The sequence below is a fragment of the Typopeltis vanoorti genome, chromosome 18 (genome assembly GCF_054136105.1).
Source record: "Typopeltis vanoorti isolate ZY-2024b chromosome 18, IOZ_Tvanoo_1.0, whole genome shotgun sequence".
NCBI lineage: Eukaryota > Metazoa > Arthropoda > Arachnida > Uropygi > Thelyphonidae > Typopeltis > Typopeltis vanoorti.
The window spans coordinates 48063073-48282990 of NC_143566.1; the positions used below are offsets into that span (position 1 = coordinate 48063073).

Here is a 219918-nt window from a genome sequence, read left to right on the forward strand (position 1 = left end):
ATCAGGATAACTCATTAATTCATATTAATTTTATGTTATTTAATATTATTAATTAATATCTTTATTTCAATCATGTCTCTACTTAAAAATATGCCCTTTAATACTTAGTGATATAACATCACGCGGCTTGTTCTATTTTTAAATGATCTATTGTTAGTATTCCACCTTCTTTTATTTTTTAACTGTTCTTGTAGTGCCACTGAAGATGGTCTACTATTTCCAGACCGAAATATTTGGTTAATTAAATATCTTTCTTGTGTTTACGTACATATATATTAAATAAATACTTACCGAATTACGTTTCGTATGCGAGATGGCATTTGCTTCAGAGAATAAGTGGAAGTCTCGAAGATTTCAATATTGTAGTATATGACTAATGGGGGTGGGGGGAATAAACACTATGGTAGGAGACCTTCCGTATTTCCTCGTTGCTACTGACCACCCTTACTTATGTCAAGGTCAGAGTGGACAGCTTTCGCTTGTGTTGAGGGGAGGCGTGAAGAATACCGAATACTCCATCCCCACGTGCTGAGAAAAAGGAGATTTTAAATGCCTCGACTGAATCCACAACCGTTCATTTCATTTTCCAAGCTTTTCTCACGGATGTCAAACCAACAGGTTCCAACATTCCAGGCGCGGCCACTACACGGGTTGCCTTGCCGTATACAAATCGCTGTCTCGCCAGGGAAAGAGGCCCCCATGTGGCGCTCAGTTCGCTAAGTTCCGGCCACTTATCGGAATGTCATTGATCAGCACCCCCTACGAAGAGGTAGACAGGATTGTGTTCGTGTAGCACGGGGTAAGCGTTACCAGTTGACCTGATCACGGGGGCTTATAAAAAGGTTACCGAACATGGCTCTGAACTTTTACTGGGGAGGGGGGATACATGCTGAGCGCGTGGAAGGGATGTTCCCCACAAACCACCCCCTTTCGGTTTGGTCCAATGAACTCGGAAGGACAGTAATAGCATCCCTCTTCTCGTATGGACTTACTAGAAGACAAAGAACAAAATAGGCCCCTTTGTTAAGGGGAAGACCCACGTCGTAAGTCAGAATATCATCAAGTCCACACGGAACTTACAATGACAAACGGCGACTAAGGTAGAATGTTTTTACAAGGAGTGACACTTGTGGGTATAATCTACAGGGCTTCCCGTCCCCTTAAAGTTTTGTTTATAATTAAATGCACTGCTACGCAAAAAGTTAAAGAAAAATAATAATATTTATATTCATAGGTCCTTCCCTGTGTGTAATATATTAACTTAATGATTTTATTCAAAATGAAATTGCAATTTAAGTGTATCAGGAGGTGAAGGGTAACATCAAAGTCATTCATTTGAGGGCAAGTGTCCGGGTTTTTCTCCCACAAAAGAGACAGAGTAGTCGAGAAAGCATGCGCATTTAACATAGGTAATAGAATGCCTCTTAGCGTTAGTTACAGAATTTCAAACAACCTAACTTAGATCCATTCAAATAGTTATTATTATTAAAATAGTTACTAGTTTGTTTCAAGAAACGTTTATCTTTTACTTCCATTCTCCATTTTTTGTCAATGTTTAAGAAGTTTCTATCAATTTTTCAACATGCCTTTGGGAAGTTGTTCCAGTGGATTTATACTTTTTTTTTTTAATCAAATTCCTAAAGTTGCAATATTTATATTTATACACGTTCACTTCTGAAAGAACAGCTTCTTATTGTTAGGTTATTATACCTCATAGATGCAATAATAAATATGGTATTTAAAGTTTAATTTATTATTTATAGAAAAGGCCCTGATATTTAATTAATTATTTTTAATACTTTTTATAGGGATATATTGAAAATTCTGTATTAGAGAATTTTCTATTATGTTTACGGTAGAAGACATTATACACTTGAAAAGTAAAAATCGATAGATGGAGCGACAATCTGAAATTATTAAAATATCGCTAAGCTGTGTCATTCTGAGTACTGCTTTTTATTTCACTACATCATCTTAGTTTTAGATTTTTTATTTAATTTTCAGAAGAAGTAAGAAAAAAGAAATTATAGAGAAGAGTAACTTGAAAAATATTAAATATTTCAAGTAACCATTTTATTTTATATATATAAGCATCTCTTAATTTTTTCTGTTCTGAATTCCGTCCGTTTATCAATGCCATCCTCAGATCCAAGTATTTTCCAGTAACTTGAAAGACCGCGGATATCACGCTATTCAAAAAGATTGGAAACAACTCTCAACTCTCTGAAAGCTACAGACCTATCAGTCTTCTATCCAGCCTTGGAAAGGTTGTGGAAAAAGTCGTCCTTACAAGGCTTCAATCAGCAACGGATAAATTAGGTATTATTCCAAATGAGAATTTCGGATTCAGGAAAAACCATAGCATAACAACTGTGAAACAAATACACCGACTGGTCGAATATATCACAAAAGGTTTCAACTGGAATCTCACAAGCTGCGGTTTTTATAGATGCTCCGAAAGCTTTTGATAAGGTGTGGCATCAGGGTCTTCTCTACAAACTCGTCAAATTCAATATACCAATTAATCTAATAAAAATAATTGACACATACCTCAAAGACAGATTCATGCAAGTAAAAATAAATGAAACTGTGTGAACCAGACGCAAGATCCTGGCAGGTGTGCCGCAGGGCCCACTTCTTCCCCCCTGCAATTTTCTATCTACATAGCTGATATCCCTCAAAACCCAAGTTCAACAATCACTGCATTATATGCAGATGATACTGCTTTATTAGCAAGATCTCTGAGCTCCAAACTGGCTATCAGAAGACTCGAAAGCAGTATTCGTACACTGGAGAAGTGGCTGATAGACTGGAGGATCCAAGCAAACCCCCAGAAGAATTCAGCCATACTGTTCTCCAAAAAGAAAGTCCAGACCAAGGAGGACATACACCTACTATGAGTCAAGATTCCATGGCAGACTGAAGTCAAATATCTCGGCGTGATGCTTGACAAAAAAAAAAAAAAAAAAAAAAAAACACCAATTCATCAGTCATATAAAACACATAAGCTCGAAGACATCCAAAGTAATCTCGTAACTCTACCCTATGATCAACAGAAAAAGCAAACTGGATACTCGGAACAAACTACTCATATACAAGATGGTAATATGAGTAGTTCGCTTACGCATATACGGCATGGAGTCATACCTCGGATACAAACATTCAAAAACTGTAGGGGATACAGAATAAATGCCTGAGAATGATTCTGGACACCCTATGGTTCATTAGAAACTCCCAGATTCACAGAGAAGTCTACATTCCCTACATCACATCCCTCCTCCGTGACCTAGTAGAAAAGTTCTTCACCAAGACAAGCAATCTTCCAAACCCGCTGATCAAGCAAGCTTGAAATTACAATGAAGCAGAATTCTGCAAATACAAAAGCCCAAGTTAATCCTATGCTCAGCAGAACACAGCAAACTCACTGCCTTTCCAGGGTGAGCTTAAAACTCAATAATTCTCCACTCAAAGAACTTTCCTTCTCAGACAAATGGGAATATGAAAAGCATTTATGCTTCCCCCATCAAACCAGTAACATTCTGCGCTCCTTCCATTTATTTATATTTTTATAGTACGTAATTGGTTAATTCGATTCAAATAAATAAATCTGAGAAACAAATACGTGTAACATATTTTGTAGGCTATGAAAAGTCATCGACCCCAGGCCCTCCAAAAAGGATATCATTTTTTTTTTAAATCAACGCTTGGACAGAGTAAAGTATTCGAATGGAAACTCCATTCCACAAGTTTTTTTAAGTCAAACTACTTTAATTACATTACAAGCTTTTATTCAGCACAAAATAAGAATTTCTTGTATTTTTTTCCTTTGAATAATTATTTTATGGTTACATTTATATATATAAAATTTGCATAAAATCTTAAACAATAGCTAGGTTTTATTAAATAATAATATATTTCACAGAAAATGTTTTTTTCTGAATATCATTTTAAAATATAATATTTTATTTCTCTATTGTTGAATTTACAATGAAAATGGCATCTTGTTTCGGTTTTAAAAGTTCATTTTTAACATACGAAGTATGCATGATTATGTGGTCTGTTAAGATTAACAAAAATATCTAAGGCCATTTTTTGTTATACTTTTACAGTCTACTCATTTACAAGAATATAAAGACAAATTAAATTATAAAAACGTGTTTATTAACTGGCTTATATTTCGCTGGATTTTAAACCAACATCTTCAGAGCGTACTATATGTTATAAGTGTTACTGAAACAATTCAAACCGTAATGGACAAAAGATTTAAAGTCCTCATTTGGCGCCCTCTAATATTGTGAAAAAGAAGTATTATACTTATGGTGGAGCATCTCAAGATAAACAGTCTCCCAATTTTTTGGCAAATTAATGCAACGATACTTATTCACGTTAGAAGAATGCTTCAGAGCCATGACTGACTAAAAAAATAATCGCTCTGAGTTGTAACAACTTCTATAAAACACTTTAGTTTCTTCCATCTAATCCTGTGTGAAGGAGTGTTCAAAGCGTATTCTGCCAGTTTAGACTTGCCAAAATAAAGCTGTGAATGTATTTTTATGTTTTTCAAGGAGGATGTTAACAGATCTTCCTGCCTGTCCATAGTAGGCCAAGTCACAGCCAGGTGCAACTTCATACATTCCAGGATATGCCAGGCTAGAGGATGAAGTTTGCACTTAGGAGAGCGGATCAAAGTTGCTAATTTAACATGCGGTTTGAATGTGGTACGAAGGTTATATTTTATGAGTACCTTGGCTATCTTTTCAGATGTACCTCGGACATTGGGAATATGAATAGTGGTGGTGGTTTGTTCTTGTGTGTTGGAGGAAGGGGAAGTAAGAGGCCATTTAGTAGTTTATCTACTTTGTAGGAGCTATAGTCATTGGCCAGAAAAATATGGCGAAGATATTTAAATTCGGTGGAAAGAGCTGCATCATTCGAACAAAGAGCCTTAGTCCTGTGCGTCAGTGTTGAATACCATACTGTTGGGTTTGATGATGGTATGATTATTTATGTAGATATCTTCCTGTGTGTGTTGGTTTTCTATAAATATAAAAAGATAGCGAACCATCTGAAAGCAGGGTGACTAATGTGTGAAGAAAAGGCAAACAGTTTTCAGATTCTTTTACTATTATGAAGTAAATTTTGGGATGTTGGCTGTTGTGGTAAGTAACGGAAGCATCCAATGGTAAACACATCATCAGCAAAGCGTAACCACACTAAGGGATTGTATGAAGTTGTAGTAAGTATTTTGTTTTCGAAGTGTTCCATTTAAAAGTTAGCTAAAGGGGAGTAGGGAACCCATAGCAGTACCATTAGTCTATCTGTGGATTTTTCCTTGCCATATAAAGTAACTTATATTGCATAGTAAATTTGAATAATTCAAAGATATCAGGAGGATTAGAATTTATTAATTCAAGAGGGTTTATTAGTGGTACATTAGTAAATAAAGACGTGACATCAAAACTAACCATCATGTCTGAATTTATAAGGACGTGAGTTTTAACTAATGATTTGAAATGAACATTTTTTTTTTTCTACAAAAGTAGAGAAGTTGTTGCTAGTAAAGGGGAAGGGACAAGAGCTTGGCTAACTTTGTCAACCATAAGGTCCAGTGGAATATTAGATTTGTGGAATTTATGTATTCCATAAATACGGGGTGGTTTTAACATGGATGGTTTTATTGTTGACGATTTCTTTGGGCAAAGAAGTCACTTTTTTTCAATAATTTATAGGCTTTTTTTCTTTTAAGATATAGTGGAGCCTCTTTAGTTCAGTCAGTATAGATGAAGCCCTTTTTTCGGAAAAGACCTGGGTTCGATTCACGTCGGTGACGTGAAGTACCTTTATCTGGCCTCTTTCGACCAAAGTTGAGTTAGCTGATCTCATACGGAGGTAGAGGGTTTTTTCATCCTGGAACTCGGGTTTTTCATTCCCCAGAACAGACAAACCAACCCCGTGAACATACGTATCTACAGACAATATGTAGTATATACAATGGTATGACATTTTAAAGCAGCTATTTCATTCTGTGATTATATTACTTTTAGGTGGTTTAGATTTGTTTAGGATGCTAGATCTAAACGCACATTATTGGCTATTGAAGGTGGAAGAATGTAATGTCCCGTTCTTTTCATCGTAATTTCTAGTTTTGGAACTTGTTTAGGTGTAACAGCAAAGATATGACCATGACTGGGAGCATCCTTAGCTTCTTCTTTAAGCACCTGTGACAATAAATTTATGATCACGTGATCTCGTCGAAGTTACAAGTCCGAGTATAGAGCGTTGGCGCTGTTGTAAGATTTCAAATTTCTTTACGTCCCCTTTTAAATTTTGTGAACTTTTTTTTTCCCCGAAACGTCTGAGATGTGGTACAGAACGGTACACAGTTTAGAATTTAAAACTTTGTACCGTGTACACAGTTTTTAAATGTACACATGTAGAGCAGTTATAGGCGCTGTTTAATTACAAAGAATATAAATTTAATCTTTCTGAAGTCTTACATAATAATTTTAATTTTTAAATAAAATTTATAAGCATATTTAACGGGATGTATTATATTATACTTTTTAAAGAAATTAATAACTTAATTTTAAAAAAAATCTTCGAATTTCTTTATACACCATATAGAAAAATATTTGATACAAATTTTAGCGAGAAGAATAAGGAGAAACGATATTTTAATTTTATTAATTTTAAACTGAAGTGTAACTACAACAGTAAAGATTCGACTGGTTTTTGCTCCGGTAAAAATGTATATTATTAAAACAAATACAAGCAAAATTATTGTTCGTATAATAATTATACGAACAATGATGTTTCAGTGACTATTACCTTTGCTAACCCCAAAGTTATATTTTATTAATAACAATTGATGACATTTTAAATCCTGAAATAGGTTAAATTGTACCGCATCAATTATAAAAATAATAAATGAAAAAAAATCTATTATTAGTTATTAATAAGTTCATTGTAATGCATTTAATTTTGTATAATTAATTAATAAGTGCTTCTTATACTATGTGAGTCATAATAAGTTGATTTAAGCATTTTTGTTAAAAATTATTTTAAACATAAGTCTAGTTATATTTTCCACTACTCCACAAATTATTATTATTATCTTTTTAATTTTAATGCACCGGTACTATACCATATCTGTCTAATACCATTCCAGTAGACTATGTCATTCACTAATGAAATTTATAAAAAACTATCACACCAAACCGGAACATAGTTCAATATTTATTGAAAATGTTGAAAATAATTTAAGGTGTGCTAATTAAACTTAAAGATTTATTTTATTACCAAGAGTTTCTGTCAATTACTAAAAGAAATTAAGTTTCTTTTTAATGTTACAATATTAATAGAGATTAATAATAAATATTGAATGAATTCAAGAACTATACCTAGCTGTATTTCGTTCTTAACGTCCAGTTATACCAAAATAAAAACCCTTATGTGTTGAATATCTTTTTGTGCCAACTACTATCAGCGATTATAGCCAAGGTCAATGAGATTTTTTAATCTCGATATGTCCAATCAGAATTCTAAGATTCGGGTTCTATTAATCAAAGATTTTTGGAATGTTATTCTAAATGTATTATGTGAAAATAAATCCTTTTCGTTAAGATTTACCTTCATGTTTACAACTTCAGATGCATCAACAACAATAAATATACATGTGTGTGTGTTAAATAGTCCATTACTCCGTCGATATTGATTCTTATATTAAATATCTTTTCAACTATGCCTCGCCAATGGAGCAATTAAGTTGTTTAGCAATAATACGAAGATTGAAAACCTCAACATTAACCAAATCACCGTTGCTATGGAAACGGGAACACGCAAAGTAGAAACGTGATCTGAAACTGAGGAGATCTTTGGTGCAAAAACTAATTAAATGCTATTTTCGAATACGAGGTTTAAATATAGAATGCCACGTAATTCATAAACATTAAAAATAAATAAATAAAAGAAGTAAATGGGTAAATATGAAGGGTAACAGAAAGATGAACTTGTTTTTCTTAGGTCACGTTTCCATAGCAGTAATTTAATTATACAAATTTTGTCACTCACGCTAAACCCAGCGAATCACTTTGTGGAAAGTGTGTCGGAGAGACGGCTGTTAATATTTCTTTAGTACAAACCTTCTGATCTTTTGAGTGTTTTAACCTCATTTTCATCGAGAGCGGGAGAAGGATGATTATCCTCGAAATTTGGAGTGTTGTTAAAGATATCTTTTGCATGACCGAACTACAAATATGCCATCTGCTCAATTTTTTCCCCCATTGTTTATATATTTTTCATTGTTGGTTGTATGACGTAATTTTTATATTACGCACACCTAAAATGTGAGTTCTGTCAAGACTGAAATATTTTGTATAAGCTTTCATTTGGATAGGCTGACATAAATTTGCAGGATGACCTGTTGAACTCAATGAAAATAGCCTGCTTCTCAATAAGATTTTATCATTATCAGATGGACAAAGGGGGAGGGAAAAACCTTAGTTTTAATCTATCAAGCAATTAATTTTTCTATTACTGATAAGACTAATTTTTAATAATCAAGTCTTATTGCAATATTAAATCAGGACCAACACAAGATTTTAGCCCAGACATTAATGCAAAAGAAAAAAGTTTTTTTTTTGTTTGTTTTTTTTTGGAACACCACCATCTCTTTGATAATGGAAAATATTCGTATCAGTCTAGTACGTCTTCAAACATTTCCCAAGGCTAATACAAGGATAGTTGGAATCAGTGCTACATGCTGGATCGCGGCGAGATAGATACTCCGAGTAAACTCCGGAAACTTGGGTTTAACCCTTCTACAAAACTGACTAGGAACCAAGAATCACATAGTTAATAAACAGATCAGATTTTGGCATGCCTTCAACCAACCCACCGTCTAGAGTATCTTCCTAAACTTTCAGTACCGCGTACCCCTTTTAAAATTTTAGTAACACCGGTGTACCCTCTCTCTCAGGAAAGTGAAAATTGAGAGAAGTTCTCATAATATTTCATCCAAACACGAATAATATAAAAGTAGTTATTTTCTAACATTTACGTGAGAAGAACATGAAACAATATTCTTTTGATTATTAAATACAGTTTAGTTATACGAATCCCTCCCTATCTAAGAAGCATTTGATGTCTTAAGGATGAGAAATTTCTGTGGTTAGCTCTTCATCACTTAAGCAGACTTCATCAAATCTTTCATCCCCAATTTTGTGCATTCTTTCACCTCTTCGTCCCTATTATGTTAAACGCTGTAGAGTGGTCACCTATCGAACCCAACGAAGGGTGCATTGCAGAGAAAAGCGAGGACAGAAAATAATGGAAAAAATATTCCTTCTCTTAGTCTGGTTCAAGTGTGAAATGGGTGTGTAAAGATAGAACAGATAAGTCACCACATAAATTATTACCCTATGTACATAGGAACACTCACCACCCCCCTGAGTCCTCGGAGGAAGTTAATAAACAAATCGTAGAGCCCAAGGCTGCTGGTAGTTTGTGCGTGTTCACTGTACCTCTGCTGATTTAGTGATCCTTAAAACTTGGCTCCTTCTCACCTTGACACATCCCTCGGACGACACCGGACTGTAAATCGATGGGAATTCATTGTAACTGTACGGCGGGTCTAATTTAGTGCCGTCCTGACCGGCTATGTTCCGGCCAATCTAGCATTAACCTAGCAAACAGGTCTTGGAGACACCAACCTATAGTCACACTGGGGGTTTTCTATTTTTACGGCCTCCAGTCTTGAGTAAAGAACACCATTGTTTGCCGGGGGTTTGGGGAGTAATTTCACTGCCTCACAGGAGTGACAAAAGCTGTTGTCACCGAAAATGGGCGGTAACATACCGCAGATAGACCTACGTTATCACCCCCCCTTTTCCTCCCCTCACCAAACCTTTCTTGTGTGCCTCGAGGATTCGATAATAAAAACCACCGTGAAACATATCGTAGGTGGTGTAACTGTGCATCGTACAAGAGCGTCTGATGCTGATAAGGAGACGAGTGATCGGCACAAGGAAAGCGACAGCCCTTAAGCATCAATTCTCTCCGCCGTAGGTGACTGCTATGCGCGGGAACCGAAAAACTGGTTCTGAACGACGAACATCTCCGCCTTCATTAATATGCGAGAACGTGCAGGCGGAAGCAGAGAGAGAGAGGGGGGGGGGAGGGGAAGCGAAAGGGGAGAATGAAGAGTGCGAAAGGATGATCTATGCACCCTCCCTAACATGCCGGATATAGAAAAGTTGGATGGAAAGTAATGGGTATTATGCAAGCAAATAGCATCCAGAAATTTCGAGGGGTCGGTCTTAGACTTAAGCCTTCCACCCCCTTTTTCCCCTCCAATAAATATTCCACTGTGTTTGAGACAAAGTTAAGAAAAGGCAACCGAGTCAAAGCTTTGAACTTATTAAAATCTTATTGTGCATCGGCAGAATCTTTTCCACTGGTGTTTTAGGCGTTGAAACAATTCCATGACTGTGTTTGTGTATGACTCAGTAAAGATAGCCAATGTCCAGTTCTGATTACTAACTACCGTATTAGAATCGCCAATTTACTAACTCCCCCCCCCCCATTCAAAGAAAAAAGATTGTGCGTTGAAATCAAAAGTGTAAGATGAATGCTGATTGGAGTAGTTGAAACATGTATTTTTAAAATAAATAAATTAAAGTTCACTCAGAAATAAAACTTCTACCATGATACTGGTACGCCATTGGAATCCACTGAATTTATGATTTATTTTCCCTTGACTCCAGAATGGAGATTTCAGTTTTTCAGATTCCCCCCCCCCCTGTCTGTTATTTTATTTTATTTTATTTATTTATTTATTATTATTTTTTGTTGTTGTTGTTGTTCCCAAAATAAATTTTGGAGTAACTGGATTCTCCCTGCGATAGCATGGACAATTTTCAATTACTGCTGTGTCTGCAAAAACAGAAAATCAACCGGATACGATACAGAAACAACGCACTGAACAAACCAAGTCTTCGAAAATCAACACAAGGAACAAGCCAAGAACTACAACTGACAATACGAATGATTCTGAATAAATACGTCTATTCCTTGGGTATAAACTTAAACTGTTACACAACATGAAAATAATTATAACGCTGCTACGTAAGGAATTTTGTAGATGAAATTTCTCTGTCAAATTAATTTTAAGGACCAGAATTAGGATCAAGAGAACAAGTGTTATCCCCAATCCACACTGTACCAACAGAAAACTTCAGCCATCGGTCTAGGAAAATTCAAATAGAATAAAATAATAAATGCTTTTGAACTCCTCTAGTTTAAGTTTTTAAGGTTTTCTACCCAATGGTTGCAGTTTCTTCGGCGCCATTTAGTTTTACTGTAAATAAATTTACCAAAACTCAGATCTGTTGTTCTGATCTGAATTTATAATACGCGCGCAGTTAATGTGAAACACAAAAGTTTAACATAGAGGGCGTTGTAAACACCAAACAATTAGTCTTACCTAATAACAGAGCTGATAATTTATTCGCCCGGCGAGTACAAAACTTGAATAATTCAGATCGATAGGCAGATTAATAATGTGATGTAACCTGATTTTGATCTATAAGAAAGTAGCCGAGGCCAGAAGCCAGAGAGCGTAGCAGTTAATAATAATTTGTCGGTCATTTGATAATGTATAGCAAAAAATTAAAGATCTCTAAGTCCTGTGTGTCAACAGTGTGCTAATTATCCTCGAGATATGATAGTTTAGCAATCGACCCTTGCGTCTTTATCAAACAGATTTTAAATAATTTTTAAGTCTATTTGAGAATGGTGGAAATGGAAAATTATCGTTAATTCAGCTAAATTAATTTTAATGAAAATCAAATAATATTCGTTATAAATAGCAAAAATTAATTTTTGCGTAATAAAATGTTTGTTCCTTTTTCATAAATATTATTGTAATCAGAATTGATTTATCTGTATTGATTTAAAAAATCATTAAGAATGGAGGACATTATGGATCAGCCATATTTAATAACAAAATATTTCTTTCTATAAAAATATAGGAAAAAAGTTTAAACATTTATTTTTTTCTATATTAATCTATAAAATAAGTTTATATCTATAATATCCTATTTTCTTCTCTTAAACATGACAAATTAAAGCATTTTCGCTCTATCTTTTAACAATTTTTATATAATCTCATTAAGTTAATATCATACGAAGGGTATATATGCTTAATGAATACTATAATATTATAATACTTAAGACGTATCCCCGTGTGGTGGCCGGGATAAGAATAGCTCCACTGCAGCCCATGCTAGTCGTACAAGGCGACTAAAATGGGTACCCAGGAAGGGTAATGAATGGCAATGCTGTAGCCAATGAAGTTTTTATCCTCCTGCCATGTCACAGCTTATATAGCTAAATAATAATACCCCATTCAATACTTTGAACTGCATATATCGATTTTCAGGTTAAAAAAAAAAAATTAAAAAATGGCGGAAAATTCTTGAAAATTTAAGTTACCTTAGGTAAGATTACCTTGTGATGTACTCAGACTAAGAATTCGCAAACTAAGGTATGATAACAGAGTAAAGAATGCTTGCTAAAGCTATGGGTCATGGTGGGTGGAATTCAAAAGAAATATATAATAATAATAATAATTGAAGGAATTCTTGGATAAGAATTCTGTTAACAACTTCAGATATAAAGTAGTGTGCGTATTTCCTGCTTGTTTTATGAGTCATGAAAGCAATAATAGGGGTTGTATTTCAAACAAAAACCAAGAGGGATAGAAGGTTTGTGTACAAAGGGATCATAATAAACAGTTAGAAAAATGTTTACAAATTATAAACAATACTGTGAAGTTTGCAATCAAATAGTAAGCTAGAATGGATATTTCGTCCATCCCTAGAGTTATTTAACATCTGGAAACCTTAAAGTTGCCTACCTTATATCTTTTTCGTTTTATTCTTCAGTTATACAAAAATTTCAGCAAATGAACTTACTAGTTTAGTGAATGACTGTTTAGAAATCAAGCAGAAAAGCATTTTTGTCTCTGTTAGTTTCATTTACAAAATCTTTCTGTTCACTGCTTATTTTAAACATTGCGACTTGCGAGAACGTATAATGTGTGTAGGAGAAAGGGGGGAGGGTTCAAAGGCTCATGCTAGTGCTGTAAATTACGAGGATGATTGGACCTTGAGCCTCCGTAGCTCAGGATCCGGGTTCGATCCCGAAGGAGACCGGGAATCGAACCCGGTCTCTTTCGACGAAAAGTGAGTTAGCCGGTCTCGTACGCAGGTAGGGTTTTGTCACCCGGAAACTCTGGTTTTTCGTCCCTCAAAATAGGCCCGTGAACATACACGGATCTACAAGTCATACTTGCCCTTAGGAGATGCAGCAGAGGAGTGATGAGCCGGTTGCATTAATTCGTCGTAAACCCCTTATTAGGGAAGTCTACCCATCCTAAGGGACGGGTGAGAAAGGGAGGAGAGACTGGACCTTAGTCGGCCGATCTCAGGTATGTCTTAGACATCTTTTTTTTTTCTTACCCGAAAAAAATGAAAAATCCTAACCCGGTTCCTGAGTTAGGATTTTTCTTCCCTGAAGAAGTTCGAGGTCTTAATACCATAACATGAAGGATTTAAATTTGCTGAATTTCCAAAAGTTAAGATTCAAAGAACAGAGGAAAGAATATGGAAAGTAATTTTTAAAACTGCACTTTTAACCTAATTTTAATTTCTATATTTGAAAACAAACTATTCCTAGATATTTCTTAACGAAGTGGTCTTCATTGGAATCCATCTGTATTGATTCATTTTTAATTTAACTGACTCTCATTGTAGCTGTGATTGGAAGTGACTGTTTAGCGCATGTGGCTTTCTTTGCCTAAAAAAATATAAATAAATAAATAAAATCCTTTTACAATTCATCCGCGCACTTCTTTTTTTAGAGACTTAATATGTTATCCAGATATATAATCCAGAGGGGAAAACCCTTCATGAGTCGGAAATCTTTCAAAAAAAAAAGTTTTTTTTTTTCAAATGTTGATCAGAACATTTTGATATCTGAAACACATCTACAAACGTGTGTCCTCCATACAAATACTAACATGAAAATGACTCTGTATAGGTGCATACACAATAGTAACAAATTGTGTGTGTGTTTGGAGGGGAGGGGATAGCTCATAACAAAATATCTTCACGTCTTAAAAATAATATAAAAAAAAAAGGTCTTGAGTATTTGAGGTTTTTTTACTTACAACAAACATGCCGATGGAAGCATTCCCAGATACCAGACAGGATAGCGTATACAGAGGTGCAAAGAGATTTTTTCTTGTTTGTATGTTGTATTTTAGGGGAAGGATGTGCTCTCACAACAGGAATTTAAGCCACTTTACTTCAGATATGGGTTGATATGTCTCGTATCAGTAATTCCGTTGAAACAAAGAATAGAGTAGCAAGTGTTGATCGGTTATTGTGGACCTTTTTTTTAAATTAGGTTACTAATTTTCATTTCATTGGACGTGGGACATGCATCATTGTTTCAGTACAAGATGAGTGACTACACGGCGCATACTTCACTCACATACTAAACAAAAAAAAAAAGTTAAAAATCCCCATACAGAGATAGCACCGGCCTGCGAGACTTCTCCCACTCGAGGCTTGATGATAGGCCAATTTGTTTTACCTTTGACGAAGCACCTCGGCCGTGGTTCTAGACGCTATCTGCCTCCGCCGCAAAGCCGAGGCGGACTGACCCCGCGGCAAACAACGCGGTGGTCTTGCGGCCTCTGCCCAGTGCAGTAGTACGTCGAAATCGTTTTCGGCTCTGTTCGGTAAAACCTAAAGCGAAGAAAATTACGGGGTTGAAGACAGCGCCAACACCTCGATGAAGATATATGGGCCTGGGGTCAAGATAATTGACGGCCTAATGACAATGGCATATCGCCAAGGCCACTCCCGCTTTCTCACCTCGGCGCCTGCGCATCGAGAAACAATGGTCTCCCTACTTCTCCCCCAGCTCTTCCCCCATAGGGTGGTCAGATACATCAAACAGTTCGCTATGAAGGGTATGTCGGAATCTCTAACTCTGTGGTCTGGGGAACTTTCTTATTCTCTTGCCCTAGGAGAATTAATTCCCGCCAGGAACTGCACGCTTTAATTCGTTCCCCCGTCATGCTGTATCAACCCACATCTCTCAGTCTACCGGCAACTTAAACATAAGCGCGATTCTCGAATCTCGTGATGCTTTGCCGAAGCACTGTTTCGCGTTGATGAGCTCATCAGGTGGAAGTCTCGAAGATTGTTAGTTTGCACTATTTAATCGATTTAATAAGCACACAGAAAGAAAAGTGCCTCCCTCTAAAAACGCAAAGATTAACAAAATCCTTAAACGAACCAAAACATAAGAAATAAAAATGGATCTAGTACAGTATAAAATTGTGCAGAGTTCTTGTGAATTTGATATTACTTTCCAAGAGGATAGAAACAAAGATCATATTTCTTACCAACCACGTTATCATGTATATTTAGTAGTTGTGCAAACGAACACTGACGACTTTGAGTTTAACTGAGGGAATAGTAATAAATTATTGTAATCTAGGCTCGTGGATTAATTTCCGATGTAAACAAAAACTATACGAGAATGGAAGTTGCTATTAACTATGAGAAGAAAAAAAAAGATATTTAATTAGATTTTCAGGATTTATTCATGACTGAAGCAAACAGTATAAAATCTGTCAACGATGGAATACGTCAGTAGATAATCCTTTTATCATTGCATATCTTACAAAGAGAATTAATACGAATACACTGCAATGAGTGCACGCACACACACACACACGCACACACAGTGTCATTTGAAACCTGAAAAATATCGAGTTAATTTTGCACTTAAAATATTTTCATAATTCAAAGCAAATATGTAATATTGCAAACATATGCATTAACCAATGTGAGAAACACGTGACAGATGCGGGCTTCGTTGATGAGCGCGCGAGTGAAATGACCTCTCGTTTGAGCCCTTTGCCAATTAGCTGAAACATTTAGTAGCAATTGTATCTAAGCCACCTGTCCAAAGTACTAACCCCCAACCTATATATACTTCTAACCCTTACCACTGTGATACAAAAGCGAACAGGCAGCAATTACGCCGTAAATGTGATCTTATCAGTGGCTTGGGAAGGGAGGAATGAAATATGAAGCCTGATAAGGCGGGTGTGTTGACAAAACAATCGACCGTTTAACTTAATTCATGGCTTATTGATGCAGACTTCATTGATAACACGTTTGTGAGAGGATTTGGGGTTATTTCTCACATTAACTACGTCTGGATGATACAAATGAGAAAAAAAAAAAATTTTTTTTTCTCATCTTTCTCTTCTTTGTTTCTTTAAGGAAACAAAGAAGTTTGCCGTTCTTGAAATAGAAGGAAAAGCTAATTTCGTATACATTTGCTATTCAACTGTTGTACAGCAATGGAATTTGCATGTTAAATAATTAAGTTTTCGAATGTCGTGTGGAAAAATCTTTGAAAGTACAATTAAATATCTTTTCTTCCAGACAGTTGATAACTTCTAGTGTCAAATAGATAATATAAAGTTTGTAAATAACGTTGTCGTTCTATAATTCCATAAATATATATTTTGTGAGTTCAATACCATAAATATGTTTATGGAAAATTAATTCCCAAAACTATATTACAATTATCTGTTATAATCCTTATAAGGACTGGCTTAAAGGGGCGAAGCAAGAATGCTTTTCATCTTCCCCGTTATCTGTAGAAGCCATTGTAGGGATAAAGTGTTATTGAGCTATTAAAGCTCTGATCATGGCAGGAAGGTAACTTCGCCCCTTTAAGCCAGTCCTTATAATAAGGACTGGCTTAAAGGGGAGAAGCAAGAATGCTTTTCATATTCCCCGTTATCTGTAGAGGACAGTGTAGGGATAAGGTGTTATTGAGCTATTAAAGCGCTGATCATGGCAGGAGGGTAACAGCAATAGCCTCAGTTAGAACTTTATTAGCTATTAGCTACAGCATTACCATCCATTACCCTCCAAGGGTATTGGATTGAATGAATCAATCACCGCATCTCACGGTCGATTGAATTATCTGTTATCATTCCCTGTATTATTATTTATAATTATTTGCTTTTAAAAAGAAAAAGGTATTAAAGTAATTTTTTCAAATATTTTAAAACTTTCCAAAATATTTCAAACTTTTAATTAATATTTATTTATTTATAATAATTACATGTATTTTATAAATTATTATGGAATTATTTTATAGAATTCTACTATAATATAAATAAAACACAAATTTTGTTGAAGCTATCCGCTGAGTCTATATTTAAATCAAGAACAGGATACCTACCTAATCCACAACAGTACACAAAAAATGTGTAGTTGTAGTGGACCCCCGTTATACTGTATTTTCGAATGTAGAATTATTTCTGTATTGCTATTAGGAGTCGTATTGGGATGGGGGGGGGATGAAGATAATAGTAGAGCTGTCTTTATCAAGAAAAGTCAATTATTGTAATTAACTCATATATAAAAATGTTTGCTTTTTTATGCTGTTTAAAACATGGCCATTAAAATGTGATGATTACTAATACGGCCTGTTTTTGCACAAGGGAATATTCCACGTACAAAATATTTCCTGGTCTTGGGTGTTCTGGTTAACACCTGCAGAATGGTTAGGGAATATCTGCTCTATATACATATATACCAATTTTTAAAAGAGATATTATTTAATATTAGATTGAAGTATTATTATTTAGATATTATGTTTAAACATTATTTTTCTCTCTAAAATTGTTTCTTTTCTATTTATCTACAAAAATGTACTAATTGCTTTAATGTAATTTAATGACACCAATTTCCTTTTTAAATCAATAAAGTTAAAAGAAAGATTATTGCATTAATGAGTGTGTAAAAATGCTTATGTTTATACAATAAATAAAGTACGATTGAAAACGCATTACAATAAGTAGAAAATATTTATAAAATAATAATTACTTAATTATTTTGTTATAATTAAATTAAAACAAAATATTACTTTATGGGTAATAAATAATGTATTCATTTTGTTATTTAATCCCAGTGAAATAACAGGACGATAATAGCAGCATTTAAAACATTTTTTTTTTTTTACTTTCTCGTATATGATGTCATGCGCAGAAATAGTGTTTTCTAACCGAGTTGCGCATAACGTATTTCATCTGTTTTCACAATTTTTTTTTTATTAATCACTGATTTTTTTTTAATCACTCATTAAAAATTCAGTGAAAATTATATAATACAACTGCATTAATAAATGGACTGGTTGCTTGTTTTGCGGAAGCAAAAAATCCACCTCCACACGAGACCGGAAATCCACCTTCAACTGAAAAAGAGTTTGCAGAAGAATTATGAAGGGTAGATATGGATTTCGGTCAATATAGTAGAGTCTAAACATTTTGGGGAAGGAAGATTTTTTATATGGAAACATGCTGATTTAACATATCGTTATTGCTTGAACTTTGACATATTGGCTCGCCTTTTTGTCGTAATAACCGCTTTCCTTACGAAGAATTTCTACGAATTTGCGGTAGAAAGTTAGCACCTGTCTGTTCCATTCTTCTGTTTAAAGTATTAGCAGGTTCCACTGCAAATCCTGGCCTCAACACAGGGACAACATACTCAGGCATAAAGTATCCTACAGGTACACGATTGTCGTAATCCTAACAATTAAGGCAATGCCTAGGAGCAGCAAATTAGAGGGTGGGAAAACTGACAAAATTGTATCTCAACCATAAAAACACCACATTTTCTTGAATTTAAGGGCAGCAAAATAATACTTGCCTAGGGGTAGCATAAACCCTGACAATGGTCGGTCCTATACCGGTATCCATTGCTTCATAGCCAGATTCTGTGTATAAAACATAGATTTGTGGAATGCGACTATATATAGACTAATAATGATTTGCTACAAGAGTTGATCGGAAGTATTTCAAACTTCAAAGGAGTTCATTGTGTGTGAAAAAGGTTGACGACCAGAAATGTAAAGCAAAATCAGTCATAAATTAAAAAAAAAGACTCTCATGTCTTGTATCTCTTTCTCCTGACACTGAACAAAGAAATGAATATTACATCAAACTGTGAAAAAGAAACGTTCCTTGAATGGTAGAGTGTGTGGACAAGGCGCCTCCGTGTTAGCATCCGCAGTGGCGACGCTGCTTTTCTGGTGATAATCTCTCTTCGCGTCATTCTGACACCTTACCTGCCTCCGGCTGTGAAACGGCGGTGTTCTTGATCTCATAGCCTCTCCTGGCGGGCTCTTTACCTTTCCTGTAGCGAATAGATAGAAGGAAATCGCTCTCTGTATTTCTAAATAAGTAATACAAGAACCCTCCCGGCATTCGTTACGGTTTCGGAGCATGTTCCGTCAGACAGTGTCGGAGATATCCCCTTTTTCGTATCTCCTGATTTAGATGGGCAGTCACACGGACAGATAGAAGGAGAGAGATGGGTTGATAAAGACAATTAAATAGATAGATAGTATTAATCCGCGGTATTGATTCTTTCACTTATGCGGATAGTACCTCCGGTTGGGTAATGAGAATTTTGCTAAAGAAACATTCGTCAAGATTTGCATAACTTAATTTTTATGACTTCCTTATAAATGATTGGCTACCACCTGCCTTTCATTTGGATGATGGCAGATGTTTGTACCGTCATCAATAAACAAGGACATTCAGTTGTCTTCTGTGGTGGTTATCCGATAGCTAAAGTTAGCTTTGATGTATTTTCCCCATATATAATTGGGAAATTGTCTTCTCTGAGATTCCTAATTGCTCTAACTTGTGAGTTTTGATTACTGCAGAAGCTTGTAATTTTTTTGTAGCATAAAAATTTGAAAGATATGATAATAGGAGCACATCATCCCAACTCTGTCGGCTGGACCTTCGGATAATAGAACAGTTTTGGTTCGATTATCCGAACTTCATTAAAAAAAAACTCGTTCTTAGGATCCCTCGTTGTCGGTTTTTATTAGCTTTTTGATGAAAGGTTCAACAGACGTGACAGCTGTATTTTGATCTATTGATTCGCCTCAGAGGCCTGACAGTAAATGACAATAAACACAGAATACCTGCAGAATCTTATGTCTGAAAGTAATTTATATAGTTGAATGAGTCTGAACTTGTATCAGAAGCAGAATAATTACTTTTTCAAACTTCTTTTGGAGCTTAATAGCGCAAAGTTTAATTTGCCAATATGAAAAATTATTTTTTAAGTAAAATATCTTACACTGTTACACCGAATTCATATCTCCAGTATTACTCGTATGTTGTAATTATGACATACCACTTGAATCTCCTCTCGACAACAATCTCAACCTATTAATAATGGGGATAGAGAAAGTTTAAATCTCCAATTCTTCAAACTACATATGAAATATAATACAACAATAAACACAAGACTATAATTTATTGAAATTTCTCAAATTTTACAATTTCAAATATTTATCTCAATATTCTTGAATAAACACTTTTTTGAAAATAAAATACGGAACTTATTAAAATAATTGTACAGTAATTGTTCAACGACTAAAGTAGTATAAAGAAGAAAGTTCAGGGGTGTCTACTAAACACCTATTTCACAGAAGAGAAAGGCATTTTTTCATTCTCAATAACCGCTTATTCTCATTATGATAGAATTTATGAATCCTGTAATAATAGAGAGCAATGCAGGTCAGGTTTTTGTAGCACGTGCAGGCCTGGAAAGACCAAATCATTTGAGTTTCTTAACATCGAAGATAGAAACAAAGGATCTGTCTGTTCCTTGAATTAATTAATTCTATCCATCACGTCTCCTTGTCTTTGTTTCGGATATTTTCTGCAAAAGAAACATCAACGATATCAGATATTTTTGACGTAAAGAAATAGTTTCAAATAATTTATATTTTACAATTAAAACATGTTAGAAACTGTTTATTTATAATTTTATTTATACATTCATGAATATGAGATGAAATATGATATTCATTCATCATCAATAACCTAAGTGATATCATCATGATGATATCACTTAGGTTATTTCCCATTAAAAAATCATTAGGAACTTGGATGTTGAAGACTGCAGTCTTTATTATTATTACTACTACGTGACACCTCCAAGAACTCGTCACTTTCTATCTATCACGCAGGAAGAACTTTGTTAGATCAATGAATATAGTCAGGAATGAGATGGGAAATATTGAAGACAGGAAGAAATTATAACAAGGACAGCACGTGCCATAAAAGTATTTCATATTCTTCTTCTTCTTTTCAATGATTGGGCATAGTCCTGTTCCGGCTTCACTGGTCTCTCTCTCTCTCTCTCTCGCTCGCTCTCCTTGGTCTGTACCTATCCGCCTCTTTTGGTAGCCGATATCTTTCCAACCTAAATAGATTTTTTTTTCATTTCTCTCTCTATTCCTTGATCTTTTCATTTACGTTATAAATATCTCGTTCTTTTCTGATGTCTTCCTTTTTAATATGGCTAATTTTGTGCTTCCTTGAATTGCTCTTAAAAATCTCATCTCTGCAGCTTTTATTTTACTGTCATCTTTCTTTTTAACGGTCCATGTTTTTTCTGAACCATACAGTAGAGTGGGAATGGCCATTACTTTATAAAATTTTAGTTTAGTTTCTCGTCTTGTTTTTTTATTCAGTGTCCTTTTGATATTTCCACAGATTTTCTAAAATTTTTTTTTTTTTTTTTAAATCTATACCTTCTTCTTTCAGATATGTTATTATGCAGCCTAAACAATTAAACCCTGACATCTGTTCTATTACTTTCTTTTCTGTGACTGTTTTTGATCCAACACGATCTCGACCTTCAAATACCACGACTTTTGTTGTTGTTTTTTTTGTGAAAATTTATTGTTTTGTTGGGTTATTTTGTTTAATTCATAAACTAATTTTTGAAGGGCATTATCTTGTAATATAATCTGATCATCTGCATATAACATTGTATTGACAACAGTTCTTTTGGTTAATTGGATAACACTTTTAAATTAGAAAAACTAAGACCAGAATAATACCACACCAATATTTTTATTATACGGATTATCAAGTGAATGTACGGCTTCATTTTGGTATAAGATACGCTTATCCTTTGTTCAAGCTATATATAGCTTAATAACTGGACTCAGTTAACATAAGCCAACATGGGGTTGGGTTTCAAGTAAACTTTTTCAAGCATTCCCCCCCCCCCTGTATTTCTGGTTCTCAAGCATTGTAGTTGAACTTGCAATATGCAAATAATAATAATAATATTTGTTTGGAAAGTTTGCTGTGAATGAAGATGATAATATTTTCGCTAATAAATTTCATTAGGTTTAATGCAAAAAAAAAAAAAATCTCATTTATTGTTTTTGATATATGCTACGTACTTGGAAACATACGAGAAATAAAATAAATAAAAAAACTCAAAAATGTATCCAAAGCGGACTGATCCCAAACGACCTACCACACAAAACAGAAGACGAAAAGGTCATCGGCGTGTAGGTCATCAAAAACCATATCTACCTAGTCGGGATCCATGAAGATTTCGCTCTACCACAAGTCCACTAAACATCTGTGGAGAGAAATGAGCTTTATCTGACCCTAGGGGTGGAGAAAGTCTTAATCTCTGTGACTTCTGACCTGCCGCAAGGTGGCTCTGTATTGTAACGCGCTCTACGAAGTTCAGGGGCCGCCCTGTAAAGTAGCACCACCGAAAGTGGTAATGAAATGGCAAAAACATTTTCACCTGCTCAGCCACGCGGACCACCCATCCGCCGAGAACGTGATCTGAGTTCGTAAAAGGCCTCGAAACGGTTGCCTAGCTCTTTCTATCTCTCCATGAGAGAGAGAAGGTACGGACGGATGTATAGAACAAATGATACCATCTCCTTTTAACTTGTTTCCAAAGGAGTTCGCGTCAGACGGTGTTAGCTACGTGAAAGGGTTGGTGGCGGCGTCTGAAAGACGTCTACTATTACGTGTGTGTACACTGAGATGTAAAAATTTAGGATCCGCAATTTTTTTACATTTCTTTTTTTTTTTTTGAAGGAAAATGCGATTGTGTTCACATATGTAGACCGTCGTCCTGTGCTTGTTTGAAAAGACAAAGACAAATTGGTAAGCCAACCCCGTAGTGGATAAAAATGAAGCTGTGAACGAATACATTGTGGAAGGTTGCATCACTCATTGTTGTCTCAGGCAAACTGAGTTTTCCAACAATCTCAGGCATTTCCGAGAAGCCAGCGGTGTGTCGTCTATCTCCCCAATTTGTGAGCACAAAAACATAAATTTCATTACACCCTCCTTCTTACCTTCCCCCTATCCTTTCATCTTTAAGCTACTAGACTGTAAATCTTATGTGACGTGTTGCGTACACTTTTGACAGACCATACGTAACCAGACTGCAAGACACCATTTACAACAGAGGCGCGTTGTTGAGGAGATTAGAGAGGCTAAAGCATCCACAAGCCATCATTACGACGGGACCTGCTGACCTCTTACTGTTCTTCCTGACAAATACTTGAAAGGAGGTAAAACCAGCAAGCCTCGTTCAAGTCCGTAGTAATTAGGGGTAGTGCTTGATTTACTTGTGCGTCGAAGGGAAAAACTCGGCCGCTCTCGTGGTGCTACGTCCATATTTCACTGGAGTCACTAAATCAACCCTCCCATCGCTCGCGCTATGACGTATGGACCCGATAACAGTGTACCAACGCTTCATTTAAGGCGAAATTTAACAGTTAACGCGATCACGAATAAGGCCAATGATGTTTATTAAGGCGGCTGCGAAGCTGACAAGTCAGACAGATTGGTATTTAGGGATGAACATGTTGCGCGCGCGCGCGCTCCGTGTCATCTGCAGACAGAATAAATACTAGATATATTTATACAGCATTCATGTGTCCTTTTTAACGTAATAAAAAAAAAAAATCGTTTCGGATTGTATACCGCACCTTTGCAGGAAAAGGGGAGTCCATTGTTCGGGGATCAGTTTTTTTTTTTTTTTTTGTTCAAACAGTCCTTGTCATCAAGCTGCAATTTTTATTTTTTATTTCCTACTTTACCAAGTGACAAGTTTTTATTAATTCCACTTATTTTAGAGATTACAAGTTCTCGACTGTTTCCGGGTTGTTCAGTACTTAACAACCTTAATAACATGACACTTCAATGTAATTTTATACTAAAGTGTTTGACATCAGAAAACATCTGTCAGTATACTCGAATGTAGAATGATTTAGTAGCTTTCTACCTGATTACCATATTGCAATTAGAGGATGCGTTATTATTATTATTATACTGAAACTCTCTTTCTTCACCATGATGGGTACAGATGTTTTTTGAACAGCGGTTTTTTTTTTCTCCATAAGGAAAAAAAATGTGAGTCCATAAGGAAAACAGCATATAATAGCTGTTTTCCTTATGGACACAATTGCTGCCTGTCTTTGTTTATTATTATTTCTCTCGATTATTATTATTACTGTCGATGGAGACATCTGTAAGCTAAAACATATGCTACAAATGATTCCTATATTTTGTAAGGTTATTTTCTGACCAAAGGTTACCATCCACTAGAAAAATGTTTGCTGCATCTAAATCTGAAAAGTCGAGATCCATTCTTTCCATCCCCAATATCTGCTAAACCTTCGGTTTATTATCTAATATATAATTTCAGATATACAATGATTGAATTGTAGTTTGTTTTAAGTGTGTTTACTTCGATGTATTTCTATTATCTTTCGTAAGTTGTTCTTTAGTGATAACTCTTAAGCCAGCACTGACAAAAACTCATTAAAAAGAGAATCCCTTTTTTTTTTTGACTGTACGAATCAATATTCATATTCATATTCATATTCATAAGCATTTTTATAACAAAAAAAAATATTTATTTAGTATTCCATATACAAATAATTGTGAACAACTCAGATGGGTTTAAGGTTTAAAAGAAAGAAGATATTCACTGGCATTATTTTTTTTTTGGGGGGGGGTATATATTTTATTGAACCTTGGTGATAAAAAAACATTTATTTATTTATTTATAATAAAAAAAATCTGAATTAAACTATTTAATGAGCTGGCTTTGTCACACAGTGAAATAAATCATTCACCAAATGCCTTCCCCTCCAATTTCTAGAAACAAAAAGTCTCCAGACAGCAACGCTAATTTGAAGAGCAATTTGCAATTAATTCTTACATCGTTTTTACTTGTTACTTCGAAGCTCCTGCCGATTTTAATCATTTCCGATCCCTTCGAGCAACCTTACGTCCGTATTATGAACTTTTGACGCCAAGGTAGAAAATTACAGGCAGCCAACCTATAATAATAAATCCATCTGGCTACAAATGATTTCATTAGTTCTAATTGTCGTGGTGATTGTCTGAAAATACAACGAAATGCACCTAAGGGGGGTCACAATGCACGAAAACACAGCGACACTTTGTCAGTTAGGAAAGGACATTGAAGTCGACCATTGCCACGACATTAAATCACTTAATTATAGGGATACCTTAGCCACAACCAATATCATCCCTTTGAGAAAATGACGGATACGCTAAAGGGAAAAAGGGAAACACTTAATGAATCGTCATGCCACGTGATGTGTCTAATGATTGTCTTTGAACTCTTACATAACACATGACTGATTTCTTAGATATTCAGACGGGCTGCTGATGTAATTGTATATGAACAGTGGCCAAAAAGGAAATAGTATATTTATTTTTATATGCATTTGATAGTTAAACCGGAAGTACGTAATAGTTTCATTTTTTCAACAGAATTTCTGTATTATAATCAGTGGCGGCTCGTGGCTTGAAATCGTGGGGGTGCTGCAACTTTAGAAATATATACACGCACACACACAGTGCCGGATTTACGTATAAGCTAAAAAAAAAAAAAAAAGCTACAGCTTAGAGCCTCGCAATCTGCCGGGGCCTCAAATAAAAAACAAAAAGACCAGCTGATGTAATTTAAAACAGTAGGGGGCCTCAGAGTTTTGTATAGCTTAGGGCCTCAGCAAGTCTAAATCCGGCCCTGCGCACACCGTAAGTACAGTGTATAAGTGTTTGGATAAAATATCAAAATTATGGTAAAACTTTAAAAAAATAAATAAGTATGAAACATTTTTTATTATCGATAAAATTATACAGTTTAGTATAATTTGATTTACAATTTTTGGACATTACAATTAAATCCTTTAATTGTAATGTCCAAATATTTAAAGAGACGGAGTAAACACGATAAGCACTACGAAAACACTACTACTGGCGCAAACTGCATATAAACAACAGTGGAACTGCGCGACGGACAGTACCGCATTACGCTAATAGCTCGCATCTCACTTTGACGTGCTTATGCTTGCGCGCGTAGCAATATGACACTGTGGTAAACACAGTGCTGCTAGCGTCCTTCGCCCTCCTAAGTGTTACAAGATGGATTTTTATTATTTTTTATACAAAATAAGAGAATTGTATAGGATTGTTGATGATAAAATTAAATAATACAAGCGAATATAAATAAATTAATAAATATATTTACATATCGAGAAAAAATAGGGGTGCTGCAGTTCCGCAGTATCTATGCACGAGCGGCCCCTGATTATAATTATATTCGATCTCAGAACCAACTGTTTAAAAATCACTATTTGCAGTATTTGTGATTTACAATATATAAGGGAAATGCCCTACTTATACAACTTCACCGATATCCAGCGGTTGGACTCATATCCACCGCTGAATATCCGTGAAGAAATTGAAGATTTCTATAAAACAATTAAAATAAATGTATACAAAATAAATTAAAAACAAATAAAAAAAAAGAAACAGCTCAAAATTCAAAGCCGATTATAAATAACAATCACATACGACATATATAAGAAATTATTATATAAAAGATATACAATGTGATCCTCCTTATAGTCCTTATAAGGACTGGCTTAAAGGGGAGAAGCAAGAATGCTTTTCATCTTCCCCGTTATCTGTAGAGGACAGTGTAGGGATAAGGTGTTATTGAGCTATTAAAGCTCTGATCATGGCAGGAGGGTAACAGCAATAGCCGAGCCTCAGTTAGACTTTATTGGCTACAGCATTGCCATCCATCACCCTCCAAGGGTATTAATCCCCGCATCTCACGGTCGATTCCCACAACGTGATCCAAATAGCGAACACAGTTTTAACCATAAAGAGTATGCAGAAATATGAATGGAGTACAAATGATAAAAAGTAATAATAGATAATTTTTTTGTAAAAAATGAAGAATTATGATTTCAATCAAACTAGATATTTAAAATCACAAAAAAAATCCTATAAACAAAAAATGCCATTATTAAATAAAATTAAATTATTTACTCTAAAAATTGACTTTATATGAACAAAGAAGTAATTATTTTGGTAAAATAAAATAATAATTTCTATGACACCACACAGTAATAATAGACGAGGGGTTTAGGAATATATCAAGATATAATTTTAAAAAAAAATGAATTAATGAATTAAAAATTAAAAAAAAAAAACAGTCTTGAACTAAGTGGTGAAAAACTAGAAAATAGCATGGCGTGCACATTCAGTATTACGTGACCTCCAAGGAGTCAGGGATCATCGTGGGAGGGCACAACTCATCGTCTTCTCTCCTCATATAGAAACGAGCCCTACTGAAATGATAAACAGTATATATATATATAATTTGTTTTGTATTGTATTTTTCCCTTCAGCCGTTGGGGTAGCAATATGCTCCTATACCAGGGAGAAGATGATAATGAGTAAGGTGGTTTCCCGTCGCCTTCCTTGCCCTGGTATATTTTATGACTGTAGCAGCGTGTGTTCACGGGACCGGTTTGCTTGTTTTCAGGGATGAAAAAACCCCTACCTCCGTATGAGACCGGCTAACTCACTTTTAGTCGAAAGAGACCAGATAAAAGTTCCTCACGTCACTGACGGAAATCGAACCCAGGTCTTTGCGACCAAAGGGCTTCGTCTGAGCTACGGAGGCTGCATATAATTTGTTATATATTAATATATTTCTGTGTGACTAATCTAGTCATTAATAATGAAATAATAGAATAAATAAATCTTTTTTAATTACCTTACATGTGAAATATCATGAAAGTTAAGATATTAATTTCTAAATTTTACAATCCTAATTTATTACAAAAAAAAAGTTAAAAAATACGCTCTTTAATTACATTATTGGGGTGGAAGCAAAACATGGGTATTAATACAAACAACAACAACAACAACAACAAAAAAAAAAGAATAAAAAGAAGGGGAATGAAATGTATTAAAATGATCGCAAAAGTATACGTCAGACTATCACAAAAAATCATGAACATGCATTTAAACAATTAAAAGTAAAATAAACAAAAAAAAAAGGATAAAATAAACAAAATCATATAACAGAATAAAAGCTACTCTGATATACTAACCAAACATTAAGATATCAGCAGAAATCAACATTTATATATATATAAATAAATAATGAATTTTAAATGCCTCTTTTCTTTGTTAATATAGTCTTATAATCTAAGACGGAGAAATTGTGAATCCAAAGGGTCCGTATCGATCTAGCATCACGTTTCATTTCTCCCAAATGATTACGAAACAGTCCCATTTTTTACCTATACATTTAATCTGTTTCTCGTGTCTTAACACTTCCTAAACACACCCGAATATCTGACAAGTAGGAAGGTTTTGGGCTGAACTTTCCTTAAACATCTTATCAATCATTTCGATTTAAAAAAAAAAAAAAATGCCAAGCAATAAGGGAAACCAGATGTTCGTGCATTAAATTCATTGCATTGAAAAATGTGTAGCATGTTTCTTATTCTGGTATGAGTAGTAGGCGATTGATGACTGGGGGAAAAAAATGGGGGCCGTCTAAAAAATAAAAAAAGAATCCGTCAAAGCATATTAATGATCATTGTCACTACTCACCCAATCCATTTCATCCGGAAATGATTCCAACCCACGTAGTCACGAGCTCGACACCTGCCCTTAATTTGCATGCTTACTGGAGAAGTAAAATGTACGTCGTAATAGCGCTAATGATTGTCGGACAAACCCCTACCATTAGAAAAGTGGTTATTTCACTGAAGACGTTGTTCCAATCGCCTCGAACAGAAAGAAGGGGAAACAATTACATGTCTGCTGACACGCACCGTGACCGGGGGAATTGACGGCAGGGTCACTAGAAGATAAAGCTATGGTGCCGCTGCGATGCTGAATAATACAACAGTTGAGGCCATGCAACGATGGAGATCGTCCACAGAATAAGTGAATGGTTTGGAATTGTTGTATGCTATTAAATAATTCCACTACTGCACCAATCATCATGACGTGTAAATCATGATCTTGCAAGCTGTGATGGTTAAACAGTCTTGGCTTTCTCTTGGTCCTCTGTGATTTACCGGACTTCAAACTAGTACTTTATTCTACTATTAAATTGATAGCAAAGTCCTTCGTCTGCTTTTTTGTTTTTAATTTGTTGTTTTCAACAATTAAAAAAAAAAAAGCAGACGAAATAAAAACGGCAGTTGCTAGGAGCAACAGAGCAAGATGAATTATGTTGTTAATTTCAACAATGAAGTCTAAAAAATGAAATTGACAGATCTAGTGCCTGTGCTACGCTTTTTGGAGCAAAAAATAATTTAGTTTTTTTTTTTAGTGAAAATTCTGTCATTTTTAATTATTATTATTTTCAGCAAATGAAAGATATTTGTCCTCTGATAGTACGGTCTTGGTGGAGATTGCCTTAGTCGATGTCTGTAATTTTTTTTTTCTATTTTTTTTCTCGTATTAACAAACGATAAGATTCTTCATCCGAAACAGACAGAAAACGAAGAAGGAAAAAATTGTACGAAATGTCAAACACAGTTGACAAAACTCTTTGCTGATTCAGTTATAGCCTAGACACCGACAATCTTTTGATCTTCAGCACCTGCAGAGACACTGCCCCCTCTCCCCCCAGCTAATAGCGTGACTATCTTACTCCACCTCACCAATTAATGGTAAACTGGACGATTGTTTCTTGCCAGTATCAGAGCTAAGCTGCTCACCGTGGGACCTACAATTGTCCTTAATTGCCACAAGGTGGACCCGACACAAGCAGCTGGTCCCTACTGTAAAAGAATGGTAATTTAAAATTATACACTTTCTTCCTGGTGTACCGCATCCTGTCATTGTTATGATCAGTTTCTAGGAGAATAGAATTCTCTAAAAGAAAAGAAATACCAATGGTAGGAAACGTGTGGATGGAGGAGGGGGGGGGGGGGAGTGCACGTGCAAAAACTGAAAAGTTTGTCGCACCTTTATCGATGCATTTTTTCTGAAAGCAAATCCAGTATCCTTCGTTGCTTAGCAACGAATCAATCATAAAAGTGCTATAAAAAAAAAGAAAAACACTATTTAATACTATCTGTAATTAATCAAAATAATGCAATCACTCGATGTCATAAATATTCAGCTTCAGTAGTAGTAACTAGAATAATAGGGGGTCGTCCACAAATTACATACTGTAATGCTATTTTCCTAACTGGAAAGTTAGGGGATCATCCATAAATTACGTAATGCTATTTTCCTGACTTTTATAGCTTCCCCTCTGGCACAGGTGTGGTGAGGATCCCCTAACTACTGTCGTAAAACATTGATAATACCCCTCAATCCCAAATCTCTCTGTAATTTATGGACGAGCCCTTAAACTAGAATATTTAGTTAATATATTTCAATAATTATTACATTGTAACATCGAAATCGAATTGGTTTTAAAATGGCGAAGTATTTAGAACAGATATTATGGAAAACATATGACTACTGCCCGCGACTTCTTTATTTAGTCGATTTGGACCTAAACTATATTAAAAAAAATCTACCTGATGCATTTTCAACCTTCATTTGTTAATCCTCTCCTTAAAGCGTTTTCACTTTCACATCCGGTTTTTAAATTTTGATCCATTCCCAAATAACATACTCCTAGATTCATTTTAAATATTGTTGAATTGCATTTGCTGTTGTTCTGCTGATAAATTCGAAACACAATGCATTTTTTTTTTTCGGTTAAATATATTATTATTCAAGGTCACTGAGTGCAGCGCCCTCTTCAGACACCCAATTACGTAATTTGTAAATATAACATTTGTAGTTTATCATCCATATTACATTTAACTCTATACATAATACTCACAGAATAAAAAAAAAAAGAAGTCTATGCTTATATCTATGACGTAATCTTCTCGTGACTACTTGTTATTGAAATGTACTAGAAGCAGTTTCCATTGTTGATAGCGCGCGATGTTATGAAAGATACATGAAAAAAGTATTCACTCTCACTGTTGGTATTGTTTATATCGTCTGGGTTTTTCCAAGTAAGGTCATCTTTTAATTTGAGTATTTTAATCCAAGCAGGAGTGGTTCTATTACTTTTGCCTTGGTTTGTTAGGCCTTCGGGGCGAAGTAGCAGACTTAGTTGACAGGTCAGGAGTTGGTGTTGACAGCAAGTACCGCGCATCAGAGTTGAGTCTGTGAAAACAGGCTAAACAACGCCAACACTTATTGCGTGCTAGCAATTTCAGTAAATCGTTCCCTGTGAACAGACAATAGCTAGGGAGGGACGTTGTCCTGAAACGCGTGTTTTCATGTCTTGCCACCGGTGGCGGCGGCACTAACGCGCAGGTCTTGCGTCTACAGGTGAAGCGGCAAGATAATTAAAGAGCGTGGCTGGTCAAGAGTCAAAATTAATGAACGAAAATTATAGAGGACGAGGTTAGCATTTTGTCACCTTTCAATAGCGTTCCTTTGTCGGAAGACTGGCGTGTTTCAGGGTTCAGACGGTAGGGGTAGTTCCTCCGGTGGTGCTTTTCATTCATCTGAGGATTGAACGAAATGAAAAAAAAGTGGTAATTGTTGATACATGAGTGATTGGATACCCCGAACATTCCCCGAAGGGCCATGAGACGCAAATTACCACTATTACCAATAGATTTACTTCCCTTGGGCGTGGGGATTAGCTGCCTTGATGGAGCTTGCATTGTTCCTTGTACACCCGGGATTGAATTATTTACCTAGACGATTGCAACATGAACAATCTTCCGTATAGACTCTCTCTCTCTCTCTCTCTCTCTCTCTCTCTGGCTAGAAATAAGCAATGTGAGCGACGTCTATGTATTCTGTTACCATGTTATCGTGCGGCTCGCGCTAAAGGGTTTCATTAGCAGCCATGCGGTAATTTATTTTATTTTATTTATTTTTTTTTTTTGTTGGTGTTTTTGCAACACTATGAAAGATTATAGGAGAATAAATATGCATTAATATATACTAGTTTAGACCATTTGTTTTCGATATTTTAAATTCTGGAATAGAGTAGCAAATGAATGAACACGGCTTTCGAACTGTTTAAGGATCGTCACTATCTTTATGACAAAGAGAATAAAAGATAAACTGCACATGTTTGTTGGTGGAAGGAAAAATCAGTTATGTTTCTTCTGAAATTGACGAACTCTTAGTTATTCTTAGTTGTTGACTTGCTGTGTGAGATTTTTAAACCTTAAAGTGATATGTTTATTAATTAATTTTTTTTTTTTTTTTTTTTTGGAGGAAATGGCTACAATTTATAAATTTGCGTTAAAAAATACTACAATTTATAATGAATTACAAAAATTTTCAATTTACTTTACTTTTTTTTTTTTACTCAGTAATTGCAACTGTCATTTTATAGACTCCGTTTATTATATTTTCTTGCTATGTATGTAGAGAAAAAATAATATTACAAATATCCTGAATCTACATCTTCATATGATGTAGATTTAAGGTAATTCATTTCACTCTTCATCGCAATTTGTTTTATAATCTTGGAAAACATTTCAGGGAGAAAAAAAAAATTATCCGTTCAGTACTGACAGATTTGCTTATTTGTATAGAGTGCGCGCGTGCGCCGGTAACTGACTATTCTGATAATTTTTCATTCTTTTTTTTTTCTTTAGCTTTGCATGCCCTTTCATAAAGCTTTACTCAGTCTATTACGCCAGTAACATAACCTCATAATAAGTTATAAATTTTAACAATGCATATAATATAGCTTTCACTTCTATTCTTTTTCTATCCCCCAGACATGGACTTTATCGCGAGATTTGTTTTAAATGCAAATTCGGGTGCTTTCCAGTTTTATTCAACTAAATTCCACTCGTAGAAGGCAGACGCTTGGAAACGATTATAACACACAACTAACAGTTCCACTAATTGTGGAACTGTTTATAGCGAAGTTTGGTTTGGTTATTTGCATTTACAGTCGAAGTAACTCAGGCTATGAGGCCAGTGTATTACGGATGTTAATTGCGTGTGTTCTAATGGCCAGTTTACCTGCATTGTGGAGAGAATAACCCAAATTTAGGGAAGGTAAAACTCTACTCACCTTCAGTGAAAAGCCCTGATAAAAGTTCTTCGCGTCATAGACGTGGTTCGAACCCAGGTCTTTCCAATCAAAAGGCATCCTCGAAACCGGCTGAGCTACGGGTCGGCTCGCGTATCGCTATGGCATCACGAGAGTATTCTTCATTAAAAAGCAAACCTAACTATTTTATTATATAGCATAAGGATGTGCTTCCTTCCCCCCCCCAAAAGGGTTGCGCAATTTATGAACCATTCTTCCATTTAATCTGAAATCCACCCTACAAATCAATTAAGAGGTGTTTTTTTTTGCCGTGTTTAATAAAATAAAATAAAAAGAATCGTGTCATTCTCTTGCTCTAAAAAGACGATGACAACATCAGCACCAGTTTTTTTTTTTTTTTTTTGTCAACAAAAACGAACGAATGTTAATCTTACAATTTCCCACCAGTCGGCGCTGATGGTAATCAAGTGAAACTAACACGCAATTCCCCACTTTTGTAGCGTGATTAGGAGGGGGGAAAAAAGTAATCAAATGTTAGTCGCATCCACTTCCACAATTGCGACCTCTCTCTTAATTGTTTCAAACAAACAAACCATTTCGATTGAAGTCCCCAAAAAAGCACGTGCAGCAACGTTCTGGTCAACCAACTCTCATTCAGTATTTTTATTAAAAAAAAAGAAAAGAAATTCGCTCTGAACACCCACAATAAGCAAGGGAAACGGTGGTTTATCATGTTAAGGGAAGAGGATTTTCCATACTCGGGGGTTTCCAAACACCCAATACACATAAAGGACATTTTGGGCCAAAAGATCCAACTGCTTCGACTGCAAACCGCGGCCGTCAGTGGGTAGAAACGCGAGTGATTTAAGGACAACTGCACTCACCTTGCTCACCCGTCGAAACGGATTATACGTTCCCTTGAGAATCGGGAAATATTCGCAAAGCACCGTCTTTGACATTAATGACACGCCTACTGATTTTTATTACTCACGGTTGGCTGCAGCCGCAAGGCATTCTGGGACTACGTGAGAGTGAGCTCCATGGGATACAATGAAGGTTTCACTGCCTTCCGTCTTTTGGAAAGTATCAAAAATACGCTAAAATGTCCCTAAAATGAATACAACGATATTAATATTTTGTCAGTTCTAATTGTTAACTGTGTGACTTTTATTTCCGATTGTTGTAAATCACCATAGTTACCATGATTACGTAAACAGAGCAAGAGCGTACATCGATTGTTTAAATGAAATTTCCAAATGTAAATTTCATTGTTACAGATTGTTAGTCGTTTGGCTCTTTGGAGTACTTAAAACTGCTTCTCAAAAGTCTATGCAATGTCTCATCCAAAATTTTTTCTATGAATTAGAAGCAAGTGAAATACCAAATAATATTATAAAAGCCATCATAAGTATATATGAAAATAATCAAATACAAATAACTAAAATACAGAAAAAAAAAAAAAAAAAAACGATGGCCTTTAAAGGACAAGATCCAGCAAGAACTAAAATAGTAATAGATAACAAGGTTTTAGAACAGGTGAATTCATTTATCTACCTAGGTTATACGATTACATATGAAAATGAAAAAGATATAAAAGTAAAAAGTGCAAAATATTTTAAAATAACAGGTAAATTAACTCTATATTTAAACCAAACCTAGTTCAAAAACAAACCAGACTAAAAGTATACAATACATTAGCCCTACCAGTCTTAATGTATGGAAGCGAAATCTGGACAGTAAAACAAAAAGACAAACAAAGATTAACAACAGCAGAAATGAAGTTTATGAGAAAAACTGCAAAGTATACCTTATTTGATCACAAAAGAAATGAAGAAATTAGGAAAGAATTAAACCAAGAACCAGCAATAGAAAAAATTAAAAAATATAAACATAAATGGATGGAACACGTTCAAAGAATGAAAACAGAAAGATTACCAAAACAAGCCTTAAAGTACAAGCCATTAGGAAAAAGAAAAGCGGGACGTCCTCTTAAGAGATTCAACGATGACTTCTAAGGCCGGAACAGGCCATGTTAAGCCTAAATCCTTGATATGCATGATGATGGAAAGTAAGTGAGCCTGTTCTTGCAATTCATAGTGCTTTAAAATCCTATTCAGACATACAGGACTGTATAAAGCCTACTCTTAACAATAGAAATACTACATATTAAAAAAAAAAAAAAAAGAATTAAAACAGCTATAGGACGTTGCCATGGAAACGGACAAGAATGATAAAAGTGAATTAGAATCAACAATGGAATTGCTTTAACTCACGCTAAGATGGGGGTAAAGAGGTGTCTGTACTCTCTAGAAACATTTTTTTTTGTGTGAAGTGTGTGTGTGGGGGGGGGTTGTCTGGGTAGCAAACGGGAACTATTCAATCCCATTGATATTCACCAACATTTGTCCTAAATACCGGGGAAGAAGAAACATTCTCACAACACTGCTGAGTACGTAGGGGTCACTAACTGCAAGGTTATGACAGCTGAGTGATAAGTGGGCGATGTCTGAGTAAAAAGGGATGTGGAGATAACTCACCACACGAAGAAACTGTAATGGGGGATCGGGGGAAGAACCTAAAAGACATCGCTTCAGTGAACGAGCAGTATAAGCGAAGGCCATCTGCCCTTGCCATAGAAAAGCAGAGTGTTCGGTTGATACCATCAGATAAGCGTTTATAACATTTGACAGCTTTCAATGCATCGCGAGCAAACGGCCCAAAAGCCGACAAGTCAGTAGTTGCGATCTTATCGAGGTTGTCCGGACGAAGAACTTGGTGTCTTTGTAACCATGTCCGTACTATCTGCGGTTTGATCAGATGGGCATGATTGGGAGATGGTAGTCACTTAGCTAGTTTTGGAGTTGGGGGGGGAGTATTCTGTGAGCGCAATGGACCGTTAACAATGGGATCTTGATGAATGGTGGACCTCCCATTTTTCACATTCCCAGTCACATTATAGATTTTTTTAGTGGACACATCTGACTTCTCTTAATAGAAAGGTTAAAAAGGACACTGCAAGCATATTGTGGCCAGTTGGAGAATTGCGAAGAAGAGTCATTTTAGGACGCTACACGTTCCTTCCTCCCTCCTGTGTAGCAAAGTCGTAAGTCATCAGTACCATTATTTCCATCCCTACAACCAGGTGTGGGTTTATGTTGCACAAACAGGTGATGGTTTGAAAAAAGCGGGTGGAGCTTCCATTACACAAATATGGTTGGCTGTTCTGGCACTTATACGATGCGCGGATAAATCAAGGCAGAGCGATATTGTAAGAGAAAACAGATAATAGGCCGAAAATTGCCGGAGTCCATCTGGAAAGGTGTCAAGCATCCATAAATAACATGGATCATTTGCTGTAGGCATTATCTATCTGGAGTTATTTACTCATAACAATGTGCAGTCACTCTATACTATTCTCAGCATATGCTAATTGCCATTAAAATAAAGTTGCAGACGATATTCTAATATCTTTTGCCCTACTGATTGTTACGCTTTTATATCATTAATTTCTTGCCCCTAGAAACAATTGTTACGTCACTGACATCTTTGAAAATTGACATATTATCCAAGTAGTTAAAAATCTCATTCTAATCCCGAGTGCATTGTTGTCTGATAAGATTCGACAGATTCGCTTGCTGAAATATACACAACTATTATTTCACTTAAACAAAAAGTATTGTTGTCATGGAAACATGGAAATACGTCACATCTGTTTCAATTGTACATTTCATTACTTTATACTATAGACATTGATTTTAAGACAATTAAAATTTTCATATTATAGATATTCAGGAAATATTAAGTCGCATCCTGTTAAAAAAATCATTTTGATTATACAGAGATATTATATTATATTTTGTGAGTAATGTGTCACATCTTATTCTTAACAGCAGCAAAGCAACTTAAAAATATGATGGAAAAATAACTTATAACTATTTTAAATATATTTAAATTTAACATGTTACATTGTTTTCAGTCATTATTGGGCCTTTAAGCTGTTTAGTTATTAAATAGCATTGATAACTTTCAAAATGTCCTTCGAGACATTGCAGGGAAAAAAAAAAAAAAATCAAACGTAATTTACAGAACGTCTTTTGTCTGTAAATTGTGTGTTTTGCCAAAAAAGATTCTTTCCTGTTGGGGAAAACCCTGCTATTTCCGCTTAGAACTGCTTCGGCATACTTGAAATTACGTAGAAACAAAATGACTGTAGCCATCAAAAGGAATTATCATTTTAGACGCTTCTGTCCCGAAATCCTCTTCACCTCTCCGTTTAAATAATATGAAAGCGAAATAGGTTTTGTATACTTTTACATGTATACTTTTCTATGATTAGATGACTTAAAAACTAAACACAGAATTATATGAAATAATTTGCGCCAATAAGTTATATTCCTGTGTACGCAAATATAAAAACTGCAGCATTTTTATTGTGTTTGTATAGTCTAGGATGTGACGCTTATAGCTTGCAGTTATCTATGATATTGTATTGATCTTGTTGCGTTCAAATCTTGGCTACCGTTGCCAACCGCTACCCAAATCTCAATAAATATTATAATTCACCATCTTATCCGTATGAGATGGGAAAACTCACAGGTACTTCAAAAGCAATTGAGTTCTTCCCATACTACGACCAACTCGATCTTTCCAACCAAAGAGCGTCTTCGCTACCGACTACGCTACGCAAGCACAAGACAATGAAGAAAGGGATAGTTTGTTAGTTTTACACGTGACGTGCAAGCCAGTGGAGAGAGGGATATAATGACAGGCAACTGTACAGTGATCATATGCTGTCATGTGAATGCGAACAGTTGATTATATCTTACTAAATTTAGCCTCAGCCTCGAAAAAAGAAAACGATGTGACCAGTCACCAATGCTTTGAAGTAGGAAGCCGCAGAAGTTGATGGCTTTGAACTTTGTAACCTCTTGGAGGAAGTTTTGCTTTAGAGCGTAGTTGGTCGTAAGTTGGCATTGACCTTTCTGCTACCTCACTGCCGGCTTTGTTAGCCTGAAGAGTTTTCATTTACTTCTTATGTGATTTCGATATGTGTTTGTATAAGGATTTTTCTCTTGCTTTAGAACACTAACCGTCACTTTTCGAAATTAGTGTGGACATCTTTTTGATGTATGAAAACAGCATGCGGTTTCTTTACATGCCTCGAGATTTCTTGATGCAATTTATGGATCAGCCAGGTTATTTGATGTTTCTCTGTTCTCCTAGTTGCATTCCCCACCCCACCCCCATTCGAGTTTGTATAACGATAAAGGGTTAGTATTGTTTTAAGTTTTTATCTCACGTAGCTCACTTGAAATGTTTATTTGAAGCAGCCAATGTATAGCTATGATTGATGATAGCTTTGAATTATTATTATTTTTGAATAATAATAAATACATGATTTAAATACAAATACTAACAGTTCGGTAGTCATTTGTTCAGATGACCTGAGTTTGAGGACTCCGGCCATTTAAGTCCTCAAAATTTCATGTCAACCAACGCAAATATATCTTCGGTAAGAAGATAGTAATAAAAGGATAGGCTTTAGAGAGAGTTAATCAATATAAAGATATTGATAGTGCTGGTGATGGGCGGTAGATGGCGTTGATGGTAGTGTGTGTGTAGTGGGAGAATTGAGCAGTAGGAGAGATGGTGAGATGTGTGTAGCGGAGTGGAGTAGAATTTCCTCCAGGGAAGAATCCTTCGACTCCTTGGAGGTGTCACGTAATACTAATAATAAAAGATTTCGTATGTCGGTTGAGAGGGAATTTAAATTAAAAATCACATTGGGAAGAAAACTAGCAAAGTTCGGATTAAAGGTAATAATATCGTTAAAGGAGTCTTCAGTCGATCCATTCTTAGATTAAAGGCTTCCATCTTTAGTCACCAAGTTTTTAATAGATGTCAAGAAAATCTAGGTTATTCAGAGAAGAGATTGATAAGTGCGTACAGGGATCGTTATGAGAATCGGCTGGTTAGTTGCAAGCTAATGAATTTATCTAATACAGGGGTGGCCAACCTATGGCGCATGCGCCAAAAGTGGCGCATTGCATGATTTGAAGTGGCGCGCTGAACCCCAGAGAAAAATTTAATAAAATTTTTATGCGATTTATATAAACACACAATTAACCTACCACTGAATTCTAGAGTGCATACTTATTATTATACTTGTTTGATTTTGAAGCAATAGGCTCCGGCAAATGCTGACATGCGTCACCAGTTACTCAATCAGTTTACGGCTGACTCTCGTGTCATAACGTTTGATGAACTTCTGATTCGATGTGACTGAACAATTCTGTGTTTTCGAACTTTATGTTTTTATTAACAGTTCTTTAAGATAAGATTTCTGTTTACATGAAGGCTTAATATAGTTCTGTAAATTTAAAAATAATTTTTTTCATTTTGAACGCGTATGTCAAGTTACTTGAAACATTTCAATTATTCGATGTATTTGTTTTTTTAATACAATATCTTTCCTTTTTATTTACTTATAGTAGGTTTATTCCTAAAAATTGAACTGATCATCAGCAAAGCTTTCGTAATGAGGATGTTTGGATTGTGTGTGTGTGTGATGGTCAGCTGATCGACTTTTTATGGCAGGAAGCGATCTCGTATTTCATTGGACATAATATTTTACGAGAGGGAGAAGAAAACTCTATGAAAAAAAAAAAAGATTTTTAAACTTATAGAACTGCATTAGGCCTTCATGAAAACAGGAATCTTATCTTAAACTTGTAGAAGTGTTTTTGAATGCTCATAATGTTTAAAACGATAAAATAATTCAAATAAATTATTTAATAATAAGCTTTACGTTTTGAAATAATTTTTTACAGTCAGTTACCCATTACTTTGCAAAAGAAAATGAGCAGAAGAAAAGCAGAAGGTGATAGCAAAACCCCAGTTTAATGAACTGTGGGAAAATTAGTTCTTATTAATCGCGGGTCCTTCAGGAAAACCGTGTGCATTGTTTGTGAAAGCACTCTCAGATAACACAGTCCAACATAATTTTTGCTGACTTTTATATGAGACTTGTTTTTTACTAATTTGGGTGCGCTGATTTCAAATATCAAACCCATTTTTCTCTATCACGTCAGGTTTTTCCCTCTATGGCATTTTCTTTTTGCTAATCTGTAAGTTTTTGATAGTTTTAAGGAGGCAGTACTATTTAGAGGATCAAAAAAATCGATTTTTTAATATTATTTTCTGAAAGTATGTACTTTTAAAAATCTGTTCCTAACTTTTTATCAAGAAATTCGAAAAATTCCTGAAGATATAGCCTATTATTCAAAGCGGTGCGCAGATCAGAATCGGAGCGCTCACCGCTCTCGCTTGTTAGTAAACGAATAAATGCGTAAGAATCTGCAACGGCACGTACTGGCGCTTTGAATGCGAGAGAGGCCGATAATTAGATACATAACTACTTAACAATATTCATTAAAAATTACAAGAATATTTATAAAAAAAATAAAAATTTTACTTACGCATGAGTTTCTGGGGATAAATTTTTGTTTGTAGCAATTTCTGCTGTGTGTTCTGTTTTGGCAATCCCTTTGAATACTCCAACAGTAGTCGGCCATCATGTGAGAATCCCATCTTCCTTGGTACCGATCTTCCATAGTTTTTAAGTCTTGATGAAATCTTTCGCCTTGTTCATCGCTTACAGCACCTAAATTCTCGGGAAATCTATCAAGATGACTGTATAGGAAATGAAGCTTTATGCTCGTGCTGCAACCTAGGCGTTGGAAATTTTCAAGCATTGTTTCCACTAGATATTTGTAATTGCACGCTTTTTTGTTTCCAAGAAAATTATTCGCAACCATCGTAAATGAAGCCCAGGCCTCTTTCTCAATTTCGTTCATAGAGTTGATGAAATTTGGGTCTCTCATTAAAGAGTTATAATTTGCGGTCCATCAAATACACCGGCTTTAATTTTTTCATAACTAAGTCGTGGAAATTTTTCACATATGTATTGGAAACAGTCACCTTGTAAATCTAAAGCTTTAACATACTGCTTCATAAGACCTTTGACTGGGAACAGTAAAGCTGCCACAAATGTAGCAGAAGGAATCTACACTATTGGCGCAATTTCGAGTAGTAAACATGATGTGTATTTTCTTCACTGCCGACTAACATGCAATTAACAAGACAAAAAAAACCCAGAGACTTTATTGAAACGTTATAAGAGCTCATCATACTTTCACGATCGATTAACGATTGACTGATTTCGATCGTTCTTTGTCCGCTATGACGCATATAGCATTCATTTGTTTTAGGCAGTTGTCATCGCCTACTTTTCATCACCTAAATGTATTAGGTCGGTTATCGGCTTCTCTCCCATTCAAAGCGCCAGTACGTGCCGTTGCAGGTTCTTACGCATTTATTCGTTTACTAACAAGCGAGAGCGGCGAGCGCTCCGATTCTGATCTGCGCACCGCTTTGAATAATAGGCTATATCTTCGGGAATTTTTCGAATTTCTTGATAAAACGTTAGGAACAGATTTTTAAAAGTACATACTTTCAGAAAATAATATTAAAAAATTATTTTCTGAAAGTATTTTTAACTTATCGATTTTTTTTTTTGATCCTCTAAATAGTACTGCCTCCTTAAAACTATCAAAAACTTACAAATTAGCAAAAAGAAAATGCCATAGAGGAAAAACCTGACGTGATAGAGAAAAATGGGTTTGATATTTGAAATCAGCGCACCCAAATTAGTAAAAAAAAAAAAACAAGTGTCAGATCATAATCAGCAGAAATTTTTTTTTTTGTTGGCCAGTGTAATAGAAGACATGATCATAACAGACACTATAGAAAACATCAAAGCTGAATTAGAAGAAAAACTGAAGTTAGTTCCTGGGTCTGAGTTGCGGAAAGAATAGGTGATTAAGAAAAAGGAAGAAATAAAAAAGAGACAAAATATATTTGTAAAATGAAGTTGTGAAAGTGTGGCAGTGCTGGAGGCATCTTATGAAATTGCCTTTGTGTTGGCTAAAAAGCACAAGCCTTTCTCTGATGGAGAGGAAGTTGTTAAGCCGTGTCTCGAAAAATTTGCAAAATGTCTTGGTGATAAGAATGTTGAAAGAAAAGTAAACCAAATTGCTCTATCCAAGCAAACAATTACAAGACGCATCGAAGAACCTTCCCATGATGTTACTGAGCAATTAAAAGACCATTTTCATGCTTGTTCTTTCTCTTCTTTAGACTTGGACGGATCCGCTGACATATGTGATGTAGCCCAATGAAGCATTTTTATAAGAGGAATTGATGGTAATTTTAACATCTTTGAAGAACTAATCGGTCTTGAGTCATTTCATGGAAAATCCAGAGGGTCAGACATATTTGACCAAGTAAAGTCATGTCTAGAAAATCAACAACTAGATTCTAGTAAGCTCATCAGTGTTTGCACTAACGGAGCATCGTCAATTGTAGGTAGAGTTTCTGGGACTGTAACTTTACTTGAAAGGTTTTTAGGTCGTTCTCTACTAAAGTATCACTGGATTATACATGAAGAATCTCTCTCTGTGTGGAAAAACTCTAAATTTGAGGCATGGTATGATACCAGTTGTAAAGTGTGGGAATAAAATTAGAGCAAGAAGGTTAAACAGAAGAGAATTCAGAGAATATTGTGAACTGCTGGATATGGAATATGGTGATCTCATCCTTCATTGTGAGGTGCGCTGGCTTTCTAAAGGACAAGTTCTCAGTAAATTTTGGAAGCTGAAAGAAAGTGTTCTTAATTTTCTGGAAGAGAAGGATGAGCTGCATGAGGAAAAAGCCCTGTTGTGTGATGAGAAATGGCTATTTGATTTAGCATTTTTAGTTGATGTTACCAGCCACCTCAATTATCTAAATTTGAAACTGCAGGGCAAGAACAAATTGTTTCCTAGCTTAGTAAATGACATCAGTGCATTCAAAATGAAATTAAAACTGTTCATCTCCCAGTTGGAAAACGGGGATTTAAGTAAATTTCCACATTTAAAAGAACATAGTGTATCGGTTGAAGATAATGGCAAATTTACAGAATATACTGAGAAACTCAGATTATTACAAGAGTCCTTTAACATTCGTTTTAGCGACTTTGCCGAAGAAAGAGACTGCATACCTGCATTTATAAATCCCTTTTCACTAACTGAACAAAAAATCTTGACGATGCTTAGTAACATACAAATGGAACTTATTGATCTCAGAACCAATTCTTTATTGAAAATGAAATTTAATGAACTTCCATCACTTCCAGATGCTTCTGATGTAATTAATTTCTGGCGATCGTTGCCCTGTGAACATTTTCCAGAACTGAGAAATTTGCTCAGAGTTATATCTGTCGTTTTGGAACTACATACAGATGCGAACAAGCATTTTCATCAACGAAAATGATTAAGAACAAACTATTGTTCTTAATCATTTAGAACAATGCGACTGACTGATTCAAATTTGAAAAACTGTTTGATGCTTTCTGTAACTGATTTAACTCCAAACATTACAAGCTTAGCAAAAGCAAAGCAATTTCAAAAGTCTCAATAAAATAATTAATGTTTATCTTGTCTTTATATGAAATCCTTTTGTTTAAAACTGCTAAAGGTGTCTTTATTACCATATATATATATATATATAATAAATCATTTTATGCATAACTGTTAAATATATCCATATTACCACATTTTAAAAGCGCTGAAAAGTGGTACAAGTTTGTATGGCGCATCTTAAATAAAAAATGAAAAAATTGAGGCATGAACTATAAAAGGCCACCCCTGATCTAATAGAAGATAAAAAGTAGATTTAGTTGACGTTTGCAAGTTAAAATTCAGAACATACAGACAAGGAATTTGCCATTTGGAAGACTGAAGAAATACACGAAGTTAATTTAACTGTTTGATTTAAAAATATACGCAGTGGTCTTCATCAAAAAGTTATAGGCTCAGTGAATATACATAACTTTCGGGTAGAATTTCCCGTAGCTACCCCCCAACGTGCTATAAGCTTACAACATTTCGTGGGTGGAGGAAACAATGATTACATAAAAAAGGTGGCAACTTTTTTTTTTTTCAAACCGCATCCTAATTCAAATAATTTGCGATCCTATACTGAGCAGGTCAGGTGATTAATACTATTAACTGTCCACTCGAGTTCTTAATGCAATTAGTTATATCTTCAAGAACCAAAGGCAAGCTTTCAAGTCGGACTCTTGTAGAGTTAACTTCTTTTGTTTTTCTCTCATTATCTTTGAAATTCTGTAGGATATACGTAAAATAAAATATTTATTTCTATCACTAAATGCTATATATTACGCCTACTCAGTACCAAATTTCAAGTTGCACGAAAAGAAAAAAAAAAAAAAAACTCATGAAGATGTCCTTTTTTATCTGATTTTGAAAAGAAGAAAAAAATATCTCCGATAACTTAAGATGCTTTTTTCTTTGTCATTCGTATCCTTGAAAGAAAGTATCGACAAATTAAAAAAAAAAAAAAAAACATATATCTATAGCACGCGGATCTTATGGTGAAAAAAAAATTTGAAAAAAAAATTTGAAAAAAAATAAAAAAAGGGGGGGGGTGAGTTGTTATAAAACTACCAAAAGGGTTTTCAAACATAAGCCAAGCACTATATTTCATGTAAACTGCTTGGAAAGAAGTCAACGAACACCATAGTGTGAGAAACAAAGAGCCATGGTGCCCACCTTGCGGTCAATGGGAATCTTGGATCATTCTTCCTGTAGGCATGTAATGAGATCCTGAGCTGATGTGGGGGGGACGTCCCTTGATCTCACCCGACACTCCAATTCATCACACAGATATTCAGTAGGATTGAGATCAGGGCTCTGTGGAAGCCAGTCAAGTGTCGTGATGTTCACATTCACAGACCACGCAGCTACACCAACCGTAGCCTTACGACACGGGACATTGTCTTTCTGAAAGAGACAATGGTCAATTCCGTAGAAACGCCATAAAGTAGGAAGCATTGCATTGTCCAGAATACCTCTAGGGTGGATTCAATGTTCGTGGCCCCACGGAGGTCCGAGATCAAACCATCTAACCGCCACCTCCGAATTTCATAGTTGGGGTTACGAGCTTTGGTAAGAGACATTCATCGGGCATATGTCACAGCTGTCACAGTCTGCTCGGAAGAGGCTGTAGTGGGATTTCGTTGCTCCAAAACACAGCTTTCTAAACTTCCACGTCCCACTGTACATGCACTACTGAAGACGATGCTGGATTGGGCAATGCGGGGCTTGCATATTGCGGTTCTACCATGGAAACCCATGTTGTGAGCCTCGGGTCTGAATGTTTTTTTTTTTTTTTTTTTTTGCAGTGAAGTGTGGTGTTTGGCTTATATTAGTATTATCTTTGTGATAGCGTTACTATCACTATTAAGGGGTGGGCAATGTATTATGTCTGCTATAAATTGTGTGTATCTGTTTGTGTCTCTATTTTTTGCCGAATGAAATCCTTCCACCACTGTGATATACCAACTCCATCTTTCCCTTTACAAAACTTTAATTCAAAATTTTAGGCTTAAATGAAATGATAAATTTACGTTCTGCGAAACCATCGAAGAGGTCATACGGGAGCAATTCAAATACAACTATTAAAACACCAATCTGCTTTTTGTCATATGATTTCTATTTGTTGTTGTTGTTGTCATAAAGCTTTTTAAACACTTCAGAAATATCCTTTTAAATTTCCTGATTCACTTTCCCTTCTCTGACTTTTTTTGTTTATTTTTCTCCTTTTTGAAATAAATGACTGATATAAGCTAATTATAGTTTTCAATCACGAAACTAGAAGATGGAATTGCTATTATTCATTTTATAATCTTTTGGTAGCTTCATTATATAAAAGAAAAATTGTTTGTTAGGCTAAAATAAATGACATTGTTATATGAAATTATATTGTACATTTCATTCGATTGTTATGCTAAAAGGCATGTTTATTTCAAGTATTGTTGTGGAGATAGTTAAACTTCAGTTATAGCCTAGAAGCAAACATTCACCCCACGATCATTAAGGACTTAAAAAAAAAAAAAATGTTCAGGCCATTTAATCTACTACACATTGTTTATCACGTTGTTATAGCAACCCGCCACAGCAACAGAAAATAATGAAATAAAATTCATGCAAAGCTAATATCAACATCGATTTCGTAGACACAATTGTATTTATTAAATTATAGCCAACAATTGGTTGTTTATACTGCGATTACAAAAACTTCTTTTTTTATTTATTTATTACAAAGGTCAAAATGAAATCCACATGTATTTTCTTGGGTCTTTATGAATAATGTACACTTTTCCCCTGCTAGTGTGGGTCATATTTCTCTTACCATTTACACCAAGATCAACCATTTTTCTTTCCTTTTGCCCGTACGCCTTTTTGCCTTAGTAAGCGCGTGACAAGTCTTACACAACAAAATCCGTGTGGAGAAAAGCGACCCACGGTTTCGTTTCCGGATTACCGACGGGAAAAAAAAAAGAAAAAGAAAAAAAAAAGGGAAAGACTTGAATACGCTATCACGGAATGTATACCGGAACGCCATACTATGTCCGCCCGCTAGTCACGAAAACAGGCTTTTAGTGTCAGTAGAAAGAAGATAAGGGAATATTAAATGCGCGAGCTCAGTGTGAAGAAAGCAGCAGTGACATTTATCAATTTTCTCTGTTTCAGGCACAAAACCCCCTCTGACTCCCACTAGTGTGGAATATTCAACTCGGGGGTGGCCATCTTTCATGTTTGTCGTGTGGGTGTTCTGTTATCGGAAGGCATCAACAATTTGCTGGCTTTTCCAGCTGATAATGTACAGAGTTAGAGATAAAAGGGCAAAGACACATCGGGTGGTAGATACAGAAGGCAATAAAGGGTGCATAGTTTAGCGAATACGGGATTTGAAGACAGAAAAAAAAAAAAATGAACAGTGAAAGGAGGAGTGTTTCTATCGCCTATAGCTGGTTTTGTTGAGTTCATGTACTCGTAGATTCTCGTAAGCGTAAGGGTTAGTGTCCCGCGTTCGAAACGTAATAAAAACAAATAAATAAGTTGATTTTAAATCGATTTATAAGTTTCATTTAATCAATAAATTATCGAAAAAAATATTTTAAATGTGAAAGCATTAATAAAAACTATTTTTTTAAACTTATACTTGATTTAGGGTTAACTAAGCCTAACTATCGTCTTCCCAACTATTTCCTTTCTAGCCTGTTTTAATGTTGAGCAAACGGGTTGCTTTGACAGTTGATGGTAGGATATCCCACCAACGGAGTAGCCCAAACCGTCGACTGAAAAGCAGATCAAACCATTTCCTTTTTAGTCTGTGTCACTTTTACTTTTCTTTTCAACCTTACAATAAAAGATGGATGAGAGACTTAAGACATGCCCAACGTCTATCACTCATTCCGCTGTCGAAAAGAAGAAATAAAATACGTCAACCTTTTGCAGTGGTGAAATGACACAAAAGGTAGGCAGGCTTGACGGAACAACTCATGTCAAATAACTACGGGCACGGCTTGTCCACTCAAACAGGTCATCAACTTAACCCGAGGACAACAGAGTCGACTAGGTGGTTATTGACTGCCCACAATGGTGTAGACAGCAGGGGTGTGTCGAAAGGGTCATGAAAATGAACATAGCAGCGGGAGTGTGGCGCCGATTCACTGACTTGACCTATTGTGTCGGTCCATCTTCGAGAGGTCAGTATCGTGTCAAGAGGCGTGGCAATAAAAGTGGCCTGAAAACTATCATGTCAGTCTATTGTAAACAGTGTGAAAAGGTTGAAAGACAGTCGCGAGGCTTGTGACAATGCATAGAGACTCTTTGTTTGATTGGAATATGCGCGGAGAAGCCAGGAATACGGTGGATGCCAATGGAATAGTGGGCAGTTGTGCATATTCATAAGTCAGGAAGAAAGAAAGAACTTTGTGTGTGTGTGTCGCTCGCGCGCGTGCAATAAACTATTGCGATTATTATTCCGTGACATCGTATGGGTAGATGTTAAGGAAAAATCACGAACCACAAGTCAGGATAATACATGGGAACTAATACATGGGTTATCAGGGACAACCCATGTATTAATTTTTTTTTATTTTTTAACCCAAACGTCACAGTCGTAATCAAACCCCTTTTGTTTCATTAACGCGAATACAAAGCTTACAACGATCTGTAGTTAGGCCTTAAACGAAGCGTAGTAGCCAGTTTGGACAACACACAAAACTTGCAACATACATTGACTGGCTTCCGAGCCTTAAAAGAGAGAAAGAATGAATATTTTTGATGGTTATCAACCTAAGGTTAAAGCAACAGGTCAGAAGCCTTACTGCGTGCTTGGTGTACATTTCAATAGCCCTAAACCCACCCTCTTTAACCCCCCCCTTTCTCCGAGACGTGTAGTTAGTTCCACTCTTTTACTTGTTCCTGCCTTCGTGGAGGGTTTCAAGACAATGAATCCCCCACCCCCCGTTTAAGGCTGATAATTACACGGTGTGAGTCTGATTAGAGTGTGATTTATTCAATAATTGCACCCTCTCGCCCCGACCACAAACCTTAAGAGATTTTTAAAGGTGATGACATGACATAGTGAGGTCTTCTCTTGTTGTCTCTCTCTCTCGCACTGTTGCTATTTCTTTTGAAATAAGATTAAGGATTTTTTTGTTAATAATCGGAATTATTTTCGACACTCAACTGGGGTGTGCTTCGAAGAATTTAAGGCGTGTAAATCTGCAAGAACATTACCCTGTAATAATCGTGGGTGGTTTCGTAAAAATACGAAACTAATGATGTGTAATGGAGGTCAACAAATAGTCTTTGCACACGGACAAATGGCGGAATTATATGTTACTACTACGAAGCGCTATTTTTTTAATAACTCGGTCAAAGTTTTCGTGGTTTGGAAACAGCTTATTATTTTTATTTATTTATTTATTATTATTATTTTTTTAATGATTAGAAGGCTGTCATTGAGACCATTAGTGTTGTTTGACTTGTTGGGCACGTATTTCTGCTAAACAACTAATTACTTTTTTTTTTTTTTTGAATTACCTGTTTGGGATTGGTAGAATAATGAACTGATTCAGATTTGCATACGACAATAAAAGAAAATTCATATATTATTAGAAGTAATGCATCACTGTAACGTCATATCTTCAAGTACTTTTTTAAATTATAAATAATTGTTGGATTTTAAAAATGTTCTTCATGAAATGTAATTGAAGATCGCTGAGAATAAAAGCTGTCTCGCTTGACAGTTTTTATTCTCATTGATTATACGATCTGCTGATGCCTCTGATGAGTGTGCTATTAATGACGAAACAGCTCATGGAATCTTATGAATAAAATAACTTCGTTTTTCTCTATTGAGTCGCTTATTTTAAACATATAACAATGGAATTTATAGGTTTTTATTGAATATGCAGTTAGTCTGTGAAGATTTAAATATTCTTTTTTCTATTTTCGCTGTGGCATTCTTTCTTTTATAACTTCGTTCATTTTCAATTGTACCGCTTTATTATTATTGTTCATTTTAATAACAGTTAATATAAACTATGCATCGTACACAGTTAATCACGTGTTACTGATGCATGATTGGTTAGACATGCTTAATATGGAATTATTAGTGTTGAAATGTTCATATTGTTCGGTTTGGTATTATCAATTATTTATTTATTGCTATTATCTTTGAATAATGAAAACAATACCAGTAATTAAACAACTATAGTGATTGTTACGCAATTGGTATTGTTGAGCTGGTTAATATTGTTTAGCTGCACGTATATAGAAAAATATAAAATAACTTTTTCAAAATGTGATAAAAAGAGATGAGAGTAAAATAAAGAGAAACAAAAAATTACAATTCGACTTATAATAGAAAATTCTTATTACACTATGATTTTGTTCAGATCTCAATGATCGCTTCCAGTAGGATCGCTCACCTACTGCAGTTCTTATCATCTCGTATTATTATTTCAGTTGGTTTTATTCTGATGTTCGACTCTGAAATATAAATTTGGTTGCACCTCCCACCCCCCCAGTTGCATTGTATTTTCTTAGGTACATAATAGATCTTGGATTCCAATCCCGCTCCGGACATGGATGATTATGAAAGTTTTGAGCAAGTAGACGACTTTCATCGCCGGGTGCCAGACAATCTGTTTGTTGTAGGATTGAAAAGTTTCATGTTTGATCTTGTAAAGCAGTGCTTCCCAAACTTCTGGATGTCAGGGCTCCCTTTGGAAAAATTAAAATATTTGACGGCCTCCCCTCGAAAAAAATCGTAATATAGACATATGTTATTAATATTTATTATATTTATATTCAATACAAAACATACACAGCGAATATTGCAAAAATCAAATTCAAATATTACATTTTTAGCATCTTACATACACATTTGACATGGCACATTATATTTTTATATAGATAGATATATTGTTATTGTACATTTGCAGTACAAACACATGAAACGTAAAACGATTATTAATAAAGAAAGAATTAAAAACACAAAAGAAGTTTAATAACAATTTAATGTGAAGGATTTGTTTCAATACTGCTACACAAAAAGTCAATATCAGGTGAAATATTTGAAACGGCAATTCTTAGATTTCTGCTTTGAAATGAAACTTATATGAATAAGCATATGTTTACTAATATTCATTAAGCGCCGAAATACGCACGAAACAAAATTTGTGAACCAATGTGTGATTTTTTTAATTAAAATATAAAAAATAACAAAAAAAATAATAATATTTAAAAAAAATAATATTATTATTATAAGACTAAGTAGTTTTTTTAAGATAAATTTGGAAATATTTATTCCCCCTTGTTGGGTTTATGTCACCTGATGTACGTTTCATAAAAAAAAAAAAAAAAAATCCTGATAATTCGTCGCATCACAGTATATAATCCCCTCATTCTTGGCTCCATTGTATTTTAAAGTGAAGTTTCTAACCTATCCAATGTTTCCCATCCATTATATCTGCACAGATATACTATAAAGCTAATTATTTATTTATTATTTTTTTCCAGTGATTATAACATGATCACTGGGAAAAAAAAAAAAATATATATATATATATATGTATATATATATATATATTAGCTTTAAAAATTCAAAGGTTTTGTCTGCTTCCACGGTGTCCATCGTTTAATTAATGATTTTCATTTTGAGATAAGATAGTAATGAATTTATTATGTGTGTGAGTACAATGCTTGCTCTCACTTTCCCCCTTTGCCATTTCCTGTTTCTCCATTTATGTAGAAGCGGATGGGGAAAAAAAAAAGTATATTTGCAACACGAGCATCCACACTTGTTTATCTGTAGGCGATGCACTAATCGTCTTCAGGTACACCATTAATGATTTCGGGTTACTTCGATTAAGGGCGCTCTTTAACCCCTCCTACTTTCCATCACACTGTCGGGGAAAAAAAATCAGCACACACACACACGCACACAGTTTACATCGTATTCTTCATCATTAGTAATCATTAAAAAGTAATTGAAATTAATTTGGAGGTTGGACCGGAATTGTTTTGCTAGGAGTGCCATCTGTTTAACAGAAAAGATAACACATTAAGCCTTAGCACGTACTTGCAAAACTTTCTTAAAGAAACACAATGCACGTGTGGTTCAGACGCAAATTTTTCTGAGAAACTATAAGTTCTGAAAGTCTCCGATCCTATTCAAACTAAAATTCAGTAATAATGGATCTAATTCTTGTATTATCCCAATTCATTTCTAGACTGGATACGGTAGTGGCCAAACTAGACTTATCCGGTTTCCATATTTAAATGCTACAAATCTAAACAGATCTTTGCAACAATGACAGATGTCACCCATTGTTGAAGTATCCCAAGTGAATTGCAATGCTTCGTTTTCACTGGCAAAGGCTGTTATGCTGACACTTTAGTTCCCCCATAATAGCTCACTATCTTACAGTAGCATTGTTACGATCCACGATCTACGTTCAGCACTTTCTAATTAATATTCTATACGGTAACCACCACCTACTCACACTGCTGACTTGAAAAAAAAAAAAAAAAGTATAAAGGTGTCCTTGTCGTACAATTGATACATCACGCGTCCTTTGCTCACAGCTATATTTATTATTTTTCAACAATAAGATGACAGTTTTCATTGTCATCAGAAATCCACAACATATGAGTACGTCAGCACAATTTCAAAACAATAATACATATCTAAACTTTCTTCCAGTGCCATCTAGTGGTGACAACTTTGTATTTTATGAGAAAAAATAATAATTATTGGATCAGTAAAGTAACACCAGACAAGAACAGGATACTGAAACTAGTATCCGATGTAAGATAATAATTCAATTCCTCTTGTAATGGCTTGCAGTTGTTTCATTACTTTACCTTATCCTATTAGGTGTTAACAGGAAACTTCAAATACGTTGTAACTGATAAAAATAGCGATTGCAAATCTCTTTTAGCGGAAGTCAACAAAGGAAGGGGGGGGGGGGTACGGTAAGAGAGAACACAATTTGAATACTTTTACACGATGTCTATTCGGCCAACTGCTGCTTCTCACCTTGATATTCTTAGTTTTTGACAAGAAGGGGGCGTAAAAGGGGGAGATTGGTGGGTGGGAGAATTCATAAAAGACTTGACAGATCCCTCGACGCGTTGTTAGTAACGCTGGTGTTAAGTAGGCTGGTTTGCAGCACGAGAGTTCATTTTTATCTCGAAGACAATAAGGAAATTGTAGATGAACGGACTAACGATGACCTTCGGATATAGTGGGGGCTCGTTAGCTAAACCTGTGTACGTGAGTGTAACGTGAAAACCTTCATTACGACATTCCCCCCTTGTAGAGAAACCGAGGGGTTAAGGGGGGGGGGGTAACGAAAGGCACAGGAAGTGATTAATAATGCTCTATAGACTCGTTTTGCATTCTAGTCCACCTTCTCGTTTCTTACAATGCGTCCTTATTGTTTTGTGGTGCCGAATTCAAGCCGCCATCCGAGACAACTCGACCCTTTTTTCTCATTTTAATAGGCTCGCGGAAATATTGACTTCAACACTTGGCAGGAGCAAAGACAGAGCGGCGATCATTAGACTTAGGCTCCCAGGTGGTTTTTTAAATTATTAGGCCCAACTAGTGACAGCTCTCATAGACGGTTTGAGATTGATTAGCCGATGGACACTGATAACTAACCGATATGCTTAGAAAGAGACTAACAGCATCTGCCTGGCTCCTTTTTTTTTTTTTTTTTTTCTATCTTTTTCTTTAACGGGCCTCCACCTGACATCTGGTAGGAAGTATCTAAATTGTGGCGCAGAGAGATTAAGGTCAACCAACGCTTGTGTGCAACAAAATCATTAGAATGCATAGGCTGTAGTTTCACCCACACAGGTGATAACAGCGTGTGTATTAACAGCTTTGCTACCAGCAAATGGCAATAAACGAACCGGGAAAACAGCACGCTAACTTCAAATTGGCCAAATTAGATGTCATATTCTAGTACAATCCACTTTCTGTAGACATTTACACGAGTTAAACACAATCTATACGAATTTTTAAAGGTTTCTATCTTTGAAATTCTATTAATGACCTGTAGATGGCACCACTAAGCACAGGATTTTAAAAAAATCCTGTATTCTTGAAAATACACGACGGTCTGTTCAGTTTGGATACTTCAATAACGGGAAGCTATTTTCATTGTTATTGAAATCTAATTCGGATGTTACAACAATGGGAGACTTTTTCATTGTTTCAGAAATCTACTCTCGAAATGAAATAATCGAAGATTTTTTTCATTGTTGTTGAAATCTACAATTGAAATTTAATGTGATGAACAATCAGAGACTCATTATTACTGATATCTACTATTGAAATGTAATACTGATATTTTATTTTCATTCTTACTGAAATCTACTTCAGATATTACAACAATCTCACACTTTTCCATTGTTACAGAAATCTACTGTTGAAATGTAACACTGATATTTTAATCGGAGATTTTTTCATTGTTACTGAAATCTACAATTGAAATGTAATGCTAATATTAGAACTGCCTGAGACTTTTTCATTGTTGTTGAAATCTACTATTGAACTTTAATGTGATGAACAATCGGAGACGTATTATTATGGAATCTACTATTGAAATGTAATACTGATATTATAATAATCGGATATTTTATTTTCATTGTTCTGAAATCTACTTCAGGAATTACAACAATCGTAGACTTTTTCATTGTTACAGAAATCCTGTTGAAATGTAACACTGACATTATAATAATTGGAATTTTTTTTCATTGTTACTGAAATCACTATTGAAATCTAATTACGATATTATATAATTGGAGACATTTTCATTGTTACTGATAAATTGAACTATACTTCGTATATTACCACAACCGGAGACCTTTTTTCATTGTTATTGAAATCTAATTCGGTTATTACAACAGTGGGCGCCTTTTTACCATTGTTAAAATCTGGTATAAATATTATATTATAACAATAGGAGCCTTTTCATTATTAATGAAGACTGCTTTGGATATTACATTGGAAGCTTTGTTTGCACTGTGATTATCGGTGCAAATTGTTCAAAAAAAAAGCTTTAATTTCAGGATGCACGTTATTATATAGTTACATATAACAATGCGAATCTTCAAATTAAACTCATCAAACAAGCGGATATGAATTATTTATTTTTCACAATGTCGGGGAACCTTTTTGTCGCTACTGTCAAAGCAGGCGTGTTCTTTTTCTGAAGTCAAAATATGAGAATGTTCACAAGAGCTTTACTGGACGAGTTCAGTAATTACAAATAGACACTGTCTGTTTACTTTAAAACTGTCTTCCGTGACTCATTAAAAAAAAAAAAAAAAAAAGACTTTAGTTCACAGCGCGGCAAGCCACCGTATATAATAGACATTAAGACTAATTGTGTACGTTCGTTTTCTCATGACTTCTGCGTCATATTTCTTTCTTTAACTGGCGCCATTTGCACTCGTAAAAGAATTGGGTTAGGCGACATGAGGTAGCATGCAACGCTGCCGTTTTCGGCTTTTGCTAGAGAAGAGGACAAGCAGATAGGAGAGAAAAAGTTTAGATTTATGCCGCCCAAACACGCGAGTGTTGTGTCCGGAACACAAAGACCCACCATCAAGTGGAACTGTCGGGTCACACTAGTTAACAGCTTACGGAGAGAGACTCGACTCGGAAGGCAAGCATGCCTTCGGGGGCACCTCTTCCATCTTCGTCATTTTAGACAGAGGTGTCATCTGTTCTTTTGTTCGCTCAGTGTCCGTCGCCACGTATCATTGTCGAGAGTATTTGAACAGCAGGGAGATGTGAAAAATTAACCATCATATTGTTTTCTTCGGAATGCCGCCTTGGCTTTAACCCCCGGTAGCAGTAGTCGGCGACAGAATAAAATGGTAAAGCTCCACTACTCTCTTCCGTCCCGGACTCCGACGGTAGTCGGATTACGTTTGCCCGTAGGTGTGGAAAGCAATTGAACCTTGTCTACGAGTGGATATTAGTTCTCAGTTCCTAATCATTAATACTATTTTCATCCCGTTTATCCCACCCGGATATGTGACGTCACATTTTTTTTTTTTTTTTTTTATTGGACCTTTACTTTTGAAGTTTGTGGTGGGTAAATAAGTAGATTTTACCGACTTGTAGAACGACAGTTAAGTGAAACTTATTATTCCGTTCGTGTTTCTTGTCACGTAATAAAGTGGAAAGTCGCTGGAACAAACGTAAGACAATTACGATGGGCGCAGAAAGTAGAGTGGTTATTGCGATGCTGGAAGAATTGTTAGCAGCCGTTGCACAAGACAGGTCAAACACGGATTCTTATTGTGTCGTGGAAGACGAAAAAGATTCTGTTAGTGTGATTCTTCCCTCGGGAAGAGATCGAAAGTCCTTCTGGTAGAAAACTCGTTTCCGCTCTGGTATTTGTATTCATTAGCTGAAGCGCGGAAGTATGCAAGAGTAACTGGTGACGTCATCGGTGGATACCAACCAAGTATTGTTTGTCTTGAAGTAACTTCACTCCTGTTTTACGCATCCTGATCTTCCCTACGTTTTGACTTCTTGCGCTGTAAATCTATCTCCAATTGAAACTATTGTTTCATTGTTCCTTGCAATAAATTCATAATCACGTGATTATCGTTTGTTATTACGTAACCTGGCATTGTTGGCTTAGTGTTGAGTCATTGACTGTACAGATTTTTTTTCTTTTTAATCTTCATGCAAAAACATGGAATCTAATAATAAAATCAAGTCTACTGAATTTTTTCTTAAAAAAAAAAAAAAAAACTACAACTGACAAGTATGAACGTTCAAAACCGATCATCGTTTGTAAAATTGAATAATTGTAATTTTTCATTGTTGAAATGAATCATTGTTGACAGCTATCAAATTAAACAGTAAACAATTGAATATAACATCGAACAGTAAGAATCGTTGAATGTATCGCCATCTAGTGGCTGGCGAGAACACTTGTATCCGTGAAAAATATTGTAAGCAAAGGAACAAAGTTTTATTTTACCCCCCCCCCCCACACACACACACACTACACGCATACAGAAGGAGTGATAGAGAGAAAGAGGGAGCAACTTCATCGCATGTTTCTATTTCGGAATGTGAATCACCTTTTTTTCACTCGACCGTAGATTTAGAGTCTCTAAACCTTGACCTTCCGTCCATCTCCGTCCGATGCGCACGTGGTTCGACTGCGAATGGTCGTTAGTTAGCCTTGTTGCGTCTTGGAGAGGTTATCCACACGCTAAGAACTCGACAGTAGGTTATGTTGAGGCAGGAAAAATATCTTGGCTGATATGTCATCGTGAATAGGACCTATCAATGGAGCTGTTAGTGTGGTGTGGAGGTTCTACATCAACATGATGGCCCCCTGGTGGGAAGGGATGAAGTCGGCTGACAAATGAGGAACTTGCAGTTGGCACAAGGTGCTTTAGACAGGAGGGATGGCAAGTAATTTGGTCCGAAGTCTAATGGAAGAGAAAGAGAGAGAGATCGCCAAACTGATAAGACGCTGTGGCAGATAAGCATTCAACACGACCTCCAGCAGACAAGAATATTTGTTTTCAAAAACAGCTTTTGAGCTTAGGTTCGAATAAATTTCACGTACAGAATATGTTTATAGCGAGTGGGAAGAAAGGAGGAGGGTATGGATCAAGACAAGTATATATATATATTTTTTTATATACAGTAGAAATTTTAAATTCATCGGAACTACCTTTTACTTCCTGCAGAGAATAAAATCATCAATTTAGGACCTTTATAAGGACTGGCTTAAAGGGGCGAAGCAAGATTGCTTTTCATATTCCCCGTTGTCTCTAGAGGACAGTGTAAGGATAAGGTGTTATTGAGCTATAAAGCTCTGATCATGGCAAGAGAGTAACAGCAATAGCCAAGCCTCAGTTAGAACTTCATTGGCTACAGCATTGCCATCCATTACCCTCCCTGGTACCAATTTTAGTCGCCTCGTACGACATGCATTAGCTACATTGGTGATACGTAAGTAAAGCCAATCTCTAAAAATTCGGACGATCCCTAGACCACTCCATAGTGGCGGAAAGACCGTCCATCTCAGCGTTGGCTCCACTCAATGATGGCCTTCCACCCACACACCACCACCGAGCAGAACCACTCATATTCCGAAGAAAAGCATTCACCGACAAAGCCCCTCAGCGGGCCGTGCCGGAGAACACTTTCTCCGGAGACTCAAATTTTTTTGCTCCCTTAAGGCAAAAACCTTAACAGAGCGAACTCAAACTCTAGAATCTCAGCGTCCAATTAGTCGCCTCTCTTACGACATGCTTGGATTTGCGTTGGTGCTATTCTTTCCCGGCCATCACACGGGGAATTAATTTAGGCAAGACGCTGCTGACTATAATGGTGAAGCAAAATGCTTTTATAATCCCTGCTGTGTGAGGAAAAATTTATGAGCTAAGTGCTCTGCCTGAGTGGGTGCGATTTAAAGATCTTCATTTGGAAGTAGGATGGCCTTGGGTCACCTATATTTGGAAAAGTCTGTTTCATCGTAATTTGCTGCTTGTTGCACTAATTCATTTGGATGTGAAGAGGATGCTGAGAAGAACTTTACTGCTGAAGACCAGGAAAGAGTAGATGTAGGGGATATTTGTGTCCCGGTGGAGTTGGACATTTCTGACATACCGTGGTGCGTTTAAGATCATGCGGAGATATTTGTTTTGCACTCTCTGTAGTTTGAGGATATTTGTACTTGAGGTGTAGCTCCAGGCTGGGGACGCATAAGTAATAATGGGTCGAATCATCAACTAATAAAGGAGCAGTTTTATTTTGGTATCCAGCTTGCTATTCCTATTGATAAGAGGGTAAAGTTGTACAATAATTTCTGATGCGTTTGTACATAAGGCTTTTGTGTGTAGACTGAAGGTTAGTTTTCTGTCCAGCAGTACACCCAGATATTTGGCTTCTGCTTTCCAAGGAATCTTGGTATTAAATAGGAGGATGTCGTCTTTGGGAGATATTGAGTTTTTAGTGAAGAGCATGGCGATACTCTTCTGAGGGTTTACTTGCAATCTCCATTCCGAGAACCAGTGCTCTAATTTCAGCAGGTTTTCTTGCAGTTTCTTGGTGACAAGGTGCGGCTTAATAGATCTGGCTAGTACAGCTGTGTCGTCCGCGTATAGAGCAATGATAGATGACATTGGATTGTGAGGAATGTCCGCCATGTAAATCGTGAAAAGTATCGGTGCCAGTAGGGACCCTTGAGGAACTCCTGCCAAGATGCGTCGCTGGGTAGATAATATATCATTTAGTTTGACTTGCATTCGTCTGTCACTAAGAAATGACTTTATAATTTGGACTAGATCTCATGGAATGCAATCAATTTAGGAAGTGATCTGTTTAGAAGATAAAGAAAAAGTCTTATTTTTAATAAAAAGTGTGTATGTTGATGGGTGAATTTTAGTGAATATAAAACTCATTCGATATGTTCTTTATAGGATTTTAAAAAATAATTAAATATGATAAATGTTTTTTTAACAAGATATAAAAATATGTCAATATTAAAGTACTGTGAAGTACGTAAAGATAAATATATAGATTGAATTTCAGTTTGGATACAGAAATCCTAACATGACTGGCTGGTTGAGTAAAAGTCCTTAAAAAAGCATTTTTCTTAAAAGAAAATTGAAAGAAGGATTAGCATTATATATAACAAAATTGCACACAAAATTAATGATTATTACGTGAAATAAAATTGTAACTTAATGAAATATTTTTTTAATAAAACTTATAACACCATAATATAAATATTATATAGCGAGTGGGAAGAAATGATTGTATGAATCAAGACGTGTATTTTTTAATTTTTTTATTTATATTTATATACAATAGAAATTTTAAATTAATCGAAACTACTTAAGTAAAAGAGAATAAAATCTTCAATTTATGACAGTCCTTATAAGGATTGGCTAAGTGATAAGTGATCTGTTTCGGGGATAAAGAAAAAGTCTGTTTATAAAAAAAAGGTGTGTATGGTAAAGAGCGAATTTTTGCGAATATAAAACTCATTTGAGATGTTCTTTATATTATTTTTTAAAAAAAAATAATTTATGATAAATCTTTTTTAACATGAAATAAAAATATATGAATACTAAAATACTGTAAAGCACGTAAAGTTAAATATATAGATTGAATTTCAATTTGGATATAGAAATCCTAACATGACTAATAGGCTGGTTGATGAGTAAGAGTCATTAAAAAAAACATTTTTTAATGACTCTTACATTATAATAAATTATAATGAAACTTAGAATACATTATATTCTAAGTTTCATTATAACAATTTTATAATGAAACTTAAAACACCATAATATAAATATTATAAAAATTATACATAAGAATGATTATAGGAATAAAACATGTTGCAATATGTAATAAAAATACCAGAAATGCCGTAATGAAAATACCATAAACAATTATTTTTGTGGTAGAAAAAGATGGAGTAATCAATTGCATAAATGATGCAAAATTACGATTGCTGGTACTGATAAATAAGGAATATAAAGACATATTAGCGATGGTAAACATTTTTTTTTTAAAGAATAAGATTCGAAAATGAGCCTCCAAGAATACACCTATTTACGATTAACAACACATTTCTAAACTCGATTAGCCTGACACCTAGTGTTTAATGCATACATTAAAGCAATAAATAAAAACTTCGACTGTTAACTTGATAAATATAATTAAAGGAGGCTTAGATTCCTGGCTGTTATAAAATTATAATTGAACAATTTATAGAGGGTTTAACACCGGTAATAGATCAGGTGGATTGTGGTTATTAAAATGCCGAGAATCTTGTTTAAAGATAAGGCGGATGACATAATTTAAAGCGTAGATTTTGTATCAGCTGTCAGGGATAAAACTCCCATGGCCTCGAGCCCTGAATGATGGCGATTTTAGTGGGAAAACTGGGGATGCTCACGGGTTCCCCACTTCCCCATCTGCATTCTGCTAACATATAACGAGCATACTGTTGAATGATTAGCCATCTAAGAGGTCATCCGTAAAGGGAAGATGTCACACTTCTGTTTTCTGGACTTTTGAACTGTTGCATTCTGCTTTTCCCAACACAAAGCGAGAGAGAGAATAGTAATTTCGGATTATTTATTTATTTATTTTTACCAGTGCCGAAGATAAAACGGTGCGTGTGGAATTCTTGCGAACTTTGGTTGCCATGACAACCAACACTGCTCAGAAGGCTGACCTAATCTACTGAATTCCATAGAGCAGTTTTAATTGCTGGCTTTAAATTTTTATTAAAAAGAAGACGAGTCCCATAATGATTAAATATAATAAATATTTAACGAAAAATAAAACGGAACTTGAATATTCCCACGACATAGTCTGTCATACCATTAGCATATTTATCTTAGATATTATTACATTTAGACAGATGGAAAACAGGCTTTATTACGCAGGTATAAAAAAGCCACGGAGTTCCTTTAGCAAACAGGGAAGATTAATGATATTAACATTAATTTATTAAGCAATTAAAGTTATTAAATAGTTAGTAATGCAATTTATATTAATTTTTGCATCGATGTGACAGACTGTGACTTGGGTATATTCAATTGTGTATAATCACACAAACAATCCCCGATTTTAGAATGTCCATTTTTTAAAATGTGCTAGCTAGTGAACCTTTCTTAAACATAATACTAAATAAGCATCACTCGCATAAAACTACATCCTTTAATCATTACTTCAAAAATAAGCAAAAAAAAAAAAAAAAAAAAAAACTTTTTATTTTTATATAAATATTAGTTTGGTTTTCGATATTCACTCAATGTTTATTTTATATCAGAATTACATGAACGTATTTCTTATGTTATTGTGCGATATATTAAAATATTTTCTCAATAATTAGTCTTAATTTTAGCAACTCGGTTATTCTAAAGTTCACTAGATGGCACCACCTTGCCAATGTTTCTTTTATATTCTATATTTATTCTATATTTTGCAGGATATTGCTTTAGAGTGAAATATTTTATGTAGACAAATATATTCACCTCCATTTATTAATTATTATAACTAAAACATTCCATGATATTATAGAATAGTAACTTATATGTATAAAGTTTGATTCATAGTAATAAACTTATAATTTTGTGCAAATCTTCGTAGAAGTAATTCAAATATGCTCATTTTAGTTTCTCTGTGTGACATTAGATGGCGCCACTGCTTGTTGAAATCGCAGTTTTCTAGAACTTGCTTGCATAGCTCATCAATTAAAATATCATATATATACACTGCTCAAAACAATTAGAAATCGTTTAAAACGTACCGCATTTATTTCAAAATATTCTTAATATATACAACAGTGTAGAACTGCGTACAAAATCATGTTAAGACTTGTCGAAATGATCGCTTCAAGAGCTCAAAATTGCTCTCACAGAAGAGTGGGGAAATATCCCACAAGAACTGTTTGATCATCTTCTCCGGTTCATGCAATCAAGATGTACCCGCTGTTTTGGCTGTTAATGGAGACCATAAGCCCTGTTAAAAATTAATAATAAAAGCGTTTTTGGGCTATTCTTGTTTAAATTATTTCACGCTAAAATGTATAATTTGTAATAAATATCGATTATTTAAATAATATCTCATCAGTTACACCATAACTAAGAAATATTTATTCATGTATAAAGTGCCCAGGGGCGTCTCGTGCATAGGCGATTGGGAATCAATCGACCGTGAGATGCGGTGATGATTCATCGCCATCCAATACCCTTGGAGGGTAATGGATGGCGATACTGTAGCCAATGACGATCTAACTGAGGCTCGGCTATTGCTGTTACCCTCCTGCCATGATCAGAGCTTTAATTGCTCAATAACACCATATCCCTACACTGTCCGATACAGATAACGGGGAAGATGAAAAGCATTCTTGCTTCGCCCCTTTAAGCCAGTCCTTATAAGGATAAGGTGCATAGGCACTGCGGAACTGCAGCACCCCCAATTTTTTTCGATATATAAATAAATTTACTAATTTATTTATATTTGCTTGTAATATTTAATTTTATCATTAACAATCCTAAGCAATTCTCTTATTTTGTATAAAATATAATAAAAATCCATCTCGTAGCACTTAGGAAGCACTGTGTTTACCACAGTGTCATATTGCTACGCGCACAAGCATATGCACGTCAAAGTGAGATGCGAGCTATTAGCGCAATGCGGCACTTTCCTGAGCACAGTTCCACTGTTGTTTATATGCAGTTTGCGCCAGTAGTAGAGTGTACGTAGTGCTTATCGTGTTTACTCCGTCTCTTTAAATATCTGGACATTACAATTAAATCCTTTAATTGTAATGTCCAAAAATTGTAAATCCATTCCTTTAATTACAATTAAAGGAATGGATTTTGTTTTTAAATAATTTTGAATTATACCAAACTGTATAATTTTATCGATAATAAACAATATTTTTTCATATTTAATTTTTTTTTTCACCATAATTTTAATATTTTATCCAAACAGATATACACTGTACTTGCAGAAATTTATAATTATCCGAACAGAAACTAAAATATCCACTAATTGTTTTGAGCAGTATATATATATATATATATATATATATATATATATAATTGGAAAATAATAATGACAGCTATAGAAGTAGAGTTACCAGTTTGTTATGCGATATTTGAAGGAGTTTATCTTTATAAATATTTTGAGTAGTGGAGGGGGGGGAAGACTAAAAACGCCGGAAATAGGATGATGTAATTGATGGACGCATCCTTCTCAGAAGCAGTCGTTGTCGCTGTATACTTAAGAGGGCGGGGGGGGTCATCGTATGGGAAATGACAGTCGACATCAGAAGAGGTTTTGAAAGCAATATTTTCTTTTTCTTTAAATAATTTTCCTTAGCCTTAACTATCCCCTAAGAAATTTCAAGGGGAACAACCCTCAAATTTCAGTTAATTAACAAACAAGGGACCACTATTTCCTGTTTTATTCCTTAAGGGAGTAACTAACACGATTATAACTTATTTTGGAAATCGATAGGTCATCTTCATCCTTTCGGCATCTGTGGTTGAGTTCATTTGTATCAATATTTGTAAAGAGGTTGGTAAGAATACACGAAACAGCTGCCGACATGTGTGGTCTAATATCTAGTATTATTTTATGAATATTATATGATGTTTACGGTCTATCTGAGTTTTGTTAACAATACACGTTTCTTTTGAAAGAAAATGTCTTATTTGATATCAGTTGAGCTAAAATACAATATAAATGAATTGCTCCATTGCACGAGAAATTTCCTTCTTAATTCTATTGAGAAGTTAAGGTATCACAAACATAGCATGTAACACAACCCAATAGATGCGAACAGATTTCTGGTGTAATAAAATAATTGTAACAATGTCATATTAAATATATAAAGGTGTATAAGTTATTTTGAGCATATTATAAAATCATCCTCATCATCATGCGTATCAAGGATTTAGGCCTAATATGGCCTGTTCCGGCCTTAGAAGTCATCGTTGAATCGTTTAAGAGGACGTCCTGGTTTTCTTTTTCCTAATGGCTTGTACTTTAAGGCTTGTTTTGGTAATATTTCTGTTTTCATTCTTTGAACGTGTTCCACCCATTTATGTTTATATTTTTTAATTTTTTCAATTACTGGTTCTTGGTTTAATTCTTTCATAATATCTTCGTTTCTTTTGTGATCAAATAGGGTATACTTTGCAGTTTTTCTCATAAACTTCATTTCTGCTGTTGTTAATCTTTGTTTGTCTTTTTGTTTTATTGTCCAGATTTCGCTTCCATACACTTTTAGTCTGGTTTGTTTTTGAACTAGGTTTGGTTTAAATATAGAATTAATTACACCTGTTATTTTTAAATATTTTGCAAATTTTACGTTTATATCTTTTTCATTTTCATATGTGATCAAACATCCTAGGTAGTTAAATGAATTCACCTATTCTAAGACCTTGTTATCTATTACTATTTTAGTTCTTGCTGGATCTTGTCCTTTAAAGGCCATAGTTTTTGATTTTTCCGTTGATATTATCATACCGTAATTTTTGGATATCTCATTTAGATTTAAAATAGCTTTCTGTAAGTTATCTTCAGAATTTGTAATTATTATTTGGTCGTCGGCAAAGAGGAGAGTGTTTAAGTTAACTGTAGGTGAAAGTTTAATTCCTTGATGTAAATTTTTACTCCATTTTATTATTATTTCATTTAAGTAGATATTAAAAAGAGTTGCTGAGAGGGGACATCCCTGTCGGACCCCTTGGTTTATCTCTCTCGTATATGGTAGCTCGTGATTTAATCTTATTTGTATTTGATTATTTTCATATATACTTGTGATAGCTTTTAGGATATTATTTGGTATTTGTATTTCTTTTAATATGTTAAATAATATGTTTCTTTTAACTTTGTCAAGTGCTTTTTCAATGTCAATAAATGGAATATGTGTTTCTAAATTGTATTCTGTTCTTGTTTCTATTATTAATTTTAGGCAAAAGGCCGGGTCTATACATGATCGTCCTTTTCTAAATCCATTCTGTACTTCTAAAATAAAATTTTTGGAATATTTCATTAGTTTGCTATTTAAGATTCTGCTATATATTTTGTAACAGGAATTTAGTATGCTTATACTGCTATAGTTTTTAGGGTCATCTCTATTACCTTTCTTAAAGATAGGAATCACAATTGCTTTTTTCCATTCTATTGGAGGGATACCAGTTGAATAAATTTTATTTAAAAATAATAAGAGTCTTTCTTTGAATCTTGTTCTTGCGTATTTATACAGTTCTGAACCTAGCTTATCTTCTCCAGGCGATTTTCCGTTTCTTGTTTCTTTCAGGCTGATTTCTAATTCTTCTTTATTTATTTCCTTTTCATTTTCGTTAATTATTTGCCAGTTGTCTTATTTTAAAATATTTATCTGACCACAATTCTGTGCAGTAATTTAGAAATTCTTCTAATTTCAATTCAGTGTTTAATTTTATGTTTTTCTTTGGTATCTGCATTTAAGTGTTTCAAAATCTTATATACATTGGGTCTTATTTTATATAAATCATGTTCTAAATTAGAAACAAATTTGTTCCATGATTCTCTATATCTTTTTCTGACTTCTCTTTTAGCTATGGCTCTTATTCTTTTATATTCTATTTCATCTTCTAATCTTTTACTGCTTAACCATTTGTTGATAGGCTTCTTTTTTCTTTTTGATTATTTCTTTGATTGTATCTTCCCAGATCTTCAGTTTTTTTCTTTTATTGAATTTTTTGGTCTTTCCTAAGCTTTCATTTGCTGCTGCATTTAGTATCGTTTTTATATTAAGCCATTCTATTTTTTCTTCATTTTGTTTTATTTTATGTAGATACTGGTTAATTCTTTGTTCATATAGCCATTGTACATTTGTGTCGTTCAATTGTCTAGTTTTATAAACAAATGTTTCAATTTTTCTTTCTGTTCTTGTTACTTGTAGTCATTTAGGTGGTAATCTTAATTTTATTTTAACAATAAAGTGGTCACTGCTTATTTCATATCCTCTGTGAACTTAACATCTAGTGAAAATTTTGATGTCTTTTTATTTAATATAAAGTAATCTAATATTGATTTTCATCCTCTTGCTGCCCAAGTATATTTATGTATGTCTTTATGTTTATAGAAGGAATTCATTATTTTTAGGTTATTATAAACTAGAAAGTCAATCAATTTTTTACCATTCCTGTTTAGAGTATGTTCTCCATGTATTCCTATATTATTATTAATTTTCGTGTTTCCAATTCTTGCATTTAAGTCTCCTGCTAAAATCACGTAATCGTTTTTATTTATTTTATTATATATGTTTTGTAGCTGATTATAAAAATCAATATTATCCTGTTCTCTTCCTTCTTCTGGGGCATATAAACCAATTATTGTTAAATAGCCTCTATCTATGTTTATTCTAGCTTCTATTATTCTTTCATTCCATAATTTATAATGTTTTAACTGTTTTGAAAGGGAGTTATGAATCCAAAGCATGACTCCTGCTTGTGCTCTTTGGTCTCTGTCGACTCCACTGTATATCACATTAAAATTTTCGGTTCTCATAGTTCCTTTTAATTTCTTTTTTGTTTCGGTGATTACTGCTATTTTAAAATTTCTTTCATTTAATAATTGGTCTAATTCTATTTCTTTATATGCTATTCCTCTTACATTCCAGTTTGACATGTGTATTATATTTTGTCGTTTCCATTTTCGTTTTACCTTTTCCATTCCAGGGTTGTTTCCCATAGATTTAATCCGATTATCTTTTTCTCTCAGCTTACAAGTAAAATTATGTTCTCCATGTCAGGGAACTAGCCTGACGATGGAATAGTTCAGTGGTAGGGCTGCTACCTTAAGGCTTCAGAACTAGCCTTCTTCCGAATTTAAACCCATGGGAGGAATAGGGTATATTGAAGGGGAAAGAGTAGATTATTGAAGAATTATAGTAAGGTTTATAGAGAGGGCATAGTTGTAAGGCCAGAAATGAAAAGACCTCATGGCCATCGAGTACTCTAACAGCATAAGGGTCATACAATAAGAAGAGTTGGCTGATAAGGTCTTATAGGAAAGATTAAAGTAAGTGGATCTTCCTCAAAGTAGAAGGAGAGGACAGATCCAGCTAGGGGTCCATGGGAGTGCCACTTACCTTACAATCAAGATGATTGGTTGGTCCACGAGTCCTTATTCAGTATATTTGGACCACCCCAATATATATATATATATATATACACACACACACGCGCGCGCGCGCGCGCATGCACACACGCATATGGTGAGCTCCCCTATCCGCTACCCACCCAGGGGACGCGCTTTCTAGGGGTTACAGGGTCCTCCCGAGAGATATTATATAATTATAAAATATTAAATTAAAATATTAAAATAATTAAAATAAAATATTATTTTATATAAAATATAAAATAATAAAAAATTAAAATATTAAATATTTTATAAATAATTAGAAATAGCTTAAAAGATTGAAAGTAAAATATAAGGTACATTATTTTTCCTTAAATTAATAAAACCCTTCTAAGGCTACTAGCAAATAAATACCATGCTTCATATATAGATTAAGATAATAGGAAATAATATTTTTATATATTGATTTATCTTCGGAATAAATAAATTCTGAAATGAATGCTATATAATAAACACTGTTTAATTGGTAACTATATACTCTCAATCCATCGTAAGTTAAAACTCATCCTGGTCGTGCAATTTTTCAACACAGCCAAAAATAACAGCTATTGATCGAAATATGTTGTTTAGAAAGTTATTTTTATTAAATAAAAATATTCCGCTTTGTCCAGTCTGTCTGTAACTACTCACCATGGGCCAGTGAACCCTAATAATGCATTGTCATTTATTTTAAAGTGTTGCGGTCCAATTTGTCTACGACATCTTTTGCCCAATCTGCTATGTCAGCTGTGTGTCGAATCGCTGGTTGAACTCAAGAGAACATCGCTTGAATTGTGTTCCTTCCATTACGATTTGTCCTCACCATACACACTTTTGATGTATTTAGTTTCTTCTTATTAATTCTCTCCGGTGAAGAATACCAATGGCTTTTGTTGCTAATGATGACAAAGAATCATTTTGGATACTTCCACGTTGAATGCTTTTATAAAAGTCGCCGAATTGTTCATTATTGACTATTAAAGTTGTTTTCTATGTTTCGTAGAAGCGACTATGAAATTAAACATATTTTGATAATTCCGATTAGCTCTGGTGATCTCAGGATACAAGAATGTGGGAGGAAGTCGAAGGCTTTCTTGTAGTCCATTAAGTTCGTTATATATATATATATTTTTTTTTTTTTTTTTAATTTCTGAGGATCATTTTACCAATATTGGAGCTGGCCCTTCCTTTAGCTTTTTAAAATTTCCCTTTGGTTCACTTGGATAAATTTCATTATCCGACGTAGTTGGTAGACAGAATTATTATTACTTCGGCTTGCACTCTCTCCTTACATTTTAGCAAGTACACTTTTCGTTCCAACAGAATTTTCTTTAGTGCAGATTGTTTCATTTTCGAAAGGAGCAGAAGTCCTGCAATTTGTAACCAACCTTCGTTGTATCACAATAATACAGACCGACACGAGCCGATTTGTTTCATTTAAAGTTTTAGTTATGATTGTTCTGTTGCTGTATTTGCATCTAACGGAAGATGGTTTATCCTCCATTTATGTTGGCCTTTTAATGAATGTATTGTATTATATTCTTTGTCTTTCATTTATGCAGTTTATATGTTCCACCATTGCAGATTACAGCATGCACTGCATTTCTGTCAACACTCTCCGAGGTGTGTCGTCAACTTGATGATCACTGAGTTGAGTTTCAAAGTTAGATACAGCTTCCTCCTGGTGATTTGTTGATTCATTGCGTAATTCCTGAGACTCGAGTTCAGTGAATATGTTGTTGCGGATCATAAATTTCTTGAGGTCCGCGTCATTGGTCTATTATTGTAGACTGAGATTTTTTGTTCCCAAATCTTGCGCTACGCTTTCTAAAACCCGTTTTTCTGCTGTAAGTTCCTTTAAAAACATTCATAACTTCTTTGTTTTCTTCTACAGTTCATTTTTTCCCTTTCTCCACCATCGATTTTCAGATTCCGGCTTCGATTGCTTAGTAAGAAAAGGTGGGTGCTGTAGCTGACTTCTTGTCTGATGACCTGGATCTCCAACATTTGACCCAGTCGTTGATGACCCGGGCTTCAACTAATTCGGTATGGATTTCTTCTTGCTTGTGGACCACTATTAAGTCTGGCCTATTAGTTGAGACCTTCCCGACATTAGGTGGCTCCTCTGTTAGCTACTCTACCACCAGCACATTTCTCAACATCAGTGAAGCACGCAAGCCTCCACGCAAGTCTCACGACAAGACACACTCCTTATTAGCCAGAAGATTTTATTCCATATAGGGTAGTGGTGGTGACAACGTCATAAATTCATGAATTACTCTAATTCCTACTTGATTGTGAATAGCACAATATTTTTTATGTAAAGATTTGAGGTAGGCGCCCTCTAGTGAAGTTTAGTTCAAATGAAGAGTTACATCAAAAAATTCATCCAACTTCAACTGATTCTACAATCCCTTACGTTCTTCGTCACTCTTTTTTGAATACCCTCGATTATCAGGGCTTTCATTAAAAACATTTTAGCTAATAAAGATGGAAGCCATAATACAATACTGACCTAGCTGAAGACTTGTATAACTGTATCATTATTACCTTTCTGTATATCATTTCCTGTCGTCTATCTATCAAACCAATTTCCTATCCATTTCAATAGGTATGTTGGCACATTTTAATTAGCAGGTTTTTATTGCTAGGTTGATCACTATCAAAGACATTGCTGAGTATGCTGGCCTAGTTTTAGAGTTCATTAAAAATAAATAAAAAAACAAAAATAAAAGCGCATGACCTTTTAGCCACTTGTTTCCTATGCTAATGAATTTTTTAAATGTCATAATATACAAAAGTTTGTTTTTATTTATTATAAATAGATATGCTTTATTTATTTACTTTTCTAAATTTATATTTTAATTTTTGTTTAATGTCAGTGTCTCTTACAAAATAATAATATACTAATACACCAAACCTTGAAACTGTTAATTGAATTCTTTATAAAAAAAAAATAATAATAATAATAAATAAATAAAAAAAAAATCTACCATTCAAATGATATGTTGTTTGTTATTGTTATGCAGATTCTGATAGAAAATGAATGTGTGAGAATCACAAGCGCGAGATGACTTTCTATCAGGCAACATAAATCACCTATCTTTCATGAAAAATCCTGCTGAAAAAAAAAAAAAAAAAAAACAATTGTTATCACTCTTTCCTAAAGCAAAGAACTTTTACCAGGGATCTTCAGTTGGAAATGAGTTATCCAGTCAGAACACACGTAGCTTACAAATATAATACACGGTTCATAGCCTTAATTGCTTCGACTGCAATTCTCAAAATAAATAAATAAATAAAATAAAATAAAAACTTTCTTATCCCTGATTTTTTCATCTCATGTATAACCTCCGTATCAGAATGATATTATAAACAAATATCGGTTGAATTCTTCGAGAAAACATGTAGGCAATTTTTTTCCATTATGAAACTGTTTTAATACTCAAAATGATAAGATATTTTTATAAAAAAAACTAAAAATAGAAAAACTCACTTTTATTTTTAAATAAATCTTCATTTTTTAATTTTTAAATAATTTAAATAGTTTATTTAAACATACACCTTTTAATATATATCTTAGGCATAATTTATATACAATGTATATCTTTAATAACTTTTAACGGAGGGAAAAGATCGACTGTGAGATGCGGTGATTAATACCTTTGGAGAGTAATAGATGGCAATGCTGTAGCCAATGAAGGTCTAACTGAGGGTCGGCTATTGCTGTTATTCTCTTGCCATGATCAGAGCTTTAATAGCTCAATAACACCTTATCCCTACACTGTCCTCTACAGATAACGGGGAAGATGAAAAGCATTCTTGCTTCGCCCCTTTAAGCCAGTCCTTATAATAAGGAATAACTTTAACAACAACGTGCAAATATTTAGGGAAGTATCAGTGATATGTGTTATTTTATATAAAACTTTTAAAAAAGAATTTTGCATATCCGATCATCTAGATTATTAATTAAACACCAGGGAGAGTTTGAATGCAAATCACTAATGTGTATTTTAATTATAGCAGTCTGTTCTTGTTTTGTTCTGCATAGTTAGCAATACCAACGTTTTATTATTGTTACAAATAACTTTTCTATTTCATTCAACAATTAAATCATTTGAATGTTTGCAGAACAAACTCTTGTATATATGTTTCACATCCAAACCACGTGCTTATATAATTATACAAACAAAAGCGTAAAATTAATTCTTCGAAGTGCCTCTTTAAGGCATTTAAGTCACAAAGAGATTTTTTTTTTTTTTTTAGCTGTTTTTCTTCCGCTAAACACTGTGGATGAACGAAGTCATGCAGTACGTAGGCTGTCAATTTAACATAACAACATCGAAGTCTGCTTTTTGTCAGACGAAGCGAAGGGCCGCATACCAGGCAAGAGGGACCGGTGTCTCTTTACAAACATTTATGAACTTCGCATGGATACTTTTTATCTCCTGCTGTTCGGGGGGTTGATGACAAGTAATGACACACATTTGATAAAATATTATTTATTATTCCTCCCGAAGGGGGTTGCCGCTAACGTAACATGTCATTTATGCCTTCTTAACTGTCTGAAGATGGACATTACAAATATATAAAGTTGAATGAATTACATGTTGTCAGTGAAAAAAAAAATAAAATAAATGCTGGTTGCGTTGTTGTTGTTGTATTAGATACCGATTGCAAAGAGAGAGAGAGAGAGAGAAGGAATAAAACAGCATTCCGGAAACTACGATTTCCGACCCATGTTATAATCAGAACAGTAATCGTGATATCTCCGGAGCGGGTTGCGTGGGATTGTTAGATTCAATGAATTGTGGTTGGCCGTATTGGCTTTTTACGGGGAAGTTCGTCTGAAACAGTCCCCATCTTTCTTATAGCATAACAGTTGGTTGATTCATATGTGGCTCCTAGTGGGCGTGGCAGGATCTTGAATATAGTCCTTAATCCGGAAAGATTTTTTTTTTTTTTTTTTTCGGAGAGAAACTTGGTCACAAGGAAGCTGACCTAGACCATATGGCAGATGACGAAAAATTGCTAATTCATTCTAATTTTTGAATTTAAATAATTCAAAATATGTTTTTATGGAGGATCAAAAATGGCTTTTAAGAATAAAATTGAATTAATTAAAATTATTCTATTTCTTAATTTATGATTTAAAAAAATTTTAAAACAGTTTTTTTACGATTGTGAATATTGATTTATTATTATTATTTGTTACTACCTAGGATCTGCATAACTTTTTGGAGTGTAAAACATTCTTTAATACTCTTTTATAAATATAGAAAGAGAAATCATAATTTAGAAATAGTATATTACGGTTTTAGCTGATTAAGATTTATAAAGTTTTAATGATTTTAGTGACAGTTTTCCTATACTACTATGTAGGAAGTATAACTATATTTATAAAAGTTAATTATTTGTTAATAATTTTTAGTAGTTTCTGTAATATTAATAATTAAGAAAGAACACCATTTTGATAATTTCATAACAGTTAATTTTTAAGTTTGTGAAATAAATGTATTACTTAGTACAGTATACTAACTCCAGTTCATCATTTATGTTTCCCTTCCTTAAAATGATTGAAAATAGTGTATGGTTTTTCTCGAATCAGGAAAAATATACTGGTGTATGGTCTTTTTCCCTTTACATTTACTTTCATAATAATTTATACTACAATACATCTAAAGAAATACATTGCATCATTTTTTAGGAATAAATGAATGTATTTAGATGTATTTTAGGAATAAATAAATAAATCTATTCTAATTAAGGTGTAAGGGTAGGGATTCCGATTTTTTTTTATTTTATTTTAAATATGCAACGTTCATAACTTGAAAGAGGGAAAAGCGCTAACAGAGAGTAATCCAAAATCCCTTAAAAAGGTGACCTGATTTAAGTTCCCATAATCAACTATTGGATAAGGTTCGGTGGTTGATAACACATAACTATCTATGGGTTATAACCACGTAGAGTTTATTAACCTCTCATTGATAAACGGTATAACATGAGTCATTTAACCAGATTAGTGTACTGTTATGCCAAAAATATTATCATTTACTTTATTTTATTATCATTATTTTTTTTTTAACTTTCGTATAAATAACACCCTTCCCCATCGTATATGTGAATTCTTGAAATACCTTTAACTCTCATTTAGAGGTATTTCAGGTGAAGATACTGACATTGAATATAGTCCTTTTTAGGACTTCCAGGGTACCAAATGGCAATGCTGTAGCCAATGAAGTTTTAACTGAGGCTCGGCTATTGCCGTTACCCAGCCATGACTAGAGCTTTTTAGCTCAACAATAACATCTCATCCACACAGATTTTCTTCATTCAGATGACGGGATAGAGTCAAGGACTCAGTCCATCGCCCAGTTCTTATAAGAACTTTAAGAACTAGAGGTATTTCAATTCTTGAAATATCTCTAACCTCATTCGTCTTGATTTCAAACACAATAAATAACCTTTCCATGGCTTGATTTTTTTTGGCTTTTATTATAATAAAATCTAAATATATTATAATTATAGTAAAATAGACTTCAATGAAAATAAATGGAAGTTATTAAGAGAATTTAATTACTAATAAATTAAAATTTCCAAGAGTGCCTTAAATTACTTTTCAATAAAAAAAAGTAATTACAAATTAAAGCAGGCTTCGCGATTAACGTTAATATAAAAGCACCTGTTTGGACGTTGATTGATCATTAAAAAAAAATAATAATAATCCTATAGAGAAGAAATGTCCTGAATAGAAAATACTGTACATGAGGCAAAATTTTTATAAACTTAAATTTACTAAAAAGTAATAACACAGTGATCATAACTTTTCGATATAATGTGTTCAATTATTAAAATGTTTATGGTTTTCTGTAATAATTTTTTTTTTATTGTTCTTTCAAATATTTACATATGTACAATCATCTATTCAGTTTATTATTTTACAAGGTTCAGCACTTTGTGCTACATATAATGAGATTTAAATAGTAATCATGATAACATTTTTTTTTATATAACAATCATAATAATAATTTACAATTATATTGTTCAGAGTTACATAAGTTGTATAATATTACATGTTGTGGTTTACTATTTTCTTTTTCAAGTTTGAAAAGGTGTGATTATACAACAGTATTTACACATATGCAATCTGAACATTATGTGTCCTTATTTTCACAAACATACGGTGTAAACTCATGATTTACTTTTAAAATATTTTTTTTTTTTACATTGCATACATTTGTTATAGTTATTATATACATTACTTACATTTGTTCACATATGATACTTACATTACATACATTTGTTTATATATAATATATACATTACATACATTGGTTTTCATGTGATACGTACATTACATGCATTTGGTTATATATGATACATCTCGGATGAGAACTAATTTTTTTTTTTCCTTTCATCCTTATTTCATTATTATTATTACAATCTATGATTGTAATAATAATAATAATAAAAGTACTTTCACCATTTTTCCAGTTTCATAAAACTTTATGTCAAGTTTGTGAAGCAAGGGCATCTTCAAAAATTTATAATTTAATTCAAATTTCGTGTTGAAGTTTGTTAAGCTTCTGATTTGATTAATTAGAATCGGTGTTAGCATTAAAAAAGCTATTTGACTTCCAAATTCTTAATTATCTCTACACAAAGGGGATTCCTTCCAGAAACCATCATCAGTGAACTAGAATAAAGTGCAGCTTTTATGTAACTTGCATGCTAAACAGCTCACTGTCACATATCCTTCAAGCGAAGGACATCGTCTCATTCGTTAAGTTGTTAATGGCAGTTGTTATGCTGTGGGAATGCTTCTTTTTGGGTTGGACTAGAACTCTTATTTGGAGTCTGGGGGAAATGAATACTAAATATTATATCGATGTTTTAGACAAGTCTATGTTACCTACGCTTTATGGAAATGATCCAAGTGAGTATCATCATAACAATGCATCATTTCAGTCTGCAAGAAGCGTAGAGCCATCGCTTGAGGAAATGAAAGTGCAAAAATTACACAAGGTCAACACAGAATCCTTGTCCAAATCTTAAAGAATATGTTTATGAAGGTAGAACATCGTTTGTGGATGGAACTAACGCCTTGTGTTTCAGAAACATATCAAAATATGTGTCCAAGAATGCTTTTTTACATAGTAACCCATACAAAATTGAATTATTTAATCTTAGTGCATTATTATCGTGAATGGAAACAGAAAATTGAGGAGAAACTCAGTTAAAGTGGATTTGAATAACTGCTGATGTTGCTTCACGTGTTTTGACAGCTATAGAAGAGGAGTGTGTGTGTGTGGGGGGGGGAGATTTCGATGCTAATTTTGATGAAAAGTAGAAAGAAAGATTTGTAAAACACATGGCAAGCAGCAAAAACTAAATCCCTTGTGTAAAAGACGGTGAATTGATGAGAGATGGTTTATTAAAGAACCTAATTTTCTGAATCTCTTACGGACGTACCACACCCAAATGAGAACAGTATTTTGAATCGGACGGAATTGTGTAAGGTTGATTAATAAGTGTTCACTAACTCCTTCAACGAAAGTGGAAATCTAATTTCTTAGAAGCTGAGGATAAATTTGAAATTTGTTTATTTGTAAAATATTCCAAGAAAGAAACAATGTATTGGCTTCATAGCTAAGAGAAAGAGAGATGCGAGCTTAAATAATTCCAAAACGCAATCTCATCTTATCTGGAGATTGGATTGAAATGCTGTTAAAATAAAACCGGTAGGAAATCATTTTTTTTTTTTTTTGGTAATATTTTTTTTTTTTTTTGGGTAATATAGTAATAGTTAGCTAACATTAATGAAGAACATGATATGATAGAAATCCATTATTTTCTTTAACCTTTAACCTTTGTGGCTACATGGATCTCAATCCTTTGGATTATAATCCCTTCATCTCTATGAAAAATGGCTTAAATTTATGAGAATTTATCAAGCACCTGGCTCATCCATTTTAGGGCAGTGTGGGAGCGTCTGTACCGATGAGCAGAGCCGCTTTCGTTTCCACCTATCGTTTTCATCGTAGTTAGATGAGTCTCGAATGAGTTGGTTGGGATGATTATCTGCTTTGGTGAAATATGTGATGGCAGTATCACGGAGAAACATGTGAATATCAGGAATGTCAGCGTCTCGGTGGAGGAGCGTATTCCTGACGAACCACGGAGCATTGAATATCATACGGAGACATTTGTTCTGGATGACCTGTAGCTTTTTGATGTTGCCAGGGGAGGTGTGACCCCAAGTCGGTGATCCATAGGTCAATGTGGGTCTAATGATTGCTTTACAAATTCGTAGTTTGTTTTCAGTGTTAACACGGCTTCTCCGGTTGAGAAGAGAGTAAAGTTGCATAATTGCGGAGTTTGCCTGGCTGCAGGCATAATCGATGTGAGAGTTAAAGTTGAGGCGGTTATCTAGTTGAATACCTAAATATTTGGTGCTGGATTTCCATGGAATAGCTGTGTTGAAAAGTTTGACTTCTCGGTAGTGGGATGCCTTCCGTCTTGTGAAGAGAATGGCAGTACTTTTGTCGGCATTCACAGCTATTCTCCATTTCCTGAGCCATTTAGGTTTGTTGCTGCGGTTTGTAAGTGCTGTGTAGCTAAGTTCGGCCTCAGAGATCTTCTCAAAATTGCCATGTCATCCGCATAGCAAGCTGTGGCGGTTGATGTCGTGTTAGGGACGTCAGCAACGAAGAGGTTAAAAAGCAGCAGAGAGAGCAGCGAGCCTTGAGGAACACCTGCAGTGATTCTTTTCGAAGAGGATTTGAGTCCTCTCAACTTGACCTGAAATTTCCGATTTTTCAAACTGCTCTTTCGGTATTGTGTTGTTTTTGTTCACCACATCTTGAAGTCGATTGAGGATGATTTTTTCTGCAATTTTTCCCAAGCATGAAAGGAGACTGATGAGTCTGTAACTTTGCAGTAACTGAGGCGCTTTTCCTGGCTTATGAATGAGGATCATGCCTGCTTGTTTCCATCGGGTTGGAAAATAATTTAGTCTGAGTATTGCATTTATAATTGCTACCAAATGCATGACAGCTTTGTGCGGAAAGGCCTTGATTGTTTTGTTGTTAACTTCATCTGGGCAAGGGGCTTTTTTGTTGTTAAGTTTCCTAATGATTGAGTAGATCTCTTTAGGCGAGGTGGGACAGATATTTTCACGGCTGCTAGGCTGCCGGAGCACAGTATGGACTCGATGGTGATTTTTCTCTATGAAGACCAAATCCGCATGCACATAATTAGGACTGCACTGAAGTTGAAGAACTTCAGCGAGGGCTTCTGCCTTTTCATCGTCCCTATAAACTATTCCCTTTCTCCGTGAATGGACTGGATACTGGAACGGTCTGTACGGAGAGTTTTTGCCAATTTCCATAAAGAGTTATCTTGAGTTTTCAGGGAACAAAGTTTTCTTTCCCACTGTTGATTCCTTGATCTTCTAGTGCATAGCGAAGTAAGTTTGATGCTCTGTTCAGCTCTTGAGGAGATAGCGTGCTATGAAAGCGACGTCTGATTTTATTTTTGTTTCTGATTAGAGCAAGGATTTCTTCTGAAAGTAGGTTTACTTGAGCTGGAGTGGAAATAGGAGGGGCTGCGGTTAAGCCAGTTTGAATTTTGCTTTCCAGGTTGTTGACTGCCGCGTCAATCTCTCCACGGGAGGAGATATTCGGCACTGAATCCATGATAATGTTGATTGTAGCCTTGAATTTTGTGAAATTAGTAAATGACTGACTGGGAATAAGTTCCGGATCCTCTCCCAGTTTTAGAAGTACTGGGTTGTGGTCCGCACTGAGGTCGTTAACCACTTGCAGCTGGAATTGATGAGATGTATTTTTGAATATGGCTATATCTAATACATCGGGCCTTCCGTGTGTTCCATAGTGTGTTGGTTCAATCGGACCTGCGCTGACAATATTTCTCAGCTTAGCAAAATTGTGAAGGATTTTCCCGTTGTAATTGGCACACCTGCTATTCCATAAAGGATGTTTTGAGTTTAGATCTCCTGCTGCTATTGTTGCTTCCGTAGTGTCAAGCAGCTGAGAAAGATCAGAGGATAGCAGAGTTCTGCCTGGAGGGTTATAAACGGAATATATTTTTAAAATGCCTGCATTAATGGTGTAAATTTCTATGCCAGTTTTTTCCAGGTTAGTTGTAGGAATCTTTTTTATTTCATTGTAACGGATGTTTTTCTTGATAAAGATTGCAGTACCTCCACCTCTGGCATTAGGTCTATCATTTCTAATTAAAGAGTAATTTCTCAGCTTGGGATTATCACAGGGTCGCAGATGGGTCTCGTTAACTAACAGGATTTCAATTTTGTAGTGAGCAGCAAATTCTTGGAGTTCTAGAATGTTGTTGCTGAGTCCATTAGCATTCCAGAATGCGACCTGTATGGAATTTATTGTGATGGCCGAATTATCCATTAATCAACGAGAATATCACTTGGGTATTTTTAAGAAATCTGTTTGTGTCAGCTTGGTTTGGATTTGATTTGCTAAAAGCGGATAGCATTTCTCCCAAAGTGGCAGCAAGCATCGCAGCAGAGTTTTGGTTGCTTGGTATGGTTTCTGCCGATTTGTTGCGTGAGGAAACTACAGAGGCATACGATTTATCAGGTGTAATAGCCCGCACTTTAATTTCCGATTCAGGTTGTGTGACTCGCTTCTGAGTGGACGGGGCTACTGCCTTCCTAGTCCTTGTCACGTTAGATGGGTGGAGTGAACAGCCCTTGTAATTAGCTGGATGTGGGCGGCCACAGTTCGCACACTTAGCAGGAGTGGTTCTTGACTTGGCACATGTATGCGAGGGATGATTATTTCCGCACTTTACACATTTGTATTCCGCCCTACAAAGCTTCTGCGCATGACCATACTTTTGACAGCGGTGGCATTGTCCGGCAGATGTCTTCCTTCTGAGGGGTTCAGTCCTGATAACCAAGTTCCAGACAGTCTTAAGGTCATAAATCTCTCGTTGGTCTTTACTGATCTCCACTAAGACCACAGGCATGGGCCGCTTATCCGCTCTGTACATGCGTGATATTTTTATTGATGCTAATCCTTGCGATTTGAGATCAGTGGTTATTTCTTCAGATGGTATGATTTCTATCAAGCCTCTGATGACCACCTTGAGGTTTTTTTCGCTTTTAAGCTGAAAAGTGGGATATGGGACTTTCAATTCGTCTGAATGTCTGGTGAGTCCGATGCAACTTCAGCTGAATCTGGACTCCTTCATCGATGTTCTTTGCTGAATTGAATTTGATATTGTTGTTTTTCATCAACTCAGTGATTGGTGACCATTTTTCTTTGGATCGTAAGATCGCTGGTGGAATTCTCTCTTTAGGCTGTGTTACTGTATCCGTCTCTATTATTCTTTCAGTTTGTGCCGTAGTGTCCACTAGTGCTGCTCTCTCTGAGGTCTGAGGCAGTATTTCAGGTTCTGTAGCTAGAGACCGCTTCTTTCTACTGACTACTTGAAAGTCGTCATTATCCTCTAGTGTGTGAATATCAGCTGATGTGGTATTTTCCTTGCTGGAATCTTGTGAGGTGTTAGGAAGAGGGTCAGGGGATTGGTAGTCCTCTGATTCAACCTCTTCTATTTGGTGGATTGCTACCTTTCCTGGCCATTTCCTTTGCAGCAGACCTCCTACATGTTTGAAGATTGCCAATAGCTGCTTGAAGTCAAGCTCATCATATGGAGAGTCCATAATTTGGTCTAACAGAAAATAGCGGTTGCTCGGGCTTCCCGAGTAGTTTGCGAGTGATCCTGTAGACTTTGAGAGTCCACTAGCTAATCCCGTAGACAGCTTAGAGTAAGCGTCTACCAGCAGAAAGTTAGTTTATTATATGGCTATCCTAAAAACAAGGAAAAAGGAGTTTCGGGAACTTACTTGGACACAGTGCAGAGAACTACCTCCCTAAAATACCATTCGTCCATCACTGGTCCTCATTGCGGGTGGGGCCTACCGGCCATCAGACCTCTGCATATTTCGTACAGAGGGGGAGATAGTAGGTCTCGAACTGTGTTAGTTCCAGTGCAATGCGAATTCCCTAAAAACCTTATATAAAATTCAACTAGGCAGAGTCTAAAGGAATACGTCCAATCACAACGACAGCAAGAACAACCCCCATTTTTTTATTTCTTAAAGTTCTTAAGAAAGTCCCAAGTAAGCAAACAGTAAGCAATTTCCCAAGTAAGCAAACAGACAAACAAGTCAAGTTTGCGCCTGCAAGTCTAGCTGACCCTGCACGTAGTGCAAGACCAAAGCAACTCATGGTAAAAGTGGAATAAGCTCTGATCATTAATCTTAATATTCACCCTTAATTCAAAGCCCATCTCCTGGAGGAGATGTATGATGTTTTGTATTAAAGGCAAGGGGCCGCTACCCAGACCGGTTTCGACCTTTATTGAGGTCAGTGGGAGCTAGGCTAGAAATACCAAGATTTAGTAATACAGAGCTTATAAGCATTTTACCAGAAGAAGTTACCATAAGGTGTTTTAACCTTATTAAATAAAAATCTCAGGAGGAGAGATAGATGTAGAAAGTATTTTAAAATACTTTCTACATCTATAATTTCTACATCTATACTTTCTAAGGTTTTTCGGGAAGCTCGCATTGCACTGGAACTAACACAGCTCGAGACTTACTATCTCCCCCTCTGTATGAAATATGCAGATATGAAATATGAAATATGAAAAATATGAAATATATATGAAATGCAGAGGCAGCGTGACCACCCAGCAAAAATATTTCGTACTAACTTATGCAGGAAATAGGTACTAGATCTGAAAAAAAGTACTAAATTTTCATTTGCTTTCGTTTCACTCTATTTAAGACATTTTACGATATTACTACCTTATTATCATAGACGAACTCAATGTAAAACCGCTAAATTAACACATGCACAACAAATATGAAAAGAAAAAAAGTCAAAACTCACCTAACTGTAGTCATATGTGAGTCTAAGAGTTGCAGTTGTCATTCATCATAACAGAAGTCCCAGTTTTAATTCTAGCACTTCACTAACTGTGTATTAATTTACCATATACGTTTTGTCTCATTTTAGTGTTTAAAATAATGTAACATTAAATCTTCAGTTATTTATTATGCTATTTAGATATATACAGGGGTTCCCACCCACAAGGAAAACACTGGAAGTATTTATTCATTATTTTTATCAGATTTTGCTAAATTACTCTTCAGAAATGGCAGAATCTGTAGCTGATGAATGTTTCCATTTTTCTTTTGTCAAATGGAGTCTATTCATCAAAGGAGGTTTGTTTTGAGATTTCATTGCGTGAATCTGCAGCCAACGCATTTTCTATAAGATAGTTACATTTAGTGCGTCCACACTGTATTTTCTTAGCAACTGTATTTTCACTATCAGGAGCAAATGTTTTCAATAGACTTGGAAGAGTATCCATAAGCCACAAAGGCAGATTGTGTTCGGCATCCAGGACCGTTCCGTTGGTTTACGACTCCTGAGTGCAAAATTTTTGTGCCCCCCCCCCCCCCTTCTATTAAAAATTAAAGGATCCCGAAGTACAATAACGCGTTACGAATCATTTTATTATAGTGCACAATCATATGATCCAACTGATGTGAATTTTGTAGCACAGGTTGCATAAGCCACAACAACACATCCAACTGAAATGGGCACGCGACACCACTGCTAGAGATACATTACTGGATACTTATTGAAATCATATGAGCATTTTTATAGATGCTGCTGAAACATTGAACATGAGTTTGAGATATATTAAAAGCTAAATTTATGAATGACAGCAAAATAGTTGTAATTTATCATTTTACATGAAGACAGTAAATTTATTTATCGTATGGCCTGTACACAAATGTTAAAAGACAATAAGATATAATACACATGAGTATAGATAAGATATGTATATTAAAATAAAGAAAAAACACAAATAGTAAAAAAAACAACACTTATTTTATATAATAAACAAACATACTCTTGTAATGTAACATGGAACACGACAAGAAAAGAAGAAGAGACTCTCAGAATAACTCAGCGTGCAATAGAACGTAGGATTTGTAACATCAGCAAAATGGAACATGTTAGAATCACGGAACTAAGAAAGAGATCAAGCATAAAAAGATATGGTGACTGCAGTATATGAAAGCAGGATGAGATAGGCAGGTCACATAGACAGACTCAGGAATAACAGAGGGACATATAGAATATTCAACTGGCAACAAGAATAAAGAGAAAACCAGGAAGACCTCCTACTAGATGAGAAGATCCACCAGTGAAATCTATGGGTATATTTCAACATGGAAGAGAGAGAGGCTCAAGATCGAGATCGTTGGTAGCATCTTTGTAACCTGCACTCATGGAGAAATCCTTAGTGAAACACAAGTCCATCAAGGAAAAAAAAACTCAAGAAACTCCTAAATGATTGTTCAGTGTGCTGAGAGCAGTGATTAAAGTAAGTTGTGTTGAAGCTCGTACCATTTATTTAACTAACCAGCGACTCAGCCCCTCACTGAAATCTCTCAACAAATATGCACAAACAGTTCAGTGTATTATTTATTCCCTATTTTTTATGAACGTGTTCGATTATATCGCCCCTAAATTGTGCCACCCAGGTTCATTGTAACTCTTTGCACCCCTGAACGGAAAGGACCTGTGTGCATCATATGCACATAATCTTAATTCTGCCTCTTTAATTTGTTTTTCCGACTGGCATTCGGAACTGGATTTAAACAATGCCATTATACCTGGTGACTTCTTTTAGATTCTACATTCTGCTAATGTTTTGGAGCATTTACATAACGAATCAACAGACATTTGCTACCATTAATGCTTATATCACAATTATAATTTACAATAAGCAGTGTCTCCTTTACTTTTACTTGAATAAATCAAGGATTTAAGAAAGGGATCCTCCAACCAGTCTTCTTTGAATTTTTGCTTATATGATTTCTTCATCTTTTTAGATGAACCTTGTAAACCTGAATCATAACTATTATCACTTTCTCTTTTATCTGAATTACTTGTGTGATAAGTGGTTTCTTGTGAGTGGGAAGGGATTGAGATCTTCACTTTCAGTGGTTCGTTTATGTACTTGACTGACTCATGCACTACACATTTTCCCCTGAGATTTAGAATCAAATTTAAATTTAGAAAGTTTTTCTTGTCCATGTTTAAAAGTAAAATCTAAATAATAATATTTTCGATGAAGAATAAAACAAGTTTTTGTTAATAAAATTAATAAAAACACTGGACTTCTTATAACGCGTGAGAACTGTTTGAACAGCGAAGAATATTTTCATTGGCTAATGCCAGTCGGATTGCGTGAGCACGGGATCGGGGGGAGGGGAGAGAAAAGACTAGCGATAGGGAAAAAAAGAGAAATCATTCTTGTGTCACTGAATGTGACATATGTATGGGGAGGTGAGAGAAGAGAAAAACATTAAACTCATATGTTGTTGTTATTATTATTATTATTTTATTCGGAAGGAAGAAAGTGCTATGTTGATAAACTACACAGAGGTCTGATGGCCGGCAGGCCCCGTTTTCTTTAGCCATATCATAATTAATTTATATTTCTATTATAAATATATATAGATGGTGTTTTAGTAATTTTCTTTAAAATTAAAGAACTTTCGTTATTATAATTTATTTTTAAAGAAAACATATACTTAAATACAAATACAATTATAAATTATATTTTAATTTTAAAAATTTCGGAAATTTTAATAAAAATGTAAACGATAAATATATCTTAATTTTAAAATTTCATATCATTGCAATTTAGTTTTAAAATAATCCTTGAAAATTGTAAACAACAAATAAAAGGAAAATATATTAATCAGCATGCCAAAGTAGCTACACTTTTACCTTTTCACAAACACACAATCACCAAGATCAATCGAAAAAACACTTTTCTAGGAATAGCTTTACTTGTAATTTCACTTTTGTCTATGAAAGAACTTCCATGGAAAGTGCTGTAAAAACAAATAACGTTGTATTTGGTGATTGGTGCTTTAGTGTAATCTGATGTCACAATGGATGAATGTAAAAATAACATTAAAATTGTTGTGCGCATCGATTCTGAGAAGCAGTATGAGATAGGAAGTTATTTATAAATATTAGATGGCTTAAACAATTCGCAATTGGGCTGAGAAACAATTCGTTTGCATGGAAAAAAGATAATATGCATCTTTAATATACAGAATGCCACAGAATCCAAACCAGTAAAGGAAAGAAAGAAAATATTTATTATTATTATTATTTGTTCAGTAATTTGTCCGTCAAATTATCAAGAGGGCTCGTGTTTTTTATTTATTTACGTTTTTTTTTTTAATTTTTATTTATTAATTTCGATAAGGAAACTTGGTTCTCATCAAAAAAAAAAAAAAAAAACAGACAAACGTAATTCCATGTATAATACGAGGGTATTTCAAAATAGATAAATTATAAAGCAATAAGCCTTCTTATGTCAGCCATATAAACGTCTTTATTCGAACAAAAATTCAAAACCTCAAAGTAGAAAAGTGTTTTATACCCAATTAACTTTGCAATGTATTATTTTATGACGATCGCTGATGTTAGTTTCACATCGGTGACGAGCGCCTAACTGCGAAACTACAGCCTGCAGTCCTCAATTTCTTTGCTGGTATTATTGTAATCTTTTCTATGTGGAAGAATCTCATGTGATATCCTTAACGTTTAGAAAAAGGATCACATTGCCCAACCTCTCTAAATATGGCCATGTTTCCATTTGCCTTTTTGTTGTAGAGTGCCATCTCGCGGCTGTATGAGGAAACAGATGATGCAAACACTTTGTTCTCCTATTTTACCCACGATATCTTGTCACCTTATTTTCTGAAATACCTTCTTGCTATATAGAGGATGATCAAAATGCGTCGGTCCTTTTAGACTTAAAGATGTTCATTTGTTTATGGCAGATAGCCCAAGATACATCAAATCAGTCTTGGGACCTCATAATTTTAAGGACACTTTTGTTACGTCATTGTCTTGGTTGCATCTTACGCATTTTGCTATGCTTTCGGAAAATTGAAATGGATTCCGTGTTCACAGATACCGCCATTCCCATAATCTCTTTTATCTTGATTAACACTTGCTTGGCGAGTTGTTTAAATGACACCAAAACAATTACGTCTACGATTCCTTTTATGCTATTGACAACTTAAAAGTGCATACTTAGCAAGTGAAATAAATTTATAAGAAATATCAATAACAGTATCTTATTAATGGATAGAATTTTAATGTCAAACCCCGGAATAGAATTCTTTATATAATAATAATCTATCTGCTTGCGAAGGGAAACTGGTTAACTCACCTTTAGTTTTCATTCGCTCTTATAAACACTAAGTGGTGTTCTACACGGGACTCGAAAACCCAAATCTTTCTAACAAAAAAAGCGTTTTTGCTACCGACTGCGCTACTGCATGTTAATACCAGTTACAATCCATGAAAGGTTGAAAACCTCTAGCATATTAGAAATACTGTGGGGAGGGGTGGACTAAAGAACTGAAATTTGGAAGCCCTTCTCTAGATACTAAATTTCCAACTTTTTCCACTTCAGGCCTCCAGTAAACAGGATTGTGATTTCACACCAAGTAAGTGAATATCATTTACTACCTTATATATAAACTATCCCTTGACGGAGTGAGTCGTGATTTGAGCCTGCGGATGCCTATTAGGATATTACTGGATAAACAATTCGTGATAAACAAGATAAACTGGATAAACAAGACAGCTATAATGAAATACTAAAAGTGTAAAGAAATAAATATAAGGATGTCAATCCTTTTGCGATAGTAAAAATGTATGTTGTATGTGCCACTTTGTGAGGGGGAAGGGTTCTTTAGAAATTCTAAAAAACTGTATTATCCAGATTGGTTATTACGAACAGACTATAACATGTACGTTTATGCTACTTACGACTGCAAGTTTGCATAATTGGCCAGTGAAATAAATTTATACGAAATATCAATAATAGTATATTATTAATGATGAGTTGAATTTTAAACTTTGTAAAGCAGTACACAAGCTTATCTCTAGAGTTCTAAGAGAAGAAGAAAAAAAAAAACAGTGTAAATAAACTGTCCGACTTTTCATAGCCAAAGAGTATTCCAAGTTGAAAATGATCAGGATCTGTCCAGCTAATATGGGCCCGCAACAAAACAGCGACACGGCGACTTCTAACATTACGACCCCCCACAGCGAAGACACGTGATCGGACATACCACACGTACTATAAAAAAGCACCGAATACTCGAAGAAAACAAACAGAAGACCCTTGTCAATAAAAAGGACCCACCAATGACAGAGAAGGTTTTGTGAATTTTTCTGGAGCGACACATTAGTTCCTCGAGCCGGCACACTATTATGTGAACCCACCAGCTGGAGCACGAGTGGACGGGTGCCAAGTCCGCCCCATAAACATCCTGCTGTTTGTCCTGAATGCGTCTTTTTCCTTGTAATAGCGGAATCCGTTTATTAATGCGATGCTTCCACCCTCAAGACTTGTGGTTCGCTGGAAGCTGACAGACAAACACCAGACAATCCCTTAAAACTTGCTCGCTGGCAAACACCACGTGTTTAGCGATCGTAACACGCACGCACACATGCTCACGAAGAAGCCAAATTCACTACAACTACTGCGATGTGGAATTTAAAACTAAAAATACACATGGAAACATTAATCCAATAATGTTCTCAGATAAAGTATTTAATCAGTAATATCCCTTAAGGGTGACGTTATGTGTCCCTTAAGGAATCAGCATTTGTGGGCCTCTTCCTTTACGATTGAACCACAACAAAAAATCCCATATATACATGATACTCTGACAGTACTGTATTGTGTTAGTATGACGTAATAGTTTGCATTCATAGCATTAACAATGCAAGTGGATAATTATTGGAAGAGAATAAACAGACGAGATGATAAAACACTGAAATAGCAGTAAGATACAAGGCAGAGAAAGATGGCGAATAGGAGAGGATGTTAAGGAAATAATGGAAAATAATAAAATCCAAAAGTAATTTCGAGGAGAAAAGAAACTAACGTTGAAACACTTGCATTTTATTAAACATCAGCCCACTTATCTATCGAGTCACGTGACTCTCTTTAGAAACGTCATTTTTCAAGATGGCGTTCAGCCAGTTATGAAGAGCTTGGCTATTTTTATACCGTTTTAATCGACAGAGTTTGTTCTCCCGGACACCGAAGTTAAATATTGTCTCCTATCTTCCGGATGGTGATGTGCACTTTAACTAGTCACTAGGGCTTTTTTTTTTTTTTTTTTTTTCTTGAGGGGGCGAAGTGAAACAACAAATCTCCCAGATTGTCATCAAATTTAATTGCCGTGCTTAAACCCAAGATAAATGCCGTCAAAAACGGTGACAAATGACCGAGATCATGACATGTGACAAGACAACTTTCCATAGCGTTTCCCCTCGATGTCAGGGTTATCACTGTTATTGGGTATCCCATAATTCATTTCCCTTTTTTTTTTTTTTAACAGATAGCCCACTTCTTGCCTCGGGGCCACTAGGTTTATATATAACTTTAAGCTGATCGGCAATAGTGTTACCCTGATAAGGGCTGCCTTACGGTGTTGTGTGTGCAGACTTCCTAGAGAACACGGCGCTGACAGTGAAGAGAGAGCTGGGCAATAGCTCTCGGCACTTCTTCAGACCTCCCCCTCCTTGCCAACAAATGGTTAATATCACTCCAATATTCGCTCTCGGGGATGCGTCTTGACAGGCATAATAGGGACTCAAGACAAGAAAGTCTGTTAATGGGCACAATTAAAAAAATATATTAAGGAGGGAAGTCATCACGCGCGTATACACCATCCTCTCTAGCTAGTAATCTAATGGATAAATAGGTTCAATAAATCGATAACATGAAAAAGGGAAAAAAAAAAAAAAAAAAACGAGGTTGGTTGTAGACACAGCTGCCTGAGACTCAGAACACGTGCTTAGGGAAGTTTGGAGTTTTGCTGCGAGACAGCTGGGGAAAACATTCTCGGGCCATAAACCTGCCTCGATGTCTGTGTTTCTACGTGTGTCGTCATAAAACTTTCTTCTCAACCCCTACTTTCCCCTGGCTGTTGGTGACAAGTGACGTGATAATGAGAAACACAGACAGGGCAATTACCCGACTGATGGCTTATGTCGCGAGATTGCCAACCGAGCTACATCTTACTGGCCGTAAATTGTACTCACGTCAACTTATGTTTTGTACAAATATTTGTGGCTCACTGTCGGCGCAATGTCGTTGTGTCACTACATGTTACGCCTTCCTTCAAGACTAGAGTTACTTTGATTTATGTCTTACGTTACACTATACCAACACAACTCCCCTTAAGGTTATCCTACTTCGTTGTACAATTGACATTAAATAGTTAGCACTTAAAAAAAGTGGATTTTTATATGATTGTTCATTTCTCTTAAATGATACGATGGTATCCATAGCAACTGCAACTTACATGGTTTAAATTGTAATGATTAGGTATCCATAGCAACTGCAAAAATTTCCTATTGGAATAAATGATACAGGTCCTAACGTAGCAGTTTAAAAAAAAAAAAATCAGAAAATCTGTGCTAAGTAATTTCATGACACGTTGGTAGCCATAGCAACTGCAACTTGACATAATTTAAAATTATAACCATGAGTAGATATCCATAACAACTGCAACTAACTTGGCTTACATTTGCAACAATGAGTAAGTATCCATAGTAACCGCAACTGACCTGGCTCACAACTACAACAATGAGTAGGTAACTATAGCAACTGTGCAGTTTTACAATTGTCCTATTCTTGCATTAAAAAATTTAAAAAAAACATCATCGTCCAATCTATGCTAAGTAATACAGTTTCTCTCAACCTAAGTAAGCCATAATATATTTATTTCTTATACTTAGCCTAATTGCGTTAATTTAATCTTTCTTTTTTTTTTTTTTTTTCGATTAAAAATTATAAGTGTCAGAAGTTGAAGAGTTGAATTTCAACCAAAACTTGTTTTGAATCTTTTGGTTAAACAGTTGCAATCGGAAAACCCTTAGTGGGTGGAATCAAATATACAAAACCAGTTCGCTCTAGATGCCACACAAGGCCATTTTAGTGGTGTTTACTGCGACTTTAATATTAATATTTGTATTAGGGAATTATTTTTGTATTCTATCGGCATAAACATCACACGAGTTAGAAAGAAATCAGCTTAAAGGTATTGCTCAGTACTTCCAAGATGAAACTGTGTTTAAGAAATTGTATATAGGATGTTTGTCATGTTTACTGTTTGTCTACTTGTCCCATAAAAAAGGTCAGGGACAATTCTTTCGTGTGTGTGCGTGTGTGCGTGTGTGTGTCTGTTACTTGGGGAATATTACACGAGTAAATTGGTGCTATCAGACTTAGTTCCCATGTAAGTATCAGATTTTCTGTCTCTCCACTCAAAGTGTTTTCTATAATTCTGTTTACTTCGATACATGTATAGAGTGGATCTTCCTTAATAAGGAGAAAGATAATCAAAAATAAAAATAAAATGATATATCTTGGGAGTTACACTACCCTATCACAGTAACGAGTCAAACAGATTTTGTAATTACACATGCGCAGTACTGTCCCTGTTCGTTCGATGTGTTTGAATGCTTGTATTGCAATATATTATATTATAGCAATAACTTATAAACTTGTATTGCTATATTGTAACTGTTTGCTACAAATACTCTCAGATCCACACTACTTCTGATAAGGACGATCAAATATTTTTAACATTTATTGTGTTCTTAATAAAATTTGCTTAAATTCTTGAATGACAATATTTGTTTCAAAATTTCGTTCCACATAATAATTACAAAAAAAAAAAGAAAAAAAAAAGACACTCTGCAATAAAGAGCCAAGCCCGAAAAAGTCAAAAGTCATTTTGAATATAAACAAGACCATATAAGGATTTTTTTATCCTCGAAGTATAAGATGGTTTTGGTTTTAGCAATAGTAATATTAATTCATATTATTATGGAAACTTTTGGTAGACTAGAGGCTCGAGCTGTGTGCCACTCAGATAACTTTTTTTAATTCATTTTTCTAGATGGGATTTGATTGAATTATTATTTATCCCATATACTAAAGGTAGAAGAATCTGTGGCACATCATTGCCGTGGGGAGGCGAGGATTGAGAAAGAAGAAACCGATTAACATTTGTCGTGTAGAATGTAATCCTTACGATAGAAGTTAGTGGACTTTTAATATGAGATATCTTTAGCTTTAGATCGCATTGCTATTGGCAAAGTAAGGGATATTGTGCATTTTTTTTTCTCCTGAAAGAGAAGCCCTATACTTTTCAACAATTCGTTGCTAAGTGCAGTTATCTGTCGCAGCAGGTCATCAGATAGACGCGAGAAGGATGATGTTGTCCATAAATTGTTCAGGGGTCTGTGGAATGACAAGAATTCAACTTTGCCATCTGTACCCAGATGTCCGCAGGCAGTATAAATACCTCCGGGGTAATTTATGTGGCGGTTCTTATCTAGGTGGAAAGTCCTAAATAATGTATCTAGCCCTCTGTCGGTGAAGTGAAAACCTACTGTCTACTCGCCCCCCCCCCACCTTTACCCCGAATATACCGTTGCGACGTAACCTCGGTTAAATCAACAAGCATACGTCGGCCACGAAATAAGCTACGGCTGCTTGTGGGAACGTCCCTTTTTGCCCAAAACTCCTCGCTTGCATTGATACAAGTTCAGTGTTACACAACTGGCTACCAGAGTGTTGTACATGCCGTACCATCATCGAGCCCATCCGGAACTACGTGGGTGGGCGGCTAATATACAACCCCTCAAAGTAGTCAGTTATGTACTTCGTGGCTTGCCTTGACAGACAGACCTCCTTCGCTAATCCCCTCCCCCCCAAGAGCACCCTGCTGGTTCCTCCCACGTTTTGGAACTCCGTAGATGGAAGCTGAGGCCAACACCTGCGGCTTAGTGTGGATGAGTGAGAGGTTAGAGCCATAATGACAGACAAGTGTTCACTAGGACCGCCCTGTGGGTGGTCCTTTCGAGTAATGAGTATCCTTAATGCAACGTCATCAACAATTTGAATGTGGTGTGTGTGTGTGTGTGTGTGTGTGTGTGTGTGTGTGTGTGTGTGTGTGTGTGTGTGTGTGTGCTCGCGCAACTTTTCGGTTATACAGTATTTGTTATTATCGTCCTTTTTTTCCGCATTAGGCAACTGCTTACTTCTGGTTTCCAGTGAAACTGGTTATTGGCTTCTTGTATAAGGTTTGCAAGCACTGAACAATACTGATCTTATACTGTACATGGCTCAACAAAGGAAGAGAAGCAACAATGATATGTACAGTAACATACAGAGATAAAATTCATACTTTTGGTAAACATATACACAAATAAATAAGCCTATTTTTTTTACAAAATTTATTAAAAATAGCATCTGTAAGTTCATTCTCACCCTTAATCAAAGCTGGAAGAGCGTCCATAACTCAGTCGGTATGGACGAAGTCCTTTTTGGTAGGAAAGACCTGGCTTCGATTCCCGCCTATGACGTAAGGAACCTTCATCTGGTGTCTCTTTAGACTAAAGGTGAGTTAGCCGGTCTCATACGGAGGTGGAGGGTTTTTCGTCCCACGAAGATATGTATACTTAATCCCTCATTAGAAGGGCTCAATCCGCTCCTCCAAAGGGAGGGGGGGGGGAAGGGGAACTCCATACGAATATATACAAAACAAAGCTGGAAAACAGTCAAGTTAATTCCATCAGTGTTTTGAAATATCAAAGACCTTAACGGGAGGCATTTTCAGGCAGTCAGAATAATATCATGAATGAATTCGTAAAGGATCGGAAAAATGCAAATAAATATTTTATTAAATACATTATGTTCAATAAATAAATCTGTTTTTTTTTTTTATTTTTGAGCGGAGTCCCCGGAGTAGAAGCCCCTCAATTCTCATTCGGAGAGTTATATTTCATTTGCGCACTTTCTCGGCATCATTAGTTAACCTCCGATGGTTTTAAGTGTTTTTCTCACATTCCTTTTCCAATATCTTCGCTTAGCCTTAGTTCTTGAGGCTGTTTTTTAATGGTTCTTGACACAAGCTTTGATGCGATTAACGATTGATGCAATCTTTCATTTCGCCGATTATTTTATCGAATACTTCTTTGATTACGCCATGTCTTCACATAACTGCATAACTGTGTTAAGATGAACCACACAAAACAGTTCTTATCTGAGTGGAACGGGCCATTCTATTAATATTCAGGCTGGAAATCATTTCAAGGCTGATTGACACGATGTTCCAAAAGTTTTTCCCTCTATGCAGGTACGTTCTTTAGGGAACATTCTTTTACTGCAAATAGTTTCTCGTCTTTATTATTATTATTTTTTAAAAATTATACTAGAAATCTCTCACCGAGATATAAGGATAAAAAAATTACCTAACACGGTTTAATTTTGTTCGAAATGTTATCTGCAAATGTCTTATTCCAAAAAAAAAAGGGGGGGGGGAAAGCCTACAGCGAATTTACATCTACGCAATAATGAAGTTCAGTGTAACCATAGTGATGTAATACTCTGTAGCACCACCATGTGGCGCTGCTAACTTTTTTTTTTAAATATACTAACTGTATTGTTTCAAGGTGTGATATTGTGCACCGTTTGAGTCTAACTCTTTGGTTAATCTTCTGTAGTCCATTACAGTGGCGGGCTGAATCATGGACAGAATCACATGGCTATGCAGAAACAAAAAGGAAAGCCACCAACAGAGAGAACTGGAAGGACATGGTGGTGGTGCACCCTCTCACTGAGGAGATACATGAAGAAGATTGTTTCAGTTGATTTTTTTTTTTTTTTTTGCGTAAATGCGCAAAATATACCAGACTTAGCAGATTTATTAAAATACATCTAAAACTTTTTTTTTTCGTCATCATGCGTATCAAGGATTTAGGCCTAGCATGGCCTATTCCGGCCTTAGAAGTCATCGTTGAATCGTTTAAGAGGACGTCCTGGTTTTCTTTTTCCTAATGGCTTGTACTTTAAGGCTTGTTTTGGTAATCTTTCTGTTTTCATTCTTTGAACGTGTTCCATCCATCTATGTTTATATTTTTTAATTTTTTCTATTACTGGTTCTTGGTTTAATTCTTTCATAATATCTTCATTTCTTTTGTGATTAAATAGGGTATACTTTGCAGTTTTTCTCATAAACTTCATTTCTGCTGTTGTTAATCTTTGTCTTTTTGTTTTATTGTCCAGATTTCGCTTCCATACATTAAGACTGGTAGGACTAATGTATTGTATACTTTTAGCCTGGTTTGTTTTTGAACTAGGTTTGGTTTAAATATAGAGTTAATTACACCTGTTATTTTTAAATATTTTGCAATTTTTACGTTTATATCTTTTTCATTTTCATATGTGATCAAACATCCTAGGTAGTTAAATGAATCCACCTGTTCTAAGATCTTGTTATCTATTACTATTTTAGTTCTTGCGGGATCTTGTCCTTTAAAGAGCATAGTTTTTGATTTTTTTGTTGATATTATCATACCATAATCTTTGGATATCTCATTTAGATCTAAAATAGCTTTCTGTAAGTTATCTTCAGAATTTGTAATTATTATTTGGGCGTCTGCAAAGAGGAGAGTGTTTAAGTTAACTGTAAGTGAAAGTTTAATTCCTTGATGTAAATTTTTACTCCATTTTATTATTATTTCATTTAAGTAGATATTAAAAAGAGTTGCTGAGAGGGGACATCCCTGTCGAACCCCTTGGTTTATCTCTCTCGTATATGGTAGCTCATGATTTAATCTTATTTTTATTTGATTATTTTCGTATATACTTGTGATAGCTTTTAGGATATTCTTTGGTATTTGTCTTTCTTTTAATATGTTAAATAATATGTTTCTTTTAACTTTGTCAAGTGCTTTTTCAAAGTCAATAAATGCAATATGTGTTTCTAAATTGTATTCTATTCTTTTTTCTATTATTAATTTTAGGCAAAGGCCGGGTCTATACAGGATCGTCCTTTTCTAAATCCATTCTGTACTTCTAAAATAAAGTTTTCGGAATATTACTTAAATTAAGGGGATATTAAATCCCGCATAGTTTTAAAACCGAATAAGAAACTCAAAGATTGGAGTTTCTATAAAACTCATTCTATAAAAACTTTAAAATTCTATAAAAACTCATAGTTTTCGGAATATTTCATTAGTTTGTTATTTAAGATTCTGCTATATATTTTGTAACAGGAATTTAGTATACTGATACCTCTACAGTTTTTAGGGTCATCTCTATTACCTTTTTTAAAGATAAGAATCACAATTGCTTTTTTCCATTCTATTGGGAGGATACAAGTTGAATAAATTTTATTTAAAAATAATGAGAATCTTTCTCTGAATCTTGTTCCAGCGTATTTATACAGTTCTGAACCTAGCTTATCTTCTCCAGGTGATTTTCCGTTTCTTGTTTCTTTCAGGCTGATTTCTAATTCTTCTTTAGTTATTTCCTTTTCATTTTCATTAAGTGTTTGCCAGTTGTCTTTTTTAAAATATTTGTCTGTCCACAATCCTGTACAGTAATTTAGAAATTCTTCTAATTTCAATTCGGTGTTTAATTTTATGTTTTCTTTGGTATCAGCATTTAAATGTTTCAAAATCTTATATACATTGGGTCTTATTTTATATAAATCATGTTCTAAATTAGAAACAGATTTGTTCTATGATTCTCTGTGTCTTTTTCTGACTTCTCTTTTAGCTATGGCTCTTATTCTTTTATATTCTATTTCATCTTCTAATCTTTTACTGCTTAACCATTTGTGATAGGCTTCTTTTTTTCTTTTTGATTATTTCTTTGGCTGTATCATCCCAGATCTTGTTTTATTCTTTTATTGATTTTTTTGGTCTTTCCTAAGTTTTTATTTGCTACGAGCATTTAGTATCGTTTTTACATTAAGCCATTCTATTTCTATTTCTTCATTTTTGTTTTATTTTATCTAGATATTCGTTAATTGATTGTTCATATAGCCATTGCATATTTGCGTCGTTTAATAGTCTAGTTTTATAAACAAAACTTTTTTTTTTGTCAATCTTGTAGCACATTTTTTAAATAACTATCGACGCATGCGCCCATCTCCTTCTTGCAAACCACGTTCTTAATTTTAATTCCATTTATTGTTTATTCAAAAAACGTTGCTATGACGTCATGACACCTCTTGAATAGGCAATATTGGAAAATCGGCAAGTAAAGAATTAAAATAAGTCTGATGTTACTGTTTTTCAGTGCAATAAGAATTGCAAAGATGATGAATATGTGCCGGAACACTGGAAATGGAATGCAATATCTGCATTTTTTTCCTTGTTTCGCTAATTCTGATGTTTACACTATTTAGTTTGCATCGTATGATAAACGAGTTCAAAAAAACAATGAAAAAAATTGTTTACGTCTTTAAATTCTTCTCATATCAGCGTCTTTTTTTTCTTCTTAGAATCTGTACGCATTCTATAGATGAAAATGCCTTATACGATGCGCTTTCTTTCTCTCGTATTTCCTAGAAAGTTCACTGAACCCATTTGTCAGTGTTTTGCTGTGGTTCCTAACAAGTATGCCCTTCTAAGCAATAAATCTGGGGAAAAAATGGTGACAAACTTAACTTCTAAGAAGTCTGATAACAGAATAGCATCTTATGTTATCGTAGTTTTGCTCATCAGTATCCTAAAAATTTGTTTACTTCCGATAACATACTACTAACACCAATAAGTGAATGAAATATTTTGATTTTTCAGTTTCCATTGCCCTGTAAAGTGCAATGGAAACTGAAAATGGTGCAATTTGGACGATCCGAATAAGTGCATATCAACTGTATATCCAGTCGCTATTTGACGATGTCCTTTGGTTGGAAAAGCTTGGGTTCGAATCCCGACAATAATATATATTTTTCAACTGAAAGAGGGTTATCTAGTCTCATAAAGATAATCACAAACATCCATGCCCATGGCGGAATTCGAACTCGGACCTATTAGTTGAAAAGCGAATACACTGACCACTTAGCCAACCAGACGAGCATATGTGCTCACATCTTCTGACAGTGGTCGCAACTCCCTTTTATATTATAGAACAATGCTTTATGACGAAGTTGTGGTGTATAAAAGTCTGAAAAGTAGTGTTATGTTATTTATGACTGAATCCTTATGTATTAAAAGGCGCGGGATTTTTAGCCAACCAATTTCACATTATACAGATACCTTCTTTTATAAGATTAAGAAATTCAACTTAGAAATGCATGCATTTTTATATCAAATAAGATAAATTAATTGAAGATGAGTGCATCTCATAATTATTGAGAAATCAAATGAAAATAAGTATTTTATAAGAGTCATCGCCTATCTAACGGGTAGCGAATATCATCATAAGGAGTTTTGCTGTGATTATACAATACTATTATTATTATTATTATTATTATTATTATTATCTTACAGCTACATTATTAGCTGGTTATTACCACAGTGTGTTATCTGAATGAATAAACAGAGTCAAACCACACATCTTCATCATCATTCTTACCCGTAACGAACTCCTCTATTTTAAATATTTGGTGGATCATTTTAATTCGAATTTCCCTGATCACGAATCTGAATCTCCTTCAGTTCTTCATGAACTTCTTTGCTATACCAGAAAGAACACACTAGGGAAGAAAATCTGTTGGAGGAGTTGAACTAATTTGAATCCCATCCTTTAAGAAATTAAAGGATTCTATTGAAATAAAACAATAAGCCTGTAATTTTCGCGCTGGTTTATTATGTAAGGCTAACTAGCAACGAATATGACTTGGAAATGGGAAAAAAAATCCAATGCACTCGAAACATAGGATTGTCTGGGTTAGCAACATTGGAGATTTTAATTCTGCTGGTAGTTTTTTCGTATCAAAAGTTTGCCATCTAGAAGAGGATTAGAAGTTGGAGAGTGAAACGGTGAACGCAACAGGATTGCTTTTCAAGTATCATGTTTAATCAGAAAATAAAAAGATTAAATCAAAATGATGGAAGAGTAATGAGCACTCCGATAAACTAATTAGGTACATTAAAAAGAAACACACACACACACGCGCGCGCGCGAAGAATGCTCCATACAAAAATTATAAGATTAATTTTTTTAAGACATAAATTTTCTACATTCTAAAGTAAATTTTATTTTTGTGCATTTATACCAAAATATCACGAATTTCTGATTTTTTGTATGTAGATATTAATACAAATTCTTCTTAGGTAGGCTTTATTTGCTATAAAATGCATTAGTTATATTCTAATAAGGGGAAATCGATGGGGATGAAAAGGTGTTAGAGCAATCCTTGATCCATATTTCTTGTTCATTATCTGATACACACACACACACACACACACACACACACACACTCTCTAAAGAACAATTCACATTTGTTTCATAAAAAAACTCTTAAGTTTGTTTTGTTTATAGATGCTATGAAATAGATGCCTGTTGTAATATCTGTTTCGCCATAGTGTACCAACTGATCCTCATCAGCAACATGATTTTGCAATATACCTTTAGGATTTTCAGATAATTCACAGTTATTTTCGAGTGTGATTTCTTGTAATATAATGTTACAATGTCTCCCACCATTTTCTCAGCTCTACTTCAGGTATTGTAGTTTCTATCTTGAGTGGTAATACCAAGAAATGATCCTCCATTTTCCTTAACTTTTTAATCAAATTTTTGTCCAAGTCCACGTTTCACTTCTATTTGTCATGACCGGAAGTATATTACTGTGGAATATTTTAAGGCAGATTTGGAAGTTTTCTTTGATTGCTTGGCGGTGTTTTCAAAGGCTACTAAACCAACTTGAATTCTGCGTATAATTTCCTATGTAAATATAGGAGGTAATTATATCAATTTCTCGGTGTTCAGTATTCAATATGTACTAGAATTTTACGAGTAGTTACTCGTAAAAATAAAAATACGTAACTGGTATTTACGTATTTATTGTACATTATTTTTGTTTTTTCTCTTTTTGTATTTAACCCCCCTTTTTTTTTATTTTCTGCCTTATTCTTATGCCAGCTTAATGTAAAATAAATTTGCAATTAGAATCCAAACAAGTACAGTCTGTGTATGTTAGAACCCAAAAAAAAAAAAAGAAAGAAAAAGAAAAAGTGTCTAAAATATAGTGCTTTTCCGATTTATAATTCGAAATAGTGATTCTGCTTCACTTGGAAGTAAGAAGTGGCGGATAATTTTTTTTTTTTATTAAAAACGACTGCTTTTTTTATTAATCGTTACAAAATACAGTATGTTAAAATAAGCAAAATTCGTCTCAGCTATGGGAATGTTAAAAAGCGTTATATATGAATAATCTTTATGCAATTAACCGCACAAATTTGTACTGGAAAATAAGAAACAACTTATGATTATTATTTTTATGCAAAAACGAAGCGCTATATGCAGAAAAATGCAATTAATTGTTATCTTATTTAGGAAATTATACCTTTCTCAAATCCAAAATTTAACTAAGATTTACTAACACACCATTTATTTATATACATAAACAGGAAATTAATAATACAAACGAGATATAGCGATATGTAACTTACATGGCAGATATTCCTCTCGATCCAAGAACAACTACTACAGCCCTTTATGCCGACGACACCGCTATTCTGGCTAGATCACTGAGCCCTCGCCTAGCAATCACTAGACTCCAAGGAAGTATCAATGAGCTAGCAAACTGGTTCACCAACTGGAGGATTCAAGTGAACCCCCTCAAAAGCTCAGCCATAATGTTTTCAAGAAGAAAAATCTGCAACAAAGAAGACATTCTGCTCTCTGGTCAAAAGATCCCATGGCAATCAGAGACCAAATATCTTGGGGTATTATTGGATAAGAAATTCCTTTTCAACAAACACATCAATCTCATTTGCTCCAAATCTTCCAAAGTCATAGCTCAGCTCTGCCCATTGATCAACCGTAAGAGCAAATTGAACCTACATAATAAATTGCTTCTTTACCGGATGGTAATACGTCCAATCATTACCTACACCTCACCAGCATGGAGTCACACTTCAAGATCAAACATTTCAAAATTACAGAGAATCCAAAATTTAGGATGATCCTAGATGCACCGTGGTTCGTCAGGAATTCACAGATTCACCGAGAAACCGGCACTCCAAACATCTCCTCCCTTCTTCGTGATCTTGCAGAAAAATTCTTCGTGAAGTCAAGTTCACATTCAAACCCACTAATAGTACAAGCTGTCAATTACAACGAGACTGATTACTACAAACACAAAAGACCGAAGGCTATTCTTCTCTCAACCGATCATAGCTAACACAACTGCCCTCAGAGGGCGAGCTTAATTGCTCACAAATCTCCCACTCCCAAACAACTCTCATTACAGATAATGGGGAATATGAAAAGCACTAGTGCTTCACCCATCTTGTCAGTAATGTTATTGGTATTGGTAGCGATATGTAGTTTTTGGAGGAAAGGTTGATCGACCGTGAGATGCGGTGATTAATACCCTTGGAGGGTAATGGATGGCAATGCTGTAGCCAATGAAGTCCTAACTGAGGCTTGGCTATTGCTGTTGCTCTCCTGCCATGATCAGAGCTTTAATAATAGCTCAATAACACCTTATCCCTACACTGTCCTCTACAGATAACGGGGAAGATGGAAAGCATTCTTGCTTCGTCCCTTTAAGCCAGTCCTTATAAGGACTATAAGCGATATGTATGTCTGTGATGTCATCCATATTGAGAGAACTTGTAAATCAGTGGTTCTCAAACTTTTTGAAGTCGGGGCGCATTTAAAATCCTACAAATAATTGTAGGCGCACTATATACAAATTTCTGAGAAATATGTTATAATAATTAAGTCAAATATTATAGAAAAAAATAATGCGATAAAAAAAATGAAACATACCTTAAGTTTATTCATTCTTATGTTTATGAGAAACATGAGCCTAGCGATTGCTTCAATGTTTGGGCATATATTTGAAAGGCAAACTCTCATTTCCTCATCAATACATTGAAGAGTTCCCCTCTTTTTACACTTAATTGTGGTGAGGGTAGAAAATCCTAATTCACATAAATATGATGTTGAAAATTGTAGTAAAATGTTCAAAGCTTTTTTAGATATTGACACAATATTCTTCTTTTATAGAAATCCAAAAGGCTTCAAGAGACAATTCCTTATGTTTAACCATCAATCCACGATCAGTGGATATAGCTGCCAGTTCTTCTTCTTCTGTTAATGTTAAACCAAAATCACTTGAAGTTTCCATAAATGGGTTTCTAATCCAATCGTATTGTTCAGTGTTAAGTGATGGAAAATAAGAACTCAATTTTTCTTCTAAACTTGTTAAATGTTCAACTATTATTGGAAGTGTTTCATTTATGCACGTGTTACTTACCAATGGAAACATTTCCAAATTACCTTCAACAGCTTTTCTTTTCCAAATCTGTAGTTTTCTCTTAAACGCTTTCTTTTTGTCAGTGGATGTGAGAATATTTTCTTCTTTCCCTTGCATGCTAGTATTCAAAATATTGAGCTGCTGAAATATATCGGCCAAATACTGTAACCTGGCAATCCAAAATTCGCGCCGAAGGAGGTTACAAAAATGTAATTGTTTCATCTCTTCAAAAAACGCAAGAAGTTCTTGTCGTAGCTCGTGTACACGGGTAAGTACTTTCCCCCTTGACAGCCACCTCACCTCAGTGTGTAAAAGCAGCCGTCTGTGTTGTGAATCCATATCGATACAAAGCTTTTCGAATAAACGAGATTTGACAGGTCTTGTTTTAATAAAGTTTACCATCTTGAACAACTTGATCTAAAACTTCTAATTTTTCTCCCAATGTTTTTGCCATCAAGGCCTCCCTATGAAGAAAGCAGTGAGTTACGATAACATTCTCATTTTGTTTTTTTACAAAAGATGTAAGGCCCTTAACACAGCCTACCATGGAAGGGGCTCCATCTGCACAAATGCGTACATACGACTTCCATGTTAACTGCCATTTATCAAGATAGCTATTCAAAATGTTAAAAACGTCCTCACCTTTTGTAGACACGCTTAATTCTTTGCAAAAAAGAAACTGATTTACTATTTGATCTTCATTAATAAAACGGACGAATGCTAAGAGTTGCGCCTTGTTGGTAATGTCTGTTGACTCATCAACTTGCAATGCAAAATTTGAATACTGAAGTTTATTACTGCATACACGCCTGTGAACTGTATCGTTGGACAGAGGAATCTTGCTTATTTTCATCGCTGCTTCATTTCCTAGCATTGTCATAACCATTTTTTTTTGCATGCGGCAAAATAAGTGACTCACCTAAAGTATGACCTTTCATGTTTTTTGCTATCAGTTCTGAGACTTGATAAGAAGCGATTTGAGCTTTATCAGAAACAGTCATTATACTTTTAAAAGAATTTGCCGCTTTTGTTTGCTGTTCAGACAATCTCTTGAAAAAACTTACAGATTTATCTTGTAAATTAGAGTGTATAGTTTTAAAATGTTTACTCAATTTACTAGGAAGCAATGATTCATTTGCCATTTTACATCCACATACTAAACATAGCGGCAAAGGATGATCTTCACTTCCGGTCCAAGTGAAACCAAAGCTTAAATAACATTTCATTTCACTAGGCCGCGATTTTGCTTTCTTACTTGCTCTTAACTTTTGCTCACTTCCAGAATCTGATTCTTCAATATCACGATTCTTTTTGAGAAATCTATCCATTTGTTTTGGGTGTATTTATCTGAAAATAAGTAATATGCACATAACATCCACTTCCGACACTTTTAAAATAAGTAATATACACAACAAGAATAAACCATATTCTTGTTCTCTTTGCAAGAAAAACCGCTGTTAATTAACATAATAATGATGTGTTGACAAAAAAGGCGGTATATCCGTAATGAAAAGGTATAATAGAGTAACTGTATTTATTTTTATATCTGGACACATATTTCTCTGGAATACCACAGGGCGCACCAGTGCGCCCTGGCGCACCCTTTGAGAACCACTGTTGTAACTAAATATTAGTGAATTAAGATAAATCCAAGTTATCAAATGTTACAAATATTAATGGTTTTAATAATTGCATTTATTATTATCAAATATTGTAAATATTAATACTTTATTGCATTTTTTATTTCAATTATTATTATTTAGGCATTTTAGAATAGCTTGAGCAACAGTGAACACATGGCACAAGAATAAATCACGTGTGGGCAGAAAGATGCGCAGTTGCAGTTCAAAATGAAACATTCTGACATAAGGGGTCTCATAGGATTCACAAAAGTCAATTTTTATAGAGAAAATGGTCGAGGCTATAGAAGACTGACTTTACGTGAAACGTCCACTAAGCAGAACATTAGCTGTAGAGTAAGATGCGATATTATTTACGACAAGCTGGAACAGTTAGATCTTTTGTAGTATTAGACTCCGAGGAAATTAGTGGAACACAAAGCAAAGCCGCATCATCGTTTTTCTTTCAGTTCTTTATTAATATGTTAGAGAAATGCGATTTCCTTGACCTCATCATTACAGCGGACATAACGTGCTCTTTATTTCCCAATTTATCCCCGAAACAAAAATATCATCGATGCAAATGGAAACATCTCATTTCAACGAGGCCAAGAAAATGACCTTTTTTCACAGGAAAAGTGATAGTTACGGTCTTTTGAGATTATCAAGGGCAATTTCTTATAGCAGCGGAGAACAGCTCTCTCGTACAACAGTGTTAAAGTCCATTGGAAGTGAACCGCACTTCTCGCAGAGAACTTTTATGAAGGCTTTTCGAAGAGAATGGGGTAGAGTTGTTCAATTTAAAAAAAAAAATAAATAAATAAATAAATAAAAAAAACTTTTTTAATAAGGGATTGGAAGTCTTTCCAACCTAAACGCATCCTCCATATCGACTGAGCTGCTACGACTCCGCGAAGCAGCTACGAACCACTCCCCGGGACAACAGACGGTCTATCACCGATATGTCACAGTTCCTGTAACAGCACGAAATCCATCAAATTAAAAGGAAGTAAAAATTCTTCCCCATCCCCTTTATGAATTCGTAATAACCTTAGTTACAACTTCTTAAAAATAAAGTAAACAAAGATAAGAAAATGCGATCTAGGGTTTTAATTGAAGTGGTGATCTTGTTACAACGCATTTGAGATATTAAGTGGTTTTGTGGGTGAAGTCTTACATGGCAAACGAAACGCAAATACGGAATCACCTACGGGCACGTTTCTCTAACATGGAGATGTTTTCCTTATATCGAAATATTTCAGTAATGAGGTGCAAGTGATTACGTGACTCTTATTTGATTGGGCGCTTTCGTAGCTAATTGGTGTCGTCATGCATTATTTGATTTCATTTGTGTTCACCGTTTAAAAAATCATGTTAAAAAATGGCATTTATTACTACAAAATGGCAGCAAAGGTTGTAATGAAAATATATCTAAAATCTAAAAGAGCGTAGGGAAAAAAAGAGCTATGTAATGTACTGTACCTATACTGTACCTTTAGCCAGGGCCGGCCATCTGGGGTTGCGATAGGTGCAATGCACCCGGGCCCCACGATCGAGTGGGTACAGTCGGTACACATTTGCGGAAACGTATTTTTTATTATTTTTTCTTCTTCTTCTTCTAATTTTGCTTATAACTAAAGGGATTTCATCGACAGGATTTTAGGGGGCCCCGGTAATAATAATATTTCTGTGTTTCTCTATTATATTAGGGTTTTTGCTTAACCTTTTTGATGCGTTTATGCAGTGTATAAAAATTAACAAACATGATTTCGTTTTTACCCTAAAATGCCTGATTCATCATTAGTTTTTTTTGTAATCTGTTACACATTTATATCATTTGGCTCGTTATTGAAACCGTTGAAAAAATATTTATTATATTCTTTATATATGGTTAGTCCAGAGCAGGGGTGGACAACCCTTAACATGCCTGCCAAACGTGGCACGCCAATGACTTTTTTCCGGCACGCAACCCAGGGCTCATCTTAAAAAATAATTAAATAAAAAAAATAAATTTCAAACATCTTCGCTGACACATTTTAACTTAATATAATACAATTTTATTAAGTACAGCTACACCAAATAAAAATGCAATAATTAATTAAACTCTACCAACTGTTTCATAATAATAAGTAATAAGAAAATTAGAAACAAACATCCTATTCCTAAGGCATCGATATATCTCCGCGATATACTGATGTACAAGTTTTGTCCAGTTCAGTTGTTGCATTTTTCGTCAGGCATCCAGACGTGGCGTGACTCCTTTACCATCATTTGATATATCTTTTCATGTTTTGTAAAGAACGTATCCCTTTTCTAAAGTGTATTTGGATTTTATTAAATCGTAAGTTATTAAAATATGGATTGGAAGTATTTATTGCCAATTATATGTTTTACTTATTAGATATAAAAGCAAATTTCCTTTACATTGATTTTCGGAAACTAAAGTTTTCAGTTTTTTTCGTAAAATCCCCGCATATATTGCAATTGCTATTTCTTGCCTAGAGAGCAGTTTCCTTGTGTGCATCCTACCCAAATAGCACCATCTGCTTTCCCATTATTTCAAGCAAAAATTAGCAGTAATTTACAAGACTTGAGATACTTAATGGACAATCCTTCACGAATGACTAATGAACAAACAGCTATGATACTAGGCCAGTAGAGATACGTGCATATGATTGGTGCGGTATTAACAAAAGATCGCGCGAGTCAAAGATAAAAGTCAGCAGACAATTTTTGAATTGAAATGCTAATTCTCTTACCAAATTCAGTATCTGAAAGTGGCATAACAATATTCCCTATATATTTCCCAGCTTTAACACTTTTACGAATTTTAACACTTTCTGTTGATTTTTATTGTTGCTCTGCATTTGAACTGGGGGGGGGGGACAGACTCCCACACATCTAGTTTTTAGTGTTTGCCAGTGCAGCATATGGTTTTGCTTGCATCTAAATAGCATAGTTTTGGGGGGAAGGGACATGCGATTCATTAGTTAGTGCCATTTTTATCCCAGCTGTCTCTAATTGCACTATGTGTTGAGAAATATATTACACAGACTGCAAATGTTTGTACCTTATTCAGTGATACAATAAAACGACCTGCTTTTACTTGCGTCTGCAGACGTATTGGCTAGTATGGAAGACGCGTGGTTTGCCACGAGAAGCGAGTCACTATTGCCATGAGGTGAACGTGATTAAACTTTTTTTTTTCTGTGCGAGGTTACGCGAAACTTTTCAGTTTCTTTTTTTTCGCAAAGTAAAATCAGGGGTGCCAGTTATATACGCGAGGACCAGTTATATTCCAGTAAATACGGTAAGTTATTTTTAAAGCTATGTGAAATGTATTATCAATATTCAGGATTATGATGTGTTGTCTGCACGTGATTAGATCTCAACTCAGTTAATAGTGATGGATAAGAGTGAAACTGACGCACTGAAGTAAACAAACTAAAAAAATAAACACATTCCTTGAGTGTTTCTAAAATTTTGTAATATTGTAAAAAGTATGTACATATTTAACTTTTTGTTAATTCATGGGATTTAATATTATTTACTTATTCGACAGGCAAAGCCTAACCCATAATGTCCATGCCAAGAAAGTATCCCTCTGGGTGTCAAAAAAGGAAATCAGCAGAAAAGAAAAAAGCAAAATCTCAAAAAGTCACTAACAGATTTGTTTTCATGGCTACAAAATAAATCTGACAACGAAATTGCTACGACTTCAGCAGTTGCGATTCAAACTTCAACTGAAGAAGAAAACTCCAAACAAACTACACAACTTTTCAACGAAAATGTAGAAACTGTGGGATTCGTCGAAAAAGACGCGTCTGATTATACAAACGTTTTGGATACAGCAAATAACGAAGAAAACAATAATAACGATGGTGATCAAGTGAATATAAATGATCCAGGTGTGTGGCCAAATATTATAACTGATAAATTTAGATTATTTTGTGTTAAAACCGGACTTAAACAACATCATCAAGACGCATTCGTTAAGAATGTTGAAGGTAGATCATTTTCTACATCGTACTATTTAAAAAAAAATGCCAAGTGGTGAAACTCAGCTTCGCAGCTGGTTAGTTTACTCAAAAGCTCAAGACTCAGTATTTTGCTTTTGTTGTGTATTATTTTCCAAAAGAAGAGGAAAAGATCAATCAACACGATTTATATATGGTTTTAATAAATGGAGGAAACTGTCATCTGTAATTCGAGATCATTAGCTTTCTGTTGATCACTTTAATTATTTTATTGCTTGGCAAGAATTACTAAAAAGGCTTAATTTATGTTCGACTGTTGACAGAACAAATCAAATTAATATAAATAAAGAAACGGAACGTCTAAAATTACTATTCCAAAGAATTGTAGAAGTAATTCTATTTTTAGCAAGTAATAATCTGTCATTTCGAGGATCCCATGAAACAATAAGAACGCCGAATAATGGAATTTTTTTAAGTTTAATAGAATTATTAAGTAAAAATTGGAATTGTTTCCCATGAGAAGTTCCCATAAATGAAATGTCTGATTATTTGTTCAACTTATTATTTTAATGCAAAGCTACTGCTGGATATTTTCATTTCTTGCTAACACAATGAGTTGGTCTATCTACTTACTCCCAGGCACAGTTAAAGCTTTTGAAACGTTCAAAACCGTAAAAAAACAACTGTCTGGGATCAATTAGAAATCATGAAAGATTTTTTTTTTTTAAAAAAGGTATAAATGACGTTTTATGTAAAATAATTTTTAACATATTTTTACAGACCATTAATATAAGTACGTTGCATTATTAAGAATTGTATAACCTATTTTCCTTATTACATTTTAATATTTTGTTTTTAAATCAGAGACAAACGAAAAGATCCTTTCAACTAAAGGTCAGGTAGCCAGTCTCACATGGTGCGACTTTTTTCTGGTGACTCGTCCCACATACAACCAAACCAGCCATAGAACACACACACATGTTACAGCAAAAATATACGAACTTTATAACCATAGCTCGTATTCCCAAGCAATCCAACTCACAGGATAATGATGCATTCCTTGGTATCAAGAACTTACTATGATGCGTCATATTCAAGATAAATATTCCTCTTAGCAATACTAATTCGTTATAGGAATGCTCTGTTTTTTAATACTGCATATGCTTAATAAAATCGTTACAAAAACAGATCATTTAGGACACATTCTCATTAAAAAAGCTGTTCAAATCTCCCATACACCAACAAACACTTAAGTATATGATATTTCTACGTGAGACAAACAATTCGATCTCTAGGGATTCGACAAACACAACGTCGAAAAGTAATTGGTCCTGCATGACGGACTTGTTATACACCCACTCAAGAGTGAGGCATTGAATCTGAAGTTAATGTATTATGACTACTTCTTAAATTTATTCTTATTTTAATCCTTCACCCAACAAAGGTCAAAATCTTACTAACAACATAACAATGGGGGGGGGGGGGGGGAATGGACTGAGTCCTTGACTCTATCTTTTCATCTGATTGAAGAAAATGTGTGGATGAGGTGTTATTGAGCTATAACCTCTGGTTATGGCTGGGGTAACAGCAATATCCGAGCCTCAGTTAAAACTTCATTGGCTACAACATGCCAATTTATTTTTTCCGCATAACAAAGTTTATATCAATACAGATTTCATATAATCTTACATAAAAACAATAAAATGGTGTATCATTATATTTCTAAAATATTCCAGAATATTGAATTTTTTTTCATTTAATTTTAAAGCATATTATATTTAACAAAAAATTATATTTTTAATTTTGAAGTTTGGGTTTCAGTGTGCGCTTGGATCCGTGAAAGAAAATTTGCATATACTGTATATATATATATATAAGGGATGGTAGACGTTAGCATTATACAATCACCTAACAATATCCGGACTTTCTTGCATCAATTTAGCCTTGTTTCTCTGCGAGTCCTTGCCAGACACAGCATTTTGTGCTATTCGTTTCTAGGGCCAAGTTTATCTGTCATTAAACCTGCCTCCTTTCGAGGCTTTGTATCGAAGTTCTGTGGGATTGCATTGTCGGTGTATGGTGAACCGTAATATGTTTACGCATTCGCTGAAGAATTGATCACCAGACATAATGCAGTGATTTAAGCAGCAGGTACAGACTTCTCACGCCATCCCACATCATTCCAAAACCTCTTCTTTCATCACTCTTTCCCAGACAAGACAGCGCTCTGATAACGAAGCCTCTCTTCGAATGCACCCTTTCCCCGGCCGGCTATCATGGAACTGGGGTCACACTTGGCAGACAGTGGGGATTGTTAGAGCCTTAACCGAAGCACAAGGGGGGGGGGAGGGGCTGGCCATTAGCCCAGATACTTACTCTCCATATATCATCCCCACTATCTGGGAGGCCTTTGCATCTTCCAGACGGTTGACATGGGTCTGCAAACATGGACATGCATGGGGTAACAAGGTCACACTTCGCGTGGAAGGGCAAGGGTCGTCTATTAAGCTCTCTCTCTCTCTCTCTCTCTCTCTCGGTCGATATATACATTGCGCACTTCAGATCCTTGTTTATATGGCTCCATACGTCATCTTCAACAGCGGAGCGAGTCTACGTTTTTTTTTTTTTTTTTTTATCGTCCATGTCCTCTGCTTTCCTTTTGCAATTGATAAAGGGCATCATCTGCTACTAACTATTAACGACTGTAAATTTAATTTAGTTTAATTTCCAAATATTTCCTTCCTTCTGCTAAAATATACTCAAAGACTAGTCAACAGTAAATATAGATCATTAAAAATCAGATATCTTCAATGGAGACAAAGAATATCATAGAGCACGTTGTTTAGTTCAGTAATTCTTTTATTTTGATAACTATTTCAGAATCGTTTCAGCATTTAATAGGCCGAGACAGTCAGGATCATAGAGAATCTACAGACATTTGAGAAATGAATATAATCCTGTATGTGTTCAGAACCAAACATTTGCTATTGTAGTTCGTCAGCTCTTCTGACCTTACTGAGAATGGGTGCAAATGGTTCACTGATTTTGAAATGATTAAACTTCCTACTGTAGTGATCGTTTGTATTCTAAAAAGTACATCGCAAAAACCACTTCAGATTTCCAGTTCACGCTGCATTTCTAAACTATATTTAATGTTCTTTATAACTGACCAAGGATATCTAGCGAACCGATCTATAACTTTGCTATTGTATATAAATGCGCTCCTTACCACGAGAGGGCGTTCACATGTTTCATTAATGACACGCTAATGTGATTGCTTCAGTTAACATGTTTATTGTTGTATCAGTTGAGTATGTTACCCTAACCAACACGAGACGAATCCTATTGATTTTATTAGCTTTTATAACTCAGTTCGACACGTCGAATGCAAACTGGAGATTTAATTACTTGATGAACATTAATTTTACGATATGAAAAAAAAAAAAAAAAAAAAACATAAATAAAATATAATAAAAGAAAACGCCAAGAAATTTTTTATTTATTTATTCTCTCTTTCTTTTTCTTTTTTTTTTTATAGAATACGTTTTTTAATACTTTTAAATTTTGAAAACCACCGGTTGAAAGCTAACTTTTTTATTTATTAATTATTTTTATCCTCTTTTTTGTTATAATGAAATACAAAACCTGCAGATTTTTTATTAGTTACGAGTTATTCACTTTATAAACCCATTCGTAATTTATGCCCCCCCCCGTACATCCATAATTACATGGATGCGAAGTGTCCATCGAAATCAAAATAACCTTTGAATATTATCGAAATGACACGAAGCCTATATTTTTGATATATTTCGTCCGTGTGGCCGTTAAACAGCTTGTTACTCATTTGCTAGCGATGTGGTTCAAAAGATCTGGGTTCGAACCCCGTGTACGACAAGAACAATCTTTATAGGATTGTTCAACTGAAGGTAAGTTAGTTGGTCTCACACCGAGATGGAAGGGTTTCCCTCCTCACAATAATTCGGTTTTTGCATTTTACACAAACAGACACGCCAGTGAAAACATGCAGTTAACAGACCTACAAGATTAAACTAACAACGTAGTTGTTGAGACAAAATGACAGCGTTATAATCTCGTCAGTCCTTTTTACTCTTTCATTTCCTATTACAAATATGAACAGTAGAATTAGGAAAGGCAATCACCTAAGTGTCAAACACAGTACACTCAGTGATAGGATATGAGCTACTACCCGAACATCCATGTTTGCTACAATAGGATACATGAGTTTGTATCAATCCTACTTTTGATTGGGAGTGTACACATTGTACACTTCCAATCTACGAATCATTGTTTAAAATATTTCTAGTTTGCAGTCAATTGTTTAGGACGTCTAACTAACAACTCATTGTTAAACTCTTGTAGTTTGCTACCCATTGTTTAGTAGTTGTTTAATAGCTATAGTAACACTCCATTGTTTAAGAGTTCTGGACATTTCATCCCTTAATGATTGTAGTTTTCAGTAATAACGAGAAAAACAAAAAATGCACTTACCGGTAATATTGGAAGCAGAGAAAACTATCACAGATTTAACTTCAAAACATTTGACTTTTGTGATGATAATTTGGATTGTATAAAAGCAAGGCAGACGACATTATTTGAAGAGACAAGCACGTCTTCTCCCAAGCAATATCACGTGGGATGTTTGGTTTTATTTTCTTTCGGCATGTATTTATTAGATCCTATCACTTACTCTGTATTTATGACATGCTAATTATTTCTCTCATAGTAAACAAAGCCTCGTATTTGTGATTTCACTGCAATATAAACATCATACAGGTTTTTGCTGAATGTATACGCCACTTGACGTTTGTGTTTGGCCCTTAATAGAAACATGCGTTATCGTCCTTGCTGTTTATAAAAGATATAAACTCAATTCACTTTGTTTGTTTAACTTCTGGCTAAGTCTTCCTTTTTATGGAAGCAAGAGTATATAATTAGCTGTTATCGACATAACGTGTAATGTTTACTAGATTGCGAACACTTTCACCTAGAAGAAATATTAGAATGCAGTTTCTTAATCGGTTTAATATTAAATGGTTGAGTACGAAATTAGATATTGGGAAAAATGATCACTTTCCACATTTTTGTAGTTGGCGAGAGAATGTCAAGTATTGTTCAAAATATTTCTTTATAACATACAATACCGATTTTAATAGATTATTATTATTATTATTAATTGCAATGCATTGTTTAGCATTTCAAATTTACGACTCATTGTTGTAGATTGTACTTGTAGAATTGTGACGCATCAATTTTAATACACGATCGATTGTTTGAGTTTCCCAACTTGTATATTTCCTTTTCCCCCTTGTTTGTCATTGTTGTAATTTCTAATTGTTATAACAATGGACGATTTCGCTAAATCACTCTTTCATTAGCATTTCATTAAAGTTGTTTGTTTCAAATAAATATATATATTTTTTTAATTTATACTCTTTTTGCAGATTAGTATATATTTTTGTAACGTTAAGCGTATCATACTTTTAAAAGCTTCGTCAATACAGAAGGTGTGTGAGTCACTTGATAAATTGCATCCTTACAATGCAACTGCGTGTTACTCAATATTTTCTGCTTAAACGTTAAACGGGCTTTCGCTAAATCACCCTTTCCGAAATCCACGTCACGGAAAATTTTCGCAAATATCTGTCTAGGAACACAGAGATCTTTATCACCTTTCGTCAGTCATTTTTTTTTTTAAGCGATTTTGGCAGAGTAGACACATGCTGTATATTCGGTTAGAATTTGGAGGTTACGAACAGATCAGATTACACTTTGACCTGAAGGTTAGACTACTGAATAACAAGAAGCAGCTGCCAGTAACTACATCTATTTGATCAGAAATTCATCTAAAAATCGTACTCGTAAATGCCTTTATCATTTATATTTAAATGTTCTACCTTTCAAATGAAATTTTCTTAGATGAAACTAGAGGTTAACGCTACGTAACAATAAATAGTTTTATTCTGATGTCTTATTGTGACGTCATAACGTTTTTTCTCTATTGAGAAAAAACGTCATTTTTCTCATTAGAATCGCGGTCTGCTTGAGTTTCCCCAGATTGTTCTGTATCGGTTTTTATCCCTTTTAATTGATTGTTCATCCATATTACTTTTCCACCACCTCTTCCTCATTGTTGTGCCTCCATAACGCCTTCTCAAGTATATCGCGAATTAGGCCTATTGACTGGTGAGAACCTTCGAGTTTCGTCAGTAACCTGTGGAATATTAAATTCAAATAAAATGCGTTTTTGCTACTAAAGGTGACCTAGTCGATTCGATCTTAAGAAGAGGTAGCTGAATTTTGTTCCCCCCCCCCCCCATCTCTCTTTATCTTCTTCCTATTGTGAATTTTATTTCCATGAATTTAAATAACTACACCCTTCAAAAAAAAAAAAAAAAAAAAAAAAACATTTCATACTACCGTACGAGATTAGAACCTGGCAATCACATCTATATTCATTTAACTGATCCATGTTTTCTTAACAATTCCTCAGTAAAACTGGTTTATCGAGAAGGTTTCAACGTATCAATATTCGGCATCAGTATTAGCAATATTCAGGCTTCAATATTTCGCAACAGAAGTATCTTACGTGGTTGTGTTTATTAAGTTTCAGAAATAACCACTAGATGGCTATTGGATTACGTGAAGACCAGCGCTGAGTGCAAGTTACTGACCTGATTGACCTGGTGGATCACGTATCGTCAATCTAAGCCAATGCGAGTTTGAATTCCACTACCAACAGGAATATTTGTGAGGTACCCTAAGCAGTCGTGAAATTACCAACACACCCTTCTTGTTGATCTGAAGTGAATTGAAAAAGCTCAGTTTCCCTGTTCGGTTTATGAAGAAGGTTTTAAGGATTATGTAACCCTTAGTTACCCACCGGTCCACCCTACAAATCCTAGTGTACTATAGGTTTACGACCAGGGGCGAATACTGGTCTTCGAATTCACGCTTGCTCTTGTTATCATTCAGGGAGTGAGAGGTGGGATTGAAGTCTGATTAGCGGAATAATGAATTACCGACCATTTAAAACTACGTACAGGTAACCCTCGTATAACGCGGATGTTAGGTTCCGCAGAAATGCCGCGTTATAGAAATCGGGTTATGCGAGTCTCAGATCACTTAGAAAAAGTAGGGTTATGTTCCGAAATCGGTTTTTTTTTTTTTTTTTTGAAATTATATAAACAACAATGAGATATCCAACAAAAAAATATTTTTATTTAATTCAGGTAATTCATGTAAGTTAAGAAAACATAAACTATGAAAAAATGCATTAGTATAAAAGTATAAAAATTACCTAAACTTCATTGCACGTAATGCATAAATGTTTTAGGTAAAATAAAATTGTGCATATTTTAATCTTTCATAGCACGAGGATTTGAGGATTGGTTAATAAACACTGAATTTGTCATGTAATCACCTGGTGCATTACTACAAAACAGTAGAGTAATTCTGTCTTTGGAAACTTTGAATCCAGGAGCTGATCTTTCATTTTTCGAAATATAGGTGCGTTTTTGCATTTTTTTTTTCAATATAACCCGGATTCATCCGCATTGAACACCTGGTCTGCACTATAAATGTTTATAAACTTGGAGAGTTTTTTGTTTAATAAGATTTCCATCCATAGGAATTTTCTTTTGAGCTGCAATCTTCTATCGAAATCATTAGAGATTTTTCCATTAGAATATCGCTTACACGAGCAACGCGCTTTGCACTTATCGTTGACCCAGCAATAAACACTTTCTATGTTCATTTTATGTTCATTTTGTTTGATTATTCGAATTGTTGATTCATTTAAATTCAAAGTCCTTGCAAAAACTCCTGGTTTTTCTCCATTTTTCAACCGATAAAAGATTTTGAATATTTTTCTTCGAGAGAAATTAATTTTGTTTTCAATGTTGGTTTTCCCTTTCGTTGCAGTTTGTGGCCATTGCTATAAAAATAATTTTTTACACAAAAAAGCAAGCATTACATATTGTAACTCACCAGAAAATAAAGTGCTCAGCTTGAGATGAACACACTTATGATTTTTAATGCACTTTCCTGGCAGAAACGAGGGCAATTTTCAATAATAAACGTTTTATACGGTAAACGATTGAGGTACATGCGTGCTAAAGGGTATTTCCCCTAATATAAATTCGCTACTTATAATTACATGCGAGATACAGGCAGACACAAATTTAAAGAAGATAAAATTTGATTTTTAAGTTGCGCGGTGAAAAACATATGAAAAGATAAAGAGTTACTACAATTTGTAGACCGTGTTTTTATCGGAACCGTGTTGTATAAGTACCGCGTTATTCGCGGGTTACCTGTATTTAGAAATTTCTGTACATTTAATCATACAAATACAACATTTATTTTACAAATGATATTCTACCTTTTTCAATTTAGCTACTTGAATACAAATTCTACCCTACGGTTTTTCTTTATGAACTGGTCAATAACATCGTCATAAAAGTTGGTTGTAACTTAATTTTCCCAAGCAACACGCACACTTGTAAAGGCTGGCTGAAGCTCACTGGCTAGAGCTACTTTGACTGCGTATGGCCTTGTGTTTAAGCAACAGGGTGAGATGACGTGGAGGGAGCGGAAATGGCTATGCTCGCACATGAAATCACAGTGCTGAAGCGAGGACCTGGATGCTCCCACAGCCAAAATACCTGGATAGTGCAGCACATGACCCATTTGGTAGTGCAAACTGAGGCAACTCATACAAAGGGTGGAGCAAGCTCCGATCACTATTCTTGGTATTTACCCATAATGTGAACTTAGCTCCTAGTAAGAAACTCAATGAGTTGCCTCAGCTTGCACTACCAAATGGATCAGGTGTTACACTATCCAGGTATTTGCTTACGCTTGGAATCGCCGAACTTTATATAGTTTCTATATTCGGCATGAAACTCTTTGAGTTTCTTATTCGGCTAAGAAACAATATGGGATGTAATATCTCTTAACTTAAATAAGTTCATGTCGCCGAATTGAAGCCTTTGGCTCTTCATATAATTAGTAATTTATTAGGACACCTTCTTGGCAATTCTCATAGAAGGGATGTAAGTTCTGTTCGCCACAAACTTGGTATTAACTATTAACTAGGTCTACCTACTCACTGATGAGACCCCAATGAGGGTGGAAACCGGTGCGGAGGGGATCTGGCTTTGAGAGGCTCCGCTTGGAGGTAGGTTTTTGCCTGTCTCTGAGTAGGGCCACCGCTGAGATTATGGCTCTGCTTGGCGGTGGGGTGAGCCTGCCACAGGGTAGAGCCAATGCTAAGAAGTTCTTCTCGGTCACGGGGTGAGCCTGAGTTGGGCGATCAACAACGCTGAGTTGGGCGATCTTTCGGGATCGTCTTATTTTTAGAGCCCGCTTCAACTATACATAAAGTTGAAACCAGTCTGGATAGTGACCTCTCATAATGTTGAACAATAATACAACTCCTAGGAGCTAAGTTCACATTATGGGTAAATACCAAGAATAGTGATCGGAGCTTGCTCCACCCTTTGTATGAGTTTGCTCAGTGTAGCACTACCAAATGGGTCAGGTGCTGCACTATCCAGGTATTTGCTTACGCTTGGAATCGCCGAACTTTATATAGTTTCTATATTCGGCATGAAACTCTTTGAGCTTCTTATTCGGCTAAGAAACTATATGGGATACATTATCCTTTATCTTAAATAAGTTCATGTCGCCGAATTGAAGCCTTTGGCTCTTCATATAATTAGTAACTTCTTTCTCAATTAATGAGCTTGCGCAGCAAGCATGAAGAATTCGCCACTGTTTACGACCTTTCATAGATGAGATTTATACTAAAAATAAACAAATAATAATAACAGAGGAGGCTATTTGTTGAGCGAGATAATCCATGTGATTGCAGGACGCTCCAGTTGACCATTAATGTAGATTCATCAAAGGTATCCTTAAGTCGTTTTACTTTTTCGCTCAATTCATAGTTAGGGAAAGGCTTCACTGACAAAGGTACCGACTTGGTCTGTGCAGGTTTTTTTGTTTTTAATTACATTTCGTTTTTTTAAGTGTGAATGTTATCATAAAATCTTGTAAATATCTTGTGCATTTGCTGCTGATGGACTAAGGACTAGATAACCAAGGTGTCTAATCTAGAGACCAAACATGGGACTTTTTAAAAGCGACTTTAGGTCACCCTTTAGCACCGCTGCGATCTTCTACGGGACGTAAATTGCTTCCCACTGATTTAGTATGCCAATTAATTTGAGAATTATCTGCATTAATATGCAGATCCGTAATTCTGAAAATACACCATCAGAATCCTTCAAGAGACGAAAATAATAAAAAAAATAAAATAAATGTCCTCACCTTTTGGGATGGTGAGGACATTTCCTCACCGAAATGTCACTCGAATTGACCAATTTTGATGAAATTACGTATTTTGAGTGTGTTTAGTAAAATTAGTTACTTATTTCAGTTCGAGATCTGCAGCCTTTTTTGGAGACATTAGATAAAATATCCACTGAAATTTAGCATGCGACTTTTTTTTAATCGGAGCTGTTCTTTCGTCTTAGCGCATGCGTGGTGCAGTCAGAAGAAAGGTATTCTTTTTACCTGTCTGTTGAAAAGATGTGCTTAGGAATTCTCTTTAGGTTACCAGATCCGTTTATAAGATGTTTTGTAATTAAAGATGAGTCAATTGGGCTCATCTAGAAGTATATTATCCCCCCCCCTAATTCTCGAAACAAACTAACTGAAAAGTAGTTGAGATATAAAGCATTCGACTCATAGCATTAGTCTACGACCATAATTTAAACATTAAAAAAAAAAAAAAATTCTTTTCACACCAGTTTTACTGTCATCAGCGATGATATATGAGTCGAAGTGACATTTACAACGAAATGCAAATTTTAAATGAATTTTGCACATAACTGAAATAACTGAAAAAGTTATGGTGTCGATAGTCTATCACTAAGAAATATTAAAACTTTCTGCCTTGCATCTCACGGACAAAAATTTATGACATTTATGATAAAGTAAATCAAAGTAGAATATTATCACCTTAAATTTTAATAGTTGATTTTGCATGTTTTAACATTCTGTTTTGCAGGGAAAGATATCGACGTGAAGCAAGAGTTTTGATCATATCATTATACAAAAATAAATTATATTCTGGACACTGGGAATCTCTCACCCATTCGTTAAAAATTGAGTTAAAGATTAATTAATGAAATCAATTATCTTCAGCTTCCCCTCTGAGATGCCTTAATATTTTGATCAGATTTAACCACAAGAAAATGTTGCTGTAGCACTTATTCAAAACGGACATTGAGAGAAGATGACTCACTTCTATTAGGATTTCTAAATAGATTGTTGAAAGATTTCAAAATTGTGGAAATACTAAATTCAGTCAGTAATAGAGGTTAATATTTAAATACGTGTTTAAAATAAATAAATTACATTTTTCATATTTTCAGTTCCTTGATTAAACAAATACGATCCTTTGCTAATTAATTTGGATGAATTAAATTAATAATTTGCCCCTTCAAGAGAAAAGAAGACCTTTGATAGAAGAATCCAACAATTTTTATACCTTCATGATCAGTACAATTCGATTAAAAAAAAAAGTAAAAAAAAAACATTTCAAGTGCATTGTTGAAATACATTTGCATTTTAAAACAAATTTAAATTATAGACATAACCGATAATTTGAACTTTCACATATTTTGTATAATTATAACTAATAACCATTTGCAGCAAATAAAAGTAATTATTTCAAAAAATGAAGACAAAAAAAAATTAAATAACTCGCTGACCAACGGGTGTCCTTATAAGGACTGGCTTAAAGGGGCGAAACAAGAATGCTTTTCAACTTACCCGTTATCTGTAGAGGACAGTGTAGGGATAAGATGTTATTGAGCTATTAAAGCTCTGATCATGGCAGGAGGGTAACAGCAATAGCCGAGCCTCAGTTCGAACTTCATTGGCTACAGCATTGCCATCCATTATCCTCCAAGGGTATTGGATTGAATGAATCAATCACCGACTATGTAAGTAAAGGTGAAATCTCAAAAATACGGACGATCCCTAGGCCACTCCATAGTGGGCGAAAGACCGTCCTAATCTCAGCGTTGGTTCCACTCAGTGACGGGCTCCCCGACCACTGAGCAGAACCGCTCAAATTCCGAGGAAAATAATTCACCGACAAAGCCCCTCAGCGGGCCGTGCCGGAGAACACTTTCCCCGGAGACTCAAAGTGCTCCCTTAAGGCAAAAACCTTAAGAGAGCGAACTCAAAAGCTCATCGCCCAAGGGGGTAACAGCAACAGCCGAACCTCAGTTAAACTTCATTGGTACAGCATTGCATTGTTGCCATCCGTTACCCCCTAGGGCATTAATGAATCAATCACCGACTATGTAAGTAAAGGTGAAATCTCAAAAATACGGACGATCTCTAGGCCACTCCATAGTGGGCGAAAGACCGTCCTAATCTCAGCGTTGGTTCCACTCAGTGACGGGCTCCCCGACCACTGAGCAGAACCGCTCAAATTCCGAGGAAAATAATTCACCGACAAAGCCCCTCAGCGGGCCGTGCCGGAGAACACCCACCCCGGAGACTCAAAGTGCTCCCTTAAGGCAAAAACCCCAAGAGAGCGAACTCAAAAACTCATCGCCCAAGTGGGTAAGAGCAACAGCCGAACCTCAGTTAAACTTCATTGGTACAGCTTTGCGTTGCTATCCATCACCCCCAAGGGCATTAATGAATCGACCATGTAAGTAAAGGTTCAATCTCAAAAATATCGGACGATCTCTAGGCCACGCATTCGTGGGCGAAAGACCGTCCAAATCTCAGCGTTGGTTCTACTCAGTGAAACTCGATTACCGAGCAGAACCGCTCAAATTCCGAGGAAAATAATTCACCGACAAAGCCCCTCAGCGGGCCGTGCCGGAGAACACCTTCCCCGGAGACTCAAAGTGCTCCCTTAACGCAAAAACCTTAAGAGAGCGAACTCAAAAACTCGTCGCCCAAGTGGGTAAGAGCAACAGCCGAACCTCAGTTAAACTTCATTGGTACAGCTTTGCGTTGCTATCCATCACCCCCAAGGGCATTAATGAATCAATCACCGCATCTCACGGCCGAATTCATCCATGATTTTTTGGGTGTCATCTCGTTATACTTGACCAATGTAGTTCTCATTGATTTATTATTTTTAGTGGTTTATAACAATTTGAACATTTTTTTCGCCGAATATTGCGAAAATTTATTTATATCAAAATAATGTGATATTAAAATTTAAATTCGTTATATTTTTATAAAGTTGTATTACTGATTTTAAAAATTTCAACGCAAGAAATCTTAAAACTGTTCAGAAAGTTCCTTAGAAGAATATATAATGTTAAATGCTAGAATCTATACGTGCTTGTTAATTAACTGGATTGGATCATTGGACTATAATTGAATTCATTTTCTACTATTAGAAGAAAGACATTAAAATTTATCAGACAGAAAATTTAAACGTCTAATTCATGGAAGCGACATACTAATGGGGAAAATGACGACCCCTATTTTTTCGAAAGAGGCTTCTAGTATATTATTTCTTCTAATTCTTAAAGCATATTATAGAGACTAGAAAACAAGACTTCTAGTGTATAATAAGCGAAGGCTAGAACTCCCCCCCCCCTCTTTCCCCCGTAATTCAACTACTGGACCATCTTAACGTAAATCTGGACATCTTAACGTAAACACTGAACAGTCTATTAATTTCTTTTGTTACATTTTTCTATTTGTTTTCGTCTACACAATCAGCAAATCACTTAAATTGTGTGTTAAATTATTACGTGTTATTGGAGTTGAGAAAGGGCAGGGAGGGGGGGTGGCACAGTTGCGTCATCGTAATTCACTCTCTCCGGAAGGCGGTGGCAGAGGAGGATGGCGTTGCGAGTGCTGGCTCCTCCCAGCAGAATAGGGGTGTTGACATGAAAGCGAAGTAGCGATACTGCTGTATGGGATGGTGCCCAGAGGTGCGCGGATCGCCGACCATTTCGTTCGTAGTACGCAGATTCACGTGGTGGTTTGATGCTAGCTTACGAGGGAAGGGAATGGCGACAGGGGATCCGAAGTAGATGGTTGTCATAACGTCTCCTCCTACCTCGAGGCACTTTCACAGAGTCCAGAAACCGGAACAGATCGCTCTAATTGAGTATTGACTCACAGTTGCCATTCGGTAGGATTTCTGCAGTGATACGTAAGCTTGTGTCAGTGTGTATGTGCGTGCGTGCCGCTAAAAGGTCGTAAGTTAGAAGGAGGAGCCAAGAGAGGGATCAGAGTGGTAGGAAGGAGAACAAAGCATTTGTTTATGCTGTGACTGGTTGTCGGGAATGATGTGAGGTGTGTGGTTTCGCACATGTCAGCGCGATGTGCAAACGAGGCTTAACTAACCCCCTCTGTACGATGAGTTCTTACGAATTTCACTTTCGGCACTAGTGACCGTTTTAGCTTCGACTTATCCCTTTAATGTTCATTCCTTGAATAGAAGTCTTCGGAGCAACAAGACCTCCCCCCTCTTTTACGTCTTATTCTTTGATCTTTGCGAAATGAAGATCGAAACAGTGGACGACCATCGCTCCAAGGATCGAATCGGCACACCCTACGACCTTCCACTCACAAGCCAAAGTCCTCCATCTTCGGAGAAGGTAGCCGTGATCACCGACCACACTGCCCAACTTGCTAATATGTCTCCACCTTCGGACATGAACAACAACGGCAACGAATCCATCCTCCCGGACATGTCTTCTCAGAACGACTCCGAAGATCCGGACAAGAACGGTACGAAAAGTAAGAAACCTGGAGCAGGGGTTCGACGGCAAGAAAAACCTCCTTATTCCTATATCACCCTCATCGCCATGGCCATTCAAAGCTCTCCTAGCAAGAAGCTAACACTGAATGAGATCTACCAATATCTTCAGCAAAGGTTCAACTTCTTCCGTGGTTCGTACCAAGGCTGGAAGAACTCCATCAGACACAACCTTTCCCTGAACGATTGCTTCATCAAGTTGCCGAAAGGTTTAGGCAGGCCCGGTAAAGGTCACTACTGGACTGTAGACCCAGCTAGTGAACGCGAATTTCAAGAAGGATCATTCCGACGTCGACCCCGAGGTTATCGGCGCAAGTCACAAGCCATGAGAAGATATTCGCCTTATTACCAGAACTCGACTTTTCTCGGTTATGACATGTTGACCCAGCAGAGTCCGAACATCACTTGCGGGAGTATGGCAACTCCGATGAACACCTCTCAGCCGTACTTACCCCACACCGACCCGCAGACACTAATGACGAGTTCCAGCGCTCCGTTGAACAGTGGCTCCTACGACTTCCACTCCACCACACAAAGCAGCGGCATGACGATGCCTGTCGGTGGAATGGGACTCACTTTGAGTAACGGTCACTGCATGCCCAGTTGTTCGTTGTCTACCAGTACTAATCTGAGCACCCTCTCTCCAGTGACCCCAACTCCTTGTTCGGATTTCACCGGTATTGCTTCCACAGCATCTCCCGTACCGAACTCTTTGTATGGAGGCTCGCCATTACCTACATCGATGGAAAGGGAAACCATCATACAAGCATCTCCGTGGACAGGAGCCACACACGGACAGTATTTGAAACAACCTCCTATTAGTCCCTCTGCTAGTCCAGCTGGCTCTTTGCAAAGTCTTTCTCCATCAGGGATCAACGCCGGTAATGACCCCAACTCGTACAACACCGGAACCAGTCAACTGTATCAGGCCCTTCTTGGAAATGACAACATGGATATCGCTTTGAACGGTAAGTAACACATCTTAAAGATTTAAACTTACCTGTATGTTTTCCGTATAGCAACAAACATCGTAGTCCGCATAGCAAACATCATATAGATTCCACAATAATGTAGATTAGGCCTAAATGCGATAAATAGGCCTAAAGGTGATAATTAGGCCTAAATCTATTCGGCAACTTTTGTCGCATTCAATTCAACACTTAAATCCTTAAAGGTGCAACCGGAAAGACATTGGTGTGCGGCAGCAACATCCGAACTGACTCTTTTCTAGGCTCATCTCTTAACAAATGTAGAGGCTAGCGGCAAATAGACAAAAGTGTAAACTGACAAAATGGCTTCCGCAGTAATTGGTAGAAGCGGTGAAGCTGCAATGGGTCCATTGCTTACTTTAAACAGTTTACATTCGTTAACGGAGTTTATTTGGATTGCCTGGCTGATAAGTAACGCAAACAGAATTTCTCGGTGGGAATTGTCAGCTTGTGTGTAATCATTTGGAGGACGGAGATTAATGAAATGCGGCGATAAGTTGGAGGATTTGTTACGTGTTTAAAATTCGGTGATTAGTTTTGATATTTAATAGACGGGCCTTGAGCTGTCAGGCCATCGGCAGTAGAAGCCTATGGTAGAGATCGGATTCACGAACACGAATCTTCGTTTATGTGTAACTGTTTCTAACATTGAAAGATAAAAACTCACGCATCTACTTTCAATGTCGGTAGTCACGTGATTTTTAGGGCCACTTGAAAAGGGTGACTTGAGCAGATCGAGTCGGCAGATTCTATTTTAATTAAAATCATGTATTGAAATAAAAATACGATGTCAATCCTTATTCATTGTTCAATTTCAATACACTTCTTATTTAATCCTTAATTTCTTCCTTTAATTCTCGAGTTTCTTTAATACACCTTCTCAATTCTTATGCACTATAAGTATGTATCATTATGCACTATAAGTATGTATCATTATGCACTATAATGCACTACATGTTTCTTCCGAATAAAAATAATTTCTTCATTAGATTGCAGACTTCATTTTACTTATAATTATTTGATGGCAGATGGAATAAAAAAAAAAATAATGTCTTTCTTCAGTATCATTATTTTTCTTATTCTAACTTTAAACTCATTCATGACGATAATTGCTGATTAAAATCGTGGAAGTTAGTAACCAGATTATTTAATCCTAACGTAGAGACCAATCTCCTATAAGTTTACAACTTTTCGGAGAAGATTGACAAAAAAAATCTGTGTTTTATTTTCTTTGCTTAATTATTGAGTAAAGTAAGTTGCTAAAAAAAGAGGCGCAAATAATGACTTTTCTTTTCGTTACTACTTTTTCTTTGTACATAATACGTAAAGACAGCATTATCTGCTGTCTTTACGCACAGTAGAGCGTAGGCCTTTCAGAGGGTTAGCAATTGCATTTTCTGAAGGAAATATATACGCAAATGTATAAAATTCACTTTTTGTATACAAAAAAGTAGGTAAATTTACACTAAAATTGTGTAACTACAGCATTCCATCATGAGAAAACAGCAAGTATGTCAAAGATCGCAGTATGGAAGAGGAGATGGAAACAAAAGTTCTGCTACTCTGCAGCCAGATACGTTTACTGTCATCCAGAGGGACCACCCCAGATATATCGTGTGGTTGATATAATCCTTATTTCTTCCCCCAAGATTATCTGCATTCTCACAACCAACAACACGCGCCTTGAAGATTAGATAGGGTGAGAGGGTGGGTGGAAGATGACTTATATAAGGGAACTGTATCGGATTCATTGTCCGGGATCGCATAAATATTAGCACTAATTGGCTCAAACGACAGACAACTTGTAGATTCAGAAACATACGGTAAACTTAAACAGTCTAAACTTTTAAAAAAATTATATAAGGCAACATTTCACTATCACCGCCACTCCTGTAATAGAGCATAAACTATCCCTCATTGAACTAAATTTATTCACCCAGAGATAGTTTGGGTTCTAAGCAATTCGAAACCAGCTTAGATTTCCTAATTCGTATTGGTCTGTAGAACTAAATATAATTATATCTTCTATAGTATTTGGATTAGTATATCCATGTTTTTTTTTTCTGTCTCTCACAGTTTTTCTCCACTTCTTTTCTTGCCATTTTTTTCTCTTTTATTCTGTTTCACACGTTCTTTCCAAAGATACTTACCATAGGTCGGATCAAAATGATCACTTTACGATTAATAATATACTTGTACACATTTATATCTGCAAAATCCGCTAGTGGCATCATTCTATGGAAGTAGAATCGATCAACAAATTTTGATCAAATTGTTTTTGCGTTTTTTTTTCTTATTCTCAGAGGAATTCACAGAAATAGAAAAGGAAAAAAAAAATTATTCGTTTCGTATTCTGTTGTCAATTGCCAAAAAAAAAAAAAAAAAAAAAAGAAAAAGAAAAAAGATTCGTTTTCAATTACCACATCAAATACCAGTAGCAAAGCAGGTGATCGCCCTGGGTTTTCTACATGTTTCAAATATGGATCAAGATAAGTTGATTAATGACTACATTTGAGTGGAAACTTGAGAATGCAATAGGAATATAATCCTTCTTGCTAGTTGCATGCTATGAAAATTTTAAATTATAAGATGATACAGACGCATTTTGCATTAACTGAAAAACAATGTTAAAATTTAACACTGAGTTGGATTGTATAGAATTACGGGTTGAATGATGGATAATATCAAAATAGGAAATGTTCGTCTGTGAGCTGCATAGATTTATCAGCAAATGAGGTTGTTTATGGAGCAGAAAAAATGTGTATTACTTTAGTCTCAGATTGGTTTAGTTGGATGAAAATACCTAAAAAATATTCCTGAATTGTTCAAACGTCTTTCTGTCTAAAGGATAAATGTCATTCTACTTACTGCATTAAGCTGATGTCGTTTGTAGTCTTCAATGTCATAAATTAAAACTGTGTGACTTAAGTACACAATGCAGTTCAGTGCACTTAGGGGGGGGGTCTATAGGCACTCATCAAGTGGTCTTCCTTTCTCTGGCAAACAAGTGCTAATTATCTGTGGCTGGCGCAATCATCTCAGGATCCCTGAGCAATCTATCGTATACACTATATTTTTATGCCTCCCAGGAAGAGGGAATGTCTTTGACAATGAAAGGTTGCATTAAATTATTAGCATCCCTTAGGGTAAAATTATCACCCCATTTTTTAAAAGGCTTGGAAAAATATCCAGGTTTGGTGTCTACAGCAGGGGTTATACGATTATCTTATTCAGGTACTAATATGATGCAAGTTGACAACCTTTCGCGAAGAACTCATAAAAAGGCTTTTCCGTGCGAGCTTTCTTTGTACACAATTACACAATTAACGAGTTTCAACGAAATCACTTTAAATACTCCATGCATCGTAATAAAATTAAATTGTGAAGAATTTTATCTTTTAGTTATCTTTCCGGCAGTTCTTTTAAGTGTTCCATCTGCACTAAAACTTGGCAAACAGACAGCAGGCGAAATTATTTTTTTTTTATTTATTCTTATTTATTTTCTAAACAGCATTCTCGCCTATAGGAGGTTCAAAACCATCGTACCCCAACACGTTAGATTTCTCTTTATCTGAAATCACTGAAACAAAATAGGAAGAATAGGTCGTTTCCGTGACACCTATGAATTATTTGATCCTTTAAAAATATTTAAATGAAATTTATTTAAAAAATTAATTCAATTAGAAGTCTTTATGATTAGGCTGTTTTTGAAACCGTTGAAGAATTTTTATAAAACTAGCATTGAATGGGAAAAAAGTTATTAATTAGAAAATTATTCACTACGTTGAAATACTGTAAATGCATGAAGATAATTTTCGGCCTAAAATGGAACAGAAATAAATTCAAAAGTACACTTCATCTTCTGTCATATAAATATGGTACTTGTTTATATTACTATACATTTGCGGAAAATAAAGAAAAATTATAAACCTTTGTATAAAGTTTCTAGATAACGTTATTTTGTCCTCTGATCTCCGAGTCCTTAAACTATTGTATATCATGCAATGATTTTTTTTTTTTTTTTTTACTGAAGTCATTTATTAATATTCATGGATTATTCATTGGCTGCAAAAATCTGCTAATTTTGTATACGTTAATTCGATTAGCGTATACAAAAATACCTTTTTGTATAAATGGTATTGAGACAAAATATTTTACATCAGTGGCTACAGTGAGTCTTAAAGATATCCTACAATGAAATGTTTGTTCTTTGCTGGAGTTACTTATTAATATTTTAATATTAATAAGTAACTCTTTCTCACAGAAATTTCACGAAAAATTTCTGTGAGAAAAAAACTGAAATATTAGATGAACTGTTCGTATTTTTCTTTACCTTTACTTTAAGCCTTTGATCTCTGTCCATTAAAGAACTCATCTTAATCACACTTGTGAGGGTAAAAAAATGAACTCTATAACTTCAGTTATCTTGTAGAAAAATCAACCTTATTTAGCAACAAAATTAGGTCAACTTTGTATCCATCCCGTAATCTTCGCTGACTTTTTCCGAAGAGTTCATTTCAGCCACACGTGTCGTCTGTGATAGGATGGGGGGAACAAACCAAGGTAGCGGTGAAATTTTGTATCAGAAACATTTAAATGGTTTAAAGTTTAATCATTAATCTTTGTAGCTTACTACCAGAACTCTTTTAGTGGTTCTGTTACCTAAAACTAGCAACATCACTTGCAGAATGTTTGCATTTTAATTGACATTACAATAAAGGATTCATTAGGACATCGCTAAACAGACATAACTGCGTTTGGCTCTATCGAAAAAATCTAAAACTTATCATTGATGAGATCTGAACATCGGTCGTTCACTAAAAATAATTTTTAAGTAATTTAGGTTATTTTATTGTCGGGAATGAGAGAAATATAATAATGTATTAAGAATGTTGATCCGATGATCTAACACAGGGGCATAATTTGTAACTCCGATGTCAATGAAAACTGTCTGGTGAAAAGCTTCCGTATTTTACAACCTTAACAGACAGTTGATGTCGCTGATTCGACGTTTAGATTGATTTATACCGATGGATGTAACAGTATCGTTCCTCCTCAGATTATTTGCTATATTGAAGTTTCTTTTTCGGTTTAATTTTTCTCTCTTTTTTTCCCTTTTCTTTGTCAATCTTTTAATGGACAAAAGTGGAAGCTGAAAAAAAAAAAAAAAAACTCCATTTAGACTGCACGCCAAATGCCACCATGTGTTGGATTAAATAGTAAGAAACTAGCGAATAGCGATACATTAAGTCTGAAACTGTATCGTTAGCTTATTCCAAAGAAGGTTGTTAAATGATGCGCTAGTGACCGACCCTGGTAACCGTTGCTTTCATTTCACAAGAATTATAAAATTATGAAGTGAAGGAAGCCGAGATTGCTGCATTTGAACTTGCGCCATTTTAACTGAAGAAACAGTCAGAGAAATTTTGTTCATTGGCATCGCCGATTCGGCCAAACAAAGTTCAACACCAGTTGATGAGTCTTCCATTAGGCAGAGAAAGCGTGAATGCATTTGCTCTCATTTAAACACGAACACACTTTTGAAAATATATCACTAATAAAATCGTTATACAATTTCTTATCATTCACTTAACGCTTTTTTGTTCTGTCGTTATGATAACCTTACATGTAATCATCCTAATCAGTTTTTTTGTAGAATTGCAGTCGGATTGGATCAAAACGTCCTTTACGTAGGCAGTGATTTAGAAGCATCTCGATACAAATTAAAACATTATCTTTTAGGAATATGATTTAATCTTTGGTTTGCGACTTTTATGATCATCTTATCTAAATCAGTAAAATTTTATTTGTGGGAATAAAAATTAAAAAAAAAAAAATCACCCTTAGACAACAAACATGGGTCTTTTATCCAACCCAATGAAGAGCATGAATCCACCTATTCTTTGTTAAATATTGCATCCTTTCTAATAATTGTCGATACGTCTTATTTATGTAATTTTCCTTCCAAGAATGGCATTGTATATCTTTTTGAGGACCGATTTAAATTCACAGATGTTACATAAAAGTCCACGTGGGAGTATTACTAGTATTCTGTAATGAAACTGGGCAGGGTGGGGCGGAATCTTTTTACGAAAGGAGATGCGTTACTAGAGAAATTGATACAGCACACGACTTTTCATTGATACGAGGCTGCCACTGTGAGAAAATTTTCTTACAGCAGAAAAAAAAGCAGCTGAGTATGTCGTCAGATAGCAACTTCATTTCCTATTAGTTGCGGGCGTTTCTAAGAAGCATGTGTAACACACACACACACACACACACACACACACACACACACAGGGAGTGCTGTGAAGATTATGTCATCTTTGTTCGTGATACAGGAGCCGTTTATAGATATTTACTTAGAGGAAGTACTCAAAAGGAAAAAAAAAAAAAAAACACCAAACACCTCCAGATATTTTTTTCGTTAAACTGTGTGAGTTGATAACCATGCATGTGCAATCATGCGAACCTTCTTGTGTATTTTTTTCCTTTCACGAACTCCGAATTCTCCACTGATGTCACTTTGCTGTTGCAATAGTTTTTGTTCTGTGAATGACTTCAGAGAACATCGGCCCTCGCCTCGAATAAAAGTGCACTGTATCACCCACCCTCGATTTATTAGCAGTTTAAATTATTATTTTTCAATAATACACAAACACTTCCAAATCAGAGAGTGCATTTAATAGCTGCAACATTTTAAACACATTACTTTTTTTCTAAAAATGATAAAAAATTTCATTATTTAGTTTAGCGTAAACATTGCAAAATCTTAGAGACATTCGTTTGTATTGTCTTCTTCAGAATACAAAATAATCAAAAAAAAGTAATAATAATACAAAATTGTTATTCTTAGTGGGCGTGAAGGACAACAGCAGAATATCATATGAAGTTTTTTCATTATTGAAATGTAGAATTGGTATCGAACTTCTTAATTGGTGTTAGGGGGGGGGGGGAAGAAATGTTTCAGATTAGGAGTGTTTAAAAAGAGTTCCCATATGAGATTCTGCTGTTGTAGTACCGTCGGTAGGCTAAGGATTCGATACTCTAGAAACGTGTTCTGGAGTCAAGGCAATTGAAACCTCCAATACGAAGAGTCTTGGTCCGGCACGTGGTGATGAAAATCATTATCCAGATGACCTGGCCAAAAGTTATGTAATGTACTGAAATAGAATGACTATAAGGAAAGAAATTTTATATCCTCAAGATTTCTATAAGGTAAGAAATTATATTGTTTCTTAATTATTACTTGAGGAAAAGCATCCAATGCACAAAAAATAGGGTGTGCGGTTTGCAGTTTCCATGTGATGCTTCATAAGTGCTTTTTAAGACTTTTTAACCTTTTAAAAGAATATTTGGTTTTGATACCTTTTTTGTATCATTATTACTTTCTTTTTGTTAATTTCATTTTTAGGAAGTTCGATATGAATTCTACATTTCAACTAATGAAAGTTCTTAAAGTTTAAGAACTTTAAGAACTTTCATTAGTTGAAATGTAGAATTCATATCGAACTTCCTAAAAATGAAATTAACATGAAACTGTTTTCATCTAATCTAATATATTAATGTTATAAAAATATATTCCTGGTTTGTATGTTTGTGCGTTTTCATATTTATAAACAAAGATCGAACCAGAAAACATTTTTATTATAAAATATTATAAATATGCTATAAAGAAATATAGAAATATTTTAATTAGAATGTATGTGATAAGTAAACATTGCTTACAATGTCCGCGCGGTTAGCCTAGTGGCTATGCGCTTCGCAACCATATGCCTGGGGGAGGAGTGTCCTAGGTTCGATTCCCGTCGACGACGCGAGGAGCTTAAGGATCTTCCATAGCCAAGTTAGCCGGTCTTGGGCGTGGACAGCAGGATTTTTTCCGTCAGTTTATCTGGGGTTTTTCATCCAGCAAGCAGGCAAATCGTCCCTGTGAATACACAGGGATACAGTCAAGAATACTGACCCAGTCATAGGCCTGGTTCGTCAGTAAAAACAGCGTAAAAAATGGCTCAATTTTTGAGCCATTTTTTTACGCTGTTTAGACCGATGGCATATTATTTCAAAGCAGTGATTAATTCCTAACCACCTCACGTACTTCGTATATAGAATTAAAGGAAAAAGTAAAACACATTGAAATAAACACTTTGTAGTAGCATTAATAAAATGTCTGCTTTTTACTAAAGTATAGACTTTTGGCTTTGTACTTCAGAGAAGCTCTTGTCTTTATAAGATCTGGTTTTTTTTTTTTTTGGTTTTTTTTTTCGAAACTTTTAAGTTTTTTATATTTGGCTATAAAATATGGATTAATCCATAATATTCTGCATTATAATTTCTACTATTCAGTTTCGAGGTTTTTTTCGGAATTAGAAAGAGGAGTTTCTGATCCTCTTTATAATCCCAAATACCTCCTCTTCTCATATCCTGGAAACTTAATACTTAAAAAAAAAAGTAAAAAAAAAAAACATAGCCGTGCTCTTCTCCAGAAGACCAGTATCTTCTACAGGGGGACACCTTCCTGTTTAACACCAAAATTCCTTGGAAAAACAGAAGTCACCTTTCGTGTACTGCTGGACAAAAGACTAACCTTCAACCACCGCATCAAGGACTCGTGTGCAAAGGCATCAAAACCCATCGCTCCGCTCTATCCCCTAATAAATAAACGGAAACAGTAAATTACACCCCAGAATCAAAGTGCTCCTCTACAAACTGATGATTCGTCCTATAATCACAGATGCTTCGCCAGCATGGAGCCATACCTCTGATACTAATATCCTCAAACTGCAGCGAGTACAAAACAAGTGCCTTCGGATGATTCTGAACGCTCCATGGTTTGTCAGAGATGTTCGACTTCATCGGAACATCGACATCCCTTATATCTACTCTTTCCTAACAGTATTTCCTAAAAACGTCTACACATCCCAATCCACTGGCGCAACAAGCTGCTGACTGTGATGAAACGAATCTCTACAAACACAAAAGACCTAAAGCCATCCTGATTTCATGAAATGATCGATAATCCCCTTGCCCTCTCAGGGCGTGCATATTGCTCATAAACGTTTTCCTTCACTGTATCCATTTCAAACAGCGGGGAATATGAAAAGCATCTTACTTCACCCTTGGAGTCAGTAAAGTTGAAGTTTATGTTGAACTGGAGAGAATTCCAGAGGATAACAGATGGCAATGCTGTAGCCAATGAAGTTTTAACCTGAGGCTCGGCTATTGCCGTTACCCCGCCATAACCAGAGCTTATAGTTTCATAACACCCCCCCCCGTCCATACATTTTCTTCTACAGATAACGGGGAATATGAAAAGCATTCTTGCTTCACCCATCTGGCCAAAAATAAAAAAATAAATAATAAAATAAATAAAAGTGTAGCGTATCATTTTGCCTCATACACCAGAAATAATGCAAGCCTTCCAACCAATTGATACCTTCTCCTTTAATCCTAAACATTAAATAAGAAAAAATGATTGATTGGGCTACTCCGAATTAATATTACTTGCTAATTAAATCTCATTGCGTTTGCAGCCCATTAATTTTCTTTTATTTCCTGATTGTTTCAAGACATCGCAGCCCTCTCCCCTACTTTTTAATATGGGAGAAGACTTGATAAGTGTATTTTTAAAGTTCTAGTTATTAAATTACCTTCTTCTAGAGATATCTGACAATTGAGTATTGATAAAAATTTCTTCCGTGTGTGTAATATCACGGAGGCATCCATGAAAAATTCGCCCGAATGACCAAAGCATTCCTTCTCTTTGTTTCAGAGAGAAAGAAAGAGAGAGAAGCTTCCCAGTTTTTCCTTCCCCCAGTTCTTAACCTTCATCTATCTCCTTCTCTGTGCTGCTCTCTAGCCTCTTAGGGGAGGGTGTACTGTTTCAGTGATAAACTCGTCCTCTTCGCCTTCAAACTCATTCTTGTGAAGACGCTTGCACGTTAGACAATGATATGCCCGTCGTAGACGCCTTTTGTCGTGAAGAAATGAGTAGCACGTGTCTGAGACTACACAGAAGTACTCTTTATCGAGTAACCATGAGAACGTATCATTGGCGACGATGGCATTACGTGCCATTTAGAAATAGGGATCCATTTTGGAAGTTTGCAATATTAGTGTAAATGGAGAAATGAGTTTTCTGTTTAAACGAGAACGGAATATCTTTAAATGCGCATCCAAAAGGTTGTTTAGCTTCTGGATAATCCTTCCCACCAGTCCAATTCCAAATATTCGTGATCTGGTATCCAAGAAATGCCATCCCATCCGTTTCCATGTCAACCAGTACTTACTAGTCAGTGAGAAAACAAATCTTAATATTACTGTTATTCCATTTTCTCTCCATGTTTAAACGACATCTAAAACTCTTTGTCGGCACTTTTATCCCCCCAAACTACCCCGTATATTTATAATATTAACATCTTCCCCATGGATTCTGTTTATGTACGCCTTTAGCAAGTTTTACCCTCACTTCAAAGAGCGCCACTCACTCTACAAAAGCACATATTGTATGGCGATAAAGCAGCAATCTAACCACACACATCCTGATGTGTTCCGTAAGAGTCAGAAACGACGAATAGACGCGCACACGCAGACACACACATGGACGGAAAAGAGATCTGAATGCAAACTTGGCCACAAGTCTCTGGGGACTCGATTATTTTAAGCTCATCGGTTTTAATCTCCTAAACAAACATCTTCATCCCGTCATCAGATCTCTTCTTATTAGATCAGTGCTTCATCATTTCTACCAGTAATTAGTCACCCCAAAAAGAAGGGAAAGAGAAGGGATGGGAGGGGAAAGAGATGAAGGGGGTGCGAATGTCCAAATCTGTATTCTTGGCTTTCCGGTTTCAAACGTTTGAGTCAGAACGTAAATGATGGATGAAGTGCGGAAGGCAAGCACTGCGGAAGGGTATATTCAAGAAACGCCAACTCCCCCCCCTCTTGTAGGGGTAATTGGAAATGTTTCTACAGTGACGGCATAACTTGGTGGTCGTATCTGTATTAGGAGTGGAAGGATAGACGTGATTGTGTGACGAAGTAGGCTTATCAGACAAGGGGAAATGGAGACCAGGAGAGAAATATTTAAAGAAGCATGAAAATGATCAAAAAGACGTGTGTGTGTTGTTGTTGTTTTCCACAGAAGGTTGCGTACAAATGATCAGTAGTATGGTTTACAAAAATAATTAAAAAAACTTATGCAAAATGACTTCATAACAATATTGCTTTAGCACAACAGAATGAACTGGGTCTCAAACTACAAATTCCATTGCTTCATAAATGGATTTATTCGATAATGAATGATATTATGGATCCATCCATATTTTATAGAGAAATGTAGAAATAAGCCTGAAACGTGTGGATAATTTTGAATTTAATCCAGTTGTTAACAACTGTAATGGATGTAATAAACTTCCCACTAGATTCTTTGCGTGTACACTTACAAAAACAGACTAAAAAAAAGGTTGCAATAATATTTCGAAATAATTTTATAACATAAATCCATTTATAAATTACGTTTTTTTAGATCAACGCTCTAAAATTTAATTCCCCACCCTAAACTTAAAAGAATATTCGTGGCACAAGTTGAAACGTAAACTGTGAACTATTTGTTGGACGAAAATATTCGGCAGAGGGGAGAAAAAAGTCCTTTTAGGACTTCCAGGGTAACAAATGGCAATGCTGTAGCCAATGAAGTTTTAACTGAGGCTCGGCTATTGCCGTTATCCAGCCATGACTAGAGCCTTTAGCTCAATAACACCCCATTCACACAGATTTACTTCATTCAGATGACGGGATAAAAAAGTCAAGGACTTAGTCCATCGCCAAGTTCTTATAAGAACTATTTTGTTGGATTCTTGGATTGAATCGACCGTGAGATGCGGTGATTAATTCATTCAATCCAATACCCTTGGAAGGATAATAATGGATGGCAATGCTGTAGCCAATGAAGTTCTAACTGAGGCTCGGCTATTGCTGTTACCCTCCTGCGTATGATCAGAGCTTTAATTGCTCAATAACACCTTATCCCTACACTGTCCTCTACAGATAACGGGGCAGATGAAAAGCATTCTTGCTTCGCCCCTTTAAGCCAGTCCTTATAAGGATAAGGACTAAACTATATTGTTGCTGTGTGCTTGGCTATGTTCTGTCTTTCATTTCATATAAAAAAATGGGGAGGAAAGTAAGGGAATTGGAATACGCTTCGACTTCCAGGTTATTGTAAATTGTTTCGAAATTATTGTTGCTGTATGAAACTTGTTATGTTCTGTCTTTCATATCAAAGGAGGGGTAGGGAAGTAAGGAAATTGGGATGCGCTCCGACTTCCAGGTTATTGTTTTGAAATTATGATCGAAGCGACTTAAGGTTTGAGTCCAGTTTATCGTATACGAGATTAAAAACGCGGTCTGTAGAAGGCTAAATTTTTTCTGTGTGCTCAATGATATATTTTTATAAAGAGGCGATCTAAATTTCCTCAGTAGTTTGAACCTGCTTTTGCCTCTAATACGTTGAATCCAATATTCGTTTTATTCTTTATTAAGAATCGAAGCAGTTAAAAAGAAAACAGAGCAAATGGTTTAGACTTAGCCAAACCTTGCAAAGGAAATAAATGTTACATTATTTCTTCTTCACCACCACCGCTAACCATTAAAAATATTTACTATTAAAAAAAAAAAAAAATCCGTTTGTTGTGTGCACTGCTCCTAAGGACACGTATTCAATGCACCTCGCGCTTTTCTTCAACAACACAAATTCCCGATTTGAGTGCGTTCAGAAAACATGAGGTCAGCACGTGGTTCATCCGTCCACCGGACTTTTGCATGTCCGTCCTCTATTCCGGTGTCGGATTTCTGCAGCGAGAAGCTGTACGAAGCTCCATCCAACTCCGTGTGTCTGTGAAGGCACCGCTGCTGCTCATACAGTACCATTTCAGTCTTAACTTTTATGGTGTTCTGCCGTTGCACGTGGGAGACGCCCAATGCGAAGGCAACAATAGTTCTGTTATGGACGAGTAAAAGCCGTGTGTGGCCGAATATCATGCGCACGTCTGCTCCCCTCCCCCATCTCTCTCTCTCTCTCTCTTCCATTCTTTCTTTCCAGTAGCGTAAGGATATTATGGGATATTTCGAATTTTTAAACGATCTCCCGCACGGCCACATAAATTCGCCCAGAAAACACATAAAGAAAAGCATGTTATCATCTTGGAACGTTGCCAAAAATCGAAGACCCGATCTCTAAGTAAACTCCACTATTTGAATTATATTTTATGCTTTTGTTAAGCCTAAACTGCATAGAAATTCCATAGAAATTATGTTAAGCCTAAATTCCATAGAAATTAGGCTTAACATCTACAGTTCGTTTTATTTGTGTAGAAACCCATCGTAAAAGTTTCATAGAATAAATCTTAACAGCACCTTTCACAGACAGAATGCAGTTTACTAATAACTAAAACACATGCACAACACAGATTTAACGTTCTCTTTCCCGGACTGTTGTATTGAGCTCAGTTTAACTGGAACATCATTAGCTCTTCCTAATATCCGGGGAGAAGGCGTCGCTTTGCCTGTTTCTATTAATAATCAGAAGTGCTGCCGGCGAACAGATACAGGAAACTGAAAGAACTTTGGACCTGAGTTGGTCAAGAGAAATGAAGTTCCTTTCATCATACCATTTGTCAATTTGTTTTTAGACCCTTTCGTTTTGTCCTTAGATAGGATTGGTTACTTTTTTTGACGTCTTTGCTTTGATAAGTGTAGTCAAGAAATTTCAGTATCTGTGGGAGAAGAATGTGGCATCAAAAAAAAAATAATAATAATAAAATAAATAAATAAAATAATAATAATAATAATAATAATAATAATAATGGCGTTAATTTGCTATCATGGCTCCTCTACCCCTATTTGGGTTGTCGTATTTTCTTCCATATTCTTTGTGATTATAATATATTAGATATAAACAATCCAAAAGTTTACTAATTCAGAAATGTTTCCGATAATATGAAAGAAAATAATAATTTTCCAATTAAAAGAAATTTACAGTTTTATATTTTGATCTGTAAATGAAAAAATAAGTGGATTTTTGGCCTAATTTTTTAATGTACACATCAATAAACATAGCTTCAACATTTCTCTACAGCAAATGATAAGAACACAAATGTTCGCAATGAATTGTGGGCATATATATATATAGCATAAAAATGCTAAGCAATAGTTCTTTGAAAGCCCTCTTAATAGCTTGTTTTAATATTTTTTACGAGAATTGTTAATTAGTATTATTGCTAAAAACCGGAATTTAAATAAAAAACACCTAGAAAAAACAAAAAAACAACAACATTATTTTATTGAAAAACTATATTTATAAATGTATATCACTAAAGACCATAAAGTTAACTATATAAAGAAACTATAAGATTAATAAAAGGTTATTTTTGACTACGAGGACCGAATAGTCCTTTTTAGGACTTACACGGTAATTCCAGGGTAACAAATGGCAATGCTGTAGCTAATGAAGTTTTAACTGCGGCTCGGCTATTGCCGTTACCCAGCCATGACTAGAGCTTTTTAGCTCAATAACACCCCATCCACACAGATTTACTTCATTCAGATGACGGGATAAAGAGTCAAGGACCCAGTTCTTTTAAGAACTTTGACTACGAGAACTATAGGAGAGAAAGATTGCTATTTGGGTTTTTTGGTCAAATAAAAAAAAAATATATATATATATATATATATGTAGAAAGTATTTTTACCTTGGGTATAATTATGTTAAAGATACCGAGCAATTTTAAACTTGGTTTTACTCCATTTTTTCCCAAGTAAGCAAACAGACAAAAATGTCAAGTTTATATATATATAAGCTAAGTTATATATAAGCTAATATATATAATAAGTTATATATAAGCTAAGTTATACCAACTAGTTTCGCCAGCTGTGGCTGTTGGCCTCATCAGGGTTAAAATTATATAAATGTATAAACACTTAAACGCTAAAAACAGTTTGCACTGAAACCATAAATGGACCGAATAGAAGTGCATTTTTAGAAAAGCAGAAGAACGCGTACATCACACGCATAGCACGTGTATGATCTACTAGTTATTATGTAGCAAAATTTAATTCTGGCATGTTGAAAGATCTAATGAGGGTCTTCCAGATCTCGGGTAGAATTATTCCTTGGTTTATATTTAGGTTTTCTTCTGAACGGAGAACTGATGTGGCTTCTTTTATCATTCGGAAGCGGAAATCCTCCTCTAAGTAGGGCATGGAGCTTTTATCCCATTCTATAACACGGTTAGTTCTAGCGAAATGAAAGGCTAATCCCGATTTGTCTTCTCTATTATTATTGACGTCTGTTATGTGTTCCTTTTTTTTTTTTTTTATTTCAAAACCTCTTGAAGTCTGGCCAATATAGTTTAAGCCGCACGAGCAGGGGATGTTGAAAACTCCGGCATATTTTAAAAAAGGATGATTATCTTTTGGAGATCTTAAGAATTGGCGAATGGTCTGTAAAGGTTTAAAAGCTATTCTTTCGAAGTTTATATAATTTAAAATTTATTGAAATTTATATAATTTAACCCTGATGAAGCCAACAGCCACAGTTGGCGAAACTAGTTGGTATAACTTAGCTTAAAATAAATATATTTGATTTGACCAAAAAAAAACCCAAATAGTAGTCTTTCTCTCCTATAAACTGTAAGGTTAACCCTTGCCATCTTCAGGTTATAACTTTTCATCTTTTTAAAGTACACAATCAAACAGTTTACGTTGTTGCATCATACACAAAGCACTCGTATCTCATAAATCAATTAAAATTAAAAAATATGGTCGTTTCCTTTTCCGATTTATGTTATGAAAAGAACCGCATGTTTATTTAGCTATAGAACAATAGCTTCCATTCTTTTGATGTCGGTAAGTGGTGTCAGATAAGCAATCCCATTCGGATCTAAAGTAAACTAGATTTCACTAGGATCAGTTACAGTTTTCGTTACCTTCATTTTTCTTTCTGTTTCTTATACATTTTATAATGGATGATAAATATTATAATCATCATTGTAGTCCAACAAAAAAAGATAAAAAAAAAACGCATTGTTCTTAACTAAACAAATGTATTTTCACTGATATATGAATTTTTGATAACACGCATCTGCTATTCTACGTTAACTACGAGTTGCTTTTGAAATAAATCTATTAAAAAAAAACTCTCCTAATTTAATATGAGTGAGTTACTTATCACACATGGGATATGATTGCTGTGCCATGACCGATTGTAATGGATAATCGCCCATAACTTAATTAGCTAAAACATGTACTTCTCAGTATTCAATTGATAAGTTAATAAAATACAAAAATCCACTTCTGAACAAGGCGAAGATATCTGTTAAAATTTTACTTGACCAAAGTAACTGGAGTTGTTGGAGGTGTCAAATGATCTTGTATGACTGTTCTCTATGGATACTCATCGGAAATTATCCTTATAAAGACCACACATTCACCCTTTAACCCCCCCCCCCCAAAAAAAAGCCACTTGAGCATAGGATGTGTGTTTGGCCTCAGTGAATCTATTATTATTCGTTGAAGAATACAGCAGAGAAGTCACTGGGAGCTGTAGCAGTTTATGGTCTCTAGTAAACACCAGCCTGGCTAACCCAGTGGATAGCATCTTCGCTCTCCAGTGAATTGACTGTGGGCTCATCTCATACGTCGCATCGTGTTCGTAAACCCTACTTATTGGAGGCAGAGTTTCTTTCGAGATATTTAGTGCAGTTGGTATCCGCTTAATCTACCAATTGCATTAAAATGATAGTTTTGCAGCTTTTTTTTTTTTTTTTGGTCGAGTTATACAGTACTGTAACAATGTTATGAAGCGCCCGTTGCAAGTGTCTAACTTGCCTCCCCCCAACCCAAAAATGACAAAAAATTTGAAAAATGTAAATATAACAAGTTAAATTTTACTAAATGCAATATGTTAAATACTTACTATTATCCCCATCAAAATGAGTTGCAGAATTTGTGTGCCTAAAGCGGCGTATTGCCGAAATTTAAAAATACAATATAAAATAGCGGACTTTTAATATCTATTTATTTATTTTTATTTTTTATTACATTTTTTACGTTTTGCTCGCCAAACCTAGTTGCGCCCGTGGCGGGCGCCTCTTTCGCCACGCCTTCGTTACGGCACTGAGTCTATAAAGAATCGAAAGAGCAGTTCCATAGGATACTTTAGTATACGAAGTACTACATTTATTCGTTGCATTATGATTAAAATAAGAGAGTGTAATTCTGGTAAAGTCTTACTAAAAACAGCACTTTTAAACTAGTTAGATATTTTGGATGTTGGTAGGTTCTGAATTATGTGACATCTAATGTGAAGGCATACTAACCAAATACAACATAAAATTGCTGACGGGAATGACTTTCAAAAAAGGTGTCTTATTACTTTCATCATTTTTTTTTTTTTTTTCGTGTTGAGCTTATACACGAGAGGTTGGTTTAATCAAAGGTTATATCAGTATTCTTGTTGTGTCTGTGTATTTATACCAGGCGACAGCAACTTCGGGGAATCTTAATTTGTAACTAACGTCTCCTATAATTAAGTAATTTTGTTTATTTCCTTACCATTCGATTTCTAAGATGTAAGACTTAAATCTTGCTACTTATCTCATGCCTTAAAACTGTCTAACCATATTGCAAAAATACCACGAGATCAATTGTTTAATGCTGGTTAAAAGCAGTTTATTGTATAAAGTGCTTAACAGGAATATATTTCCAAGAAAAACTACGATCCTAGGGTTATAAGCATTCAAAGACCACTACTGAAGTATCTCTTATTGTTGTTGTGGGGGTCGGAGGGCAGGGGTTAAAGGGGTAAGCTAGTCGAATCTTATGCAGAAGTTCTACAGAGTTGTGAAACAGACTTAAGATTCAAAATAGGTTTTGAATGAAGCATCTACTTCTTCCATACCGCGTCGCAATACAATTCGATTGATTTATTGAAATTATATTTGTAATGTTAGTGTTGATAGACGTGTGATTCATAGTTCGAGAAGAATGAAATGTCATGAATTACACTTTCTCAAAATATACACAGTTCATCGCTGTAGAAGATTTTTATTCTCTGATTTAATAATTAAACTAACGTTCACATTTCAATTTTAAATAATATTTTTAAAAAAATCAAAAATAGTTTTATTAAATTCAAAAACATATTAGACACCTTTAAATATTTCACATAATTAAATTACAGTTGCGAAGTGACATGACTAATTCCAAACATTTTAATTTAGCTCCTTCAGAACTAGTTTCAGCTCTTTTTAGTTGTTTTTATAATTTACTGTTAAAGAAATTGTTTTAAAAGTTTTCCGGATGTTTGCATTTGATAAGGAATTGTATTGTACATTTGGTACGAGCATCGTACACTTTTCAAATGCATGATGTTAGTCAGTCACGTGGCCCAACAGCCTACCATTTTGTCGTTTTAAAGTTATCACCGCTACAAGTTAGTCTTTGCACGGTGTTCTGGTTGGTAGTTACGATAGCGAGTGGGACGTTTTCAAAGACTGATCGTAATTCGTTGCAGTAAAGTGTTGTGCACTCTTCTTCAAAAATGAACAAAGAGAAAAATAAAGCTTACAAGCAAAAATTTAGGAGGGAGTGGTTGCAAATGGGAATGTTTAGTAATTGGTTGTGTGAAGTTCTTGGTGATGCTACAAAAGGCCACTATAAGTTTTGCAGATGTGATATAGCTGCTAAATATTGTCAGCTTGTAAAGCATAGCGAAACTAAGAAACACCTTGCTGCAGTTCCATATAAGGCTGTTCTTATTGCAAATATGCTTGTGAAAAAGTCTGATGAGACCGCGAACTTTGAAGGTAGGTTAGCATTATTGCTTTGTTGGCACTCATCATTCAACAGTTGCGGTCATCTAGTAGATTTTTGCATAAAGATTATCCCAGACAGTCAAATTATGCCAAAGGTAAAAATGCACAGAACCAAATTCTCTGGAATTGTAAAGAATATTCCAAGTGAGCATTTTGAAGAAGATCTAATTGCGGACATTGGAGATGAAAATTTCAGCTTGCTAATAGACGAATCTAATGATATCACAGTGAATAAGATTTTATGAATGGCCATCATTTATTATAGCAGGAAATTCAACAAAATTATGCATACATTTCTGAGCATGGTGGTTCTAGAAAAGTGTGACGTTAGTGGTATTGTGGCTGCACTGAAAAAAGAGCTCTTAAACTATCCAAGAAACTGGACATTAAAAATCTCATTGCAAACGATACAGACACTGCCAGTGTTATGGTTGGTGTCAATAATGGTGTTTATGAATAACTGAAGGCATATATTCCCTCCTTAATTTTAATTAGATGTGTATGCCATTCATTACAACTGGCAATGTCTCACACCTGTGCAGAATCTCTCCCAAGAAAATTAGAATTTTTAGTTGCCGAAACATAAGTGGTTTTCACATTCTTCTTCAAGACAAGCAGCATACAAAGAGCTCTATCAAACTATCAACGAAAATGATGCTCCTCTGAAAATTGTAAGCAATTGTGCTACAAGGTGGCTCTCCATTGAACCTGCAGTAGACAGAATTCTCAGCCAGTGGTTGGAATTAAAAACTCACTTCGAAGTCGTGAGTGTGACTGAGAAATGTTACAAAGCTCAAATTTTGTGGAAGATGTATAAAGATGGAAGGAATCTGATGTACCTTTTATTTTTGCATCCTGTTCTAGTTCAAGTTCAGCAAGTTAACAAAATTTTCGAATCTAACAGTGCGGATAAGATGAGATTATTTGAAGACCTTTCTCGTTTGATTTGCTCTATTGCTAACGTGTTAGTGCTACCATCATCCACAGTCGGCCCTCTAGAGTCAGAGATTGATAACAATTTGGATTCCAGTCCAAATCTTGGTTACAGATTTGAAAGAAAAATTTCAGAGTTGATGATACAAAAGAAAATAACGCAAAATAATGAGCGAAATCTTAGAAGTAGAGCAAGACAGTTTCTTCTTGGTCTCTTCAAACAGCTTAAGCAAAGGTTGCCTGAAAACTTGAATATTTTAAGAACGATGTCTTCTTTTTCTGTTGACAATATCCTAAAACATATAAAAGAATCTGTCTTAGAAATAATGCTGAAAACAGAAAAAGATGTTGCTGCTGCTGAATACCAGTACAATACTATCCACTTAAATAAATGGACAAATAGAGAAAACACTGAGCTATTCTGGACTGAAGTACGAGAATATAAAGATGCTTCTGGAATGAATCTATTTAAATAAATTGCTTAGTGCGCAATAAATTTATTAATATTGTCAAATCTTAATGCGGAAATGGAACGAATTTTTAGTTCCATGAATGTAGTTAAAACTAAATTAAGAAACAAGATGGAATTCCCAAGCTGACAGCTATTTTGTTAGTCAAGTATGGCCTCAGGCGTAAGAACAAGTGCTGTACAGACTAGCATTTACCATCATCTACACTGAGTAATATTGGAATGATGGCCATATGTAACAAAGCTGAAAATCTAAGTGAAAACGTGGGTGAATTAAGCGCAGAAGACCACATGGAAGATGTATTTAGCCACTTGTATGCACTTCAATTATATCACTTCAACTTGAATACAGTAAGTGACTTAAAAGTATCAGCTACTACTTTTAAAATTTCAGCTTCAAATTTTTATTTTTAACTCATTTTTAGCTCTTTTTTTTTAAGATTTAGCTATTTTTAGTCATTTTCATTTGGCAACACTAAACATTATGCGTATATGTGAACCTGTAATACTTTCTATAAAGTATAAAATGAAATCCTAAGTATCTTACAGTTTACCTGACGATATCTTTTCTAGAAACATCCAGATTCTTATTGATTGGAAAGCAATTCTTATCTATTCGTTATTACTCATCTAAAATCACTTTCATTAAATGTAGAATGTTAGTATATTATTTTATTTATTTTTAAATACGTAGGATAATTAAAAATAACGATTTCTTGGAGATATGCACTAAAATTTGTTTTTGGCACATCAAAACATTTTCATTTGTAATGGGTTTTATATTCTTACAAGCTGTCGCTATTACTACAAGTTCAACTATGTTCCACTTATAATTTGTCATTTCTTTCGGGCAATAAACTTCAGGTTAAGTAAGGAATAAGAAATATGTCATTAAAATAGCAAAATAAACAAATAAATCCCTCAAAAAATATCTCAGAAAAATTTGCATTTTTTCGGTGTGATACTCCCATACTATCTCTCGATGCGAACAAAGATTTCATTAAGTTATTAAACTAAAGCAAAAAAGAGATAGTCTAATAATTTATTTTTAAAAAAAATGTATGTTTATTAATGTGAATTTCTCAGATCATCATGTTATGATACACTTTTGTAATGTGTTCCCTGAGCTTCATTTCCTTATTAGCTATCACTCTACGATCCAATGTTCCTGCATTAGAGTTCTGTGAAAGCTGCAATGCAAGAACATACAGAAGGCATCGATCGTAGAGTGATCGCTAATAAGGAAATGAAGCTCAGAGAACACATTACAAAAGTATGTATTATACCAGTGTTTCTCAACCTTCTTTCATGCGTGCCCTATTTTTTAATATTAGTTTTCGTGGCGTCCCCCCACCCTTCCCCCCTTGCAATTTTTTTGTCGAGACTGACAAAATCCATAAAAGTTAGAAAAACGAAAACAACAATAACAAAAAAAACTAGGATATTAATTCAAATTTTTAAATATTCACATAAATTTAAATACGTCATCAAATCTTTCGAAAATTGTATAGATCTGGCATCACTGCACAGACCGTTGAATCGTATTGGCGTTTCGGAAACATTCGCGATTTCATCATGGGAAGTCTCGAATGTTCTGGAAATGTTTCTGCGAGTATAAATAAGGCTTGAAATGACAAGACGGCAGTAACAAGTCGATGGTCATCGTTGTTTTACTCCTATTCGCAACGACTGTGATACACGGTATAAAAACAAATGTTTTCTAGTGTAGAAAAATGGATACATTTTTAATTGGACGTAAGCGGGCATCTGACTACTCTGGAGCGTCAACGTTAACAAATTCAGATTCACAGAATATCACTCCGAAAGTAAAATCAAGAAAGTATGCAGCATAATATTTAGATTTCGGTTTTACAAAGACCGAAGTAAGTAATGAAGAAAGACTTCCGCGTGTTATTTGTTGGAAAATTTTGGCGGCTGATAGCGTGAAATCGAATAAACTTAAGACGTTTGGAAACACTTCATAAGGAGTATGTTAACAAACCCCCCAAGAGGTCTTTGCCGCCGAACTGAAATGATTTGAAAAGCAAAACTCTAGCATGAAGAAAGCTTTGTCTGTAAACGAAAAAGTTTTATTAGCTTCTTATAAAGTTGCATGTAAAACAGGTAGGTGCAAAAAGCCCCACACTATCGGAGAAGACTTAATTCTGCCAACTGCGATTGATATTGTGGAAACTATGCTTGGAGAAAGTTTTACTAAACAACTAAAGTGCATACCTCTTCAAATAATACTGTCACTCGGCGGACTGGTGATATAGGCGAGGATATGCAACAACAACTTTTTTTTCGAAGCTTTGTGACCAATTATTCTCAATTCAGCTTGACGAGGCAACAGATAGCAACAAGGATTGTCATTTAATTGCTTATGTTCGATTTTGCGATGGATTATCAGCAGTAGAAGAGTTAATGTTTTGTAAACCAATAGAAAGAAGAGCCTGAAGTGTTCAAGATATTGGCAATTTTATGTTTGCACTGTATGTTTGCCCTGCGATTTTATATGCAGGGCAAGCATACAGTGGAAAAATTGTGTTGGAATTTGCACTGATGTCAAATTTTACAAGCCCTTCTGAGGGAAAAATCTCCACAATATATTTGGACACATTGCATGATTCATGGAGAAGCTTTGCAGCAAATGGAATGAGTCCTGGTCTAAACAATGCGTTAACAACAGTTATAACTGGTGAATTCTATAAAAATGAAACCCTTAAAATCAAGACTGTTTTCTGAACTTTGCAAAGACGTGGCTGGCACGGAACATTCAGCGTTACTATTTTACTGCGACAAGATGGTTATCACGGGAAATATGTTTACAGCGTGTTTACGAATTAAGAGACGAAATAGCAATCTTCTTTGAAGAAGAGAAGGTTTAGAAACCACTTAGTTGTGATGAACTTGAGCTACTTGGTGGATGTATTCGAGAAACTAAACATATTAAACTTGGAACTCCAAGAAAAAAAATACACATATCTTAGAGATGAGCGACAAAGTTGATGCTTTTTATAAAAAAACTAGTTATCGAACAAAAAGGTAAAGCAAAAAAAAATTAGAAATGCTTGCAAATGTGGATGAATGTATCACAAGACAAATCTACAAGAGCAACACAAAGTTTTATTTGCAACTATTGAAAATCATTTAACAATATGGACGAAGAATTTTAGAAACTGTTTTTATAACCGACGACAACATAATGGCAATGTACGAGTGGGTTAGAAACCCATTTCAAATTACCCTGAAGGTTTCTCAGTTGAAGAAGAGGAACAATTTATAGACCTCACGTCCAGCGGCGAAATCAAAAGACAATTTGCATCTAAATCGCTGTTTGAATTTCGGACTGATGAATTTTTCTGCACTAAAGTCAAGAGCTTTTCGTGCACTTTTGTCATTTCCAACATCTTATCCTTTGAAATTGGGTTTTCTGCAGTGGCTGCCTTAAAACCAAAACATAGATCTAGTTAAATATAGAAAGAGAACTAAGAGTGTCCATTTCCAAAGTAACATCATCGTATGAAAAGCTTTGCTCCGCAACACAGGCCAAGGAAGCCATTAATTTTTAGATTCATTGTTATTGCTTAGTTTTAATTACTTGCTCGGTATATTTTGCAATATTGATATGTTCCCGTAAGCGTAACTAGTTTATTCAATACAGCGGATTTTATTTTCAGAGTGTATTTTATGTTTTTGTTTTTATATTGTTTTTGTGTCAATAAATAGTTTCATTAAATGCTTTTGTTTCAATAAAGTAGTTTTTCAGTTTTTCCTTTGATTTCCACTTTCTTCGCGCCCCATAGCTTGAGAATCACTGCATTACACCATACATAAACAAGAGATAGAATTTTTTTCAAGTCAGATGGGTGCTGACAAGAAAATCATGGTTTCCTTCTATAAAACCTTGGTCACACTTGGTGTGTAGTGAATTATGTATCTCAATGAGCGAGTCTTATTTAATCCACCAATTAATAACACATTGAGATCGACATGAATAATATATATATACTAAATTACTAATTAGTTTTAAATTACGATAGTGTCACCTAATGCCAAAACCAATTTCTGGCGATAATTTTAAATTGCTCCTGATGTGAAAAGAGGATTAAACATTCTCCTTGGATATGGCACTAAATGGTTACAATTCCATAGACAGAGGAGAAATATCCCATCACGAATATCCTCAAATGCCCATGTGAATGGAAAGAAGTCAACGGATACCTCTATGGGAAAGGTACATCGTAACGAGTCGCAGCCGGTACAAATTGGAGGCTCTGAAGTCAGTGCAACTGTGTCGAGAGAAATGACTGCGAGAAGGTAACCGACAAAGTTTGAAAGAGGATAGAATGCTATGTTGTAGGCCTATCTGTTCTGCAAATTGTTGACAGATTGGGACATCCCATGTCAACAGACAATGATACCATACTGAGATGGAAGTGCAGGGAGTCAAGTGCAAGTGCTACCCGCAGTGGACTACTCGACTCCACACTCACTGAACGTGACCATACAGTGCTACGAAGGATGGTATGTTAAAAAAAAAAAAAAAAAAAAAAAAAAAAAAAAAAAAAAAAAACGTAAGCCAACACGTTGAATTCGAAGTTCCGAGCATCGACTGGAACACGAATCAGCACCAAAACATTCGAAACTGAGGCTCACAACATAGGTTTCCATCCTAGGACCGCAGTATAATATTCAAATCCCACATTACCCGAACCAAAATGCAGCGTCATCTTCAGTGGTACAAAGAGCTAGATGTGGAAGTTTGGAAAGCTGTGTTACAGAGCGACGAATCAGGTCACACTCTACCGAGCAGATGGACGGATGTGACAGATGCCCGGTTCAAGTCTCTTACCAGAGTGCGTAACTCCAACTATGGAATTCGAGGTGGTGGTGGGATGGTAGGGTCTTGTTTTTCCTGGTTTGGCCTCGGATCTCTGTTTGTGGTGTCAGGAACATTGAACTCCGAGGTATCTGAAAATTCTGGACTAGGCAATGCTTTGTTCTTTGTGGCATTTCTACACAACTGGCCATTGTCTCTTTCAGCAAGAAAGCACACTGTCATAAGTTGCTGTTGTAACTGCGTGGTTTGTGAACAAGAAAGCCAACACACTTGACTGCCTCCACATTGAGATCGGGCCTCCATAGAACCCTGCTGAACATCTGTGGGAGGATGAATTCGAGCGTCGGGTAAGGTCAAGGAACGTCCGCCCCCCCAACATTCCAGGACCTTTTTACAGAAGGAATGGGCCAAAATTCCCACTGATCGATATCGTACGCTTGTGGAAAGTATATCCCATAGTATTGCTGCAGTCATAGCAGCCAAAGGAGATCCTACATCTTATTAAGGTGGGCGTCATGGCTGTTTCTTTTTCACAGTATGGTGTCCATTAACATATTTCCAAGCAGTGTAGTTAGTCTTCGAAAATCTGTATTCTTTTCTCACCTCAGTATTTTTTTTTTATTTTAAAAAATATCGAATGTATTAAATATGTTAAAAATATGGAGTCAAATATGTCAAAATTTATAGCAGTGCTTTAAACCCTGGCCCGTGAAAAGCACACCAACAAATAGCAGAAAACTGGTGATGGGGCCAACTCAGCGTTGGCCCCATCACCGAGTGGAGCCAACGCTGAGTTGGACAATCTCTCAGCCACTATGGAGTGGTCTAGGGATCGTCCTAATTTTTAGAAACGACTTTACTTACATATAAGCCCCAATGTAGCTCATGCATGTCGTACGAGGCGACTAAAATGGGTATCCAGGGAGGGTAATGGATGGCAATGCTGTAGCCAATAAAGTTCTAACTGAGGCTCGGCTATTGCTGTTACCCTCCTGCCACGATCAGAGCTTTAATAGCTCAATAACACCTTATCCTTACACTGTCCTCTACAGAGAACGGGGAAGGTGAAAAGCATTCTTGCTTCGCCCCTTTAAGCCAGTCCTTTTAAGGACTTTAAGTGACGAAGTTCCCGCTATGCTCACAATGAGCAGGTAAAATACCCACGCTCAACCTCTCACCCACAATCAAGAGTCAAGGGCTCAAGTCCATCACCCAAAGAAGTTCCCACTAAGAAACAAGTAAGAAAAATACGCAATCACCCGAAAATATATTACTAATATATTTTCGGGTGATTGGCGACTTAATGTTGCTATGGAAACATGACATCATTGTTTAGAAGACAAAACTACGATCTTTTGTTCTTATTGACAATGAAACAGTTTTATGAAATAATAATATCTATTTCACATACGATATGAATTTAAAGCTGTCGAAATTCCAAAATATTGAGAACTTATTTTTCCCCCCTCTTGAATATCTTGAATATTTGGCCCGATTTCTTTACTAGTAATGTATTGAAAAATATGCAATTACGACGGATATAATTTAGTGCATTTCGGTTATGGGAGTTCAGAGTATTTGCATCAAGTGACGGACCGTGGAAAGGAGGAATCAAAATTGAGGAAAAATGCATTTTTGGGAAAAGAAATAAAGATCAGAATTTCCAAGAGGAAAGCAGACATCTACAGTTTTGGAAGAGAAACTGTTTAAGAAATTATCATGCGAAACACTTTCAGATGAATAAAATATTTTGAAATGGGGGGGGGGACGAAATGCCGAAAATGATGATTATTATCTGGTTGTCAAGTTAAAATTTGCGGTAGATCATGACTATTAACAGACAATTTGGCTTCTCTTCTGGCTCGATCTGTGAAGTTAAGGAGAGAAGCCTGTTTCAGTTTTGAATATTAAAATTCACCTCGAAAGAGAATCTTATACTCTGCATAATTCGACTGCACGATATTTAACTTTTATGGAGGAAGAATCAGAAGACTTGTCAGAATTTGGAAACGATAATTGAAATATAGAAAGTGAGATAAGGAAACCTTGAGTCAGAGTAGATCGAAAAGCGGGGATTCCAGGGTTGGATAGCTTTACGAAAGCATACGTTCCTCCCTTTTTTGCGGCATGCATCATGTAAAATGTAGTTGGGATAGCCGAGATGAACTGTAGTCGCGGAGGGTGCCGATTCGAATTCGGTTAGTAATAGAAGATGGTCATGAATGCCCGGATGTTGGCGAAAAGGGGTGCGGAAGTGTATTTTATTGGTGAGAAATTGACATACAAGTTTTCCTGGGGGGGGTTACTTTTTATGAGAGTTTTTTTTTTTTTTTTTTTACATCTGTAACTAAAACATTTTTTGAATCTTATGAATGATATTGGACAGAAATAAAAAAAGAAGGAAATGTGAATAATTTTATACGATTTCATATGAAGTAGATTTCGTCCTCCCCCCCATTTCAAAATATTTTATTCATCTGAAAGTGTTTCGCATGCTTGTATGATGCAAATTAATATAGTTTTTAAAATTTATTATTTTATTTTATTTTATAGTGTTTATTGCTTTCTTAATGATATCCAGTTCACAAATGATTACAAATTCATAGCACATTTAGTATACTAGGGAGGCTAAAGTTGGTAATCCAGTTTATCTTTCGTGGCTTTTAAAACAAAGAATTGGGTGTGGTCAAGCTTATCTTAAAACCGAACAAAATGTTTGTATTTTTTTCTTCATCGCTAAGTTGCACCTTCCCCCCCCCCCTTTAAAACTAATATACAGACATGTAATGCGGCAACTTCAAGTCCAATCGATCAATGAATTCTGGCTAAAATGGACTTGACAAAAATAAATAAATAAAATAAAATGTACTTCTTTTCCTCGAGTAAATATTATCGCAGGTACGTAGCGATATTTGGTGCAGATAGCTAACACGTAAACTTAAGAATGAAAACAGTTTTACATTCTTAATACGAGTTAAGCTAGCTTTAGAGTAAATAATCAGGTAGAGGGGGGGGGGAGGGACTGTCTTTTATCTTAAAAAATAAACAAGCAAATAAATGCGAGGTCAAAGTTCATAACACAACTACTGTTTAAATAGGCATTAGTATTTTCATTATACGTCCATGCTATTTGAGATGTGTTAATTTCTTTTCTTTCTTTCTTTTTCTTTGCAGCATCTCCTACATCTTCATGGCCAGGGATGGTCAGACTACAGTCTACAGCGGCAGCAACACCGGACTGGAAAGTGTACACTGCAGTATCCGTCAGTTCGGCCAGTCTTCCGCCAATGACCAGTCTAAGTAATAGTGTGGCGTCTTTCCAGCCACAGTCTTACTCCTACTAGGATATCAAGTAAACCTGTGAAGTGGCTCCCTCTGTACAGATTTTCATTTCTCCCCCCCCCCCCCCCCCCCCACTACTTTCTACGTCCAACACTACCACAACCATCGAATCGGAAGATTTCGTTCAGAAGAGTCGTCCGGGCCAAAAATAGCTCTCCACCGGCTTGGATGGCCTGTTGATATGTCTTTCAACAGAGCTACAAGGACTTTTTCCATCAAAGTGCATACGGCGATAGAGCGCATGCTGTTTTTTTACCCCCACAAGCCTTTGGATGAACTGTGGCTTAAATTTAGGGAAGTCGGTGAGGGCCAGCGTAATTTACGTCCTTTTGTGACTACCCGTATCGCTTGGCTTCGGGTTACAGCGTATTATGGAGTAGTTTGAGACACGGGTCATGGCGTCAGAACAGTTGAGATTCACCCCTCTGCACATTTCATCCTCCCCCCTCAAATTCACTGTCTCGCACGTAAGATACGAGCGAACAATATGGCTCGGGCTGACCTAGCGGTGACTTTCCAGCAACAAAGTCGTCAATCGTAGGTGTGACAGGATACTCTACGGTGTTCGCCCTCCCCCCCCCCCCCTACTTCAAGATACTCCGACTAAGTTTTCTGCAGATTGGGTTTCAGAAGCGGGACACGGCCGATCATTATTGTCAGCTGACCATTAGACTGTTGGTGTGAAACTAATTATCTGAAAAAACGTTCTAGATGTGACGTCATAGTTTATAGCACCTCGGAGACAACTTTGTTCAAGGAATTGCTCGTTTTGTGCAGTCTTATGTAACTTTATATGTGTGTCCAAATAAACACGGTTCCATAGTTTGTTCTGTTTTAATTAACATTTATCTGACGGCACTTGCGTGTGTGTATTCAAATTTGTACAGTTATATTAAAATAAAGAATTTCCACAGCGCTATTTGTACAATTCTAAGCGCTGATAATAATTAAGTTTTTATTACTAACAGGAGTGATATTTAAAAGCCTGTGTATTTTGTTATCGTAGCCTATTCTAAATTTAAATAAAAAGATTTGCATGATAGTTCAAACGCCACACCCCCTTTTCCTGAATCGTCATTTTTCCTGTATTGCTGTATACAGATTTGTGTCTACCCCTTGAAAGGTAAGCGTTCTTGAGAAGCAGGTATTCTACGGATTTTAACTGCTGTATTATGTTTGGTTAATCGCTTTAACATAATCCGATGATTACACTTTATTTCATTAATATTGTTTATATTTATTTCTTTTTTGGAAATAGTTGAAGTTTGTTTCTATGTATGGCTTCTTTGAGTAGTTCAAAGCAACAATCCACTATTAACAGATTGTTGCTATCGCTAACAATAGCACCCACTTCTTCATAGTATTATTGTAATATAAATAACCAGTCATTGATCTTTTCCATTGTTGCTGCTTTGTTCTTTTAGCATATTATTGAATTGGCTTGTTGTAATTTAGCATTTCTTCTGCAAAGTCTTCAATGGGGAGAGCCCTCTCCACCTCCAAAAAGGAAGGAACCACTCGTTATCATAGCGATTGTGTTGCAGATATGGAGCCCTTTTGATACTTACAATAAGGGACCGTCTATAAATTACCTTACGCTTTAGTGGCGAGGTAATGAGTTGATATTTTTATGATGGCAGATAGGAGTTTATTACACTTGTTTTGAGAGAAAAGTAGAAGGAGAATTTCAGATATATTGGGGGCGGGGGCAGATTCTATAATTTATGGACATCCCCAATTTAGTTTGTAGTTCAATCCCAGTATTGTTTTCATGCAACAGGACTTCGGAAAAATTTTGGGATACCCCCCTGAAATCTTTTCATGATTATCTTCAACGCTGGAGGTCTGTGTGCAGCCTCTGACGCCTGTACAGTGTCAGTGATACAAGTTTCACCGTCATGGCAAAAGAGACAGACTGGAGAGGGGGGGGGAGGATTCGCTAACTATTTCCTTAACGTTCACTCTCTAGCTCGTTTCTTGAAGAGGGAGGCAGGCAGGCAGTGCAAATGGGTGGGTGGAAAGGGCAGTGGAAGAAGAGGTCTGGGTCGTAACCCTTAAAGATAACGGTGGAGGTCGAATGGCCAAACACAATAGACGGTTTGGTAAGTAGGGCAGGACAATATACCACCCTGAAAAAAAATTAGACTGACAAGTGGGTATCCAGTTTCTCCGTCAGCCATCTTTGGTGACGAATGACCGGACTATTGAAGTTGGCAAGACCTGCGATGTGTTGGAATCCCAAGAACTTGACTACGTGCTGGTGTTGGGTGGGGGTGGGGTGTGGTGGGCAACAAGTCAATCGACTAAGTCATTTGCACCTGGCAGCTTTTGGATCTGCGTAATGTTGCACGAGAATGCCTCGAATGTGTGTTGGAGATCGGCAAAAACTTGACCCTAGCGAGATAAGGACATCGATGATATATTTGCACAGGCGTTTCATTATTCCCTAATTGACTTTGTGCCAAAAACTTATACCGTGGTTAATGACTACACTCAGTTGTCAAAAGTTAAGGGAAATTTGTTTCCAACTGACACTGATAAATCTTATTTGACGATGTTTAGTTAATAACAGTCGAAGTGATCCATTTAGTATTCCTTCGCACTCGGTTCCCGTTGATGTTCGTTAAGTTGATAAAGAATAGCAAATGATTTGTAACGTATTGGCTCAGACCTACAAACACGTTCGTCCTACGACTACAGTTTTAGAGTTCTAATAAATATCGAGCAGTACTCTATTATCCAGAGCGTGCGATCTGCTCGTGCATGACTGCGAAGTTGATGACATTAACCAGTAAACGTAAAGAATATCATCTCCTCCAAGCCTGCCCCGTTGCACTTCCCGGACAAACTCTCCCGCTGTGAGTTGTCTTCATCCTCGATGGATTCCGACAGAAAAGAAATTGACACTTGTCTCACGTAATTACAAATAGCATCTTTTTGTTGTTTTCTTTTTAGCGTTCTGATAGTAGTCCAAAAACCCTTCTATGCGGGAATCCCCCAATAAAGGAAAGACCCATTCCGAGACTCATACTTGTTATAATAGTAATTCCACATACTCTTTTGAATAAATCATGTTTTAAAATAATTTTAAAAAATTTATTCAAATCAATTAAATCAATTCCCATTTTACAATAAAAATGACTTCCAAACACTCGTTTCTCAATGTCCTGAATTGTAAAAATTTCCACAAACCAAACACGCTATGAGCTCTCCACAGTCGACATAATACACAACCACCAAACCTGTAGCATAATAGCATAATTTGCCTTAATAAACTAATTGAAAGTATTTCACTGTATTATAATAAAAAAAGCTTTATAAAAAAGCTTGTAATAATAATGATGAACTAGAATATTATATCAAATTTAAAAATAATAAAGAATTATTAATTATTTACATCACACTGAAAGTATACCATATAATAATGCTGATAAGATATTTACTTATAGCGATTTGAAGGTTTTTTTTTTGTTAGATCAGATTTTGTTTCATTACTTTAACAATTATTCTATTTTCATTTTTGTGTTTGTACTTTGTCTAACGTCAACTGACTGCAGATTTTTAAATGGTTCCTTTCAAATCCATAAATGCCCCCCCCCCCCCCATAACTTATACGCTCCTAACTTCGGTTTCAAATGCCGAGAAGATATAAGAGAGAAGGAGGCCGTCACTGACATCAGCTAAAAGCAGAAGAAAATTCCGAGCATCGCTACGATGTCAACAGCTCCTCTATCAGTCCCGAAGCGACATCCGATAGGTTTGAGTGTCCTCCGGCAGCTACTAGACAGACTAGGCGACAATGATGAGCGTTGCCTTGGCTACGACATTCCGCTCTAATTGACTGGCTCCTCCTTCTGGCAGGTCATCAGTCACCTGTTTATTGACGCCACATCAACACCCTCCAGTCAGACGTCCTTCACCCACTTGTCTTGAATTTTAAATTATGCGTAGAACAACTTAAATGCGTCTTCTAAAGAAAAATGTCTTAGAATCTAAGGCTTTCAATTGTCCCATCAGAGCAGCAATAATATTGTCTTAAATGGAAAGCATACTATAATATAATAAATAGTGGAATCGGTTAGTAGACTTAAAAAAACTTCTGGTCATTCTCGCTTTAAACGATGTGTGCGCAAAGTGAAATGATCTTAAGCGAGGAATCTGTTTGGCTCCTTTTTTTTTTGTCAAAGTTGCGTTTATAAATCATGTAAGCGGTGAACTTGTATATCGATTAAGGATAATGATCCTGGGTGTTCCAAACATCAACTTTTGCATTTCCAGATTTGACTCGATATAGTTTTTCAGCAATGAATGGATTTTTTCTATTTATATTTTAGTTTTAATAACAGAACACCAGTTATGCATCTTATGGGATGTACTGGGAACGTTCGTAGCCACAAATGTTTCTTTTTTCTTTTTTTTTTTTTAAGGGAGCCATGCGAAGGTTGTGGCCAGCCTTTAGTACTCTAACTTCGCCTGGTTACAGAGAGATGGGCAAAGTCCACACACGGAGAAGAGGCAATCGTTGTAATGGCAATCTCCCAACTCCGCCAACAGATAGAAAACAGGGCAGACCTCCGGATCACATGGGGGGTGGGTGGGGGGGGGATAAAGATGGGAAGAAAGAAGAGGGAAGGGAAAAAAAAAAACGGTACAAAGGGTAGCAGTCCAGGGACCACCGACCCCACGAACAGACTTCCGTGAAGAACGATTGTGTTAGTAACCTCGACAAAGTTGTCATGAAACCTACTCCGCCACGATCGTAGTCATCTGTCGCCAGGTGGGTCAGATCGACGACGTGAAGTCAGAGAGGGGGAGGGGGACGCGGAAGGTTCTTATCAGATTTGAGAGGGGGTTAAATATTGCAACTAGCAGTAACAGGATAGATTTGGCATTGAATCATTTGTGTAATTGACCTTCGGTGTCATATGACTCGGGTGATCACGTGATTCGCTGTGTCATGCTGAGGGGGGAAAAAAATACACGGGATTGACCACTTTGGTTAACAGATCCCAACGCATTTATTTACAGTGGCCGAGGGGGAAACACCGAAGCAACTATAATGCACCCTTTTAAGCGTGGTTCACATCTCATAAATGTGTGCTTCAGCGATTCTACTGCCCCCTCTCGGAGAGAGAGATCACCTCTTTCCATCCGCAGCATATGCTGCCCGACTCCTGTTTTTAATTAACTACTATTCTAGTACTTGCGATCGTCAAGTTATTTGTCAAAAATGCGTTTTCAAGAATACGTTTAGTGGATGGAGGCAATGACGGGATAGATTTAGTAACGAACCATTTGTGGAACTGACCTTCGATGTCGTGTGAATCGGGACTTGACTGTTTTGGTTAGTGGATCACAAAACATCTCTTTGGTATCCAAGGGAAATACGTTTTAAGATTCCCTTTCAAGCGTCGTTTACTTGGCTACATAAATACATAAATAGATTAGCGATTCTACTGCCCCCTCCCGGGAGGGCGAGAAAGTATCCTTGCCACCATAACAACAGTTATGATGGTCGTTTGGTCCTGAGGATCTTTTCGAAAAAATTAAAAATAATTCTCGTGAAAGGTGGTCAATGAAATTTGTGTGTGTGTGTGTGTGTGTGTGTGTGTGTGTGTGTGTGTGTGTGTGTGTGTGTGTGTGTGTGTGTGTGTGTGTGTGTGTGTCAAACATTCAAGCGAAACTGTTAGTTGGGAGTTCATCTATAATAATAGTCTTTTCGAAAGCGGGTTTCGCGATGTGGACAAAATCGACAACTTTTATTATTAAAAAAAAAAAATCATTTGCATACGAATTTCTACCGGGTTAATATCGATGTTTATTCTACACACGTCAGCGGAAATCTGATGTAACGCAGTACGTCGTGTTGGATGCAATTTTCCATATTTAAGCGAACTGAACTTGGGATTTTTCAATATCACGCCAAGGATGACTTCATCATCAGCTTCCTTTAAAATGACTTCTTGATGCATGTAAAGAAAAACTTTTTAAAATGTAAATTTAAAGAACATAAAAGCCTGTCATGTTTTAATATGTCCGATTCAATGTAGGCTGACAGAATTATCACGTGACTCCTCAATGAAAGCATCGAAGAGTCGCATCTGACACTCATTCGGTGAAATGAGTGTCAGACTTCACGATATTTACAATCAAATGCGTAACTTTTAAGTTCAATGCAAATAGACTCTTATTTTACACTCAAAGGATTATGGGTAAGTTACTTGTTCATCGGGGGAGGTGTAAGCATCCGGATAGACCAATGAAATTTAATGATGAATTCCAACTGCGTAGTTCCGGACTATTTGAATTTTAAATTTTAACGCAGACTGTTTAAAACCACGTGGTTGTAACACAATCATGCTGTTAACCAAACGCGTCTGACACTCATTCGTGAAATAACTTAAAGTGAAAAATTAAAAAAATGGAAAAATAATAATAGAATAGAGCCGCACTTATCTGCGACAAAAAAATAGAAAAAAAAAAATACCAGTACAATGGGCCTTCGTAACTTTCATATTGGCAGCTGTAAGGGCTTCGCAAGTTGAAGGAATGATGTGCATTTCTGGCTGGAAAAATCTGGGTTCGAGTCCAGGTAAAAAAATAAAAAAATGAAAATTTTTGAAAATGAATCGCGAACTATTTTAGTGATATTTATTTCAAGTTACAAATTGGTTTTAATTTTTGGTGGGAGGGAAAATGACCTGGTAAAAAGGGACAGGAAATGAGTTGACCCTCTTATCGACTTGAGTGATGAAAGGAACCGTTGCATTGACAGCCTCCAAGCATCAAGAGAAATAAACGAAAAATAAAAAACGCGATACAATAAAAGGAAGAATTATAATGGTTGACATTTTAATGACAAATACAGCAACTGAAACAATTAAAATATTAATTACAACGGGTATGGTGTTCAACCTATTGGATTGTTTAACAAAAGATTTTTTTTTTCTCTTTAAATCGACAATTCTAATAATTTTTCACTTGAACTATTTAAAACAAAAAATCCAAACACAAAACGATTTATTTAAAATTATTATACTTAATGATTTATATTAATTTAAGTAATTAAACATTACAGTTCATCTGTAGTCGTATTCCCTGCCTTTTCCACTCCACGGCACTATTATGTGTCAGGTGATTTATCTAATCTTAATGGAAATACTTGACTTTTTTAAATTCATATCATGTACACTAATCTCCAAAATGAAATAAAAGAAACGTGCCAATACTGATGAAATCTCGATTACAGCAAATCTCGGACAATGTATGACTGTGACGTCACAATGCATTCCAAAGTGAAACCATATTCTCCATAATGGCAAGCGTTTCGTTGTTATACATTTCCTTTTCCCCAAAAATGACACGGAAAATAATAACAAATATTAACTTGCTAAGTTAATATTTGTTGTGGCGTTTGTCACTAAAAGTTGCTTGTCAAATGCACACCAGCATACAAACCTTGTTTATACTCGTCGAACCTTAAGTTATACATACTGGATCTTCAGTTACGATTGTAGTAATATAGTAATATATGCTTCAACGAGACAGTTGGAAAGAATAAACTGCAGAATTTGTATGTAGTTAAGAAAACACTGTCTAAAGAAGATAGCTCTATTCTTTCTATTCCTTGGGTAAGTGTGAGGAGGATGGATGTCGGGGAAATGCTTTAGTGCATAATCCCAACTGTGAAAGTTGGTGTTAGTGGTCTGATATTGTTTCTTCCAGTGCTGCGAAAAAATCTCATGGGCTGTAATGGGTGGAAGGACGAATGCCAATGGACACCGGCATTTCTAGATGATGTAAGACTTCCTACGTTGTGTGTCCTTGTAAGGACAGACCTATGTCTCTTTCAGTGCGAGCAGGGGCGCGCCAGTAGTGTCCGGCGCCTGTGTGCAAAACTTTAGTTGGCGCCTCTATCCCTCCCTCTAATAAAAAAATCACTTTAAAAAAAACTTTTTTTTTTTTTTTTTTTAAGTATTTCCTCCTCTTTGGCGCCTTTACTATCCTAGAATTATTGTTATTATTGCTATTAGATTTAATGCTCTCACCCACATCCAGTTTCAGTTTGCCCAAAATAAAACTATTATTTATATATATTCAAAAGAGTTACAGAAATAGAATCTCATATGATACTAGATGAATACCAATTCAATTGACAAATATATAACGAGTTTAAAAATTCTCAGAACGTAAGAAAAAATAAATTTCCCTTGTCCTAGTAAATCCCGGAGAAAGCGCGAGATATTGGTGGATAAATAATTGAAGTTCAAGGGACATATTGCAAAAATGATAAAACCAGCACAAAGAAATGCCAAGTATACTAAGAAGAACACTGGCAAGCAGAGATAAGAATGTGGTCATTCCGCTGTATGTACAAGGCTTTGATTAGACCGCATCTGGACTACGGCACACCGATTTGGTCACCTGCGTTCCTAGGTGAGAAGCAAGCTGTGGGGAAAGTTCAAAGGCTGAGGACAAAAGCAATATCGGGATTGTGGAACAGTGACTATGAAGACAGGTCGAGAGAATGTAGATTACAGACACTAGTCAGTAGGCGGAAGAGGGGAGATATGATTGGGACATAAATTGCTAAGGGGTGCTTATCAAGTAGATACCGAGGATCTTTTTCAAAAGGTTGAAGGAGGGAAGGGGGATAGAGACAAGAGGTCATTGTTGGAAGTTGTACAAAGGTGTGATGTGGAAGAGATTGCGGCATGACTTTTTTTACATGGCGAGCGGTTGGTGAGTGGAACTGATTGCCAAATGAGATGGTGAGTGAGGAAACATTGCACCAATTTAAAATGAGGTAGGATAAATTTAAAATGAGGTAGGATAAACATTATCTCTGTTAGAATGCATCTTACTGTTGCCTCCCTTGATGAGTCTTGACTCCAGGAGGTGTTTGTATAATAATAATGAGGAGGATGATATATTTATTTAAATGTGTTAAATTTATGCATTTAAATTTATTTGTTTAAAATGACAAGTGTGTTGAGTGTTCGAATGAGCTATAAGCAAAACACAAGTACTTCATCTGAAGATTCGTAAACAAAATTCATAATTATGGAATTATAATAAACATGAAATATTTACGAACAATTATAGATAACTCTGCCATAATTGGTATTGTATCCGCTCGGAAAATAACCATGAATGAAAAGCTTCCCCCGTCCCTCCCCCCGCTCACAATGTGTCAAATATGATTTAATGAGTGCTGGGCCTACTGTCATAAAAGTTATTCCTCAGCCCCCAAACGTGTACACAATTTATGTACGAAATGACTACCAATGACATGGGTAGCCATTTCGTTTATTATTATGGATAATAATTAAATTATTCCCCACGATAACAAAAACTTTTAGCTTATTAGGCTATTGCTAACTTTTCGTTTTTTTTTTTTTTTTTTTAAAAAAAAAACTGTTTGGACATGAAAATGGAGTGCAAACATGCAGTGAGATATGATTCTAAAGCCGTGCAGCGCCATCTATCGACTCGGACATACATCAGAGCATTTTTATTAATTTTAAAACCTTTATATTTCTTTTCTGCCTAGAGAAATACTAATAAAAGAGGTTAAAAGAAAAATAGGGGCACAAACGCTTCGCTCTTATGAGACAAGGGACATTTATCCCATTCTACCCATTAGTCAATGTCAAGTAATCTTTCATTCGTTTATTTTGTCCTGGTTCAACACTTCTTTACATCACTGTCGCATCTTTGCACGTTTCTGTATTCCCGGTCCAAAAATAGGAGAGTTCTGATGTCTCTCCTTGAATGCAAATGTTTGTCATAGACGTCAACTGGCCTGGTGGAGCGTGAAAGGGCGAGATTGTTGAAGGCTCGTGAAACACTACACGACCTCGAAATATTCAGAACGTGGAACTCTAGCATCGGTGTCAACACGTTACGTCACTTGGTTATTCTGAGGTCTGATCGTTGGGTTAATTAATAGTTAGTGGCTAGAACAGCAGTACGATTCATAAAAAATAAATTAGGTTTTGAATTCAAAATACGGCAGTTGACTTCCCACCCTCTATGAGTCAAGCGTATTCTACATGGGCGTGTGGCTCCATCTGGCGTCTAGTTGTTTAACTGTTCTTATATCCCCATGATGTAGTGATTTTACCAACATATCGTTATTTAACTGAATTCTTACGATAAAATAAGCAAATAATCCATGTTTTTAGTGTTTCATTTATATGTTGAAGCATTATGATACTTTCAGTTGCAATTACAATTACAGTCAGCTGTCAAAAATTATTTTCCATTATTACTTTTCTCTTTAGACTGTTACATTGCTTGTTTTCTATATTAGAGCTCTGTTGTTACTTTGCAGATAAATACGTCTATAGATGTGGCGCCATCTAGTATCCTTAGAGTAAAGTATTATCTGGTAAGTCGAGCATTCAGATTGAAAATTGTATATGAAATTAGTTTTAATTGTTAAAAGAAATATATAACAAATTAATCGACTTATGTCACTAAATAAACAAAAATTTATAATAGACAAAAAATTTCAATATTAAGTTTAAAATCCAATTTTATTTATTTCTGTAATGATTTTATCGAGTGCGAAATAGATAATATACATTGATTTTTTTTTGAAGCAAATAACATCGATTGAAAAGATTTTTGTAAATATTTTTTTTTAAATTTCTTACAAAAATATCGGCCTATTGATATACCATGTCATTTACTTCATGTACAACTACAATATTTTCAGATCGTCAGTTGGAAGATATATTCAGAGTTTCTACATATAATTCTGGGATAAATTCTGCAATTGTTTTATTTAGAAATCTTTGGGAGAATTATTTATCATTCTAAATATATTCAGAATGATAAATTTATTAAATTTATTTAGAATGATAATTTTGGAACTATCAAACTCATATTTTTCTATTTTCATGATATTTTGAAAAGAATGCTTCTAAACTCAATACAAACACTTCATTAGTTTATTTTTATATTTTTTTATTTTATTGTAGTAATTTAGATTATTAATTTGTAAGAGGTGTTGGAATTTTTATTATGAATAATTACAAAATACATCTATATAATATTACATTTTAAAATTATTTCTTAATTATTATTATATATATTAAGCATTTATTTTTAATTATCCTTCTATTAAGCCAGCAAAGGTTGGTTGATTGGTAGAGCTTCTGCTACTAATGGCTCAAGCAAAAAGTTAAGCAAGTTTGAGCGAGGTTAGTAGTTGGAAGGGAATTCAGTCGTTCGATGTTGTTGGCACACTCTCTCTCTCGATGAGTTTTTGGACTCCCTGGAGGTGTCACATGTAATAATAATTATTATTATGTGGAAAAATAACTTATTGTAACTACTGAATATATTTGCGCAAGTGCTGCCATCTATTGATATCGAGATTCACTATACTAAACTCTCCATTTTTAGTGTTCGCAGCATTTTAACTATAGCTATTCGGGTGTTTCTCTTATTTTATTTATTTTTACAATAATAACTTTTATATAGAAAATAAATAGGATAATTATAGTCTTTGGCTTTTATACATAATTTTTTTATAATTAATAAAAAAATAATTTTTATGAATTAAAATTAAAGACGTTTGTATAATTATGTACTTAATAAAAAAAATGTACTTATATAACAAGCACAAGTAAAATAGCAGGTGCTGTTGATCAACTGAATGTGAACCACTGAACTGAGTTAATTAGTTTCGCACGGAGTTGGCGGATTTTCCTCGAATCATCGCAATTAATATTTATAGTATGCAAAATTAAGAAAAACAAAAACATTTTTGGTGTTTAGTTGTAATCATTACATACATATTTCCATGCTCTTTTGGGTGAGTTGAGAGAATATTTTTGATACCGAAATGTGTGGTATCACATGATTAATTCTAAACTCAGTTATATTTTACAGCATTCTCCTAATATGCGATAGATGGCGTCACTTTCCCCAAATCTATATTTGAACTACAGTATACCTCACTTTATGGCAGGATATGCAGGAGGGGTTTATGTAAAAAAAAAAAAAAAAAAAAAAAAAAAAAAAAAAAAAAAAAAATCATAACTACAAAAAAAAAAAAAAAAATAGGTTGAATGCTCGATCTAAGCCGCAAAATTACAGTATAACAGCAAATGATAATCTGGAGATTCCGATAAAAGAGTTTTTCAGCATACAAGATTTCTTTATTGACTTAGTATTTTCTAATTGAGCCAAAAGATTGACAGCAGTCAATACTTAAGATAAATTCCACTTATTTTGAAACCTGTATTTTATTTTAGGATACAAAATATCTTTTTTAGCATTATAAATAATGGTGTTAGTCTATAAAAATGTTTTTTTTTTTTTTTTTTAAATACATGGCGTTGAGTGAGCTGGAGCACACCTCTCTAGCTAGGGAGGTCAATACTAATGATATCAGAAAAAGAAGTTGGTTCGAGTTTTGTTGTTGTGTGAGAAGAGCATTCGATAAAGGATTTTGCAACCGGAGCTAGCATCATCTTCACCTTCCTGAAGTACATTTCCATCAACATTGTACCTCACCTTACAATTCGCCGCTGGATTCTGATATCTGTTCTCTTTTGCCCATGCTACTACAGTACCAGTCTATTCAAAGCTTCCTGAACGATTTCAACATTATTGACTATTGCTCTGCCCAATGTTGCTTCATCGGCAAACAACTGCACATTTCCCTTGAGATCATTTCCTATACTTGAACTGTTTAATTTATACATTAAGTATAAATTAAAAGTAGTGACCCAAATACATAGTCCTCTGCCATGTCCCTGATTAATAGACTCTACTCCCGAATGAACTACTCTGGTATCTCTCCATCAACCATCCTCTTAGCCACATCAACTTGATATCTGTAGCAAATTGACGCAAGTTATGTCACATAACTTGCGGCATCCTGTCAAAAGTCTTTGCAGCAGTATCACTATAAACCACCTTAGCTATTACTGTATTATAAAACGTGTTACTGAAGCATGACTTACTCTTGAAAAAACCACGCCCTCCCATACAGTATCCTGTTCGCCATTTTTTCTTAACCAACTTCTTCGATACCTTGACCACTTTTAGCTAAAATGCTGATCGGTCGTCAGTCTTGCAGCCTCCTTCATGCAATCGAACTATTTCTCTTCCCCCCCCCCTCTCTGAGACCAAACCAAAATAAAATTAAGAAAAGGTAGCATTTGCTTCAGTTTCCAAAGTAGTGGTAGGGTCCTTCTGTTCTTGTGGAACAGTAGTGAAGCGGGGGTTTTCATTTTCAGTAGCATAAGATCGTCCCAAATGTGTGTCGTCAAGAATACGAAATCATGACAGGTGACAACACTTTAGCGACTTGCGTGAGCTGAAACTGTTAATTTTAAAAGCAAATCGGTCCGTGATTTACTGCCTAATCCAATAAATGGATTAGACAGTGGATTATTATGTATTTTCTTACTTAGTTTATTTAGAAAACTAGGGATTTTAATTAGATAAAGGGAGTTAAAATAAAACACATTTCCAATGGCTGGAGATTAGAGAGCATTAGTGAATGACCCTGACGACGTATTAAAAAGCTTCAATCAATTGAATATTTCGTTGGCCTTCTTATACTGAACTGAATGATTTCTTCCACTACTTTTAAGTTCTATAATTATAGAGTACCCCCCCCCCCCAAAAAAAAAAGTCTACCACACTGAAGGAGTGTGCATTTCTCCCTGCATGATGTTGGTGTTTGCAACGAAACGCCAACTTTTTTTGATCAAGTACCAGATGATTTTCATCGCCTGGTGTGAGAGAGCACCAATTTGATTATTGGAAGGCCGAAGTGACCTCGAAGTGACGTTGAAATATTTGGACTTCAGACCAAGAATTCAGAGTGAGATAAAATAACAGCAATCTACATACAGAGACTTATCTGGAAAATTGTGCGTGTGACTGTGGAGTAGTGTTTGTGGCTTTAAATTCCGTACTGTATTTTCTCCCTCCCGAACATCAAAGCTGCATGAGGTTGTTGCAATTCCATATATGAAATGCTGTCAGTTGCAAATCCCGTCTTCACTGCTGAAAATGAAATATTATGCATTATGAAATAACTTTCTGAAAAGAACTGTCTTGTGGTAGTGGGGGGGGGGGGATAACATATGCAGATTTACACGAGCTGTTACTTGCATATATCATATATGGATAATAGTTGGTTTATGTTCCGATAGATGGCAGTAGCATCTGCAAAGAACTAAGTACTGATTTAAAACAGTTTATATAAACAGTTCATCTTGATCGATAGTATTGTTAGATATTTTAATGAAAAAATACGTACTGATAATTAGTTTTGTTACTGATACCAACACATGCCAGAACTGCCATTCTTTTTGTTGACCTATTCCACTCCACAACGGCGTATCGGACAGAACCCGCTGTTGAACTTGATTATGAGATCGCGAAGCAGTTTAGGGGGAAACTAAAGAAAGCAAAGGAGACGTTCATGGATCTGTATTAGCGAGCCAATTTCTTTCGATTGATTCCAGTTAAGGTTTAAGCCTAATCCCAACTTCTCACTCCTTTAGTCACTTTCTTCTTAACCCTTTCAATACCCTTCGAGAGCATTCAAGTGCAGCCTATCTCGCCACCCCTTTCCTCTTTTCAATTATTAGAATCCGTGGAAGTAAGTGCTTGCCAAAAAGGCATGTTTGTCGATCTCCTTTTCAATCCATTGTCCGATGGTCACCGGGAATGCTTGCAAATCTATGGGTGGTCCAAAAGGGGATTTCTGTGGGGCAGTCAAACTGGGTCATTCTCACATAGACTTTTGGCAGGAATTTGCAGCATTCATTCTCTGTATTCTGACAGAAAAAGAATACTGCAAGTAACTATAAATAATAGTATAGAAACAATTTTATATCGATAATTATTGAAAGCTCACAGATCCTCTACGTCACCCATAATTGTCACGAAGACCTCCTCAGTACTTACTATCATACTAAAATTCACAGGAAACTGCATATTTTTCTAATAATTCAGCCTTATTTTAAGCAAGAAATGTTTGAAATGGTAACTACAGAGGGGGGGGGGGTCTGATAGCTGTTTATTCAGTCGACGAATATGACATACGACTTTTTGTTCTTTCGCCATTCTTAAGGTTCGTCAGCGCAACCAATAGATTTGAAACGCCTTAAAGAATAAATAATACTAATCCACCATATTTTGGTTCACTGCCAGGGGTCGTAATAGTCATTTTTATGTATTAAGAAGAAAAAAAAAAACTCTGAAGTTGTATTGCGATAATTTTAGATTCGCTCGACATTTGAATGATAGATTACGAAGGCCCCGTGCTTCCTAGAAGCGGATCAATTTCTTCACCTTGCCTTACGATTCAGGCGAAGAAAGATCGGGTGTCGACGGATGCTCTCTGACCTGTCACGGGATAATCCCGGTGGTGACAGGTCTGTTTCCCGCAACTGGCTACACTAATCCTTTCCTTCCTTTGAGTCTGCAAGCAGCGTTGCGGAGGCGTGTGTGAGACTCCTTATGCTCTTTGTTCACATTTCCGTCAGGAGTTGACCCTTCCGAAAAGGTCGTGCGGGTGATAACGAACTCTGTTCTTCCCCCTCCCCCGCTTTTTTTTTTTTTTTTGTGCTCATAGGTGGGGTGAATGTCTCGCTCATCCCTTGACTCCACTTCCCTGCTGGGTGTTTTATATTTGAGGCCGCTCACTGCTTTCTTCGCGTCCAGAAAGAATCAATCTACGATTCCGACTTTTCTAGATGTCAATCTTAAACCATCCCTTTTGAAATCAGTTCTGGGAAAAATAAAATTATCCTATTAATCTACAAAAAATAATCTTGAACTCGTTAAGCTGTCTTGTTCAAGGTAGAATTATCTCTCCTACTGCCCCCTCTTGCAAATCGCATCTTAGATGGGTCTGTGTATACGCTATTTTAGTGAACTCCTAAGAATTAAGAAAATACTAAGAAGAAATTCATAAATAACTGATTAGTTTCTTTGTGTTTCTGAGAATTCGCAGAACGCAGTGAAAATATAGGACTACAGAAATCCTTACATGGACACCGTGTGATGTTTTAATAGGAAAGCAAACGGATTCAATTCCTTACGAAAAGGGGAAACAAGTAGGTGGGCTGTTATAAGTTTATCCTGAGACGAGATTTAATAATTGGACTGCTTTGTTCTTTTCAGGTAAGTGCAAGGCAAAAGTCTTGACTTGATTTTTGCATTCACACGTCTCTTTCGGTTTGTGTCTCAACATTGGACTCGAATGCAGAATCTTTTGGAGTAATCGCACGCATCTTATCACTGAACTACGAAAGTAGGATCTAGTTTTGTAAACTTGGAGTTACAGTCGTCTGTTTTATAAAACTTTATTATTATAAGGTGATAAACAGATATCAGTACCAAATGGAATATCACCACTTGCCTTCTTTGGATTTTTGTCACCGGAGTGTTGTATTATATATGGCAACAGGGGGGGGACAGTTTCCAGCCTCATAATAAGGAATATTTAGGCTGAAAATTATTATTTACATACTGGAAAATATTTCTCTAAATCCGAAGACCAAAATACACTTTCCGCTGTGCAAGTAATTCATTCAGAGTTGCCATTAGGAATAATTGCTTTTCATGGGCTCTTTCAGAATATTAATCGTTAATTTTCTTATTTATTAAGTTGAAGTCAAGAATTATTATCTCAATATTGAAAGCTTGCTTAAAATTTTTATTTGTTTAGCATTAAATTCTATATCGTATTAGAACACCTTATTTATTTATTTTTTTGTGTGTGTAAGTATTACTTATTTGAATTACTGTGTTAGAAAAGTATTTTTCCCCGTGTGGTGGCCAGGATAAGAAAAGCGCTACTGTAGCCCATGCATGTCGTAAGAGGCGACTAAAATGGGACCGCGAGTTTCGCTCTTCTTCCGAAATTTTTCTTCCGGTGAGGGGGGGGACTTTGATTTCGGGGGAGTGGGTTGCCCTGAGAGAGCATTTTGAGTCTGTGGAGGAGGATGTTCTCCGACGTGGCCGGTGAGGGATCTTTGTCGGTGGATGATTTTCCCTAGAATATGAGCGGTTCCGCTCAGTGTGTGTGTGTGTGGGGGGGGGGGTCACTGAGTTGGGCGGTCTTTCGGCCACTCGTAGGGAGTGGTTCGAGAGATCATGTTAATTTTTAGAGAGGGCTTTACTTACATACCAGCTCCACTGCAGCCACGACTAAAATAGGTACCTTTGGAGAGTAATGGATGGCAATGCTGTAGCCAATGAAGTTCTAACTGAGGCTCGGCTATTGCTGTTACCCTCCTGCCATGATCAGAGCTTATATTCTATATTACCCCATTCATACAATTTCTTCTACAGATAACGGAGAATATGAAAAGCATTCTTGCTTCACCCACCTAACCACAAAAAAAAAAACAAACAAAAAAAAAAAAACGTATCCTAAATATTATCAAACACGATGCCACTCGAAACCTTTAATTCACGTATTTCTATAACGTTGGCTGAATTGGAAAATGATGGCACACGAAGTGAGTGAGGATTGGGGCTCCAATGTCATATTTAGAATATCTTATCTAGTTCTTTCCTTACCCGATATTTAATCTAGTCACTGTACTTGAAACATACGTTTAAGCACCTTTTATTAAGATACCTCAAAGATTTTGGACTCATCTTCTGTTGTCGTAATTTAGACGAGTCATTATCGTGACTTGATTTGAATTCTGTTATTAAACAAATTAAGAAAGAAAACCCGGGTCGTTTGCAGTAAGTTTGCTATTGATATAATGTTATTGTAGCTATAACTAGAATTATAAAATATGTGAAAATGTCCTCAAGTGCAGCAGTGGACATAATTTGACCTAATTGGGTCAAAATATACGCAGCAATTTGAATTTTAATGAACTACATTTTATCAAAATAGAAGGCAAAGAGAACCAAGAGATAGAAATGTCATACGCGCCACAATGTTTATGAAAATTTTGTCCCCTTATGATAAATCCTATTCAGGAAAAGGGTGGATTGATTTAGGGCAATAGAAATGAGTCTTTTGTCCGTAGTGATGTCACCACGTACTTCTGTAGAGTAGTCGGTAACCACGATGTCCTTTAAATGGAAAGACCCGCGTTCAAATTCCCTTTAAGATGCAGAAAACCTTCGTTTCATCAAGGCTTTGCAGTTAAAGGTGAGTTAGCTGCTTTTTACACAGGTGTGATAGTACTTTATCACGCAATACATACAAACCCGACGTAGAACACACACGGTCACTTCAGCGATGTAGCTTTTGACATGCTGTTTTTTAACCTCACCGAATGTGCAGAATAAGATAATGGGATTGTCGTTATAACAACCAGCAACAACCCTCTTCCCACCCACCATTTTTCGCTTAGCCAAAGTGAGTTTAAAAAAAAAAAAGGCTTAGTTAGAAACTTAAAAGCAGACGAACTTTAGTCTTCTTGAATTCTAAACCTACCAAGCTAAGAACACTTTATTCTATTTTTTTTCCCACATCATGTATATCCTTTCTTAATGAAATTATTCTTAAACTATTAAAAACGTTTACTGCTTAGAGAGGGAAACCTCCCAATACACATCCATCAAACCACGGATTTCATAAACTGGGGACCTGCCTGCCGAAAAATTTGAAATCTGGTTGGCCCTCCCATTGAACTAGATAAGGTCTCGAGACTGTCACTCACACCGACCACCAGTGTTTGTTTGCCTTCTCACAATGCGTCACCTACTTGTCTCCAATTTCGGAGGGTCATTGGCATCTGGGTCTCGATTGCCATTCTGACATATCACACATGGATCCAGTCCCTTTTATGAAGGAATTTTCGATTGACCAATGGAGGGTAAGAAGAGCTTGTCTTTCACAATGTTTGCAGTTTGAGTAAACGGGGAAAAAATAAGTATAGGGGATTGTTCGTATACTAAGAAACAATCACATTATTCACAGAGATTTTTTATTATTATTTTTATTGTGAGATATCACGCACCAATCCTGAGGTCATGCACTTTGACATGACCCTTTTTTTCGGTAGAATCCACTGCTCACAAATCTCCTATTCATGAGATTCAACAACAAAGACAAAATGCCGTAAGAGAGATGGATGAAGTAACTTAATGCTAAAATTACATAAAAATGGCCATCAAAGAAGAGCACTTCGGGCTCTTGTTTTTGTTTGTTTTTTATGCTGTTCTGTTGCATGTCACACAGCAGTGTACAAGATCTTTATATGACCCACGACAAGTTCTTGATGGTATGCAGATTAATCGTTTGTCCAATAACAGGAACTACGATAGGCTTAACTTCAGGCAGCAGAAAAATTCTCATCATAGGATACGCATTTGTGTCTAATGTCGTGAATATTTTCAGATACATTCTTTGTAGTAATTAAGACATCATTAATATCTACAAAATGGCAGATGGGGGGGGGGAGGTTATGTGACTATTATCAGCTTCGCATGCATACTGATAAAGAGTGAGATAGCGGCGAGTCTTGATGTTACTGCGTAGATAATGCACTCGGTAACTTTTTCTACCGTTGATTATAAACAGCTGGCTGCCTCGTCGTTAGTAGAAAAGTCCCATAGGGAGATGGGGAGACGAAGAAGCATCCTATCCAACAGTGTCATCACCAAAAATAGTGTTCAATCTTCCATCTTATCAGAGTATGGAAGGGAGGGGGGGGATAGAAAGAGGAAAGGGTTAGCTGTCAACGAAGTTCGGGGGAGAACCATTTTATTGTCACTTAGCCATCAAGCTACACGCCGAAAAATCTAACTTTATGTGTGTGTCGGCTTGAGACGAAACGTGCGTGATAACCGCCAAAATGTCCCGTGTCGGACATGGCCAAGGGGTGGCACTAGCAAAGTTTAGTTTGACAAATTTGTACCGAGTTCATTTATAGCCGGCAGGATGTCTGCGAGTCGACGACAAACTGACAACAAGGTGCCGTAGCTCCATTCATCACGGCTAACCACGGCCCAAAATAAGGAAGTGTCTTTAGCCAAATGAATGGGACGCCAGCACACCGCAGGTGACGAAGTGCGAAGCTATGACGGAGAACGAGTTTTTGTGTGTCAACGCCATCCAACGGGACGAATGCGGACTAATCAATCATGTTGCAACGAGGGAAGGCAGAGGAGGGAGATGGAAGATGTGATAGTAACGCTGAGGCGGGAGGAGGACGTGCTGTCTCCGTGGCTGATGGGATGGCAGAGCCAACAAGGAGAGTCTTATGATGTCTCCAAGATTGAAACACCAACACTCAGTCATGGACGTGCTTTTATTAATGATGATTTGTTTGTTTTTAAAGGACTTGGTGCTTGATTAAAGGGTTGGCGAGTGAGACAGTGTCCTCTGGCGTGTGGCCCCGGTAGTTATAGCTACGCCCCCGATCTTCATCTTGCTCCTTTTTTGACTGTCAGCAGCTTCCGTCTAAATAATTTCTCTTTATATTCTTTCCTTAGTAAGAAAAAAATTTCCCCTACACCCCCTTCCCCGTAGTAAATAACAGAATTTTAATTGCTTCATTTTTTTTTTTTGTAATTATTACCATTCCTGATTTCAACACCCAACTATTGACGACTTAGTATACACTCATCGATGCTAATTTTAAGTGTTCATCCTTGATGACATACATTGTTAATATTCATAACTATGTTTTGTGTCTGTTACTTTGTCAAGTGTCCTTTATATGGTTCAAGTCTCTCCTGAGGTTAACATTTAAGACCAATCACAGCTGGAAGTGGCACCTTTCATGTGCAACTAAAACAGATCCACTAGGCTAAAGAACACACAATCCATAAATAGAACGTACTGACACCTCACACGTTTAGTTGACTGAATGAAATTGTTAACTAATCCATAATGAAATCTCAACATTCCCCCAACCGGCCACGATGTCTATAGACGTCGAGATAAATCTGGATACGAAGCTCTAAAACCCATTGAATAACATGGATAAGAAGTGCAATTTGGGTCACTATTTCATCCACATTGGCCGGTAGGGAGGATTGAGTTTCTCAATCTCTATATCCAAGGTCCAGTCCATAAACTTCTGTTTCAAAATATTATAATGAAGACAAAGACCTTACATATTCTTACTTGCAAGAATGAGCAAAAAGCGCCCAATTTATATAAAACTATTTAACTCTGCCATGTTAACTTACTTATCTGATGTAAGAACAGGCAGGGCAGCCATTGTTTCGCCACCCACGTTTATTCACAGAGAATTTCGGGCGGTTGACAAGGGTGACAGTTAAGAGAGTCACACCCTTTGTACAGATTTCAAATAAATATTTCAACGATATTTATATATAGAGAGAGAGTATTTATTGGCCTTTTCCATAATAATTAGTTACTAGTAGTTAAATGTATTATAATAAATAATCATGTTCGATTTTGAAAACAAAATAGTTCATTTGTGTTAGTTAATTTTCAAAACGTGAAAAAAAAAATTAACTGATCAGCATGACACCAGACTTCTATTGTTGAATATGAAACGTTTTTACTTCTTCCATCTTAGAGACTCTACTAGATAGATGGATTAATTCCGGAACAATTTTCACCAACATATAGTTGACCTCTGTGGTTACTTTTTTCCTTCGAATGGATAAATTCAATTTAAAAAACGAGTATTCTTTTCAAAAATCTTATCTGAGGCATAAAGCACTCAATTATTTTTCTAATTATAATTATTAGTCCTTATAAGGACTGCCTTAAAGAGGCGAAGCAAGAATGCTTTTCATATTCCCCGTTATCTGTAGAGGACATTGTAGGGATAAGGTGTTATTGAGCTATTAAAGCTCTGATCATGGCAAGAGGGTAACGTATTTAACCTGTTACTAGGGATCGTACAGACATTCCCGCAATATGCTTTTAAATTTTTAACCTTTTATTATCATTATTAATCTTTATTAAGATTTTAAGTGGGTGATGGAGTTCGATATTTGAGGCACTTCAAAGCAACGAAAATTTGAACGCCTTATATTCTATTTTTATTTTATTTTATTTTATTTCATTTTTTAACCAGAAATGTTGCCAATTCTACTTTTTGGTTTCACAATTATTATTACTCATTTAAAAATGACAAACAAAAACACTGAATAAAAATGAAATTAGGCTTGCATATTTCTATGCAAGTTAACCGCAGAAAGAACATAAATATAATATTGACATGACGACACCAGCGCCTCTCAGTGTCATAAATAGGAAAGTACGTAACAAACATAAATGATATATATTCATCCACACAGATATCTTTTTTTCTTACATAATCTTTTGAATTATTAATTGAATTTAAACATATTTGAATGGGATTTTTATATAGCTTGTAGACAAGCCAAAATTCTTTTCAACTAGCATCACTTATATGATTTTTATCAATTCCTTTCGCATGATATTTTTGTATTTTACTATCAGGCTCATAATTTAAAAGGAAAAAGCGCCCTCAGTCGGTAGAATAGAAAAACATTTCGTGTTGACTAATTATTTTATCGTTGCGGATAAAATTGACCTCCTTCGCTATTGATGGTAACCTCAGACATCGGCGATACTTGGTCATGAATTGACGGGTCTCTGTTGATCTCTGAGAGTCTAGTCTGTGACGCAGACGATAAAGATATATTAAACAGACGCGGTGAATGCTTATGAAAACTTAATCGTTTTTAGTGAGTGATAGGATTTCATCTTTCACATATCACTATAATCAGCAAGTTGGTGTAACATGTTACTGACCACTGTCTTGCTGACGTCATCGTAAGTAATCTGAAATTATAGGTGGCGCAAGCAAAATCGTGAAGATAGAAAGTATACAAACTACAATTTTGGCGAATTCTTTTTTTTTTTTTTTAGCTAGATGGGTGAAGCAAGAATGCTTTTCATATTCCCCGTTATCTGTAGAAGAAGATGTATGGATAGGGTGTTATTGAGCTATAAGCTCAGGTCATGGCGGGGTAACGGCAATAGCCAAGCCTCAGTTAAAATTTCATTGGCTACAGCACTGCCGTCTGTTACCCTCTGGAATCTTCGATCGCCCTACAATTCTGACGAAGTCCTAAAAAGGACTGGGAGGTGGACTGAGTCCTTGACTCTTTATCCCTTCATCTAAATGAAGAAAATCTGTATGGATGGAGTGTTATTGAGTAAAAAGCTCTAGTCACGCCTGAGTAACGGCATTAGCCGAGCCTCAGTTAAAACTTCATTGGCTATGTTGGATTCTGATTATGTAGAAATTAGAATAAATGTTATTTGATTCAGAATCCAACATGATTTTCCGTCACAAGAACTATATTTGTAAATATTATTTAATGTAAATAACATAAATTATAATTGATATCATATAACTGCCTTAAATATATCAAGTTTTTAATTATTTAATCAAAAGAAAGTGTTAATGATAAAGAGGTTCTGTATTAAATATTATTAAGCTATTTTATTTATTGTTATGTCAATATTGTAAGAACTTATATTTGTAATTTAACTACGCATTTATTGAAAAGCAAATATTCTAATTATTCCTGTTTTGTGAAAGCTTAATGTTATGTAATAACTCAATGTAGTTGTATAGCCTAATGTAACATTCGCGAGAATGTTTACGTTTATCGGTTGTCATAGAGACGCGTGAAATAAACGAGCGCGAGTGAAGAAGAGCGTGGGATAAATAAGAAGAGAAAATATATACGTAGTAGGGGAGTCGGAACGGAATTTTGGAACTAAAGGGTAGCAAGGAGATAAACTAGAGAAGTAGAAGTAAATGAAAGGTTCTTAAGGGTAGGAGTTGAGTGGATATTTTTTTATAAGTGAGCAAGGGCGAAACGAGCTTTATAGTTAGCTGAAAGTATAATCAGCAGTAATAATGAAAAGGAAATTAATACTACAATCGGATAAAATAAAAAGCTGGACGTTTAAGGAAGAATTTTGAATGAACCTGGCTATTCTAGAATTGTGGCTTATTTCCGATTTGCCCTAAAAAGAACCTCACGGTGTTTAATTAGTTTATGAGTGGTAACGACGATAGTTGAAGTACCCTGTAATTGAAGTCTAGAATTCTGAAGTGCGTTTGATAGTGCTTTAAGTATAACCGTGGATAAGTCTTGTAGATGTGTTTTTATTAAGTAAGATAAATAAGTTCCAAAGGTTTGCTCACAACTTAATTGATGTATTAGGAACTATTTCCGGTAAGGTTTATCATAGTGTATTATTTCTATGCTTGAAGAATTGTGTGTTAATTACGCTATGCTTAACGCTACTTTAACTGTGGAAACTCTTTGTGAATGAGAGTTGGAGATAAGAATTGTTTGAAAGATATTTTCAGCTATTAGTACTTGTAATATTTTGAACTTATAGCATGACTGAGAATTGTGTGAAAACTGACTAGATTGGATGTTCCATTATATTAATTTAAGTGTAGAAACTTTGTAACCCAGAAGCTGAGAAAGTCCATGTGAAGACTTGGAAGATTGTGCTATTGAGATTATTTAAACTTAATGTTTGACTTGTTTCTAGTATATAGAAATTAGAAGTAAAATTTATGTATGTGTTATATGACTTATATTAAATGTTTCATTGGTTAATCTAACTATTGTATTTGCCTGAATTTCTTATTACTGCACCGTTCACAAAAACTCGAATCTAGCGGGAATCGCAGAAGGAAAATAAATACTTCTACCTGATTGAATGAAAGGACTGCTAACTAACTTGAATTGATCGTACTGTTTCATATAGACTTATCTAAGGATAGAGTGGCGCAGTATAATAGAAATTTCTCTACCCTTGGATTAGTGATCAATTTACAATTAGTTGTGTTTTATTTGATGAAAGTGACGTTTAACAAGATGGCGGATTCGAACATCAAGAGAACAACGTCACGACAGCTACTACCATCCGTTACCCTGGAAGTCATAAAAAGGACTTTGTTACCTACCTATTACCTTTTTCTTCTCTATTACAGTTCTTGTGAAGTCCTTATAAGGACTGGCTTAAAGGGGCGAAGCAAGAATGCTTTTCATCTTCCCCGTTATCTGTAGAGGACAGTGTAGGGATAAGGTGTTATTGAGCTATTAAAGCTCTGATCATGGCAGGAGGGTAACAGCAATAGCCGAGCCTCAGTTAGAACTTCACTGGCTACAGCATTGCCATCCATTACCCTCCAAGGGTATTGGATTGAATGAATCAATCACCGCATCTCACGGTCGATTGATCCCAAAATCCCCTACTTCGAAGTATGCTACAGCAATCTTAAATTGTTATAATATTGAAAAAATTATGTGGGATATCCAGTCCAGCCTAATTTATTCCCATTTAAAGGCATTAAATTGTTTTCTTTAAAATATTTTTTGTCTCCTTTTTTATTAGACACAATTTAGTATAGAAAATAATACAAATTTTAGTAAGACTAAATCTATCCTAACCTTCATCGATATTTAGCATGTATGACTTATAGGATTTCCAAGATTAATATTAAATTGTATTTAATGTCTAGATAATTAAAGTGACTGTTTCAAACTCATGAAACTTTGCCATAATATGTATGCGTAGAACAGGGATTAAGATCATACAGAGATTTCAATTGTATGGAAAATATAGCACTATTCAAAATACTGTTTTTATGACAACCACAATTTCTTATTCTTAATTTGGCACACGTCACAGTTCAGCCATCAAGAAAGAAAGAAATACATAATAAATTAGACTCATGCATTGTGCATACTGAATGACTAAATCGCAGCTGTTCAACATCCACAGATTAGCTTAACACAAGCTTTGAAGTTTGTTGATACCAAACAAGAGCAATGCATACCAGTTGAAGGTAACGTGAATCCAAATCGGTGTACAGATCTGTTGATAATTCTCATGGGGAACCTAGCAGAACTTGCTTTACTGTGATTAATGTATAATTTCCTTAATTGTTAATTTAATTTAAAAAATAAATGACAGTTATATATGCATGCGTCCTCACATCACCATCCAGCGCAAAAGCTGGGTATTATATCAACTCTTGAGAATCGTGCAAGATCTGTACTGTCAGATGATGAAGAACTAAAAAAAGAATTACAACATCTTAAATGGACCTTTAAAAGCAATGGCTACTCTTTAAAAAGTGTCAACAAACAATTATTCCACCGTCAACGTAGCAAAGTAGAGACACAGAACGACTCCAAGGTTATATCTCCTTGCCATATGTCAGCACACTATCCAAAAAACTGAGTAAAATCTTAAAGAAATTTAACATACAAACGTGCTTCTCGACTCTTCCAAAAATAAGATCAAGTTTCAGCAACTACAGACAATCTCACAACCTTCTACAATTCCCAGGTGTATACAAAGTCACATGTGAGTGCGGAAAACCTTACTATGGCCAAACGGAGAAATCTATCCTCCTACGTCTCGAGGAACACCAGAGAGACTATGCTTACAAGAGAACCAGAGCTACTGCCCTGTCAGGCCATGTCCTGTTTTCAATAAACACGAACAACGAAAGCCGCCAACATGAAGTCAATTGGACAACAACTTCAAACCTACACATTTGCCACGATGAGGTAGAACGCCGCATTGTCGAGTCAAAAGAAATCTCCTTGGACCTGCTTCATATGAACAATAATCTCAGCTATAATTTGCCTGACTCTTTCAGCTCTACTATCAGATACTGGAGATCGCGTGGTTCCACCACACACGCACAAGTTTACAACAATAGAACTTTAACACGGATTATAGCTCAAGTTCATAATAACTGTAATTTACAGTCGAATATTATAGCTTTATAATTGTATAGCTTTCGAGTGTCTCAATGTTTTTTTCAGTGCCTTTTAATAGCTTTCTATGTTCTTAACGCCTGATGAAGTCAATCTCGACGAAACATGTTGCGTTTTCAAATAAATGTCATTTTGGTATAATTCTCGGATTTTTAGTCAGTTTATATTAAAATGAATATATATATATATATATATATATATATTATATAGTCTCGGTTATAGTCAGTATATATAAATATGAACATATCCCAGTACCGAGTTAATACTACAAATTGCTATATACACACACAATACTGCAGTGTTGAATTGATAGCTGGAATGTTACTAAAAATGTTTATTGTAAATATGTATGCTAGCAGAAAAATATCTCATGAATTATATTATTACGGCATCAATGCCTTTGTATAAGATTTCGTCTTTTTATTCAAATTCATAAAACTTTTCAAAAAGTATGAACAAAGATGTTTTTTGCTATTAAATAAGTTTATTTTTTATATAAAATTTTACTTTTTGCATAAAATACTATATAAGTTATTATTTTAGTTTGAATTTCTCAATAAATTTAGAAAAATTTAGCATGTTACTTCGAAAACTATTTTTAATTAAGTACACTTACTTATTTATATAATACTTATCTTATAATTAATCTTTGGGGTAAAATGCAGTGAGATTAGTCTTCCAGCGAGATATTCTATCGGTTCTTTCTTTGCACACGTTTAATTACTGTGGCTAAATTAACGTAAATGCCCTGAGTACCTTTTACCGTATAAATTCGATATAACCGAATCGGAAGAATCCTTCATGAGGTCCGTGCATACTATTATTCAGTTGAGATATGAACATGATTATCCATATTTCAACAAATGTGTACGTATTTTGTACATACTTTATCGAAAGGAGAGGATAGATTTAAAATGAGCATTAATTAATTATTTTTTTTTTGACATGAAAGTTTATCAAAAATAAAAAGGATCTCTTGGGTGTAGAAAAAAAATGATCCCCCCCTGTATTTTTATTTTTATACAACACATTGATTTTTCTATAAAATATTTATGTAAAAAATTTAAAGATCTGGGAAATTACGTAAGGAAAATTTTCGACTTGCTAACTATAGTTAGTAAGTTGTCGAGTTCTTTCGTATCCGATGTAATAAATTTTTTAACTTGAGGATATTGTATATTAGGATAACCAAGTAATTTTATAAACTTGGTTATTTTTACTCCTAATCCCAAGTATGCAAACAATTAAGTTTGCGCCTGAATCAAAGTTCAAGTCTAAAGATGGTACAACACCAGGGCAACTCATTGTAAAGGTGGGTAAAGATCTGATCACTATTCTTAGTATTTTCCCATAATGTAAAGAACATCTCACTAGAAGATGTATACTGCAATGCATTATGGGTGGGGTCACCACCCAGACCGGTTTCAACCTTTTTTGAGGTCTCATCAGTGAGTAGCTAGACTCTAAATACCAAGGCCTTATCCTTATAAGGACTGGCTTAAAGGGGCGAAGCAAGAATGCTTTTCATCTTCCCCGTTATCTGTAGAGGACAGTGTAGGGATAAGGTGTTATTGAGCAATTAAAGCTCTGATCATGGCAGGAGGGTAACAGCAATAGCCGAGCTTCAGTTAGAACTTCATTAGCTACAGCATTGCCATCCATTACCCTCCAAGAGTATTGGATTGAATGAATCAATCACCGCATCTCACGGTCGATTGATTCTCCAATCCCGATTCAGCTCTAAATAAATACCAAGGTTTAGTAATAGAGCCTTATCACCTTTACCTATAGAAGTTGCAACAAGGTGTTTTTATTTTTAATAAAAATCTCTGGAGGAGATATAGATGTAATAAATTTTTTAACTTGGGGATATTGCATATTAGGATAACCAAGTAATTTTATAAACTTGGTTATTGCAGTATACATCGTCTAGTGCAATGTGCTTTACATTATGGGAAAATACTAAGAATAGTGATCAGAGCTTTCCCACCTTTACAATGAGTTGCCCTGGTATTGTACCATCTTTAGACTTGAACTTTGTTTCAGGCGCAAACTTAATTGTTTGCATACTTGGGATTAGGAGTTAAAATAACCAAGTTTATAAAATTACTTGGTTATCCTAATATATATATATATATATATATATATACACACATTTTCTTCTACAGATAAGGGAATATGAAAAGCATTCTTGCTTCACCCATCTAGTCAAGAAAGAAAAAAAATTTAAATCTATTTTTGCGATGCAATGCAAATCATTGACTGTTCGAATAAAAATAAATAAATAGTATTAACATACCAATAACTGATTTATTAAAATCGTTAATATATATATATACATACATGCATCTAAATACGTTGTTATTATAATATTAATAATAATATGATAATTTTAATAATAATCTTTAGTCATTAACAACGTTAGTTCCAGATGATTAAAGATAATTATCATGGCTGAAGATGTGTTTAGTGTTCTCGTGTGTACATCCCTGTATATAAAAGGTTTTATTTACTCGTTTGAGATGGATACGATGTCATGCGTCTTTGCGCATTTATTCAATAAAATTTGATTATTTATTTTTAAAATAATAATTTATATTTTACTCTGATAAAGATAATTTTATCTTTCAAATACATAACTTAGTTTCTAAAATTATAAACATATATTACACGGAACATTTTTATGTTCCATAACTAAATCACGGTTGAAAATATTAACAAAGAAGTAGCAAATAAAAAAAAGAAATAAAAGAATATCATATAAAGAAATGATTCTCCCCTTCAATACCCAGTTGTTAGGCTTTGGGATTGGTTTTCCACTTAAAAATGTAAAACAGGTTCGATTATTTATTTATAGTATTATTTCCTATTGTTTTATGAATTTATTTATATTTTCATTGTGCACTCTTCACCTCGGAACCAGGAGACTAGATGTGTACGCAATCGTCCGAGTTCGTATCAAGGCCTTGTAAAGAAGCAAAATAACTTCCTTATCCTCAGAGCCAGCGCTAGGGTCTTTGTCGCCCGCATGCAATGTCTATCTAAGCGCCCCTGTAGCGATCCGGGCGTGTGTGGTTCTTTTACGATAATAAAAATTTAAATTATTTGAAATTTCTTAAATAAATTTTGACAGAACAGCCACACGTTGCTTCGCTAAATGTAACGAACCGGGGGTGTTGACTAGGCAGGATAGTCGTTAAAAACCCGAATATTCAAAAAATTCTCAAAAGCAAATTTTGACAAAACCACTTCACTTTAATCGTTGAATATAATGATACAGGAATTATAGCCTTCTCACCGACCCGAATCGCTAAAAAATTAGAATGAATTTTAATTAAAGTTAAAATTTATTTGAACTAAGGTTTAAAAAATTCTTACATTTTACAAATTACTAAATTCTTAGTAACTTATAAAATTTTTTTAATAATTTTTATAAGTGGAACTATCTTTTAGGAAAATAAAAGAAACTCAAGATAGACGAGAAAATAAGAAAAGAATTCAGAAATAATTAGAACATTTAATATAAGTATTCAAAAAATAACATCTTCAGAATAACAGAAAAAAAAATTAAATTACATAAATATACTTGAAATTTTTTTAATTAAAATTTTAGGGTTTTTGATTTCATATTCACAAAATTATAAATAATGGTCTTAACGTCTAATTCCGCACATACATCATCTTCAATAGCTATTAACGCCAAACTAACAAGCCTTTTTTCTGAGATACTTGTTCTTAAGTTTTAATCAAGTTCAACTTGGAAAAGGAACGTTCACCGATCGCTACACTAAGGTTAATAGTATTCTTAAAGCAACTGAAAAGTTAGGGAAAGATAAATTATTGGACATAATAAAATTAAGAATATCGAAAGGGTTTTGAATATTTAAATTAACCTTCCGAAAAATATCCCGGAAAGCACATACCTCGTCATATAGTTCTATTGCATTTACGTCTTTATTGTCGCCGTCCTTCAAGAGAATCTCTAAATCGTCACAATTTTTTCGTAAATCTTCGTTATTAATTTGTAGTAATCTATACAAGAAATCGAAATTATCATAATATATTTTTAGTTGTTCAAAACGTTCTATTAACGAACACATTGCAAGTCTAGAAGTGTATAAAACACATTCACTTTAAATTTATCTTCTGGCGATTGTGGCGTTTCGTCATGATGCTCGTAGTCAAATTGCTGTGTCTTCTTTCGTCGTCGAACTTCCGTACCAGTTTTAAATTATTCTTCTCCATCCACCTCTTCACTCAGTTCTTTTGTCGTTTTAGAACTTCTTTAAAATTTGTATCTGATCGATACTCTTGTAAGAATATTTTTAAGTTTTCGATAGATTCTAAAGCAAGTGTAATGTTCATATTTTGTCTTGAAGCATTTTACTCACAGGGTTTATTCTGTTAAGTAAATCATGCCAAATTATAAGAGAGAGCAAATAAATGTGTAGTCCTTTATTTTAGCAAATAATGTTTGTGCTTCATGCTGAGTTTCTTTATTAAAATTTTCATTATTTAAAATTTCAAAAAGTGCATCGTAAATTTCTCCTGACTGATATCGTAGAGGGCGGATTGCATTAATTTTACTTTCCCATCGCGTTTCTGATGGCTGTTTCAATGTTAATTTTTTTACGAACTCAGCATGAAGGACATTTCATTCTCTTACAAACGTTGGGCAATCCTTTAAAAGGATTGCCCAACGTTTGTAAGAGAATGAAAAGAAATTGAATATTTCTTGAATAATTGCAAAGAAACTAATTGTATCTGCATTCACTTTGGCTGCATCGTTAACGATTAAATTTAGAATATGAGCAGCACATGGCACGTAAAAAGCTCGAGGATTTTTGTTCAAAAGCAAATTTTGGAGCCCATATTTTTTCCCTTTCATATTTGCCCCATTTTCATACCCTTGACCTCGCATGTCTTCAATGGGAATGTTCCATTTTTCCAGTTGTTCCCTTATTGTTGCACATACACCACGTCCTGTAAAATCTGATATATCTGCAAAACCTAAAACGTTTTTCCTGATCTTGACAATTCCATTGTCACAGGAAACAAAGCGAATAATAATGGTCATTTGTTCTGTTTTACTTGCATCAGGTGTGCATCTAAAATTATGGAATAATATTTAGATTTGCGAATTGATAATAAAATTGTATCCCTGATTGCGTTACTTAAAGTTTCCAATATTTCATTTTGTCTGTCTTTACTCATATAGTGTACTCTATTGTTTCGTTGTAGGGTCCTTTCAACATGATTTTCCATAACGGGATGAAACTTCGCAAACAGTTCGACTAATTTTAAAAAATTTCTTGCTGTTATTCCTTTCATATGATTTATCAGATGATCCGCGAAAAGCTAAATTTTGGCTACCAAGGAATTTTATAATTTCAATCAAGCGTTCTAAACACTCGTCCAATGTTTCTTTTTCATTGAGTCTGGCAATCAATAGTAGTTTTGTTTTTTAAATTTTTATCAACTTCCTTCCATTTTAAGAATTTTTCATGTGAGTTAAACTAGTCTCATGTATATGAAAAGTTCTACTTACATTTCTCCAATCGTTTATAACCTTCTACAAGACTACTTGATTCGGTAGGTGCAAAAGGTTTGCGACAAAAGCAAAACACAGAATTTAAAGTTTCGGAATAAATGAGCCATGTTCTTGGCACGAGCTCCCCGTTTTCCATTTTTCTATTATAATACGTGTCGCCAAATTTACGACCATATGTATCTCTGGGATATATTTTTCTTTTGAACAGGCCCCATTTCAATTAAAACAACTCGTAATTTTTCATCAATATTTCCCCATTCGCCTGGATCTTCTAAATTTACAGAGACTAACAATGTGTTAGTTTCGTGGTCAGCTACAACTAAATCTTCTGTTTTTCACTCAAATCATGAGTCTTTTATCTTGTTGAATAGTTGCAATAGTACTTTCATGCAAACTGGATGATGTGCACAGTTCTTCAATTCTGATTTCTGATGTATCGAGTTGGTTACAATCTCCATCAGAATATTTTAATATTTTAACAAATTTATTAAGAGCCCCAGTTTGTTTCTTAATATCTGCTTCTTTCGCAGCATGACGCTTACGATTTTGTGCACCGGATAATTTTTTTTAATTTTTGATCCCATTTCTATTTTATACCCACAACAAATTATTACACAACACGACACAGAGACGAAATAATAGTCCGCACTGGGCTACAGTCGGTAGCCTACTGAGATGCGTACCATATGACTGGTTAACTAGCAACAAATGTTTTGTACGAAAATTCGTTTCTGCACACAAAAACCGTTCAACGTTTCACTTTAGATAGACTGCAGTAGACACAACATTCTTCTGGCAAGCATTTAGCCTGCTCTCGCTGCAAAATTGTAAACAGCCGGCCGATCAAAGAGGCGGCAATATACAATTTTTTAAAATTTTTATTCGGTGTATCCGGCCTTATTTATTTTAATATTGATCATTCTAAGAATTTTTTGTTTTCATGATAAAAATTTTATTTCTTAAAAATGAACTTATGAACGGTGCCCTGGCGGCGGCGCCCCCCGTCGTAGCGGCGCCCGCATGTCCGCTTCCGCCGGCCCTGCTTATCCTTACATCAATGTTCATTTCAGCAGTGCAGTTATCATCTGAATTCTGTTTACAACTTTTTCTATATGCCCCCCCCCCAACTTCAACGTTCAGTCTATAATCCAAGATCCCTGACTTAATCAGGTTCTTCTAGCAAAATCTGGCTAATATAATACGCCACCGGATATCTCAACAGCTTATTTTTTTACGAAGACAGGCAAAAAAAATAGCCGTAATAATAATTATTTTTTTTTTACTCTTTATTTAATAGCTTTTGCTAACTGAAAGTAATTTTCATATGCCAACAATACAAGCCTATTCAAATCTTCTACAAGTACTGCATATTACACCTTCCTGATTACCCTGCCCATCTCTGCATCCTCATCAGACTCACTGGAACATATTGTACTAATATTGCATTCATAGCTTTATATTCCGAATGAACTGAAACTATCCGATATCATTAGCATAATGTTGTGGAAATATTACAATATTTCCACCAAATACCAGGAAGTATACCACGCAGAATAAAAACAAACACGAACATCAGTAGTAAATGTACAATAAAAACTAATTATTCTAAGCAGGGATTACTAAGGTTACGCAGTCAATGTATTATGTCTGTTAACTGCGTGGGTTCTGGCTGGTTGGTCTGTTTTTTAAGGTATGAAAAAAAGGGTATTAGACCAGCTAATTCACTTTCATCTGAGAAGCCGATCTTTTCTACCAAAGGAGAGAGCTGAATTGTATTCACGACTATGCAGGAATAGAATAATTGGCAGGTTTCATCCTGTTTTCAACATAGAAGGACTTTAGTCTCCTACCGAAACTTTTATGATTGTAAAAATAATAGGGATCCTCTGGGTTATCACAGGTTTGTTGGGATAAATTTCTCTAATTAAACCATAATTTTAGAAGTATTGGAAACATTGTCCTTTGTATTTTAATGATTGCTTTTGAAATGATCATCTGCACCCTGAAGAGGATCTTAAACCATCAATCGAAACGTTTATTGTACTGTATACAAACTTTAACTGTTTAATGTTGGTTTGTCTTGAAATCTGCAATGAACTGGAAGGGTGTTTTAAGACTGGAATAAACCATTTTATACACACTCGTCACAGAGACGTAAGCGAACGTCGAATTTCAGGAAACGGTTCGGTTCCTTCCCACAGCTGCAGCTGTCCCCTTGGCTTCCTTTCCCCACACATGGATAGTGACATAAAATGTCCTCCCCCTTTGCGAACATGTGGGAAGCCGAAATTCTCCGCATTACTACACATCTAAACACCCCGTCTGGTTTACAGCAAAGAATCCCTTCAGTTTGGACAACCCGCATGAGACACGCTTTCACGCCCTGTTTGGTGGGCTCTTTCAATCTTCCCTTTTTGCTGTACGGTTCGAGCTGAATCTCACCCATTATCTGGCTATTGACGCCTTCACGCATGCACTGAAAAAGCAATGTTTTAAATAAAGAACTTTTATATGAAAATAAAAATCCCGTTATTGTTTTACTTAAGTTTACAAACAATAGCTTTTGTTTTGGAAAGTATTAATTTTTATTTTCATTCTATTATTTAGATCCCACTATATATTAGAAACATTTTATGGATAAAGAAAAATATAAATTTAAATTAAATTTGAACAGTATTACTAGCAAGAAGGGCAAGAACTAGATTTTTGCTGTGAGTGCAATGAAATGGATTGACAGAAGAAGTAGCCAATGAAGTATCATTTTATTTAGGATTTTTTTGATTTACATGGGGATGGGCATACGACATCATACTAGACTGGCAAACTCGCTTTTTATCTCTAGCGCCAGTGAACGACATTAACAGGATTTAAAGAAAGGTCTGATTGGTGGTGTGTGGATCTCATGATGAGTCATAGCACTACAAAAAAGAATGCGAATAATAACGAAACAAATGAACTGAGGGGGGAGGGAAATGCCTTTGGACCTTTTTTGAACAAGAAAAATTTGTATCTAAGTATTATTATTAATGAATCTTCGATCAATTTTTTTTAAGTTATTTAAATGTCACAAATTCAATTAAATAATTCTAAAACACTTACTGTAATCATCTTGTTCTTCTACTTGAAAATATCCTTTCTTTGGGAAGGACAGTGGTGTTCCAAAAATCAGAAAAAAAAATGTTTCGTGTATATGGATGATTCCTTGTAGTGGAGCCCCTAGTTCATCTTCGCACATGAACGCAACATTAAGCGTCTTACCTACGCGGAGCTACTTGAGCAGGCTGTCACTTCCGGTGATGTGTTTTGCTCCAAATACGTCCAACAAGCAATGCACTGTATAGCAAAGTGACACTTTAGATCTACTGTTGTAATACTTGTTAGAGTACTGGGAACCTTTGACATGACTAGTGCACGAGATTTGTTGAATGAATATAATTGTTTTACCAGTAAATATACGAAAGAAAAGTTATATTAAAATTAAATAAATTATATGCTAATTCAGTTTCAAGATCGCTAGTTTAATTTCATTGACCATATTTCGACTGGCCATCGTTCCGAGCTTAAATCAATTAGTAGCGTAATTGAAACAATTCATTTGTTTTACTGGCATTTCACATTCGTTTTACTAAAAAAAGCTAGTCAAAGATTTGAATGACTGCCGAAATTCACTTTAAACATGTTAGTGCAAGTTATTAACGTCATGCCTCTCAATTTAGATCAGGTGGGCCCGATCTAATTAAACAACTAACAATAATATTTTTTTTCACTGAACTATCCCAAATGATTGAAAAATAGACAAAATCTTGCTTATACATAAAAAATGTAACGTTCAAAAATTGTAAACATTTATATACCAATTACTCTTTCAAAATCCGTGTAAAAATAAGAATTCTCCAAATAACATTTACAAACAGCTAGTAGAAGAACAAGCTGGTTTTATAAAAAAAAAACAGGTCAATTGACTATATCTTTAATCTTCATAGTTTGGCCGAAATTGCATCGGACAAAGAGGAGAAAGACCTTTCTTGCTGTGTTGTGAATTATAAACAACCATTTGATTCTCTCGAAAGGGGGAAACTTATTCAAATATTAACAAAGTGAAACATCGACTTTGAAATACTGAGATTTGTTTCAAACTACTCTTAGCATACAAGTGCAGGAATTCAGTACCAAAATATCACAACAAAAAAGTTGAAATCAAACGAGCAGTTATGCAAGGATGCTCACTCTTCCCTTTTTTGACATTTTTATCCCAAAATTTAAAGCATCATTGGCCTCAACAAAAGGAGTAAAAGCCAGTGGAAGATCGATCACACATAGTATATATGCAGACGATGTGGTAATTATAACTGATTGCCAAAAGTGGAAGAATGACCATAAGATTTTTTAATATGACAATCTCACGAAAGGTTGAAAATATATAACCCATGAGTGGGCTAAGAATATTCTTTCATTTTTTTTAATGTTTATAAAACTTTTTATATACTTTTTAATGATTCAGAAATCTTTCTTTAGAAATCAAACCAAAACTTTTTCAAAAGCACTTTGAATCTCGAGAAAAGAAGGACGATATTCTTACACCATGTCACGAAATTCATCTCTCAACAGAATTAGGAGAATTCTCGTCAACTGTACTATGACCCTGGGAGGGTAATGGATGGCAATGTTGTACCAGTGAAGTTTAACTGAGGTCCGGCTGTTGCCCCCCTGGGGCGCTGAGATTCGAGAGTTATGAGTACGCTCTCTTAAGGTTTTTTTTGCCTTAAGGGAGCAATTTGGGTCTCCGGAGAAAGTGTTCTCCGGCACGGCCCGATGAGGGGCTTGGTCGGTGAATGCTTTTCTTCGGAATTTGAGCGGTTCTGCTCGGTGGTGGTGTGTGGGTGGAAGGCCATCACTGAGTGGAGCCAACGCTGAGATGGACGGTCTTTCGCCCACGATTGAGTGGCCTAGGGATCGTCCGAATTTTCAGAGATTGGCTTTACTTACGTATCACCAATGAAGTTCTAACTGAGGCTCGGCTATTGCTGTTACCCTCCTGCCATGATCAGAGCTTTATAGCTCAATAACACCCTATTCTTACACTGTACTCTACCGATAACGGGTAAGATGAAAAGCATTCTTGCTTTGCCCCTTTAAGCCAGTCCTGATAAGGACTATAAGGTACTACGCAACCAGATTGGGACCATAGTTAAGATTCTTTACGAAGTCAATGAGTTCTTTATGATGTCAATAGAATCCGTAGGGGTGTTTTCAATTTCCAAAACAGCAATATTCTGTTTTCAGTTAAAACTGAGAACAGTTACGTCAATCAATATTAAAATTCATTTATGATAAATATTAGCCAATCACATCCTCTGCTTGGAAAGAATGAAAATTTTAACTACATGAAGCAGCAGTTTTATTCTCGCATTTTGCATGGTGTTCTGTTATGTTGCTGTTTACTGACCTTTAGTAAGGGTAACTTTACACTGACATCAACCCAATAGAGAGGGAATGTCACGCTTTATTTGAAAAACAAGACATTAATGAAATTCATGAGGATATAATGGTTGAATAATTTGAATAAATTATCACATGAATTACATCACGATACGACTAAAAAGGCCCATGATAATACCCGAGAGGTCCACCCTAATGTATTGTTCTAAGTGGAGTATTTTCTGGTACATCTCCCCAAGAGACCCAACAAGTGCTAAGTTGGCCGCGGAGGTGTTAAAAAAAACGTCATCTTTTCATCAGTGCGGACAAAAGTGAAGCGACCTTTCACACCCGGAGATTGTTGCCAATTTCTCGGATGTCACAGGGGCGGGGGGAGTCAACACACCTGCATGTGTACCCGACTACGGGTGTGCTGTTCTCACGCAGCCTGTGGGCCGCGCCCACTAGGCTTTCTAGCGCACGTGTTCAGCAGCAGTCATCCCACTCCCCCAATTCTGTCTCCAGCTAGTATGTCTCTGTGATGGAGAACGCCATTAGGATCGCGTTGGTCTTGTCTTTAAACTGTCTTGATTGATTGGGCTAATTTTTTATATAGTGTCGGAGCGATAGAAGACAGGCTACGGCTCTTAGGGGTTTGCAAGCCCCTCGGAGAGGGAGATTGATTTTTTTTTTTTTTTTTTTGTCACAGTGCATTACACCATATGGAACACACTCTTTAAGACAAATGTACTTCTCTCTCTCTCTCTTTCTTTCACTGGAATTTTTCTTTCTCTACTGCAAATGCAGACCAGTAGGAGGTCGCTTCAAAAATCTTATTCCCTACCCTCAGCTTTCACTCATTACCATGTGACAAACATTACCGCCATCTGAAATGAATTGCTGGTGACATACGGAAACAGATAGCACCTTTTGGGAGCATGAAACAGACGCCGGTTAGCGAGTACTCCTGACATCATCAGTCGGTAGAAGATGGGATTTTAATTGCTCTAAGAGAACATTTCAATTGTTGATATAATAATGTTTGAAATGCTCCGAAAGACTGTTTGTAGAAAGAACAAAAATCAAGTGTGGCACAGACAACGGCTTAATGTTATTCAAAAGTTAATTTTTAAGCAGATATATTTTTTTTTTTAAACAGATGTATGCAAATTCTGTCTTTGGCAGGAGATATTAATGAATATGTGATCGTTCAGGGATTAAAGATTAATAGAAAACCCGCATATCCTTTGAAGGGTGTTCAGATACAGACTACGATCTTATCCAATCTTTTATGTTCTCTTGAGATGATTGGTGATACGTAAATTTTGATTAACGTATGAAGGAGATGAAATGACATTGAACTAAGACGACACAATTGTATTTTACATTGGTGGAAACCTTCGCATTCTCTATAATATCAAAATATGTTTAAAATAGACAATGAAAGACATTTAAAACATGTGTTGTCCAGTCAGACGGGTTCTTGCTGCATCTTGTGAGTGAGTAGAATAAACTGTAATATCTTGTGCAACTCCGATCGAAATTGAAATTAGTAACCGGAGCATGCGACATAATTGACTGTGATATTGTCTCGCATGTTTTTGTGTAACGATTCGGAATCTCAACCGAATTCATTAACTGTGTTAATGTTAGTTCTCTTTGCTCTTATATCTCAGTGATGTGATCCTGGTACTCCTGTTGATTGATGCATTCCATTATACACAGATTTTCTGTTTGAAATGAGTGACTTATATCGTATCTGTTTCAAGCATGAAGATGCAGTTATTGTCCTATATTGGTGTTACTTTAAGGAAGTGTGCAATGAGATTTTGAAGGGCTACTATGCATTTTTTAAAAATTACGCCTGATGTTGTTCTTGTTCTGTCGGAGCATCGGTTGCCTGCCAAATTTGCACTACCGGTGATGTGTACATCTCCATTACTAAGTCCCATATGAAAAGTGGTAATAGAAATATGAATGACAGTTACGAAATAAGGGAGTTTGTCAATACGTAATCATAAAACTGAACACCACTGATAGAAATAAGCGAGGCTAATCTACATTGGCATTGTTGAGAAAATTGTGGCAAACTGGCATTCACCAATTTGTCATATCCCTCCTCCTACCATCTGTTTTTTTTTTTTTTTGGCTGATAAATCAAAAGAATAGTATTTAAAGCAAAAATAGCAAGAAAAAAAATGACATTAAGTCAATAAAGTGAAGCAGTTGAGACTACGGGAAAGCAAAAGACATTCAATTAGCAGAATTCGTAAAAAGATTGCAGATAGAAAATTATTTATGAAATTTTAATTTTCGAGGTCACGAAACCCAGTTGAGAAAAAAAAAAAACGCTACTTATTTCAGGTATAAATCAAGTCGGCTTAAAACTGTCTGCAACACAAAAGTCTTGACCTTTAATATACTGGTGAAGCCAGGAATCGAAACGTCGGATGTAAGACTAACTCATCTTCTGATCAGAAATTCAAGATTTCCCAATCATTAATGGAAATTGGTGTCCATTTTTTTAAACAATATGATGCATCAGTAAAATTATAAGTCTCGGGGTTGGAGAGTATGCTAAGGATGCCAAAGAGACTGTGCATCCACTCGCTCACGATATCGTTCCCCAACAAGTTAAAAATTTCCATTTTTGATGAATTCTTTCAATTTCTACAGCGAACAACTAATGTATGAAAAGTTCTCTCACCATCCATCCATCTGCTATTTACATTAACTCGATCCACGGCATAAACTCCCTTCGGGCGATACGAGAACTCGTGAAAATTTCTTTTAGCTCTCCTTCTCACACCCCATCAGTGACATTTAGCGAACTATTTATGCAGATTAATTACATTGGGGATGTTTACATATTTTTATTAGCAAAACATAATAAAACAACTTGTTTCGCCATACGAAATTTTTCCATTTGCCAAAAGGGGGCATCATTGCGAACGCTTTTCTTTTTCCCTTTTGCTAAAATTAATCAAAATTCATCATCACGTTGGAAAGAGGGGGGGCGCCGCCTTTAAAACTCCAGAAAAGTGCCAATGGTTGGCGTCAATTTTAATTAACACTTCCTGCCTCGTGCCCTGAAGGCAGCCTCAAAATCTCCCAGCATTTGTAATCCTCTTTTCCAGCCACCGTTCTCTCAGCCCATCTGAGCTTTCCCTGATGACTTAATCTGGCTGGCTTTAACATTCGCTTCTGCTGCTGCTGACTCACAGCCGTTGCACAGGAGCGCGCGTGCTGTCTCTCTCTCTCTCTCTCTCTCTTTCTTCCCTCCCCCGTTCAACTCTTATCCCCCCCCGTTTCTACGATCGCGCGCTCGAAAGAGAGAGAGAGAACCCGCCCTTTCTCTATGCGAATGCAGTACTTCGCCTCAGGCGTGCCGCAAATGCGCGCACACACACACATGTGCTAAAGCGCGCTTTCAACCGCCAAGCAGTCTGGCAGGCGAGCAATCCAGCGGAGAGGTTGAGAATTCTTGGCAAGCCTTAGAAGTAGGCAGTATGTGACAACGTTATGTTCCTTCCCTCCCCTATATTCCATCCCCTTTTCTTTGCCCCTCGCGGCTATCTACTGACTCTAGGATCCTTGGAATTAGTGGTTGTGGGCTGCCTGTCAGATTGTAGCTGATCCAACTTGATCCTCCACGGTGGGAGGACATTGTTGAATCTTCACTTGTGCTGGCATGCGCGATTTTAAGTAAATACTGGCGATTTGGGTCAAGAAATCCTTTTAACTAATTTGCTGGGCTTCTAAGGGATTGACAACATCAAAGTTACGACTAGATAACTTCGCTCAGACATTGTCGAATACAGATACGTTGAAGAGATTCTTACGTTAAGGAAAAACGAAGTATTTCTAAAAACAGAACTGTTGTAATTTCACCCAAGTTCAGTAATTAAGCCTTAAAAACATCCAACTTTTCCTAACACTAACGATTCAAATACTGTTCAATAGGCCTAACTCAAGATTCGCCTCCTTTTTTATCTGCTCCAATTTATTAATCATCGAAACATTAGGTGTCACTAGGTGGCAGCACTGCTTTCAAGTACATACACGTGCCCTACTAGATTGAGAAAGGATCGTATTTTGCCCAGGTGCAAGCAACCCTCAATGCTGTCAACACAGCTAATGTAACATAATATGTGAAAGGTCAGATGCTGCCATACGACAGTTAAAGACCTTCATGGGTTCTTGGAGTAGAATAGAGAAAAAAATCTACTCGTATATATTATTAATCTTATTAATTTAATATCTTATTAATGATATAATAAGATATTAAATGCCTTTTAAATAAGATTTAAGTAGTTTTCCCATTTTAAAATCATTCCATGATATAATTATACAGTTTATAATAATTAGTTTCTTAGTATTGAGAATATATATATATTTTAATCCTTCATATGTGTTAGAAAATTACAAAATTCATGTGCATAATGTGTCGCATCATGTTAGCCTTCCAGTTTGTTTTAGTTCCTAAATCATCAGTGAAGTTTTGTAATAGCGCTCCCTAACGGCAGATGATCAAACTAAACATTATTGTATTACATGCATCGTATTGAGAATATAGTTTTGAAGGAAGGGACGCATTTTATGTCTTTACAGACTGAGTTTTTCTAATTGTGACTTGCTTTTTGAGCTTACATTTTTTTTTATTTATTTTAGTTTTCAGGCCTATGAAATATTTGTTTTACAGCCATGCGCTAGAATTATTTTACGTTCAGCATTGTATTCTACTGTGGATCACAGTAGAATATACTCTAGTGTGATTTGACTCCTAAGTAAACAAACAAACAAATGAAATAGTCTTTTAGAAAGAATTTCTAAACCATTAAGCATATCTGATATTACTTTTTCGAATTTCTAACTTTGAGTGTTTCAGTTATCTGGTCTGATCTGATTTTCCCTTTCAGTGTCGTTTTCCCAGATCGTAGGTGACTTTGTAGACATTGCCCACAAAGTATTCCTGGTGAGCCTTTTACAGGGTAGTTCACCATTGCTCCCCCCCCCCATTTTATCCGGGCTCGAGACCGGTATATGGCCGGGATGTATTCATGACTATAATCCATGTGTGTTCACAGGGACGATTTGCCTGTTCTGGGGGACGAAAAACTCGAGTTTCCGGGTGAAAAATAAACAACCCTACTACCGTATGAAATCGGCTAACTCACCTTTAGTCGAAAGAGACCAGATAAAGGTTCCTCACGTCACTGACAGGAATCGAACCCAGGTCTTTCCGACCAAAGGGCTTCGTCTGTACCGAGTGAGCTACGGAGGCTCTTCGGTTACCTGCTTAAGAAATTAATTTATATATAAATGATGTCCATAAAGTGGGTCCAAATTATTTCTATTTGAATGCAAACAAAGAGTAAATATTGTGTGACTTGTGAATGACAGGATTTGAATAACGGAATGCACATTTAGTTTGAGATGAGCATACAGATATTTCGGCTTTTTTTTATATACAAAAAAGTCCCTCTTTAAACTATGTAAACAGTTAAAAGCGTTAAGCGAATTAGCATTAAACGGGGAGTTGTTTTTCATAGAGATTATTAATGTTAAGTGTATTAATTTATTATCTAGTGCTAGTCGTAAAGTTATTTTGCAAACCGTAGATGCCCTAAGCATGCGCGTTTAAATCGACCCTTTCTCGTAGTGATTCTAAACTTAATAAACTTGACAACACTTAAAGAATTGCAAATTTCTATTTAGTTTAAATTTTAATTAGTAAATCACTACATGCGATCTATCTAAAGACAAAGCATCACATACCTCAATCTGGCATAGATTTTGAGGTAATTGGCGAATAAAACTAATTAAAAATGTATTAGATCTCGAACACTGAATCATCGCGAATTTAAGGAATTTTTGAGAGATATGGAAAGCGAATGTGGCGATATGCTTTCTAACACCGAAGTTCGATGGTAAGGCACAATGCTTAAGGATTTGAAGAGCGAAATTCAGTTATTCTTGGAGATGAAAGCCAACCCGTTTCCAGACCTTAATGACAAGGACTGGATGTGCGATTTTGCGTTGACATTATTCAACATTTGAACGAATTAAATGTAATTTTTCTTCAAGGACAGAACAAACTTATTAATGAAATGTTCGATAAAATAAAAGAGTTTGAAAATAAACTAAAAATTTAGAATCGGTAACTGGAATCTAATAATATGGCCTATTTTCCAATTTTGAGAAAAGAAAATCCATCTGAAACAAAAAAAAATATGCAGAGCAGAGGAAATAGTTCGCCGTTCAAAAACTTACGCAAAAATGAAACAAATTTTTATAATTTCTCATCACCTTTTAATATAGACGTTGAAGGGGGTTCCGAAGAATTTCAAATGGAAATGATTGATTTGCAAAGCAACACTGAACTCAGAAATAATTTTCAAAATGTTAGTCTTATTGACTTTTATATGAGTTACTTTCCAACTGATAAATTTCCATTGCTGGCTACCTATTCCAGGCAAATAATGAGTTTATTTCGTAGTACTGATCTCTGTGAACAACTCTTTTCGAAAATAAAAATTGGAAAAAATGATCGTTGAAATCGCCTTGATGACGAACGACTAAAAAAATTGTATTGGAGTCGCAGTTTCAAACATACCTCCCAATATTGAAAAGCCTGTAGATGAGAAACAGAGCCAAATATCTCATTAATTAAATTTCAGCGGCTATTTAATTTCTTTTTTGAAGTAAAAAAAATTATGTACGTATACCTGTGTATATATTGAAAGTATTACTAATAAAAAGTAAATCGAATTAAAAAAAAAAAAACTTTTCATTATAAATCGATGTCGAAAATAACAAATTCCACCCCATAAATTAAAATTGTTTGATTATTATATTAAAGTATTTAATATTGTGTTCTTTGCGGCCCGTATGGAATATTAGGTTTTCAATTATGGCCCGCTGAAGTACAAAAGTTGATGATCATTGATCTAGAGCATTTGTCTCCGGACTGTGCAAGCAAAAAACGTCTTCCTACTATAAAATTAATGTGCTAGTGACGTCTACAGTATATTACAATATTTTCAAACATCCTTAGGTAAAGATTTTTAATTTTTGTGAATTATGTTTGGTTACTAGAACAGCGGAATAGATAGAGCAGTTCAGTCAATGGATGATGCAACTTTACGTGGAGGTTGTGGTGCAAGCAAACCTTGCCATATAACCTTGACGTAAACGCATCATTCATTGATGCATCACTTTATTTGGACTTGTGACGTCAAACATGGCGATATTTTGATTTCCAATCAACGAAAACAAACCCTTTTGGATGCGTGCCCATGAAGCAGGTGCTGCCGTATGATAAACACTGATACAGACAGCACGCGCTGTTATCGAAAATAGGATTACATTGTTTAGAAGATGGCTAACAGCGACCTCTACAATGAAACGTAGTAATGTGTCGTATGGAGTTTTTTAACACATTTTGAAAATAAACGGTAATACAGATAAAAAAAATGGAGAACAAGAGTTAGTTATTTTAAGGATTGTATTATTCCTATTAATATGAAAGTAGTAATGAAGTGCTCTAAGCTAAGATGAAAAAAGAAACTGATGTTATTGTAGCAGCCTGCTCGAACACCTTTTTTTTAATTTTATAAGCTCACCTAATAATTCAAACAGCCTCAGATCTTCAATTTCGGTTGAAAAAAGTCCTAAGGACTTTAATATTTCATTTTGAAATACTATTGTTTATTTAAAAACCTTTTTTCTCTTTACATACAAAACAAATATAAATATTTCGAATTTACTTGTCCTAATTAGAGTGAGATTGGAAAAAAGTCCTTTTTAGGACTTCCAGGGTAACAATTAGCAATGCTGAACCGAGGAAGTAAACTGAGGTTCGGCTGTTGCTGTTATCCTGGGTGTGAGTTTTTGAGTTCGCTCCCTTAGGGTTTTTGCCTTAAGGGAGCACCTTGAGTCTCCGGGGAAGGTGTTCTCCGGCACGGCCCGCTGAGGGGTTCTTGCCGGTGAATTATTTTCCTCGGAATTTGAGCGGTTCTGCTCAGTGGTCGGGGAGCCCGTCACTGAGTGGAACCAACGCTGAGATATGGACGGTCTTTCGCCCACTATGAAGTGGCCTAGAGATCGTCCGATTTTTTGAGATTTTACCCTTTACTTACTAATCAGGGTAACAAATGGCAATGCTGTAGCCAATGAAGTTTTAACTGAGGCTCGGCTATTGCCGTTACCCAGCCATGACTAGAGCTTTTTAGCTCAATAACACTCCATCCACACAGATTTTCTTCATTCAGATGACGGGATAAAGAGTCAAGGACTCAGTCCATCGCCCAGTTCTTTTAAGAACTTTAAGATACTGATAGTTACAATATACCCTTGGAGGGTAATGGATGGCAATGCTCTAGCCAATAGCCAATGAAGTTCTAACTGAGGCTCGGCTATTGCTGTTACCCTCCTGCAATGATCAGAGCTTTAATTGCTCAATAACACCTTATCACTACACTGTCCTCTACAGATACAGTCCATCGCCCAGTTCTTATAAGATCTTCAATTTCGGTTGCAGTTCTAGTGAAACCAAAATACTACTTATTTATGGTTAGGTGGAAAGTCGTTGGTCTCTTTAGATTTCTCCTGGAATGCTTATGCGTCCAGGGCTCTTCACTTGCTTCGTCACATATCACTGATCTCAAATCCTATGGATACTTGTTAGTCTAATCTCATACGAAGTATTGCCATCTCGCTAAACAAAATAGGCAAACCAGCTAGAAAAGCCAACAATAATAATCCGGCTTTATAGCTTCAGTTGTTTGGACCATCGTCCCAAACAACTCCAACCACAAGTATCCAGTTTTTCAGATGACAATAAACTCCAACTTGGCGGGAAGAGAAAAACTTGGTGAAGCTCAATACAACCAAAAGGCAGCGCTGTCATTTCTTATAGGAAAGATAAGGTTTCATTCCCATCATCCTGATAATGCTGAGATCTCCAAGCAGATTCTCCCCATGGATACACTTGCACATTTCGATTTTCTTAGGACAACACATTTTCGTCCATAGCTTATCGGCATAAAAAAAGTGTCATACTCTGCTCAAGACACGTTCGCACTTTTGGGTCTCTGAATCAAAATCCTCACTTAAAATGCCGGATGCTATTCTGGAAAAGAAAAATCCTAATAAACTGATTAGTCTTTTCTCACAGACTGTTTCCATTCACTTTCTCATAGACGCCTACCTTGTTTCTGTGTTATTCATCTCGCAAAACAAACCACGGTCTATAAAAATATGAGTGACTCTTGGTAAGCATCTGTTCACTGTCCACCTTCAGATCTATTGAATCAATTTCTTTCTCTCCTCATTCATTCTGTTTCTCTGTTCTTTTCTCGCACACAATTTTACGCTGTGTGTAAATATTTATTCAGAGCAAGTTTCCCATAATAATTCTCTCTAGCACCAAACAGAATATCAGTTGCTTCTTTTCCCTTATTTAATTTAAAAATTTATTGTATTACTTTGTCTCCTCCCTCTATAAATTCGAGCAATCTCCCGCAAGGATCCCCCCCCCCCCGAAAACCTGGATTCTGCCAACATGCAAAGTTTCGCACCAGTTGATATCTCGTCAGCAATCCTACACAAAAATCTTCTTTCACTATGAGTTATTCCCGCTTCCTATGCAGGGTCCGCGTGTTACTTAGATGCGACTACTCGTTTGTACCACTCCCAGTCAACCTATCGCCTAGTCTGCCGCTGGGGGAAGATATATTTTTGACTGTAGAAACGTATGTTCACGTGGCCGGTTTGCGGGATGAAAAACGCCAGATAAACTGGCGGAAAAAACCCTACTGCCCGCGCCCAAGACCAGCTAACTTGGCTATGTCTGAGGAAGATCCTCAAGTTGCAACGGGAATCGAACCTGGGACACTCCTTCTAGCGCCAAGCCACTAGACTAACCGCGCGGACTAATCCTACGCAAAAATATAGTACACGAATATATGGATTAAAAAAAAACAAAAAAAACTGATTATTTATTTAGTTAGAATTTCTAAGATGAGAGAGAAATTTTTTGTCTGAACAAACGATAAGGTTCATCACCTAATCGAATTTCTCCATTTATTTATTTTTAAATCAGGAAAGCTTTTTTTTTTTTTAAATGTGATAATAGAGATTAAAACCGAACGTGAGAATGCTTTTCCTAGAAACTAAAACTAGTTTGTTGAACAAAAGAAATCAGAAAAAAAAAAAAAGTACGATGACCATCAAAGAGAACGTGTTTTTATTATTCTGACCTTTCCCCCAAAGAACTGCAGAAGCGCCTTGGATGGACTGAGAGTTTTCTGAGATTCTCTACTTTTTGCAGTGTTCTCATTCACCGAAGCGTATTACCTTCTATTTATTTTCCTTTCTTCTCGCTTGCAAGCAACCCTATTTATTTATTGAAATTATCTATTAGTTATCTAATTAGTTAGTAATCTATCCATTTTCATGGATTAACAATTGTTCCACATTTTATCCTCCCTCGATCGGTCTGTAGAATCTTATAAATTTATTCGGTTTTATATGAATTATATGAAACCATTTAAGTGGCGTAAAATATTACCGATCCCAATTTTAGATGTTTAAAATGTTCTAATCATTTTTAAATATTATTATTAAGGCACTTTTTTAAAATTCAGAATATCCGATTTGAAAATGATTTCGTATTTTTATAAAAAGCCTCATGACATACGAAGTCATTTTCAAATCGGATATTCTGAATTTTAAAAAAGTGCCTTAATAATAATAAGATTCTAAAGAGGAATATGAAAGTGATTTTGTATTAGCATTTTTAAGTGTTTAATGTTTTATAAAAATGACTGCAATTACCTTCTGAAAACGATGGATGTAAAGATGGTGCATACTAGTATACGTTCCGCTGTATATTAACACCGAATTATGTATTTTAACCTGCAGCGAGTACGGCACCATCTGGTCTACGAAAAGAAATCAGGAGCTTCTTATTTCATTAAAAAAAAAGTTCTTAGGAAAAATTGGAAAAAAATTTACACTGCGTTAAGCGTTACTATAATTATAAAAAAACTGAGCAGCTTTAAGCGCACACTCAGACAGATAGGGGTAATGACTTAAAGTGTTAAGGTTGTGTTCACTGTAAAAAGAGAAGTCAGCTCGCTCTGAAGTGCGACGTTCTTTGTTCGTCATGTGGAAGTTTTAACATAAACTAAATGAATGTTACCTCCTCTTTTCGGGGTAGAGGTGGCGGAAAATAACTTGGAAATATCTTCCCTCGAGTGATGTCTTTAAAGAACAAAGGACAACGTAAATTATAGTAGAAAGAAGGCCCATACGAGAGAGAAAAAAGGGAGTATCAGCCAGTAAGGACCATTTCTTCTCCTACCCAAACGTGGGTATATAAACAAAGAGAAACTCTGGCAAGCTATTGAAACCCGTGTAGCAATTCGCCTGTTGTATTTCAACAATAGTCCATAAGATCATTCTGGTAGCCTTTAAATACAGTACAAAATACAATTTCTCATTTAAATACAACAATACGCAATGATATCCTGTTGCCTATAAATCAACAATACACAATCATATTCTGTTCTCCTATAAATACAACAATACATAGTCATATCCTATTGTCCTATAAATGCAACAGTACACAATCATATCACGTTGTCCTATAAATGCAACAATACACAATGATATCCTGTTGTCATTTAAATATAACAATACATGATCATATCCTGTTGTCCTATAAATACAACAAATCAAACCAAATCAAAAAATCATATTTACTTGTCAGCTTCCTATAATAGAACAATATGTTGAACAATGAGATGTGTAACCTAAGAGCAACAGCTCATCCACGTTACGATATGCATAAAGTTAGAAAAATTTATGTAATGCATTTTCATTATATACACATATGTACATTCATATAATATACATATTACATATTATTATAATATAATTACATAATAAAATCCCAGATAAAATAAAATTTCATCATACAGAGAAAGTTGCATAATAATTAATTAGGAACAAAATAAAACAAAGCAGTTCAATAGCATTTAAATTTTTACGTTTTACACATGAGACTGGATCTTTGAATACAAATATGCTAAAAACCAATAATTTATACAATTATTTTGAACAGAGCTTCCTCATTTCTGTGGGAAAATAAATACTCTTTGATTAGAGTTTTGTATTTGTTTGGGTTAGTTTCATGTCTTATTGTTCAACAATAAGTATTCAACACACTACCTTTAACTTAAAGGTAGTGTGTTGAATACTTTTGGCGCTAAATAAGTATAATGTTTGTGTATTGCTTCTTTATTTGCTTTTGGAACTAAATGTTTTAGGCCCTTATGTCTACTAAGGAAAGTATCTTGTTTGATATTTACGTATTCGTTGTTGTATTTTATGAATAATAGTACCCTATAGATTATAAATATCTAAGGAGTGGTATGTTTAGTACAGTGTATTTATTACACATTGCAGTATCCTTATTTTGTTTCTAGTTTTTAATTACTTTATTCTGAGTCGAGACTAAAGGTTTCAGAGTAGTGCGATGGATTCCTCCACAACTTAATATACCATATTGTAATGCGCTTTGAATCCAGGCAGAATATAATATTTTTAGCATATTTAAATTTAAGAATCTGTTTAGGTAGTAAAGTCTGTTTAACATAATCCTTACTTTATTTACGACATCGGTAATATGCGGTTTCCAGCTTAAATTACAATCAATTTTTAATCCCAAGTAAGTTATTACACTGACTTTTTCTATTTTCTCGTAGTTGCAATTTGAATTGGTCCCGCAATTCCAATCATGCAAAATTAATTGTGCAGTGAAGTTCATTTTGCCAGTTGTATTTCGCAAGATAAAATTTACATATTTAGTTTTTGAGACATTCAGACTGAGTTTTTTTTACTGTAACCAATTTGTTACTTCCAAAAGATCAGCATTCACGATAGCTTTCATTTGTTCGGCTGTGTCTGTAGAGAAAATTAGTACTGTATCATCTGCAAAAGTATTTATTTTATTGTTCAGTTTAAGATTGCAGAAGTCATTGATATAAATATTAAATAAAATTGGTCCCAAGACAGATCCTTGTGGTACACCGCAGTCTATTGTTTTGGAGCTGCTTATTTATTTTTACAATTTGTGATCTGGCATTTAAGTAATTTTTGAATTTCTGACTTATTTTTTTATTAAAATTTCATGTGATACAGAGTCAAAAGCTTTGTGTATATCTAGAAGTACTGCTAATGTTAGTTTATGTTCGTCAAGGGAGGTATAAACTGTGTTTGTGAAGTTCAGTAAAGCATGTTCTGTGCTAAACGTTTGCCTGAACCCAATACATAATCATATCCTGTTGTCCTATAAATACGACAATACATAACCATCGTGCTGCCTGTTAAATACAACAATCACAATTTAGTGAATTCTCAAGTTTAAATTGTAACTGGTAATGTAATACGATTTGTTTTCCCGGTCGTAAATATACTCATAAACGAGATTATCCTCACTAGTTTGAAAATACAGGGGATTATATCCGAGTGACAAAAAGAGGATAAAACAGACAACTGTTTACAACTTTCACGGGATGTCATTCCTCCATTTTAAGGCTTTCAAAGCGCCACCTGATATCAGAACGGTGAAACAAATATTTCAAGCTCTCTAAATGATGGAATTTTCCCCCTATTATCTTAAGACACGAGCAGGATGGTTGCGTTGTAGAGACAGCCGTCTCGAAAGCACATTCCGAATCAGCGTGACTTTACTGGTGACGAATTGGTTCCGATATTACTGTGACAGTTAGGAGAGTGAGTACTTTGCTTGGAAGTCCGTGAACAGGAATACCAAACGGAGAACTCCATCAATTGTGTACAACCTCTCCAAAATACCATGGCCAATTGGGGGATGTTTGAACAGCTAAAAATGTAATTCCTTCGATCTATTTATTTGCATCGCCTCGCGCTTAGTTTCTATTTCCTCTCATTTCAGTCCCTCCCCTCCCCCTCCCCCAGGAGTTAAAACGCATTCCTACTGGGCAAAGCGGTCCAAGCAGTTCTCCACTGCAAACACAGGCGCACCACAACGTCCGCCGCCACCTCGACCGTACATGTCACACAGGAGTACCAAAGGCTCACGTGCGGCTTGAGGTCTCAGTCCCCGTAGCCTTGTGTATTCTGCCGACACCAATTTGTTCGAGTTGTTTACCGGAGAGGTTCTAATTTATCACGTTGATTTACAGCAAGAGCAGGAATGTGGCAGCCGAAGGAAGTGAATGTCGGCGAAGCACGTGCTCCCCCCCCCCCCCTTTCCCTCAAAAATGAAAGGGAAGAGATGAACGATTCTACAGACGGGAGCGGTAGATTTCTCAAAAAAAAAAAAAAAAAAAAGAGAAAAATCCCACCCCCCCCCCCAAAAAAACCCAAGTTGTGGCATTTGGGAAGGAGGGAGAAATCCCCGAAAAAAAAAAAAAAAAAAAAAAAAAAAAAAAAATCCACGATGCTCTGAGACTTGGTTCTCTAAGCAAGTGGACCTCTCTTTTCATTCCAGTGTAAGAGATGTACTTAAATTCTTTACGAATGGCAGGCAATTACGCAACAACTAATTTTGTCACGTTGCTTAGCAACAAGTTCTAAATGTACTACATTGCTCATTTTACAACGGATCCATTCGGTAGTTGCTTTATTACCAAAATAAACTGTTCTTCCAATAAGATTACTGAAGCCTAAGCCTGCTCAGCTAATCCTTGCAATGCACCCCAAGAGTTATTTCGATTTGGAAAGCTACCAAGTTAATTTTGTTAATAATAAAATAGTCCGCTTTGTCATTCCGTATTTTAATTTTTCGTATTCCTTCACAACAAACTATGGAGTGAAATAATCTCAAGTGCTGCCATCTGTTGGCATTCAATGTACACACCTCGCTATTGTACCCTGCCATGTATTCACCACGTGATTCTCCCATAATCCTTCACCCCTGAGAACAACAGGTTGTCCTCATTTCGTGGTCTCACCAAGCCCTATCTGTTATGCGACTAAGCGAAACCGCATATGAAGCCTAGGCTCAGCTGACCTTTAACACGTGTGTGATGAGTTGACCAGTGAAGGGGGTGAGAGTTCATCCTCTTTGCAGTTTCATATAACGACCGCCTGCAATCCTCAATGAGTGAAAGGAGGTGGGGGGGGGGGGAGATTAGGAGATGTCGAGTGGAAGTTACGCGTTTTGGAAGGAGGAAAACCAAGAAAAGCCACGAAAAAGAACCACGCAAATAGATTGTTAGCTTCTCCAAATCTCTTAACCTTTGACCCTGAACCTTCGGGGTCGCGGATGACTACCTGCAGTTCCACTAGGAAAGCATCCCTTGAAATGATTTATTAACAATGATCTACACAGAGATTCGTCATTGTCGTTAAATTCTCATCATTTCCCAATAAAATATTCACTACAACGTACAGCAATCTGTTTTTTGATCAAATACATTTCTTAATATTAAAAAAATACAATTGCTTTATTATGACTTGGAAATCTGCACAGATAACATAAATTTGCTTTCAACAATGAAAGCAATCAATAATGTTTTGACAAGTACATGAAATCGACCCAAAAAGGGAAAAAAAAAGTTTCCTGGGCATTTTTAACAGTCACACTAATTTGCTTCTAAATTTATTCGAGGGCTTCGTTCTGTTCTGTGTGTTCACCTACACAATATAGATTTAATTGAGCATGTTTTAAGACGTTTGAGAGAATTAAAAAGATCGACAAAAGTGGCTTAATACAATCTAGACAATTTGGAACGATTAAGGCGAACTCCACCTGCTATCATCTTATTTTGCATTATCAGCAACTTTATTTGTAAGTGAAAACGATAGCATTTGAAATTAAATTTACAAAAATGGGGGCGGGGACTAAACATTCCAATTTGGAAAGCGAGTAAAGGAAAACGAATATTTCCAGTAGAATTTTCAACGCATGTTTTCCATAAGTTGAGAAATATTTGTTTCATTTTCTTAAATATTAAATGACATTTTATTTATAAAATATAAAAGTTTTTCAAAAATATTTGTAGGATAAAAAAAAAATTACTTAGAGATTTGAAAGCACACCTTTTTATTATTAATATACTCATAAAATATAATTTAGCATTTCGCAACATCCTTTAACGTACAAGGAAGAAAATCCATATTTTGGAGGTCATTCATCTTTTGGGAGTTAAGATTCCGTGACAGAGCGAGGTCAAATATCTCGGAGTGATCCTGGAGAGAAAACCTCTATTCAGCAATCATATAAGACACCTTACCGCAAATCATCCAAGGTCATAGCCCAACTCTACCCTGTAATCAACAGACAAAGCAAATTGGATACACAAACAAAATTAACAATTTACAAGATGGTGATTCGGCCGGGCATCACTTACGCGTCCCCCGCATGGAGCCACGCCGCAAATACAAATATTCTAAAACTCCAGAGATTGCAGAAGTGCCTGAGAATGATTCTGGATGCCCCTTAGTTTATCAGAAACACCCAGATCCATAGCGAAGTCAACATTCCTTACATCTCTTCCCTTCTTCTAGATCTAGCAGTGAAGTTCTTTACCAAGACTAGCAACCACCCAAACCTGTTGATCAAGGAAGCTTCGGAATATAATGAAGCGGAAAGCAGCAAATATAAAAGACCAAAATATATCTTAAGTACAGCTGAACACAACTAATTTCACTGCCCTCAATGGGCGAGCATGTGGCTCATAAACACTCCATTCAAAGTTCTTTCATTACAAGACAAAGGGGAATACGAAAAGCAATTTTGCTTCACCCATCTAGCCAGAAATGTTATTCGTTCGTTATTCATCCTGTAACGTGGGGATATATGAAGCAGGAGACGACAATACCCAGGGTAACGGATGGCAATGCTGCAGCCAATGAAGTTTTAACTGAGGTTCGCCTATTGCCATGACCAGAGCTTATAGCTAAATAACACATTTTCTTCAATAAGATGAAGGGATAAAGAGTCAAGGACTCAGTCCATCTCTCAAAATAAATAAATATATAAATAAATAAAGAAAGAATAATAATAAATAAATAAATAAAAACACTGCAACGTTCGTTTATGATGTATTTAAATGAATACCGTGATTGTCTATATTGTTATATGAGAGACAAAGAAAATATAGAAAACAATAGTACATAATGACATTTCTATATAGAATGATCATTATGCTGTTATTTTCTACATTCTCTCTCATATAATTGATTCATAACTGAATCATATTCATTCGTCAATTTTGTGTGCAGTTTTTTGTCTTATTTTGTTATTAAAAATGCCTTTTGCAAACTTATTTCTTTAGACATTGGTCGAGTTTAGTTGTCTCTCTCTGATGAATAAATGCAAAGTGGGTAAGGGATGCATTGATAGACCGTTATTATACTGATAATGCGTAAGATTAATGCATAGCTATTTGTTTCATTGAAGAGCTGTTTTAATATGTGCTTTTTTTTTTACTACTAATTGCGTTTTAAGGATTTTCCACTTGAAATAAGTGTTTTTACTTTCACTTCTCTCCCACCCCATCCACATTTCTCACTGTTAGAACAGAGGTTTTCAGTAATGTGAAGTCGTTTACCCTTTTTTTTATTCTCTATATTAAGCTGTATTAATATTGTTAAAATATCGATAAATAGTATATCGAAGAAAGGTCATGATAAACTTTCATCTAACACATACGCGAAAATAATGAAACAACAAAATGCGTCCAATAAGAACAACGCACCAGATGACATCGTTCTTAAGCGAGACACCTCACACATTGCCCGGACTCTGCATCAAATTTCCAGGCACACTCTTGAGATGATGAAACACGCTACTCAAAGAACAGAAGAACCCTGAGACGCCCTCTTTCCAATATTGGGAAGTTGAGGGTAATCACATTAGTGTCAGCTAGGAATGCAGTTTCCACGAAGCATTTTTTCCCCTCCTTTTTTTGATCGCAGATGCTGCTATAATCCTTATATTGAGACATCTGATCTTTTACTAAGATGTGCGCCTGCGCCGTGCTCAGGAAAAAATTATAAAGGCAGATATCATGCACTCGGGAGATGCTCTCACCTGAAATGCAAAAGAAAAATAATGGCAGGTCATTCAGCAATGACAATCTATTTAAGAAAATTTAGTATCATATTTTGTCCTAATTACAGATCTCTAGTTCCAAAATATATATACGTATATTTTCTTAAGCTATTATTAAAATAATAAGTGAGCTTTCATCAGTCGACAAATAAAAGTCATTGTTTATTTCAATTCATATATAGCAATGGTTAACATTGAAAGATATAACAATTGGCTTAAACAATACTATTTCAAAATCAACATAGATTACTAATGAAAGCTACAAGAATATGCTGGCAGCACGCGCCTGTAAATTTATGAAATCGACATAATGAACGAAACTCTCATTATGTTGATTTCATAATGTTAGTTTTACTCATTATGTTGATTTCATAATGTTGCAGCATCATTTATTGCTGTTTTCATAATGTTGCAATTTTGATCATTGTTCATTTCATAATGTAGCAGTTTCGCTCATTGTTGATTTCATAATGTTGCAGTTTCATTTATTGTTGATTTCATAATGTTGAGTTTCGCTCATTGTTGATTTCAGAATGTTGCAGTTTCGCTTATTGTTGATTTCAGAATGTTGCAGTTTCGTTTATTGTTGATTTCAGAAGGTTGCAGTTTCATTTATTGTTGATTTCATAATGTTGCAGTTTCGCTCATGTTGATTTCATAAGGACAGAAACAATTGTGTTAAGCAATGTTTTTTTCAAGCTATATTACGCGAAAAAAAGGACGATTATATTCAATTTTGGTGGATATAATCCATGTTTGGTAACTTTATAGCATAATAACCAAATTAATAATAAAAAAGGATATAGATTAAGAACCGAACCAGTTACTTTGCTATAGTTTTCGCAATGGCAGTTTGCTAGTACTGATGAAGAAACACACACAAGAAGGCATATTCTCCTAATAATGGAGACAGATGTTCTGTCTTATAGCGGCTTTCATTGCGCGTTGATTTATAGCAGCCTACAATAGCGAGAGAGTAAATATTGCACGACAGCTCCTACAGTTGCACATTGGGGAGTCCATAAACCTGTTTCCCCCTTTTCGATGTCATATGCTGATTTCACCTCTCTTTTTTTTCCCCTTCTATCTGCCTCTTCCTACTACTACGTTCAATACGGAACCCCTGAAGTCCGTGTAGGCGACTACGCCCAAAGGGAACTCTATAAAGTGGGACGAACTGTTGGATGATGTGTGATAAAGTACGTCAGGCGTCTGTGGGTCACGACTTTTGGTCTGGGTCGTGTGTGGGAACTTTCACCTGCACGTGCGGGACAGACCAGCCGTGGCTACTAATACGCCATTTGTATGTCGGGTAGTTTATTGAAAGTCGTTGGATTATTTCGGAGAAGGGAATAATTGATTGAATCAGGAAATGGGTGGTCGCACAGGTTTGTCGCTGATGGGCTCATGTTCAGTGAACTACGCCATTAGATTTTGATAAGAAATGTTACAGAAAAAAAAGGGGGGGGGGGGAAAGATTTATTCCTGTGGTCTGAGCCTTTTCATGGAAAATTCCCAACCAGTTAACAACTATCCCTTTTCCCTCGCAAAAAAAAAAAAAAAAAAAAAAAAAAAGCACCTGCTTCACTAACAAATTTCATATTTTAATTACTAGTATTCCTCTGTAAACAATATTACATTAGACCATTTTCCTACTGTTTCCGAACCATTCACTGAGTTGACCTGCGCAAAATTTTCGTTTCGGGACTGCAATCTATTGTTACAATTACAATAGCTGCAAAGTTTTATTGTTGTATTTATTTATTGTTTCATTTTCAGTTGGTTGTTGACCGCGTGGCCGTGGGTTTTTCAATCCTATTGCAGTACCAGAGATTGTAAATCTCTTTACATGGTAAATGATTTTCATCTTCCGGTGTGAGACCACCACCTGAAGACTACCTGCTTATCGGGTAGCATCAAGAAGTTGAACATTTAGTCTATAAAACAGGAAAATCGGTTGATGTAATTATCCTACCCAAGTACTCAGTAAGCAATAGTTTTACAGCCTTTTGTGGGTGGTATTGTCATTAAAAAAAAAAAAAAAAAAACGCTTAATAACTTTGCCCAATTATGTGTTCGCTCTAATATCCCATGCCAGGAAGAGCCCAATTTTGAATCTTGCCCGGAACGGCCATATCGTCCTTCTAAAACCCTCTTGATCTAGAGTCATATTCAGTTAATGCCTCTTTTACTATTATAACATTTTTGGCAACTTAAAAAAAAATTTTATTATTATTCTTAAATGCTACAGAGGCGTTTTCTTGATATAGATGAAAGTTGAGATTTCTTATTGACTCACACCTGAGTCAGACGGCCTTCAGTTGCTTTTTGGGGAAGGGATGGGCTTATCATATTGACAAGCGAAGTCCTCCCATCTCCGGTAAGTGCATAGTTTGTTTTTATTTATTAGTTGAATGCATTTGTTTCATATCATAAAAGGTAGCGTAGAGGGTTATTTATCATATTAAAGTATAAATAAAGCTGAAATAAATGAGTTAGATGAGGAAGACTATATTTAAGTGACATTTTATCTCCAATAAAGCATTTATTTATAAGTAACGAAATGATAATAATATAATCAATTAGGGTTGATTACCTTCTATATGTATGTGTTGCACCTTTCCTTTGAGAATCACGTGACGAATTTCGATTAGGTAACTTTATTATCAAAAATTCATTTTAGTGCTCGACTAAGATTTTCGGCTGGATCGGACAATTACCCTCCTCTTGATATAGATTCTAATTTTGTATGGTGATGCATGTGTGTGGTGCGCGCGCGAGCAATACATTAAAGAGGTGCGTTGTTATTCAAACTGCAAATTCCATTTGCAGTTTGAATAACAACGCACCTCTTTAATGGGGAAAGATCTGGGTACGAGTCCACTGGAAGAAGTAAACAACACATAGCTGAAAACCATTCCAATGAAAACCACGTGATTGTATTGACGTCTCAAAATAGCAAACTAGCATTATTCAATCTCCCTTCCCCTTGTTTCGTTAATTTCACCGGACATATGAACAACTTTCAAATCCATGCTAAAAATGGTTGCAGTTTTCAGGATTCATTATCACTGCAGTTGAACTCAGAGAAGTTTTGCTAATAACTACTACGTACACAATTTTTATTTGCTCAAAATCTGTTGTTAAAATGTCCGATTTGTAAAATGAAATTGAGATGATGATAAAACATTTGTTGACCTTCATCTACATCAGATTCCATTCAATTTCATCCACATCTCCCCTAATGCAAATCGGTCTAATCGAAAACTCTTTCGTAAGGATTCCAAATGAATCGCAGGGAGTTATGACAAAGCAATTCTACCAAGTAGATTCTATTTCTTCTTGTTTAATACGACCATTTCCAAGAATACAATACTAATAATACATTTTCTAGTTAATTTGGCTATGAAATGATGAATAATAAATTATTTGTTCTGAGTAGCATTTTTATTACAAAAATGTCCATTGAGTAGCGTGTTAGACTAGCTGCAACACACACACAAAGATCCGCTAACATTCCATGGGTATCCCAAGCCCACATGCCTGCAATTCCATCAAATTCACGGAAGGTATCTCCATGTCAGGACCACCCACTACATCCTAGAAATGCTCAGTTGGATTCAATCCGGATCATGTTCTAGAAACATTCCTTTAGATGACGCATGTTGGCCTACACAAGGCGCGTGATACATGGAAACGTTTATCACATGCAAGGTAAATAAATGATCGACCATTCGAGTTGATCATTAATCTACCTTGCACGTGAAGAACCATTTACAGGATGGCTGGCATTATTCAACTCCCCTTGCTTCATCAGTTTTACGGAAGAGGCGGGATATCTAGGAACAACCAGGAAAATACATTCCAGACCGCCCTTGCATTGTTGTAACTAAGCATGCTGGATCTCTGGCTTCGTGTTGCGAGTTGTCGTCCAATGGGAATTGTTACCCACCTTAGTTGTCCACTATGAATACAGCTGTTTCTAACAATGTCCAGTTGTTGACGTTTCCTATGCGACTCTTACACCTGATTATTTATCGAGCCACCGGCAATACTCTAAGTGGCTAATCTCGCGACCTTCGCCCATTACCACACCCATTTGAAACCAAATAATCAACCGCAGGCAAACTACCACCAATTTATAACTCGCGCCTGCCCGATGTCCTCAGTCATTTCTTATGATGCACTCGAATATTTTGTCCATTGTGCTTGCCTTCTGATAGGGCCTTCATAATATGTTCAGCCATCTGTTAAACCTTCATTTACAAAGTCTATTGAGTTAATGTGTCTATAAACGCGCGCCAATGTTCTAGTTATTAATATAAAAATTCATTATTAGAATAGTGGTAATTATACGTTTGAAAATGAGCGCTTATGGACTCTTCAATAACTTTGAAAAACATCAATTTTAAAACAAAATTCAATTCATTGTACGGTAATGAAGGTCAGATATATTTTTGTGACTTTGTATCTTTCACAGTGCACTCGCGTTCTAGATTTGAGGGCATTGAGTACTCAGAATGAGGTCATTACGCTTCCTACTTAAGATGAGCGTTGGGTTGTGGCTGAAGAAATTAGTGAAACAGCCTTAATTTTTGTTTTCCCATTTCCGCAGTTCTTGGGCCGAATCCGGCCCAAAGACTTTTATTTTCAGTTGCTTATTTTAACTATAACTCAAAATTACTTAAAGGTCATTATTTTCTTTACTTTTTTTTTATAAAAAATGAAAGCGATATTCTTACCCTCTTTGCATTTCAATTAAAATCATTCTCCATTCTTTGGGAACAATAAACAAGCGCCCTCTGGTATTCATGTCCAGAAACTGACAACAATCTGTCCACATTAATCCAATTTTGATCGAAATTCCTTTACGATTCAACTCTCTACCTCCAAACATTGTGAAATGCCTTCCTTAAGAGGGGAATTCCTCGCGTTAATATGTCCCCCCCCCCCCCAGTTTCCAATGTTCAAATATAGAGTATTTTAGTTTGCGTGTGTGTAAATTGTATGGTAAAGGGATATTCTTACCAACACATGTCAAAAGTGTTTATATCAGCTACGGAGATCCTTGGAAGAATGCCAGAGGGTGAGTCACCGCCAGGGGGAGGGGGAGGAGATAATGTTTTTTGCACATGGTTTAGAGGCATGTTTGGCCCGATTCACAAGATGCACAGCTCGGCAAAATGTAACGTTGTGTAACTACGAACCTACACGTAAATGAGGATGTTTGGGGCGAAGGGGGGGGGGGAATGCCCTTCTTCTATGGGAAACTAATTTGTTTATTATGTGGTAAAAATCGTTACTCTTCCTGTAGTACAGAGGGTAGATTCTTCTTTGGAAAACAAGGATCTTATTATAGAATAGTACCGACCTTCTTCAACATTACGCAGTAAGATAGAAATTAGGATTTCTACTTATGTTTTACTGTTTATTTTTGTTTATTTACACTCTAGTAAAATATTTATATCTGTTTGTGGTTCAATGCTAACGATGTTTATAGCAATTCCTCAAAAGAAGATCGTATATCATTAATCCTCAGCGCCATCTATACTACTTTGCTAAAAAATATAAATCATATTCATATTTATAATATTTTGTGAAGTTTTTAGCCCTGTGTGTACACGTTTGGTTTGAGACGGATGTGCCATCATATCTTCATGTCACATCCGGTTTCACGATAACACCCAGACTAATGAATAATTGAAATACTATTCAATTATTCAGTGCAAGTATTAAAATAAGACAAAAATACAATCTTTGTCTTATTTTTGCCTTATCGTCTGCAAACACACGATACCAATCTTAGATTGGTATTGTGTTTGCAGACGATATTTCGTCAACAATTGGGCTACCAGATCGTCTGCTGTCTTTTGCTCTCAACAACTTAATAACGTATTAGTGCGTTGATTGGTTTAGCATCTTTGATGTAAATATCCTGTTTGTTATCCACCATTTCGTTCAAGAAAATAGTTCGTCTTCTTTATTAAAGGGATTACAAGTGTTCACATAGTTCAATTTATGACAAAAAAAAAAGGAAAACGTAATCATATTGAAATTTTATTGTTGACAATGCATAATAAACAATGTTATTGTTAATGTCACGAAGATAAATTGTAATGACTCTATTTCCCATTGTTAGATCACCAATATCTTCATCGTGCCAATATCGCCTTCTTCTCTTGACGCCTCGGTGGCTGAGTGGATTCGTTACAGTTGCTAACGCAACGAAATTTGTGAAAAGAAGATATTAAATATTCTCGGAAAGAAAGAATTTATCAGATTTTTTTCAAACAAGGTAAGATAATATTTGATTTCTTTTCTTCCTACAATCATATTCTAGTACTTAAATACAAAATGTGATTGCTATACTTTAGCGACCTCTAGTATCGTTACACAGAAGCTATGAACATGTAACGTTCAGCCGAATATACTTAAGTTTAATTCCGGTTGTGTTTATTTTTGTAAACTCCCCGAAACGTCATAAATTACAATAATTTTGTCCTTTTTTTTTTTTTAAATGGCAGTAGGATAAACATAAATAATTACACGAGTTGGCTTTTAATCTTCCCTTTGAGTGAAAACTAATATTTAAACATTTTATTGAAATCGGTTAAAATTTAGTAATGATGTAGATAGGCAGAGCTGCTTCAAACACTGCATTCCTTGTTTGTGGTAATGCATTCCTTACATGATCATTAATACAAAAAAAGTGACAGAAGAATAGTGTATTGCTCGCTACGGAAACGGACGTACTGGTTTTTGTCACTCTCTTAGGAAGTGATTTTGAAATAAACAGGTCACAGCGTTTCCGGTTGTTTAATTTTTTTTCCCCTTTAAAAAAAAAAAAAAAAGGTGCTCGGTGTTTAGAGATACACGTATACATGACTAAAAGTAATGCCTTTATAAAAAGAGGGTGGGGAATTTATTTTGATTGACTGATCAGTAAAAATTAAATTAGGCTTTTAAAACTAGAGAAATCCACGTGTTTGCAGATTCTAATAGAACTTAGTTAAGCCTAAAAGAAGGCAGACGACAAGGTTTTGTTTTATAACTAACAACAATGGAAATTAACATTGTCAGATTAGAACAGATATGTAGCTTTCATTATATCAACAGAAGACTACGTCATCTAATGACAATGAAAATTAACGTTATTATAAACATGATTGCGATTTCACAAGAATCGAATGGAGAAACAACTGTTACTAAGCAACGTATTTATAGGCAATTTCATTTATACATATTGTCAAGATAAATTGCACTCTTATCAATGATGTTTGGGATATCTCAACCACACTTCACATGTTATTTATCATTGTTTATTCTGATATTCACTTGTTGAAGAAGAGGATATATCTACTTGCTACCCCACGTCTACACCATTTTGAGTCCCATCCTATTGAAGAGTTTGATATCATTATTCTCTGCGAGGTTAAATTTCTTGTGTGCTTCCTACATGAATCTAAAGTTACTACCGTAAGATAAATGGAGACAGCAGAAAGCGCACGATGATGGGCCAGATGAGGCCAGAGATGATTTAAGATGGGTGAGTGCTGACATGCTATCCACCCAATAACCTATGCAGCATGAGTCATGCTAACTTATGCACCATTTACACTTGAACACACCACTCCTTCTTTTGGGCAAGGCCGACATAGAAAACTGGTATCCATTTGCATTCTAGGCCATGGTCAGACACAATATTTTCCGTCTTTATTGCCTTATTCAATTAAGATGAAGAGCTTTTGTGGCCATTCACTTGAATATAGATGTAATTTGGGATATAAAACTACTGCATATGTCTATCGGTAGTTTTTTTTTTTGCGTTAGTTTAGATTTACAAAATTGTGGATTCATTTATTCCTGTTTATGCCAGCAATATATTTTAAACTTATCAAAGGTAAGTTCTTTATTATATTGTTCGTGTGTGTGTGTGTGTGTGTGTGCGCGCGCGCGCTACTTGTAGTAAAGAAATTCTATCAGGTGGGCGTTTTTGAGTGTATATGTTAAAACAGAGTACACAATAATTATAATATTAAGTACATATTTTCTTAGCTTTAACAATATATATAATGAGCAACTCTTTCAACAATTAGTCATACTTTAATTGTTACACTTGTAACAATTTACCTTAATCATCTGCATCTCGCTCATTGTTGCATCCATTCGTTTTTTTTTTTTTTTGAAATTGACAATTTTCTTTATTGACTTTAATCGTCTGCTTTTTGTTTCTAGTATTGTTGTTGCATTCGTACAGATTTTTTTTTTTTTTTTAGAAAGGATTGAAAATAACAATTTTCTTTGTTCACTTCTATCGTCTGTTTTTGATGCATCCCTCTAGTTTTAAACGGAGATTGAAATTGACAATTTTTCTTTGTTTACCTTAATCATCTGTTTTGTTTCTAGTTCATTGTTGCATCCTTAGCTGTTTTTCAAGAGATAAAAAAAACAACAACTGAGATTGACAATTTTTCTTTGTTCATCTTACTCGTCTGTTTTTTTTTTTTTTTAAGTTTTCATTGTTGTATCCGTACAGCTGTTTTTTGAAGCGAGATTGAAACTGACAATTTCTTTATTCACTTTTAATCGTCTGCTTTTATTTTAGCTCATTGTTACATCCGTTGCGTTTTCGAAGCAATAAAAAAAAAATTGAAATTAACAGTTTTCTTTGTTCAATTTCAAGAAATTAACATGCAACAACCCCCCTTTTTTTTTATCCTTTAGTTTCACTAAAGCAAGGTTTGTGCGTTAAACTGATTTTGTTAAAATACTTCCACTTTCTTCTTTTTTAAAAGTATAGGAATCTATTTTCCATACCGCATGAGCTGTTTTAAAATTCCGAACCGTCTTTGCATCTCGCGAACAACTGGTTTCACATAGAAATGCTCTTCCTCTTGTCCTCATTCTGCGCCTGTGTACATGTGATCCGGAAACCATGGAGGGAGAAGCGAGGGAAAGAACGAAAGTGCGTGCGTGAGTGAGAGAAAGAAAGAATGACGCTTCACCACACCCCAGATAGGCCTACCACGTAAGACCGTTGAAAAGCCATCTTAAGTTACAAGCCAGTATGGAAAAACGGGAGAATTTACTGTGGTACTTAAAAAGGTGTTTACGACTTGTTAGGCCGCATTTGCCGTCGTGTTCGCTATCTATTCGGAAAAAAGCAGGGGTGTTGTCTAGTAGCTCGTGTCTTCCTATCGTGCGTCAAATCTTATCTGCGTCTTACCATATATCGGAGATATTGATCGGAGTCGCTGACGGCATCTTAAAGTGGTCGGCGCGAGCCGTAAGAACACTCGAACGTGGTTAGGGAAAGGGGGGGAGGGGAGATTAAACGTTTGAGTGTTTCCAGTTGAGAGAACAAGCATTTATTTGCTTGTTTTAAAAGACTGAATAGCATAAACAAGACTTGGCCGACACAGCAATACACGAGCTACCGATTTTTGCAACCATTTGGGATGTTAGTGTATTTCAACGTTATGAAACCGCGGTTTTACGATGTCATAAGCATTACTACGAACCCATAATCAAAATCGGGAATTAACCCTTCTCTTCTAATATACGAGACAAGAACAATTAGCTCCCTTTTATATTATGTATTTATTATTTTAACTAAATTTCTATAAACATAAGCAATTAATTTATCCAGCGTGTACAAGCAACACTACTGGTACTGGTATTTATTTCTATTAGTTTGGTTTTAATCCATGCATTTTATTATTATTATTTGGGGTCAGATGTCTTCTTTGGTTAGGTGCCTAGCATAGGCACTTCACCAAAGTTAAGCCACGTCAGTGACTTTAGGCGATTTTTATTCCTCTTTTTGGAGCGATAGGTAATCGTACGCAATAATACTGATGTTAAATGATTGGTTGACATATTTATTCGATCTACAGGTTTCTTTTTGTTGTTAATTGCGTTCAATGGTCCTTCCTTGTATCCAAGACTGACTCTAAAAAATCAGCGGTTGACTGCTCTTATTTCATGCCGTACTTCTAACGATAGCTTACCGCGACATTTGCACCTGGCCAATCGGTCAGGTTGATGCAATACTTCTTGGTTTGGTTTACTTGAAACTATTACAGTCAGTTGCATTATCTGCTATGGGTAATACTCATTCTTGAAACAGTTGCTTCAATAGCCGAACAATTCTTCGTATTTCAGGGAGCTACACTGTTTCGTGCTGTGCCAAACCAGTTCCTGTTCAGTCTCCATCATAAAAGATTCTATCCACTGGGTAGTTCGACGTGGGTGCAAATGGATTTATACTGGAAATGTATAAATCCGTTGATGAATGCTTGACGGTGTAATAGCATTTCAGATGACTCCCGTATATGAAAGAGACATCTCCGTAGAAAAATCCCCTAAGAATATTTGTTTCTTTTCTTTTTGAACGTGCGAATTCTATTTGTAATTAAATATAGTCTAAAACAGGAAGTGAAAATGTTTAAAACTTAATTTATTATTATTTTTAGAAATAACTCACGTACGAATATGAATTATACTATATTAATCTATTAGTCTCTTTCCTTAAATTGAGGGTACAGTTTCACATTTCGCTCGCTAGAGGTCTCTGAACAATAAATATTATTATCAAGAGACCCCCCCCCCCCTAGGAGCTAGGTACTCATCGAGAGAAGATACTACATAATAGTAGCGAAAATGGCGTAGTGTAAGGAGACAACGTCATCGCGGATGTGAAGAGATTCTCCAGTTAATTATCTTTATCCCTTTTTTCTTTCTAAGAATGAGGGTTTACTCAACAAGTCAGGATTACGTTGAAATTAAGCAGTTAAACAGCTCTTGATATGATAGTGTTTTACATATACTGATATATAATACCGAGGCAACTCGTCACAAAAGTAAACGTACTGTATATTGTCAGGAACTCTGACATTCGTTTGCATGTTTAAGAAACATAGAATTGCCATCCTTCTCGGTTAAATATGGGGAACATATGAAATGGATTCGACTCGGTGGGTCACTTAGCGTTTTATACTGGTGTATAATAATAATGTTACCCAGTGATCCTTCACGCTTAACACTTACTTTGTAAACCCAGACTTTACCGTGCAGGCGCTCGAAATTTTGGCTAGTTTTCCCGATTTTTAAGTTTCCGGGATAAGAGACCGACTAATTGGCTATTCGATTGAAAACACCTGATAAAGGTGGTCACATCGTAGACAGGATTCGAACGGTCTTTTCCACCAAAGGGCTCATCTAAATCGAGTTACTGAGACCCCCTGGCGGTGATATTGATTATTGTACAGTGGTCGCTGACCGGTTTAAAAAATTGTTTGTTTTAGCGTCCTCCAAACCAAAAGTAAACATCTTCTGGTTGTTTATACTTCTGTCAGAAGAAAAACTTAGAATAAAACCAGATAAACATGTCAAAATCGTGTAGGATTTGGAGTTTTATCTTTGACGATGCATGGTTCTTGGGCGTAGACGCAATTTACATCCATACCATTATCTGAAAATAGGCGAGTAGTCACGTGAATTATGCAACTCATGAGAAATAAAGTGCAAGATGATACACACTTGTTGGACTTGTTCACAACCTCAGCTGTCATTCCTTTTCCAACAGCACATCGTCACGGGTCCGTCACAAATTGCTCCCATTCCAGAAATACGAGCTAACCCTAATCACTCTAGAAGCACACTGTACATCACTTCTTCACGATCCTTTTAATTTTACTATGGATATTTTGCATCCTCCTAGATATTCATATTACGATCTAGTATCCATGTCTTTTCCTATACAGCAATATTCTCATACAAACAAATCAAGTTCATAATTGATTGCGTAAAGGCCAAAGGTAAGAAACTGGTATCGTCGCTTTCCATCCAAGTAATTTTACTTAAAACGGCCCATTTAACCTTGTACTGTGTTAAATAATCTTATTCCTCATCAACCCACAATACACATTGGATTTATACTCTTTTAATTTTTCTCCAGAACGAGGTCAGGAGCAACTTGATCAATTCAGATACCAATTAAATCTTCTGCTTCTAGTGGAATATCTTCTTAGGTTTACTCTTTCGTAATGATTCCAGTTTTGTGTCCTCTTCGCAGTTATTTAACTTAGTAATTCCAATACAGCTTGAAAAGTAGTCCGTGTTTCATGGAATCCGTACAGTACGCTGTCTTCTACAATGGGGTGCCAGCTTTCTGTCCAGATGCACATTACATGTGATGGTGAATGGGTCGTTTTTTTTTTTTTTTCAAACTTATTCATTTGTTAACAGTCGAATATATAATTTATAATATTTAAGTGCAATAACTTTCAATTCTTTCAATATTTTTATTGTTACAAGTGATGGCAAAGGTTTATTTCCCAAATATACACGCGCTTTCCATACGTACATTTTTTCCAAATAAATTCCATACGTCGCCTTCCTTTTCTGAACAATTTTTTTCGTTGTTTCAGCTAGTGAAATTTTTCACTTTGAACACCCATCAAGAAATTAGATTTTTCGTTCGTTCAAGGCGTCACTTTATCTCCGAGCAGCTGTGATATTTATAATAAACATCGCACCTCCGTCTGACCTTTGAATATTATTCATTTTGCTAAAGATGAGTTAGAAATTGAATGCACAGCGGCATATTGATCCCCCCCCCCACACACACACAGGATTTCTCTTCTCAGAAACTCATCAATTTTCCTGATATGTACCCTCAAGGGGGTTTACAGGATCGTATGACAGCACAACGTGATTACATTATTACTGACTTCCTGTCAACACTTTTCCTCCAAATTGTTTTATCATTTGTCATCAGTCCAATATTATAAATCTTATATTTCGGTCTTCTAGGGCACTTTTACGTATTAATACATCTTCGTCTGGGTCTTTTTCCTGAAAAAAAAAAAAATGTTTTGCTAATCTTTTTTCTCCCACTCTGTTTAAGTGACCACACCACCTGAGATTAGCTCTGCTAACGCATTCCTGGATGCTGACAATGTCAAGTTCTTTCCTAATATCCTCGTTTTTAATATGATATTGCCATTGATGCCATCTGTTCACGCCTCTAATCTTTCTCAGGACTCTCATATCTGCGGTCTCTAGTCTTTGGTCAAGTGTTTTACTTCTGACCCAGCTCTCAGATCCATAAGTTAAAACTGGTTTGAACACTGTCTTGTATACAGCTAATTTAGTGTTCCGACTAATTTCTCTCTTATTCCATATGAATTTATTCAATTGACTTCCCACCATACCAG

General features: G+C 35.5%; 1 protein-coding gene and 1 long non-coding RNA gene across 2 annotated transcripts; one reads left to right on the forward strand and one right to left on the reverse strand.

Annotated features, from left to right (window-relative positions):
- Window positions 1–20422: 20422 nt before the first annotated feature.
- LOC150096637 (uncharacterized) lies at window positions 20423–122774 on the reverse strand. The gene is made up of 2 exons (XR_016549805.1): window positions 122428–122774; window positions 20423–20849 (listed from the first exon to the last, which is right to left on the reverse strand). It is a non-coding gene; the product is annotated as an uncharacterized LOC150096637 (long non-coding RNA).
- Window positions 120627–151703, forward strand: LOC150096638 (forkhead box protein F1-like). The gene is made up of 2 exons (XM_090408170.1): window positions 120627–122395; window positions 150711–151703. Exons 1-2 carry the CDS (start codon window positions 121168–121170, stop codon window positions 150878–150880), a joined length of 1398 nt encoding a protein of 465 aa, XP_090264296.1. The 5' UTR covers window positions 120627–121167; the 3' UTR covers window positions 150881–151703.
- The last annotated feature ends 68215 nt before the right edge of the window (window positions 151704–219918 follow it).

What these genes read in the sequence shown, in the direction of transcription:
- LOC150096638 (XM_090408170.1), top strand. Translation starts at nt 121,168, where the DNA reads ATGAAGATCGAAACAGTGGACGACCATCGCTCCAAGGATCGAATCGGC. An exon ending in CATGGATATCGCTTTGAACG is followed by an intron (nt 122,396 to 150,710) that starts GTAAGTAACACA and finishes TTTTCTTTGCAG; the next exon opens with CATCTCCTACATCTTCATGG.